This window comes from Metarhizium brunneum, chromosome 7 (assembly GCF_013426205.1).
Source record: "Metarhizium brunneum chromosome 7, complete sequence".
Classification (NCBI taxonomy): domain Eukaryota; kingdom Fungi; phylum Ascomycota; class Sordariomycetes; order Hypocreales; family Clavicipitaceae; genus Metarhizium; species Metarhizium brunneum.
This window is the reverse complement of record NC_089428.1, coordinates 1-279797: the sequence shown is the minus strand read 5'-3', so window position 1 is coordinate 279797 and position 279797 is coordinate 1. Positions and strand designations below refer to the sequence as shown.

Here is a 279797-nt window from a genome sequence, read left to right as displayed (position 1 = left end):
GCGAAAGCTGTTCATCACCTTTATTCTCCTTATAGAAACATCGGAATTGGCCTGGAGCACGCTGTCGATGCGAAGGGCAGACAGGTCTGGAAAGCCTTGCGTGACGATACGCAGCCAGCCACAATTAAGAAAACCTCTCACAAAATACGATTCTTATAGCACATTATGCCGAGATCCATCTACGATCTACGCAGACACCTCATTGCGACTCCACAGGGCTGAAGGGGTGATTCAATGTTGGGTTAACTGGCAAGTTGACGCTGACATCGAGGCGCCCTAATAGCTAACCCAGTAAGCAGATGAGTCTGTTCTTCTTGCGTCAGGCGGCGCATTTAAACTCCGCCACAAATCATCACCGTTGTTATACCCCGGCCTCGAGAGACGCGCTTCCTAGACGTTGATAATCTGTTTGCTGGCAGCACCTAGTCACACACATCTCGATTGCTAGACAAACGTCTGCTCAGTTTTGTCCCGCCGCAACTATAATACCAGGTACTAAACAATGTTGGGAGTGTCGCAAACGGCGGCTTGTTTGTGACTTTGAACGTCCAGCATGCATCAAGTGCCGGGACAGAGGAGTCCAATGTCCCGGATATGACCACAAGCCTCTACGATGGGTTACGCCGGGGAGACCAGATCCAAGAAGCAAAAGGCCCAAGGCCCAACGGCGCTCCGTTGGTCAGTCAGCTGTAACCCGAGTATCACGGGCCCATTTCAAGGATGCAGGTGCCACACATCTGATAGAAGCAATAGACTGCTGTAGGTTATTTTTTCTCTACGTGGCGTGCTCCGTGTGATTGCCGACTCGAACGAGCTTCCCATTCTTTGCATGCTTGGACGGTTGGAGGGCTTATGCTAACTTCACCATTGCGCAGATAACCGCGTCATGAGTCCAGATTTGCTCGCGACGAGATTTTCGCTTGTGTCTTGGTGTTTTTGTTTGCCGAGGTGAGCACTACTCTGAGAAGCTTTGGCGAAGCATCAAGTGACTGATTGGTCCTATTTCCAGATACAACAATCCATTTCATCCTGTTGGCGATAACATGTGGATGCAGCTTGGACGATATCCAACTTACGCGGCGGGCTGGGTGAGCTAATACATAGCCACGCACAGTTTTGCCATTTGTTTCGCTATTTTACCATGTGAGCCCCCGATTGACCTTATCTGATGCGCGTTATCCCTGCTTGCTGACTTTCGGACGTTTGGCGCATTGCAGCATCGACGTATTCGGTGCGACTACCTCGCCGCCGCTCGATGTTGGCCGAGCACGCCAGCAGCTCGACGTCTTGCCGGTGCTACCTACGCTATATCGTGATGGGCTTTAGACGTGCGTGCCATGTCCTCCTGAGCTTCTGGGGCATGTCATCCTCGTCAACTACTTCAGGGCACAGTTATGTGGCCCTGCCGCCGAGCAGAAGAAGAATCATCTGTTTGCGGCCGCTGGAGCAACGTTGCAAAAAGTTTGCGACTTTTCTGTGCACCAATGGGTCGATGACACCGTTCTCCCCGGTTTGTTGATGGGTGATGCCGAGGAGGCATGCAAGCCCGGCTTCTAGCCAGACCAAGGCTCGGCGATGGATCTGGCTTGCCCTAACATCAGCGTTCAAATCAGCCATAGTGCTATATTGTATTTCAACAGTGTTCGACGGTCGCACATATGAATCTGGGGACAATGGCATGGCATGCAATGCACTCGCCTCCTGCTCTGATATCCGTATGTTCCACGTGGAAATGCTCCGAACAAATTTGCAAACCGTGGCCTCTGACGAGAGCGGGCAGCTTCGCAAGTTCACCATCTGGCTATTAGTCGTTCTGGGGGTGGTGACGGACCCGAGTGACGAGACATGCAAGAGATTCATAACAGGCGAACTGAAATGAATCAGTTGACATGTGGGCATTTCTTCAGCGTTGATTGCCATTGGAGTGTTGGAAAAGATTTGGCAAACATCTTGCACTTGGGTAAACAAGAAAGGCGTAGGGTGGGACGGTCTTTTTGAGAAACCGTACATTTTCGCCTTGTAGCAAAACTAGTCTGGTTTGAATGAGATACGTCTCTCTCAGAAACCTATTTGGTTGCATATTAAACCTAAAATATTTTCTGCCATACCCTAATCCAGACATTCTGCAGCACTCGTCTTCTATTGCATGGCCCGGTGAAACTGGTATTGCCAACACCTTTGTGGCGGTGTCACGAAACTAGCATTCATCGGCATTATTAAGCCTTGGCCAGTTTTCTTTCCTGTTTAGGAAGTATATGCTCATGGCTGTAAAGTCGATAATCCGGGACCGTGGTACTGCATGTAAGTTATTCAAAGATACTTCCGCTTACGGTAAAAAGGATGTATCCCGGTCTGCATTGATGTTTCCTACGATCCATGAATTGCCGGAGCTGAGCATCGTTTACTTTCTCTATTTATGATACAAAGACCTTCCAAAGCTCAGTTAAGATAGGGTGATGACCTTGACAGCATTGTTAATGACAAAGACGTTTCCCACATGAATGCATATAGGCGTCGCAAAGTGCGCAACCCGACAGTTTAATTTTTGAGGATAGTCTCCCTTTTCCAAGCTACTCTAGAGTCAGAGTTTCGAGTCGTCTTACTAGCCGACACCAACTGCGATGGTCTTGTTGACGACTTGGACAGCAACCACAAGCACATGTGGACATCTAACCGCGGCGTAATCTTTCTTATCAATATTGGTGGCGAGTATCGCCGCTGCACAATTCAAGATGCCAGAGGGATTTCACTCAGCAATTTGGAGCTTGCGACCTGCAACGGTGCGGCCGGCGATGTTCTGATCGCTCCGCGGTATGCGGCGCCCCCTCGACGCTGCAAACGCAAAATGGTCTGTCAAAGTGGCAAGCTCCGTTTGTAAAGACAATCCAAGGCATCCTGGACAAATTGCCGTCACAAATACCCTTGCTTGTCCTCAACAACAGCAGTGAGGTTTGGGCGCAGGACTTGATGGATCCTGCATTCGCAAGCATGCCAGGGTGAAACGGCCCAATTTCCCTTTGAATACTCCTTCCCACCACGCAGTCCACCCGGCCAAATGGTAGAAGAGTCTGGTCGGTGTTTGAACATCTCCGCGGGCCAGGCGTCGGGGTTGGCAGCCGGGACTCGGATCGGGACTCGGCAGGGAAGAGATCAAGTCTGGCGGCAACATTGAGACGATCCCTGCCTACGTCTCCCGATCCGGCACTGATTACCGAAACGGCCGGGTACTTCTTGGCAAATACTTGACAAGTACCCTGCGAGATGCTTGGTGGATTTTGTCAAGGCGCGAGTTGAACAGGCCCCGTTGTTCCTGGAAGCTGGCTGACTCGTCGTCGGTCACATCGACGAGATGGTCCAGTTTTTGCCTCACCGGGGCTCAGCATGGCCATTCCAGACAAAACCTCTGCCTTGAAGCTCTTCAGAAAGCTCAACGACACTGGTCAAGGGGGAGCATCCATTCTGAGCTTCGAGGGCGATGGCGCCCGACAAGGACGCCATCTTTGTCGACTCTAGCTTTCATGATACACTGTTGCATCGTTGCTGTCTGACAAAAGGGTTATTCAGGCGAACACGTACGCTCAGAATTTTCTAGACAGAAATTTGGCTCTTCTCATGCAAGAACTACCCATTGAGGAAAAGGACGTCGTTGGCGTCCCAACGCGGTAAAAGGACGCGATGTATCCGTGGCTACGGAGCCCTGGCGGCGTTACCACCGCGCCCTCTTGGCCAGAGACGGCCGCAGTCATTCTATCCATCAGCTGTAAATGGGCTTGTGCTCCAGCCAGACTACATTGCGCCGAAGCCGTGGGGTCCGCTCGTTCACGGAAGAGATGTTCTCGAAGAGGCCATACGCGACGCATACCAGGCTGCGGGCATGAATGTACGCTTCGTCGATGACTCCATGTCACGCCATGTTTGAGGTGGCGAGGTTCACTGAGGGACGAATACGCTGAGGGAGACGATGTATTTCGTGGTTGATGCTATAGTGGCCCGGCATATTGCACGGCATAAACTGTTTGGCTTGGCGAATTATTCGTTTGGACGATATACTGGTAGCAGGGTGTAAAAGCGACATGGGTGTCGAGCTTTAGGAAGAACATTTTGCACCCGTGGGTAAATGAGCGGTTCTTATAGTCCGAGATACATTATAGCATGATGTTGAGTGCCCAGAATAGCCTAGTTGGAATTCGGTTCCATCGAGGCACCTGCCAAGAAACTAGACTTATCAGACTGCCCTATCTTGTAGCTATATCTTGTTCATAAGACTTTGAGTATCCCAAGTAGATACCCAGCAGGGATCCTATTGCCCGTTAGCAAATAAGTGGACGATTAAGTGGCCAGTCCACTTAGTTGCCAATAGGTGCCTCAAATAAGCCGAAGTAAGCCCTGTTGGCTTGATTTTCTGCCCGGAACAGACGGGCAGGCGGCAACGCCGGAAGGTCGGCTCGATGATTCCGGAAGATCTTCACTGACTTGGCTTGGTAGTAGACAGTTACTAGCAGTTGGCAGAGGCAACTATGGGAGTAATCTAATTGAGGTTACCGGAGTTGCCCTAGTTGTCGCGAATAAAGTGGTCAAGGCGCATTCTGGGCACGAGGTTGGATCAAAAGTGTGTAGTTTTCGCATCTGACATCCTAGTTGTTGCATTTTCTTTGTCGCAAGTCCTGCAACCAGCACGAAGGCATAGAAACCTAAAATGTGGCATACCATGAGTGGTGTTTGTAACAGTTTTATTTTACAATCTCAATACCAACTTGGTTCCGAACATAGATTGCCGTAATGTGACATATCCGAACCCTATCGCCCAAAATTCTAGATGGACGCAAGTCAAGACAGCCACATCAATTGCAGAATCTTCCCGTAAAAACACTACATGACGGAAATGGTTTTCGAGGAGCCTCAAGGTCAACTCTGTTTGTTGCAGAGCTGCAAGTATGTGGCCAAAAGAATGGGAAAATACGACCCCATGTTGGATTACTCCGAGGCCGAGGAGGCATGACAACCTGGCCGTCAGCCATGACAGCGCCGTGCGTAGGGAGTAAGCGGATGACTGTGAGAATCAGCATCTTTGCCTGGGAAATCCCATAGACTTGTGGTACACGCTGCCAACAAGCCATGGCTCGCCTGGAAAAGTGATCGGTCAGACGGACGTGGCCGGCATCTCCTTACAACAGAACACCATAAAACCGGCCAGGTTGGCAGCTCCTGGAGGTCATCCCACCACATACATGGGCCACATGTTTGAGACACTGCACGGCAAGAACGGGAAGCAAAGCCACCCAACATAGTCGGATGGCTGACAATGAACCATGGGGAGCCATCAATGTGCGTCAGCACGTGGCACACGGGAAACAATGCTCGACGGAACGTCTAACTTGGGCGGGGTGGTAAAGTAGGGAATCCTGCATATATGAGGCTTATTCCTGTTTGTTTGGCTCTCGTGATGGACAAAGTGGCCGGAGCAATAGATTCTATCAGGACTCGCACGTCACATCTTCTCCCGTGGCGGACCATATTCGTGATGAAGGACGGGAAAGGTTTTGTTTCCGACGTTGCGATCCCGACATGTTTTCATTGTTGTGAGAGGCTTGAAATCGATAGGTATTGCTACAGCTCAATTTGGCGGCTTACGGGACACGATGCATATGGAGCTTGGTGAGCAGGAGCCCTGGCACAGAGGGACCAGGATGGGCAAGGTAAATCCATCCACCACGAGAACCTGCCAAACACTTTTGAAATGGTTACGCTGGTTCTGTGCTGAGTGAAATGTTATTCAGAGCGACAGTCACCCTCCTGCCCGGATAGACGATTATGACTACCCATTCGAAGTTGCTTCGAGAGACTGGGCATATGTATCTACTGCCCAACTCTTGGTAAGCCTGCCATATACCAACCAAGGTAAGACTGCTATTTTATTTGGCCGCGGGCGGCCGCATGATTGTCTGTTTGTACCTTCCAATATTCATTGCCTGCAGAACAACTCCCCCCAGATTCACATGGCAATCTGATACCCAGTGATGCAACTTGGACAAGAATCGACCGTCGATTTATAAGCGTCGAGATGCTCCAAAAGGCCGGTGTGCGATATGAAGCGCGAGAGGATTTTGTCGCCATCCTCGGCGCCGTCACGGGCGCACAAGTCGTCGAGCTCGTGCAACATAGCACCGCGATAAGACAGCAGCGCCGGCCGAGACACGGTACACATGTCGCGGAGCCTCATCGGGCGAAATCCCACGAGTCTCAATTCGCGCAGACGAATACGCCAAGAGCTGGAAGGTCTGCGCTTCTCACTGCCGAGTTCGACTCGGACGAAGACGTGAACAGAGGCAGTCGGCCCAAGAGCAGGAACAGGGAAAGATTACAACACCGAACTGTGCGTGGGGGCAGGCAGAGAGACCAGCTAGAAGGCGAAACGTCATGTTCTGTTTCGCGACTGCAAGGCTCGGGGCAGAGTACCTCGAAGATGTTGCCTCGGCAGAGTCTGAAAAGTACAAAGGGTGACCTGGCCGTCAAGACTCTGAGCATCGCTGGATCAGTCGCGAGCGTGATTAGTTTGGCAAAAGAATTTTTGAAGGAGTAATGGGCAGGTTGTAATTTGCACGCGAAAGCAACATGGCTACAGTCAGACATTGAGCTAGGTCAAGGTGCATTTCGTGGCAATGACGTAGCTTTCATGGTCTGAGTTATCATCGTTCATGAGAATCATCCAACTTACCGTATCTCCCTTGAGAACATACCGCACACCAATCAATGGTGTTAATTTTTATTTAACAGTTTTTGGCTTTGAATGCTTTTAAAAGTCTTAAAGGATGGGCATCCAAGACAAGATGGCATCCTCAAGTCAACGGGCCCCTTTCAAGGTAGTGAGATGAACAACGTGTAATATAAATGGAATCGTGGAAGACTTGATCGACTTAATCTGGCCTCATTGGTTGAGAGAGAATAAGCTCTGCGGCAATGGATAAGAATAGTAGCTATACTAGGACATATCAGCACCAGTAGCCCCGTTCACGCGGCATCTACACTGAGTTGATATCGTTATCCATTTCCTCCGATTCGGCCTTCGCGTCCTCAACACACCACAGCCGCCAAAATCCACTTTCACACGGCACCCTCTGCGTGTCGCAGCAGCTGGAGCCCTTCCCTAGCCATTGCTCACATTGTACTCTGTCGTTGCTCTTAAACTTGCCAATGTAGGTCATGTCAAAGGAAGTATCCCCCTCCGCGAAGGAATCGACCGCTCCCACCCGGTGATGATCGACTCCACAAGCCGAAGGCCTGCCAAACCATCCACACTTCCTCCCCTTGTCATGACAAACTTCCCGGCTCTGAGACACGTGCCACTGCCGCCTATCAGCTCTATCCATCTCGTCAAAACTAGGCACAGGGGCGCCTGGCTTGGCATAGTATCCCTTGTCTTGGGTATAAAACTTGTCCTCTCCTGTCCTGTCTGGGCAGTACCATTCGGCCGAGTCGAGATCATAGCACCTGTTCTTGACCGACTTGATCACTGGGTGCGGGTGCTCGTACTTGACGACTTGGTCATCCAAAGTAGGATAGGCTTCGTAATAATGCCAACGCTTGCTAGCATCCATGTACTTGGCAATTTGTTGATCCGGGTCGTATTCGGTATAACCCTGCTCTCCAGCTTTGAGTAGGTACCTTCCGGCCTTGTACCCTATAATTTGAGGCTTTTCCCACAGCGGCAGAATAGGAAGCCTAAATGCCAGCTCGAGATGAAAGGGCGTCTTGCCATCCGAGTCCAGAAGCGGCGTCTCAACCGTGCAATCAATCTTCTCTTTGACCCTTTCGCAGGATTCGTCTTTCCAATGTGCCCATTGAGCGCACTCGAATGGCCCTTCGTCAAAGATGGTCGTGGGGCACTTTTCCGTTGACCAGAGCTTGTCTCCGTTTTCATTCCGCATGATTTCCTCAGTTTTGCAAGCCCCTCTGAGTATGAGTTTCACAGTCCAAGCTTCCGTCCAGCAAGAGTACTTGGCTTCGCATGGGGAAACTGTCCCTTCTGCAATTGTCTTTTCTGAAGTCTTGGTGTTTGAGCGGGAATAGCCGCCGGTGATGGTGATGCCGGCCATGTTGCCAGTGTATGGACTCCAAAATCCCGCGTTGATCTGGCCTCCAATGTTCCAGCCCCAGGTAGTGCTATCGATGTTGATGGTACTCTTTTGTGTGTTGAGCTGCATTGTGCCGCTTCTTTGGTCGTTGTCTACTCGGCGGATCACTTCAGTGTTGATGGCGAGGTCGTAATCTACCTTGCTTATGTCCTCAAACACGGTTACGTTGAGAAAGTCCGTATGAAGGAGATTCCAAAAGTTCCAGTGCGGCTCACATGTTGCCTCTTTGAAGTCGGATTCGTATCGGGCATTGGATAAGATGAGGTTGAGTCCCGGCTTTAGTTTGCTAAGAAGATCTACCTTACGCTCTTCGCTCTGGTCCGGCCTGAGATAGGGACTTGATGATTCTTGGCAGCAAGCTCCTGCCGCAAAAAGGCCGACTGCCAGAGCAGTAAGCTTCATATTGATAAATTGCGGTCAGCAAATAAACTGCTGGCTACAAGATGGTTGTCGTGTGAGGAGCTGAGCAACAAAGCGGCCAATGGGACAATACTTGATAATGTCGTATGGCGCTTTGTCGAGAGAGCGCCGTGCATACTATATAGCAGGTCAAAATCAGCAGCGAGGACTATAGCTGGAGGTTGGGTTTGCATGTAACCTGCTCATGTGTGTAATCATTCTCATCTACCGATACCTATGACGTGGAAGCATATTACGTTCATTGTATGATACATGACTCAGGTCTCGGCAAGCCCTAATTAATACATGTCACTCAGCAAGGATATCGATCACAAGACTTACTGGTAGTGGCGTTACTAATGGAGACGTACTGTCGCTTGCAGGGGGGTCGATGGATTCAGAAGCTTGTCAATAGCTTCGCATAACTATTAGTCCCCGCCAAAGTAACCCAACTGGCCTGATTATGCTTAATTTTTAATAGAATAGTGGAAATCACAGGCTTTTCTTTTGTTATGCGAAATTTGGAAGGATTCCGATTCCAAACCTACTACAATAATACCAATACCTTTAATATGAGTCTCATTAATTGCATGAAGTAATCCCATATATGGCTAGTTTTTGACCTTGCGGGAATGTTATCGCCTGTGATATAGACTAATGAGTTGTATCTGGAAATCATTGAGACGGACTATCAAGTATTTAAGTTGCTCTCCCCGTGAATCATCTGGTGTAGTAACCCATCCATGATTTTCTTGATTCTTGTCCGTAGTGACCAAGAGCCCCTCGACAGTTAATTTATTTCTACACATTACTTGCGCCACGACACAAAGTTTTCGATATGCGTGCCCTTTTGGCCGTATCGCTTTACCTCTGCCTAAGGGGCAGCGCGGCCCCTGTTTCTCTTCTTGAGAGGGCCGTTCCCGTCGGACACGAGGGGCCGCCCTACGAGGTAGGGGGAGGAGGAGCCCATCTGCCTCTGGAGGTCAACGTACCATTCGAGATAGACTTGCTCCCCGATGGAGAAAGACTGCCGATAGAGAACCCTGAGACGACGTCGCCCGAGGGGCTGCCACCGGCTGAAGGCGAATTGGGAAATCAGATACCAGGGGAACATACTCCTGAAATGCCTGTACCAGAGGGACTGCCACCGGCTGAAGGCAACGGACCGCAACTACCGGGCGTTGAGAATCCTGAGACGTCCGTATCCGGAGGAGCTGAAGGGCTCCCACCGCCCGCGAGCGAAGCACCACAGGAACGACCATCCGTATGGAAGGGCAAGTCGCTCGAGGATATCAAAACTTTCTGGCTTAATGGACTCCCAGAAACCAGAGTGGCCAATTGGGAAAACAGTCCTGTGCATGAGATATGGAACTTGTTGAGCAGGGAAGAACGATTTTCGCTTGTATTCGAAAACCCCGATGCCAAAAAGTGGCCGAACTTGACGCCCGAGCAAAGATTGTACCTCTGGCAAGAGAGGCCTATTTTGAAGGCAAGAGACAACCAGAGACTGTGGGCACTGTTGACGCCAGAACAGCGCGAAACGCATTGGAAACAGGACCCCAAGCGATGGCAGAACCTGACGCCCCAAGACCAAGAGACAGTTGTTCAATCTGTTCGTCAGAACCCAATTTTCGAAGGCTTGGCGAACGAGGAAATACGACGAATCGTCGCAAAGATAGACAAACTGGCGCCAAAGGACCGTCTGGCTCTATCTAACTCCAGGATCGAGAAGATGAAAGAGGCAGTCATAGAGGCGCTTGCTAAAGAGAGTAAGCAGCTTGCAACAGAAGCGGGAAAAGCAGCCACGGCAGAGGAAGAAGAAAATTCAGTGGGCCGCTAGACTACTAGCATTTCCTCTTTGGAATTCTGAAAGGTTTATCTTACAATATTGGAGATTACCTCCAGGATCCGTACCATCTGGACAGAAGTCATTCTACTAGAGAGGGAATATGGCTATGGTAGGCCTGCAATCGGTGCTGCGTTAGCTTGGTGAATAGAAGGGTAATGCTTGTGGTAGTTGGAAATAATAAAGACTAATTTACCCTTGATATAAAGTATCCCTTGTTACGCAGTAATTGATATACTCAACTCAAGGTCTGGAAATAGCCACCGGCCAGTTGTCAATAACTTGCAACATCTGTACTCCGCACGAAGTACGAATTCGCCGCTTACAAGTATGATATGTCCAAGGTGACCTGTCAAGTTCAATGCCCGATTCAAGACAGTGACATGCTTGCAAGGTGATTGCATTCTAGAGTCTGTGATTTCTGTATGGTCCCACTTCTGTACGTTACAGTACGTAAGAAACCAAGTGTCTCTTGTCGCCCACTTCAGGCATCATGTCTTGCCCGTGGGTGTTCCTGTCTGGTTACATTGAACCCACTGTGCTACGTGACAGGGCACATTTCAGCGTTTGTTGGGCATGCCGAGCTCATGAGTTAACCGGAGATGCGGAAGAACGTGCAATACAGCATCAACCGTTTTATTAATCTCATATTATGCCATTACGTTGCGCAGGCTTCAATTCTCCGATTGGGGCTCACATAGTTTGATGGATCACGAATGACTTGCTGCTTCGGGATTTGTATATTATTATTGACCACGAAGAACTAGACGTCTCGAAGCTGGTGTGAGCAATTCTAGTTGCTAGCGTGCCATCGCAATGAATTCCCTATGAGTGGTGTTGCTTCCATCCTCATTTACAGGCTGGAAGCACACAGACTGCGGAGGGTGTTTGTTGCGTCTTGAAAACAGCCCCGTACTATTACAGCGTTGCATTGGCTTGGACGGTGACATGACCTTTTGTGTCATCATTAGGCTGAGTCTACATCGGAAGACTTATTGCAGGTTTAATGTCCCGATAAGATTCTAAATATATGTGGATCTCCTTGCGCCGTCGGCTGCTTTCGTACAAATTCAGCAGAAGCATACAGTCGTGCAGCTAATTGAATGTGTTTATTGACCGTAATGAGTGTAGGTTCTCTAATAGAAGATGCGAGTATAATGAGTAAACGCAGAATATCGTGCCTCTCCCCCAATATACCCATCCCCGTTATTCTCCTGAAAATGCCAGCATCAAATGCTTTCGTAAGACACGGCACAAGCTTCACAACAACAAATGAACGCCATATAAAATGACGTTGGAGTCAGAAATGAAAAAATATAACCAATACATAAACATCACTAGCCAAACACTTGTTGACAAGATGATTTATTGGCCGTTTCGTAGCTTGGGACGAATTCCTATTCAAAGACTCTCCTTTTCCTTATCCTTGCTTTTATCAGCACACTTGTAGCCCTGGTGCTAGCTGCAATAGCCCGAGCAGCAGCTAACATTGAATTTGCACTCTAATCAAGAATTAGGACAATACAAATACAGAGACGTCAGTTGATACGTACTCGTGCCATTGGGTATACAATTTGGCCACACGGCTGGATCATCAGAACCTGTCATGACGTTGATCACAACGGCAGCCTGAGTAGACGGCTTGGTTTCTTCCTCCGGGACTTTCACAGAAACAAGGACTTCTTCATTTTCGTATTTGAAGAATTGAGGCGCAGCAAGCGCGGCCGTGGCAAAAGCTAGAAGGACAGAATTCTTGGCGAGCATGATGGGCTTCTAGATGGACTGAAATGCTGACGGCTGCTGAATCATATATAATTGAGCGGATTAAAGTATAAAGACTTGATGAACTGATTTAGTGTCCAGGCTGAAGAAGTAATTGGGAGTCAGTTGTGGTTTATATAGTTGAGCGTGAGGCGGGGCCTAGAGGCCATGTCAATCATGTCCAAGAATTCCTCTCCATACGGAAAGACTGATATTAAAGAGTCCGGTGTACTCCGTAGGTTGCAAATGTTGCCACATCGTCGATTATCAAGACATGCATCACCCGCTACCTGGGGAGTGAACATGACATTTCGTATTCTTTATCCTCTATCACAGACTTTTGTCAAATCTTTGCAGTTGACTTGTCTCATCTCACAAGCTTTCGTGTGGTCAAATGACAGTTGTCGCTCATCGTCCCCGTGATGATCCCATCACACTGCATTCTGAGAATCCGCAGGGGGGTTAGGTTAGCGGGCTCGATTGTGCCAAATTTTTGAAAAATTGACGAGACGATTCATCTTGTAAAGTCATAGTATCATCAGATACAAATACATGTTTCATAGATGAAGACCAAATCGTACTCCTGTTTTGTTAGAGTGACATTGCAGAAATACCTGACACTCCCTTGAATGAGCGACTCGATCTCGACAATAGCGGTGTTTGTTTTTGTCTCCATGGTCTGATGACCTGAGTAAGAAATGCATGAACGCAGCAGTAAAGCCGACGGAGCTGCAGCATGTATGTATCTTTCAGGTGGGATGCATGCATATTGGAGAGACATGCAGCAGGGCAGACTCGACATTTGATACGTTATCTGCAATAATTGCTCGAATACCAGCCTCTCTACGGAGTACTCTGTGTGTGTGAAATCGACCACCCTGTCCCACAATCATGATTCATCAAGGCATCGTGGCCGCTTTCATTCCCTGATATGTCTCATTCCAATTCACCTTTTCTCGCCGCTGCGCCATTGCTAACGTTTCCTCTCCATCACAAGCACGTCTTTTGTAATGTTAATTGGTTAGCCAAAGTCACCAGCTTCGTCGCAGCAGGGCAAGACATACGTTCTGACTGCGTGGAGCAAAGTGCGCAGCCAACCATGTGCACATTCCGGCGAATATCCCGGCAGTAATACGGAGTACTCCGCATGCTCTTTCATCGCACTTTAGAAACCGGGCTCTTTTCTTGAATGTGGTTTTCTCTGACATCTAGTTTCTTCTTGGATCAGTCATCGCTGGCTACATCACTCACTCGACACAGTAACCGGATGGAAGCTCCCGACTATACAACAAATCCTGCTAGGCTGCCTCCTTACACAGCGCATTTTTGCTATTGGTCACAGTCCGCAGTGGCAATGAAAGTCAATACGAAGGCGAATGTGTGGAGGAGTGGAGTGAACATGCGTCGCATGTCCAATGGTCAGGATATCGCCCGTCGGCGCGCCCGCAGTGTCTCCAGCGGCGTTGCTTACTGTGACGTCTACTTCAGCCAGCCACATCTGATGAATTGTGATGAAGGATGCGGGGAAGATATCAAAACCCGAAAACACTCTCTCAAGAACCCGGAGCACAGTTCAGGAGTCTCATGGCCTGATCGCGTGGACAATCGGCCTGACTAGCTGCATCCAGGAATCCTGACAACCGGCGCTTTTTTAATAACGTGTGTAACGAATTGTTTGTACTTTAATAGTGAATGGATGTTTGCAGGGCAATGGAGAAACGAAACCAGCGCTAACTAATCAAGAAGATTGGCGGACAAACAGCATTTCATGCCAACGATACACAAGCCATCGACAACAAAGAACCAGCAACAGCAATTAACAAATTATTTCGTCTTTAGAAATTTGCCGATCACAGACGAATTTTCTTACGTAGGTTATCGACTAACAAGTTATAACCTTTTGAACGAAACTTATATTATTTACAGGCATATGTATTACCTGTCAGGCCGCCAGCGTCCTGCACTGTATTATTCCTCCTTCTCGCCCCCTTTAGGCGCTTCCTTTCCCTCTTCGCATTTTTTCTTATCCTCCTCAGCTTTCTTCTCAGCTTCCTCCGCCTCCCGTTTCGCATTCTCGGCTTCCGTCTTAGCCTCCTCGACCTCCTTGTTACCCTCTTCAACAGCCTTCTTCATATCTTCAGCCACCTTCTCAGACTGTTGGACGTTGCTCTCGTCCAATTTGGCCTTGTTCTCGAATTCCTCAGCCTGTTTCTCGGCATCTTCGGCTCTCTTCTTGGCAACTTCGACCATTTGCTCGCTTTCCTTGACCTTGGCCTCGGCCTCCTGAACCTTTACTTCAGCTTCCTTGACTCTCTGCTCAGCCTCTTCAGCCTCCTTCTCTGCTAGTTGGGCCTCGGTCTTGCTTTCTTGGGCCTTCTTTTCGTCCTCCTCGACTACCTTTTTTCCTTCTTCGACAACTTTTTCAGCCTCGGTAGCCTTTTTCTCATTCTCTTGGACCTTTGCCTCACTTTCTTGTGCTTTCTTCTCAGCCTCTTCGGCCTTTTTCTTGGCCTCCTCTACTTTCTCCTCAGAGACCTTTGCATTTTCTTCACACGCCTCATTGGCCTGCCCGGCTTCACCTTCAGCGCGGGCAAAGAAACGTGCCGCGATGATATTACCCATGGAGCTTGTGGCTCGGCCCTGTGCATAATTATGGCTGTTAGCTATTTTTGGTGTCATAGTGTGCCTCAGCTGATGTTGGTTTTTTCTTACCGTAATAAGATTATCCGCCGCTGGGTTCATTCTGACAGCTACACAACGTTTAGCGATTCTCTCATCTTTTCTCGATGCAGCTTGTGTTAAAACGTACATGGATGAGACCCGGCCTTGCCCATTGCCAAGGGAGTGGCAGAAGCGAGCGGTCCTGAGACGGCGACGACATAGACGAGAGCCTGATTGAACCTCATAGTGCTCGTGTTAAGGAATTATGAATGCTAGTTTATTATGGGACGAAATGTACTAGGTATGACCAGCAATAAGTTTAAGATTAGAAAGACTTGGCGATATGACAAAATTGGGTCGGTAGACATGGCCGAGAATTTATAGAGGTCTTGACAATCGAAGCTTCTTCATCCCTATGACTCGTACTTTACACAAGACTGTTCAAATTATCTCTCTCTGAGAACGGGGCTTGAATCTCGCAGTGCATTTAAGACTATTCTTGTTAGATCAGCAAAGGTCAAACTAGTGAATGACATATTGTGTACTAAGGGAAAGCTTCCAATTAAGCTTGATAAAGCGACATTGTAGAAGCATCTAGCGTAATTAGTGCGGCGGTAGTGGCACAAGCCCTGTGTATCGAATTGGCGTTTCGCGTAGTGAGGCGGCGTCTAGTTCTCCAAGTCGCAACGGAAATGAAGCCGATCGTCAATTCCGATGGGGTCCGGAGAATTAGAAGGGCGCAACCTGGGACATGAACGAGTACAAGGATCTCGGATCGGAGAATTCCGTGCCGTGTTTGCCGTGGTGGAGAGGGATTACAAGGATGTGGAAAGCTGATGTTAACATCTTGAAACAAGCTGAAGCACTTGGCGGCTATATTTAGAGGCATCAAGTTAAGATGGTCTGGAACGCATCAATGGCCGTCCACTGTTCTAGCCGTTTTTATGTGTAGCGTCTACCCCGCCTATCTGGAACTTGCAACAGATTCTTCGAGGAGTGAATCAACAAAGTTGAGTTGACTCCCAAGGTGAGCCCAATGCATGGCCATTAGCGATGCAGGGATTTCGCAGTTTGAGCTAGCCGCAGTTTTGCGCGCTCAGCTTCTGGATGAGGATACTGCATTTATAGGTTAGGAGAATATGATGAAATATCCAGTTATTGTAATAGTCTGTAATTAAACCGTTCCGGTTTAGTAGGCTGGGCGGCTTCGGCCGTCGTTTGGTGGAAGCTAGCATAGTGTCAAATTTGTCACGATTGTTGCAAAATAAAAGAACTAAAAAGAAAATCCCAAGGTCCACAACAAGTACAACATGCATGATACGTAGGAGCTCATTACGGGCTTACCTTTAATGGATTGAATGCTCCGGAGAGGTTAGTAGTGCGGTCGATCAATTAATGTCAATGTCATGAATGAAAGCCAAGGCCGCACGGATGGCAGATGTAAGGGACATTCAGCCGTTGGACTGATGCTGCGAGTCTTTCTGGTCAATGACTTGATTGTCATAACTAAGAAACCATGATGACTTCTCGCCGCCTGTTCAGAATGCATACCTTCTTTTCAGTAATCGCTATTGCCGAAAGGATGGGAAGAGAGCAGAAGGAAAATGTTCCGAGTGTAAGCCGAGCGTTGAGGATTCCTCATCCGGTTCTTCACTCACGCCGCATAACCCAGCGAACCCCCTCATGGGTATGTCGTTAAACAGCATCCGCTGCACATGTATGTAGGAACAAGGGAGGGCAAGTCTAAGCTACAAACCCTGTCTCATTTACTCATGGCTGAATGTTGGCACAACTTCCTCTCCCTGAGTAATGATGCTACTAGCTTGCTCGGAGATTTCATCGCTCTGCCGCATCATTATCAAGGCATTTAAGCAAGTCGAACAGCAGGATTCGCTCTTCACGAATGCGCTTCCCAACTTCTCGGGGGCTTGGACAGCTTTGGCCGTACGCGCTCCTCAGGATGTTATCATAAGGATTCTATCATAAGAAGAAAATTCATTGCTAGTCATGCTTGCCCGGTTGAGGTTTAAGCCGCGGGAATCCTTCCCTCACATGGTATACAAGGCCGACGCTGCATCAGACATTACACCTCCCGAAGGAGGCTTCATCAGGTCTGCTATTTCTGACATTGGCTTTTCTGGAAACACCTCTCACCACTTTCAGACCTGGAACTCCTGCAGGTGAGCCGTACAAGTCTCGTCTCTTAGCAGATCCGGCATCAATAGTCCGTATTGGCTGGAAAAGTTAAGCGAAGGGATATAAGCAAATTAACGGCAGTCCCCTGTAACACCCGTGGCATTCTCCCTATAAGCATGAAACAGCGGTTGAAAAAAACCAGTGGTCTTTTCTCTCTGAATATAGAGCCGCGATTTTCACATCTTCGGGAATATCTCACATTAGCTTGTAGACTTGCTTCAGGATTTTGTCTGAACACTCCATCTCAACAGTCAAATTTCACAATTTTTCTCACAAATAAGGATATTATTCTTTACGAACACAGTTGTATTTATAAGAAGTAGTTCTTTGTGGTTCAATAAGGATGGGTGTTAACTGTTCAGTTGTTACACGGTTAGCACACAACAAAGGGCGTTGGGCCAACAAAGGTTACACAACAACAGAAGCAACCATCACGAGGCCCGAAGTCGGTCACAAGTAAGTGCTGCCTCAGGCACAAGCCCTCATCGATTCTTGTATTTATTTTTTGCCCCTTGAGGCCTCGTCCAAAACCAAGGACCTTTGACAACCCACAGTCGATTATTATAGTTTGAATTGAACCCTCAGTTCCAAGCCCAGTTACCCTGCCCTTGTCACATCAGTGATGAGTCATCAAAACCTGGTCCGAAGATTTGCCGCATTGTTCTCCACCACAGCTGAAGGCATGACTGGTCACACAAATCAAGGCCGTGGAAGAAATATCAGTAAAAAATCGACCCAATCGGTTGGCTCTTGATTGTTTGAGGAATCTAGATGCTACGAGACGTGGCGCTTGAGCACATACCAATCCATCATGGCCGGCAGTACGCTGTTTATGACGCCGGAGGAGTCGGTGCGTGTGCAAAAGACAGTTCAGGATCTAAGACGGAAATGTCAAGAGGAAAAGGGCCAACGACGGGAGCCCAATGACGCAAAATCTTTGATCCAACAAGCGACTGGCTCGTCCTTGATGGAAGACATGGCGTCGTCCCTGTTCGGCCTGTCACAGCAACGGAACAGCCCGGATACCATGCCGGCATATGCGGTCGGATCGCCGTACCTACCGTGCACGACGGCATTGTCGGACCTGAAGCCCATGGGACTGTCAGATCTGTGTATGGAGACGCACCATCGCGGGCATGTTCTCAAAGTGCGCCGTGCATCCCCCGTGGTCGCATTGAAGGCGTCCTCGTGGGCGGTTGTGCAGGGACAGTCAGTTGACGATGTAGAGAGGATCGAGCTTTTCTTGCACAAGTCCAAGTACGGTCAGGAACTTCTAGACTTGGGCTCCGTCTTTCTAGTCAAGGAGCCATATTACACGCTCAACAGCCAGGGGGAGCCTGTAATCCGCATTGATCATCCGTCAGACCTTGTTATTTCCACATATAGCGATGGTCCAGAGTCATGGCGCAATACGGAAAGTGATTCAGTGTCCACAGCCAGGACGGCTGTAATGTGCAAGGAGGAAGGGAACGCTGCACTTGGGAAGAAAGACTTTCCGCGGGCCCATGCCCGCTATACCGAAGGTTTGAGTCACATTGGAAAAGATGATGAGGCCAGCAATACCTTGAGCAACGACCTCCACCGGAACCGAGCCTACATCAACCTTCTGCTTCAGCGCTTTGAGGAGGCAAGGTCTGATGCACTCTCATCTCTGACCCATAGCGATGGCCCGGACGAGAAGCTTTTGGATGCAAAGGCCTACTACCGTGCTGGCACCGCGGCCTACAGTCTAGGCGATTTCGAGGATGCAAAACGTTTCTTTGACGAACAGCTAAAACTGGAGCCCGATAACCGCTTGGCACAGATCAACTTGAGGCGAATCAACAAGCGCATCCAAGAGCAAACCGCTGGCGTATACGACTTGAGCAAGATTGTTAGCAACCTGCCCAAGACTCAGGGGCGGGCCGACGCGGCAAGCTTCAACGGCGACACCGAGGTCAAGGAGAGCCCTGGAGCTGGTCGCGGTCTGTTCGCCAGACGTGATTTTCAGCCTGGCGAGACCATCATGTGCGAGAAGGCCTTCTGCGTTGTTTGGGGCCACGAGCCCGGGGCATTTTCCACCCTCACATGCGATGTCCGGGATGACGCCGCCATCCGCGTCTTCCCTGCTGGCTTGCACAAAGCCGTGGTGCAGAACCTGCTGAACAATCCCTCGCAGGCTCACAAGGTCCTGGATCTCTTCAGCGACTACAAGGGTCTCGGCGGCAAACCCCTCGAGCAAGACGGCAACCCCGTAATTGACACTTTCCAGATCCACGACATTGTCCAACGGAACGCCTTCGGTCCTGGTCAACAAACCGAGGACGAAGATGTCACAAACGCCAGCACAGGACTCTGGGTGCGTGCAGCATATATCAACCACTCTTGCGTCTCAAACGCCAAGAAGGACTACGTGGGCGACCTGATGCTCCTCCGTGCTACCCGTCGGATCGCCGCTGGCGAGGAGATAACACACAGCTATGACGAGTCGAGCGGCTACGACTCGAGGACGGCAGCCATCCAAAGGACATGGGGGTTCAAATGCCACTGTGCGCTTTGCGCAGCAGAGGAGGCGGATGGACCGGCTTTGCGGAAACAGCGGTTGGAGCTCGAAAATGAGGCGAATGCATTGTTGCAAAAGGAAAATCCATCCGGGGCAAACAGGATATCAATAAACAGGGCGAAACGGCTCCAACAGTCGCTCAAGGACACCTACAATGATAAAAGATACAAGGGTCTGCCTCGTCGAGCGATGAGCGGGCTGGAACAGTGGCTCAAGACAGCACTTGCCAGGTAGCTTCAATGTTTCGATGGCATGATAGTTTCGGGGAAGCCACAGTGTTTCGAGCGCAGGAATGTGCATAAACGATAGACATTCGATGGAGGGGAGAACCAGAAACGTCACATGTGCTGCACCGAAGATTCAGCTTTTCCTGCGACGGGCAGCACGATGGCTATGGTGTAGATCTACAGTCTCATGCCCTTCTCCAGACGAGCACAGCGCGAGGCGTAACGAACGGGCGGTGATGGTCCGACTAGCAGCAACGTCCTAGTTGATTCTATCTTGTTTGCCCGAGAAAAAGGATGATGTACTTCTGGATATCCCTCTACCTTGAGGTTTTATTACGACTTGGCTGTGCAACAACGGGCAGCCGGCCTGCCGAGGCCAACACGGAATCCGTACACAGCAAGAAAAAATGCACGGTATACAAGGTATTTCTGGCTCGCGGTCGCCTAAGCTATTAGGTAGCCGGCCGGCCTGTTAGGCCGGTCTGGATACGCGGTAGGGTTGCGACGTTTGAGTTAACCTGTATGCCGTGCATTTTTGCCCGGTGTGTACGGATTCCGTGTTGGCCTCGGCAGGCTGGGTGTATCGTGAAGGACCACAAGGAGGTCAAGAGGTGGTATCAGGCTGTCAAGGATAAAAGCCCAGGGCAGTAATGACCTAGATGACTGATAGGTCAAAGGTCGGGGCGCTAAAATGAATTCCCCAAGGACCTTTTGAACCCAAAAGACGACTATCAGATTGAATTTGAAGTCTTTCACAGGCCCTCATTGAGCCCTTTTCACATCTTTGAATACTAGTCACTCTAGAGCTATGCAAAAATGATGAAATTCCTTTCGTAGTATCCCAATGGTAGCACGTCAATCAAAGCTATAGCCATGGAGGCTCTCTATGGGAGGCTTTCTACCATTCCCTCCTATTTCAGGTAATCATTTTCTACATAAAACCTCCAGTCTGTGGCATTGCGTCTTGTAATTATTCTTCTGCGAGTTTGTCGAGCACGGCATTACACTAGAGGTGCTCCTGCTGTGACAAGGACTTCTGATGAGGGCTTGTGAATAGCAGCAAATTAATCGAATAGTTTTCATTGGGTTCAAAAGGTTCTTGGGGAAGTTAATCCAGGACGCCGACCTGTGGCTACACCCTAGGACATTATCCTTGAATCAAGTCCAAACCCTCTACCAAGCCCTTGTCACACGTGTTCTCTATATCGTGATTAATATGAGGCAGTCAGCGGCCAACCTATGGGTGTAAAATTGGGCAGGCAAGCAATTCTGTGTTATTCTAAACAAGTGTAGTTCTATTGCTCAGCCATGACAGATCCGCTGGCTGAATGTTCCCCCTGATGCCGCCAAAGTACTCCCGCAAACGCTCAGCGACCCATTCCGGGTTTTCATCGGCGATCCAATGTCCAGATTTAGGCGTAATATCTACCGTCAAGTTGGACGCAACAGGACCCCATACCTCCCGTATCGTGCTCTCAGGAGCAAAGCTAGCTTCTGCCCCAATCGCAATCATTGGCATCTGCAAAGGTGCGTCCCGTAGCACCTCGGTGAAAAATTTGTTGTCTGCTCTCACGCTCGCAGTAGAAAAGGGCCCCAGCATGCTGCGCAGGAAGCCTGGCTTGCTAATGCTGCTGGCGTAGCGTTGCAGTACCGGCTCCGGTATGGCTTCGTTGCCCGAGTAGCTTTGATGGTAAAAGTACCAGGCCAGCATTTCCTTCTCCTTTCCTCGGATGAAAAACTCAGCCGCATCCGGTACGCTAAAGAAGGCAAGTTGCCAATTAGAGTATAGATCCCACGTTGATGACGGACAGCTGCTTTCCTCGTAGCCGAATCCAGGGAGCAAATACTCGGAAACGCCCAGAGCAGGCACCAGACTTGGATGCTGGGCAGCAAGAGCAACGGCGGGACCGGAACCTTTGTCGTGGGAGAAGACTAAAGTCTGGTTGATTTTCAGAAAGTCAAGAAGCCCTTTCAGGTCGCCTGCCATGGCCTCGGAGCTGTAGTTGTTGTCTTCCGGGATTGAGCTATCGCCCGTACCGCGGTTGTCGGGAGCAATGACGGTGTACTGGTTCGCCAGGATGGGACCAATCGTGCGCCACGTATACTATATTGAATCGTCAACACCTGCTCTGCAAAGATTCCCTCGTACACGTACGCTATGCTGAGGGTTGCCGTGGACAAGTAGCATCGGCGGGCCAGACCCCGCGTATCGAAAATGTATGCTCACGTCGTCCAACTGAACGCGACCGTGCGACCAGCTATCAAAAGGTTGCGTGGCGCCATTTGCGGATGCGGTAACAAAGGTATTGAGAGCCGCCAAGGCTAGCGTTGAGACAGTCCGCACAGTCATGGTGTGTTTTAAGCTTATTACAAAGTGAAATCTATACGTTGGACAGGCTACTTGAATGGTACAATGGGCCTATTATTATAGCGCGGGGGCATCTCTTGTGGATGGCTTCTTTACAAATAGCCTTATAGCCAAGGGGATACGGTGACGCATTCATCGGAGGAGAATACAACGTAAGCCTGATAAATGCTTCACCAGCCTGTCAAGACGGGCCTCGCTCGGAACTCCAACATTGACTTTGAAATTCTAGAACAAATAGTGGGCTTGATGGAGATGAATGCAACGTCGATTTGTCAGAATATGCAAGATATCTACTGCTTGAATCTCAGGCAATGCCCCTCTTGGTGTCTTTGGCAATCGACCCCGCCAGATTGACTCTTCTCCGGCCTGGGATATTCATAAAGTACAGCTCCCATTTGGCACGCTAAAATATAGCTCCGAGTAGTGAATCTCTAGTCAGGCGGACCGCCCGGCATGTCCACCACAACGCGCTCCTCTAGCCAATAAGCTTCAGTTCCGATCCGATATAGTACAGAAGCCAGGTCTCCAATGTTTCAACGAATAAACGTCGAGTCCGAAATTCCAGTGCCCATCTGATACTACTGCGCTGCTTAAACAAAGCACGCACAAACTAAACAAACTCTAATTTCATGGATGAATACGAAAATTGAGGCATAAATAAGCCGCCAAGAAACTCTTTATCTTGTTTATAAGAATTATAGAGCATTGACTAATCCGGGGACGGGTTGTCTTTGGGTAACGTAGCTCCAAAGAGCAAACACCATGTATCACGATCTGAAATACTTATTATAAAATAAACCACCGGGATATTTTCGACCAAGAACAAAATAACAGTTCAAGCAACTCATAGAATTCACTGAAAAGAAAGAAAAAAATCTGCCGACACCATGTTGCGTCTACATCATTTCTTTTCCTTGCTGCTCGTGTGGTATCCGGCTTGCACGGTTGGCTTGCTCACCCCAACGGATCGCTTCTCAATTTTTGAACAACTCTCATTGCACCAGTCATACATTGACCACAGCCTCACTTGCGACAATGCAAAGCTCTATGCTTCGCTGTACTGGCCCGAAGGAAGTTTCCGCGTCATTGGTACACGCGCGCCTCCCTCGATTTGCTGATGCTCGGCAGAAAGCTAACAAGTACCTAGATCCCAACCGCGATGCCATCATGACCGGCGAACGAGAGATCCGATCAAACTATGACTACGCGCACTCTGTCTTCCCGCTTTCGCGGTGGCGCCACTCGGTGGGCGCTTTCGAGATATCCGATGGCCCGTTGCCAAACTATCCCTCGCCGCCATCCAATACCAGTGCCGGGGGGAATGAGCGGGCTTACGTGCACTGGAACTGGAGAGTCGACTGGAGAGCCAACACTACGGGCGTCGTGAGCACAGGAACATACGACGACGTTTTTGAGAAGAGAAATGGAGAATGGAAGGTTCTGGCCAAGGTGAGCCGGGATGATGCCAACTGGCCGCTTTACTTGTTTGAGCCGTACGTTGTTAGTCAGGCGGAAACATATCAGAGCAGCTGTGGCGACACAAGTCTTTGAATGCAGCCAACGTCGAGACTGGGTTGTGGTATTGTTCCCGGCGGCTATAGAGTATAGCCGTGGAACTGGCCCTGGTGGGGGGGAATATGCCAGTTTTATAACTGCAAAGACGTGATTTCAACTAGAAGATATGATTTGACCATCTGGTTGACTTTGAATATGACACAAGTTGTACACTTGACCAGTGTGACGACGGTTATCGGGTAATTACCATATTTCTGAGGGTCATTCGAATGGCTGTGTGACAGGGGCTCTGTGAGGGCTTTGAGAAGTAACTTGGTTTATCTGATGATATTCTATGATATTCAAGGTCCTTGGTTTTTTCAGGGCCAGATGAGCAAGGAGCTCCATTTATACAAGAAGCGAACGATGCACGTCAACCTTGTGTTACTCCTGATGCGACTCCCACTGCCTGTCGCCATTCTCAGGCAGGCAACACAAGTTGCACAGTCATCAACGGGCATTAAGGCTATAGTATAGGGCAAGTATACGCCAGCAGCCGATTGCTTGCCCCAGAACCATGGGAATGCCCCATGGACTCATGATTCATGAAACACCTGGGGTATCCCCGCCGCATAAATCACGTCTTCACAGCCGCCTCCACGTGGTGTGTCCCTCGGCCCCGATTCGGCGTTGGAACGCGCCAGACGCCACCGCGGAGAGAAGGGAGCTGCGAACGACGGCCGAGAGAAAGCATCCATGATGCATTGCCCGCGGTAGCATACAGGCTGGGTACAGGCAAGACTTGGAGTCACAGCCCAGGCGCCCCTTGAGCCAAGACAGCGCTGGCGCTTGGAGCGGTGATGCGCAGCGACAGACACATTGACGGCTTGGCAGGCACAGAACATTGAAGCCAATAGCCGATGCCTGATGGCGTGTCCTTGTGTTGGCGCGCGGGACACGAATGCCGCGGGAGACAATTTAAGGGACCAGAAAAGGGCGAGACAAGGTTACGTGTTCGCCCCGTCCGACCCAGGTTTCAGTTGTATCCAGGTATAGCACGGCGAGCAAGGAGCGCAAGCGGACTGATGAAGCAAGATTCAATGTTGAATCAAAAGAGTCAAGACCATCCATGTCAGGCCCGGGCCGGGTTGGGAATGGAGACGCCAGCTGGCCGGCCTGCTAAGCCACGCGCGCCAAGACAAGATGGACGAACCTCAGCCTGGTCCATCTGCCAAGCACTCCAGATGTTGGCTTGCGGCAATTACACGCGCCAATCGCCTTGTCTACCAACATCAATTGATGCAATATTGACCCATTTGGCCGTCTCCACCCGGCATCAATTGATCCGGCTGGCCACCCGCAACCCGCCTCCCGCCTCCCGCCTCCCGCCTCCCTCACGGCCGACTGGCTCTTGAGTCTTCGGACCTCGAGCCACATGGGAAAGCCCGACGATGAGTCAACCACCCGAACCCCAAGCCGTGGCCAAGGAGCTGCTGTCGTGGATTGGCTTCGAGCTCATCTCCTGCAACACACTCCAGACCCTCTGGGCGGGATACGGACACATTTGCGCCATCCGCTGCCGTCCGCTGCCGTCTGCGGCGCCGGCCGAGACCACACGCGCCACACACTCTCTCATCCTGAAGCTCGTGTCGCCGCCTCGCGGCCGCAAAGACGAGGGCCATCTGCGCAAAGTCCTGAGTTACCAGGTAGAACAGCACTTTTACGACCACGTCGCTCCCACGCTGCGCGGACTCCCACTGGCAGAGTGTCTGGTGTCCACGTCAAAGTTCCCACACAAGGCCGCCGCCGCCGGCCTGCAACATGTGACGGCTTCGGTGTTGACGGATCTGCGACTCGACTATCCGGTTGCAGGGGAAAAGCGGACGGCCCTGTCCCCAAGGCAGGTCCACGCCGCCCTGGGCTGGCTGTCTCGCTTCCACGGCAGCTACTGGACGTCGCCGAGGCCTGATGCGCAGAGCCTGATTCTCCCGCCGCTCGAGGAGGACAAAGCGAGACAGCAGCAGCCGGGCAACTCGTCGGCCAGAAGAGGGCTGTGGCTCAACGGGGGGTATACATATCTCGCTACCCGGCGGAGCGAGTACAATGCCCTAGCGCAAGATGGCGGCTCGGAATGGTCCCAGACGTTTTGTCAGGCCGTCGAGGGCACGTCAATGTCGGTTGCTGAACTGGCCGCCTTCTTTTTGACACCGACGGGCCGGGACTTTGAGACATATCTCCATGGGGATGTAAAGTCGGAGAACTTGTTCTCTACCGAAAGTGGAGACGAGGTCGCTTTCTTCGACTTTCAATATACCGGCCTGGGGCTCGGGGTTTGCGACCTGGCCAAGCTCTTTACCTGCTCGGTGCCTGTGGAAATGCTGACAGCCTCGACGGGCGAGCCTCGTCGCTTGACAATGGGCGCCGGGGAGCGCCATCTCCTGCTCCAGTATCGCCGGGAACTGCTCCAGGGGGGAGGTGTTATACATGCACCGGTATATGACTGGATCGAGTTCCAGCGGCACTGGGAGACTGCCTTGGTTGACTGGTGCAGGTTCCAGGCATCGTGGGGTTTCTGGGGAAATACGACGTGGCTGCAGGCTAGGGTGCGCTCCATTCTACACGAGGGCGAGTGGCTATGGTGGATCAACAACGCGAGGCGATGCGGCTTAGAGAAGAGCAGATAGACTTGGCCTTTTTTGCTAGACCGGACACATGGATACCAACTTGGGCTTCTGCGAATTCAGTACTTGACGAGCCATGTATTCCATGAGTAGAATCCACGATTGGCTCCTCAATCTATCCACTCAGTCGTCGGCGGTGATTTGCAATTTCTAATGGCTCTTGGCCTCTGTAGGTCGCAGCGGGGGCTGTTTGTGTGCATACGTCACCGAGGGATCGGGTTCAACAGACTGGTTGTTATTCATGTCGTTATCTTCTGGCTAGGTGGACCGTGGTCCCCTTTTATCTCTTTAGTTGCCGGCAGCTAAAGAGATGGTGTTGAGCCAGCTGACAAGGCCGGTCTCACTACCCCTTTCGGCCCCTCCCGACAACGGCGGCCAATCGGGGCTCTCGCATCGGGCCGAGGCTGCAGGTATTCCAACACCCTTCATGTAAAACGAAAAAAAAAAAGAAGAGCCTAGCGTAGAGACAAGAGGAAACGGAATGCGCTTGCCTTGCGAGTACGTCTGTTCGGGGCTGACTGGTCTGGTGTTTTAGTGTGCCAAGAGGGCGCTGTATTATAGTATACATGACTACCAACCAAATTCAGCTAAATGGCCCATATCTGTACCCCTTGGTGTGTTATACGCATAAAACCGTGGAAACGGGCCTGCCTTAATAAACGCGACGGGTAATTTCGTATTTTCAGCTTTCAAGTTCAAAGGCCTTGAGCGGCGGCAGTATCAAAAAGGCCAATTCGCTTATTTTAAGGGGCGATTGTGATTACTACGGGAAAGAAGCAAGACGGCAGTAAACGCCGGGTGCACGAAGTTTGTTTTATTCCAGCGGCTGTAAAGGATAACGTGACTAAAGCCGTATCGTGATTCCCGCGCGTTCTAATAAAAATACATGGGGTGTGGTATCAAGGATGTAACCATATTAACGCTACATGTGGGCCGGCAAAAATACAAAAGCTGCGAATAGACGCACTCTTGCCAGTAGCTACTATTGCCGCTATAGGCCTACTATTACTAATACCAATAAATGAGACAATTTTTAACACAAACGGAATGTCTATTTTCAATGCTACCTGCGTGTTTGTCTATCAAGGGCCAAGGAAAAAACGGAAAGCGAGCCCGCGAGAGCTCCTTCCTCTTGCGGCATCCTAGTTGTCCAACCAGCAGCATAGGCAAAAGCAACAAACACAATCTAATCAAGCAACAAACGCAATCCAATCAAGCAACAAACACAATCCAATCAAGCAACAAACACAATCTAATCAAGCAAAAATAGGCTGGTCTGGGCTGGAGCCGCAGCCGCAGCCGCTTAGTCAAGAAACTTGAACTTGGTGCCCTGCTTCATGGCCTCCATGATGGTCTCCTTGGTTCCCACCGTGGGCTCTACCGAGCGGGCCTTTTGGCTCTTGACAATGGGGTTGAACACCTTGACGATTCGGGTAAAGGTCTGATAGCCGTTGGTTTCGAGGATGGGCGTCTTGATGTGCAATTCGTCCTGCTTGGCGGGGATGTAGAGGGCGCCGCCGGGGAGCGCCTTCTCCGTGCACCACTCGTCGATTCTCTGCTTGAACTGCTCGCAGCTTCGGGCCTTCTTGGGCATGGAGCACATCGGGATTTCCTTGCCGATGTCGTTGACAGAATCCCATAGCTGGAAAAATCCATCCACCCTCGGCTTGGCGTGGATATCCAGGTGGAACGACCACGTTTCGAGGCGGCACTCGTAGCCGGCTTCGCACTGCTCCTCGCGCGTGACGGTTTTGGTATTGGAATCCGTCTTCGTCTTGGTGTCGCTGTAGGATGCCGAGATCTCGACGCCGACTTCTCCCTGGGGTGCGGGTTTCTCGGCGCCGCCGCTAACTTTGCCGGAGAGCTTGACGCCGACTGTCCAGCCTTTGGTGTCCGTCTGGGTCGTGGTGGTGGAGCTGCTCATGGTCATTTTGCTCGACGTATCGCCGGGGCCCGGATTGACTGCCGTGGTCTCCACGTGGGCAATGTAGTATGCCTTTGCGTCTATGATGTCGTTGCGTTTGATGGTCCCGGTCTTGAAGAAGGTAACTTTCTCTCCGTAATTCAAGTTGCTAGGGCAGACGTGCTGCCACTCCTTGTTAACAGGGAACTTGGGCAAATTGGCGTCATCCATTTTGAAATTGCTCTCAATGCTTTTGAGAGTTTGGACGGCATAATCGTCGGCCGTGACGCCTTGACGAGCGGTAAGCGAGAGGGCGCTGGCGGCAGACGCCAATGCCATACTGAGAGCTGTGCACGTCTTCATTTTGAAAGAAAGAGAGTTGTTGGTGGTGATGTGGGAAATAGTAGGCAAAACGATGGTGTTGTAAGACTGGTGGTGATGTGGGAAATAGTAGGCAAAAGGATGGTGTTGTAAGACTGCTCTGTTGAGATGGGAGATGCAGTTCCATGTATTTTGGAGGGTTAACAAAGGCTTTATATACACTCATCATGCCACCGGTCGCTGATGGTACGTTTCCAAGACTAGGTTGACCTGGATGAAACCAGCTCCTTCGACCAACATCTCAACTATTATCACACGGAGCTACAGATCCTGACCCAGAAAACCTTGAAGGAACGTCTGGTACCGGGTGCCAAGCGCCGTGTACAGGCGTTACCTACCGTCAACACAGCCCCAAAGGGTCGCATAGCGAAATATTGGCTAGAATTATGCGTGAAACTTGGCTAGAATTATGCGAGAAACTTGGCTAGAATTATGCAAGAAACTTAGCTAAAATTATGCAAGAAACTTAGCTAGAATTATGCGAGAAACTTAGCTAGAATTATGCGAGAAACTTGGCTTATACTCTAGTATAATTTTCATCTCCCGGCAAGTCGTGCTATTTATACTACTAACCTTATTTGTTCGCGCTACTTTCTACTTTACCTAAATTTTATATTAGCTTTTAAGTTTATTATATCTTTTAAGATAATTTTATATATATTATTTTACTAATAAAAAGTAAACTAATTAATTAATATTTAATTATTTTATTTTATTAATATTAATATTCAATTGTTCCGCTATATAGTCAAATAAAATTACACGCATAATACAAGTATCGTGCAAGCGTAAAATCTAAAACAGTATCGGGCCGTACCAGGCCAATGACAATAGGAGAACCCTAGCCCGTATAGGTTAACAACCTAATATATCCCAACCGGCTCGCCGAGTCAAGCCAAATTTGGGTAACTATAATTATTTAAGCGCATAATTCTGGCCACGAAATAGTTGTTTTTCGCACTTTTAAAAATAACGTGATGTTGGTCCTTAATCACAACACTATCTTTGGCCCACTTGGTCCCAACTTACCGGCCAGTATTTGTCCAATTATTTACACAGAAGTTATCTTACAATAGGGCCGGCACTAAATTTGTCAACTACTCGACTATTTGCATAAAATATAGCCAACTATTCAGACCTAGACTAATCTGATACCGTTTCAACTATTATATAATATAATTCCACAACAAATATTATGCTTTATGCTAGATTCTAGCATGGTTAGCAAAATGACCGAGTCATAGGACTCGTACCAAAATACCGAGTGGAACTACTGCATAATTCAGTATTAAATAGCACAGACTATCGATAATAACTAAGCATAATAGGTTTAGCATTAATTGTATGAGATATTTCTTGGCATGTAAGCTTGAGGCTCTTGGCTATCTGCCTTTTATTGTCTAGTAAGTAATGCTTCGGCATGTGACTCCTCATGATATCAACTTCTCTCAACGCGAGAAAATATTAGCGGTATAACAAACCCTGGTAAAGCTAAAAGTAAGCCGTTGTGTCGGTACATGTACCCGTCCGGACATGGTCAGCTACAATCCCGATTAAAGCCGCATTCTCTATTTTCTGGAAGGTTCAAGTAAGTTACAAACTTGTCCCAGTCTATCCTAGTATATGCACGCCATGAATCGTTAGCATTGTCTCGTTCACCGAATGCTGAGCCGCACCGAACCTCTGCCGAAGAAGCGTTATTTGCATGATGGACACATGTGTCAGATTACGCGGCCATAATTCTTGTAAATTCGTGGTCGTGTTGTGAAATTCATGCAAAGCTCTTCTTTTTACTAGTAAAGCATGCTCCGTCCACGATAGCGGTTTCCTATCTTCAAACCACCCAATTTAGCATTTCTATCCAACACACATTTTTAAGTAAAACCTTACAAGATATTTATAATTACAATTGATCTGATATAATTGAACTTGATATGTCACTTGTATTATATAACAAGTATCCAAAAAAAAAAAATAAGGACAGAAATAATTACAATACTATCTTTATATATACCCGAGTAGTCGATACACTTCAGTACAGTTATGACAAAAGAAAACCAGACCTTTTAAATACGCACTCAAGTATTGAGGACAACTATAATACGATAGTAGAGAATTGTCATGGTCCCGTCCAAGCTAAGCCGTACGTGTTGTCAGCACATCAGCTAACAGTACCAGCTGAGCGAGTATCGGGTGACTTGTTCGATTCGGACAGTCAAGCATAGCCTCTGCGGCTGTACTAATACTCACGATAGGCGGTTGTGCTAGTTTGACAATAATTGTACATAGAAAGAACTTTCTTGATCTACACACATCCAAGGCACTGTGTGTGCCAAGCGGGCTGGTGGAATTTATCAGCAGGTGCGAGATAAAGTCATGTGCATAAACACGCACACGATATTGCTTGTGGTGACACATTGTTTACTCCACGATCAACCAATCTATCAAGTGCATAAGCACACCTACTCACATATTAGAAGACCAGATATTATTAATTATAAGAATTACGATACATGCTGTTTTTTAATCTGGTTCTTCTGATTTATCGAAACAATCCTTCAAGGCGGGCAACCTACCCTACATGAATGCGTAAGTTTACGGGTAAAGCCTTATCCGCCCCCACATTATCACAGGCCTGGAATCCCTCACCAAGGAAGAGGATTTAGCCACGGCACCAAATCTCGGCGGTAGTAGCCTCGGAGATTGATGCGTAGTTTTATTCCGTGAAACTCATCATGAAATGTTGAACTATTTGGTGCAACATACGCAATCGCTTGACCATTGACGTGTCAGGCTCATCCCACCGAATCATTGGGCCCCGACATGCAAAAACGGTCCAGATGTCATGAAGAACAATGGGGCGAAACTTGTCGCCGTCGTTGATCCGCCCCCCGCTGGGAGCGCCTTGGCCACCGAGTTGAGTCGAGTGTGAGCTATTACACAGGCGTCGACAACCTCCTCAACTCGGCCGAACAAGTCGATGCAGCCAATATGTACCCCAAACCACGCAAAGGTGCATCTTGCAACGAAGTTTGCTTCTCGCATCATTCACATGAAAATTAAGAAGCCGGTCAGCGCGGATGTACGCAGCGGGCAGGACCTCGTTCTCGGCCAAGAGCAAAGTCCTGGTCAGGCATCATCGTCGGGTTAACCCTTATATACTGAAAACGAAACAAGTCATATAAACGGGATCTGGGCATTGCACAAGCCGCTCGACTACTTTCAGGCGCCGGCAGAATGGAGACGGACTGAAGCCAGCGGCGCCATCCTCATCGACATGATTCACGAGATTGGCATCCTCCATTTTCTCCTGGGGGGCATAGTTTAAGTTTACGCAGATCGAATCCCTCGTCGGCGAGGCAATACCACAGACAAAGGGGCAGCCATGACACACAAGTTCAAGTCGGGAGCGGTGGGCACGTTTTTGCTTTCGGATTACGCCCCGTCGCCGTATAATTTCGAGTCCGGCTTTGGAGAAAACCCGCCCATTCCTAAAGCCGGCCAAGACTTTTACCGCATATTCGGGACGGAAGGATGTCCAAGTGTGCCGGACATGTCGCTGTGATCTTACGGGGACAAGCCAAAGTCTTGGCAGCCGGAAATAACAAGGCAAGAAATCCGTGTGGATGTTGCAGTCCGGTGCCATTCGAGCGGCAGTCGCAGCACTTGATCAATGCGGTTGGGGGGTTGGAAGACGTGCCAAGGACGGCAGAACTGAGCTCGCGGCGCTCATCGTCTGCGAGGCCATCAAGGAGGCACCGGACTCAATGGGGAAAAGACTGTCAACGCTGCAGAATACGATGTATAAAGGCACGCACAGCACTGTAGACGTAATCTGGTGGCATCGTGGCCAAGATTCGGGCGCACCAAGGGTGTTGAGCTGGTCGGACGGCGCTTTCTGCCTGCATGGGTTAGCCGAGGTGGATTGGGAAACGGAAATATTCACATGCAAATGTCCATGGGGAGGCTGTCATCAGTCCAGGGAGTTGGAGTTTGTCGCATGTCATGGCATAAACAATTTGCGCTGCAAATCAAGGTGCGTCGTTTGGTCAGCACAGACTCAGCCGAGGTTTGGCTGGGGAGAAAGAGGTCTGGTCTGGTGCCATCAAATGGGATTTGACCAGACTTGACTCCAGTCGCCTGTCGCTTAAATCTCGGAAGCGCCACAACACAACGCCCGGAGCGAGCCAATCTTCGACTTCGTTTTTGCATCGTCCAAAGATTGATGCGTCCACGACGGCGCTGGAAAGCGAACAGAGCAAGGCGCGGCTCAGATACGGCCATGGTCCCCCGTCGTCCGAACCAAGCTGGGGCAGCAACACATGTCTGAAGCACCAGCAACTCCGATGCATCCGATTCGCGGCAGGGCCCTGCATTGGGCCGTGACGGGTAGGTCCTCGACCGCGCGTCTTGCAACTCACTCGGGGCTGATATTCGCGTCTAGCTGCCAGCTGCCAAGCATTTCTGCTCCTGGGATACGACCAGGGGGTAATGAGTGGTCTCATCGGCGCCGACAACCAGTTTGGCAAACAGTTCAACCACCCCGACGCAGGCCTACAAGGAACCCGTACGTACTGGGCGCAGCTTCCTCGCAAACAGACAACCAGCTAACCCGTGCCAGTGACGTCCATCTACGACATAGGATGCGCCGTCGGCTGTCTCTTCGCCTTCTTCTGCGGCCACCGCATCGGCCGCAGGAGAATGATCATGGCGGGCGGCACCATCATGATTGTAGGCACCGTGATACTCGGCTCCTCATACAGCGTCGCGCAGTTCATCGTCGGACGAATCGTGACGGGCGTTGGAAACGGCATCAACAGCAGCACCGTGCCGGCGTACCAGAGCGAAATGGCGCTGTCCAAACATCGCGGCCGACTGCTCTCGGCCCAGGGGACCGTCACCATTGTCGGGCTGTGCATAGCGTACTGGATGGACTATGGCCTTAGCTTTGTGCAGAGCCCGATCCAGTGGAGGCTGCCCATCAGCTTCCAATCCTTCTTCGCCATCTGCCTCGTGCTGCAAATGATTCCCCTGCCAGAGACGCCTCGGTGGCTCTGCGAGCAGGACCGCCGCGAGGACGCTGTCAAGGTTCTGACGCGCCTCCAACCCGATGCGGGCGCTCCGGGAGCGGCGCAAAGCCTGCGCCAATCGCTCTTGGAAATCGAAACAGCAATCGCAATCGAGTCGGCCGGAGGCCCATTCCACTACCGCGAACTGTTCACCCGAGGCAAGATACAGAACCTGCGCCGCATGATTCTTTGCGGCCTGGTCAACGTGCAGCAGCAGTTTACGGGAGCAAACATGATTAATTACTACGCGCCTGTAGTCTACCAAAACGTCATGCACCTATCCAGGAACACGTCTCTGATTCTGGGTGGATGCACGGCAATTGTATATCTGATCGGCTCGTTCATTCCACTATGGAGCATGGACCGCATCGGCAGGCGCCTCTCGCTCATGGTCTCGGCCGCCGGGCTCTCGTTTTGTTTCGTCATGGTCTCCATCCTGCTGTCCATCGGCACGCAGCGCTGCGCATACGCAGCCACGTCCTTTGTTTTCATCTTTCAACTCTTCCTGGGCATCGGCTATCTGCCCGTCCCTTGGTGTGCCAACCTGCCTGCTCTTCTGCCGATCCTAGGAAGCTAACCGTGCCCAGGTTCTACCCGAGCGAGGTGACGACGACGCGAATCCGTGCGCGCGGCCAGGCCTTTGCCGGCTTCGTCAATTGGATGTGCGTTTGTAAGTAGTCCCCGTAGCCTTTCTCACTCGAAGCACTGCCATGTTGACTTTTGCGTAGTCATTGTAGTCCAGATCACACCTATTGCTATTGATAATATTGACTGGCGGACATTCATCATCTTTGCATGCTTATGTGCATCCTGGGTGCGTATTGTCTAATTTAAACACTTTGAACGCTAGTTGACCATTGCCGCTAGATACCCATGGTGTACTTCTTTTTCCCCGAAACCAGCGGCCTCGAATTGGAAGACGTCGACCACCTGTTTGAGAATGGCGGCATCACCGGCGGCGTTTTTGAGTCCAGGGGGAGGCCAGTACGGCCAGGTTGTCACCGACAACAGGCATTGAATATTCCATTGAAGCATCCCGTGTAACAGCAATTGGAGGCGCATGCCGGGAAACATGACGAAGCATTAAAAACAGCGTCAGGTCATGTATGTAGTGTGCTCACGTCCATGAAGCATGTGTATACATTGAGTCAGACGTCGATTACAAGTGCCGCGTGTGCGGCTACATGGCCCCATCATCCTCCTACTTCCAGAAGTGAGTAGATGCACTTGGCGGAATGTCATTTTCCCCCGACCCCCAATGACTCTGTGACGGCCCCAGGGTCAGCTCCAGCACGCCGCCGGTGCTGAAAAAGTCATGAGTGATCCACGACTTGGTATACGGCCTGCCATTCAGCCTTGCGCTCTGTATATATATATTGTTGTGCCCTTGATCAAAGTTAATGTTCCTGATGGTTGCCGACTTGCCCGTCCCGGGGTGGTGAATGGTGACTTGTGGGAAGAAGGGAGGGATAATGAGGTACACGTCCTGGCCGCTCATCGGGTAGAGACCCATCATGGACAATGCGGTGAAGCTGCCCATGGCGCCCGAGTCGTCGTTCCCGGGGATGCCGGCCAAGGAATCATTAAAGGCACTGGGTATATACCTGCGTGCGTATTGCGAGGACAGGCCCGGCTTCCCGACATAGTGAAACAGGTACAGGAGGAGATAGGACTGTTCGTCCCCAATGTAGAACAGGCCCGGGGTGTTGTGCAAAAACTCCAGCCGGCGGACAAACTCGCCCGTGCCGCCGAGCATCGTGATGAGGGTCGCCTGATCGTGGGGAACTTGGAACGTGTAAAGCCACGACCCGCCCTCGTACGTCTCGTGTCCGCCTGGGTTCAGATAACAAGAGGTGAAGTTGAAGAGGGCCGTGCAAATGGCCGGGTCCTGATGGCCAAAGCTGCCGTTTAGATACCTGGGCTGCAGGAATCCCTGGAACCCGCTGTCCACGAGGCCAGCCGGATCCTGGCTTCCCGTCGTGTTGAGTCTCGAGCGAGAGGTAGGGTCAAACATGTTCCTCCAATTGGACGAACGCTCCAGATACTTCTCCGCATCAGCCGTCTTGTTCATGTCTCTGGCCATTTCCGCGATGCAGAAATCATTGTACGAATACTCGACGGTCCGGGAAATGGACCGCGTAAAAATGCCGACGCCGTACGGATCAAAGTCGTCGGTAGGAATGTAGCCCAGCGTTTTCCAACTGTGCAGTCCGCCCCTTCCTTCCACTGTCCAAATGGGAGGCTCATCTGTAGAAGCGCGTGAGCAACGACGTCCAGTGCGGCAAATGATGGACATTCTTCCAATACGCACTCACCTTCGGCGTCTGACACGACGGCCTCGTAGCCAGTTTCCCAATCGATGCCGTCCCCGAGCCCCTTGAGATACGAATCGGCCAGGACGTTGTCGGCGTTGCTTCCGCCCTGGGTGAAGCCCTTGCAAAGCGACATGCGGCAGTCGGGAAGCTTGCCCTCGTGGCGGTACACGTCAATCAGCGCGCGAACCATGCGCGCCTGCGCACGCGGATCGACCAACGTGAGCAACGGGTGCGTGCTCCTGAAGCTGTCCCAGATGCAATAATACGAGTCAAAGTAGGGCTCGTCGCTCGCCCACAGCGGGTTCTCTCCTGCAATGCCCGGCACCGGTTAGCAGGCGGCAGACTCGCACCGGCGCAGGGGGAGACTTGCCGGTGTAGTCCTGGGGAGACAGCATCGCGCGATAGATGCCGCTCCAAAAGGTTCTCTGTAGCGATTTCGAAACCCCGGTGCTGTTTACCCTGACGGTATCCAATTTGCTCCGCCATGCCGTTTCCGCCGCCCGCCTCACGCGGGTGAAGTCGAAATCGGGAATTTCGGCCTCGGCATTGTCGCATGCTCGCTGTGTGCTGATGAAGGACAGGCCGACTCTGGCCTGAACCTGGTTCGACTTCGGCGCATGGAACTGGACCCAAGCGCCGCCCGGGACTGTATTCCCGTCCGTCGGGAGCTGAAGCGACTTCGGCTCCGCCCCGGCACGGTTGTTCATAAAGACGCCCGTATCACGGATCCGGGCACCGGCAAAGTCGGCGCAAAAGTACGCGTTATACGTGCCGATGCCAAAGGAGGGATTGAACGTTCCAAACCCCGTGATTCTTCCCGACTGCGCATCTACCGAGATACTTCCGTTGCTTCTCGAGTCTGCGAGGTCCGTCACGTCCGCCAGGATCAGGGGGCTATATGGCATCTTGGGCGTCGCATTTCCGCTGCTCTTGGTGGGCGTGCCGTCGGTCGGAAATGTGAATCTGTACAAGGCCGCGTGGCTGGTGACGGTCATCTCGGCATGCACCGACGTGTTCATCGTGACGGCAAAGTAGCCCGGTCTCGCCTTGACGGTGCCATTCACCCTCTGCGAAGCCCGTGCCGCCTTGGGGAAGTAGCAGTTGTTCAGGACGTCCCCGTCGCACCCGGTCTGAGGAAACAGGGGGAAATTGCCTAGAGAGGCGCCCTACACGGAATCAGTGAATGGGTGCCTTCTCACCGACGGCGCGGTGCAACCTACTCCGCCTGTTCCGCTGTCATGCATGTGCGAGAAGCCGGTGACTACGAGTGGCCTTTGTCAGTACAGCAGGCAACAGTGCCGCAATGCTTGACGTCTTCTTGCTTACTCTCGCCGTCGTTGGACGTGAATCCGCCCTGGAGTTCCTTGTTCACGTCCGCAACTGCCTTTGCCATTCCGTAGGGCAGGCTGGCGCCGGGAAAGACGTGGCCTGGGACTTGGTCAGCCGGGACCGAGCGTGGAATCGCGTCGCGCGGATCGTACCTCCGTTGGCAGTACCGATGAGAGGGTCGACAAGGTCCAAAACATCGAAGCGTGTATGATTCGGTGTTGTGCTGGCGAGGGTAACCAGGACGGCGTGGAAAACCGACAGTAAAAAGTAGAGCAAAGCCATGGCGAGACTGTGAGATACGCGAGGCAAGATGGGAACGACGGATGGGAAATCGCCTTTACAGTCCCAGTGGTATCAATATTTCTCGAGGCCGCACCAGCGCTGACCGGCTCGCAATGTTGCAAGTGGTCTCACTCGCGACTGCCTCTGTTTATATTCATCTGGGAATCGGCGTCTCCAGACGCAACTGTGGGGTATTGTTGCATTCCACGCTGGCTGTTTTGCTGCAAGGCCAGGGCTCGTGTAAATGTCTGGTTTGCATGGCCGTGCCGATCCCTCGATTTTGCCAAATATCGTCGTTGCATTGCGCACCATACCCCTCACGAGTCCGCCTTGAGCATCCCGTCTCGTCCAACATGCGGGGTGACACGGCATGGTTGTGAAATTGGCTGTTGAGACATTTGTTGTCTTTGTGAAAAACATGCCGCATACTCATGGTGATGTCGTAGATTTTTGCTGGCCGTGATTTGTCGGGGTCTGCGGGTGCGACCTTGTGCATCTTGGTGGATGATTGAGTTTCGGGTCGCGGCATCACCGCCGGCTGCATCAACGTGTAGGACGTATTGCTTGCGGCCGGTCCGCGTGTGTCGGCCAGGAATTTATGGAGAGGAAAGTCGTCATGATGTGTTGATGCACCTTCATCAATGAATAACGTCTGGTTGTACAAGTGGCGTGCCGTGACGCTGTTTTATCGGGTCCGCCGTGGTGCATGAGATGATGCATCATTGGATACATTGGATACAGACTTAGCGTTTGGGTCCAATACTGGATGGCTAATGTACCGGCAATGATTTTAGCCGCAGGCTAACCAGCGACTGCAGCGCGTAGCTAGGATGGACGAGTAAACATGTCAGCATCCACGCGGCTTGTTTGGTGATATTGATGACGGGAAAGAAGAATACCTACTTCCAGCCCAAGGCGAAGCCCCTTGATGGCCCGAGACGGGCACTCCATCTTGCAACCCCCAAAGGCTGACAGGCAACAAGGCGACGTTTGGGTGTCTCATGCACAAGAGCTGCATAGAATATAGTTGATTTTGTTATTTCATCTTGTTCTTTTAGATCAGTTTGGTAGAACAGCAATGTGCTGATATAAAGGGTCTTTGGACGCTTGCCGTCGATACGCAAAGGTTCCTTGTACTGGCTACATGAAGCACATCTCAATACGTGCAGTACTATTCTTGCCGTTCAATGTTCCCAAGCCCTGGCTCCAGCATCTCGGCCGTTACCGGAACTCATCAGACTAACAACACTTAGCTGCGGTTTTATGAATAGGAGGTCAATGGAATACTTTCACCAAACCTGGTTGCAGCCGCGGCCGCACCAACTTGCTCGGTAAGTTAGATAGAGGCCTCTTAGATATATACTGCCAATTCCTGGCCAAAAAAACATTAGCGGCGTGAATAGTTCTACATCAAACGTAGATTTATGGCTACGAGATATATAACCTTTTAAATGCCGAAAAATCTTCCTTTCGTCCGAATCGAACCTTTGGCCAAGTGTAGCTACAGTCCCCGACGCTACAAGCACCGGGAATAACGCTAAGGCCTGCAGCTTTAATCTACAGAGTTATTATCCGGCAAAAGTATCATAACTTGAAATTCGCCCACTAATCTGTTATGTAGTGGGCAATAAAGATTGACGCATGTTTCCGTTGTCGTATCTCCCAAGTGAAAATAGCCATGTGGTTGATAAAGGCAGTTGCGGTTGCGTCTTCTGCTAGATTACACTTCCCAATACGGTTCACGTTAAAGAAAGTATAGAGAGTCGGTGAGAGGGTGAGCCTTGTACTGTGCCTGTAGAGAGTCTGGTGTGTAGCACGGTTTTGAACCCGTCGATCGAGACCCGAGTGTGTCGGTCGTCTAGAAGGCTCAATACCTATCGACCTATCTTCTTACCAATTTCCCTTTTTCGCAGATTGTACAGGAGCTGCTTGACAGTACGTTGTTCAAGGCGCCCGAGACGTCAACTCAGAGAAGACTTGCCACCCGCCGCGACGTGGCAAAATTAAGGACGCAATGCAAAGAGATGCGTGCAACTTAGGTGACGTTACGGAATGGGGCTTCATCCTTTTTTTTCTCCGCTATTCCTGCCAGATACTACCAAACCTTTGTTTCTCAGTTACCGCACCACCCCAAGTCGGTGTTTACCGCTGGTCCAGATTAATTTTCATAACTTACCTGAAAACACAACTACAATCTCGTCAAAGGTCGCAAATAATACATGGTCCATGACGAGCTAAATGAAACAACACGCTAGTAATTTATTAGCCCGGTAGGACCCTGTGGATTATAAGTTAGAATATATGTTATAATATATTATATATACCTGGCCCTCGTTTTATTCCCGTTAACTTACAAGCTTTCTTGGAATTATGCTATCTATAAATCCTGGAGGTTTTATGCCATCCCTATAACTTAGCATATAAAACTATTTACACTATAAGCTGTACTAATATTTTATATAAATACGTAGCTTGGCTAGAGTCCCCTTACCAAGGGGTTATTAAAACAGTCATTATCACGTGTATAGAGCCCAGTTCGTGTTTGTTTAATTACATGGTGCCTAATTATCCATCTAATTCCATCTCAAATACACCCAGCCCTAGGCCAAGGGTGGCTCTTGTCTCCTGCATGACAACCGCATGACAACCGCATGACTAGGACTTCGGCTCGATGGGACACGACTTCATATAAGTAGCACGTCGTGAATAAATTGGCCGTGCCTACACGGAACTCACTACGCTTAAGAATGTATTGCCACCGCATCTTGTTCCGGTTTGGTAGCAGCCAGGTTTCCTGGGACTCAGCTTCCGACTCCTGCTGGGTTCATGCGGATTTATAAAGTACTGGAAAGGAAATGGTATGCGGACAGCTTAATATTGGACCTTCCTGTGAGACCCAGCCGGACCGTTTTGTGTGGCCAGTAATCTGCCTCGGCGCCTTTCCTCTGGCTTGTTACGACCCAGTCGTATGCAGGAAGCAGGCTGTAGGTTGGGCTGGCTATATGAGCCACGGGGCGGCATAGGCAGGGCAAATAATAGATTAATAGTTAAAGTAACTATTATATCTAAATCATAAAAGGAACTATGATTTATATAAGTAAGATTATAGTTATAATAATAATTTAAAAGGAAATATTATAATAAGAGAAGTAATTTATTATAATATATAAGGACCCTTAATATTACTTTATAAATAAACTTTAGCTTCTTAGCTTTTAATAATAATTATTATATTAACTTAAGCTTTACTTATAACTCTTTAACTTTAATTACTTAATTATAGTTTATAACCTATTATTAATATAATACTTAATTACTTAAATTAATTACCTTAGTAGCTTTATTAATATAAACTATAACTAGTTTATTTCTTAGGAATTTTAATTATTATATATTAAAAGCTCTTATTTAAACTACTATTATATTACTTTAAGTAATACCTAATAACTATTAATATAGCACTATATAAGACTATTATTATATTTAAATTAAATAAAACCTAAGAAGGATTAATTATTATTTTTACTTATAATATACTTATTAAGATTATACGCCTTTAAGAATAAGTCTAATAAATAAAAGAAAAATAATAAAAATAAGTTATAATTATAATTATAATTAAAAAGAACTTAAAAGAAATTCTTAAACCTAAAGTATTAAAATTATATAATAAATTTTTAAGTATACTTTAAGGATTCCTTACTTAACTTAAGGCTTATTATTAATAATTCTTAATTAAAATAAAAGAATCCTTTATTAAGGTATTATATATAAAAGGATATATAATAAGAGTAATACTTATATAATTTAAACTTATTATAAGGGATTACCTTAATAAAAAAAAAATAATCATAAAAAAAAAACTAATATTATTTTTAAAAGTTATAATAAGTTTAAAAAAACTATTAAAAAGGCCTTTAAAATAATTAATAAAGCTAAAGCTATTAAGTATTATATTAATAGGCTTAAGTAAAAAGAATTAGTATCTAATTATATTACTTACTTTAAATAACTTATATCTTAGCTTAACTAGGAAAATAAACCTTTTATATTAGCTTTTTATAAAGGACTTAAGGAAGAAGTTAAAAATGAACTTTATAAAAAGAATAAACTAAATAACTTATTAGATTATATTATTATAATAATATAAATTAATAATAAATAATATTAGTAATATATATAAAAGAAATAAGGTAAAAGAACCTAAAGCCTTATTAAAAGAAAGAGTTATTAAGCTAATTAATATAAAAAGTATAATAAATTTATTACTTATAATTATACTTTTAACCCTAGATAAATAAAGCTTAATATTACTAAGAAAAATAATAAAAAAAAAAAAAATATTATAATTATAAAAAACCAGGACATTTTACTAATAAATATAAGAAATCTAAGAAAAAATAAAGCTAATACTAAAAGGAGATAAGAAATAACTTAATTTTACTAACTAATAAAAAATCAAAGTTATTAAATCAAAGGTAAAATATAAAAACCTTAACTAGACCTTTTATTATAATAATAATTATTATATTTATATAAGTAATAAATAAAAAAGAGAATAGTTTTTAAAAGAACTAAGAAAATTAAAAAAAAAAATTATAAACTTTATAAGAAATAAATTATAAGTAGCTAAATAACTAGTATAAGAAGACCTAAATAAATAATTAATAAAAAAGAGAATACTTATAATAATAAGATAAAAGGAACTTTATAAACTAAAATTATTAAAATATTTAAATAAAAACTTATACTAAGAAATTCTTAATTAGGTATAATAATAAGTAAAAGCAAGGAAGATTTAAAGGGAATAATAATATAAGGAGAAGTAAAACGTATAAATTCTTACTACCTTTAATAAATTAAAAAATAAAGTAAGGGAAATAAGTATTAATAATAATAATATAATCTTAGATACTTTAGAAGCATCTAAAGATAAATAAAGTAAGAAAAAAACGCCTATAAAGCTAATAACTATATAAGAATAAGTTATATAATAATATTTCCTTATATTAATAAGAAAATATTTTATAATTCTTATTCTAGTAATAGATATTATTATAATAATAAAAAATCAGATATTATGGTTTTTAAAAGGAGAGAAGGAAAATAATCCTAAAATCTTATTAAGACATATAAAGTATACACGTTTAATATAGGTATTATATATGTTTATAATATATTAAGTATACTTTTAAACTAAGATATAACTAGATATATTTTTAATTAAGATAAAAGGATATTTAATTAAGGTATTATACTTTAAATAAGAACTCTTAGAATAGAAAATAAAGATAATTAATAATAATTAAATAATAATCTTAGAACCTAATTTAAATATACCTATTAAATACTAAGCTTATATAGACCTTATAGACGTATATAAATTAGATATATACTAATTATATATATATATAAAAAATAAGTAATAGTATTAGTATATATATAAGGGAAAGATCCTAATATATAAAAGAGAGTTATTACTTAAGTTACCTTAATATAAAATAAAGGACTATATAGTATATTTATTATTAAATTATTTAAAATATATAATAAATAAGGCTAGGAAATAGCATAAGTAATAATATAAAATACTAATAATATATAAATAAATATAATAAGTATTAAATATACTTAAATAAAAAAACCCTAAGGGAACTATAAAATTAATATATTATAATAAATAAAATTTAAATAAGTAATATAATAAATAAAAGTTTAACCCTAGATATAATAAGAAATATATAGTAAACTATAATAACTTAATATATAAGAAGTATAAAGAAATAAAAAATTAAATTTATAACTACTTATATTAAATATTTAATAATAGGTTTTACTTTAAGTACCTATAAAATAAAACTAAACCTATAAAATAATACTAAAAAATAAAATAATAAATTATAAAAGAATCTATTTTAAAAAACTTAAAAAATAAGGCATATTATTTATAAAAAGGCTATAAGCTGGCATAAAAAGAAAGATATTAATAACCCTTAATATAACCTAGAATAAATAAAGTAATAAAATAATATTAAATACTAAAGTTATAAGATATTATATTTATATACTTATAAATAGTAGTATAATAAGTAATTATATCTTACTTAAAGTTATAAATTATTATTAATTACTATAAAAATATAAAAAGGTATTATATAAGTTAATTAATATTAAAGGAAAACTTTTTACTTATAATAATAGAATTATTAACTAAGAAACTAATTATCTTAAAGTATAAATTTAAGGTTATTTAAAAGTAATTTAACTTAATATTATAAATATATTAGAATATAACCTAGTATTAAGGTACTTATAATTATAGGAAAGTAACCTACTAATTAATTAAAGGATAAGCTAATTAAAGTAAAATAAGACTTTAAGCTAATAAAATTAATAAAATTTAAAAAAAAGAATAAAATTTTATTATAACTTAGCTTATAAATAAAGTTCTAAAGAAAAAGAACCTTTAAGTAAGTTATCTAAGAACTAATAATAATAAATAAGTGGTAAAAAAGTAATTAAAATAATTAGATCTATTATAATAACCTTAATAGCACTATAAACTAAGATATAAATAATAATAAGTAATAAGAAGATAAAAGCTAAGATCTAAAAGGTTATTATTACCTTAAGGAAAGACCTTATAAATATAAATAAGAAACTTAAAGAAGAAAAGAAGAATAAAAATAATAAAGATAATAAAAGCCTAATAATAAAAGGAGAAAAACTTAAGAATATCCTTAAAAAATACTAAAAATATAAAAAATTATTTATAAAAAAATTAAAAACCAGACTATTAAAATATAATTAATAAGATTATTAAATTAACTTAATAAATAAAAAATTAATAATATTTTATAAGATTTATAACTTAAATATAAAAAAACTTAAGATATTATAAGAATATATTAATAAAATACTAGTAAAAAGCTATATTAAAGCATTTATATTAAAAGCTAGATACTTAGTTATATTTATTTTAAAAAAAAATAAAAAACTATAATTAATAGTAGATTATTAGTAATTAAACGCGGTTATTATAAAGGATTAAATATTATTACTACTTATATTAGAACTATAGGACTAATTATATAAAATAAATTAGTTTACTACTTTAGACCTAAAGGGAGTATATAATTTAATTTAAATAAAAAAAGGCTATAAATAAAAGATAGCCTTTAAAATAAAGTTTAAATTATTTAAATACCTAGTAATATTATTTAGGCTTATTAATACACTAATAATATTCTAATAAATAATTAATAATATACTATAAAAATATTTAAATAATTTTATAGTAGTATATCTAAATAATATATTAATCTTCTTAAAAACCCTAAAAGACTATAAAGGATATATATATAAGGTATTATAAGCACTATAAAACATAAAGTTATTAGTAGAACTAATAAAAAGTAAATTCTATATATAAGAAGTAAACTTCCTAGGATATATAATATAACTAAATAAAATATAAATAAAAAAATCTAAAGTAAAAGCAGTAAAGAACTAGCTAATACTAAAGAATATTAAGGATATATAAAGCTTTAAAGGCTTTATAAACTATTATAAGAGATTTATTAAGAGCTATAATAAAATCATAATACCCTTAAATAAACTTACTAAGAAGGATAAGTAATAGAATTAAAATAATAAGGTGTAATATACTTTTAATAAAATTAAAAAACTTATTATATTTAAACCTATTTTAAGAACCTTTAACCTAAAAAAAAAAATAAAATTAAAAACTAACTTATTAAACTTTACTTTAAGAGTATAAGTTAAATAAAAAGATAATAATAAAAAATTATATCTTATTATATTTTACTTAAAGAAACTTTATAAAGTAAAACTTAATTACCTTATTTATAATAAAGAATTCTGTAACGGCTAAGGTTCCCAAGGGATAAACTAGTCGTAGTTTATGTTGGCAGAGCCACTAGGGCAGTCAATCTGAGCAGTTGGGTGTTACGTTGGTAATAGGTCGTAGACCGTAACCAAGTGATCAGAGTCAAAGAGTTGTAAGCGAGGCTTATTCAATGTAATGATCTGTGTTGAAAGCTAAGGAGCTAGAGGCTATCTATGAAGCGAATTTGGGGGTCCCTATATACTACGGTTGCTAGTTATCGCGGAGGTGAGCATCCTCGATGCTCACTTCCAAACACTGGTGAGCGTTGTGCATGCTCACTTATAATAACTGAGCGTCCTTCCCATTGGTCCTGTCGTGCCGACCAATGTTCCGTGGCCCGTCATGCCTGTGCCGCCCGGCGGCTCCATGCAGCCGGCCCAACCTGCAGCCTACGTGCTGGGTCGTAACACGATGTCCCCTCTCCCATGGTCTTGTCCTCAAGACCTAGGCCTTGTTTCATAAGTAGTTCCTCTGCCCTTTTCTTTTCGTTGGTAAGTTCCTCTTTCTTTTCATCCTTTGTGATGTCCTTCTGACGCCATGTCCAGTCGTACCGTCGTTCCTCGTACCCGAAAGCGAAAAGATCCCTCGTTGAAGGCTCCTTCTACCTTACGGAACGATCGCTTGGCTGATTCCATTGAATCGTTTGGTTACGACGTCATGCCGTGTTCCTTTTGTTCCGCCCGTGGTCTTCGTTGCAAGATGATTGAGCGTTCCTCCAAGTGCGGGGAATGCGTGCGGCGGGGGCGTTCCTGTGATGCTTCTGGTGTCGCGATTAGCTCGCGTAGGTGTCCTTTTTGTGTGTCACTGTTTTTTGCTAATGAGTGTCCTTGTAGTTGGTCGCATTATTTCCGAATCGAAACGTTTGGATCAGGAGGAAGAGAGAGCGGAAGAGCAAATGCTCAAGGCTCAGGCTGAGTTGAATGAAGCGCTGGCCCGTCTAGCGCGACTGCGCCGCCAAAAGCGGCAGTTGGTTACCAAGGGTCAACAAATGACTCGCTTGGGTCTGCAATCGCTGGATGAGTTGGAGGAGGAGGAGCGTCGCGAATCCGAGGCTGTTATCGATGCGCAATCTCTAGGCGCTATTGACGTGTTGGATTGGAACGCTGTGTTTGGGGATGCCTTGTTGAATGCTGCTGGTGATACTGCCGTAATAGGTGCTGGCAATTCTTCAGGTGCTCCGTAGGTTCCCATGTGTTTTCCTCGTCTCCATAGCTTTTCCATTTAATGAGATATTGGCGTGTTTTGTTTCTTGTCCTCATGTCTAAGATCCGTTCTACTTCATATTCCGTTTCGTTCATGACTTCGATGTCTTCTTCTGCTGGTGCATTGTTTGGTGCTTTCTCAAGAAGTGAAATGTGTACTATAGGATGATTCCTCATAGTCTTTGGTAATGAAAGTTCGTAGTTGTTTGTCGATATTCTTTTCTTGATAGCGAATGGTCCTAATTTTTTGTAGTCCAATTTGTCGCTTGGTCGCGTTGTTTTGATGTTTCGTCGGAGTAGGTAGACCATGTCTCCCTCCCCAAAGATTGGTCCCTTCGATCTTTTACGATTATGGTATTGTGCCATTCTGTTTCGTACGAATTCCAATTCGTGTCGCATTTCTTCGTGCAATCTCTTCAGTTCATCTGCTTGCAGCATCGCTCGTTCTGCTTGCGGTCCTTCGCGCTGTGTTCGAAATACTTCGGGATTAAATCCGTAATTGGCGTAGGCTGGTGTTTGCTTTGTCGATTCTGATATCGAGCTATTGTAAGCCAATTGCGCTGTAGGTAACCATTTAACCCAATCGTCCTGTTGATGATTGATGTAACATCGTAGATACTGTTCAAGCGTCTGGTTCAATCTTTCCGTCTGTCCATCTGTCTGTGGATGGTATGCGGTGCTTAACTTGTGATTCGTTCCAAGTTGTGCCATAAGTGCTTGCCAAAACTTAGAAGTAAATGTACTTCCTCTGTCCGATATGATTTCTTCTGGCAGTCCATGGTTACTTGCTATTGTTCGTAAGAACACATATGCAAGTTCTTCTGCATTGCTTGCTTCTCTGTACGGTAAAAAGTATCCGTATTTTGTGAGTCTATCCGTGACCACGAATATGCTGTCATATTCCACGTTGGTCATTGGTTCTTTTGACATTGGTAGCTTCGTAATATGATCGAAAGCTATCGATTCCCATGGTCGTGTTGGTACTGGTAATGGTTGCAGTTCTCCGTATGGCTTATGTCGTGAAGCCTTACTTTTTCCGCATTGTATGCATTCGTTGACAACCTTTTCGACCATTTTCTTGATTCCTGAGAAATCGTATTGTCGTCGTATCTTATCCAGTGTCTTGCGGATTCCTTGATGTCCGTAGACTGGATGTTCATGCATTTCTTTGATGCATTCTTCTTGTAATTCTGGTGGTATCCAGATTTTCTCTCCATACATTGGTACTCCTCCTGGGTGGCATGTGCATCCCGTCGGTACGTCCCCAATGTGTTGTATATTGTCTGTTGCCCATTGGTGTATTTTGCCGTATACTGGGTCTTCTTTCTGTACTTTCAATATGGCATTCAGTTGTTTCTGCTGGAAATTGCCATTTTTATTGATCTCAAGGAGTGGTCCTGTTGCTGTAGGTACTCCTGTATCGTAGTCGCTTCTTCGACTTAGAGCGTCTGCTCGTCCGTTCTCGGATCCTTTTCGATGGATGATTTCGTAGTCGAATTCTGAAAGATATTCGGCCCATCGAATTTGTCGTCCATTCAATTGTTGCGTCGTCGCAAAATGAGAGATGTTCTTATGATCGGTATACACCTTAACTTTGTGTTTGCTTCCCATGAGATAGTGTCTAAATTCCTTGAAAGCATTGATGATTGCTAGGAATTCTTTGTCGTAGATGGGGTAGTTGAGTTCTGCTCCATGAAGTTTCTTCGAGTAGAACGCAATAGGGTGTAGTTTTCCGTCATCGTCTCTTTGTCCAACTTGTGCTCCTAGAGCAAAGTCTGATGAGTCGGTTTCTAGTTCCGTTTCTTTTTCTGGGTCGAAGGTTCTCAAAACAGGTTCGGATGTGATGAGTTCTTTGATCTTGTCAAAGGCACATTGCGCCTCATCGTTCCAATTCCACTGCTTATCCTTCTTGGTGAGTTCATCCAAGGGTGCTGCGATTTCGCCGTAGCTCTTGATGAATCTCCTGTAATAGTTCGCAAAGCCTCTAAAGCTTTGTATGTCCTTGACATTCTTCGGTGTTGGCCAGTTCCTTACTGCCTCAATCTTTGTCTTTTCCATTCGTATCTCGTTTGGTCGTATCGTGTGTCCTAGGAAGTCTACTTCCTGGGTATGGAATTTGCTTTTTGCTGGTTCCACTAGTAACTTCGCGTCTTGTAGCGCTTGTAGTACCTTGTGTACATGTCTTTTGTGGTCTTCCAGGGTTTTTGAGAAGATCAGTATATCGTCCAGATACACTACCACAAAATTGTCCAAATATTTTCGTAGTACGCTGTTGATCATTCGTTGGAATGTCGCTGGTGCGTTGGTAAGCCCGAATGGCATTACCAGGTATTCGAATAGTCCGAACTTCGTTCTAAAGGCTGTCTTCCATTCATGGCCTTTCTTTATTCGAATCAAATTGTATGCTCCCTTCAGGTCCAAAGCGGTGAACCAATTCATTCCGTGCAATCGGTCCCGTAGTTCCGATATTAGTGGCAACGGTGTTCGATCCTTCATGGTAATCGCGTTCAATCGCCGATAGTCCACTACTAACCGCAGTTTCCCGTTTTTCTTTGGAACAAACATAACTGGGTATCCAGCTTCTGATGTGGATGCTCTGATGTAGCCTTTCGCTAACATCTCGTCGATGTACTCCCGTAGTGTTTCGAGTTCTCTTGCGTTTAAGTTGTAAATCTTATGGAATGTTGTCGACTTTCCGTCTATCAATTCAATCTGATGATCCCATTGGCTGTGTTCTGGTAATCCGGTTTCTAATTCTTCTGCGAATAATTTTTCGTATTTCCGGTATTCCTTAGGGATATTCTTGAGTCTTTCTTCTTTCGTTATTGGGCTTTTGTCGTCTTTATCGTTCTCGTTCCTCTTTTCTCCTTCGAGTTTCTTGTTTGTGTTCGCGAGGTCTTTCCTTAAGGTGGCAATAACCTTTCGGATCTTGGCTTTTGTCTTCTTGTTGCTTATTGTTGTTCGTATCCCGGTTTGTAGCGCCGTCGAGGTCGTTACGGTGGATCCAATTGTTTTGACTGCTTTTCTGCCGCTTGTTTGTTGTCGTTGGTCCTTGGATAACTTGCTTGAAGGTTCTTTTTCTTCAGAACTCTGTTCATGAGCTAAGTTATGACGAAATTTCGTTCTTTCTTCCGAATTCTGCTGATTCTGTTGGCCTGAAGTCTCGTTCCACTTCAGTTGGCCTGTCCTCCAGTTGATCAGTGGGTTACTCTCCCATAACCATGGGTACCCTAACACTAGGTCGTGTTCCGATACGTCCATAACATCGAGTTGAATCACTTCTGAATGACTTTGAATCTGTACTTCGAGATGATCAGTCTCTTGGTTAATGATTCCGTCATTATAGGCAAAAAGTTTTCCTTCGATATCAGTTAACTCGTATGGTGCCTCTTTGTGTTTCCACGGTAGTTGGTAACGATTCACAACTCTGGGTGAGATATAGTTGCCCATCGCGCCACTGTCCACAAGTATGCGAACGCGATGTCCCATGACTTCGGCGTCTAATACCATTTTGTCGCTTCGTCCGTTCTGGGTTGCGTTGAGGGTCATTAGCGTCTTTCTTTTCATGCCAGCCTGTAGCCCTTTTACAGATGGCGTGCCTCGTTTTTTGAGTTTTCCGGAATAGATTCTTCTGCGATTTGTCGTTTCATTTCTTGGTACCATTCTGTAGGTCCAGTTCCGTTTTGCGGGTGCTTGAAGCAAAACCCATCGTCAAACATTTGACATAGGCGATTGTAAATTTGGTTTTTCATTTCTCCGTGTTTTTCGCATCTTGGGTTGTCGCAGTTTACCGCATATTTCCTGTTGCATCTGGGGTTGAACTTCTGTTCGTTGTACCACTTATCCAACTGTTGTTCACTGTGGTATGTTGATTCTGTGGTTCCCCTGGGGTCTTTCTGTTCGAGTATGTCTAATGCTCGCTGTGTCCGTTTGTATGCTGCTGGTGTTCCACATTGCCACTTGTGCCATTCCCTGGCCTTATCTACCATATGTTCTGAACAATTAGGTAGTGGGCATACCATGTGGTCTTTTGTTTCACATCGAGGTGACTTGAGTAGTAACTCCCTTCTGTGTGTTGGGATTTTTCCCTCATACACATACTGATGCCACTGCCTGTTCTTCGTATGTACATGTAACTGGCATGTGTCTGATTCACATACGTCCGTAGGATCTGTATGAGCTCGGCATTTGATGGGTGTGTTTGAATCGGGTTCCAAGATCATCGTTTGATCGTTATTGATTATCTTCACTCTCCATTCTAGGAGTTCCCATCTGAAGTATGGTGCTTTGATCGGATATCCTTTCATCCTGATCGGAAACGCATCCAATCGTGCCTTGGTTTGAAAGTGTGCCTGGCACATTGCAAACGCGCATGATGCCCATGCTAAACGTGTATGTTCCGCGTGTCTTGGTGAGAGTCTAGGATCGTCTTCCTTCTCTCCTTCCGGAAACCATAGTGTCTGGTTTTCCATTGCCGTGGTGGTGTCCACTGCTAGAATAGGAATTGCGAAATGTTTTCCTGTTGGTGCGGGGAAATATCGCTGTACAGCTTGTTCTTGTGTGGCTGTCAGCCTTGCAGGCGTTTCTTCCTCGCTTCGTTCGTCTTCGGACGCTTCTGGAGTATCTAGGATTGCGTTGTCGTCATCGACGCTCATTTCCCTTACTCTATCTTCCGGTTCGTCGAAGGTGGTGAGGATTTGTGCGTCTTGCTCCTCCCTATATTGTTGTTCCCTTCGATTCTTCCTTGCTTCTGCTTGTTGTCGCACCCAATCGAGAATTTCTTGGTGCGAGTCTTCGTCCAAATATTCTGGCGATTTTGGTTCATGGAGTTCCTTTCGTCCCGTCATTGCAAGCGTTCTCTTTTCCATTGATTGTTCGTCCAGGTCTTCTTGTACCAGTTGTTTGGCTACTTGCAGTCCGTTTCCTATGAAGTTCATAATTTTCTTCTTTGGTTTTCTTGGTTCTTTTGGAAACCATCCTCTTTCTTGTTTGCTGCTCATGTGAACGTAGCAGTTGTCGTCATAGCAGAAGGTCCAGTTGAGGTTCTTATGTTCCACCTCTGATTCGGTAACTTCGATTTTCTGTTGGTTAGTAGAATTGAGTTGTTTCTTACCTCCTTCTGGTACTGGCTTCCATTCTTTCCTGGGTTTCTTGCATTTATTGGCGAAATGTCCTGGTTTTCCGCAGTTGTAGCATTTCTTTTCCTTTTTGTCGTCTTTCTTGGTAGCGTCAAGCTCCATTCGTCCAGGGTTAAGAGTGTGACCATAGGCAATAGGTTCGTCACGCTTTCTGCGTTGATTGGCTTGGTAACTCTTCCCTTTGGCAGGGCTCCAGGTTCCTTTACCCTGTTTCTTCTGTATGCGTCGCTGATACTGTCTGTCGTCGATTCGTACCGCCATAGCGATGTAGTCCGATAAGTTGTCTGGTCTGTTCTCCCTGTAGAGTTCATCTTTGACTTCTTCCTTAAGTCCTTTATAGAAAGCTGACATAAGAGGTTCGTCCTCCCAGTCAAGCTGAGATGCAAGTTGTCTGAAGCGAGCGGCATAATCGGATGCCGATCCCTTCTGCTTGAGCCCGTCGATGTAGTACTCAGCAGCCCTAGCTTCGTCAACTGTTCCAAAGGCCTTTTTGATAGCTTTTTCGAATTCATCGTAACTTTCGAAAATGGTGTTGGTTTCTTCTTCGCGGTCGTCTTTTTCTTTGTTAAGGTAGTCCCTCATAATGGGTTCAAACCATGCGAGTGCCACTCCCGTCATACACCCTCCTGCGTGCAGTACCTTGGCAGAGGATTCTTCCATTTTGGTCGGGAATTGTCGGTGGTAAGCCCTGAGTTGAGTGAGGAATCCTTGAAGCGCACCCGGGGATCCGTCGTACGGTCCTGGTGCCCTGGGTCTAAGGATTTCTCCCAAGTCCTTTTTAATTGTGGCCGCAGTCGTGGCTTGTTCCTGCCGTTCTTCTTCCATCTGTTGGACCCGTTCCCGAAGGCGTATGATCTCAGCAAGCATGTCGTGAGCAGAGATGGTGGTTGGTCCCTCTCGGGTTTCATTGGATCCAGATGCGGTGGTAGTCTCGCGTGGTGCCATGTTGACAGTTATCAGGTATTGCTCAGAGTGACGCGGTAGTAGTCTGAACAAGAGCTTTCAACGTGTAACGGCTAAGGTTCCCAAGGGATAAACTAGTCGTAGTTTATGTTGGCAGAGCCACTAGGGCAGTCAATCTGAGCAGTTGGGTGTTACGTTGGTAATAGGTCGTAGACCGTAACCAAGTGATCAGAGTCAAAGAGTTGTAAGCGAGGCTTATTCAATGTAATGATCTGTGTTGAAAGCTAAGGAGCTAGAGGCTATCTATGAAGCGAATTTGGGGGTCCCTATATACTACGGTTGCTAGTTATCGCGGAGGTGAGCATCCTCGATGCTCACTTCCAAACACTGGTGAGCGTTGTGCATGCTCACTTATAATAACTGAGCGTCCTTCCCATTGGTCCTGTCGTGCCGACCAATGTTCCGTGGCCCGTCATGCCTGTGCCGCCCGGCGGCTCCATGCAGCCGGCCCAACCTGCAGCCTACGTGCTGGGTCGTAACAAATTCTTAGTAATTATTAATATTTTTAAGGAATTTAAATACTATTTTATAAAAAGTAAACATAAAGTTAAGATATATATTAATCATAAAAACATCTCTTATTTTATAATAATATAATAATTAAATAAATAATAAATTTAATAGGCTAAATATCTTTTAGAATTTAATTATAAAATTATTTATTAAAAAGAATCTAAAAATAAATAAGTAAATACTTTAAGTTAAAGAAGTAATTATAATATAAGAGTACTTATAATAATAAGATAACTCCTTAAAATTAATAAAAATAATAACTTTTAGTAAAGATAATTAAATATTATATTAAAAGTATAAAAAGAAAACCTAATATATAATAAAATATACTAATAAGTAATAAATAATATATAATATATTAGGGATATATTAATAAGATATATATACTACCTAAGAGAAGTATTAATATATAGAGAGAAAATCTAGATATTATTAGAGTTATAAGAAGAATATATTAAAGAAATATATAAATACCTAGCTTATAAATATTAAGGAATCTATAAAATACTAGATAAGATATAATAATAATATAATTTCTTAGGAATTAAAAAAATAATTAAGAAGGTTATTAATAAATATATATAATATAAAAAAAGTAAGGCTTTATAATATAAGCTATATAAGGAACTATAACTATTATTAGTACTAATATAACTATAGGAATTAATAGCTTTTAATTATATTATAAAGCTATTAATATTAAAAGAACTAATAATTAATATAAAATATAATAGTATATTTATGGTTATAGATAAACTTATAAAGTATAAATACTTTTTATTATATAAAGAAGTAAGTAATATAAAAGAACTTATATATATATTCTTATAAATAATAATAAGTAATTATAAGCTATTAAAGGAAATTATATTAAATAAAAAAAGTATATTTACCTTTAAGTTTTAATAAGTACTTATGATATAACTTAAAATAAATTATAAGTTAAGTATTATATATTACTTATAAATAAATAAATAAATAAAAAAATTAAATTAAATACTTAAATAGTATTTATAATACTATATTAATTATTAATAGGATAATTAGGTTAAATAGTTACTTATAGCGTAATTAGCTTATAATAGCTTAATATTAAAATTAATAAAGTAAATACTAGCCTATATTAATTATAGATTTAATCCTAAAGTATTTTAAATATAGTATAAAGAACTATAAGTAAAATAAGTAATATTATAAGCAGATAAACTAAAAAGATTATATAAAAAAATATAATATAAATTAGAATTTATATAAAATAAAATAATATAATATTATAATTATAAAAGATTAAAGGGATTAATCTTTAAGGAGGAAGACATGGTTTACTTACTTTAATAAAACATTAAAATAATATAACTAAGTAATAAATTAAATTATAAAAAATTAGGATTATTTACTATTAAAAAATAAATATTAATAAATAATTATAAACTTTTATTATTAAAGACTATAAGAAATTATCTTATAATATATATTTTACTTCTTAAGAAAGTATTAAATAATATACTAATAAAAAAAGATATTAAAGTCTTAAATAATAAAGAATATAAAGTAAAATAAATCCTAGATATAAGGATAAAAAATAAAACATATTAATACCTTATTAAGTAAAAAAACTATAAATATAAAAAAAATATATAAGAACCTATAAAGCACTTAAGGAAGTACTAGTACTTATTAAGGTAGTTTTACTAAAAGGTATAAGAGGTATAAGGGGACTTAGATCTAAGAACTTCTTACTTAACCTAAAAGTAGACTAATTACTCTTTTTAAGAATACTTATTATACTTAAATTATTTATTACTTAATACTTATAAGTATTTAAAGTAAGTAGAATCTTATTCTTAGTATTTAATTTTATTATATTATAATAAAATAATTCTAAACTCTTATCTTTAATATAATTCTAGATTTTTTATATTTAAGCTAATTAATTTATAGCTATAAAGAGCTAAAACTAAAGGTTAATTAGTTATATATAAAGCTTTAATAGCTTATTACCTGCCTTCTTTTCCTCTAACTTTAATTTCTTTTATTACTTTAATAAGTATATTACTAAGAAATACTATTAGTAAAAGGATATAAATAAAATAAGGGCTATAATAATACCTATAAGAAGAAGCTACTAAAATACTATTATATAAGTAATTATACTATATATACTTATTATATTATGATTTCTTATTTATTATATAATAGGATTTATTATTTTTAAAATAATAAGTATAAAGCATGTTTATAGGGTAGCTAAATAAATCTATAATACTAATAAGATTAGTATATTTATGACTATTATTTTTCTTTATATTTAATTTTAGCTTAGAAATATAATTAGATATAATATTAGTAAAATATCCTAGAGAATAAAAAAAAAAGGGAACTTATTAATAAAAAAAAGGGCTATAAAGCTATTTATAAAATAAGATTTAAGTCTTAAGGATAAGACCATAAAAGAAGGGATATTATATTATAACCTAGTTATATATAAGAAGTAGGCTATAGGTTAGGCTAGCTATATAAGCTATAAAGTAATATAAGTAAGATAAATAATAAATTAATAATTAAAGTAACTATTATATTTAAATTATAAAAAGAACTATGATCTATATAAGTAGGATCATGGTTATAATAGTAATTTAAAGGGAAATATTATAATAAGAGAAGTAATTTATTATAATATATAAGAACCCTTAATATTACTTTATAAATAAACTTTAACTTCTTAGCTTTTAATAATAATTATTATATTAATTTAAGCTTTACTTATAACTTTTTAACTTTAATTACTTAGTTATAATTTATAACTTATTATTAATATAATACCTAATTACTTAGATTAACTGCCCTAATAGCTCTGCTAACATAAACTACGACTAGTTTATCCCTTGGGAACCTTAGCCGTTACATGGCTCTTCTGATGTCACTCTTTTGATGCGGCCGAGGCCCAGCGATTATTACATCTCATGTCTCATAGTAAAATCCATCCACAGCCGAACATCGCATGAACAGCAAGGAAGAAAATTAGCATATATAAGTATTACTCAAAGGTATTGCCACACTCATCTGGGCACCGACCCCATTGGTCAGTCGCTGATGTTTCATAGTGGCCGGTTTCTGAGAACCTTTCATGACCTAGATGAATTCAGAATCTGGATGTCAGCGCACCAGACGAGAAGACAGCCACAATCCTTGGACTTCGGGCAGTCCTTTAACAGACAAAGGAGTGTGAACTGGCCTTGGGCAGACCAGTGGATGAGGAGGATGCAAACCAATCGATTGCTTATTCAGATGAAGTTTTCCGAGGAGAGCAGAAACAACATTTCTGCTGCATGGCTATGTTAGGAATCGATATGTCAAATACTACTGTTGGCCGTGCTGACGTGGTGCCCAAAACGATACAAAACAGCCCTGAGGATAAAAGCTTGGTCGTGAATTCAGCCTTGACTGGTTTCCTCACCTGCATATCTTTACAACCTCGCTGCTCCATGTCGAACATCTCTCTCATGGTAACGTCCTTCCCAAGTTCCCTGAGGCTCGTGCCGAGTTACATACAGTATTTTTCCACACTATCAATACTCAGTCTGTCACTTTAAGGCTTTACGGCGGGTATCCAAAGCCGATACGTGTTCAATGGTTTATAATCTCAATTTATCGATACTTGGCGCCAAGGATGGCGAGCACGGCTTGTATTTCAAGCACAGCGACGTTATGGACGAGATTATGTTTCCCTCAAACTGGAACGAAGAGTTCCCGGGCATTATTAGACTCTCGGCAGCTGAGACATCCGCCAACTCAACACCAGCCGCAGCCATCGGCCAAGGTGGAATAGTAAGCGAGGCCTCGCCGACAACTTGGCTTCGGGCCCCTCTGATTCCCTCTCTCACCTGTAAAAAGTCTACACGTGCCAGACTAGTAAGAAAGAGTCCATAGAGCTGATTAAATTCCCGTCTCTACAAGTACAGCGTTCAAGTTGTGAGACAATTCCCTATTCCCCACAAAGCCATGCCTTCCATAGCAAGGAATCCCTTTGCTAGGGTGGACATCTGGATTCTGGACTACTTCATTCTTGCAGTCCCCAGGCCGCCGTGGTTACATTTTCAGGGCTTGTGTTATCTCGTTCATCTTCACAAATCGATCAACAGTTCAGTACTGAGCGATTTCGGAGTGACTGATGAACCCGCGAGGAGTATAGACTGTATAGGCGTCAACTGCTTTCAATCCACCGGGTGGCGGGATTTCGGGGACAGTCCCAAATGATTACATAATCATGTTATGTGTGGGTTGAAGGAATTTTACCGAAACCACATCACACTCGACCTCAGTCGACACATCATCGATGACAAGGAAACTCATTTTTGATGATTGAATATTGTAGCGCAGCATGGGGGAACTTCCTTCTGAACCTCCAGGGCTTCTGATGGAACAAGACTTCATTTCGCCCGAAGCCGAACGTGAACTGTTAAAGGTTTTCGCACATCTCGAGTGGCCAACATTGCCCGGTCGCCGGTCTCTTCACTACGGCTACACCTTCAGTTACAAGACGTTTGGGATTGACCGCGATATCCCCTTCAGAGCGTTTCCCGACTGGCTAGTCCCGCTGCTGCCGCAGAGAGAGAACAGGCCGCCCGACCAGGTGTGCTTGCAGCATTACCCCCCCGGGGCCGGGATCCCGCCTCACGTCGACACACACAGCGCATACGACCAGCTCTATTCGCTGTCGCTGGGCTCCCCGGTGTGCATGCAATTTCGCGACGGCGACTCGGGCCACAAGGTCGAGGTGGACTTGCCACCGAGGAGCCTGGTACAGCTCGGTGGCGATTCACGACTGCACTGGACGCATGGTATAAGAGCCCGCAAGACGGACACGCTGCCTGATGGGACGGTACGGCCGAGGCAGGATCGCTGGAGCATCACGTATCGGTGGTTGCGGGAAGGGGCCACGTGTGAATGCGGAAATGAAAAGCTGTGCGATACTGCGCAAAGCCGACGGGGCATCGAAAGAGCATACAGATGGCAGAAGACGAGTGCTGACGACGCTGGAAATAAGACCAGTTGATGCCGTGGAATAATTGTGTCGCAGACACCATTCCACATTTGCGATTATCAAGGCATCCTGAAAGTTCTGTGTGGGTGAAGACGCCGGAAATGTTGACGACGCAGCTCTTTGGGCCAGGTTAGGTTGCGTAGACCCCAGTCAAGTTTGTGATGGGGCTAAGATATATACCGGTCTCGTGGAGAGGTCTTGCTCGTATATAACGCCGCATACAGAAAGCAAAGAGTCATTAATCCGTACGCGACTCGGCCGCAGAAACGATTGCGGAAATGGGCCCTGTATTCAAGAGGAATAAAGTTAACCGTCTTGTTATTGGATTCAATGTAGGACAAAGGCTCTTTATTGTATCTAATAGAATCTGCTATATACTATAGAGTATAGAAGGGATAGAGGCAGAACCTTCTTCGTGACATGGAAGGAACTCCTCTTCTCGCGGTACACTACTCATCTTTTCCCTACTTGGTCTCCTCTGCATTTATACGGTGCTCAGGCATCTCGAATATCATCCTCGTCGAGGACCGGCTGCGTATTTGGAGGCTCGTCCGTTGGTGCGTTGGAGACCGGAGCCTCTTCCTTACACTCGCCAATTACCGCAGCGTCTGGCATTTTACCATCAATAGCCACAAGGTTCGAGCCACAATCCGCCCCTCGAGCGACGTAGACGTTTTTATTATCCGGATCATAAACAACCAGAGCCCTGCGTAAAAAGTGTCCGCCAATCCAAAGGTCTAAGTAAAAAAAACCAAAAGAGTTAGTGTGAGCTTCATTCTCCTAGTAGTACGGGGGTTTTCTCACCAGCAGGACCCTCGAAGGGTTGAACAGCCAATTGGCAAGTTTTGTCATTGTCAATTCGGCTCCTAACGAAATCCGAAAGAGGGATCGAAATGACCGTCTTATCACTCATCTTGAAATCAAACGAAGCTTTGGCGTCGACTACATCGCATGCGAACTCGAGAACTCGGGGATCGAGTTTAAACTTGGCCCCCGTCCTTTCCATAAGGAGTCTCCCCAGTGCCATAGAAATCCCCAAAGCTGGGGCTCCGGAATCGATGCCCATAGTTAACGGCTTGCCGTTTTCAATGTCCCCTTTGTCCATCGCGACTGCACTATTGCCAGTACCGTTGTTGAATAGTACAGATTGGACTTCGACAATATATCTGTCAAACATAGGTTAGAAATGTGTTGAGATGCGTGTAGGGTTTTCTTCTTCATATTTACTGGCTCGTTGTCCCTGTCTTTTTGGCTGGCTGAATGGGCAACTTCTCAAGAGGACCAGAGAACTTTTTAGTGTCATATCCGCCAAAGGCGAGAGCCCCTTTACCCTTTTCGCGAACGCCAAGGCTGAAGGCTCGAGACTTGACCAAGTTCTTCTCTAGGACCTTGTCAAGAATAAAATCTTTAACATTGGGGTCGGGTATTAAGCCCATTACGCCGACAAGTCGTCCCAAACTTGTGTGAGGAGCGGTCAAGTTGCCCACACCGAATTTCATCTGGTCTAAGGATTTACCTGATGGCATGGGTTAGTTGAATTTGGAATTTTGGGATGGAGCAAATAATGCCCTTACCTTCAAAAGAGACTTTATCAGTAACCATATTATAAGTAACACGCTCGCCTGAACCATAAGCTGCCCCATCCTCTTTGTTCATGTCTTGCAAAGACTGGCTTTGTTTTTGATCAAAATAAGCAGACGGCTCATTCCCGCGAGTATCGCCAGGCTTTAGACCGAGTACCCAAAACTTGGACGATCCGGTGTCTGGTTCCAAGATGACCTTTTGCGGCGGTGTCCCGACGTCCAAAACGATGCCTACAGCCGTGACTGCGTTCTTTCCATCATATTTGAAATAGTCAAGGGGAGTCGAGAATCCACGCTTCTCAATATTTCTGACATCGACTTCTTTTGCGAAGTGGACCAAAGGCAGGTGCAGGACGCCATTCTGGCCGGCGGCATTCTTTGTACCCTCTTGGCCATCTACAGGCGCGGCCAACGCCTGAGACGCAAATAACAAGAACAAAGTTTCGTATACACCCATGGTAAAAGAATGAATTTCTAATCCTCTCTTGGCTTTAAAGCTGTAGACAGTCGAATAAAAGGTGTGGTGTGAAGTTGAGAATAAAGGTAGACATTGTCTGCATCATGGTGCCTTTTTATAAAATCCTGTTTGCATATTATTGTATGACCACTTGGCTTCCACGAAACACCTGGCATCATGCCATGTCAGGCAACTAGTGATGAACAAGATGGAATGTGATGCCAAGGGGTGAAGGACGGTGTCGTTGTATGAGTCGCGATGCCATTTGTGGCTAGGCAAGGTTACCACGTTTCAGCACGACATGGTTTTAAGCTTAGCCTTGAAGGCATGAATAAATTAGCAACTATTTGATGCCACGGTTCAAAGACTTACAAACCACGTGCATGAATATGCTGATTTTAGTCCCTTGCACCTGGTAGCAACTCCCAACGCCAGGCCACAAACGCCTCTGGCTTGCGCGTACGAGATTCCATCCGGGTACACCACGGCCGCTCCAATACAAGTGGCATCAAATGTTACACGGAAATAGCCCAATGTCAAGGGTTACACAAGGGCTACGGTCACGGGATTAGGGCAGAAGGCCCTCACCGACTTGCTGTATTTATAGGGGCCTTTCGTCTCTCAAGGCCTCGTGCCAATCCAAGGACCTTTGATAACCCAAAGTCGATTATTATAGATTGAATTGAACCCTCTGTTCCAAGCCCAGTTACCCTGGCCTTGTCACATGGAGGTTGAGCACACAGTGTACACTTGATGTATTGTAAGTGTGCGAGGCGCAGTTGATGTGGTGTCAAGTCTGATGCGTACTAGCCACGGGCGAACGAGTTGTTCTAGGGGTAGGAAAAGCGGCCGAGAATGACTCGACACCCTGCGGCGAGCTCTGGCCTGTTATGGCGCTGCGGCTGCCATGGCCTGCGGCCGAGGTTCAAGATGCTACACGGGAGTGGCGTAAGCTATGATTTTCCATGAACCAGGTACCAAGGAGTCAATATTTTCCCGTTGACCAATTAAAGCCTAGGGGACGCTCCTATTATATCATGCTCAAGACGCAAAACGGGAAGCTGCATCCTGGCTTATTGCTTGCCAACGTGCCGGAAACTCTGCTCAGCCACCAACGTTCATGCCTACATGTAAATAGATGCCGGGCGCAAGAGCTCCACGCGCTATTCATCCCGTCTGTCAACAGGTCCCCACATGTTCGGAGTTTAAACCCTGTTTAATTCACTACCCGTGACTTCACAAGGGGATATATAGCCAATAAAAAGCACTGGTTAATTAAGGAAGGTGGGGGCAGAAAGTACCAGACTGTTCTTTTCCGGGAAAAAGTAAGCTAGGCAGTGTATGTACCTATGTTACTACTACCCTTACTAGGACGCCACTAAATCGTCTAACAAGCCCTGACTTCAGCAGCTGGATCGCTGATATAGCAGGGCCCCTATGCTCTATTAGCCTCCAGTAACCCTCAAGTGCTGTGAGGTCACGGGTGGTTAATCAAACAGGGGTTATACTGTATACATCTCATCACGCGCCGGTTGATGCGGGTTTGGATTACGAGCGTCAAGATTAAGTTTGGTTTCAGGGTGGAGGCGGTGTTCGAGTCGTGGCACTGGCGACGGTGTTCGAGTCGTGGGCGACGGCTGTTCGGAATTAAGAGGAAACACGTAATCGAGATTGCGGGCCTTAATAAATCGGGCGATAGTACCAGACATTGCGGAGGACCAGTCGAACCGGCCTATCCGGTCTGGCCATAGTCTGGAGCCACATTCTGGCCCCTAGATCTGGCTGGGATGCACAAAGGTTATTTCGACACTGAGACAACAGCCAGACGTATCGGGTACATGGCGCGACTAAGGGATGGACCACGGCATTGCGCCGCTTGGCAGGCAAAAGTTCCCGGCTTAGCTCCCAAGGTGTATCGACTCTCTCTAGTCTGGTCCTTTTGGCCAATCGTAGGCTAGCACTGGAAGTTGTTAGATACGCGGCGGGTCTCTTGGAGCACGACAGATCCCACCTGCCAGATAAGTAACGTTGGATGTGGCACGAGTAATAAGTCAAGCCAAAGCACGCTTGACCCTAGCGGCAAACGCGGGAAACAACTGCCGTAATTCCCGCCATGTCCGCTATCTCCCACGAACAGCGAGCGATATGGAGTATCAGAGAGAAAGGTAATAAGGGGAAAAGTCACCGAGAAAGCGTATCTCTTTGATTATGCAAAAGGTGTAGCCTTTTAAACGTTCAAGATCTAGATTTCATAACATGTAGCATTGTATCTGGCCCCTGGAAAAGGAACAGAAGTTGTGGTGCAATTTGCTATTGTTACACGGAAAAGGCCCAACAGATCGGGGAGCCCAACAAAGGGGCTTCCCCGATACAGGACGTATTAGTTACACAGTTAGAACACGTGCCCGGGCAAGGACTCTAGGCCTAGGCGTTCCTTTTATGTATATAAAGTAGTTACCTTTCTCTTCCTTTCGTGTAGTAACTCAGGACCTTTGATATCCTACGAGATTATTATTGAATTGAGCCCTTTTGCTCCAAGCCTTCTGTATTGAACCCTTGTCACAGCTATCAAGACTGGTCTAGACCACACCAGCGCTCTTATGGTGCAGAGCAAGATTCAATTTAAAGAAAACGTAAGGGAGAGGTGTCAAGATGATGCTAATACACCCCAGTAATGTTAATGTCCAATGCCCTCCAAGATTTTCGTAGAGAGGGATTCCGGCCACTGTCATGGCAGCTGCAGCGAGGTACCGAGCCAGGTAAGTGAAAGCCATTGCCGACGCCGCAAATTGGGCATACGCATCAATGATATACATGGAGATGCCGATAAAAATGCCAGTGATACTATAGCCAAAGAGAAGTGAAGCTGCAAGTGGTGACCATATAGAAACGGTGCGGAAAGCAGTCCAACCCATCCAGAACAGAGATACAGGGAGGCCTGGGGCTGCCAACATGGCAAACCAAAGTCCTGAGGCCGGGTTTACATGTAGCGTCCCTTGGTTTGTTTGTTTCGTCTCGTGTAAAACTTTTCGATGCACAATGGGCCCCAGAACCGCCGAGCACACTGCACCAAGTGAGATGCCCGCCAGTAACACGAACGTCACTTCGTGCGACAGCCCATATGTTGTCTGAAACAAGATTGGGTAGCCGTCGAAAAAAGTGAATAGAACGGCGTATACGAAAGAAAGATAGAGGGAGGCAAGCTTAATAGTCAGCTCATTCCAGGCCATGGTAAATGGTCGGATACAAGCCATTTTCAGACGATGAGGCAGTGCCAGGTCTTCAAGTTCATGCTGTGCGTGATAACCTGGATATCCCGTCATTTCTCGCAGGTGCTTTGCTTTCCAAGACAAGAGAACTGGCGCGTATGTTTCTGGCTGGAATGCAACCAAGACCAAAAGGACAGTTGCACTGAATATGAGTGCAATCCATTCTGCCCACCTCCACATATCGTGCTGAGGCGAGTTGGAAATCCATGCTGAGAATACCGGGCCCAGAGCCGGCGTACCGAAACCGATAATCGTAAAGTCCAAAAAGGGATATATCCTGTCTCTGGGCGCCCACAAGTCCGAAATCGTTCCTCCAGAGCACACAAGCGGTGCTGCGCCGGAAAACCCAGCCATGAATCGGAAGATGAGGCGAGGTGCAATATGCGGTGACAAGGCCGAGGCCATTAACCAGATACACATGAATATGAGTGTGACTGTGTACGTTCCCGACCTGCCCAGGACCTCGGAAAACGGCCCCGAGACCAGCGCGCCTATTCCTATGCCGGCTAAAAACAGCGCAACCCAAAGCGACTCGACCATTTCAGAGATGGCAAACTCGCTCATGGCAAGTTGTCTGATGGGTGCTTCGATTGGTGCGCAGACTCCTACCAGCAGAGCGAGAAGAGATACGAGGACAGTAGCCAGCCATTTTTGCCCCGTGGCCCAGTTGCGAGGGTTTGCGTCGTCGTCGGGTCCATCCCAGCCAACAATCAACACACGGCGACTATTTGGAGTGTCGAATTCGGGCTGTTGCCCATTTTCTTCAAGAGGGAAAGGGTGTCTGCTATCTTGCAGGGTGTGGTCGAGTTGACGCTTTACTCGCTGGCCAATGGCCCGATATTGCAAAAGGGTCGCCATAGGAGCGGGAAATTGCGAAATTACCAGCAAAGGAATGGAAATGGAGACTGTGAAGAAGTTTGGAAGCTTTAGAAATCTCCTTTTGCGGAACCTTTTTGTCGTGGAATATGCCTGAATAAGCTACTGGCGTCTGCTTGGAATACGCAAGGAACAGTGCTACCTGCATAATTCCGTTTTCCGTCTATTCGACTTTAGGTCCTAGCTCAGGCCGAACAGTCGGCCGAAATGAGCCTCCCGGGTGGTATTAAACACCCAAAATCTGTCCTCCATTTTTTCCTTGATAGTGGAACTGCTGTAACTCAAAGATGACAAGGTCGCATCAAATCAGCTATTCGCGGCATGCACGGTCATCTGTCATGGTCCAGAACCAGCCAACACGGATCAATCATATGCCCTTGGATTTTGGCACCTCCCAAACCAGTCACCGCGGTCACTGGGGAAAGAGCATGCCCGGCTTTTGATGGCAACTATCAACACCATTTTATTCCGTGCACACTTTGCCAGGATCTCGGGCCTAGAGGAATCAAGCGTCATATACTTGTGGGGAATAATTGTATAGTTGAGTGGTTCTCTGGAAATCCTTTCAAGAAAACACAAAATTACTTGTATCACTTGTTTTGGCTAATATGTGTACATCCATGTAGAAAGGGATTCATTTATTCAAGGCAGTGAAAGCTACCCAAGGTCTCTTATAGTTTTCTGGCGAGCTTCTCATGGCGCCAAACCCAAAGCGGCTGGATTATCTCCGTAGCCTCATGGCCGTTGGCGCTCTCAAAACTCATTCATCGTGACAAGCAGTGTTGATGCATAGTCACGACCGGCTCGGCTTCCCACATTGGTTGTTCCTTGGGCGGTAACGCCGCTGATGACCCAAAAACATCCGAAGGCATCTAGAGGTGAGCAGGCATGGAGTCACCAATACATCAATCGATCAATACGTACATGTATGTACTTGACGCCCTCCCAGTGGAGGTCGTTATACCACACGGGACCCGCACCGGCGCATTACCGGAGCATGCACCCAGGCGTACGGCACACGATCAAGCCACACGCCGCCCACTCTCTGATCTCTACATCTCCGCGTCTCCGGCACTGAAGTTATGTTTAGTTACCAAGGCCCAAGGCCGAGGATGTGTGTTGATCAATGCTCGTGTCTTGTCTTTTCGGGCGGAGAGAGTCTTTCCTCGCCGCTTAACCTGGTGGGGCCGGACCGGATTACGCTACATGGACATGGAATCCGCAAGAGCACATGCGGCCGTCTGTTCTTGGCCCCAACAATCAATGGCGACCCTGGCATTCAATCTAGGGCCATCTTCCCCATATAGTCAAGCAGGAAGCCATGTAGCCATTGGCGGAAAATTGTGGCACCCAAGAGAAAAGTATATTGGGGGCTTTTGCCCGCGGGGAATGCAATGTTGGAGAACCGTCTGTGCACACGCCCAACACCCTCGGATTGTAGCCCGTGCCGGATAATCGACCCCGGACGTGAGTCACCATTTTCCCTCTCCGGGCCAGACTTACTTACCCGTCTACCGCTGACCAGGCCATCCCGTCGAATCGGCCGGTGGGGGCGACAGCGGCTGCGAGCCTTGGATATATAAGACTCGCCTCGGTTCCTCTGGTCATCGCGACCGCGACCTGATATATTGCCTTTCTGGTGTTAAATCTTGATCAGCACGCATGAGTACCACTGCTAGGGCAGGGGAATCGGACAACATGATGCCAACGTTGCCCTCTGGTCTGCCCGACAGTCGACGATGGAGCTTGCAACCACCTGACAGGGCTCACCCTTCCCCGCATCAGTCTTCCGACTACGAATACCTCGGCCGTCCAAGTTGACCTGGCTGCTCTCGACGGGTTGGCAATCGTCTTCTGCTATCCTCGCTCCGCCGCAGCGGGAGAATCCGTTCCCCCAGACTGGGATGCCATCCCAGGAGCACGCGGCTGCACGCCTCAAGCCTGTTCCTTTCGTGATAATTCGGGCGCATTAAATGCTTCCGGAGTCAAATTCCTGTTTGGGTTGTCTACCCAGGGCTGCGAGACACAGAGAGAGTTCCATGACAGGACTCATCTGCCATATGACCTCCTGAGTGATGAGAAGCTGCAATTCGCGGAGGCTCTCAAGCTTCCTCTATTTGAATGGAAAGGTCAAACTCTGATAAAGCGGTTGACCCTGGCGATATCCAAGGGCAAGATTATCAAGTTTTGGTATCCGGTGTTTCCTCCTGATCAAAACGTTTTCGCCGTTTTGGAATGGCTAAAGGGGGAAGTTGAGAAATGATTTTGAATGCACTGGAACTGAGACGAGGGCTATGGACGGTGATTTTTGTTGCCCTCGCGAGCGTGGATTTGGTGCCATGTAGTTTCTAGTCGCCAAGGACGGCTGCTGGCTGGCAAGGAACTCTCGGCAGGTTGGCAGGTGTGAGAGAACCAGACGTCTAAAAGGCGGCAGGCTGTTTGCATGAACGAGTTAAACTAGAGAGTAATTGTTTCTGCAAGTCTCAAGTAACTTGAAACGTTTCATTGGGTAGGCTGCCAAGTCTATACGGAGTTGACTGACCAGACCGGAGGGAGGTATAAGGCACGGCACCCGCCAGACTTGGGTATAGGATCTGGTAGCCGACTTTACGTTCGGCACTGAGAGATTGATTCGTGTTTCAGGCATTTGTTTTCGTATTATGAGTAACGTATTCATTAGTTAAAGCTCGTACATGTGCATGCCCTACTGATTGGCCCGCGGCAGCAGCATGAGACGTGTTAGACAATAGGCGCCAAACATGGACAATTGCTATTGGATCCAGGCCAAACCATAACGGTAGAGTTTTCTTGACGTCTTCAATGTTGGTTTATGGGCTCTGTAATAACTTCAAGCCCGATGATCTTGCATGGTTTTCTAAAAATGCGGTGAGCCTAGACATTTACCAGAAGCTTACAGCATTATATTATCAAGTTCTTTGAAAAATAAACAAAGAGGCCGCAAGCCGAGGCAAAATATCTTGTAACACTATATCTCGGATGTATTTAGGCTAGGGAACCACAGCTAACCACGCAATTGTAGTATTGTATATAACAAAAGTAGCGTAATGCATTGCAACGCTGTGCTCATTGCTCATGCAAAGCAGAAATACCCGAGCTATCACCTATCTGGCATGAAGGCTCTATGTCTTACATTCTGGGAATTCCCAGACACCAAGTTGCCAGTCTCAGAACCTGCCCCATCTACTATTCTCCTCAATTTCCTCGTCGTCTTCTTTTCTCATCTTTGTACTCGTATTCTCCTCTGTTTCTACTACATCCGTCGTATCCATAAACTCCTCATGATCAGGGACCTCGAAGATGTGCGGCAAAAACGGCGTAATATCGTCTTCAAAACGATTGTGGTACCGATCGATACGACCGTAACACTTCTTACAAACCCGAAAGTCTGGGCAAATCTTGCAAACATACTCGAGTCCATAGATTTGCTATAGGTAGAAGCACAGGTATCAGTCAGCTGCATTCATGTAGATAGTAGCACGAGGCGGCGGATAGCGAATGACTATCTCATATCTTGTGCGCAAGACAACATTCGCTGGTTGGATTTTTAATAACTTACACAGAGGCAGACGTCGCACAAGACGTCACGAGGCTTATACAGACTGCAAGTCTTCCCCTCCCACTCTGTCCGTCTTTGATGAGTGTCTATGGCCTTTGTCAGGGCGTCTCGGATCAAAGCGACCATCTTCTCGTCAGCATCATGTAGATAGGCGAGATGGAGCAGTGTAAAGCATTCTTTATCCTGGCCTTCGCCTATCCAGCATTGGATAGACGGATCCGCCCCTTCCTGGAGGAGGCACTGAACCAAGCCCTTGCATTCAAACGGTTCGGACATATGATTCCATACGATAGGCGACGTCCGCATCGCCCAGCAGAGAGGCGTCCAGCCGTCGATATCAGGCTCGTTTACCCGTCTCATCCGCTCATCCGGGCTCATTGTTGATAGAAGCAACTTGAAAGCCTGCAAACGCCCGAACTGCGCAGCCCAGTGCAGAGCCGTCTTCCCGGAGCTGTCCGCTATGGCGACGCTTCCCTCGAAAAATCGCATTACGGCGCGAAGGTTGCCTACGCCATTAGCAGCGGCAAAGTGAATAGCTTGTCGGCCTACAGGATCCCGCGCCTCGACGTCGGCGCCCTCGTATAGAAATATCTCAAGGGTGGATGTTCTGGCCCACAAAGAAGCCGTGGACAGGGCGCGATGGGAATCGTGCTGAGCCATCTTGCTCGTGGAATTGACATTAGCGCCTGCGCGGATCAGGGCGTGTACGATGTAATCGGTGTTTTCCCGCTTCTTCAGACTCACGTCTGGGAATGGTATACAAACGACGATGAGTGGCGAGAGAGCCGGGGCTGGCAGGTGCTGGTTGACGTCCGACCCGATTCTGATCAACCCATTCACAATGTCCTTGTCGAGCGTGCGACAAGCAACATGCAGCGCGCTGCCGTGGATTTTTGAGTAGATGTTGGGATCTAGTTGAGGTTGAGATAAATAACACTGGATGACTTCAGATGGCGCGTCGCACGCGATGGCGTTCATCAGTGGTGTGAGTCCATCCGAGTTTTGTGCGTTGATATCAGCGCCGGCCTTGAGTAAATGCCTGACGCATTCAACCTTTGTCGTATTGTCTGTGACCATGAGAGGCGTGTTGCCGAACTTATCACGGTGGTCTATATCGACGGCCTTGGGAAACTCAAACAAGAGACGGATCACGTCGGCATCTGCTCCCATGGCCAGATGCATAAGGTTCCTTCTACTATCCTCAAGTATTTGACCCACGTTAGCGCCGGCATCAATTAGTAGTCTCGCTATCTTAGTATCTGGGACGTAGCCGACAGCATCGCATAAAGGACTCCATCCATATTCATCCAGGCGGTTAATGTCTGGCTTGAACTTGATGAGCATCTTCACAGCATCTGCATTGCGAGCGTGTATAGCCAATCTAATGAGGGTGTTGACAGATTCGGAGGCCGAGTCCGAGTCTTTTCCGGCCCGGAGCAGCCTCTCGAGCAAGGCCAAATTGCCTCCGTCGAGGGCCCTTTGCAGGATGGCGTCGGTTACTAGGTTCACCTCCCACGTAAGCAAGTCCCTGACCACGTCAAAGCAACCAGCATCGACAGCATAGAACAAGGAGCTTTGCCCTTGGTTGTCCACTGCCTTGATATTTGCGCCGTGTTCAAGACACCACTTGACAAGGGGAAGGCTGCCCCTCTTAGAGGCATGCATGAGCGCCGTTAAACCAGCCGAATCGGTCTGGTCAATGTCGAGGCGTGGACGATGGTCTAAGAATACGTCCAAGACGGCAATAGTCTCTGTGACAGGCCGAGGCTGCAAAGAGGACCTGCCAAGGACAAGCTCAACTAGGAGAGGTTGAGCTTGGCCGTTCGGATTTGCTCCGCGGGCAATGAGCGCCCAGCAACATGGAACGCTGGCAGCAAAGACGGCGGCGCAAAACAGAGCGTCGAACTTGCCCATATAGCCTAGTCGGTTTACATCTGCGCCATTTTCAAGAAGTGCTTTGCATGTTTGCAACCACCCATTCATGCTAGCAAAACAAAGCGGAGAAACTGAGCAGTCTTTTTCTTTTCCTCCTCCTCCTTCTACTTCTTCATACATAAGATCGGGGTCTGGATCGGCTCCAGCTTGGACAAGAGCTTCCACTGCCTTCCAATGCCCAGTACAAGACGCCATGCTAAGTGGCGTAGACAGCTGCCACTGCCTCCTCCCCAGAACACCAAGCACCTCCATTGGGTATCCGTTATGCAGTAGTAAGGGTTCTTTAGAGAGGAGCAGTTTAATTACGGCACCATGTCCCGCCGCCGAGGCCCTCGTCAAGGCGGTAAAACGAATTTCCTCATGTTGCTCATTACTGACCAGCATAGGATCCGCGCCATGATTCAGCAACATTCTTGCAGCATGAGCGTTACCCAAAACAGATGCTATGTGAAGTGGCGAGGGAAAGAAGTAGTCGTTGAAGATTTCGGGATCAGCCCTCATGCCGTTTTCTAACAGCACCTTCATCAGTCGGACCATGTTCAACTGCACAGCTCTCCACAACAAAGACGGCGGCCACGAGATATTTTGCTGGACGTTCAAAGGCTGTTCTCGGCTGGGCTTGTGCCAGAATCCTAGCACCTTTTCGATTAAGAGAGCAAGGTCTTCATCACCGGCCTTTGTGGCCGCCTCAAGAGCATTGGTGAGCGTGGATAGCGAGTACTCCGTCAGAGCGCCCAGCAAGTCCACCACGACGTCTTTTTTCTTATTCGCCGCCGCCAAGATTAAGATTTGACTTCTTTCTCTAGATGAAGTCCCCAGTTTACGGTAGTCGACAAGACCGAGGCCGGCGAGGAGTGGGTAAGCACACCGTGGAGGCTCCCTTGGTCGCGAGAGAGAATTGCTCATCGCCCACCACAGCTTGGACCAAACTTCAAGACATTTGTCTCTGTTTTTTAGTAGTGTTGTAATCTTCTCCCGGCGGCAAGGGTCCTGTAATGCGTGATACGGTAGGGCCACGATGAAGTAGAATAGAGGATCTCGCCCGTCTGGCATCATTGGAGGGGATATTTTGTCGCCGGCTGCTCTTCGGACTTGTGAAAGGTATAACTGATAAATCCGCATTGCCTTTTCCTGTACATCCGGCTCGCTGAGATAGGCAAGACAGAAGTCGAGAATGGTCGAATGGCATACATCGCTGTTGTCCCTAAGGAGGCGGTTTTCTGTGCCTGCGTCTTCCATGAATATGTTCCAAACCTCGCTTCGAATTACCATCTGGTCCTGGTAAATGTCTACCACGCCCCTAAGCCAGTTGGTAATATTGGAAAGCGCCTCAGCTAGAGCAGCCGGCGACGCATCCGATGACGGCTGTGCGCCCTTGACTGGCTGTAGGTACAGAATGGTGGCAAGTTCAACCCGTGTTAAGGGCCGGTAGCTGTGTACCAACCACTTGAGAATCCATTGCACAGCCCCAGTATCAGGTAGAGACTGGAGGATTATAACCAACATGTCTTTAGCAGTGGTGGTTGGTGATATAAGGTCCAGTAGATTGGCAAATTTGGTTAGCGACCTCGTCGAGATATCTTCGGGCCAGGCTGATTGGGCCTGGAGTAGCTCGAGGATGAAGTTTGACCTGTCATAATCCATCGCTTTAAGCTGGTGGCGGCCCCGTTCAAGTCTTGCAGCGTATGTCCTTGTTAGGTCAAGATCGGGAAGAAGACGGAAGGGGTCGCGTGACGTAGAGGCTGCTGTTGCAAAGCCGTCAAGGCCAGGTCCCTCGAGACTCCCGGCACCCTTGAATTTTTCTTCGGGGCTGCAAAGTCGATCAATGTTTATTTCTGGCCATATTGCCACCTCATCTAACAAGGCGCCTGGCTGTCGAGACGTCACCAGTATCTTGGCGTTGAATTCGCACCCATCTGCTCTAGTATTGAAGAAATTGAGAAACTCGGTTCGACTCTGTTTATCGCATTCGTCAAAGTCGTGAAGGAGGATGCAGCGATAGCTTGAAGGTTCCCCGAGCCATCTCATGTTGAGCCACAGCATTGTGTCCTGCTCGGTCCACCCGTTTTGTACATGGTACTGGTCCAAGACCAGTCCGTGGAGGGCGGTTTGTTTTCGGTGTGTTGTGAGATCGTGAGCAATCATGGTAGATATCATGGAGGAGGCGGAGCGGCGCAAAGGATCGCGAGAAGAGAAGCTGAACGAGAATGCACACCCCTGTGGGATGCCTAACGCCTGCATCCGTTGTCTGCATTTTGCAAATATCTGCTCAGCTGCTACGATTGAGGCATTCCTGTCCGTGCCGTGGACATATATCAAGCGATGTCCTCGTCCCTCGATCCATTTCTGATGCTCTGTGTCCTTTAGTATCGGGTGAGACTCCATCGGCTTGGTAATACCAAATTGACTATCAGGGACGGCGAGAGAAAGGAGCGTTTGCTCGGCGGCAACCTGATCCGGGTGCGGCACCCACTCTTCAGGGAAAGGTAAATGATCATGAAATGAGAAATTATAAGCAGGGGTTGCACTTACGCTCAACCAAGTGGCATATCTTGGTAGCTAGAAGAGAGGAAGCGTCCGCATTGTCCCAATCCATCTCGCCCAGTGACTCTTCGAGCGGCACGCCCAAAGTCGCAGCCTCCTCGTCGAATGCCTTTAAAGATACATTAGTCACCTGTTCGATAGTTACGCACAATTACCTGCCGCCTACAGGATGTATCTTGCGGGGAGTCCGAGAATTTGCGTACAAGCTCACGATGCGCCCCCGCAAGGTAAACTTTGAGCTGAGGAACTCATCCGTTGACTCGAGTGCGGCCTGCGCGAGACCTCGAATGGATGATGGCGTGAGCATGTGCAGCCATGGCGTATTTTTGTCGTCATGGAGAAACTCATATAACTTGGATTCCATGATAAAGAGACTATCACTGCGCTGTGGAGCGCCATAAAATATCTGTGCAAACATTCATTAACTAATTGTTTCTTCGTTCAATTTTCGGACCAGCATACCACTCTCGCTGAGCTTGTGAAAGTATCCGGCCAGTTGTATCTCTCCTTTTCCGCTACCGAAAGAGCCTGGTGGGATTGTTTAGCTCGGGACTTGCCATCATGACTTCTAATGGAGAGACGTTACCGTTTTGAGGATCAAAGCCCCAAGGTCATAGGCCACAAAGATGATGGCATGCTTCGACTTTTGGTTTCTCTTCTGTAGGAGCAGAGAAGGTGAGTCAAGCTTCGCCTATTTCAGAATTCCATCCATGCTCACTAACCGATGCGTCCTTATCTGCGAGACATGCTAGACTGTTGAGCAGACGAAGAGCCGTGGTATGCACTACATCCCGTGTAAAATCTCCAACAAGCAACTGGGCGATGTCACATGGAAATAGAATCTCTCTGCGCAGTGTAGTAATACTGCTCTTGAGAATTGAGTCGATGCTTAGCCGATCGGACTCGCGACGCAACCCAGTTACGTGAACGATGCTACGAAATTATTAGTTTTAAAGTGCTGCTAGACGTCCACCAATGGTCATTACTCAATATCTGGGGTTACATCATCAGGATTCATGCCACGTCGGCCTAGGATGGAAATCACTTTGAGCCCATCATTCCAACAACCCGCCTGGATGTGGTTGCCTGGGTCTGATCTTGTTGCTGAATGTTCAGAGGCTTCGTCCGAAAAGGCAGTGTCCATCGCGTTCGCAGGTTTCCTCAATTGGAGGGCACACAAGACAAGGTGACAATGGATTGGTGACTGATATGCGGTAAGAAAAGATGGCGTAGTCAGGATATATGAGTCTCGGCATATGCAGATAACGCAACAAGTGTTTTCTTGGCTCACGGACCTGCTTCGGTGTGCCCTCATCAGCAAGGCTGTGTAGTCGTTGTACTTGAATGTACAGGAAAGAACCATTTGTCCACGCCCAACCAGTCACACGCTTGGGCTAAACACACGGAGGTTGCACAGCATTTGATTTACGTAGCCACAGGGCCATGATGGAAGCCTTGGACGCCCGTGGCCTGAGGACCCGAGCCTCGCCGTTTCTTTGTATAAATAAGTCCTCCTCTCCTGAGAGGCCCTTGAGCAGGCCAAGGTTCTTTGATAACAAAGAGAGTTCTTTGTTTGAATTGAGCGCTTCGTTCCAAGCCCTTTGTTCCGAGCCCCTGTCAACGGCCTCGGCGCGAGGTCAAACCTGACCTGTCATAACCTAAGCATTTCAAGGATAGCAAAAGCCATAATGCACGGAACGATGGACGAAGTCCCAGTCACACTCGCAACCCCCCTCGTGTACGACTTTGCGTTTGTCTGCCACAAGTCGTCCGCGCGCATCAAGAAAGCTGAGATCGTATTTGAGTCGCAGCCCAAGATGAGCAATAATGTTGGACCGTTGATTTACACCATCAAGCCAAAAAGCACGCACCACAGGATTGATACGGAAGAAAAGTCACAAATAATCCGAGCGTGGAGGGCTCACTGAGTGCGAACATTGCAGGCGTAGACTTGGGGAGTCAAAATATGTCTTGCCAGAAAGACAAAGAAGATGGTGCATGTAGCTACCATGATGGTCGGGACAGCTCCTGCTAGCCAGTACGGTGCCCGATTTAAAGCCCCATGGTCCTTGATACAGAGCAGCTGGCAAAGAATGGAATCCCTCGAGTGCTGCCTGGCTTTCTTGTGTATCGTCCTCGTCCTCTGGCAGTGAGATGGCTCAGCATGATAGGGTAGCAGCATTTTGCGCGGAATGATTACTAATCAGCACCATCGAACCGCCATTTGAGCGACAAGGCGGACAAGCTCCACCATACCCAAGCCTTTGGAGACATGGAAGCATTGAAGCACGCAAGCTGTTGTGCAGTGCTCCATCTCTCTTGGCTAGTAACTTGGGAACCTGGAAATATTCAGACATGGCACGACATTTGAGCATTTGGACATTCGCAATGGCTTCGACACTTTATCCATGACGACTTCAAATCAGTCGGCTCCACCGGCCACTTGGACTCAAAACTGAGTTTCGGCATACCATGTGACGCTGGGCTCCATCATTCACCCAATTTAAATCAACCCAGGTGCCCTGACTAGGCTCAATATCCAATCCATCTGCCTTGTTTTCCGCGCCTGGCCGTTTTTGCGGGCGCTGCCTGCGCACAATGGAGAGCATGGACCCAAAGTCGATCGATACAACGCACAATGACGTTCCGACTCCTCGTCTTCAACCCCCCGACGAACCAGCCGCGAAACATGCATCGAGCGACGACCCTCAGTCTCGAAACAATGCTACGGCGGTACCACCACCACCACCAGCACAGAGCTTTCCGGGCAAACTCGACATACCCTCGCGACCTGTGACGGACAATCAATTGAGGAAGAAGTCTGCGCCATTGCCGACTGGCCATGGATCTTCGGCTCGTAGACCTTCAGCACTCGAGAGGTGGCAGACGACCACGTACGAGGATACAAGGCAGAGGGCTGAGTCGATTCCGAGCCGAGCATGGATACCTTTGATGGGACAATTTTCCGCGCATGGAGACGAATCCGACTCCTCATCCGATGATGACTTCCTCGACGATGACGCGACCGACCATCCACCGACAAAACCTCCTGCCGATGCCCAACGTGTGGGGAGCACAGGCGCAGGTGCGAGAGCACCAAAGAAAACCTTGATGAGGAGGATCCTGATGATGAATGAGCACTGTAAAAGCACGGGACGGGCAAGGAGGGACGGTCGACTATGCATTACGGTTCACGAGACGGCGCACACTGGTTACTTGGCGAATGCTCTTGGAGCCGTTGCCCACAGCATGCGGCCCAACAGGAACAAGACTGGCACGTCGCCAAAGGCCATCCCCCCGGCTCCTGTAATACAACCGCGCCTGAATATTGTCGTCATGGTCGTCGGGTCTCGTGGCGATGTTCAGCCATTCCTCCGAATTGGCAAGTACATCAAGGAAGAGTTTGGACATCGCGTCCGCATCGCCACCCATCCCGTCTTCCGAGATCTCGTCGAAAAGGATACGGGCCTGGAATTCTTCTCTGTTGGCGGTGACCCTTCTGAGCTCATGGCGTTCATGGTAAAGAATCCGGGCATGATTCCGACCCTCGAGACCGTGAAGGCTGGGGAGATTGGAAGGCGGCGCGCGGCCATGGCGGAAATGTTTGATGGATTCTGGAGGGCCTGTATCCACGCCACTGAAGATGAGACAACCGATCTTACATCCAAGACGATGGACGAGAGAGATGTCTTTATTGCCGATGCTATTATTGCTAATCCACCTAGCTTTGCGCACATTCACTGCGCCGAGGCCCTGGGTCTTCCCCTTCACTTGGTCTTTACCTTTCCGTATACACCAACCCAGGCTTTTCCGCATCCCCTCGCCAGCATCAAGAAATCCAATGTCGATCAGGGGTACACAAACTTCATCTCCTACCCGCTTGTCGAGATTATGACTTGGCAAGGTCTAGGAGACCTGGTCAACGACTTTCGTGTCAATACTCTCGCTTTAGATCCCGTATCGACCCTGTGGGCGCCATGCGCGACGTACCGCATGCACGTACCGTTCACGTACCTATGGTCACCGGGTTTAGTGCCGAAACCAGAGGATTGGGGCGAAGAAATTGACGTGTCAGGGTTTGTTTTCCTTGACCTCGCTTCTGCATTCAAACCCCCAAAAGACTTGGTGGACTTTCTCGAAGCAGGAGAGCCTCCTATATACATTGGTTTTGGCTCCATTGTAGTGGACGACGCAGAGCGGTTTACAGACATGATCTTTGATGCAATAGAAGCTGCCGGCGTCAGAGCCCTCGTGTCAAGAGGATGGGGCGGATTTGGCCGAGATAGCGTCCCTGACAACATCTTCATGCTTGACAACACGCCCCACGACTGGCTGTTTCCAAAGGTCAGGGGCTGTGTTCACCACGGCGGCGCAGGTACAACCGCGATTGGTCTGAAATGCGGCCTCCCTACCATGATTGTGCCCTTCTTTGGCGACCAGTACTTCTGGGGGAGTATGGTGGGCAAGTCTGGCGCTGGTCCTGAACCCGTGCCATATAAGCATTTGACGTCTGACAAGCTAGCCGAGGGCATCCGGTACCTACTTACTGATGAAGCCAAGTCTGCCGCAGTCAAGATTGCCGAGTCAATTAATAAAGAAGGAGACGGCGCAATAAATACAGTCGCTTCCTTTGCGAAACACTTGAGACTCTATGGCCCCCCGAGTCTTGGTTGCTGCATACTTCAAGCACGGGCTGCTGTCTGGAAGGTCAAGGGCACCCATATCTCACTGGGCGTTTTGGCAGCCCAAATACTTGTCAAGAGCGGACTGCTGAAATGGAAAAACTTACGACTCGTACGGCATACGGAATGGAATGACTTTGAAGGTCCAGGTGAGCCTGTGACAGCCGTCGCCGAGTCATTGAAAAATTCTTTGCGAGACATATTTGGCGGCATTGGAAGTGCTCCAGTTCGGCTTGGTAGAACTGCAAACCGGCGAGTCAGGCACCGCATGAGGACGATGCAGGATAAGGGAAGCAAGACTGGCGACGAGCCCTCGGGGGATCAGGTCGATGAGAAGGCTCCAGAAACGACGCCGACAACGAATGAGAGCCAGAAAGGTCGCAAGAAGTCACTTACGCCGGTGCCAGGGCTGGACCAGTATGCCGTCGACATATCGAAGAGTGTCGGTCAGACGGTGTTGGCTATTGCCAGAGCTCCAACTCACCTCGTTGTCGCTCTCGCGCAAGGCTTCCACAATGCGCCTAGATTATACGGTGACGACACGGTTCGTCGGCCCACGCGGGTCACCGGCATTCGCTCCGGCCTGGTGGCATCGCGGAAGGAGTTTGTGTATGGCTTATATGACGGTGTCACTGGCGTTGTTCGCCTTCCAATTCAGGGGGCAAAGAACGAGGGTGTAATTGGCTTCCTGAAAGGAACGGGAATGGGGATCAGCGGATTGGTCTTGAAGCCGATATCAGCCGTCGTCGGGCCCATTGGATATAGCATGCAAGGGCTTTTGAAGCAGGCGCAGCGCCGACGCAGCCCGCAGAAGTTTGTGCGACGCGCTCGCATTGCGCAGGGTCAACGGGAGTTGCAATCTTTGGATGAGACGGAGGGCAAAACGGTACGGGACCAGGTGCTGGCTGGGTGGCAGGTCATGCAGCGCTTGACTCGGGCAATTGCTGATGAGGAAGACAAGAGGGGCATTGCTGGCCAGCTCGACAAAGTGTCCCTCGACACAGCCTTCTTGTTTGCGAGCGTCGACAGGGCAAAGACGTGCTTGGAAGAATTGAATTCCGGCAGAAGCCTGCAGGAAGTCATGGCCGGGTACAGAGACTGGAACCACAAGGCACAGGATCCCATGACTCTACAGAGAGGGACGTGGAGCAGTAATTGATAATCGATAGAGCCGCGAGAGCATCACGACACGGTAGCATAATGTCGGACTCTTGGAACCTAATACAACACCTACTAGTTGAACCTTTTACCTGGGAGGAGCGCTTGCCTTGGGTCCAGAAGTCCCTTTTCGCCCCTAGCTACCCACTGTTTTCTCATACAAAACAGTCCGTCCTTGAAGCAACCATGGTGTTTGGGAACAGGGCACACTTCCGGCGTTACCATGTCTGTCACAGACTCACAGCTGAGGTTATGCACGGGGGCACCCTCAGACGCAGCGGCCAATTGAAATGGCTAGCCGCGTAGGACAGAAGCATACATGGTTATACTGATTGCACTTTTGTTTTGGGACCATCCCCGCAGTTTGGGCTGCGAATGACTGATGCCAATCTGTAACCTGTCCATGTTGGATTAGGCAGGTCAACCATGCATCGATCGGCAGTTTCATCGCCCAGTGGCAACTAGCGTCGCGTCTTTCATCTTCTCTACTTCGTAGAAGAGGTCGATGGCTTTCATACACCCCGAGCAAAAAGAGCTGGGCAAAAGCTCTCGGCACACATGTGTTGTAGTTGCGACAAGGCCTATTACAATGCTTATACTTGCTCTTGCCACCCACGAGGCGTGCTCGACACTGCGCAATGGGGATCGACATATGGTGATCCGGTGATCCTATATTTAGTGCCGAAGCCCGGGAAGCCGAGCGTCAATCAGTTTACCCAAAGTAGAAGGTTGCCTTGAATGTTTGGTTTGCCGACCTGCTCAACACGGAAGTAGCTTGCGTTTCGCAAGACGATTATTGCCGCAAAAGTACACACTTCCTCCCATGTCCAAGGCTGATCGCAGATCCAACTTGACCACTGATCCTGGTCCCGTGTGCCACTGGACACTACCCGTCACAGGAAGATCCCTCTCTGACATAAAGAGTCTGGCTATGCCTGCCCTTGCGTCCTGATGGGTGACGCGCATGACTCCTCAAAGTGTTCTCGTCTCATACCCCTATAAAGTTTGCTTATGCCTTGGAACTCGTACTGCGAAGGAAAACAGTCAGAATCGGCGTCATGAAGGCTCTTGCTGTCTTGTCCTCGTTGCTGGCGCCAGCCGCGGCCGTGGCTATTGACTCGGAACTCTCCTATGATGGCCACAGAGTCTTCCGTGTGCGCGTTGCCGACGACGGCTCCCACGTCCAGAGTGTCATCGACAAGCTTCAACTCACTACCTGGCAGCCCCCTTCGCGAAAGGGCGCCTTTGCCGATATCCAAGTCGCGCCGAGGCAGCTCGAGGAATTTCACAAGGCCATGGATGGCCAGGACGTCACTACAATGCATGATGATCTCGGAAAGTCCATCAAGCGAGAAGGGACATTTATGACCTACGCTGGTACGTTGTCGAATGCCGCCAAGGGCGCGAGTTGAGGGGAGAGTCGGGGGGAGGGGAGACGATTCATGCCCTTGGAGTGCCCGAGAGAGAAGATGTTTTGCGTAGTTAACACCGTTTTGCCCGTCGCATCTAGCTGGATCCGCCAACGATACGTGGTTCACCTCGTATCACAGCTACGACGACCACGTGCGGTGGTTGAACGACCTCGGCGCCAAGTTTTCCAAAAACGCCAAGACGGTAACCTCTGGAACCACGCTCGAGGGAAACCCAATCACTGGTTTGCACATCTTTGGAAGCTCAGGCGGCGGCAAGAAGCCTGCCGTCGTCTTTCACGGGACCGTGCATGCGCGAGAGTGGATTGCTTCCATGGTGAGAGCTTGCCGGTGTTGTCAACTCCCAACGAGGGCTCGCTAACAGACGGCCAGGTTGTCGAGTACATGACCAACGAGCTCATCACCAAGTACGGCTCCGACAAGGACATTACCGCGTTTGTGGACAAGTACGACTTTTACATGTTCCCCATTGTAAACGTCGATGGTAAGCAAGAAGCACTTGACTCACACACAGTCTCGAACACTGGCTTACGGCTTTAGGTTTCAAATATACCCAAACGACCAACCGCATGTGGCGCAAGAACCGCCAGACGACAAGGGGAAGCAATTGCCTTGGGCACGACATCAACCGCAACTGGCCGTACAAATGGGACGGTCAAGGCGCTTCCACCAACCCCTGCGCCGAGGATTTCAAAGGAGAGAGCGAGGGCGACGCGCCCGAGACCAAGGCTCTTTCTCAGTTCATTCAGGGCGTCAAGGACGCTCAGGGACTCAAGCTGTACATTGACTGGCACTCGTACTCGCAGCTCTTCCTGACACGTAAGGCGGCGCGATATAATGCCCCCCTCCAAAAGTTTGTTGTCATGTGCGGCTAATTCTCGTTCTTTTGTCAATAGCATACGGGTACTCTTGCGACGCCAAGGCACCCAATGACGCCGAGATCCAATCGCTGGCCAGGGGAACCGTCGACGCCATCTTCGCCGTGCACCAGGTCAGGTTCAACTCGGGCCCGATTTGCCAGACGATTTACCAGGCTAGCGGGAGCAGTATCGACTTCGTGGCCGACGTTGTCAAGGGCGACTACTCGTTTGCTGCTGAGTTGCGGGACACGGGCAAGAATGGATTCGTGCTGCCGGCGGAACAAATTGTCCCCAGTGGCGAGGAGGCGTTTGCCGGGGTCAAGTATCTCCTCCAGAATATGAAGTAGGGATGTTTGGTTCTGTTGTAGCAGGTCCGTATATGCAGAGTTTGTGGGTGAACGGCGTCACGGTGCGTTGTCGCCTCGGCTTGAATAGGTGACGCTTGATGCGCAAACGGGCGCGATTCTGATGGGAGATGCGGAAAGGGAGATGTGTAAATACAAGTTGCATGAATGTCCTGGGTGTAGTTGCACAAATGCATGTCTGTGAGCAGCGAGTGAATTGTGTTGATGAGCAAAATACCAGGGGCCATTTTTGTTGTTTCCGAACAATGGGCAGAGCGTTTGAACGCTGTATGATGCCGGCCGGGTTCGTTGTTGGCCGGGGTGATGTAAACGCGGCATACCCTAGAGCATAAAACCCGTCGAGCAGAATAATTTCTTCTTCCGCCCTTCAGACAATACTGTCTCGCGTTGTATTGTAGCTCTGGCGCACTAGACGAGATGCAGGCTTGCTCATCTGTTGAAGAATCAAATGGCAATTAAAAAATATGATGCGCCGGTTGTGGAGTCGAACAAAAGTCCCCAAGCTTTTGAACATTGGAACGCAGATTCGGCATTCTGGGTGCATATCACGCGATTTCGTCCACGTCCAACCGTCGACTCGACGTCTTGAACCACCAACGCACGACACTCGGTCAAGCTTGCTCTTTCACCGCTCGACGCAATGGCGACACCCGAAAACGCCCTCATTGGTGCAACAATCAACCGGTATGTTGCACCAGGACGATGAATTTGTGCGACGGCCCTGCCACCGTAGGCGTCCCCTCTGCGAGGATATGCCCTCGTCACGATACCCGCTCCCTACCGGCTGAGTTGTCACCCGGGCCCGTTGCAAAGTATAAAGGCACGGGGCAAACACGGCATTTGTAACTGACGATACAACGAACCATTGCCAGGTGGCAGCACTGACCGACAAGACTCTCTGGGCTCCCAGTTCCTCGGCTCCTTCGGCCACGCAACCCGGCAGACGTGCGCAGCTATTCCGGATACTCTGCCATGTCTAAGCCGCGGGCAGACAAAAGCCCCGATGTGGTACAGACGTCTTCAGAGGATGGGCACACGGGGGTCACAGACTCACCAGAAAATGGCGACACCATCTACGTCAACGGGCATCCGGTCATTCGCAACGGTAAGCATAGTTTGCTCATCGTTGTACACATCTGTCGCGCCTTTCTAACACAATCCCCTGTAGGAGCCGACGTGTCGCGGTTTCTCGTCTCAGATCGCGACGATGGCGACGCAGCGCTCACCTTTCGGTCCATGGTCCTGGGCACGGCCTTCACAGCGCTGTCCAGCGTCATCACCATGCTATACACATTCAAGCCGACGCAGATGCAGGTGTCGGCCGTCTTTATACAGCGTAAGTCTGTCCACTCGGCATCTATTCCATGTCTGCTCGTGTCGCTAAAAGACGGCAACACGCGCCAGTTCTGGTCTACATTGCCGGCCAGGCGTGGGCGCTGGCAACACCGCCCCCGGACAGAGTGAAATGGCCATGGCTCCGCCGTGTCCTTGGATTCCTCAACTCCGGCCAGCCGTTCGGCATCAAGGAACACGTCGTGGCGTCCCTGATTGCGTCCTCCGGGAACAACGGCCTTTCCGGCGTCGAGATATACGCCGTGGAAAGGCTATTCTACGACCGGGCCGTGTCCGCGACGACGGCCGTCCTGGGCACCTTTTCCATCTCGCTGTGCGGCTTCGTCCTGGCCGGCGTGCTGCGGCCGCTCATCGTCTATCCCGCCGAGATGGTGTACTGGTCGACGCTGCCGCAGGTCGTGCTCTACCAGAACCTGCACTTTGACCAGCGCGAGAACCGCTCCCGCCTGGTCAAGTTTGGCTGGGCGATGGCCATGGCCGCCGCGTGGCAAGTGTTTCCCGCCTACGTGGTGCCGTGGTTCGGCGGCATCTCTGTCTTCTGCCTGGCGTCGATGGGTGCGCCCATCGCAACGCGGCGCGTCTTCACCACCGTCTTTGGCGGCGCGTCTCCCAACGAGGGGCTTGGCTTGCTCAACTTTTCCCTCGACTGGCAGTACATCCAGAGCGGGTTCTTGTCCCTGCCGCTGAAGCAGCAGTTGAATTCGTGGATTGGCTATGGGATATGGTACGTGGCGATGCTGGGGCTCTATTACAACAACGCCTGGGGCGCCAAACGCTTCCCGTTCATGTCGACGTCGCTTTTCAACGGCAACGGCACGAGATTCAACACGACGTCCATCCTCAACGGGGAGGGGACCATTGACCAAGACAGGCTTGACGCCGTGGGCCTTCCCTATATGACGGCCACCACGGTCTGGGGCTACTTGACGGCAAACTTGGCCATTGGCGCCCTCATCACCCACGTCTTGATCTTCTACGGCAAGGACATGGCTCTCGCGTGGAAGCAGGCGCGCACCAGGGCCCAACCGGATCCGCACTACCGAGCCATGCTCAGGTACAACGAGGTCCCCATGTGGTGGTACGCGGCGCTTTTCGTGCTCTGCTTTGTCGCCGGGCTGGTGGTCAACGTCAAGGGAGAAACCACGCTGCCGGCATGGGGATACGTGGTCGCGCTCCTCGTGGGAGCGTGCATCGCCCCCTTCTCCTGCTTCCTCTACGGCCTCTACGGCACCGGCATCGGCACCAACCAGCTTTCCAAAATGGTCGCCGGCGCCGTGCACCCGGGCCGGCCGCTGGCCAACCTCTACTTTGCGAGCTGGTCGCACCAGGTGATCCTGCTGGCCGTCAACCTGGCCAACTGGCTCAAGGTCGGGCAGTACACCAAGATCCCGCACCGCGTCATGTTCGGCACCCAGGTCTACGGCACGCTGCTCGGCGCGGGATTCAACTATGCCGTCATGACGACAATCGTCTCCAACCAGCGCCGTGTTCTCCTCGACCCCGCGGGGACCAACATCTGGAGCGGGTCAACGTACCAGAGCCTCAACTCGCAGGCCATTACGTGGGCGCTCGCCGGGCAAATGTACGCCGCCGGCGGCCGCTACGTGCTTGTCCCCCTGGGCCTGCTTATCGGGGCGGTGCTGCCGGTTCTGCATTGGGCCCTGGGCAGGGCGTGGCCGCGGATTCGGGCGTGGCCGATCAACACGGCGATTGTGTCGTCGTATGCCGGACAGGTGTATTACGGCAACACGTCCTGGATTTGGTCGTCCATTGCCGTTGGCGTCTTGTCGCAGCTGTGGCTTCGCAGAAGGCTGCCGGGGATATACAACAAGTACAACTATCTCATCGGCGCGGCGTTGGACGGCGGATCGCAGATTGTCATTTTTGTCTTGTCGTTTGCCGTCTTTGGCGCGAGCGGTCAGGGGCATCCGTTTCCTACTTGGTGGGGGAATCCAGAAGGCAGTCCTGACCATTGTCTTTGAGCAACATTGAAGTGTCTAGATTTGGGTGTACCAGACACCAGATGATCCAATGACGGCGTCTGTGGACTGCAGAAGCAGGAGCAGGAGCAGGGAGAGACCTGGCGTAGTGGTGGTGGCAGATGTATGAAGACACGCCGAGGTAGTCTAGTAGAAACTACCGTCTTCCAAAGACTTGAATTCTACGGCCTCGCTTGAACCTTCAGGTACGCAAAAGCAAGTGGTACATGCATCATGTCGAGAATTTTGGCGGCGTTGGTGCCATGGGTAAAAGTAACGTCTTTTGGATGCCTTGGTACCTAGTGGTACTTGACCATTTTTGACGGCGCATTGGGATGTGTGATAATTGTAAATCCAGCATGCTTCTGAGTCACTAAGCCTTGGCTATTCCGTGTTTCTTGGCCTATTGGCATTCATGTCTCTTTCGTCGGCTAGGCCCCGAGGAAAAGGACCTTTGATACCAAAGACTGTCGGTAAATGAATTGAGCCATGATGCTTTATGGTGGCGCCGGGCAATGGACACAGATTCACACCCACCTGGAAGCTCACCGAGGCCCAGATATTACTGGTGGGTACATATAATTGGAGTCTTCCGTCGAGGCTAGTCACCAGGATCACAGACGCCGACTTCCTTTGCAGCTGGTGGCCTTGCAGGCTGGCCGGGGCAAGTCACATTCGAAGCATCCGCGCCAGCCCGTCGGATATTTAGTTTCAGAGCAGCCCGCGTGGACAGCGTCTCTGTCCGACCTCAAGATTACACGTTTCCACGATTGACCCATTTACACCATTTTGCGCAGCCTTGTCCCTCGCCCAAAGCACGAGATTCCATGGGTCCCGTAGGAATCGTCCTCCACGGAGGCGCCTCGGAGTCGTGGGTAGGCGACGCCGCGAGCTTCGAAGCCACCAACGCCTTCCTCGACACCTTGGTCAGCAAGGCCGAAGCCTCTCTCCGGCAGGGCGCCACGGCCGTCGACGTGGCGGCCGAGGTGGTGGCGGAGCTGGAGGACTTCCCCGAGTTCAACGCGGGCAAGGGGTCCGCCGTGAACATGGACGGCGGCTTCGAGGTGCGCCGAATCCCCTTTGCACCGACGGCATCACGCACGTCCATCTATCAGCTAACATGGAGTCTTGAGCGTCACTAGCTCGAGGCGGGCATCGTCAACGGCGCAGACTCTGCGTACCGCGCGGCGGTCTGCCTGCGGACGACCAAGAACCCGGTCAGGCTGGCGCGGGCGATGCTCGACCGGCGAGGCCCGACGGCGCCCGTGTTGATGGCGGGCGTCGGCGGCGACCAGCTCGCGCGTCGGCTGGGGCTGGAAACGGTGGACAACGGCTACTTTGGCACGGAGCGACGGCTGAGCTACTGGCGCCAGAAGCGGCCCGACGCGTCTGAGCACGGCACCGTCGGCGCCGTGGTGCTGGATGCGCGCGGCAACGTCGCCGCGGCCAATTCCACCGGCGGCATGACCATGAAGCCCGTCGGGAGGGTGGGCGACACGGCCATCCTGGGCTCCGGGCTGTACGCGGACGAGCGGGTAGCCGTGGCATGGTACGTTGTGTGACTAGATGCGCCCCGTGGCCTCGGCGCGCCTCGCTAACGGATTCTTTAATTTCTACAGCAGCGGCGGAGGCGAGGCCATCATGACGAGCATGCTGGCCGGCCGCATCGCCAACTTGTACCGGGGCGGCGCTGGTATCGCCCGGGCCGTCGAGCAGGCCGTCTGGGAGGCGACGCGGCGCTGCCCGTCCATCTCGTGCGGCGTCATCGCCATCACGTCGGACGGCGAGCAGACGGCCCAGTGCAACAGCAGGATCTTCAACACGGCCTCGGCGGGCGACGCGGCGCGATGCGAGCGACACGTCGGGCTGCTTCGCTGCACCATGCCCGTCATCGGCCCCCTGTGCTGCTACGACGACGACCTGCTGCGCATCGGCGTGTCCAAGCACCCGACGCGGCCGGGCCAGCTGACGTTCCAGCTCAAGGGCGCCAGTCTCGCCGACATGGACAGGGAGCAGGTGTTTGCCCTGTTTGGCACCCTGCGACGCGCCGCAAAGGCTCTGGTCGAGCTTGTCGGGTCGCCCGTGTCGGATGTGGCCATGATGACTTGGCCCGGCGGCGACGGCGGCCACCTGTTCCCGGTGCACATCCGACGCGATTCCGAAGGGGAAGACGGGGGCGAGGACGGCAAGGACAGCGCCGAGAGGCACACGGCCATGTTCCACGAGACGTCCATGGTGATTCGGCGGGCGGGCGTGGGAGATGGTGCATGTCGGCAGAGTGGCCGGCGCGGGCTGCTCCTGGTGGGCGAGGCCGAGGCGCAGGGGGCGGTTGGGGCGCTGTGGGGGGCCCTGCAGGGCGGCCTGCGGGAGGCCTTGCAGCTGGAGGGCCCCCGGAGCCCCTGTAGCGGCCCCCGCAGCCCCAGTGCCCGGAGCTGGTCCCTGCTGGTGGACCCGGCGGCGGCTGGGCGCGGCGAGGTGCTGGTGGCCTCGTCGTTCCCCGACCACCACTGGCCCAGCCCTGCTCCTTTTGCATCTGGTACGCACGATGCAGAGTTTACGGCCGCCCTGGGGCCCAGGAGCTGGGATCTCGACGGCCTGCGCTGTGTGGCCGACGGGTTGCGGGAGAAGCTGGGCGGGCCGGCTGGCGTCCAGTCTGGCAGCATGTAGACATAAGCATTGATCGAATATGGCCCTTGCATGTTTTCACTCTGGGTTTTATCCACGGCCCTGCTGTATCACTCAATCAAGACGATTCATTGTTTTACACTCGTTTTCCTGTGCTTCTTTTGCTTGTCGACTGTCCTTCTCGCCCAACCCGCCCCCCATGGCCGTCCGCTTCCAACACGCCAGCCGGCCACAGGCAAACACCACGCGCTTCTATCTCAGCATAGCTGGTACGTCGATGGCTCTGCCACACCCGCGCCCAGGTCGACCGGACGTCTGCTGATCTGCCCGCCTCTCTGTAGCCATCCTCGTCTCCAACTTTGCAAGTCCCTTTCCCTCTTGGCGCCCGTTCCCGCCGGCGTCGCTAACCAGCCCGGCAGATGACCGCCGTCGACGCCAGCCTGTCGTCGTCTGCCCACGTCGCCGTCGCCTCGCACTTCAACCGGACCAATGTCTCGACCTGGCCCGTCACCGCCTTCTTGGTCTGCTCCATCACCGTCCAGCCGCTCTATGCCAGCCTGTCCGACTGCATCGGCCGCAAGGCCATCTACCTGTCGTGCGCTGCGCTGTTCCTGCTCGGCATCGGCCTGGCTGCCGCCGCGCCCTCCTGGACCTGCCTGATTCTGGCGAGGTGCGTCTGCGGACTCGCCTCGTCGGGGTTGACCATTATGGGTATGCTACAAACTTGCACACAAGCATGGGAGTCTTGTCGATTTCTAACTTGTGACGGAGATAGGCTCCGTCGTGTTGACTGACCTTGTTGGCGTGAAGAAGCGAGGCTATTATCAGTCGATGAACTATGTAAATTTTGGATCAGCTTCAGCGTATTTATCCCAGCCCTTGACCCTCTCTACCTTTTGGCACACTGCCGTGTCATGTGCTTACTTTTGTCTGTAGGCTCGGGTCGGTTTCGGGAGGTACCATTGTCGACCGATTTGGTTGGAGCTGGTTGTACAAGGTGCGTTGTCCGTATGCCAGTTTTTTTTTTTTTTGTCTCCTTGGTCATCGAAGCTGACACCGCCTCTAGATTCAGCTCCCTTTTGCCCTCGTCACTCTCGTCATGGTGTATTTTTTCATACCTTGGACAATCGAGGCATCCGAGGATACGAGTTCGCGTGATGACACAACAGAAGGCCGACGTCTTCTCAGTTTGTTCGATTGGACCGGTGCTCTTGTTCTCGTGCGTCGACGCTTCTGGTGCCCATCTATTTCCGGCAGCGCTAATATAACTGTACCCGTCTAGGTCATCTCTCTCCTGTTGTTGGTGTTTGTTTTGGGAACCGCCGGAAACGTGCTCCCCTGGACGAACCCTTTCGTTTTGCTGGCCTTGTTTCTATTCCCCTGTACGGTGTACGCCCTCGTTCGAGTCGAGGCAAACGCCCAGAAGCCAGTCCTTCCTCTGGTCCTGGTCCAGTTTCCTTTCAGAAACATTATGATTAACGCCTTCTTCTTATCCATCATTAATTACATTGTAAGTCTAAAAAAAAGCTTTAGAGGCATCGCGCGTTTGTAAGCGTTGCTCATCACATACTAACATTGAACCTTACCAAGGTCATGTATAACGTTACATTCTTCTTCCAAGCCGTGTTGCTCGAGACTCCAGGGCAAGCCAGCACTCACCTTGTCGCGCCATCCATCGCCTTCACGATTGTCAGTGCGATTTCTGGGGCGACGATTGCTAGGCTTGAAACCCCCAAGCCAACGCTACGAATCAGTCAGGTAATGCTGCTCTGTGGTGCTGCAGGGCTCATGGTCATGGCAACCATCCTTCCGAGGACCGAGACTCCGGGTGCGCTGTATAACCTCTGTCTCGCGATGCCGATTCTGGGCGTCGGCATGATGGCTCCAAGTGCGTTGCTGCTTCTGCTCGGAATGAGCGATCGCAACAACCATGCTACTCTGAATGGTGGCTTCATCATGATGAGGTCCCTGGGCGGCTTCACAGCAACGTCCATCAGCACGACCATTGTGCAAAACGTATTCCAACAGACCATGCGGCCATTCATGACTTCGGAAGAGATCAAAAAGGTGAGTCGCCTGGAAGCGCACATGACAAGATGAAGGCCTGTTCACTCATGCGAAATCAGAAAATTGACAGTGTCCGCTTGAACATGGACAACTTGCAAACTCTAGAGGAGCCACTCCGGGCTCAAGGTAGGCAACAGCTTCTATTGGGAGCATGTGCGAGTGGATGCTAACTCTAGACTCAGTGGTCAACGCATATCGTACGGGTTTCATCGTCCTATTCGGGCTGGTGATTACCCTGTCAGTTCTTATAATATTTGGCTTCATTGGCGTTTCCGACGGCCAAGTTGTGCAAGAAGCGCCAGACACCGCAGAGCCAGGCAGTGTGACGGAGATGGAGGACCTCATGGGGGACACGGACGACTCTGACGGCTGACGCAGACGCTGCTGCCATACTTGTACAATCATCCATCCACATCTAGTAGTTTCACAATAATACGATCATTTCCCCAACATCACACCAGTACCGTCCAGAGAATGAACATGAACAATGTCTATTATGAGTACCTTGCAGCTATTTGCGCCGTCATGATGCCTTCCCACCCGCCACGGCCCGTTCAACCTCGGGACAAGTCCTGAACACGTGCTGCAGAATCCGGTGCGCCGCCTCCTCGGCACTCAACTGCGTCACGTCCAGCTCTAGGCTGGCGTGGTCCGGACCGTCAAACCGGTGAATATCCACGCCGCTGCGAAACTTGCCAAGCAGCTCGCGGTCGACAATCTTTCCATGCGCCTGGCGCTCCGACGTGATTAGCCTCTCGACATTGGCGGCCTCGTCGCAGCTCATGACGACGGACACGAGCGAGCACCCTCTGGCGCGCGCTGCGCTCAGGTATTCGGCGCACGTGGCGCTGCCGACGGGGTCGCTGGACTGGAAGTCGGTGAAGAGGTAGGCAAAGTCGTGGGTGGCGGCGCTCTGCGCCAGAGACGAGAAGACGGCGCTGCGGATAGCGCGCCGCAGGTCCTGGTATCCCGGCTCGGTGCGGTGCAGCACGGCGTCGGCCGGGTTGATGAGCAGGTGGTTGTGAACCAGGCGGCCGTGAGGCCCTAGCATCTTCTGCAGACATTTCGCGACGGTGAGCTTGCCCGTCCCCGGGAAGCCATTGAGATGGATGATGGGGAGGGGTTTCTGGGCTGTCGTAGACATGGCGTTTAATTTTGGGGAGAGGTGGAAAAGAGACGAGGAAATGGGAAAGGGGGGGCAAATAAGAAGCACACGTCTTGGCTTGTCGAGATATTTATCTACTCTCTCTGGTGTGTGTGGCCGTTTGCCGTCCCCCACCAACCATTGACGACGGCACACAACCTTGTCCAGCACACCTACTTTTTGAACGGGTACGATTTTACACCTGAAAAAATAGTTATTCTATAATGCCATGATCTCCAAGTTGCGTGGTAGTACTCAAAATACTCGGAAGCTTTGCACTATTGTATTGGTGATTGTTGGTTTGTACAATGGCGCCGCAGGTCCTCCGCGCAGACTGGCCCGTCCCCGGCGCCGGCCACAAGCGGACACAAGCAGGTGCTGCCAACAAACCCTGCAACTCCAGCGCCGTGCGAGTCAGTGGGATAGACGATCCATGGCTGCGATGCAACACTGCGCCATGCAGGGCCCCCAGCGTGCGAGCAGTCGAGCTGACTCACAACTTATGTACGGAGCACAAACCAGTCAAGCATAAAGCCCCGTGCGCTAAGCCGGTTCTCGGCTGGCGCAGACTTCCGGGCCGGGAAGGTCGGCTGTCGTCGCTGCGACGTGCCAAACGCCACCGGCAGCAGCGTGCCCGGCAGTACGTACTCGCGTCCATTGCCTCGGCAGTACCCGCTCCTTCCCCGCGACTTCGATTGGTTGGTCGTGCGCGGAAATTCGGACCAGGCGCGAGTGGGTGGGGCTGCGACACGGGTAGCAACATCATGTGGGGCCGTGCGCCCCCCTTTACGAGCGCGCCAGCAATCAATCTCGCATGAACTCCAGAGCCATGGTCGCCAGCTTTTTTGTTCTTACGTATGTACTCCGTACAGACCCTTCGTATTATTAATTTCAAAGGTCCCGATCGTGTGAGGAGAAGTGCAAAGAGACTAGCCTCTCCCCTCTTTTCTTCATCGTATGTTCTCATGTGTGTTTTTTCGCCCCGGGGGCTTTTGGCCGCAAAGGTCCCTTGGCGGGGCGAAGGACACGTTTGGCAAACTAGTCTCACCCGCATAACAAGCATTATTATGAGCTCCAGTCGCTCATTAGCCGGCCATGGCGCCAATGTGCTTTGTCCGTTCTCACTCGTGAGGTCCCGATGGACATGTGGCCATTCTAACCCGTTGCACAGACAAAGATGGAGTGGTCCAAAAGTCGAAACACGCCCAAAGGTGGCAAGTACAAGTCGAGTGGGAAGAGGTGTAGCCAGCAAAGATGTAGTTATCAAGAGATCTCAAATTGTTTCCGCATAAGGCAACTGCCGCCTTGTCAAACGCCAAGGCTGCTCCGCCCCCATCCCCATCGATTCGGCACCACATCCAGACTGTGGCCTGTCCATGGTGGCATGTGTGTCCCGGGTGCCGAGCCATGAACAGCTCCATTTGCGGAGATCCTTTTGCAGGGGAGCGTTGCCATGATCTGCCATTGACATGGGCGGCAATTGCTGCCACGACAGATCGGCGCACGGAGACGGCAATTGCTCACACGATGGAATACCGCAAAGGGACGGCAATTGCTCACGCGACCGAACGGACCAAACGGCGCAACACAAGCAGGCGCATTCAGTCTCATGAGATGGGTCTCATTATCTCATACAACACAGCAGTGCTGGTATTTTGCCAACATGTTGTTCAAATTCACAGACTAAAGTACATACACAATCAAGTCACGTGTCACAGTTTAGAGGAGGATATCACCAAGTATTGCGCTTCAACAAATGGACATTTGACCAGATCGTTTTTAATACTGCGCCATCTATAATCCGTGGCAGAATCACGTTCACCAATCAAGACGTATACGTTAATACACTGTAGTATGGTAGAGAATAGACGGCTCCGTCAAAGCCGGTCGTCTGGTGTAATAATAGTTTTATTCTTCTTTTTCTAGATTGCCCATGGTTGCCACTCGCAATAAGCTAAAATATACAACTCCGACCGATATATACAACTTTTCGTCGCACACAAGTTGTCCCCCTCAAGGAGCGCAGTTGAGCCCCTTGAGCCTAGGCAGAAGCTGGACATCTCGCACGTCGTCATGCTGCAAGACCCAGCTCAGGAACCTCTCAGACCCGATACCCCAGCCGGTCGTGTTGAGGGCCTTGAACTTGCGCATCTCAACGTACCAGGCGTAGCAGGCGGGGTCGACGTCGTGCTGCTTCAGAGCGGCCAGGGCCTCGTCGGCCGTGGTGTGCCGGTTCCCGCAGCCGACGACCTCGCCCAGGCCCAGCAGCAGGTCGCCGCAGAGGGCCTTGCTGGCCGTGGCGTCGGTGTAGGCCTGGTAAAAGGGCACGCCGAGGTGGTCCATCTCGACGACCCAGCAGGCGCCGCCGAAGCGGGCGACGAGGGCCTGCTCCCCCTTGCGCTTGAGCGAGCGGCCGCACTCGGGGCGGCCGGCGACGGTGTACTCCCACATGGTGCCCTCGCCCTTCTGCATCTCGGGCAGGCGCAGGGCCTCGTCCAGCGTGATGGTGGGGAACTTGTTTCCGTTGCGGGCAAACAGCTGCAGCAGGTCCGTCATGTGCTGCGTCGAGCCGGCCTGGGCCTTGATGGCGTCGCCGTGCCGGCGGAGCAGCTCCTCGGTCACGGCGACGATGTAGCGGTTGGCCACGTCCATGCCGGCGCCGAGGCCGCCGCGCAGCTCGCACTCGACGTGGCAGAACTGGTTGAGGTGGGTGCTGTCGTGGTCCTCGCCGCGGCAGCTGGTGCCGACGTAGTAGGCGCCCTGGGCCTTGTCGTTGTACCGGAGGGCGTACTCGAGGAGGAACTGCTGCGAGTCGGCGAGGTACGTGTCCTCGCCGTGCAGCTTGATGGACACGGGCATCGAGTCGGACCCCAGGCCCATGGGCGAGCTGATGCTGCCCGTGGTCAGCGGCACCAGCAGGTAGCTGTAGTCGAGGTCGGGCTTGCGGAAGAAGTCGATGGAGGCGTGGAAGAAGGTGCTCTGGATGTCGAACAGCGACTGGTACCATGGAGACTTGAGGGCAGACACGGCGAATGCGTCTCCGAGATCCCAGAGGCGCGGCACTGACTTCTTGCCGTCCGCGGGCTGGATGGAGGCGCCTCTGGCAGGCAGCAGCTCTCCCGTGAGACGCTCATTCAGCTCTCTGGGTCGGGTTGTCTCGACGTGTGCAGCCATGGTTGTTTTTTTTTTTATGATGGTGATGATGATGATGTTATCGCTGATGTTGTGATGTCAGCTTGAGGCGATGCTTGGAATGGTGTAAGTGACTTGATGTATTCTCTAGTTTTCAGCGAGGGAACGACCACATTATATATTCACTTAGTGACATGTTTCTTAACCGCATCTCATCGTATTAACCAAACTCCAACAAGAACAAGATGGACAATGGCAACATCAGCCGGCCTCAAGCTTTTGGTGTCGCGTGAGACGGGGGGCCTTGCATGCCGCCCCGTTCCTACATACTGCGCCCGCTGAATTGATTCTACACTCACCAGACTGTCAATATGTCAATTGCCTGCACCGAACGGCGCCGGGCTGTGCCAGTGGCCAACGGCCAACGGTGCGCTGCACCACAGCGGGCTGCAATCGGCGGATGGGCCTGCTCTACAGTGAGGCCCCCCGTAAGCTCAGCACCAGACAGCAGATCATGGCATTGATGAGGCAATTGACGTTCAAACAGACCGGTATTATGTGTCCACATGTGCAGACTGTTGAAGAGTAAACCAGACGACGCTCACCCACGGCTTCATGCGTCCAAATGTCACCATACGTCTCTACTTCGGCTAGCAGGCGTACCATCAAGTTCGATATTCGTATGTAATAGGAATTCGTTTTCCTTCTTTATGCACAAGGGGAAAAGTTACCTCTTCTGGCTCCAAGTCAAACCGCAATCCATCCATGTCCCGTGGCGGACCGACATTGGTCATGTAAGATTGTCAGCACCAGTGAGTAGACTGCATAACTGGAGTGGGAGACGCAAGTATTTTAACACATCAGGCACCAGACTCCCGCTGTCTATATGGTATTTAACGCTATATTAGTATACTAGGGGCTTATTATATTTTCGTATATTAATATATACTTCAATGTTGTTATATTGTAATCTAGTCGTGTATAGTTGTGATATACAGTATATGAGTGCACACTCGTCAGTAGGCAAATACACTCCGCCGCACACTGTAGGTGCCCAAGTCTCTTCCGCTTGTTCCATCAGTCACGTCGGAAATGGAAAGGTGCTCCGGGTATAGTACCACGTTTAAATGCTATACTTCCACGTCTTCCCCGGTCAGTCAACGTTTGCAAGCCACCCAACGGCTCGGAAGCGACGCCTCGTGAGTAGCATCGGCAGATGGCTCTAAACATAGTAACTAGGTCCCCGGTAAGAAGGGGTAAAAGGACCCTTCAGTATGGAGCTCGCCAAAGTTTTGCACTTTGGTCTCCGCAGCCTGTACGGAGTAATCTCTACTATTTCTCTATCCTTGACATGTCGGTATGACCATCATGTGACTACTACATTGTCCTTTGACGACGGTCAACAGTCTTACAGGGAAGTACGTATTCCCGAGTGCCCGGCGGCATCGTTGGACTTGCTTGGCATAAGTTGTTCGCCCGAGGTTCGTCTTCGCTTGGATCAGCTGGAAACGTGATTCGGTGAACCCCGGATAAATCAGCTGGTAATGGAGGCAAAGGTGGGGCTTGAATCCATGTCAGCATTAGAGTTTTTTCAGACCATGTTCAATTGAATGAGCCACACGCATCTTGTTGATCTGCCGTAGCGGTGAAGATGGCGCAGGGGATCGATGGCGCAAATCCGGTAGTTTCCATCCCTGCAAGTCGCTCCGTCAAGGCCTTGATGATGGGGAGTGACGTGGCCGGTCTAATACGAGCCTTCCAGAAGACAGAGAAGTAGGGGCAGCAGACTACAAACTTGGTCGATGATATGTAGCCAAGCACTTGGCTTGGAAATGTCAACGACCCCGTTAGGCACAACCGCCAAAGCGTTTGCATGACGGCGCTTCGACGTCTGCAACACCACAACATGGAGGGGCTGCAGAAATTATGTGGGATTCGGTGCGAGAAAATAAATATAATATCGTGCTCTTTATACGATGTGACGCATTCTAGTAAATGCCTAGGCCAGCACCGTCGAGACTCACCTGCAGGGAATTCCCCCGCCGCCCGCCTTCTTGGCCGTCGAAGCAAAAATGGATGTACCAGAGTCAAGCTCCATTTGCCGACACCCTTGCGCCTTGTGAAGCGGACCAGACTGCGAATATACTTGGCATCTGGTGGCTGGCTCTCTATTCCCCCAGCCGGCTGGGCATACTAAAAAGTAATTGATGGGTCTGCCTTCCAGTCGCTTATTAGTTGAACCAGACATTGAACAAACTAGCCTGGCCCTTCCTCGTGCTTTTCTCCATGTACCGGGTATTCCCCAGGCGGATAAATTGTATTTAGATAACCTTATAAAAGCTTAAAAGTCTTCGGCAACATGTTCTAGAAGCTTGGCGGTCAGAATAAATCCGGTGCTTGGTAAAGTCTGGTCGACAAGCTGGGTGGCGACTATCGCTCGGTGGAAGCCATTGATCTACCAGACCAAGGATGTCATTTGCCGCATCTGTAACAGATTCGGCCCGCATCGCACGGTCAATTCGGCCTTGACGATCAGTGGATTGACAAATGGCCGGCTCCTGTCTGGCGGCACTGCCCAGAAAACTTCTGATTGGCTACCGTTGACTCTAGTCCTCGGCCCTTGACGTTTACGGTGCATCCGGGCGGTTTCGCGACGCCAGATGTCGAATGTTTGGCTACCGTGACTACTTTGCCATCGGGACCGTCTGACGGGTCTGGATAGCGTCCCAAGCACGGCCAATTCTCGTTACCGCAATGCCCCAAAACCAGCTCTTCTCGCTCAACAGGGGCCGAAAGAGGTAATGGTCGGGGCGGTGATGGACGAGCACCCGACCACCTACCCTATCGAGCATGGTGATGCGAGATGCACGAGGGCCAACCAAGTCAGGTACGGCGGGGCATGCGCATATCATCATATGTATGTATGTACATGTAGGTCTGCCGATGGTACTGCATTGTCTGAGAGCGGCCCGTGAGACAATGTCGTCATCTGCTGTCATGATTTCATGGCGGGTCAACAAACTCCATCGCGTGACGGCTTTTGGTCTTGCGAGTTGTGTTGCTATTGCCGTCTCCGAGGCCTCGACTTCTTACACAACCTCGGTGACGTTATAGTTGTGCACTCCATTCCAGATCCTAGTCACGTTTCATGCCATGTAGCGAATCTATGTATTCTATTATAGTTGTTGGTGTATCTACTGTGTTTGCTCATTAATTGTACATGGCTTAGACCTCCTCCGACAAGGTTTCGGAAACAGGGTATTTTGTCGTCGTTGGTGCATCTTGAAGAAGTGGTTTCTCTACCCTAGAGTTAGCAGCTGGAAAGTACAACGGGGCACGAAACACATGCAGCCCTTACCATGTTGTCCATTCTGCTAAATACTCGATTACACGACGCATCTAGACACGCGATATTGGGCTGGTGCGAGCGCATGTGTCGCTCGTAATCCTTCCTGGCGGCAAAGCCTAGCCCCAGAGCGGCACATTCAGGCCGGGCACAGAAGAAGACCTTGGTGTGGGAAGTGTAGTGTTTTCGGAGATCGCATGCGCGATGAAATATGCTGCCTGATCTGCAACCTGCGTAGCCGCATCGCCAGTTTCCATCTTCGTCGAGAAAGCCCATCTCGTACACATCCTTGGGAACCCAGTCGCTCGACTCGCTCGTATTGGACGACTCTGGAGAAGCATCTTCCGTCGTCGCCGTGTAAGAGTGTCTGCTGGCAAGCCCAGCCGATGCCCCATCCCATCGCACGTCAAACATGGTGTCCAAGTCGACAAGGTGGCTTCGCGGGTCAAAGGGCAGGTCGGACTCTAGGCAGAGGTCTTGCACGAAAGCCGAGTCGGCCAGGTTGTCTCGGGGAGAGTTGGGTAACTTTATGGAATACTGATCTGCCATGAGAGACTCGGGTAAACCGGGATACATGGCAGGATATATCATGTTGTCCGGGCAAGGAGCGCATTCTGAATTCCTGGCCTTGGTAAATGGAGGTGTTTGATGGGTCGGCGGCAGGCTCCACGGCCCATGCTGGAGATGACTTGGTTGTAAATGCCACGTGTGGTTCTCCTATAATGAATCATTTAGCGACAAGTTGCTATCCAAGCATGGTGAGGTGGTGAGTGGTCGACGGGGTTGGTGGAAGCTTGACATAGGGACCGGGCGGCTTTGACTTACAGAAAGCTCAGCATTGTCCAGCAGCGGAACTCCTGATTGGAAAAGAGCACATTTGTGAGTGGGTGAGTTATCCATCGTGGTCAATAGGTGGAATTTGAAGGCGTTGACGGTGTGGATTACATGCAATACGTGCTGCGCGGCAGCTATATGTATCCTGCGTCGCGGATGAAGACGACATGGTCTAATCCAAGAACAGACTCAGGACATGGCATCGTTTAGCCAGCGCCACGAGATGCGGCTCCAGTCCCCAAGCCCACGCAGCAGGCCGAGGTGGCAGTGAAATCCAGGCCATGATGCCGAGTAACCGTGCCACTTGTCGACGACGAAAGTACACACTCTACGGTTGTGCTACCTTGAGGGTTCCAAGTCAAGTGGGACATGACATGGCAAGGGTGTTTGGCTCAAAAGTTGGGCCAAATTTGAACTGGGCTCAACTTGAATCAATCCGTCACTTGATGGGCACATGCAGCTTCACTGACAAGTCGACCCCATCGCCGCCAAGCATCCAGCGCGACAAGTGCCGGTGGCGCACCGTTTTCTAGGGCGACGAATAGGGGATAGAGGCGGGCCCCCCCAAACTCTAAACCGGGGCCGCCTCCTGTCAACTCAACTGATTGGCCGAATCCGCGTCTCATTGCCGCCTTGGGAATGGCGTCTCGGGTTTCGGTGTCGCCCCAACGCGTCAACTGGCCGCACTACTCTTGCATTAGGCCTTCATCACTCCTGCAGGGCCAAACATTCAATTTGATGGTTTTGGCACGGGTTTCATGGACATGCTACGTGCCGAGTAATCATGTATGTCTTCGTATGACGCTGCAACTTTGTTTTTCCTGCGCGTCATCCTGGATCTGTCAGTCCCTCGTCCAGCTGACCATGATACATAGAGGAGTCCCTTGGAGAAGGAGGCCCCATGTGATCGTATCAACTATTGACCCTACGCAACGTTGAGGCTCAGCCCGCCAAGACGCCGGACGGCTCTGCTACGAAGCTGTCAGACTTTCTCTTGAGCAATATTATTACCTCGATTAACTTCTTTCTTTGCGCTATCCCAATCTAGATCGGCTGCTGTCCCAGCTTTTGTCCCGTCTCCGGTGATCGTCGAGGCAATGCCGTCCGGTGTTTCCCCACCTCCGAAACCCCTGGTGTGGCTTGTATTGTCCTATCCCAGACCCAAATCGTATGCTATCTGGCACTTTTGGTCATTCGTGTCGTTCCACGCCGTTCGGCTTTGTGCTTGGCCCCTGTCCCAGTCCATAGATTGAAGAGAGAGAGCCAAAAGGGCGCACTTGTAAGCTGGATATCGGAGTACCTCAGCCGAGGGGTCCGCTGTCACCGGATCCTTTTGCTCCATCGCTCCACGGTCAACGCCGATAACCGTCGTGACAGCCCCTCTCAATACGCCCTGACCAAGCTCTCATTTGAGGTAAGAGCTAATATTATTCTGCTGTCTGCGCGGGAGGAATAGTCTCGTGATTCGAATGTCTGGGCTTCTCCCCGGAGAAGCGCTGCTGAAAGTCACTTTGCGCAAAGTTCTCTACTGGTTTACTGCTGGGCATACCGGCTATGTTTAAGTGAATGGGGAATGAGTCGTCATCCGCGGTGCTCGCCGCCTTCGCCACGCTGCACATCCGTATCCCATTGCGTATTCTGTTATTGCGGCGCAACGACCCGCATTAAACATCCTTTCAACCTGGCACAACAGTGGTAGCCCCTAGTCTTACTTCCAAGGTATAGGACGGCTCCATCTTCCCTCTATTGCAAAGTTGCCCTGGTCGCCCAGATAAGCTAATCGGGGTGAATCGATTTTATTCAAACTCTTGAATTCTGTTGGAAATTGTTATCTAATGTTTATCTGTTCTCTCAGAGTCGTAGCACTGAGGTTGTTTTATATAGTTGTATATGGAATCTGCAGAAAACAGCCGCAGGCATAGCAAGTAGTAATATAAGAGAGAAACGAAGACACATTCTGCGCCTTCTGGAGAATGCTGCAAGGGACTTGGAATAATCAATCAGCCCGTCTTGTAGCATGTTGGTTTTATGCAGCAGCTTGCAATTTCTCCAGAATTGATAGTATTCCTGGCATAGAGTCGAGGCTGCGTGCTAGTTTGTGACCTACAAAATTGTCGAGAGCGTGTAGGTAGAACCTCTATTGGCAAGTAGAAGAAAAATATGGCTGTCCAACTGGTGCGAATGTACATTTTGGTATGGATCTTTGAGAAGTTATGTGGCCGACATCAAAGCTTGGCTATTATAACCAGTTTCGAACCGCTTTCCGACAATGCCAAGGGCAGGCAGAGTCTACGAAATAGCGATGACTGTATGAACAGGGTGCAAGTTGGCTGGGTATATTGAGACTAGATGCTGGGAGCGCACAGCAGACCTTGAAATGTCGTTGGAAGATAGGTAACTGTTATCAGAGAGTTCGCATTGCGTAGAGTCTAATGGCTCTAGCACAATGATAAGCCACCAATCCCTGCATCATTAGACAGTTCATCAGACAGTTCATCAGACAGTATGAATATGGTCGAGCAGACTGGCCACAGCCGGCTCTCCAACCAACGTCATTACCATGTCTTCAAATGATAAATCTTTCTGGTCCTCTTTTCGATTCCTTTTGGCTAGTGAACGCCTGTCAAACTTGACGTTGCACAGCTAGTTATATAAGATTGTTTCCACATTGTAGCTTTCGTGCCGAATCAGCAAATTCAACAGCGTATCAACCATATGCAAGTGCTTTATTAGATGCCGCTTAACATTTTCTTGGACACACACAAATGCAAATCATAGGCTAATGACATGTAATTGGAGAGCTTTATTACCTTGCTTCAAGTCTTTCTTTGTGACGGGGGCTAAGGCAGAGCTTGGAGTAATGACTCAATTCATCTAATAACAGTCTTTGGTATTAAAGGTCTTTGGCATTTCTCAAGTCTTGGATGACCCAAAGAAATTTATTTATGCAGGAAGTCAGTGAGAGCCTTATGCTACCGCCAAGTAGTGGCTTGACTTGTCCCGCTCTCGAGCTCAAGTATTATAGACAACGCCGATGTCGTTGGGATGCCGCTCGTCTGGATGTGTGCTGACGACCGGTCGATACTTGACATCGTATTCGTTTATGACGACATGGTTCAATGACTTCTGCAGGGGCCACATAGCATATTGCTTATGAAGGTTTATGATCTCTATGTATAGAATCCCGCAACGACCTTTTGAAGCAGTACGATGCCCCCACAAGCTTGAGCCCGGAAACTCGGCAAGTGGGTGTGGCATGACCCCAGCCTGTATGCAGATTGAACCATTAAAAACAAGGCCCAGCAAGCGAAGGGTATGAGACCATGAACCAAACAAACTCAAGCCAACCGACGTGAACAGTACTCAGCATAGTGGCAGAGTGGCGAACAGCTTGTCAGTGGAATATCAGATGTTTGGCCATACTACTGGAACACAACATGCTTATTAGCCAAAGCGGTCATAGGGGCTACATAGACAAAGAATCTGCGGTTTGCCTCTCATGTCAAACCACAGACCGTGGGTTGCAGACAAGCGATCAGAATGACTCCATCCATCCAAAGGCGTCCGTAGCTTCCTAATTCTATCTAGTGTGTTGCGGAGTCTGCTTGGGAAGAAGATTCGGAGATGTCATGTCTTGGGGTGACATTGCCGTATGCTACTGCATCGGCCAATAATGCAGGTCGCTTACTGAGTTTCAATAACCCCTCCCGATGACAAGTTGTCACATCACTCTAGTTGAGTCCAAATGCACTGTAGATCCATAGTGTGAATGCCGATATGTGCCCTGTGTTGCATTCCGGATTATGCATGTCAGACCGTACGTCAAGCTTTATACCCACACCCCGTTCATCGTCTTACTTGCGTGGAGATCATGTCGTTTAGAAATTTTCTCGGAACTTGCGAGAGAAAAATGAGCAATTTCGGGCAGCAAGCGCCAAGAGAGAGATGTCCGGTCCGACATCCAACAACCCCATATCGCGCAGACATACAAGAAGTGCTTATTGGGGAGTAAGCCTAATAATGGGATCGTTAATAGCTCTAGCGTGATACGTCGATCGACCATCATCGGGGGATGGCCCGAAGCGTCGCTTATTCTACACCTCTCGGCTCCTTGTGTCCGACCTTGTACACCCCGGCTATTTCCCTCATGGCCTGACTTCTTTGAGTGATCCGGCTGAACATTTCTAATCTTTTTTACAACAGAAATCGCGTCCGACGGGTAGTTGTAGAGGTAGGTACGATTAGGCGGCATGCACTAGACAATGTTACCTTTTGCAAACCCGATTTGCTAGAGATGGACGAAAGGCACTCTTCGGTAGTAGTAGCTTACCAGGTTGCAGTTAGTGATTGGGTGTGTATTTCTTTGTTGAAGCCAGACCAAGCTATTTGGCAGACATCAAATCTGGCGTGTTGTAGCTGCTACAAGATGTCTGAATCTCAAATAGAGGATTAAGCTGTGAAATGGAAAATCTATCCGTCATTAAAGCCAGTCTAATCTAGTACAGAGTCGCCCCATCAGTGAACATGAGGAAGTCATAAAAGAGATTAAAACGATGGTCGCAATGGCGTCGGAGTGGCTGTGTTGAAGGTTATTCCTCTCGCTAGGGTTGTCTAATATTCTTGAGTCCATGATAACATGCCTGTAAGAAACCACAACCGTCCAACCCTTCTAATTACAGAAACAACACCTATATTCAAAAGCCTGACCTCGGGAAAGCCCTCGTGCTCGTCTTCTGCCCAATACAAGTCCCATGAATGAGCGTCGGCACGGCACAAACGAAACTCTGCTGAAGACGCCTAATCGATGGATTTCACCGTTGGCCAATATATCCTCTCGAATGAAAATCGTGTACTCGGATGAAGGCTACTGCTATCCTTAAGAGTCAGTCATTAGCGTCAACTACACGAGACCGGGGATCATTACCGCGAAGTGATCCTGTCTAGGAGAGCTGCGGAAAGCGGCGCGTCTCACCGTGCTTAGGTGACGTAATTTGTCTGGTCATAGCCATTTAGATTCCTGGCCAGAGTTTGGGCCATATCTCTTCTTCCTCCATGTGGTATAAGAACGAGAACTCGACAGATAGATATGCTTCGTGCAAGGCTTTCTAGCGACGACAAGCACCGTTTCGAGGGTTAGTCGACGTTGACCGCCCTAAGGCCGCCCTAAGGCCGCGTAGAATTTACTGAAACGCCCATGTGAATAAATGATGTTGGCAGCTTTGCCCTAGCAAGAAATGATTTACCAAATCCTTACCTTGGCAGGGATAAGTCTCCTGGCCATATTCCGAGCATCTCTTGCCGAAGCTCAGTCCGCTGTAACGACCCCTTTACGGCTAAGTCAAGAGAGACCAGCTCAATAGGTCACATGCTAAATGGCTTTGGTTCTACTTGGCAATTGTACGGCTTCCCTTTCGTTCTATTCATTAGAATCGTTTAGTTGGTGGTCAATATACTCGCTAGACTGTTACAGTAGAAACTAAACTACTGCTTAATTTCAGCATGTTTAACCACACGTTTCAACTCGTCCCCTGTTTCTCTACGAAGTTTTGTTCTTTTCTCCGATTTCTTTTGTTTTTCCTTTTGATACCTCTTCAGGACTGCCATTGCAGGGACACCAGGTTCCGCATGCAGCAAGTCGACCTCTTCAAGAGACAAATCCGCAGTCTCAGGATAACAGAACTATACCCATTGGACGAATGCGAGATTCAAGCACATAAATAAGAGGTAGGACTTCTATTGGAGTCATTTCATTAGAGTGGGTGTTATCATAACAATGAAGTTCTGCGTTGAGAAGGCGTCAGTGTTACAAGCTGTCACCAAGCGGCCAAACGCTGCTCTATATGTCTCATCAACGTTCAATTTGACGATATAGCTAATTTATTACGTTTAATTTGGACGCGAAGGGCTAGAATCCCGGGAACATATGCTCATGGGACGCAGGCAACCGTGATTCCTCAGACCACCCTGAACTAAGCCAACGCTTAGTCTCGAGGGATATTGATATTCATCGCGAGACACCGTAGAGAGGAGATGAGGAATAAAAGCACCAGTAAGAAGAATACTATACTAGCAATGGACTTCGAACGCGAGGCAGGCCCGTGCTTGAAGCTGAGTAGAATGCTGACACACATCATGGCGACGTCGCAAGCGAGAAACCGTAGCTGGGATGAAGGAGCCGATGGGAAACTTGAAGTTTATTCTAGTACCCTCAAGAATTAGTCGTTGTTAAAAGGTTAAGACCAGTGGCAGTCGTTCTGGTAACCCGTCAAGTCAAGAAACTTACGTGCCGTTAAGCAAGACTGCCAAAGGGAGCGTACGGTTAACACCTCTCTGTAAACCACTGGGCATGTAGTACCTTTCCAGCAATACGCTAGTTGAGGTAGTTTACTTGATGGGTTGACATACACAAAAAGGCCAATCCCACCCATCTGATTAAATATGTGTTTCCACAAGTACTCTGTTATAGATGACGCAATCTTTCCATCACTGTCGTGGTGGCTCTTTCCACCTCTGCGGATCCATTGTCTTTACAACTAGACCTCCATATGACGGAATCTTGGCTAAATAATACATAAACGACGCAGACTTCTGCTACAAGGTTCCTGACGTCAGGGACCTCGAGCAGGCAGCTACGGTAGAGACGCTATCCGTAGCTGTGGCTGCGACCAAGACAGCGGGTCTGAGAGCTCACCAGACTGTCATTGTACTGGGTTGCGGACATGACTCTTTTTTTTTATTTTTTTCATAAACTTGGTTAACTTAGTTTTTACAAAGTCTACCAATTATATCTAGATTTTAGAAACCTGTGTTCTTTTTGTATATATTAAACTGTTCTTATATTAGAAATCTCACAAGTTAATATGTACACAGCCTTGAGCTACATAGCTACTTGGCGTAAGGACTCCTAGACCTCGATAATTCTGCCCATGACAGCCAACACCTGTCAAGTTCAAGGGCGAGGCATTGTTCCCTCAGGGTCTCCTCCAGACAGGCAAGAAGATGAATAATAGCACGCCCAAGCTCGCAAAAGTCGCGCCGCCCACCAGGCTTTGGATGACGATTTTGTGCTGCAGGCGACGCAAGTGAAGATCCTTGACACGGACCTTGTTATCGAAAATCATGAGGCGGGACAGGAACCCAAGGGGCGCTGTCCGCCGCAGCCGGCCCGATTCCTCGTCGGCGAAGCGCTCCCACGGCAGCGGCTGGCGGCGCGAGAAGAGCAGGAGAAAGAAACAGCTGCCGCGCAAGCCGGACAAGACGAGGCTCATGCCAAGCCATAGCATGGGCCAGGCGGCAAAGACGGTCCACGGCGAGTGGGCGCGGCGGAAGGGGGTGAAGGCAAGCAGAAGGACCGTCAACAAGCCCGCCACGATCAAGACTATACCCAGGCCGGTGGCAACGCAGACGGTCTCGAAGGTGCCGTTGGCTATGCCGAGGCGGACAAAGTTTCGGTGCGAGCAGTGCTGAAGCAGCTGGTAAACGTGGTCGGCAACGGATTCAAGGTGGGACGGGTGAGAGGACGTTTGGATGTCGGCGAGGACTTGGGAGCGCATATGGCAGGGGATATTGAGCTCCTTGGGCGACCCGGGAAGGAGAAATGTGCGGGCGATGGCGAGGACTTGGTCCCGGTATGCGTCGTCGGAGTTGCTGTGCTCGGGCGGCTTGTCGTCGCCGGCCTCACAAGACTCGCCGTCATCGACGCAGGTGAGCTTGCACTTGGTGCCGCTTGTGCAGGTTGCGCTGGCACCAAGGAGTTGTCTAATCTGGGAAAGAACACGTTCGACTGCACCAGCGCTGACGTCGACATGTTTTGGCTCGGTAGGGGTGGGCATGTGAAGCGTGCTGGCATTTGATGATGCATTGTCAGAGATTCCAAGGCAGTCCCTCATTCCCTGCGCACTGGGACCTTTGTAGCAACGCTGATAATTCTTATACCTGCGTGTGTAATCTGATAAGATGGAGGGTTTCCTTGTCAAGTGGATGGGGTAGGACATACCACATGTAAAACTCGAGGTTCTCTTCGGAGAACTCTATGTGCTTCAGGTACATGTAAAAGTCAAACAGGGACATGGGGCTACCTGAAGGATGGGTTTCGTATCAGAGGTGTATTTTTTTATCGATGAGTTGGTCTTATACATACATGTCTTGTTGCCAAGCACTCTGTCGAGTCTGAGCTGGTTCGGTATCACGCAGCCGCTTCTATCTGGGCTGTAATCCCGTTTTCCAGACCTGATGGCGTCGGAATACTCTTTAATGTTACGGTACTCTGGCTTCTTGTACCAGGTCAACCAGGTCGGCCAATACATTTTTATTTCCAAATTCCAGGTTAGCGATGGGGCAGATGGACGGATTGGGAGGCGTATGACGTCTTGTGAAAAGGGCTATGATGCAGGATGAGGTAGTAAATTTTATACACGGAAAGAGAAAAACAACAACATTGAAACTTGGACGGTGCCGAATTGAGGTGGAGTGTGAGGTTGAGCAAGTGTCAATTCTGTCGATACTCCAGATCTTGAGTGCATGTAGCAGAGAGAAGAGCGCAGGCACCGTCGCACAAAATTAAGATTCGTTAACAGAACGCCACCCCCGTCGTATTTGAAACATGGACATTTACTGTCTCTTTGGCTCGCGGAGACACTTTGACAGGGGTTCAGGCCAATCGGACGTTAACGGATAAACAGTACATTTATTTACTAGAAAATTAGCAGATAAGAGAAGTACTGTTATCTGGTTAGGTACAAATCACTCCATGAACCAATTATCCGTCTGCCTGGCCAATATTACGTACTCAGACGGTTACTCGTAGCCTATAGGGGGTGAGGGGGCCCCACGAGCCAAGTCGCAGTCAAAGAGATTTGCGCTTTGACGGCCAATAGTCTCGTCACTGGTCGGCATGCCGTTCTCAAGGGCGGGCGCCATCGTCGGGTTGGGGTTAGGGTTGGGGCGGGGCCGACAACTTGTGCGAGTCGCCAGAGGACAGGGTCACGACTCACGCCTCACGAATAAGCCACATTTGCGGTTGACAACGCTGTTTATTTACCTCGATAATTGTGCAGTAACAGGCACCGACAAGCACCAAATTCTGCTCAACACTACTCCGTACAGCGGGCGATATTGTCGCTGCAATTCGTTTACACGCGAGTTGCATGGCCGAAAATCGGCCTCCTCCCGGCTGTGAGCGGCATCTACCAGACGTTCCATGTTGGGGTTCCTGGTTGACCAGACTTGACACATGTCACTACATGTGGCATTGAAAAATGGCCTGATTACGCCCTCTTAAGGGAGAATACATGCGACCGGGGAACTAAAAAGTGGCACTTGGGCTTGACCACGCAAGCCACCTGAGTCGAGCCACCACACAAGAAAGCCACTGGCATCCCATAGTTTTTGCTAGCAACGCCAGCCGGAGCCATCTGCCGAGCACATTCAGCTCAAGACGCAAATGTCTCATTGCGTCGGCGCTCTCCCACGCTGTTTTTTCCACGAATAACGGCTGCGAAACAAATGAAATTGTCGCTTATGACCGCGTTATTTGCGGGGCGAGAGCGTCCTGCCAGCGCTTTTGTGGCTTTATAATATACAGCATGTTTATGTTTTGGTCTGATCTAGACCGTTCTTCTACGCAAGGCGGTGAGAGCTGCGTTTATTATTTTTTGACCATTCCGCTATCGTCGTGTTTCTACTCTTACATGTCCGGTGTAAACGCACAAGCTGAACAAGTCGAAGCCATGTTTGGTCCAGTCCAATATTCGATATTTCTGCGGTCAAAACACAGTCAAGTGGAAACGTTCTCGGTTGGAAGTCACGGCATTTCAATTCCTACACAAAACATGCGCAAACCGTCTCACAGTTTTCTTCAGCCAAAATTCTAGACTAATCGGTCCGGCGTACATGTTTATTCCATCAACGACAATAGGCTGCTGAGGATGCCAATCCTTCTGAAATTGAATGTTTCGAAAGTGCTACTAAGTACTACGGTTGCGGAGAAGTCGGTAAAAGACATCTGGCAGAGTAGTAGGCGGCGCAGGACAAGTCGCATGAAGATGATCAATTGATGTGTTTTTCGGCTGCAATGGCAATACTCAATAGCAGTGCCCCGGCATTGGCTTGCGAGGGCATACCTGAGCAACGGCCAGGTTGAGTAATTATTTCCTCTTGTAGAGCCCATGGTGGCAATTCGAGAGTTGGCATTACCAGAGAACAACTCGGCCGACAGCATGAGCTCTCCAAGGGCCCAGACACGGCTGCATTACCACAGGTTGCCATTCAAGATTTCATCCACGACAGTTAGCAACGGCGTCATCCACAAGAGACATAGTGGGAGTCAAGGAAAGGCTAAATAAACATTCGTCACCATATTGTTGCTTGTTGCCCGTTTCTGTTCAGCCTCCACAGTTTTATTGCTACGTTTATGATAAAGTAGACTATGGGGTAGGAGACCCGATTAAGTTCTCCGAACAGTAAGGCGGTATTTAAATAAGCCAGTAAGTAGTTCCGGATGGATCCTTTTTAAGTGTATGCTAACCCGTTTTTTGATCAGCGCGGGGAAGACAAAAGCTTCAAGTCACTTCATATCCGGAAGTATTTCCAGTTAGAGTTGTTATTCAGGCCAACGTCCAAGGAAAGATGGCACAACAGTTGCCGTCAAAGCCGCTGTTAACTTGGCTCTTTCAAAACCTGGATCAAGAGTTTGACGATTCTTAAGGCTACGTAGAATTCTCTGAAAAAGAGCTTACTGCATCACTATCCCGAGTGAGGCCCTTTATTTATACAATACCTCATCGCGTCCGCGATTGTCTGAGTCCGAGCCCGAGAGCACCAAGCATTTCGCATGAAAGGTGCAAGGCCTTTCTGCTTAGATAATAAGTGAACGAGCGAGACCTGACTCGTAGCCCAAGGTTTCCTTCTGCCATTCTCTACATATAAGACTGAATTTCTTCAATGTCTGCTGAAATAAAGTATTTTTGGAATCCGATCGTCAAGTACACGTGTTATGTCCCGGACTCGACTATTCGACACACCTTGTACCATGAACGCACAGCGAAAACGGATACGTCATATATATTCTAATTACTTGCTTCGTTCCTGCCACGCTCTAATACGGTCCCCGTCCCCCAGGCCAGATGATTCTGCCAGCATGCCCATCGGATTGGATAGCTTCGCCGAAAGCCTACTGCTGCCAGTTCCTGTCACGCTTTCTGCGCTCTGTTACAGTGAAATTATCCCAAGACCTTCCAAAGCCATCCCTAGTTCAGAACAACAGTGGTCGAGGTCGGAAAGATTGTGTTTGGCCGAAATCTCTTTTTGAAGTGGTTCGATCAATGATCCGAGACTCACATTTCTCCTAGGTTCTAGGGCCGAACCCCTACGAGACCGAGTATCTACGGTTCTGGATGAAGTGTTGCATGGTTATTCAAGGGGCAAAGTAGGTAGACTAATATGTATAATTTTTGCTTGGCCCAAGGGCTCACCACCTTCAGATAACACCAACCCTTGCAACCCGCCGCTCTAACATACAGAGGATACCGTGGTATTTTTTTTACTTTTAACAAGCCAGTGACGCAAGGATTAAGGAGTCCTGCAATGGCTCGCTATAAGTTCGAATCTCCATGACGTTAAACCCCGCAGCCTTGAGAAGAGTATGCCATTGCTGTCGCGTTCGCTTCATGCCCGCGATTGAAGCCATCATTATGAAATCCAGTTGACATGCCTGACTGCGAGCTCCAATATCTGGGATAACAATATCGTCAATAACGAGCACGGATTCCGCATTCATAGATGGTGCAATCTTCTTCAACATGGAGATGCAGTTGCTGTCTGGTAAGCCATGGAGAACGTTTCGCACATAGTAGAACTTGGCATCTGTGCTTAAAGTCAGAAAACGCTACAGCCATGGTAACAGCAGAGTTGAGTTTTGCAATCTACTCACTTTTGATGGGCTGAAGGTTGTCAAAATTATGCTCCATAGCTTCAATTCCATGAGGCATCGGCTTGGGTAGTCGTCCGATGGTGATGGGCATGTCTTGCAGGATTACCCGGCCAGCGATATCTGGATATGTCTCTCGCATTCGGATGCATTGGTGGCCAAGGCCACCGCCAATGTCGACAAACAAAATACGAGTGGGTTCTGAGATGCTCCAGCTCTGAACTGCTTCGTCTATATGCAAAGCTGACGCCCAATCGCCCTCTGGCTTTTGGAGGCTCATTGCTTCTTGCATATATCCTTGGAGTTTCGAATTCTGAGCCAGATACTCATAGCAGGAGAGGCTCGTTGTGAAGGCGTCCTGAAATATGCCCTTTGTAACATCGTTTACCTCACTGTAGGAATGCTTTTCAAGGAAGTCAGGCATGGCCTGAAACGTCTTGTTATGTATGTCAAATCTAGGATACTCGTGTCAGGTCAACAGGTATCATATTTATAGTCTTATTTTCAGGACTTGAACCTACAGCAGATGTACGCCAGACTCTAGCGCAGGTTTGGCCAAGTCCAAAGTAATCGTTTCTGCAGAGAATTCGTCTACTGCTGTTTGCTGAACCACTCCCACAGAAGCAAGAAATCGTAGTAGTCGCCCTGGGATTAACCTCTTGTTAACACTATATTTTTGGCTCTATGCCACTGTTCCAAAGGCCAACCTATACTGTAGCACACCAAGCAAGGGAGGTACATAATGCTTACCGAGAAGATCTGGGGCAATACCAGTTTTCTCGCCGAGGTCGGCACATGAAATAGGACGGCTGCTATTCACCAAGGCTCTGAAGAGTCCTGTATCCACACCCACGCGAATGCAAGCAAGTTGCAAATGCTTAGAAAATGTTCAGTACGTGATCTTTAAAGGATGGCATAACAATGGTCTCACAGATCTAGACAATCTCAGCATATACTCGTAAGGTGTTTCCGACTGTGACAAAACGCTGAGCAGAGAATGTTGGACTTGGCCACGCTCTGCCGAGCTTAGTTGAGAGCTAAGCTCTTTCACTTGCGCGAGCAAGTCATGAACTTGCTGAACTGGTTGGGTCATGATAGTCGTAAGTGACGTTGAATAAGCGTGAAGGAGGACAAGAATAGACAAGCAGTATTCAAATCAACTACGCATAGTCAAATACACTAGAGTGTCGACATGTATACTTATAGAAGCGGTAAACTTGCGTATAGTAACTGTACTTGACGAGTAGTAGGTGCTCAAAACGGGCGCTGCCAAGAAGCCTAGGCACTCGGCTGTGCTTTTATTGATCTTGTATCGCGTAGTCCAACAGCTCCAGGCCTTTTGGTGCCAAGTCGAGCCCTAGTCGCCATAAACCAACACATGCACATAAAGGCCACCCCTCCCCGTATATACCCTGCTATAGCCCTGCTGGGACGAGCAGGGGAGGGAATATTTACCCGTATATTTCAAATGCACTCGCACTAGTCAAGTACCTAGGACGCTGCAGGGGTTCAAGATACATGTACCAGACACCATACCTGCCTATACAGCTAATTAACTTCATGTCGCTACTCCGCCCACACTTCTTGGGCCATATCAGCACAAGAAACTCTGCCTTGAAGAAGTCCGGCATCCTTGGACCTGTCGTGGGTAAGCCTGGGCGCAACTTGTCTTGCTGCCGTATTTGTCCCCTGTTCGCCCCCACTGCATAACCTAAATTCGATACCAAGTCTTGACAAACCTGGTCATGTACGATTCAGGGTCTTCGCGTAATCTCATTGCTGGACCGATTAGGCATCAAGGCGTGGACTTGAAGTAGTGAATGAATGGCAGGTATCGTATGTTGCCTGAGCAGCTATTGCTATAGCATAATGTAGGATATAAGAGGAGATGGAGACAAAAAGGCGTATTGAACTCTGTTGAATTGGCATATAACGCAACGGTAGCAGACTGTCCAAGGCATTGTCCCCATAAAATTTCCATTTTTAACCGCCTTCCTTCGGAAGAGAGTGTTGTCATCAACTTGTATCCCAGGCACCATCCTGGTTGATGACCTCCTCCTGAGCCCTCAGCAGCAAAACACTCTTGCGCAACTGCATGCAAAAGCAGCAGCGACACATGACAATGGCGACAAAAAAGACAGACATAGAGACTGCGAAGTCTGACAGCGCCTTCGAGAATATACCTATTGAGGAAAAAGACCGATTTCCTCCCGTTGACAATATCCGCAACCGGATGTTCTTCGTTGTCCGTGAGACACTGCGCAAAGAATTGATGCGGGACGCACTTGGGGAACTTATTAGACACCATTTACCTATTCTCGGTGCCCGGATTGAAAAGGACGAAACTGGGCTCTTGGTGTACCGTATGCCCAGTACATTTTCCCACGGTTACAAATTATTTGAATGGTCAGAGAACAGCATAGACGCAACCCTAGAGTCAACTCAGCTGCTGCCCACCAGCTTGCCTCGTGATGGATCCCCCATCTTCGGATCATTGTCTGTCCAAGACATGGAAAACAAATGGACGCCATCGGATTGGCCTGTCGAACGCCAATTCGAGAAGGCGGATACACCACTCCTCCTCGCCCACATTACAAGCTACGCAGACGCCACGGTTGTTGCTCTAAGCTTGCCACATATTGTATCGGATGGGATGGGTTTTGGAAGCCTCGTTACTGCCTGGCTTCAAGTCATGGACGGCCAGACACCTGCCCCGTTCCTAAACCTCGAACCTGGCACCTTGAACGGCCCCGACGACATTCCACAGGAAGAACTACGAAGAAAGAAGAAATTCCGCGTGACCTCAAAAGCAGAGACTGCGGCCTCATTGCTGGGCTTCCTACCCGATCTCGTAAAGCATCCTAAAGAAGTCAGACGGATACTGTTCCTGCCCTCCACGCTGGTTACCGACTTGCGAAATCGACACAACGATGATCTAAAAGCCAGATACGGAAAGAACACGCCAGCGCTAAGTGACGGAGACATTCTGATTGGCATCCTTGCCAAATTCGCATATATAGGTCGCAAATCGGCCAAAATGGTGACTCTGACGTCTGCCGTCAACGGCCGCGGACTCCATCCAGCGCTCCCTGCAAACAAGCCATACCTTCACAATTGTGTCACCTTTGCCATCGGCCGCTTGCCTATTTCCAACAAAACTCCCCTCTTGGAGATTGCCCATGCTCACAACCAAGCCGTCTGGGAGGCATTCAAGGTGGAAAACATTGAACGAGACTTGGCTGTGACGAGGGAAGCCTGTCGTCGAGGAGCCTTTCCCTACTTTTGCGAACCGCTCGAGATGGCCTTCTTCACAAGCAACTGGTCTGGGGCATGGCATCAAGCGAATTTTGCGCCGGCGGTAGTTCGAAAGGGAGCCGATGCTACTGGCACCATTCCTGATGTGGTTACGCCTCTGGTGTTTGGGCAAGCTCGCCGTCTGCGAAATAATTTCCTCATGAGATACGGCTCTCAGATCATGTGCAAGGCCGACGGCGGATATTGGTGTGACTTTACCGCCTCCACCAAGGGAATGGAACTGGTGCAAGATCTTATTAGGCTGGACCCGAAGCTGCATAGTTTGTAGAGTTTGGGGACTGTTGTATAATATCTACGTAAATAATAATAACTGACCACTCATATCGGCAACGCTGAGAAGACGAACGAGTCATTTATTAGGCCGTCCAATTTCTTAGGCTCATCAAGTCGCAGCATTCATCTAATAGGTTCAACCTAGTCATCTTGTTCAATCAACAAAAGGGACAGCCTTGTCCCGCACTGCAACTGCTAATCCAGACATTCCGATGAACTCCATGGGCAAAATCGTAGTCGGGTCCCTCAACTCTGGCAACTACCATGGCAGGCTGTCACAACACAACGGGCAACACTGTGAGTTAAGCTCAATAGGGTCGGGATATAGTTTACGATCTCCATTAATTTATGTAGCACCCAGCCTTCCAAATAATGTGCTACTCGTCCGACTGATTCGGCGTCCCCTTCGACCTGCGACCCCACAGACGTTTGTAAAACTTGCGACGCGGCTATAGCGAGTTAGATGGTTAGGTCTAGACGCACGAGTTGCACTGTTCTCGCTACTCACTTCATGTTTTGGCGGAGGAGGCTTCTCCTTATCGTGTGCTGCGCAGAGCGGCGAGGGTGAACAATCGCCAGTCCCCAGCGTCAGCGAACGGTTAGCTATTCGTCCGATACCGTCTAGATCAAGACAGAGCTACACACTCACTTTATTGACAAGGTTTGAAAGGTCCGGGTACCGAATAATGTCGGCTACACTCAGTTCTATGCCGGCTGACCGCGCCATGTTGGCCATTTTGATGGCTGCGATGGAATCTCCCCCCAAGTCGAAGAAGTTGGCGGCCTGGATATGAGACTTTGGGTCAATATTGAGGTTCCGAAACCACAGCTGCCGCAGCGTCTCTTCTCTGCTGATGGGAGAGTCTGTGGGGGTTTCCTCCTTTGACGTCATGTTCTGGGTCATTTCATCCAGCAGCTCGGCGCCGATGGAGCGAAGCTTTCTTCGATCCGTCTTCCCAGTTGCGGTAGTGGGTAGACGTTCCAGGAGAATATAATATGATGGAATGCCATACTGAGGAATAAGCTGCTGGAGCTTTGCTGTAATGTCGCGGGCCACACTTGGCTCTAGGATGGACGCCCGCGTTGCCGAAATGGTATTGTCTTGTCCATTCTGCTTTAGCCCTACTAGAAACGCAACCAAAATGGTGTTGTGAGACGTGCTGGGCCGTTGGACTGCTTCGGCAACGGCCACCACGTCACTGGGCAATTGTTGTCGCAGATGAGTCTCGACGTCGCCGATGTCTACCCTCTGACCACGGATTTTGACTTGCAAATCTCGACGCCCAAGGTATACAATAGTACCATCAGACTTGTAACGTACAAGATCGCCGGTTCTATAGAAGCTGAATCGGTCCAGATACCGACTCGTAGGGTGCCAACTAGGCGTCCCGGCAATAAAAGGTGATTTGGTTTGCGGCGGAGGAACGATGTAGCCACGCGCAACTCCCGGACTTTCCACGACCAACTCACCAATGCATCCTATCGGTGCCAGTTGGTGAGGATTATCAGGGTCGGTGATCCAAAGACGGGCACCTGTAGCTCTGCCAATGTTGCTCGGATCAGCCATCCCCGGGTCGATTCGAGCAACACTGCAAATCGACGAGGTCTCACTCTGGCCGTAGCCGCAGAGCAACTGGACCTGCGAGGCCCAAGTATCTCTTATTTCTGCCGAAAGCGCTTCTCCGCCCAACACCAGTGTTTGCAGTCGCGGGATGCTTTCTGGTCGAATAGCCCCGATGAACGAAGGAGTCAGCAGCGCCCAGGTTACACCGGCGTTATTTATAAAGTCTGCAATGTTGTTCATACGATCTTGCTCCGAGGGAATGCAGACACAGCCTCCTTGCATGAGTGTAGCTACGATTTCTATGATGCATGCACCAAACGCATATGAAGCAAACTGAAGAGACCGCGATTTGCGGCTGATATGGAGCTCCGGAGCATACTTCAGGGCGCAGGATGCAAATCCCCTGTGCTCAATCATGCAGCCTTTTGGCTCGCCTGTACTGCCAGAAGTGAAGATGATGTAGGCCAAGTTTTGGGGCTTTGCGACAGATATGAATCCATCTTGATACGCTAACAGAGACTGAGAAAACTCGTCGTCGACTATGATGCATTGAGATACGAGATTTCGGAGGGTATTGTACTGCATTCTCGACACCAGCGCAATTGTGGCTGATGTCTGTTGGCAGATTTGCGCAATCCTCGCGGGCGGGTGAGACGGCTCAATGAGAGTGAAGGCCAGGCCAGCTTTGAGCACAGCGAGTATTCCCACGACGACCCATTTGGATTTCTCGAAGCATACTGGAATGGCCTGTTCATGGTCTAGACCAAGAGATTGGATATAGGCTGCCAGGCGGGAGGAGAGGCTGTCGAGCTCCTCATACGTCCACTCGCCATCCCAGGCGAACACGGCCGTTGAACCGGGCCTGCTGGCACTCCTCTCAGCTATCACGTCGTGGATGCAGACGTCACTTGATTCAAGCTCCGCCGAGTTCCAATCATTAATTTCTGTCTGGTCCTCTTGTGTAAGTGGTTGCAGCTGTCCAAGTGGCATATCAGCCACAGAGCCCAAAAACGTCTTGATCAAGCAACCTAGTTGTCCTAGAAAACGAGTCATCTGACGAGCGTCGATTAAGCTCTGGTCGTATCGCGCGCGAATGAAGGCCGAGTCATCGGCCATTTGGCACTCAAGAAAGAGGGCACGGTCCGTGCAGAGGTGGAATGCATCTGATGTTGCAATTTCCTGACCATGTAACTCGTTGCTGGACGCCTTTGTGACGACTTCCAGGACTGTTTGGAACCCACAAGCGGCAGACGCGTATTCCCCGGCCTTGCGAATGTCATCAAGACCAGCCCGGTCAAGTTGACTCACGGTGGCGTCATGTGCCGTGACATGTTGCAAAAGACATGAGCAAGACTGGTGAGGAGCACAAAGCACACGCGTAGGTACCACGGCTTGGGCTGGTTTTGCCGTCTGGTTCTTGGAGTCCGGGTCAAGATGCGTGACAACAATGCCAAATAGCGCTTCCGGCGCATGTGTATATCGGGCGAGGAGCACGGCGAGTGCTGCTCGGCAAATCGCCACGTTGGACCATTTCTGTTGAGTCGGCGATGTCATGTAGGCGATCTTATGCTCCAATAGCCCATCTTGGCGTAGTACCCTCGTAGAAGACGTGACAGTCGGAAACGCAGAGGCATCCAATCCGTCAAAATGCTGTTGCCAGAACCGAACCGAGGCTTCAGAGTCCACGCCCTTGAGGGTGGGCTTTGTTGGCATTTCCAATGTTGTATGGTTGTCAGCATCACCATGACTAGGCATCGATACGACCGTGGTAGCCGGATCGCTTCTGGTTGGTGCCGCGTTGCCCTGTGAGATCATGTTGCTGTACAGATAGGCTTGATGTTTGTTCTCGAGGTTTGCCACTGTCCAGCGTGAGACCAAGACACTCGCAACGGGCCTGAGCACATTACGATACTTGGTGTTTCTAGTGGGATGTTGTGCAAACATTCTCTTTACCGGTTTTGGGAGCACCCATGTAAATGTGGAATCATCAGGCCATAACGCCCGGTACTAGTACAAGTAGGTATCCTCGTTTGGGAAGTGATAGGAGCACGCCAGTTTTTTTTTTTCGCAGAGTAGGTAAAGTAAATAGATGCAAATGCGCGGCACAGGATCTGTAATACGCTGTGGCCGTGAGAATGGAAAGACGCTTGTACAAGGTCCTACCCGACTCCTGGTAGTGAGGTGTAGATATTTCCGCCCCTGCCCGCACTAGTAGGGCTATAGCAAGGTATACAGTCTGACCGCAGGCGCGATTGAGGTCTGGTCTCCAGAATTCGGCGAGTTCCTTGTTGACATGTTGATAATATCTTTGCCAGGGTGGAAAGTGCCCTGACCCACCGGGAATATGTTGGGACAAGACCTTGTAGTTATCAAGTTAATACTTGACTTGTCAAGGGTACGAGCGTGCCAGGGATCCCTGGCCTCTGTCAATGGCATAACTTACTGCCCCGAAATGACGCCCAGCCAAGTGTTGCCAAGCGTCGACGGTGGCGCTGATTTGGAAACTTTGAAGTGGCGTCTATATTCATCATGCCAGAATGACCTATTCATGTTTGGCCCAAGTGCTCGCCACGGACCGCCAGTCCATGACCTGCCTAAAAATCTGGTCAACTCGTACCAGACCTATTACTCCGCCATCTCGTACAATGGGGTGCCCGTAGGTGCCCTTGCATACCCTGGTATGTATTTCGGCTCCTCCGTACGCTCTCCCAAGCCGTCTGGTGTGAATATATCTACATGTAGGACTTCTCCGGCCGCCCACAAGTGCCAATACATCTATGCATCTCTGGAATTATGGAGCTTTAACACGCTGCACCCTAGATAATATATACTCCGTACTAATAGGGCTAAAGTGTTTGCGCCCAGCATGCCCGTAGACAAGATATCAGCTGATTGTCGACATCTCAACGAATGGAGACCCGAAACTAAACTCTGACAGCGCCTCGGGTCAAAGTCCTGTGATCGACGGCAGGCCAACTCTCGCCGCTGTGCCATCTTCCATTCGCCTTGCGCAATTGGTGCCCTCATCCTGATCTATTCAAGAGATGCGGCTGTTACGACTGGCTTAACAACACACTGCATGGCGGGCACCGTCCTCAAGTCGGAAGTATGCGACGTCAATCCACCGTTACAAAGCACAACATTGTTGTTCTAGACGATTGCTTTGCACCTTGTGCGCAATTTGACTTTGACTACGTCATCACATACTACTCCTCGACCGAACCTCACCAACTCCCTGCCCGCATCGAGGATGCCACGATTGTCATCGTCACCGACACCCGGGTCACTCGTGAGGGCATACTTGGCGCTCAAAGGCTTCAACTTGTGGCCGCCAACGGCACGGGGACTGATAGAATAGACAAGACGGCGCTTCGCGAGCTCGGAATCGGACTCTGCAATCTTCCCGCGCAAACCACCGAGTCCGTGGCTGAACACGCCTTGGCGCTGTACTATGGACTGAGGAGAAACCTGCTGGAGATGCACGCGATAACCATGGCAGGTAAAGCGTGGGCAACATGTGGCAACACACAGATTAGATTTCAGCGCAGTACACCGCCACCTCGAACCAACGCCGAGGAGACAATGGTCGTCTTGGGGTATGGGACGTTGGGTAAGCTCTCTCCAACAAGACCTGCAGAGCATGTCAATTAATGGAAATCGAGAAAAGGCAAGAAAATAGAGTCATTAGGAAAGGCATTGGGGATGAATGTTGTCATCGCCGAACGCAAAGGCGCCCAAGAAACCCGTCCTGGTCGTTTGCCGTTTCCTCAGTGCCTCAAGCTCGGCACCATATTCGTCATCGCCGCACCTCTGAATGAAACCACTCAGGGCATGATAGGCACCTCTGAGCTTGCCGCCATGGATCCGACGTCGCTAGTCATCAACATCGGTCGCGGGGGCATTATTGATGAGCTGGCTCTCGCCCACTCGCTCCGGAAGGGCCAGATTGGCGGTGCGGCGACCGATGTCTACGAAATCGAACCGGCGACCACGGCCAATTCGCCTCTGCTTGACCCGACGATTCCAAATCTGCTCCTTTCGCCGCATACGGCATGGTACTCGAAACGGTCAATCGATAATGTGCTTCTCGCGCAGAAATTGAACCTCGAAGCTTTTGTCGCTGGAAATATGACTAATGTTGTGATAGCACCGAGATGAGCCAGGAGCAGAAATAGGTGATGCCTGTCGCTCATCTTGCAAATCCAACGGCAGGCTAGCAAGCTCTAGAGTTCCTTCAAAATGCTCAAAAACAGCTTTTGGTACGCTGGCAGTCAATGAGCTGGTTCAGCAATCAAAGTTACTAGTTCAGTATTCTTCATGTCGTCGTGTCGCTGAATGACATGTTGGCTAGCTGGGCTAATTCTGCTCGGATTGTGGCAGGTCCCTTGACCTGTCTTTGTATATTTGCTCTGCTCTCCTCTAAATGCGCCCGTGTTCTCGGCGTGCCAAGGACAATAAGCTTGGTAATAACAAAGCAGAGTATTCGTTGCTGGACTCGAGGTATTCATGTTGGAAGGTGGTCGACGGCAATAATTCCACGTTCGGGGCCATCTAGAGGTTTAGAATGGGAAATGGTAGGTTTGTCGAAAGAGCTCCAGCCAGAATATGCAGGGACAAGATTGTTTTGGCTATTAGGGTCACAACTCATATGGTGGATTAACATATATAATTGCAATAAATGCAAGTTACCAATATTTGCGTCCCTGGTATTGGGCCCGCTTTAGCGAATATCACTCTACGAGACATTTTCCTTCAATGTTCCATGTCTGTACCAGACATCTCCACCACAGCTCTCCACCAGCGTTGAACGTAGTTGGACCATTGAAGCTTGCTTGCATCTTCGACTTCCATTACTTCGTCATTTAGGATGCCGCCTCTCGACGCGGCTGTTGATCACTACGGCCTTAGGCCACACTGCGGAATCTGTGGCGGGCTCATGGAAATCGGCGAACCATTTTCTTTGCGTAAGCGCCAGTTTCTTGCTCCTTTGTTTCGTCTCTCTACCTCTAACCAAGTTGGCACATAAAATTCCCAGTCCGAGGCAACGTCGACTCGACAGCATTTTCCCGTCGCATTGGTTCATTCATCTTCCCCGACTACGGCCATCTCCTTCCGAATACATTCGGGGTACAACTGTGCCGAAAACCTGGTTGCAGCCGCTGTGCCATGTCCGCCGAATCCTCGACTGTACACTCAGACTGCCTCGATCTTGTCCAACAAAAGTGCCTGCTGGACAAGTACTTGGAACAATTTTGGATCATCACAGCCTGGCGGGTTCCATGGCGCTGTACACCCCATTTTCATCTTCAAGAAACGAATGTCGCACTAGACTTCTCCAAGTTGGAGGACCTCGGCATCTCAAGATTGAGATTGCTGCCACGAGAAGTGCTTCACATCGTCTACTTGTATTCAGCTACCAGTCTATTTTGGCGGTATAACTCGGCCTCCGAGCTTGCCCCACGATTGCCCATATTGTCATCAGAGCGACGCTCGGTTCCACTTTGCGCTGTTGTTTCATGGGATCGGGGTAGCCAGCTAACAACCTCAAACGCCATCAATCACCTACCAGTCCTTCGTTTGACAATTGATTCCTGGGGAATCAAGAAGGTCGAGAGACTCCCCGAGTACCCGGCCTTTCAAGGCTGGCGGACCGAGAACTTGCTGTTTGTTGTACTGCAAGAGAGAGATATTGAAGGCGTCATTGCCCACCTCAAGGTACATAATCCGTTCTTATAGCTGACCCAAACCAAGAGACTTACTGATATTCAGTTTGGGTGTTTGCGATTGGAACTACCCAATATAAATCATGGACTCCAGGTTTGGGATACGCCGTCGCCTCCCGCCTTAAACCGGTGCTCCTTCCATCCGGCGGGCCTCTCCCACTCCACACAATTGAGAACTATACAACTAAGCCAGACAACGGGCATTACATTCTTCTTCTGCTTTGGTGAAATCTACGCTATTCATGCCCACACACGGAGAACACCCTCTGCACAGTCAACATATCAGCTCTTGTCGCGACGACGTCAAGCATCAGTCACCTGGGTATATATCCCGATCTCAGGAGAGGACTATATTGCTTTGCTAGGTGCAAGAATGGTGGACAAAAGTTCCGCAGGATGTATCTGCTTAGTTGTGAGTTCATTATAGGAGGAGATCCGGAAGCAACGGGAAGCTGATTATCGCAGTTGCGCATGAAACTTGCCGGTGATGTGGTTGTTGGCTTCACATACTCGCAGGAAGCAAGGTACTTGGTATTAAGCAAGTCACCCCCATCCACAATTATATACAACACTTCGCAGTTGAGACCTATTTCTGTTATCGGTGCCCATACCACAGAAAAGGATGACAAACTACCAATCGATCCCTTTCGGTGCCCGCTTATCGAGAAAACCCCTCCTTTCCGGGATGCTTGCTTCTCATTAAGCCCCCTAAATGGCACCAGCCGCATTAGGTTGTTTAACGATAATGACAACGGATTTTGCCTGGGAATTCTATTGGAGTTCAATAATGGTGCGCAACGGTCACTTGGGCAGTGTCGTGTAGGCATCGATCGATCCGAAGACTACCAAAAGCCAGTTTGCATCTGCTTTCGTCGCCAGTCGTATGCACATCCCGGAATCTCTGGTTTGCTACAGGCAACAACGGTTACCTGTACGGAAAGACAAGAGCATAGTCACAGTAGCGGGGATTGGACGTGCTTTCGTTTACAAGGCGAACTTGAATTCTGGTTCTCCCTATACGAAACTAGATTGACAGTAATTGCTGATGAACGCTGATGAGACTACAAACTATCCTAGGGTGCTAACCTCGAAGTTTCGATGACGCCGTTTTCTCGTTACTGCCCTCAAGCCTCCTCACAACCCAACGACCAGGCTAAGTATTGCGTCTCCGATTCACTTACCCAACAGTAACATGGGTAGAGAGTCCCTAATGAGAAGATGGTACACTGACACCAACCCCCTTCCGGCATATTCACGCGGGCTCCATCGACCACTCTGCGACACTGGTATACACGGTTCTCGAACCTATTAACCGTAATCCCGTACGACGTAGCGGAAAGTGGTCTTAGCGACGGTGTGTTCTCAAAGATGACCTTGTCTGGAATAGGGTTCTTCTTGACATGCTCAAGGGCTTCCACGAGCTCCTTACTGCGAGTGGAATATTCGGCGTCTTGGCCAATTTCCGAGAGCTCATCTCCGGGTGGCCAAAATGGTGTTTCGTAGTCGTCATTGCGCTTGCACGCCCATATTCTGGCCTTGGAATCAACACATGTCATTCCCGAGATGGCCTGTTCCTGCGTTTGAAAGAGATGGGCGCAGCAGGCGGTGAAGGCTTGGTATTCAACGGCTTCAATCTGGTCGCGAGTAGCATTGGCTCTTTTAGCCTCGAGAAGGAGCAGAACAGTATCATCCTCAATATTCCTCACTAATACGTTGACGCGACGAAGATCGTTGGCATCACCCGTGGGCGGTTGCTGGGAGGGAAGGGACGACTGTCTACCGGGGAAGACCTTTAGGCGGAGCACGTGCTCCCAGAACTCGGTTATGGCGTGCTCTGGTTTAGTATGAACTGCAAGCTAGAGTTTCTGTAGCCGAGGGGCGTCGGTAGGAGGCGTGATTCGAGGTTGGTATCTCGAATCGTTACCAATCTACTCGACTCAACCGCCTGCGGTGTGGGCAGATGTACGGGATGACGCATTTTTGACACAGAACCAACATTAAAATGATCCGTTGGTGTCAAAATACTAACATTCAATCTAAGAATACAAAGCGCGGCGGCTAAATTGTCAAAGAGCAACTGGTACAGTAACTACCAAACAGTCAATTAGCATTGCCTCCTTGGAAATACTGCCCTGGCTGCCGTCTTCCCCAGACCTCCGTTTTACTAATCCGAGTAAGGTGTATCAAGATAATACCAAGACTATGCATACACTGCAAGTCATGGGTTACTATAAAAGAAATAGCCCCAAAGAACCACAACAAGCAACTTTAATTTAAGGCGCACTTGGCTGCTCCACATGACGTTATGCGCATTATCCAAGCTGCCTGAATTTGCTAGCGTTAGCTATATACATATCCTGCTTGCCCACGTTAAAGGTCACGATATATAAGATAATAATACAAGGTATGAACAGTAATAATACTCTTTGTAGAGTAAATAAATGTGGATTGATGCCTAGTCTTTAAAAATCCCAATCAGCATAAAATCGGAAGCAAGATTATAACTCAAGATTGTTTTAGGTATAAAGTTATAAACAGAATTGCGTATACGCATTATAGGCTATTAGCACATAAGGCCAGACGGAGAGACGGGCAAATTAATGCCTAAAATAACATATCAAGGAATACCATAAGCCTGACCTAGTTTATCTAAGTTGCCTTTATTATCTGATATTCTCACACAATTAGCTAGCCGCTACACTCAGTCATTAAATTTCACCCATCGATTTTAAAAGATATTTGACATGAAGCACACTGTACTTATTAGCCCCTTTCTGGAGTGGCGATGCGCCCTGCTAGTCGGAGCCTGACTGTCCGAGGCCAAGATGATACAACCACGCCTGAGTCGAGCTCCAGCTTGAACTGGAACGACGCCGCAAACCTGTCTGGTATGCTCGTCAAGCCGCAAATGACTCCGGCGATAATCCCAAAAGTGGAAAGTGGCTTCCACCGTTCAGGAGTGCCGTGCTCAATCCAACGTCGATCTTGACCAGGGGTGGCGCCCGTGTGTAAAGAAGCACGATGACGCTGCCAATGAGTATGCAACAAACAACAGGGGCGGGATTTTTACCCGAATGACCAGTGTACACGCCAGGGAGATGTCAATAGGTCTATGTAAAATTAATCTCACCAGTACCACCCAAGAAGCGGGAGCATGTATAGTGGGTGTCCTTGGAGAAGACGGCCTGAGCATCTACGCAGATAACTGCCAGCGCGAAGCTGAAGAACAGGCCACAAAATCCAATGAGGCTTTCAGGCAGTGTGCAGACAAGCTAGAGCCGGCGCATCGTGATTGCGCTAAAAAAAAAACGGTCCAAGGCGGTCTAGCCTACGCGTTCATAGACAGTTGCCAGAAAAAATGGTGGTTTAGGAGCAGGAAGGAGAATACCAAGGAAGAAATTAGGAGGTTTATTTGGAAGAGTTTACGCGTATTTTATTTGTCCTAGCTCCGAATTGAATGTGGCTGACTAATGTGTCTGGGCTTACGGGCTCCCGCAGGAGCGTCGCCACTTGGCTATTGGGACGCCCAGCAACGATTCTTGCGTTAGATTCTGCACTCGCCCAATAGAGTCCAGCTCGCAGTTATTCAGCGACTGAACTTGAATCACTTCACCAGACGCTTCAGGGTAGATACACCAGTTGGGACCTCAGGTGAGTTCGGCGCTTAGCCATGATTGGCCAAGAACGCTCCAGCAAAATAAGGGGCGAGGCATCGTCGCGCCAGAGCTGGGTGGTAAGCCAATCAGCAACATTGAAGTGATCATACACCCGCCTCGAGACCAAATCACGACCGCGGCCCGCACATGCCTCGGACTTCAGCTTCGTTAAAACAACTTAAAAAGCGACGAGTTCAATGCCTTCACCACTACTTATGGCGAGCACATATGAGGATGATAGCATCGCAAGTTTTATGCAGAAAATCAAGCAGTCCAAGCTCGCGCAAGCGTCAACGATTCCCAAGTTCCCACGAAACGCCAGACGCCGTCTTGAACCAGCCGAAGAAGCAAAAGCTTCGTCATCCTGAGTTTCCCCCAACGCAATTCTGGGAAAGATTATCAAAGATACCTCTGACGCGGAACGCACTTCGAGCATTAGACGGACAGAGCACCCAAGGCTCTCGCCCGCCAGGTGAAACCCGAACGGGAAGAAGCCTTCGACCACGTCCACACTCTATCATTGCCGTCGGTCAAGTTGTCGATACCTATTCGCCAACTTCTTTGAAGTCCGTTAAGGTCTTTGCAAGGTACGGTGGCCCGGACCTAAGCCATTTAAGAGGAGTATGTAAGAACCCAACGTTTAGAGTTCAATTTTAACGTCCGGTAGTTTTCTGTTCCTGCAGCTGTCAATAACAACATAAGCTCTGGACAGTCAAGTCTTGGCCGACGCAAAAGAGGGTCACGGTCATCGACGAAGAGGAGCTCGCAGTCGCCAACGAAGAGTAGCACCACGCCGAAAACGACCAGCACAAAGACCACGGGCCCGTACGATCGCGCGTTCCAGCAGCACCTTATCGATCATAACATTCTACCCCATGGTTATGGATACCCAGATGGCCGCTTACCGCAAGAGCCCGATAATATGGACGAGATCCGCCAGGTGTTGGCCCAACCTAGGGCATCCTTATCGCCGTCTAAGTTCTCGAGCGAAGACTTTCGCAAGTTCGAGCGGGCTGACGCGCAGGCAGCTAAGGAGAGAGAGGTTACTATAAATGTTATTCCTATTATCAAAGGAGATGTTAGGGACAAGAAATGTATCGCTGGCGAGATACCATTTATAAACCTGGAGCATTTGACTGATGGAACACTTGTACCTGGAAACCCTGATCTGTATTATGGCGCCCACCCTGAGCAGCTTCACAGGACTGTTCGTCGAGAGTTAAGCAACTACATTGTACCATCCACGCAGCATGACCTTCCTATTGTGCCAAACTATCTGTTTCAAACAAAGGGGCCGGATGGCAGCTTGGCAGTTGCGACCCGGCAAGCAAGTTACGACGGTGCTCTTGGAGCAAGGGGATTACATTGTTTGCAGTCATACAAGCAACCAGAGCAAAAATATGACAACAAAGCATATACGCTAACCTCTCTATACCACGGCGGAACAATTAAAATGTATACCACTCATCCTATACCACCGTTGATTAATGGTGCACAACCGGGCTTCGTGATGACGCAAATAAACTCTTGGAGCGTGACCGGTAACCGCGATGCTTTCCGCCAAGGGGCTACCGCATTCCGGAATGGTAGAGATTGGGCCAAACGTCAAAGAGATAACGCAAATTAATGAAGCAAACGAGAGGGTACGTGGTGGCCCAACTACTTCAACATCGGTGGACGGATTAGGCTTGAGCTTTGAGAGTGATGCATCCGCCGCCGAAACAATTATCACCAGCCGAGAAACGGTTTTAAATGCCGCGCCCCATGACTTGCCAGTCTACGAATCGGAAACTTCCGCGGACGAACTGTCTCTGGACCTTCAGCCTCGGGTGAAACGGACTAAGTCACCGCAGAAGAGGACGTTAACTTAAAACAACGGTAGAAATGGTCTGTCCCAATTCTTCCGGACTACCTGAAAGTCAATTGCTTATATTGCCCAGATAGACCCTCTCCAACTGAGTGGCACTTATTCCATGATGTATTACTTGGCGAGACGGTCGGTAAAGTCCTTGGATACGCATCTCATGAGCCTATTCAGAAGGCTCATAGCATGTGTATCCTGGCGGATATGTAGATGCAAATCTGCCACGCTATTACCACCTTCTCTCCCCAAACAGCGACTTAACGGAAGACCAATAATCTGCTTCGATGGACCTCTGTGTTATATTCGAAAAGATTCTAACCGACATTTCCTCTCGTCGAATGAATTCTACTGATAAATTGGCCGAAACTGGTGCTCACCATCGCCGATGGGCGTCTCGATGTCGCGACCTCTTTGACTCGGCTTGTATATTCTTTAGCCTCTGAGAATGATTGCCATTACTGTTGCATGCTTCCTTGAAACAAAAACAGAAAATAAAGTAATGAATAAAATTCAAGCCACTGAAGCCATGTCTACTATACAAAAGAAAACCCTCCTCGGTCGATTGCGTCAAGTGATCGGTACTCCTCGTTGATGCTCTGTGTCAACCCGTTGTCCTTATTACTGCCCTGTGTCCTGTTACGAGTGTACTACTGAGAGATATCGATAGATTCAGGCCGAATTCCATTCTATTGCGTACAGCAAAAACGTCGCTTTGCAAAAAGTCTATGTTAGATTGGTAGAGCTTTGTTGATAGGTAATAGCCGAAAGCTCAGTTCGACCGTAACCCTGAAATCGGAAGGCTGTGCCACTTAGCAATCTTGAGTTAACCTCCAAGGAAATTCGTATAGGGCCATTTTAGGTTACTTGACCAGCTAGTGTTATAGTATGCATTGTAAAGACTTCATCATAACAGGCGTCAAGCTGCCTAACCACTAGGTGGCCTGTGGTTATTTAGTTGGCGGAGAAGTAGAAATAAACAGACCCAAATCCCTCTCCTACTAGTGCTGCATAGAAAGGGTGGCGTACCAATAACCACTTGGAAAGCCAGGTAGGGTTTACGTCTTGGCTTCGAGACTATCAAGCAAGATGCAATATAGTCTTAGTGTGTTGTATTCAGCTCTTGTAGTAATTTCAAAAGGAAGCTGAACAAAAGGTTCAATGCAGAAATAAAATGCCGCTTGACTCCTAAGTGGCCACAATAAACTATTATGGCTAGTTTAGTTTGCAAAGCCTTCGAAATGTTTGGGCAAAGTAGAACACAGCGAGTAGTGAGAATCTGACTTCTTTCGGGGTGTAGTGTAGAAGACAGAGTTTTAACCGATAGCGGGAAAGGCGTCAACTATTTATGCGTGTACCTAAGTGACTCTTACGTTGGTCTATCGAGCTGGTCACGCTAACTGGCACGCCTTGAGTAGATCTACTCCGATATCGTCGAGGTAAAGGCCACGCAGCTTAGATTCAAGCCAGTTAAAACAGGCAAACGGCCAGAAAACCAACCGCAGTAATATGTGCCGTGATTGTCTTTACATAATAACACCCTGGTACTTTTCGCCACCTACTTCCTTCCTAATGCCAGGGTCAAATTGCGATTTTTGGACATCACAACAGGTGTAGTCCTTTGCGTCTCAACTTCTCGCCCTTTTTCAGTCCACGTTCCTTCCTGATTTTGCCACCTCTCTCTACTTTAGCCGTCGTATTTTCGATACTTCCGTCTGTAATTAGGCCCTGTGAGAGTCGAGCTACGTGGCATGCTGAGCGTGTATCTGGAGTAGATCCTGATTCTGAATGTGAAATATAATTGTCATCATGGTTATCGTCGCAGTGGTTATCGTCCTTCTTCGTGTTGACGTCGTCAGCATTATGACAACAAGAATTAGCCATCGCTGTATCTTCCCCGCTAGTAGGCGTACGGTGAAGCTCAGGGGATAGTGACCTCCCCTGAGCACGGGAGCAGTTTGAGTTGGTCTCGAACTCTGAGTCTGAATCTTCGATATCGGGGAAATGCATTGGCTGACTGCCATAAGTACCCCGCGACCTAGTAGCAACCTGTTTGATGCGGAAAGACATTTTATGATTGCACAAAGAAAGCCAGGACAAGCGTTTATTGCTGAGTAGAGAGCATTTCTAATAAAAAGCAAGGGGAATGAGTTCTTTAAGTATTAGAGCACTGCCTAGGTACTCACGTGTATCATAGTTCCATGCTTGCCGCGTGCTGTCTTACAATTATGGTTGCGTAACGAAGCATGCGTCTATTTCCCACTTTAAGCAAAGTAGAATATGTCACATATATACTGTGTAACCTCTAAAGGTGATTCCATCTAGAACCTCGTCTATATTACCCTATTATGCCTTAACGCGGCTTAAGTCTGCCTTTCTTTACTGCAAGGAGCGATACAACCTGTCCTTGTTGGATTACCGGGTGGTTTCTATACACTATCATATATATTATCATCACATATAGAAGAACCGACGAATGAGCTGACGTTATTGATGAGGAATCTAAAAAAACGCAGTAACTATCATGTAAGATCACACGGTAGAAGGAGTGCCGGATAAGCTGATCGAGCCCTCCAAATCAACAATTTATTGTACCTAACATGAGTTGGGCAAACTATCCTTCCACACCCCCTACCTCTCCTGGGGTTTGTTGTTGTGATGCCGTTGGTTTGACTGCCTGGGATGTAGGACTCACATCAGCGGTGACCAATCTAAGCATAGTTTGGCACGTATTTGATTACGTGTCTGCATAAGATCTTCTTGGTTAACAGGCTAGATACCCGCTATCACGACGGTACAGAGCCCCAGGCATGTCCAAAATGCAAGTCGATACTTCGTCGATGGCAAGTTCTGTCACTCTTTGGGGAGAGGCAAGGCAGATTTGGCTACAACCACGATAGGGCCAAGGTGTCAGTGCGGCGGTATTTACAGTATCTCTTTTGCGCTACGAAGGAATTATTGGGGTGGGTACCAAATAGTGTCACGCTACTCTACGACGAGCACAACAAGATAAATGCTGAGAAGATATAAGTGGGAGTTGGGAATAATTTTTAACGTCATTTAGCATCGTCGGATTTTCTCGCTACCTTGGTGTTCTTCAAAGCTTGCCTGTTTATACACCACAATTTCTCTTAGAACACACCTTGGAGCTTGAGAGGCGGTGTCTATTTAGAGTATTAATAAGAAATGAAACCGCCTTTAAATGCTCTATATAGAAGCTATGTATACAAGACTAAATTGATCGTAGTCTACTATCTGGCTGATGTAGTGCTTGTCAAGAGAGAAAAGTTGGACTCAACTTCATTGCCGTCTGGGCCAGTATGCTTTCCTGTATCGGAACATCTTGATGAGTCTCAACAGTCGCCTCGCATACTTGCTGACATGCTGCTTCTGTGCTCTGCCGCGGTGTTTTTAGCACCATGTTGACCGGCCGAGTCGGCTTGCGTCCAGATAAGTGACTACGTTACTCTCTGCATGAGATGCCAGCTTTCCAGCATGGCGTAATATGATTGCTATACTAGGCGATAAGCTCGACAATGTTGGCCAACGCGGGAAGGGTCGAGCACCCAACGTTTGGCCATGCAGTAACCCTTTTTGCAACATTGACACGACTGCTCCAATTCTACCAAGCAACTTAGGCGGCTCAGAGACCCCGAGACAACATGGAACCTAGACCAGTTCTTGGCGGCCCGTCCAAGCAATGTAAGCACTAACTCTGAGCCCAATGTTCCAACTGGGGCGTGGATTGGGGGGGTCTAGAGCAAACGATGGAACTGCTGGCAAATGCATTCCACCTCGTGTTACATCAATTCTTATTTATTTCAATCAGACACCATATATTATGCGACCAGACCCCGCACTACAACCCACTCGTGAGCGCAAAACAAGGATCTGCATGTAATGCTCCCCTCGGCGGCCTCGGCGATTGGCTTCAGCTCGCCGATCTAATGCAGTACATTGACGCAACGACATGAACAACAGCAAGTGCTTACAAATTAAGAATTCCAACTTTATTTTGAAAGTATTTAATCGTACTTTTTGCCCCTCTCCCATCTGACGGCCGACACGTGAATGAATTACTTGGTTAAATTTGACCTCGATTGAATTTGGCGAAGTGTACATCATGGCCATCAGTGAAACCAATTACGGACTGATTCGCAAGGCTACCGGTGTAGCGGCGTTTGAGCGCATCCCCGTGCCAACATTACCCGATGACTATCTGCTTATTCGCGTTGTTACGGTGGCTGTAAATCCTACTGACTGGACAACGCTTGATGCCCCGGGTGATGATGGCACGCTGGTCGGATGTGACTGGGCAGGAACAGTCGAAGAAATTGGGCCAAAAGTGAAAAAGGCATTCAAAAAAGGCGACAGGGTCGCGGGCTTTGCTCACGGAGGTGAGTCGAGTTTATGCCAACGACGACTTTCTTTTAGACGATATATGGGCGTCATTTATTAGGGCTGTCCCGGGAAGGCTAACATGTATGCAATGGAATAGGGAATGATGCTAGACCGCAGACGGGAGCATTCGCAAAATTCATTATAAACAAGGGCGATACAGTCATACGTGTTCCCGACAACGTACCATGGGAGGCGGCCGCATCTATACCCTGTGCTGTCGGCACCATGGGCCTTGGATTGTTCAAGTTCCTCTCGATACCATTCCCGGGACTCGAAGCCATCCAAACCGCCAAAGCGAGCCAAGACGATAACAAGACTGTTTTGATCTATGGAGGCTCAACTGCCACTGGAACAATTGCCATTCAGTTTGCAAAGATGTAAGTTCCATACATGTATGGCGCGGTGCGAATCTTGAAAGCTAATTTATTCAGGGCTGGATACACCGTCATTACAACCGCGTCGCCCAAGCATTTCGACCTTGCCAAGAGCCGTGGCGCCGATTTGGTATTTGACTATGTATGATGGTCCATTCTTTGTGCCTTGGCATTTTGTCCTTGTAAACGATTGCTAATTCTAGCCTAGCACTCTCCGACCGTGGGAGAAGACATTCGCAAGGCGACCGACGACAAGCTCATCAAGGTTCTGGATACCGTCAGCAAGGAGTCTTCTGCCAAGATTAGCGCCGAGGCACTCAGCAGCAAAGGAGGGACCTACGTGAACCTCCTGGGAGAGCACGACGCCCCCCGCTCGGATGTCGAGTCCATCTTCTTCCTCGTCTACGGTATCACGGGCGAGAAGTACATCTTTGAGGGCAAGCACTGGGAAGCGCAGCCTACATACTACGAGTTTGCCACCACGTTCTTCCCCGTCGTGGAGAAGCTTTGGGGTGAGGGCAAATGGACCGAACACCCACGTGAAGTCAGGTCTGGTGGTCTGGTTGGGGTGCTTGATGGCATGAAGGACATGAAGGAGGGCAGGATCAGTGGATACAAGCTTCTGTATCGTGTTGACGAAACCCCATGGCCGCAGTAGAGCGGTGCTCTTTTCACCTTCATAGACAAGTTTAGGTTCTACTGCTGTCAACCCTAGCCGTCATTGTCAAATGAATGATGTCTGAATGAAAGAATATGTTGTCAACGTCCCATTATTCCCCGAGGTTTTGGAACAGTTTCTTGGGCGACGTTGAATATTGTTGACTTTCGAACAGGCGGTGCAAGACTTCCCAAGTGGCTGGACAAGAGCAAATCCACGCTGGCCAAAAACTACAACACCATCTCAAAAGCGAACCCAGCGTCTTCTATCATGGTATACAAACAGTGGGTGTATTATGTTTATCTTCACTAATTCACTAGGCACTTTTACTCAGCCGCGCTTGGCTGTAACGATAGCATTCTGGCAGCTGCGTGCTTTCCCACGGTCTACCCAACAAGAGACCGGCGATGCCTCCGGCGCAGGTAAAAATATTCGCCATGCCGTGACCGTTGAAGCCGGCGCAGATGTATTGCCCAGGCAACTCATCAATCTCGCCTATATATGGCACCTTGTCCGGCGTGAACGCGATGAGGCCGGTCCACGTCGTGTCAAAACCTTCCCCGGATCTCTGTGGCTCATCATTCGGCCCAATAAGCTTGGATATCCTCTGGACGATTTCTTCTGCGACCTGGGGCGTATGTGACTCCTCGGCCTGGACGCCTTTGCCAACAGGCCTACCGACACTTACAATGATGGTTCCATCCAACGGCTTCTGAGCGAAACCGTAAAACATGCGGGCGTTTTCTCGCAGCGCCATGGTGCTCTTGAAGGTCTTGTCTCCAGATGCCGCCGAGGAGGGAATGACAGAGGCGACCTGGACCGCAAACGGCGTGAGTCTCTCAGCCGTCAATTGGCTCAGGATACCTCCGGCGAATGCGTTGGTGCAGTGAACCACCTTGTCTGCCGAGATGACGCCCCGTGAGGTTTGCACACCAAGTTTGGCGCCGTCCTCTCGTATCTCGTCTACCGGACAATGCGTCCATAATTGAACGCCCCGTTCAATAACGTGCTCGAGAACCCAGTGGACGAGCTTGACGGGATGAATCGAGGCAGCCGGCCATTCATACGCAGCCGAGGCGCCTGGACACGAGCTTTTTTCCGCGGCGGCATCTCCGTACCAGCATTTGACGCCCAAGCTGGCCAGATTGCCCCCGGCGTCAAGATAGTCTTTAATATTCTTCTCCTCATCTTCCACGGCATCGGGCCCCAGGCACACGTCAAATGTGGTGGTCAAGTTGAAGTCGCATTGGATCTGCTTGTCCTGAATAAAGGCAGCTATGCGCTTCAAGTTGGTCTCCTCGGTGGCCACAATCTTTAATGCCTGCTCGCTGCCATGGAAGGCCTGATAGCCCGAGAAGTTGCGGAAAGCATCTGGTCGAACGTGGCCGGCATTGCGGCCAGTCGATCCAGAAACGGCCTCGCGAGCTTCGAGGATGAGGATTTCCTCGCCTTGCACGCCGCGTTCGAGGAGATTGTATGCTACCAAGGCTCCTGCCAAGCCGGAGCCGATAATGGCATACGTAGTAGAGGCGGGGGGAGTGTTTGTCTGATTGTGATTCAAGTACTTGAATGCTCGTGTAGTTCGCTGCCAGTACGAGAGACTGGCCGTAGCAGGCGGCAGGTTGGGGTTGACGGCGGTTTGCGAAGGCGCGCCATTCGCCATCTCGGGCGGTAGATTGGAAGCAGCCATGGCGGAACGAGTTTGGTCTACGTCGTACAAGACTGGGAGGCGCTTAAGACACACTTGGCAGGCATAATTGTGTTTCAGTGCCCTTAAATCATGGCCTTGCCGGACTCGCATAGGAAGCAAGTAGCCATGTCAGCTCATGGCTTCAAAAAGCTCATGGCTTCAAACCGGCCACTACCCAAAGCAGCTGACGAGCCTCGGCGGCAAAACATGCGATTTGCGCCGTATTGCGCCATGATATCCCTGCAGCCGTCCTCATTGCTGACTGCATGGAGTGCTGCTAATTCCATGTCCGAGCCATCTGCTCGCGTTGGCGCACTTGAGTCTGGCGGTTTTCAACAACAGCCCACTTGAGGCAATAATCAACTGAGTACTCGAAGTTTAGCATCGATCTGCTCGGGGGGTGAGGGAAGCGAAAATGCAAGGCGTGTGGCCATCACGGTCAGATTCCAAAGTACACGGGAGGTACATTCAGCCGGTCGGGGCCCTTTGGTCCTTGGCAATTGTCCCCGTCGAATGCTTATTATCTGGGCCCTGTCATCCTCGCATCGAAATGGGCAAGGAGGAGGGAACGGAGAAAATATGGGGTTTCTTACGGCCGAATAGCCCGCGCGGTTACATTGAGCGTCGACCTCATTTCAAGCTACTGCACAAGCAGGGCTGTTGAGTGAATCAAATCTGACTAATTCGCCACGTCCTCGCCGCGGGCGTTTTGTCTCTTTTTTTTTTTCCCTTTGCGTCATCTTGTCAGTTTCTTTGCTTGGCGGCTTTGTTCCTTCCTTGCTGTGCTCTTCCACAAGAGTGCCAAACCACCACATGCAAGCATCTCGTCGGTCACACGAGTAGATTCTCCTTCACCGAGCCAAACGTCTTGTTGCGCAAACCATCGCCGCCATGGCTGCAGACACTATCAAAACACCCGACATCTCTGGCGATGATGAGGAAAAGACGCTCCCGCCATCGCCGCCGCCAATGCCACCTGCGGATCCCGCGACCGATATCCCCAATGGCGGCGTCCAGGCTTGGCTACACGTCCTCGGAGCGTTTATGCTGTACTTCAACACCTGGGGCATCCTCAACACGTTTGGAGCCTTTCAAACCTTTTACAGCTCCGGCACTCTATTCACACAGACTTCGTCCAACATCTCGTGGATTGGCTCCATCCAGGCCTTTCTCGTCCTGTTTACGGGCTTCCTCTCCGGACCCATTTACGATCGTGGACACCTACGGGCTCTACTGCTCGTTGGGTCATTTCTGGTCGTCTTTGGCAACATGATGCTAAGTCTAGCCACTGATTACTGGCAAGTCGTCCTGGCCCAAGGCGTGTGTATTGGTCTTGGGTCGGGCCTCATTTACGTGCCCGCCGTGGCCATTTTGCCCACCTACTTCAACACGCGACTCGGCCTCGCCATTGGCCTTGCAGCTTCGGGATCAAGTATAGGTGGCATGATCTATCCCGTTGTTTTCTACAAGCTCATCAACGACATTGGTTTTGGGTGGAGCGTCCGCGTCCTCGGCTTCATCGCCTTGGCCACACTCTCCATCCCCAACTTGGTCATGAAGATGCGTGTGAAGCCGTCCAAGGCGCGTGCTCTACTCGATACTTCTGCCCTAACGGATTGGCCCTTTCTTGTTTTTACCCTGGCCACTCTGATTGGCTTCATGGGTCTCTATACCATGTTCTTCTATCTGTCGTATTATACCAAGGCCAGGCACATCACGTCGACGGCTCTGTCATTTTATATCGTGACGATTCTCAACGCAGCCTCCATTTTTGGGCGCACCATTCCCAACGCAATTTCTGACAAGACCGGGGCTTTCAACCTCATCGGTCCAGGTGCTGTGGTTGTTAGTGTCATCATCTTTGGCATGCTTGGTGCAAAGTCCGTTGCCAGCGTCGTCATTCTAGCGATTCTCTTTGGATTCTTCTCGGGTATATTCATCGCTCTGCCTCCAGTCTGCATTATTCGACTCACCCAAGACCGCGCCAAGATTGGTACACGAATGGGCATGGCATTTGGCATCATTGGTCTGGGCGTTTTTGTCGGCGGGCCAGGCGGTGGTGGCATACTTGCTAGTGCCGGCGGCGATAATTTTAACGGTCTCTGGATATTCGGTGGTGTCGCATGTTTGGTCTCAAGTGCCTTGTTTATCATAGTCAGAGCTTGGAAAGCTGGGTTTAAAATGGTCAAGGTATAGAGGGCTGGTCGAGCGCAGGGCCACAGCCACCAGAAAAGTTTTGCTTGCAGCGAATGGCGTGATAGAGTATCTATGATGTAGAGTTTACACATGCTTCGCGGTAATTCATAGATTCAAACATGTTTACAGAATGGCTTTACATGGAGTAGTTTGTGATGCCTTAAACACTTTCCATGTTAGAAAGACGGCCTTGTCAGATCATGCTAATTTATTCCGAACCATCTAAAAATACCCATGCTAATCCGTGTGCAATTTCTGTCTAGTTCTTGTAATGTCCTGAGACGGCTCAGTAAATGGCGCCACGCAGAGCCCATGCCCGTTTAGTATTTGTAATAAAAAAAATAAAAAATAAAATAAAACTCCAATTCATGTACCATATCGTATGATTTCCAAAGTATTGCTAAATATCTCTAGACTACACGTCAGCCCCGCGCCTTTTTCCCTGTTAATATAGTTGGTATACTAGCTACTATGGTGGCGACCAGCAAAATGACGAATATCCTTCTACCTCCTTTCGGATGGTTTCATCTTTCAGTCACGAGACTATGCCAAGACAGCAGCTGACGGAAATGACTCACCATCCAGCATATTAGATGGAAGTTTAGGGTCAGCTGTCGGAATTTCGGCGTCAGCCTCTACGACATTTTGCTTGCTGTCTGGAGCCGTCGCGGCATCTTGACTGTTGGACGTAACAGTAGTTTGCTCCTCAACAATCGTGATGATTTCTTGCTTTTCCGTAAATGTAGCAATAGATTTCTCCTCAATAAACGTCTCGGCTTCCTTCTCTTCGGTAGTTGTAGCACTAGGTTGCTCCTGAGCAATCGTCGCGACCTCTTTCTTTTCAGCAATTGTAGCAATAGGTTGCCCCTCAATAACTGTCACATCCTCTTGCTTTTCAGGAATTGTAGCAATAGGCTGCTCCTCGATAAACGTCGCGGTTTCCTGAATTTCGGTAGTTGTAGCAATAACTTGTTCCTTCGTGAACGTCATCACAGCTTCCTGCTTTTCAATAACAGTGGGAACAGGATTCTCGACGACCGTCACAATCTCTTCCTTTTCGACAACCGGAACAAGTTCTGCCTTTGCAGGAGCCGCAGTAGCCGGAGGAGCCGCAGGAACTTCCGATTTCTCCACAACAGCCTCAGCATTTGCAGCCTCAACAACCGTCACGGTTTCTGGCTTGTCGACCTGGACGGCATCCTTGGCAATGAAAAAGTATGGTCGGTTATCCTTGTACATGAGCTCATGCGTCTCCCGGACTTCTTCAGAATGGACACAGTGGTAGCCGCCCTCGCTGTCAATAGCAACACAGCTGTGCCAGGGTGATCGTTGGAAAAAGCCCTTTGGTGACGGAACAAGGGCCACTGAAAGCTTGGCCACTCCGGACGAGGGATGCATTGACAGACGAACATCCAAGGACCGATTAGTACGAATGGCGAGTGTAAATGCCTCCGACCGCTGCATCATCTTCTTGGCCGAGTTCTTTTGTAGTTTTTGTCGTTCACGGTAGCTCTTGCCGGCCAGAGCGCCAAATAACTCTGTTTGTAGAAACTTGACCATGCCACAGTACGTTGAATTAGTGTCCGAGTCGGACTTGATGAGAGCTTCAATCTCCTTGAGGGTGCTTCCGTGTTGAGCTTCGAGCAAGGCACGGCACTCATCAGCCGTCGAGATGTATTTCTCCCGAGTCATCTCACTGGCGGGCATCATGCCAATCAAAACCTGAGGATAGAGGAATACTATGTAGTCGAGTTTTTTCTCTTTGGCAATGGCGCGAAGTTCTTCGCTATACTCCCAAGTCTCCTCGTCACTAACACCGATGATGTCTGTGGTGGGTTAATAACGAAGTTTCTCCCGGGGGATTAATATCGAACTCACCATTAAATAAAATACCGTCAGACGCGATATTTACCAAGGCACCAGGTTGGTAGACGTTCTTAATGGCAACAGCTATGTCGTTCAAGCGACTCATACCAAGCTCCTCACCGAGATCGGGCAAGTGACCCAGGACCTTGTTTTCGCGGTTGGCCTTGTGAGATAAAACCGTTAGCAAGAATCAAGATATTTGATAATGGCAGAGATAAAATGCGTACACTCTTGCATGGAAATGCCGGCATTGTAAGCTGGATGGGTTCGTTCTTTCTGACCCAGTGATATACATGTCCAAGGAATTTGGGCTTGCCAGCCCATCTGCCCGAGGGGGAAGCCGGGTCTTTGCTAATGTGAGTCCCAAATGACTCGAGCACATCGAGAACAAGGAGGCATGTCTCGAAATATTTGAGCTCTTCCGTCAACCATGGAGTGTCGATCGGGCCATGTTGAGGCAGCGTAAATGATTCTGCCACTGGGACATCGTGTGGCAGAGAAGTGGTGATGGTTGCTGCGGGAAGTGGAAACATGTTGAAGTATACAAATGTAGTAAAAACTCTTGTAAGTTTAGAGCCGGTTAAGTTGGAGTTGACAAAAAAGGTGTACTTGATGGAATTGTATAGTAGCAACACGCTCGAGTTATAGAGTTGAAATGCGGAGCAGATATAACCACGTGAATGTAACTCTGAGGGTGGTAGTGACCTCCAGAATTTTCCATATTTATTAACGCCCACGTTATTTAGAACCTCGTGGCATGTGCCTAGGTAGCATCGACAGGCAGTGAGACGCACCTAGATCACCGTCGACCCCCTTGGCAACGTACAGCTTGCATGTCAACCAAGATCACCACAACTAGTCAATCATGCCTGCAGGTCAGTCTTACACAAGATCGGAGGAACTTTCAACATCGGTAGAGGACGACTTCGGGTTCCGTCGGAGCGGCAATGAACAAGATTATGGCGCAATATCCGCTCCCAAAGGGGCCACGACGCGCGTTGTCGTTGGCTAGTTGCGGCAGATTATGTTCGATACATCCAGTTAAGCTTCAGCCGCAAACGATGTGTACGACAGAAGCTTTTAGGTGTGTCCGGCTGTTCTTACAATTGGTTGAATTTCTCCTTCCAGGAATCAACCAGCGCTGTTGGCAGGCGTACTAAAGCAGGATTATACCGGGGCATGAACACGACGGATCTCGCATCAGCCTGAGACGAAATCGGTTTAGGCAGGAGGTGGGAACACGGACATCAATGGTCGCACTGTAGAAGCTGCGGCCGAAAGTCAGAAGCCAAACATGTCACTGGCATTCGTGAATAAGCCAGACTATGTGATCCCCCCGTTGTTGGGCGTCTAGTCAGGGCGAGAGCCACAAGTGCATATGCGGTCATACAGAAGGTTATTCTAGGCCTAGTGGAGATTTCGTTTAAAGAGACTATATTGCCACCAGCAGGTAGACCTGCTACACGTTTAGGAATGTAGATGGTCGGGTTGGCCGAAGCAATCTATAATACGACAACAACTACAACAACAACTAGTCTAGAATAGTGGTAATTCAGTAAGCAAAGTACACAGTCTTAAGCTCCGTCCAATAATCAGTCGCGTATCGACTGAATTCACGTCCCTGTCCGGAGCTCTTCCACCCTCCAAACGGCATGTCCATGGCTAATACCGGCGATGTACAGTTAACGCCTACGCTTCCAGCTTCCAACCTTTTGGCCACGCGGATGGCCCGGCTTACATCATTGGTAAAGACACTAGCCCAGAGACCGTACTCGGTGTCATTGGCACGTTGTAAGACGTCTTCTTCATCAGTAAAGCGGTTGACAATAAGCACAGGACCGAAAATCTCCTCCTTGACAAGCCTTGAATCCTCAGGCACATCAGTGAGAAGAGTAGCCTCAACAAAGTATCCGGGAGATGATTCACGGTTTCCTCCCAAAGCTATGGAAACACCAGACTGCTTTGCGAGGTCAAGGTAAGACAAGATGCGCTCAAATTGCGCCCTGTCAGCCTGGGGGCCGCGCATGGTCCCTTCGTGCAGGGGATTACCGCTCGCCCCCATGGCAGACATGGCGGCTTTAATGCCGCCAATGAAATCTTGTGCGAGCTTCTCGTGGACATAGATGCGCGTGGTGGCGTTGCATACCTGGCCAGAGTTCATGAGGATCGAGATGGTGGCGGCGCTAACGGCTTTTTCCAGATTGGCATCGTCAAACACGAGGAGCGGACTTTTGCCGCCTAGTTCAAGCGAGACACTCTTCAAGTTGGTCTCGGCTGCGGCTCGCTGGATGGCCTTGCCGGTGGCAGTGCTTCCTGTGAAGGAGATTTTGCGAATCTCCATGTGCCGTGCCAGCGCCTCGCCACACGGACGGCCGTAGCCACTGAGGATGTTTAACACGCCAGGGGGGAAGCCGGCCTCCAAAGCGCATCTGGCCGCCACGAGGGAGCTGAGCGGGGACTTTTCGCTCGATTTGAGGACAAGGGTGTTGCCCGTGATGAGGGCGGCCGAGACCTTGTATGCCAGCATCATGAGGGGGGCATTCCACGGGGTAATGGCGGCGCAAACGCCATATGGCTGCCTAAGACTAACGTTGAGAAAGCCGGCCGTGTTGAGCGAGCTTTCTCCTGTAATGTCGAGGGCCTTTGAGGCAAAAAAGCGGATTATGATGGGTACCATGGGGGCCAGTCGATCAGGAAAGGCTGGCTTGCCCATGGTGATGCTATCAAGATAGGAAATTTCGTCGGCGGCCTTTTCCAGGGCATCGGCCCACTTGTTCAAGAAATGGGCCCTCTCAACAGCGTTTCGTTCTGACCAGGCGGGAAAAGCAGCTTTGGCAGCCTGGACGGCAAGTTCGACATCCTCGACGTCTGCCTCGTAGACTGAAGCGCTGACTTTCTCGGTGGAGGGGTCAATGACATCGAAGCGCTTGCCAGAAACAGACTCTACAAATTCATTGTTGATGAAGAGACGGGTTTCAACCGTCTTGGAGGTCTTGGTGTGGTTGGGAATGGCCGGGGATAGCTGTGATGGCGCCATGACTGGATGCTGAAGCGTCTTGTTCTGTTTGCTGTCTGGATCTAAGTCGTGTGAATTTGATGCTCTCATAGGGCACGCTTATATACCCCTTACCGTAAGTAGATTATAATCACTAAACCTAATTTTACAAGAACACGCCCACTCCGTTCCGGGCCTGAGACTGGATGGGCAGCAAGCCCCTTTATCGTTAATTCCACTCTTAAGTCCGTCTCCAGAGCATTGTACATATGCAGTGCTCATGCTAAGCAATGCATTATTAAGCTTAAGTCCATCGAACCAGTCTCGGCCCCGCGCCATTTCCGTGTCTAATCAAGAGACCTCTCCGGCTCTGACAGCCGTAATCAGCGCCACGGTTGGGTGCCCAGGCGACCAGCCAAAGCAGGGTCAGATCCATTGGCAATCGGGATTACTCTCCCCTGGATTACATGTTTGTACGGGATACGGAGTCCACGAACCCCGGCTCAGTGTGGCTTGGCTCGGCTCATGGTCCGGCCGAGGGCCGTTGGAGTCGACAGTGCCTGGCATCACCTGCCGAAGAGATTGCACGGCAGTGGCTCAAGGGGCTTCAGATTCGTCAACGGCGAGTTTCCGCCCTTGCTGACCACGATTGCCACCAAAGCACGAGTCTCATGTCAGAGTCGCGGGCGCGGCCGGGCGCATGCATTGATAGGTGCCACAAACCAGGCCCTATTCCTTTGCCGCAAAAAGCGGGTTGCGGCAAACCATCAATTGATTTGATCGACTAGCAAAAGCTTAATCCTTCCTGTGAGTGGGGGGACAGGAGGCATTGATGTCTATTGGTGCTTCGAATCAGTATGACTCCTCCTGTAAGCGAGACGTGGAGCGTATTGCTCTCAAGCTAGTTGTTTATGTAATATTTTAGCATGAATGCAATATGGACTCTGGTATACAACAAGAATCCTCGCTGTTGATCTGCCCATCAGATAGGCAATATCCGAATAGACTTTTAGGTACCCTGGACCCTGTCGTCGGCCTCTTGATGCAGCGCTTACCCGACGACTCCGAAGTCTCGACAAAGCTTTCAGCTGTGTGGAGGTCTGTCAAGGCAACCGCCCCGGGCGAATGGCGTTGTGCCGTGCCGGCGGGTTTAAACAGGTAAACTTGACTCACATGAGCCCAAGTGGCGCTTACGGCCCGTCCCTTATACAGCTTCCCAATGGTATAGCAGACCGTTCATCGTCTAGTTGCTACGGGGCAGAATGGCCCTCTTGGCGCTCCTAGGTGCTCGAGGCTGTCAGCCGTAAGCTCGCTGTGACAATTCCAGTCTGCACCCTCTGTTAGTTGTGGCGCTTTTAGTCTCGGATTCGGTCACCACTATCCTTGATTTGGGGACTCTTTCGTGCTTCTGCTTATGTATGCATTCAACGAGCATGCGCTAATTACGCTTGGCACGGAAGTATTTTATTTCGTCATTTCACTCAGAGCTTGCAAACCCAAGCCTGTCCAAGCTCACGTACCAGACCGTAGGTAATCTGGTTTGATAATCACACACCCATTACGGTCCACCACCACTTCTTTCGCATCCTTGAAGAATGGTACTTTGACATACTTATTCGCTTCGTCTTACCTCGTAAGCACCAACAAGGGGACGATGTCACGCAACTGGACCCATAGCCGGTGCAAGGGATTTTTGGCTTCACAACTCGCCTGTCATCAAGCGAACAAGAACCCGTCACACGGACACCTCTTGAATAGATTGATATAATATGTTGGATTATTCAGCAAGCCGGCGAGGCCTGGAGCTGTGTGCAGTCTTGGACCTTGAAGCAAACCTTTCCTAGTTTCAGGACCGCGTTAAAACCACTTGACCATTACTGACAACCAACCGACTTTCCACTGTCTGCACGCTCCCCAAGTTTTCAGATATGGCGGCATCTCGTGGAACCCCCAACGGCGCATATGTGAGGCTGGTGGATGTCTTGTCCACCACCAAGCTCAATGGCGCACCCCTCGCAAAAGCAGATCGAGCCATTCTCAATGCTCCAACTAATGCAAAACATGACGATTTCATCGAAACCAGCCATGCCCAAAGAGTTGATCAGCAGCTGCTAGATCGATTTACGCAATTAACTGGTCGCAAACCTCATCGTTACCTTAGACGGGGCATTGTCTTTGCCCACCGAGATCTCCATCTCATCCTTGATCGGTATGAGAGCGGCCTGCCAATATATCTGTTCACGGGCCGAGGTCCCAGCAGCGACAGCCTGCATCTTGGACACTCAATTCCATTCGAATTCACCCAGTACGTACCCCAAACACGGGATATGAGCTGCATCTACCTTGTGACCGCACTTACACGATAACGCAGATGGCTTCAAGAGACTCTTGGCGCAAAACTCATTCTCATGCTCACTGATGACATGAAAATTCTCCATGACAAGGACCTTCCCATCCAAGAGGTGCGCAAGTATGACATTGCCAATGCCACGGATATTTTAGCCTTTGGCTTTGACCTCTCCAAGACGTTCATGTTTTCCAACATGGATTATATCGGCGGAGCCTTTTATCAAAACATTATATCCATTGCGCGCCACATCACCGTCAGCAGCATCAAGGAAGCGCTGGGATTCACCGACGACCACAATGTCGGCATGTTCTACTGCTGCTCTACACAGTCGGCCGGGTGCTTTGCATCCTCCTTTCCTGGTATTCTGGTTGCCGACAAGGCAAGCCTGAGAAGTATCCCGTGCCTAATCCCGTGTTCATACGACATTGACGGGTATTTCGCCGAGGTACGCAAGCACGCGGGAAAGATTGGAGAGCTTGCGCCTTCATTCCTGTATTCGAGCTTGTTGCCTTCTCTCCAAGGCGCCGACCAGAAAATGTCGGCCTCGGTGAAAACATCTGCCATTTACCTGACGGACGAGGATGACGTTGTGCGAGAGAAGATTATTGCGGCTTTCCCAATAGGACAGAAGAGCATGGACGTGGCGCTCGAATGGCTCCGATTCTTCCTAGAGGATGATGAAGAGCTGGCCACGATTCAGACCAAGCACCGGGCTCATCAATTGCTTAGCATTGAACTGCGTGAGATTCTCACCGACGTCATTATCAAGACTGTCAGGAAGTTCAAGACGAACCGCCAAGGAATTTCAAACGATGTGCTAAGAGCATTCATGACGCCACGTCTGCTTGAATAAGATGGAAGGCGTTGATTTTACATATGGCACAGCACAGCTCATAAGTTGTGGGAGAGCCGTGGGGACCGAGCGGGTAAATAAAGAAAGTCGCAGTGGTGGGAGTGGCAGTTGTAGTATTTTAGAAAATGTAACGGCCATAAAATAAAGTTGTAATTGACTAGTATCGTCACACAGGTGACAAGGCAGAATGACGTAGCCCATTGGCATGCTGTTAAAAGCAATCGTTCCCCAACTAACCCTCTACGCGTCTGAAATCCTCTACGGAAACCCCCCACCTGGAGCCTTGACATGAAAATGATTTGCCAAAGAGTCTAATTGAGTACAGCGGTTGTAACTTTTATTCCATGGTGGTATAGTGATGGGTTGCTGCGTTGTCAATAATAACCCTAACCCGCACTGGCAGATAATGGGGTTCCATGCACATAGACTGTGCGGCATGTAACTACATGTCCGCTACAATTGTACATAATGTGACTACGCCTGAAGCGGTATGTCGGAAAAGAATTTGCACATGCATACAGCGGTGAGACGCCCTACGAAAATGACCAAGATTGTCCCATCACTTGCTGGTCCATAAGCAACTGCACGTCTTTTACTTTACTCGGCTAGCATGGGCCAATCGGAGAATCGGAGAATCGGCACTAGGTCTGACAAGGCGGCCGGCAAAACGCGGAACAGCGAGGCAAGAGTTCCTCATGGTACCATCTGATATGACCACGCCATCTGTATAATGTCAAGGGCGAACCGACGTCTGTGGCGAATGTCCATCCAGACATCTTGATCCCAAAGGGGACTCTTAGTAAGACCCCGGACTGCGCATTGCCTTGTCAGCACTACTCGTAGACGTTGGTATGTGGTCAATCGTACTGTCACTGCCAAGAGCCCAGACTGTTCTCTCGCATTGTATTGGAATTTTTCTTTTTCAGCTTCTTGGCGCGAGAGTTTATTCAATGCTTGGCAATCAAGGCGTGCTTTTTGCACTTTGTGTAACCCGACATCATGCGAGATGTATCTCCAGACTCGGCACATGGTCGACAGCAAGCCCCCCCTCTTTCAAGCCTTTAAGAATGAATACATTTTTCTCTCGTCAGCGTTGTGTCTTATCTGCCACTTCATCGAGTCCATAGTACTACATACGTGGCAAGGATACACGCAAAAATGCTCTTCTCTACAGTTTTATCGACTTATTTTGCAGCGGGTGTGTTGGCCACGTCCCCTCAAATTCGTACCCTGGGGCAACTTGCCAACGGCACATGGCTGGAAAATATTCTTGTGCGCCCAAACGGAGCAATTCTAGCCACACAGCTTCTTTCCCAGTCCAACATTTGGACTGTAAAGAGACCAGAGTCGCGTCATACGTGTCTCAAACTCGTCACTTCTTTGCCTGGCAGCAACGCCGCGGTGGGCATTACACAAGTCAACGATATCGGTGGCCTCGAGACCTACGTGGTTTTTGGCGGTAATTTCACCGACGGCGAAAGCCCACACGCTGGAGAATATCAGGCATTCACTCTGCAGTTCTTGGATAAGCATTCCGACAAGTTCAAACTCAAAAAGATTGCTGCCCTAGGCCCCTCCAGCGTCTCAGCAAATGGCATCATAAGCTCCCAAGAATATCCCGGCGTGGTTTTCGTTGCCGACAGTTTTACCGGCCTCATCGGTAGACTTGACGTCTCCACTGGCCATTTCCAACAAGGCGTATGGGCATATGAGGAATTGAAAGCACCGCCAGGATTCAGGACTGGTGTCAATGGCGTCAAAATTTTCGAGTCACATCTCTATTGGACAAACAGCGACTTGATTGCCGTCTACAAGGTCCCCCTCACGAAATCAGGATGGGCTGTCCCCAATGCAGTTCCTCAACTAGTTGCCAATCTGTCGAGTGTTGCTACCATCGTGGATGACTTTGTCATTGATCGTCAAGGAAATATCTATTCTGCCACCAATTTGGACAACACCGTCATTTTCTCCGACGTAAAGACCAGGGAGAGCAAAATTGTGGCAGGGGGTTTGAAGGACTTTATACTGCAAGGTGTAGGTGCTCTGGCTATCGGAAGAGAGAGTCGAGGAGAAATCGTCCTGTACGGTGCAACATCAGGGGGACTGGAGCGCCCGATAGATGGTGTAACCGAGGGAGCAAAGGTCTCGTCAATTGTTCTTAAGACAAGGAAATAGTCTTATTGTGAGGCATATTCGAGAAATTAGGGTTATAAAATCAAGATTTTTTTCTAAGATTTAGTACTATAATATTTTATCGAGTAAAATAGACTTTGATTTACTATCTTTCCTGGATAAAATAGGTTTTACAAGACCCTTAGAGGACTAGCCTTAGCTTTCTGGAAATGTATAAGTTATTAAAGATAATCGTAGAGTTTAAGAGAAAGGAAAAAAATGAAAGTCCCTTGCTTTATTCTTTGTCCAGGTCTTTTATTTGCAATCAATACTAATATTGTATATATAGTTTATAGCAACCTACCCTATATTAGACTCAGATTAAACTAGTAAAACACAATATATTTTATATTAATACTTTTAATTAACACTACTTCTACACAGTCTAAGAAAATTATATCTCAAAGTCGTAACTCTCGAATTAAGCATAGCCCTTGCATGTGAAGAGTTGTAGAGAGATTTTGCCGCGACTGGTGCCACGCAACAGGCCGTGTAGCTCAATGGCAGAGCGTCTGACTACGAATAGTATCTACTTAGTGCTGATACTTGTTATGTGATCAGAAGGTCGCAGGTTCGACCCCTGTCTCGGTCAATCTTGTTATTATTTCCCAGGAAGAAATTTTTGCACATGCGCAAGTAGCAGTTACCTTGGCTATTATTTTTTCTTTTTCGCTTATTTAGCGTCGCCAATATATAAAGGCGCAGAGCTTTAAAATTTAAATACTCTAAAATTAAACTTTAAATTTTTGTTGCCCAGAACAAACATAAATTCTGCACCCAGGCTATCTATCATACATCCGGGCATGAATCAAGGGTTGCGTTTACACCTAAATTGCATGTTCGCTATCTGACAGAATGCGATTCCTTGGTTGGATCCAGCAATCTACTGAATTGAAGACCACCGGCGAAAAGTTCTCGAATTTCGTAAGCAAAGTCCAGAAAGTAAAGTGGATGCCCACAAACTTACAGTCTTCCCAGGTTTTCATCCGCCTGTTCATCATCATGAGATGAGAGCAATAGACCCGCGAGATATCTCTTGGATTCTTGCACCTCCCTGACTTGCTATGGTGATTGTATTATCTTCTTTTCGCGCGTCAGACTTAATGTGGGCCAGCTAGCTGCCAATTTGAAGCTCACAAGCTAGTTTAAAACTTAAGGATGCATGTCTATAAAGCGTCGACCAGGTGATGCTGTCGTTGAAGCGTAGAACAGATAAAACTACATGCAAGTCTAAATTGATGCAAGGACTAAATAACATGTCAAAATCATGTACATGTTTCATGGGTGGGTGAGGCTCTCCAACCAAGTCTCCATCTCGAATTCATCCCTTAATTCGTGACATGAGATCATATATGAGTGCACAGCCTGCCGCTACAATCGGCCCTGCCATATGCGCGGCCCTCAAGATCGTCAGCTTCTGATGGTGCATCGCTTAAAATGAATTGGACCCTATAAGATCCAGCCTAGCCGACCTGACAATCAGTTTATCATGCATCGAAGCTCACACATGTAGCAGGCTGAGCCTGGTGTGTTTCGGTTTACACTCAACTCGCTCTTCTGGCACGCACTTCCCGCCGAAATTTCCGCCCATATTAACAGACTTATTGCCTTTTATGCCTATGGTGCCGCCAAGTCTAATCAGAAGACAACAGACACAGTGTGTCAACTCCAATACTAAAGTTTATAATCTGCATAGTAAGGCGAGTCACTGTCTCTTACTGCAAGGAGGTGTAAAGAGTTTACCCGGATCAAGAGACTTATGTAGCTGACATTATTTCGTCTGCGCCTTCTAACAAGAGATTGACAGTGTCATGTGGCGACTGTTTCGCTGCTTTTTGAAAGACCAACGTCCAACTGCTACGAATAGATATTTGACTAGCCGTGTTGCAATTAACTAAACAGCTGTGCTGTACGTTTTGTGTGATATAAAAGGACTAGAATCCGAATACATTCTCATCCTCAATATAGCCCCATTCTAGAGCGATGCAAATTAGTGACGTTGATTGTGAAACTAGGCCTTGAGTTTTAAACTTACCCTTCAACACTGGCAAAACTGCCTTTTGAATCATTGTTGGCGGGCCGCACAAGAAGGCTACCGAGTCGTCGCTCGGTGGAAATAGATTGTCCTTAATTTTGACCTCATCCACATGACCCCTGAGCCCATTCCAACTATCACTAGGATGGCTCAAAATGTGCGTCACTCGCAGCTTGTCCCTGGACTCCCGCCGGAACTGGTCTAGTTCATCTCGCATAAGGATGTCGTCCTCTGTCTTGTTAGCGTCAATGAGACTTATCGTAGTCTTGTCTTGGGGAGTCATTATAACGCGAGCGACAAGAGCATAGCCAGGGGTGACGCCGGAACCACCTAGGACCAACGAAACACGGCTAAAGTGGCATTCCTTGCCGTCAATAATGAAGTTGCCGTCACCATTATATACAATCTCGCCTGTCGGACCACGGATCTCCACTTCTTCCCCAAGCGGAATGCAATCAAGGATGGAAGACATTGCACCTCCAGGCTGATTTTCATCGGCGAAATAGGTCTTGACAGTCAGATCGAAGGTTCCATCGCCGTCCCTGTATGGGTCTCTGGGAGGATTGGTGTCGCTTAGAGCAGGCAAGAGAGGCCTTGTAGGAGTGTAGCTGCGAATAAGCATTCAGTCCCTAAGGTGAAAACCGAGAAAGATGTGTTGGCAAGTGCTAATGCCAAGTACGCTCTTGTTTCCAGGAAGCTCAAAAGTATATATTCTCGAATCTGCAGATATTTCTTTGCGGTTAATAAGCTTAACAGGCACCCATCTGTGTTTTTGAAGGATGACTTGATCGTCCTTTGCAGATGATAACGCTGTCTCTTTGGCAGCAGCTTCCGCGTTCTTCTTGATAAAGTTTGCGGTCTTCTCTGTAACGACTCCGAGGACACATTCTCGAAAAACTTGTCAGCATTACACACTAGTTAATATCTGATATAAATCTTACCTTGCAGCTTCTGGATCGCAAAGTCATCATGTATAGAAGAGAACTCATCCGTAGTATCTTGGTGAACCTTCCCTGCGTGCTCGAGAATGGCTGCAGGGCCTCCGGGGTGCCACCCCAAAACGCTCGTTGCGTCGTAAACTTTTCCATCTACCACGATCCAACAGTCATGCTGTTTATCGTGTTTTTCGATTTCCTCACGCGTGAACTGCTTCTGTGGAGCCCTGGCCTCCTGTCTAGTATCAGAAATCCGATTTTCAGTGCTTGGCTTCATCCAGCCGCCTTCTCCCTTGCCAGGCTCCGTCGGATGGCGGAATAGCATGTAGGGCACAGCCGACTGCTCCCGATTCACTATCTCCAGTTTGACAGTGTACCAACAGTTATTCATCATTCCCATGATGTTCCAGTTCGGGTCCCTAGGTTGCGTGTTTTTAAAGACATTGAAACACCGCGCAGTTATACTACTCGCTCGGAGAAGCTGAACAACGTCAACGTCAACATGCCAATGAACCCATGCCCAGTACTTATTACCATGTCGAATAGGAGCTTCGGGAAATCTGCGAATACAGTATAGCCATGTCTTGCCATTGTCAAGAGAAACCTCGACTCGCTGCACCTCATGGCCCCCACCATCATATGCGATACCTGCTATACGATAGCTGCTGCCTTTCCGGGCCTGGGATAGTGATATTGTTTCGCCATGGGCAGGCTTTGCAATAATAGAATTGAGGTTCTGTTCATTGCAGGCCGTATCCGGATGCCGAAATAGCGCTTCTGCAAAAGGACCGTCCATCTCAGAGATAAAGGCGGGGAGGACACGATTGTCCCAAATATGATAGTGAGACTTATTCTCCTCCTGGCTAATCCATATCTTCCGCAGCCATTTGACGCATCTGCCTCCTACGTAGCCTGGAATTATCACCCTAATGGGATACCCGTGATCCGGCGGCAACGGAACGTCATTCATCTCATAGGCCAGGAGAATATCGTTTTGCGCACACATGGCATATTCAAACGGGATTGATGTCGCATAATTCCCCTCGCTGAGCTCATCCGCACCCTCAAAATTGACCCAATATCGCTTGCCACCCAGATCAGGCGGCAATTCTGGAACTCCCGCATCGACTAGAACATCTCTGAGTAGAGGGCCTTTCCAGTAAGAGCAACTAACACCCCCAGGTCCCCAATCGAACCCCTTGCTTCTCTTCATCATATTGAGCTCTTTCCTCCTGTTACCATCGCACGCTAGCGCGATAGGTATGTTGATGACGTCGAAGCCCTTAATATCCTCCATGGAGTATATCTTTGTTGTGCTGTTATACTCGACCTTGAGCTGGTGGAACTCCCACAATAGTCTTGGGACACCCCCATGGTTTCTAACGTAGTGTAGCTCATTAGGTGTAATTAAGCCAGAGGAAAAGAGCTGGCTTAGGTCGGGCTCGGCATTCAATGGGTGCTTGCCCGTGTTACGGATCAGGTGCGAGGAACGAGGAAGCCAATTATCAGGACTGAATTGGTCCTGCTCATCGATAGAGATCTGCGTCTGATTTGGCACCTTGGGCGCGTTTCCTTTGCCATCATTTTCTTTGAGATGCGACACGTAGTCATTCTCATGCTCTAGACCCCGAAGCAGAGCAATTTCGTGCATTGAATACATGTCCTCGAGACGTTTTTCTTTATCGCTTGACGCGTTTTTGACGGCATAAGCGTCGTTGTGTTTTTCCGTGTCAGAATCTCGCCGCCACTCATGCTCCTGTTGAGCCCTCCTCTCTTTCTTTTCTTTGTCATTTTTTGCCGCACTTTTTTGTTCCTCTTGCTTTCTACGAATGTTAATAGGCCAGTCTTGCTTCTGCTTCACCCAGTCCTCCGTGGTATCAAGCACATATCTCCAGCCCTGAGACTTATTCTCGGGGTGTCTGAGGTGGAAGTCCTACTACCTGTGTTAGCTCTTGAATAATATGAAGACGCAGAAATGGGCTAACGGGCTGGTGTTCAATCAGCTGGCGGAAATTGATCAGTGTCCCATGGGTTATCTCCTCCTCTAGTTCTTTCCGCGCCAACTGCGCCTGCTCAATCTCTGCGTGGTAATCCCCATCATCGGTCAACCCTGGTAAGCGATTGCTGCTATTCCTATACCCTACACGATGCTCGTGGCCAACACCCCAGTTCGGCTCGGTGGCAATATCATGCACCGATGAGCCGGGATGAGGTTGGACTTTGACCTTCCAGCACGAAGTATCCATTGCAGCAGTATGGCACTTTTCGAGGGGTTAAAAGAAGACTTCCAAACGAGAATTGGAAAGTAGATGTTATCGAGAACCAGTGTATTGGGACTAAGCATATGTTTACATGTCTTTTTACGTCGGCTATGAATGACCGAGCTGTGCCGTAATTGAAGGCTGAGTGGCTTGAAAGGCGGCTTCAACAAAGTTCCAGCGATTACATGTGTTGATGCGGATTGCGAGTGGTATATTTGACGACCAACCCACGGTTGGCAATGGCTTCAGTATGCATATGGCCAATTATAGCTGTCGAACCAATGTATACATCGTTATTTAGAACACACTAAAGTATGCCTCATCGTCATGAAGACGCAATCTTGTAGCAGGTAGTGCCGACTTATCCGTTGTGGGGATGCTATAATTGCTTCTCAAATGGCGTCCAAGGCGCTATGCCATAGGTCGAAAGGGTTACGAAAATGTCAAGACAGGTCAAGTGGCGACAAATCAGATCTAGAAGTAACACAAGGACCGAGAAGTGGAAAGTATCGGGCAGAATAATGCCAGGCAATCATGGATAATATTTTGAGGAACGAGATCAAATGCAGACACACCGGTTAACTCGGTTATATAGATCTTCATCTCGGCCATCTTCTCCCACAGGTATCCTCTTGGCTCAATAATCTATCCATACCGCAACTGCACGTTTAGTACAGGAAGCCAGAGAAGGAGTCCGTAGTTTCGCGACACCCAAGCGGCATTAACAGACATGCCCTGGGTCCCTTCGTACGTCGTACCTCTGGCATGCCTGGGTGCGTCTACATGAGACAGAAATTGGTACTAGGGAAGTCGGAATCAGTACTAAGGGACTCTGTTGTCGCTTTTCACCCGGGCAAGAAGTTCTATATTCAAGCCCTGCATGCCCCTTATACTCCGCTCGCTTGAGGCATTCTTTTGGCCCGTAATGCCGTTCCCATGTGCCTCTAACTTGTAAGATATGAATCCAGGACTGTAATATTTGAGCCTTTTGCCCATAGGTCGTCGAGTGACGGGTTCCTCGCAAAACTGGGAAACATCACCGCGAATTAGGTAGAACCACAGAGCCTCACAACGGGAAGCGGAAGAAGCGACCGAAGCTTTACGGCGAGGTGGGCAAGCCGAATAGTAGCGCGTCGGATGTTTGGTCATGGGAAGAATGGTTCAAACAGTCGGTGGAAAAACAGCGATAGTATAGGGATATAGAAATACTTAGAAGTAGCGGCATGCGCTGTTTAAACTGCTGCGTCAGGCGCCGCCGTGGAGGTCCTTCAAGCGACCAGATGTCAAGAAGGTGCCAAAAATAGATCAGACGGTGAGATGGGCTTTTCCTTCGTGAGCAAGGTCGATGGCGAAATCACTCTTTGGATCGGCCCCTCTTGCCCCAATAGTTCGTCGCAGTGTGATGATAAGAGGGTTATGCGACCACGCAATATCAGTGCCTCTTTGTCTTCTTTTAATAGCGACGCGAAGTACCTGAGGCCAGTGACCGTTTGTGTCACTTTGGCATAGCCGTCCAAGGAAGGAGAAAAGCAGGACTCGAGACACCCAAGTAAATCGGGCTTAGGCATTTTCCTGCCGCATAGTTGCTCTGTTCTGGAGAGCCCATAACGCCGGATATGGATGAGGGCATGATGAAGAATTCCATTCTTCGCGGTCTGTCAGCAGCGCCTCCACGAACTACAGAACGCCAATACACCCGCGACGGACATTGTAATTCGTCAAATACACCTGCTAACAAACGGGATCATAAAGGCAAAACTTGGTAAATTTAAAAGGTGAGCATAAGACCCTTCTTATAGTGGCTAACGATGGACCCTGCGACTTCTCCCGAATTTCCGTGTAGATAAAAGTCGCCGCCCCAAACAATACCGGTATTGATTTGCGGATGTTCACTAATATGGACATGGTTTTAGCCAATTTTCTATGACTAAAACTTGTTGGCAGCACCGGAATTGCCTCCGGAATTGCCTCCAGCATTGTTTCCAGAATTGCCTCCAGCATTGTCTCCGGAATTGCCTCCAGCATTGTCTCCGGAATTGCCTCCAGCATTGTCTCCGGAATTGCCTCCAGAATTGCCTCCAGAATTGCCTCCAGCATTGTCGCCAGAATTGCCTCCAGCATTGCCTCCCGTTGCCCCATTTCCAGCTGAAGCCTCTCCAGTTGAATTGCCGCCGACCATCTGGACAGGCATGACACCACCAAAGGGACCAGCCCCGTTATTATTGGCAATCTTGCATAGACACATCTGACTATTGCTGCCAATCACTCCATTACAAGTCATGTCGTTGGGAGCCGTGGCCACGACGTTCTGTTGTAGGGGGACGTGACACAATTAGTTTCGTTTTCAATCTCACAAAAGCGATGTTGCCACTCACCGTTTTCTCATTGACGTTGACGGCTCGCTTCCCGATGAAGCGACCAAACAAATCATTAATCTCGTCTCTCGCGTTATTCTTGCCACCCTTGCCTTGTCCTTTCGCTTGAAAGCCAGGTGGTAGCTTCCTGCTGGCGTTTGGCCCTGGCTTAATGTTTCCGCCCTTGCCTGGGACATTGTCTTGAATTTTAAGCTCGACCGAGTTCTGGGTGAAATCGTCTTTTCCTTCCGTGTTACACAGAGCTCGGATTGGGCCACCGCCGTCCTGTCATCAGGGTAAGCAAGGACAACATGGCCCGTTGTTTGGGGATAGTAAACCACTATCTGGAAACCGCACGTACAGAAGTCACAGTTTGCCAAGTGAAGCTGAGCTGTCCGCCTGGGGTGATCTTGGCAGGATCACCGCCAGCGTCCTGGATACTCTTGGCCGCGTCGGCGAGCTTGATCTTACCGCCGCCAGCTGTCCTGCCCAGTCCCTTGGAAGCGATCTTTCTGCTACCAAAAACGGGCGTGTCGACCTCGGTCAATTTGTTGGGACCCGTGTCCGGCACCGAGCCTTCGGGCAGAAGGCCCAGCGCTCGGGAGACGCCACCGGCGTTTCCAGTCTAAAGAGGCTTTGTTAGGGATAACATGATTCTTGCAAGGCATGGCTTTTGTTTTTTTTTCAGTGACGTACAGCAGTCGTGGGCTTGCCGTGGGCGTTAACAAGACTGGAAGAAAAGGCCACCAGGGCCATGTACATAGTTGCCGAACGCATCCTGATGCAGTTCTTTTAAAAAATAATAAGGGGAAAAGATGAGAAAAAAGTCAACAATTAGAGCTGGCAGGGCAATAAGAATAAGAAACGATGTTATTATGATGAGCAATAATTCTCTCTTGGCCTTCTTCTCATCGAGTTTATATACATATTACAGACGCCATATATGTTGTCTGCGTCCCGCCCGCCCGCGCGGTTGCTAGTGATTGACTCGTGAGCCTGACAATCCCATACACTTCTGTTTCCATCGGGGGGGCCGCCTTGGTGGTGGTGTGTATCACCTACTGTTTTATCTCGCCGACACTAGTGGCCCCCAGCACTTATGTTGTCTTGAATATCTCCACCTAATGCTGGACCATTCCGGAGCCAGGCCTGTACTGATTTTGTTCTATTTCAATGTCGCCAATCAGAGACGCCGGTGACTTCCGATCTGAGTAGTTTTGTGTTGCAATAAGGCGCCCGTCCATCCATCCATCTATCAATCTATACAAGCCTCAAGCCTTCGGATGGAAGATGGCCCTGTGTCCATGCCAACTTTGAACAGGTTAGGAGCCATCACAGGCCATGGCTAGCATCTGTAGTATTGCGAATCGGAGCTGTTTGAGACGAGTCCCATTGATTTACCGATTACCGCTTGTGATTTGCAACAGGCGTCACGTTTGACTAGCAGTGTTTCTAGATCCGCGTTGATCGGCTCCTTGAAACAAGATTTTCTCTCATACCTTGGTCCTTGACTGACTCAGGTGGTGATCTCCCTAACCCTACATTGCTGGGGAGATGTGCTGTGCTTGATCCTTGACGACGTAGCACGTCTGTCCAATCCGCTTTCATCGGGGGCCATTCCGACACTACAGTTTTCGGCGTTGCCCATGGAAACTGACTATTACAAGGAACAGCAAAGCCTGGCGTTTGAACTTGTTGGCAGGCCTCAGACCCGCATCCCCGTTTCAGATGGTGTGCGACGTAGCGGTTCTTGTCAGACTTCTTAAATCTTAAAAATAGGTCATCAAGTAAGCGCGATTATCAGTTGGAACACTTCAAGGCCAGAGGCTGCGTTCCCCAGATGATCAAGTGGTCAAAGCCACTATCACGAGCTACATACACGAGCAGATGGTAATAGCGGCTTGCCACCGCGACAAAGATCTTCATAATGCTAGCCTTCAGATCCTCTTCCCGGATTGCTGGTCTCTTAAAAATTAGACGATGGACCCTCAAGAGATCACGTACCGAGGCTATCGGAACTCCATCAAATTTCCGTCCGTCTTGTTCCTGGAGCCAACGACGCAAGGTCCTCGGAACGTCCCCCCCATTCGACTGCCCCTGAATGTTCGAATTCGCCGTCTGCGAGAGCATAGCATAGTTACATCGCATCAGCGGCGGTAGTATTTCCACATTACCACCAACTAGTGATGAAGCCAGGATCGTCAACCATCTTGGGCCGATAAACTCTGAGTCGATCCTGGGGTGTATGTAAAAAGCTGGAGTCGAGCTAGCCTATTTGGTTTTTGTTAGAGGTGAGTATAGTACCATAAGTGCTTCTTACCTGTTGTTGTTGACTCGCATGTTATAGAGCCTTGATCTCCTCGTCCAATCTCACAAATTCTTCTTCGTCCGTCTTGTCCAAATACCCACACAGTTCAGGATACTGGCGCAGCTTCTTGCGTTCAAGATACGGAATACGATTACGTCTTTGCCGATCGATTTCGGTGGGTGATCGGGACCGGTACCCAATGCTTTCAAGTTGGATAATCGCTTCTTCGTTTAATGCAGCCCGTCTGGCATACTCTGCCCCTGATAAGAACTTATGGCTTCCCCGTTGGTAGATTTCTTCGTAGAACCTATCAGGGATATGCATTTTGGCTAATTTGGCAGCCATCTGGAGGTGGAGGAAGATCTTGCTTTTTACCCAACGGAGTCGGGTCGGCATAAATCATAGCCTCAGAATGACAAACGAATACCACGAACCGTCGTAATCTACTATTGCTCGTCTCCCACTCCAAGAAGATAGAAACACCCTGGTACTGCCCCCAAAGCTGAAGCCCTCAAGCCGCTGCGTTTTCTTCATCCTCTCGCGTACAGGTGCTCCCCAAACAACATCAACGACTGCTGCCATATGACTTCGTAAATCAGACGTAAATTTCTCATGTATATCTAGTACGTCGGGTGGGTATGCTGTAAAGCCATCCACAGGTTCACACCGGAAAATGTGATCATAAATCAGGACTTTGTCGGGAGAGAAACCTGCAGCCATTATCTGGTGGATGGACGGATTTGAACAGTCTGTACCGCGAGAGGAACAAGGGTCGGCAACATTGAAGTTTGGATTGTGCAGATGGCACGAAAGAGACGCGTCTAACGGTCCATCGGGCGGGATTAGGAATCGAACATCTCTTTTCAGGCCGTGCGTCTGACCACAAGCTACTTCTGCTTGGGCCGCATTGTGGAAAGCGTCTTGGCAATTCCAAGTATAAGTTAGAGTTTTTCGATGCTCTAGGTCGTTGATGTACGGCTTGAAGCGTTTTAGCTTTTGAACCAGAAACAGATTTGGACTCGGGTCATCCAGATACAGATCACCAAAAAGGTGATATAATGGATTTGACTTCATCCTAGGATTTAGGATTCCAGAAAGTACGACGGCCAAAAAATTGCTGAAATAAGTTGCGGTAAGTAATATGAGCAGATGGAAAGGTCTGGAAGAGGATCAAATGAAGCCTTAAAAGCAGCCCGAGAGAAACTGCAAACCCCCCCTCTCCTTGGTTTAACTGTGAAATAAGGCAAAAGTGATGGATCATGATGATGGAAGCGCAAAGATCATACACGAGTAGAGCGGTCAACAAAGCTATAGATAAGAAAGATAACGTGAAGTTGACTACAAATGGGAGCGAGCATGCAAACGCGCACAGTGAACTTCAAGCAAGAGTGAATTTCTTTTTGGCAAACGACCTTCAGGGGTGCGGGTACTCGCTTTAGGTCTATGCTCGCAATCAACCAACTCACATAGCTAAATATATCCATTGGAATTACATTCAGGAGAGATATTCAAGAAAAAGAAAAGAGAATATAAGTATATATCTGTAAACAACTAAGTTTCTGTACGAGCGAGGCGCACGTACAGTAAACATGGTGTCGTGGGACATACACATACGATGAGAAACGAATGATGATGCATGAACTCTCTGATGGCTCCCTGGCTAGCAACGGCTGCTCTGAGCTAAAGAGCTGATGGAAGAGATGAAGAGAGAAGAAGCCAAAGGGAAGCTGCGGGCCTCTGGACCACAGTCAATGAGGGGCAGCGACACACGTGACCCAACACATGGGCAGTCCACGATTTTACTATACGCAATAGGCTGTACACCCATGGGATCGCTATTGCTAGTTGTTGGAATTGGTAAGAGAGAGGGAATTAGAAAAGACAGACCATATTTCCATTATGCCTAAAATATGCATTAGATGAAATATAAACTTGACTTGAGTAAGAAAAAGAAAAAAAAAAGACATCTTAGATCGACGTACCAGGGACTCGAACCCTGAACCTTAGTCTTAGGAGGACTACGCGCTCCCATTGCGCCAGCACGCCTATGAGCGACGATTGGGCTCGCTATTATCCAATATGAACATGTCGAAGAAATGAGGCTCCAGAGAGGATGTATGCGTGCGGCGCTATTCTCTGTAAACCCGTGAATAAACTCACGATGCTGCCTGCTTGGCAACTGCTGAGCTGGTACGTGTCGAGATGCCAATTGTGGATAGCATTGTGATTTTCACTGTGGATGAAAGCCAAAACTAGTTTGGCGTAAAGAACATGCTCTCCAACACTCAACTACAGAGGAGAAGAATGCCTCTCAGTCCATCCATCCCAGATCAGACAATCCTGCGATGGATGAGTATGGGCACGAGATGAAAGTGGCCCCATCTTCCCCCTCAGCTGGTACGCATGAATGAGAGCTGAAGATGACCGTGGGGCTGTGAAGCGACCGGTTGTATAGGAAGAGACAGTTCACGAGGTGCGCTGCTACAAGTTCTTGCGCGCTTCTATATGTAGTATTTTCATCCGTAATGTACGGTCCGCCACTTTATCAAGGACTTTCAATATGACGTCGCATTGTGCTGACGCCTCGAGTTCGTGGCCTAACGCTGTATGCATCACCCGGCTACTTGGGATATCGCGACAGGTTTTTAGGCTGCGATATAAGGGCCAGAAGATGGCTTTGCCCTGTGCATAGTTTTATCATGGTCAGCAGGTAGTCAACTTTTTCAAGTTTGAGCCAGAACATGCTTGAGCTTAGAAGGGCCTGACGCTGCCACCGACTCAGCCGGCTCAATAGTACTACACCACTAATGGCCCTTGCACAAGCACAATCGAACCAGATGAGGAGCGCTACCTTACGAACGCCGTCGTCACCGTCTTTGCGAAGGCTGAAGTTCTCGAAAGGTCAATAGACATCGTCTTGGTGCAGTTCCTACCCCGTCGAGAGGGATTTGTCTCTTCCCTGGTTGAGTGGGCGTCCTACTTGGTCTGGCTAACCGAGCTGGATGCGCCGGTCACTCAAGCATAGTCTCGAATAATGAAGTCGCTTGCAGATGAGCGGGTGAAAAGCTCAGATGAAGCCGCCAGAATCTCTCATACATCGAAGAAGAGTCGCTACCATGGGACGTTTCCGCCGTTATTGTCTTGCAAGATACATTAACCATAGATTTCGTCCCCTGTACTTGTAACCCTTTCATAATTGACCCCTTTGTTCATGTTCCGGTTGTCTGATGAATTCGGCCGTAGATACTCCAGGCATGAAGCCCACGTTGCCAATTGAGCATACCGGATAACTTGTCATGGCAAGTACCATTCCTGGCTTAGGCCTCTGTTCGGAAGCAAAACGCCAAATCCGGGACAAGGCAGTGCGAATTGTACATACCAAACTTCACGGAGAAGCTGGTCACGCTTTATACGAATATCCACTTCAAGAAGCTTCAACAAGGTTGCTTTGCACTGCTGGTAAGCTAGGCTGCCGCGCTTCTAAAGCTGCACCTGGAGGCCGGTAAAGCCGAAAACAGCACCAAGAAAAGGGAACTGGAGCGTCGCCATGCGCTTTGTCCGCCGCTATAGTCCTGTCGGCGAAATTGTTTGAGCGCGTATCACTGGAGTGGCATCGACTTGGCCGACTTAGAAAGTACAATGGGCGCAATATTCGCTCAAATGGGGATGGACTCACAGATGAGAATTGACATTCTATTCGACTTCAAAAAGGCCACTACTGTCAAGCTGCCGGCAGCCTTCTTTACCAACTTCCCACGATCCTTGATGTGCAGAAAGAATTGCGCAACCAGTAACAGGCATATATCACGAATCATGCGCGAACGGCCCGAGCGGCCCGAGCGGCATCGTGGGATCCTCCAAATTGTCAGAGGAAGCAGACCCAAGCGCTACGAGAACCCAATGAGCAGCTTCTTCGACTCATGACATATGTCTAATCCCAGAACTAGAAGCCCAGGACCGGGCAGGGCGGGCTAAAGCGCACCCACCTTGCAAGAGCCAGGCCTGCCTGACAATTTACCGGTGAAGACGGCAAATAGACGGCAATTAGATTATGTAGGCAGTAGTGGAAAGGCGTCATTATAGCTTTTGTGGAGGGGTTTTCAAGTCTGCGTGAATAGGAACGGCCGGGAGCTAAACTAACGGTCTTTATGTTTCTACTAACAGCCTTATGAATGCGAAGTTTATGACATATCAATAGGACTTGAGGTGTTAGACTACGCTACACATGGGCCCCGTATGGTTTTGGAGGGATTGCTTCGACAAGTTCGCTCCATGAACTCTTGGTGCTAATGCTTAGCTAAACGAAAAGCCTCGGATCGTGACTAATATATTAGTGAGCAAGCCCTAGTATGCAATTTTGGGCATATATATAGCACAAACTATTATCCTGGGAGTTTATAACATCACCTGTTGTTCCGATCTGGCTGCACACAGTTGAGAGACCCTGTATCATGGTAAGTTGCAGGGGCAAGCAAGTCATAAGGGTACGCATGTGAAGTATTCGGTCCAAAGACATTATACCATTGGCTTGGTCAGCATGTAAGTCGATTGGTTAGCTTGCTACTGCTAGAAGAAACAGTTGAAGGAAACATCGCCTCACCAAAATGCTGCCCCAAGTTCCACATTCTATCTACGTTAGAAGCCGTGCAAGTGGAGGAGGGATTAGCCAGGGGGTAATAAAGATTACTGATCTATCAAGACCCTGTGACTAGTACTTTATTACTATAATTGTAAGTGGCATCTCACTTCGCCAATGTCGCCGCTGTTGCATCGTGAAATATTACACTACTTAAACATGTTTATCAAACTCGTAGATTTTGGATGCCTTGAGAGCTCAGTTCACAACACTGGAATTCAACGTCTGGGACAGAGGGCATGGGGTCAAATCATGAGTCAAGCGGCGAGGATTACAAGCGAATCTTATACCTACAAATGAGGTGAGCAACATGTTCAGTCAAAGAGAATCACACAATCAGATTCATAATATCGAAATACGAAAGAAAAAAAGAGGAATTATATACGCCCTTCTGCCGGTGCGAACAAAGAGATATAGAAAAGGGAAAGATGGATGAATTCAACAGCCAAGAACATTCCAGGTCCATGTTAGCAGGCAAGTCTGCAAAGAGTCCGGCAGAAATCGACCGGTACTTTAATAACTCAGTATTTACCAGTTTGCTATCAATAATAACAGTTTATATCTCGGCAACCGCGATGTCATCAATTTTCTTTTTTCAATATTTAAACCTCTAATCCGCTAGCGCGCGTAGTGACCAGCACTACCTAGCCTACTAGCCCAGAGACAAATGAATGTTTATACAACGTAGTAACAATACATTAGAACACCTTTTCTTTCTAAATATCTCTAAGAGATTGTTGGGCCAAACTCAACCAAAATCCCGACTTGGCACAAAACAGGTGACACTTGAGGTGATTTAAAATAACTCGCTGGAACATGTATTTCAGAGGACATCTAAAATAATAAACTTTGACCTTGTAAGGGCAGTGGACGTGTTGCGCAGCGGGCCGCGGCCTTGACTGATTGGGGGTTCCTAAACAAATTATTGGGATCATATTTCGCCTTGATAGTTTCCAGTCTTTCAAGGTTCTTGCCCCAATACAATTTCTGAGCCTCGCCTGAGCTCAACTGAGAGTCAGGAACGTTGGCATACATTCCCCATTGACCATTCGTAAAGGAATTTGTTATAATATCCCTAAACTCTCGACCAAGAGCAAGCCCGTCCTCAGGATACTCTTGACTAGGCCAAACAAAATCGGTGAACTGGAAAATGAGGAACTTGTCCCGATGCGCGTAGGCTGTGTCGGTAACCTTTGGTCCGCCAATAGCAGAATACTGGCCTCCATGTATGAACATTTGGATCGACCATGAATTGCCTCTCTTTATAGCGTCTGTGGCGATATAGTCGGCAAAAGATCTGAATTGATTGGCCGAGAGAGATGGGGTAAGGGCGCCAGTTGTGTAGAGCGACAAATGCTAAATTTGATTTTAGTCGGCATATACCTGGAACATATTGCGTTGTAGCAGACGACTTACCACATTATCTGCGGGCGGTGTTATATCGATGTTGGGCTGACCAAGCGCCCAAAACTTGACGTATTCGAGCCAATTCCCCTCATGGACTTCAAGCTGCCCACCAATCTTCCCTAGCAGAGGCACTAATGCTTCACGAAGACTGGCTTCATTGCCAACGTATGAACCATTAAGTGTGTAGCCAGTCGATCTAACGTCAATTTGGCATGACAGCTCGCTGGGCATAGTTTGTGCAAAGTCTTGGAATGCGAGGAGACCAGAAGGGGCGGTTTCTGGATCCCAATCTAAGATAATGCCAAAATTCGTTACCTTCTCAGGAGCAGGGAATGTTTCAAACCCATACTCTGCCACAATACCGAAGGAAGAACCCGCACCCCGAATTGCCCAGAAAAGATCCGAATGCTCGCTCTCGGAGCAATACACAATTGTGCCATTATGGAGAACAACGGTGGCGTCTTTCATCCAATCAAGGGTAAGACCAAACTTTCGCGATACCATTCCATACCCTCCATGGGCAGCGTGACCGCCGACGCCAACACTGACTTCTTTTAGTACATCAACACATTTTAGCTTGTGTAATACCATTGAACCTACGCTGGGCAATATCCATGTGAAAGTGCTCTCTTCCCTTGATTGTACAGTTCGACAGCAACGTGACCCAATCTCGCACCAGACTGAATCCTCGCTGTTCCATTCTGAGCAAGCTCAACATTGTACATTCGATCTAGTTGAATGACAAGATGCCCGTCCTCCCCTCCAAGGCCAAGTGAGGTGAAACTATGGCCGCCACTTTTGGCAGTAACGGGAATGCTATTCTTTTTGGCACATGTTACGGCAGCTGCGATTTGGGAGATCTGGGTAGGGACAGCGACAGCGATGGGCTCATACTGAAGTCGGGTATTGAAGGGGGTAGTATGCTGTGTCCATTCTGGAGTGCCCTTTGTTGCAATGGGTACTCTGGCATCCGAAAGGCAAGAAGCAAATGCATCATGGCTAGGTGTATCGGAGTTAACCAACCAAGCCTGTCCGGCGAGGCCAGCAATGAGCTGAAGGGAGAGGCGTGTCATTTGTGCAAGGTGGAATTGCCCCGTTGACGAATAGAGTTATAGAAAAATAAAGGTCGGCTCGAGTTCGACACGAACTAGGACATAAGGGTCTCTGCGACAGAGTGTACTTGGGACCCCAGTCCTAGCAGGCTTATATACATATCGTGGGACCATCTTAAATCCACGGGGACATGCGGCCGTTTTCTCCATATTGCCTGAACGCCATGCAAAATACGGAGAGGCGATTATGCCGCCAGGAGAGGAACGGCTTATCACCGGGTTATGGGGAATTGGGTCCATCCCAGCTAGTAACAGGAGGGACATGGCAGGGCTTGAACAGTAGGGCAGGTTGTAGTAAAGTCAAAAAACAATTCAAGGTACTCTTCGCACTATTCAGCGCGGACTTGTATCTCCCTTGCCAGCAAGCAAGCTTGGATTTGGTTGTCACCAAGACAAGTACAACCTTCTATGATCAAAAGTGCCTTTTACCATCCGCCAAGTAAGCGCTGTAGCGGTCCTAAACTGAACGGCTCATAACCGGGCCCTTCCGAGCCGGCTAGTAGTATCGTCTGGAAGAACGGCAAGGAGTGGGCGGGGACGGTTCGTGGACATCGAGTCAGGCCACTCTCTTGCGAAGAACACCGGGGCCGTTTTGCAAGTGGTCAAACGACTGGTAGGTGCAATACTTGTCCAATAGTACCGCCCGGGCCTCTATTGCTAAAATAAGAGACAATCGATTATTCGGATAATTCAAGGTAATCAGACGTAGTATCGTTTACTGCAACGCGTTGCAGAAGACCCGAAGGAAGAATAGTGTGGAGAGTTCGCTTCGAGTGCCGCAATGCTACTCTGTAAACCATGGGTATCTCACTGCATGTGCTAATGCGACTAGAAGATGCAAGGCTTTGATAGCCTATCCAGTGGGCAACCAGGAATCCAATGGCGGGCGTCTATAATTTCCGAATTTGTGTGGCTGTGGTTGGCAACATGGCCAGGTTCTGGGATCATCTTGGGGGCCAAATCTTGCCATGCTGGTGCCATGTTCCATGGTACCGGGAAGTACCACGTTGCAGTGCAGGTGGGCAGGTTGGTATTGACTTCTTCGGGGAAATATTCCGCTCCTGAATCTCGTGACCGAAACGCTGGAACCTGCTCAGCCACACTAGCACGAACTGGAGTTGTGGTGCTATATCAAACATTCGTTTCCCATGTGAATTCGGGCTGTTCGGCCGTGAACCGAGTGCTATTGCAAATACGTAAGCCTAGTTGGATAAAGAGTGACAGGAGAATAATTTTTTTTCGGGCGTTTTTGTCAGCCCACCGTCGGCTTGACCGACATGGTCAAATGAAACGGACGTCAATGTGAGGCGACCGAACAGGTTGAATTTAGCTACGAGGGTCACAAATTATCCATTGTGGCTTCCCAAACACCTTCTGATGTTTTGTGGTACGCTCGACTGCGCCCCATAGCCGTCGTTCTATTCTTCTGGTTTGTTATCCCCGTCGTGGCATGAGGGTGGATAAATGTCGGCGGTTTAATTTAGCCCCAGGAGCCGCTTTGCAATTATGTCTGGTGCCAAGATACGCTTATGGCCTTGAACTGGAACAACCGCCGGGGATCCATCTTCACGCCTTACAAGTCGCTGGTTTCCATAATGCCCAACGTCGAGGGACCCGATTGCGCCTCAGTGAGGAGTTGTAGTGTCTCCGGCCCGCCCCAAAAGCCGAAGAGAGATTAGATACGATGGAAATAGGAACTGTTGTCGGTTCTGTTGCCTGGCATCTATGCGGGTAGTTTGGTTAACACCTTGCTCGCCAAGTTCCCCGAGCGGATTACGAGGCATCCGAAACTGGCCCTCAATCCCTTGAGAGGTTTGTTTAAGCGAGTGGATGTTTTTATCTTCCAACTATACAATATAATAAAGAAAAGAACCCTTTTATATTGTCAATTCAAAAGTCAAAACTACACCTTGAACGGTATTGTTGAGTTGGACAGGTCAGACAAGTGGACACATTCTGGCTTAAACTATAACACGGCATTATGAATCACTCACTTATCCTTAAAATTGGGCTGAAATTGGTAGTTGAGCTGTAAAGTACATTCAAGGTCAAGTATGGGAAAAGAAGTATTTATGAGTTTAGAGGACTTGTGGTAGCAGCGCATCGGATAGTATTATTGAGTTGTAAATCGTGAGAGAAAACCAGATTTATGGTCAAGCTAAGAGTTCCCAGCATGCAAGTATCCAGCTTTCCAATATATACCCACAATCCACGACAGCCCAAAATATAGAAGAGGCAGAGTTAACATTAGCGGCCAGAGCCTACTATTTCCACGGGTTTTGCTGCTATACTTATCCCAGCCCGGGTACGATGACTTGGGAAGAGGTATAAAATCCAAGGAAGCAGCATCAGCAAGCATGTTGAAAGGTCGAGCCTCGAAATATGCGCCAAAGTATGGCATTATATATCTTCCCACGAATCTGTGAAGCAGTCCCTTTCGGGCATGGACACGGACTGTCAGCTTCGACATGTTCGTGATCTGCGTTACTCTAGAAAGGTGTTGCTTGTTAAATCTTCTGAGCAACAGATCAATTTCTTGCTCTGTTGGACGTGTACCGGATTTTAACTGGCACATGTTCCGAAGCAGGTTACACAAAACAGCCACGTCTTCGATTGCACAATTCGCCCCCTGTCCGAGGTTGACAGTCATCTGCTCATAGAAAATTTGTGAATAGCCAAGCATAACTCTAGTTTGTTTAAGAGGGTATGCTTACCTTGTGAATACTGTCGCCAATGCAGACCAGTCTACCCGTTGACCACGTGCTAAGACAGCTCTCCTCCAGGCTAAGCATGTTAACAACTTCTCTCTTATTCCAAACGTCCTTGAATTTGATGCCGTTCCCAATCGGTAGCGTAAAGACCTGCGAGCACAATGCAGTTGCGTCATCAATCGTGAAGCGAGGGGCTTCACTATATGTATATTTCCGATCAAGCTTTTCGACCAAGAACCAAAAAACCACCTCATCTTTAGATGGAATAACGACTAGGGTTCGTCCATTGCTCATATGCATAACTTGCTCTCCAGCAATGAGCCCTGTAACACATTTTGAAATACCGAAACAGCAAGAATACTCGATTAGAATACCTGACATGCTTCATTAGTAAAATTTTCGTGTAACTGGAGCGGACTGCATCTACATTTATCGATGCACTCGGCTGTTTTGAATGCCGACTTTGACGAGTTTATCCGACGCCAAATTTCCCCCCGAGTCTGACTGTGTATTCCATCAGCGCCAACAATCAGATCCCCTTCATAGACGTCCCCCTCCTTGGTCAAGACGCGAGCACCTGTTATTTCATCCTTTGTGAAATGCTCAATAGTAGACATGGTTTTGTTAACATGAATCCTTGTCTTGTCAGGAAGAGCATTATATAAAATACGGAGAAGCTGTCTTCTCTCCAAGAAAGCGATTGGATACCCAAAACTATGTCTCATTAGCCCTTTAATTTATTTACATGCTAAGTAGAGACGACTTGCATACTTTTCAAGGATTTTCTTAGGATACAGACTGGTGAACGCAAATCCGTCTGGAAAATGGATGCGTGTGGCCCCTAGAGGTGGCGCCTCATCTTCGATAGCTTCATAAAGACCGAGTTGATCCAGTATTCTAGCGCCATTGGGCAATATGCCAATAGACGCTCCTTCCTGTGGTGTGACTGTGTCCCTTTTCTCGAGAACTACATAGTCAATTCCAAATTTGTGCAAGCTGTGAGCTAACGTTAGGCCCGTTACGGAACCGCCGATGATGATGACTTTGAATTGTCTTTGAGACATTGGAGATGAATGAAATAAAAACAGCACCGCAACAAGTCCAATTATTCTTTGGAAGGTAGCCTGGTCTCAACAACCAATACTAGAAACAGAGCATGTCCATTACGCGGGAAAAGATGCCACGAGTGTGCGCTGATATGGTATTTGCAGGCTTCTGCACCTGCGACCCAATACGTCGAGTTCCAAATAAGCCAATGAGGAATCATACGAGAAGCCAAGTTGTCAGCCTGAAATTAATTGCGAGGGATAATAGGAGCTAGACAAAGAACACGGACGTGCCTGGCCCCAAGGCCTGGTCCTTGGCTGGGCATGGTTCATGACGGTTAAGGCTTGGCTTTCCAGTAAACCCTGCGCATAAGTGGAATAACCGGCCCATGGGTAAGACCATGAATACGAGCACCTCCAGGGCGTTTGCAATAAGTATTTTTAACAGCCACTATTCCAACGCCCCTGAGAAACCCTGCTGAAATTGATGCTAGCAGGCCAGTGCTTTAGTAGCACCTATACTAGACATCCTGCAACTTTAGGACACGGCTTGGTGGAAAGACAAGTGCAGTTACGTAAATCGCCGAAATTGTCAGTTTTTTTCGGTGGCTTTAAACGAACACAATGGTACGTGCATTACTTACAGCGCATCAAATCCTATACGCTTTGCCTACTAGTGGTTTATGTCCCCTGAAATTAGTACCAGTAATACGCTGCGACAAGTGTAGTAAAATACGACGTAGGATAAAGCAAAGATCTACTTATCTAACAAGGCAAATGGTAGAACTGTAGAGGAATCCCCAGTTAACTACCTTAATAAAGACTAGTGCTCTTTTTTGGCATTTGGTAAAATAGTACCAAGATTACATTTACAAGACGCGAAAGGCATTAGGAGTCTGCAGAATACCAACAAAATAAATTCCAAAGTATAATTACAGAGCTGATTCCAGGCATAGTAATAGTTCGCCTTTTATAGCATAAATACAAGCCAGGCGTCTACCCATACCTTTTTTTAGTGTCTGGTCGGTGGACGTATCGCCCAAAGAATATCAATGCCAGGGGCATCGTACCAGCCCCTCCTAGCCAGGCAGAATTGCCCCATGACTCAGCGTTTGCATTGCCCCTCAATAAGTGTCTGGTCGATAGAAGTCGAGTACTTAAATTTAGTTGATTCCATATGGACACTTGGAGCGTGATACAAACTAGGGATCTATTTGTATACACTTTATCATAAATTCGATTGCGTAATATCCAGCCAACTACGCGTTCGCTCTCCAATACCATTCACAATGTCCACAAGCGCGCCAAACACGAACGAGCTGAACTCACCAGTGCTGGAAACACAGCCACTCGCAGGAGATGCGGCGCTTTTGCATTCTTCTATTGCCGCTGGCTACGAGGAGGTATGTTGTATCTGCCGATGATTGCTTAGATGTGTAAAAGAGGTTTGCAATACAGTTCTGATTTGAGATGCCTTGCTAGATTATCCGAGCTCCGTTCGACTACCTTCTTAACCTCCCCGGTAAAGATGTTAGGAGCAAGATGATCTCAGCCTTTAATCAGTGGCTCTGCATCCCTGCCGATAAGCTTGAAGTTATCAAGCGAATTGTTATGCTACTTCATAATGCGTCACTTCTGTATGTTGTTTCTGACTGTTATTTTGAGCGTAATTGCTGAGTGTATGCCTTAGGATAGATGATATCCAGGACTCATCCAAGCTTCGTCGTGGTCTGCCTGTATCACATCATATCTTTGGTGTTCCTCAGACAATTAATGCTGCCAACTACGCCTATTTTCTCGCACAACAGGAACTCCCAAAACTGGGCGACCCAAAAGCTTTCGAAATTTATACCGAGGAGCTGCTAAGTCTTCACCGCGGTCAGGGCATGGACATATACTGGAGGGAGGCCTCAAAGTGTCCAACCGAGGAGGAATATTTCTCCATGGTCTCCCACAAAACAGGAGGCCTATTTCGTCTAGCAATCAGGCTAATGCAACTTGCGAGCGACAAGAACTGGTTTGTTTTCCACACACGGTAGAAATGCAAGACTGGTGCTAATATTACTTTTCAACCACCTAGTGACTTTGTGCCGCTTGTCAACGTACTGGGAGTTATTTTCCAGATTCGCGATGATTACCTCAACTTGCAAAGTCATGCATACACTGTTAATAAAGGATTTGGAGAGGATCTGACCGAGGGAAAATACTCATTTCCCATCATTCACAGTATTCGTTCAGATCCAACAAATATCCAACTTTCTAGCATCCTGAAACAGCGGACAACAGATGTCGACGTCAAGTTATTCGCCGTTGAATGCATCAAGGCAACCGGTTCATTTGAACACTGCAAAGAGAAAATTGCCGAGCTAGTAGCTGAAGCTAGGCAGTTGATCAAGGAAATGGGCAACAGTGGTCCTGGGAGCGCAGAAGCAGTCGACCGTGTTTTGGACCTGATTGGACTCGAGCCTGAGAGTAGTTAGGTGATTTAGTGATTTACTAGGTTATCTGTAACCTTGGCGTTGCTCGAAATAAGCACATCATGTAATGTTGTACACTTGGAGCTAGATAATACTATAATGGAAAATTGAACTTTATTGCTAGTTTTCCCTTCGGTATGAAACTGGATTGGTTCTTTTGTGTTCTCTGTGCATGTCATACGACAGGCGGCTCACTTAGGTCTATAGATTCAGATCGTCGCGGCTAAGCTTGTAACGGACCTTGGCGCGCATGGAGGCCGGAAGATTACAAGCAGGGCTGTGTACCATCGTATGATATTAGGTTTCGGGAGATTATCCACAATTCGACGTAGATCAACTGTCAGAAATAACAGGCGCATTATTTGCCATAACCGGCCCGCGCGGCATCCGCCGACGGGACCGGCATGTGCCGCCTGACAGGAGGGCGGTGCTGGCAGGGCTGGGAAAATTCCATGAGAGATTGATTTGACGACGAGCAGATGGCGCTAACAGAGCCAGGTTATCCCCATGTATTGGCTGCCAGGTTTGTGCCGGGTTTGCTCATGTTCTGGATGTCGCTGTCAGTTGGCCACCGGCATGACTCGGGTCTCGCCATTTACGACCAAGCCTGATACTGAAATGCGCGTGACATGGAACGATCAATTCATGACATAACATTCGACCTTTGTGCGGCTCCCAGTGAGTTGAGATTAACTATAGGGTAGCTGCCTATTTGCATCACAACTATTAACGTGTGCGTACCAAATTGTAATTCTGTGACCTGTGGCTTTAAAATTGGTAGGAAACGTGGCGTCTCTTGGAGAATAAAAGCTCTATTTATGTTTACTATCGCGTAAGAGACGCCTGAGCTCCGTGTTGATATGCCTACATCAAAGCCTAGCCTGCATCATGTTCAACCTCCCCAAATTTGGATACACCACATCCGTTGCTTGCCTCAGATGCTAACCCTGGCTTTCAATAGCAACTCAACGGAGCATACAACGATTGTCCATATACCCAAAATAAAGTTGCTTTTGTGTAAAGAACCTCCGCTAGAAGGTTTTTTGGCATCGAAAAGTGCCAGTTGTACCGCAAAAGCTGCTGTCCAAACACCCATCCACGTAACCCAGAGCCATGTAGACTGGAATTGAGTGAGATATAGTGGCAAGCACGCAAGGATTGGACAAACCAGTGCAACCAACACTAGATGAGTGTGCTGGCCCGCGATGTTGTAGAATGAATTCACATTCAACTTCCGATCATCTACCACATCCTGATAGCTGTATGCCGTATTGAGATAAATAGTCCAAAAGAAAACCACGGTACACAAAGGAAGGCAATACCGCACAGTTTCACTAAATGATTCATCTCTACCACAGATGGCTGCTCTGCCTGGAATGGCCGGCCAGGCAATGGTGAAGGCGAGCATGTATTGCGGGTATATGTGGAGTTTCTTAGCAGTAGGTCGCTTGAGGAATGGGTATAACATGGAGGCAATCATGACCGGTATAACATGCTTATAACTGGCATGAGGATAGTCAGTAGGGCTCGCCCAGTAGTGTTCTTTCCACAAGAAGTTTGGACGTACACGTCTTTACCGTCCAGCATAACATGGAGAACAGCACACGATGCAATAACCTGTAGAGCCATCCACACAAAAGCTTGGGCTGTTGTCACCTTGCCGGATGCCAGAGGGCGATTCTTGGTTCTCGCAACGTTGGCATCTATGTCGCGGTCAATCCAGTCATTCCAAACCATTCCCGCTCCACAAAACAGATACGCAGCAAGAACGCAGAACAGTGTTTGGCGGAGTATGAACAGAGGAGAAGGAGCCATATGTTCTTGCCGTGTCTCCGCGGCGCCAGCCAACAAAGCAGACCATGCTGTTTCGACTTTGTTAGCGCGTGTTGGCATAGCATGTTGTAGAATGAGAAAACCTGCCTCCTGCAAAAGTTGTAAATGTCGGGTTGTATTTGTCAAAGCGTGAAAGAGTCAAGAGATTGAGCATCAAGGGCCTCTCCGCCCTGGCCTTCATTTTTGCTTCCTTCGCCATGTTTGGTGTCTCAATGTGAACAAAGTGGAAGGATGAATTCGTAAACTGAGTCATCGACTGTGGTGTGATCTCTGTAAAATCGGTTTGCTAACCTTGCTAGATATATCAACGGTATCTGAAGTGCCAGGGACGTACTACGAGCCATGCCAAAGTCTTTCCAAGTCTAGCATCTTAGTCTGACTCGGAGTGGCTACAAGTGTTCGGACCAATTTTCGTCCTTAATCGGTTCCATTGATCATAGTCATGACTTTCCCCAACACAAATGCGTCGGCCCCATGCTCGTATGACCATGGGGGTGTGCCTGCCGTCAGGCAGGGTTCATTCGAGCAAAGCACATTTACCGTAGAAATTGCTCATACTAGTGATTACAAAAGCCCCTCTCTATACTTGCTCGCTGTTGTCTCTGCCGAGAACAAGGTGAGATGTCAATACAATCCGACCCCTGCAAATTTAGCCCGTACCGAGTACCGAGTACGTGGGCACTATAGCCGCGTGGCATGATAGCATGGTGCCAAGTCCTATCTTCCCCTTGACCCATGTTCATGTCAATACAAGTCAACGCTATACCCATGTTGGGCCCCAGTCTGGGCGTACAATATGGCCGTCTTACATGTACGCGACTCAGTCCGGCCCCAGCCACTGCAGCTGAATTCAGCCTTGGAACTCAGTTTTTCTAGACGGAGTCCTCGGCGACCATATCTAGTGAACCACGCATCAGAGGCACTTTCCCGCGAAGCTCGCGTGTCTCGCCACCACCGAACGCCCGGCTATTTTCCCTCGGACTGTCCGTTGTCATGCTTGCGGTACCGCTTCTTCGGGCAATTTTCAGCACCTCGCTTACATGAGAGAATAATGTGCCTGTAAAGGTAAAACCCCACAATACCTAGAATATGTGATAGCAAATGCCTGGTGCATCCTGCAACAGGGTATCATTTCAGCCCTACACGTGAATCCGCGGGGCGCAAGCTGGAGCATCGAGGGATCCTTCATGTTAAATATGATCGCCACCTTGCAACGTTTACCCGTCCGTCCCCTGCTGCAATCTGCTTTTTGGTTCTTTTCTTGCCCCTCTCTCTACCCCTCAAACATCCGTCAGGACCGATTGATACACGCTATGAATGTTGCTGACATATCCCGTGCGCCGCCTGGCTACCTGGAAGTAGCTTGGATTGCTGATACATGTAAGCTGCTCATGGGCCTGGGATGGACTACCAACTATGCTGGGATGATTTATAAGTCTCTCAAAGATCGAACCTACGGAATGGCATTGATGCCACTATGCTGCAACTTTGCTTGGGAATTGACCTACGCTGTCATCTACCCCTTTGGTAGTAGGCAGGACAAGTTCACTCACTATTTCGGACTCATGCTAAACTGTGGTGTCATGTACACCGCGGTCAAGAATGCAGAAAGAGAATGGACACACGCCCCGCTGGTTCGTCGAAACTTGCCCTTCATCTTCATCATTTGTATAGCGGCATGGACAACGGCCCATTTAGCACTGGCTTTGCAAATTGGGCCATCTCACGCCCAAGCTTTCAGCGCATATGGATGTCAGCTTCTCCTAAGTGTCGGGGCCCTCTGTCAGCTGCTTAGCCGTGGTTCATCGCGAGGGGCCTCGTATTTCCTATGGTAGGTCAACCTCGCCCTGCAAAAACACACTAAGTAAACTTGACTGCTCACAACACGTCAACTGTACAGGTTCTGTCGGTTTTTCGGTTCTCTTGTCCTTATCCCACAAGATGTTTTAAGATACCAATACTGGAGACAAGACCATGAGTATATGGGTTCTCCTCTATACATTTGGTTTGTTTCTATTTTCCTCTTGCTAGATGGGTCCTATGCGCTTTGTTTGTGGTACGTTCGCCGCTTTGAGAGCGAGCAGGAAGAAGCCAAAAAGGCAAAGAGCATATAATTGGCGGCTTTGCACATGTTCCATGGCATATGTCTGGAGGAGACAGGACGGGGTTCCAAAAAAGCAAGCATCTTCAAACTCGGAAAAGTAGTATCTTATGTGACTTTGAGGCAACGAAGATGTGTAAGAGTAAATTGGACTAAGAATTCTATCGCCTAGTTTATATATCTTGATGCAACAAGGCGTGCAAATAATAGTAAGATAGAGGCGTCCGGGTGACATGCTATAAGATGGCCTATTGTGCAGACCATATATGCAGTACCGAATTAAAGTCTCTATACCACAATTGACTGGCTCTTGTGTCTCAGCTGATGCCTCTTTCTCCACGTCCCGGTTTACGTATTATTGCTGCAGCGAGATTTCACCAACAGACGCTCACGACCGACTTGACAGAGGACGGGACACCGAGACTTTACCAAGGTCTTGCTTGAGTAATCTTTCACAAGCGCATCATAATTCAATTCACGTCAAATTGAATTTCTATGCAAATCTTTGCCTGTTAAGGCAGGTTACGTCAAGTTTTGACATGATTCCAAATGCATGGCATGATTACTCGCCAAGGTTTGCGTTGCGAGACCACGCTTCGCTTGTGGAACAAAAAGCACCAGACGTTTCCCAATAGCCACACCCCGCTCTCTATAATGTCACTATTATGGCACGACCACGAGGATTAATATCGGTTCATGCACAGACTTGCGCACACTATTCTTGGGTCTTTTAGACGCCCCGCTTCGTTCCAGGACACAGAGGTGTTTAATTCCAAGCACTACTATCCGTCACTCGCATGACAGAGCCACTTTTCATGGGATAAGACCTAGTACAGTAATGAGATACTAGTTAATAGGCTGGCCACTAAGGGGGTAGATTATTGTTTTGGTCAACCCAACGCTTGAACCTCTTGGCCGGAACATAGCCACGAATGGTACGTCTCAAATCGGCAGTTCCGGGCGCAGTTGTATGTCATGGCATGCGTAAGATTGAGTCAATTACTACGTTACTTTGCCGTTTACCATGTTTTCCTATCGTAATTGTACTTGACATGTCAAACAAGCCTATGAGCCCAGGCACAGACCGTATAAGTGTGGAAAGAAGGGTTATTCTCGCCTGTCGCCTCGGTCAACACTTGAAACCAGTATTACTAAATTTTTTCATATCGTGTATTATAACGTTCCAAGCATGCCTATATTCTTGTTCCTATTCAGGCTAGTAACTACCGCCGCCGAGTTACAGCAAAGAGAGCGTCTACTTTCTATTATAATAGTTTCGGGCTGCCTAGATAAATTAAAAGTTGCCCCTTATCGCGGCACTAACCAACTGACATGGTTCATTTTCCGTAATGTCAAACAGGTCTTCTTGCACTGTATTTCGCTTGAATACCTACTTGGCAACGCTATATAGCAAAAATAGTCGTCCAGAAAGTTTATGGTACAGACTTTAAATAACTAAAATTAGTCTAGTCAAAGGTATAATGCAGTACTAGGCCGTGTGTAGTATTAAATATCTGGAGGTAGAAGATAGTGCCGTCCTTGTGATATATCCGATTAGTTGTTGGTTTAGCGCTGGAGGTTATCACGATATTGGATATACGGACAAGTTATAACCTTGCTCCCTGTTCTTATTCTACCATGAAATTTCTCGTTTATATAGTAAGCTAAGTAGACTATTATAAAAATCTTGTAAATTTTCTCTATAAATTAAATGGCTGACATTGAAATTCTATACTATATATAATCTACGTTAATCGTATTTATTATCGTGGATATACGGTTTAGTCTGGCTAGAGCTAGGAGCATGGAGTGGTGCTATCGTGATATAGTGCGACAAGAACTATCAAAAGCGTAAGACTGTTTTTAGGGTACTGCACGAGTAAGAACTCCTAAGCCCTCCGATTTCATTTAAAGCCACGCACTAGCAGACGCTCTTGTGCTTTAGGAGCTACTTCGATTAGTTGGTGAGTATATTAATTATAACGCGAAATACGGGAAGACTATACGCTGGGGTAAATTAAGCCTCTAGATTCAACAATTAACTATGCTAACCATTTCAGATTAATAGGCGAATGTTCGTCTAGGCTTAGTGGGAAAACGATTTCTGTGACACAGGCCTGCACGGGTGTTGCCGCTAACTAGTCATGCCATCTTTCATCTTGTGCGATGGGATATGCCCTTAGGTGTAATATTGCCGCCGAATTGGTTATTGCTTGCGATCTGGCAACCGGGTGACGGGCCCATAACAAAGTCATATATCTTGCTATAGTCGGCACCGACTCTCTCTCTTAAGCAGGACTTATTTCGCCGGGCTGGATTTGATCTCGTATTCCGCTGTATAACCGGATGCCGTGTAAAGGAGCCTTGCGCCTGGGCAGAACGAAGAACCAATATCGCCTGACCTACTCCGTGCCGAGATGTCGGAATATGCCAGAAGTCTCCTGTCTAATGGGGCCAAAACCCACTTGACAGGCATAGCCTTTGCGAGGTTCCGCCGAACCAGGTAGACCCTGCAGTTTACTACGGTAAGCTAAGCCGACAAGGATTATTTAGTGAACTTTTTGCGTGGCCCGCGGGGGCGAGCGTATCCGTGGTCGGAAGCAAGATTATCACGCCCGGCTGCAAGGATGATGGACTTGACCGACCATACCTCGTCTCTCCGTGTGGAGGGTGTGGGCCATGATTACAGCACAACTTCATGGTGAAGAACTGTTTGGATTCAATAAATGATTCTCGCCTTCCGAGAAGGCTGACAGAGATCATACCCTACAAACCTCACTCATTTCCTAACAAGTGCAGCCTCAAGCCATCACAACTTCTGTTCAAGTCACAGCAACAAGTCGGAGGCATTAGCTCGAGTATTCTGCTTTAATTTTATACACATATTTGTCTTGAGTAGGCAATATGCGTGTAAATACACCATCTCTATTGATATGCGGCCCGATGATATCGCAAGCTGATGCTGCGTATCTGCCACAAGTTCGGTCCAGCCTTGTACACAACAAAGACCTTTCATACTTGCGTGAAGCCGTCTCGGAGTTGCCCAATCTCTGGCTACGCCTTGTTAGGGAAGAACCGTCTCTCGAGGAGATTGACGTGGCGTTATTTCTTGACAACTTATCGCAATGGGTGAAGGGGAACAGCACACAGCCCACAGCAAGCCGTGACTCGAGAAATACACAATGGGCGGTACTGACTGTACTAGTTCATATTGTGGAATATATGGAGTATTTGGATAATATTTCCTCGCGGGACGAGGACGGGTGTGGACACCTGGATGCCCACGCTGCGCTTCTAGATCATCTCCACGATGGAGGCATCCAGGGATTATGCATCGGTCTCCTCACAGCACTAGCACTCGCCTGCGCTCCAAGCCATACAGAAATAGCAAAGTATGGCGCCGTTGCTGTCAGGTTAGCCTTGTGTTGCGGGGCGTACATTGATCTCAACGAAGCAAAGTCACCGGTGAAGACAATATGTGTCACCACCCGGTGGCCGGGTGATGATGGCGACGACAAGGGAGATATCGACCGAAAATGTGATGAACAGCTTCAAGCTATCTTGGACACATATCCAGATGTACGTGAAAAGCCTTGATAGAGTTTGCGTTTGTTAGTTTGGCATAACATGCTAACATTTGTCCAGGCCTACAAGAGTGTTCAAACTGACCTTTCCACCGTGACAATTACGACGAATGAGGGCGATGTATTGGCACTGCTGACTGAATTAGAGAAGGGTGGTGCAACATCAAAAAGAATTGACCTTCATGGCCGTTATCACTACGGGGGGAACCAAGCTGGGCTACTCAAGTTGTTGCAGCTCAGCGAGTCCCTGCCCATGCTTCAGTTTCCCCGAGGTTCGCGCCTTGCCGTGCCGGTCAGAAACAACTGCAGTGGAAATATAGTGGAGGATAACACGGCATTGCACGAGATGGCTTTGCGATGCATCCTCGTCGAAAACGCCGAATGGTTTAAAACAATATCGAGCTCCATTAGCGCAAATGCCCGTCAGGCACAGCTACTTGTTCTTGGTCCAGTTAATTGTGTACCTCGATCACTGCTACTCCGCTCACCTCAGCCGATATCCCTGAGTGTAAGTGGAAAAGCCGACAACATCTACCCTGACCAGTCCATCGCTATTATAGGGTCGTCATGTTGTTTTCCAGGCGCAGAGAGTCCAAGGCAATTGTGGGAATTCATTCGAACAAAACAAACTCATGGCGTTGTCGATGCTGCCGGCTCTTTTGATTGCTCTTTCTTCCGGAAGTCTCCTCGGGAAGCCGAATACATGGATCCTCAACAGCGACTTGGCCTTCATCTTGCGCAGGAAGCTTTGGAATCAGGAGGCTACTTCAGCCCCTCTTCCTCTGCCACCAAAAATGTGGGCTGCTACCTTGGTATCTCTTCCTGCGACTATGAGGACAACGTGAATTCTCACCCACCAACTGCATACTCATTCACGGGTACTGCGCGTGCTTTCGCCAGCGGCCGAATAAGCCACTTCTTTGGTCTCACCGGGCCATCTATGGTGATTGACACTGCGTGTTCATCCTCAGGGGTTGCTATCAACACGGCATGCCGCGCCATTCAGTCAGGGGAGTGCACCATGGCCCTAGCAGGAGGCATTAATCTGATATCAAGGGAGGCCAGAACGCAGGAAAACCTAGCGGCAGCTTCATTCCTCAGCCCGACAGGAGAATGTCGGCCCTTTGATTCGAAAGCGAATGGTTATCGCCGTGGTGAAGGCGGCGGTCTTGTCCTTTTGAAGAAGCTGTCGTCTGCGGTGGCGGATGGAGACGTTGTTCTAGGCGTGATAGCAGCCACTGGTGTTAATCAAAGTGAAGGAAACAAGTCCATCACCCTGCCCTCATCTGAATCACAGACAAGTCTATACCAAAGAGTTCTGGAGTCGGCAAATCTGAAACCCCGGCACATTTCATATGTAGAAGCCCACGGTACAGGTACGCAAAAGGGTGATCCAATCGAGTGTCAAAGCATCCGCACCGTCTTTGGAGGACCTCTTCGCCCGGCTTGCAGGCAGCTACACGTCGGTTCGATCAAGAGTAATATTGGCCATAGTGAAGCGGCGTCTGGCATAGCTGCTCTCCTCAAGGTGCTGCAGATGTTGCATCATCGGGTCATTCCCCCGCAGGCTAATTTTGAGGAGCTCAACCCAGCAATATCTCCTCTGCACGATGATAACATTGAGATTTCTCGACAAACAAAGCCATGGGAGGAGCGATTTAGAGCTGCGTTAGTTAATAACTACGGTGCATCTGGCACGAATGCCGCTATGCTTGTATGCCAGCCTCCGTCAATCCAGCATAGCTTGCCATTGTTTCCCAATCGGCCTTGCCATTATCCTATTCTTCTTACGGCTCACTCAAATGAGAGCCTACAATTGTATTGTCGGAATATCCTCAGGTTTATTGAGAACCAGAATAATGTTGTCAGCGACGAAGAGGTACTAGCCAACGCAGCATTTCATCTTGCTCAACGCCAGGACCATGGTTTGAGTTGCCGCCTGACATTTTCGGTCAGCTCGGTTGAAGAATTAAAGCTGAAGTTGCAGCAGCAATCAACCAGCCAGTCTTACAAAGATGGGCCAATTCAGAAGCATAATGGACAACCGGTGGTGGTCGTTCTGGCTGGCCAGACCGGCCGTCGAGTTCGCCTTAGCCACGAGATTTACGCCGGCTCAGAATTGTTACAGCGTCATTTGGGGAGATGTGACCGCGCACTACAGACCATGGGCTTTGCCAGCTTGTTTCCTGGCATTTTTGACACAGAGCCTGTCGAGGACTTGGTTCAAGCTCACTGTATGCTGTTCTCACTGCAATACTCGGTAGCCATGTCATGGATCGACTCTGGTTTAAAGATTGATGCTTTGGTTGGTCATAGTCTCGGGCAACTGACTGCTCTTTGTATCAGCGGTATGCTCAGCTTGCAAGATGGACTAAAGCTGATCTCCGGCCGGGCATCGCTCATCCAGAGTAAATGGGGGGCGGAATGTGGCGCCATGCTCAGCGTTGATGCAGATGCAGAAACTGTCCAAAACCTAGCAGACTCATTGCCTGCAGGATACAAGGTCGAAATTGCGTGCTATAACTCTTCTCAAAGTCACGTTGTCGTGGGGACGAAGGCAGCCATCACGGCTTTTGAAAAGGCCGCTGACTTACGAGGTGTGTCGCTGAGGCATTTGGCAATATCGCATGGTTTCCATTCTGAGATGATAGACTGCATCCTCCCTGACTACAATAAGCTGGTCCAAGGACTAGTGTTACACCCTCCAGCCATTGCTATCGAGCCCTGCTCACAATCTGGTCACAGCTGGGCAAACGCGACACCAGAGATCATAGCTCGGCAATCCCGCGAGCCAGTTTACTTTGCCAACGCTATTTCCAGGCTTGAGCAGCGATTCGGGTCTTGCATTTGGCTTGAGGCAGGATGGGGATCTGCCGGAGTCAACATGGCGCGACGTGCCCTCACGCATGGCCCAACTCGCAGTCTATCAACCCATTCGTTTTATCCGGCAGCACTAGGCGAACCAGACTCGGTGAAGGCTCTGGCGGACACGACTATCAATCTCTGGAATGCAGGCACACGAGTTCAGTTTTGGCTATATCACCGGTCTCAGACAGGTTCTCCAGCCCCGTTGGAACTACCTCTTCATCCTTTTATGAAGTCAGAATACTTATTACCTGTGGTGAAGCATGCTAAGAGAGCGCAGAACGAGAAAGTTGGTCAGCCAGTTATTCAAGAAAAAGCGACATTAGTCTCCTTAATCGGGAAAACACAAAATGCGGGTGTACAAACAGTCGAGTACTCCATCAACCAGAATAGCGAGGAGTATTCCGTGTATGTCCGAGGGAGGACAGTCTTTGAACACCTTCTAGCACCGGTATCTATGTACATAGAATCCGCCACCCGCGCGTTTCGCTTGCTCTCGACTCATAAGTTGGTCTCCTTCTCAACTTCGGCCTCGATGGAGTTGAAGAACCTCAAGCTACATGCGCCATTCGGCTTCGACCTGCAAAAGTCCTTGCGTATGATACTACGAAAGCTGGGAGAAGATGCATGGGAGTTTCGAGTCGAGAGCCATCCCATCCACGAAAAAGAAAGAGGCTCGGTACTCCAGGCTACGGGTGTTATTACCCTGCAGGAAGTGTATTCCCACCTCGCTCCACATCGACCAGTTCTTCGTCGGCTGTACGACCGATGTGAGGAGTTGGGCAAAGACGTCAGCGCCTCTGTTGTGCAAGGCGACTTCATCAAGAAAATCATAAACAGCGTGGCGAGATATGACGACAGATATATTGGAGTACGCTCTATTACATCAAAGGGGTTTGAGACAGTTGCCCACGTTTTTGAACCTGAAATTGCCTCACAATTTACTCCAACCACGCCCTTCAACCCCTTGATGCTGGACAACTTTTTGCTCATAGCCGAAATGCAGGCCAACAACCTGGGAGGTGTGACGCCTGACGAGATATACGTCGGCAACGGCTTCGATGCCGCTACTGCTTATACCAACGCCGAGGACTCAGAGCCCAGTACGAAAGGGCATTGGGTTGGCCTCTATAGCTTCGATCATCAGGAAAACGACGGCATCCTGTGTGACATCTTCATCTTCTGTGCTGAGCGCAAAATCCTTTCCATGACAATACTCGGCGCCAAGTTTCAAAAAATTGCGATTAGTTCTTTAAAACGTGCGCTCAAAAGGATCAACGGAGTTCCACAAACCTCAGGTGGCAGAACGCCAAGCAGCTCAATCACGGAGTTTATAAGCGGGGACGATGCGAGCCCGTGTCTCCCAATCCCCGGTGCAGATAAGCCAATCTTTATCAGAGAAGATGATTTCGGTTCCATGACAACCAGTGGTCATATGGATGAAGAGAACCACTTGATCCCAGAATACGACGTCATTTCAGGCTCCTCTCGGTCCACATCCTCTAGCCCTCCCAGTTTGGAATCTCGATTACAAGCCATGGACACCGAGGAAATGACAGAGGGAGCCGGTAGTGCCCTATTCAACTTACTCTCAAACCATTTGAACTATCCCAAAGATCTGTCTCCGGACACACCTTTGGGGGCACTTGGACTGGACTCACTGGTTGCGATCCAACTTCAATCAGACATCGAACAGATGTTTGGGAAGAATTCACAACTTATGGACATCAACGAGAGTTCGACATTCTCAACCCTCTTTCACACGATCTTTCCACAGCAGCAGACTGATCAGTTTGGGTTTGTCCCTCTACACGACCAGACAGGCAAGGACAGGCTTGAGTCGGCCGTCCCGCTTCGGCTGGGATACAGCCATATCAAGCATGCGGCTCTCTCCTTTAACGATTCGTTGGATCGATCAAATACCCTATTTATTCGCCAAGTTCCGCCTGCTATGGACGTTTTGAAACAAAAGATTTCCTCAACAATCAAGGCCGCTGGGTTCCATGACTTCTTTTCAGATGTACATCCAAGGCAAAGATCTCTGGTTCTAGCATATATTGTGCAGGCTTTTCGGGAACTAGGGTGCGATATAAGATCCCTTCAAGTGGGAGACGAACTCCCCTCCGTTCAATTCAAGCCCAAGTACCAAAATTTGATGAATCGGCTTTTCGACATCCTAGGAAGCGAGGGTGTTATCAATGTTTTGAATAAGCGTTACTTGGGTGGCCTGGCTTCGTTCCCGGAGAGGAGCGCGGAGGATATGCACAAGGCTATTTTGAATGACTACCCGAGCTACCATCCAGATCACAAGTTGTTACACACTACAGGAGCGCGCCTTGCAGACTGCATTTCGGGCAAGGTAGATCCTCTGCAGATCCTCTTTCAAAACGCGACCTCGATTAAGCTCTTGGAAGATGTCTATGTTAAATCACCCATGTTTGGAACTGGCAATCTGTTATTAGGCGAATTCATGAATTGCCTCTTTTCTTACAACAAGACGCCAGATAGGCTAAACCACATCCGTATTCTGGAGATTGGGGCAGGCACGGGAGCAACAACACAGCTCGTGGTAGATCGACTACTGGCATGTGACGTGGATTTCACCTATACATTTACTGATGTCTCCGCTGCTCTCGTCGCCAGCGCAAGGGAGAAGCTTACTTCACGATATGGCCAGCATCAGCGATTTGACATGGAGTTTGAGACGCTCAATATCGAGAAAGAACCACCGGCAAGTTTCGCGCAATCGTACGACCTGGTTATCTCGGCAAACTGTATTCACGCAACGCGAGACCTGCGAAAGTCCTGCAGCAATTTAGAAAAACTGCTTCGAAAGGACGGGGGTGTGTTATGCCTTTTGGAGCTGACACGACCACTAGAGTGGTTAGACTGTGTCTTTGGCTTGCTTGACGGATGGTGGCGTTTTGATGACCACCGGACATATGCTCTAGCGGGGGAGCGGGATTGGAAGACAATTCTACTACAGTCGGGCTTTGGCCATATTGATTGGACTGATGATGGCTCACGCGAAGCCCAGCAGCTGAGACTAATTACGGCATGGCGCTGAAAAATTTAGTGCTTATAGATAATGAATTCCTACATTTCGGGTTAATCTTCCTATACGTGTCCCTACATGCGTCTGTCTCCTGAGGTTGAAAGGGCTTGGCATACGATGAAAAACCAGTAGTATTGTGCTTCAGCTCTATGACTCAATTTCAGAGAAAATCAGGAGCATCTAGGCACTGGAATATAGATTGCTCTCAATGCAGTCTCTGTAGCACTGCTTACTACCAAGGAAAGGTTATCCAAAGACCGATCAAGCCAACAAGGTGATGTTGACAGGACTGCCTTGCCGAACAACGAGGCCTTATGCTATTCAATGTTGACATATGTACCCACCAGGATATTCAGCTTAGGTTCCGAGTCTGCATGGAGCCTCTCAGTTACAAATTTACGTCGTAAACAATTGCCTGGCTAAGTTAAGTTTCCGGGTGCCTGCCGAATTAAAAGTAATATTATAATTATAAAAAGTAAAATGGAATTAAGTTAAAGTATTAAGAATAGTATAACTTTAAGTAACTACTTATTACTAACATAATAGACTTATTTACTAACCTACTATATTTATTATATTTATTCTACTTTACAACAGCTTTAAATACATTTACCTTACTAACAGGCTTCGTGGATTAAGGTCTATCTATTCTACTGGCGGCGCCAGTGGATTCAGTGGAGTGGATTGGAACTCTGGAACAACCTGGAGGTCTCAAGATACGATACAGAGAGTCAACCATGGGTATCTACAAGCCCTTGGGTGGATCGAACCCGATGGCTTGTTATGGATGGGAACGCTCGACGAGGCACCCTGCTAGCACTAACATAGTTACTGAACAGCAAACCGTTAGAAATTCCTTGGGGTCTTTTACTAGAGCTTAAGTCCTGGATATTTTCCTTGTAGAATAAGTATAAACTATCTTACCTTATGAATATAGTGGATCTTATGCTTAATCGCTGCGAAGAGACAGTACGACATACTAGCCGCCCGATCCTTTGCTGGCTTTAGTATGGACCTAGAGCCATAACATGAAACATAACATGAAACCTTTTAAAATTGTGGCCCGGGATAGCAGCTCGCGCAAAGTATCGCAAATACTGGAAACGTTATATCGCTTTCGTCTTTTGCTATTATCTGTTACCTAAAAATACCCAAGAAAAACTTGTTTACGTTATAAAGCAACAATATATAATACAATAAGCTCAAGTGATCTGGGATAATAAGGCTTATAGCTATTTCAATACAACTTCCGGCCGGCTACTAATAAATAAGATAAACCCTAACCAGGGCCGATCTAGTAATACTATCCAGGATACGCCTAGCGTTAAAGATTATAAAAGTAATAGCGGCTTCGGAAGTGACGATATAGACGATACAGAGTATGAGACCGAGGATGACTCCGTTTGCAACGACATAGATCCATTGCGAGGCTGTGATAAAGGCATGCAAATCTTCAATCGCAACATCTAATACAGTACAAAGCTAGAGGTAAAATAATTATTGCACCTGGAATCAGGACTCACGAGATGATAGGTGTTGGCAAGTTGGGCGTAGCATTTAGCGTGTTGGTGTCTTCAGGCTCACATTATACATTGTTGTAGCGGCTAGTGCACTGCCATGTGGACTGTGTTGCCTGGCCTGAATACGGCTCTCTTTATTTCAGCATGTGTTGTTTTTGATCAAGTTATTAAAGATGATGGCTCTACTTGTATCGTAGGGCATGGCACATGTGCACTTTCCTTAGCCGTCTATAACTGAAGGATAAAACACAATTTATTATCAAGTGTTTATGGAACTCTTGTACATAATTCTATCACCGATAGAAGTGTTTACTAGCTAAAAAGAAGGCGATACAGCTACTTGAGAGAGAACAAGTGCTGCGAATTTGGATAGTTACGACTGACCAGTCTGCCTAGCCACTGTATTTTCCACTACATATGCCTAGATCCTTTTCTATTTACACTTGTTCAGCGACTCCTTAATACAACACATTAGTTTGGAAAGCGCAGATTTATCACCTGGCTTGACCTTGTCTTGCATGGCATTCCCGTTGTTCGCTACCAGGTTTGGCGTGCGTTTGAAAACACAAGCCCGGTCTTTCGTCGCTTTCTCCAGGAGATATTTCTTGATGTTGGCGGCGCCTTTAACCCCATGGACGGATATTACGTTCAACACCAGCCCAGAAATATAGGGCGCAGCATAAGAGGAACCACTCTTTAACACAGCATTGGTATCACTCTCTGAACCGGTAGTTTCCACGTCAACCCCAGGAGCCAAAATAGTTACTGCCGGGCCCCAATTAGAACGAGGTGCAAGCCCCCATTGTTTATTAATGTAACCGACGTTAATAGCTCCCTTGGCAGACCCTGGGGTTTTTGTACTAGCATCCTCGCCCTCATTACCGGCAGCGGTAACTACCGGAATATCGTACTTACCGACAAGTAGTTCGATAAACTTGTTTAATGCGTCGCTCTTTTCAACGCCAAAGGATAGATTGATAACGGATGATTTTTGCCGGGTATTATTGGCGATGTGTTCTGCAGTCCAGAGAAGGGCCTTGAGCACCTCGGAATGGGCAGCGCCTGTTGTTCCCAGTGTCTTGACGGATAAAAGAGTCGTCTTTTTTGCGACACCATATGTCTTGCTGCCAATAATTCCGGCGACTGCAGTTCCGTGAACATAATCGCCGGCTTGTTTCTCGGGGAATATGCTATAGATATTCTTTGCGCGGCCCTCAAACTCTTTGTGTGTTTCACGGATACCGTCATCCAGAATATACGCGAATGTACCAGAGCCAGAATTAGTATCGTAGTAGTATTCCGAGTTTTGACTTGGGGGAAATCCTTCGTAGATAACCCCAGGGAGTCGATGAGATATAGATCTTAGGCCCCATGGGGCACTAGTTTGCGTTTTTGGAGCCCCATGTCTCTTTTCTATTGTCATGTCGTTTCTTGTCTCCAAAGAGCCCTCGGGTTGATTGCGCTCTGAAGACATTTCAGGAAGCTCTCCATTAGCTTTATTGAAATCGGATCCATGCTGGTTCATCTGTGGCTCAAGAACAACAGGCGTATGAGCCAGGTGAGCTGAAGCCAGCCCAAAGAGCAGAGTGAGGATAGCCGAGATATTCATTGTAGAGAAGAAAGGTTTTTCATACTTGTGAGGCGTTGTTTACAAGTGCAACATTGCCTTTGCACTGCAACCAGGGCGCTTATATACCACTTGTATTTTGAGGACTGCATTGCGTGATGCGAGAGCTGGCCGTGAAATTGACAGGGGCCTGTAGTCTTCTTTCGTTAATTTGTCCCAATGCCGATCCCTTTGTGACCCGAAGGGTACTTGTGCATAGTGTTGTCATGCATAGTGCCATGGCGAGCAAGTTGCCTCGGTTGGACATGTATGGCATGATTTGGAGAGTCGACTGGCAAGGCGCAGAATTACCTTGAATCCACCTAACCATGGCACTCCAGAAAGCAAGTTATAATCATTGTTGAAGGCTAGGAGCCAAGAGGAGATGATGGGAAGCCTTGTATGGAGAGAGTGGTTTTGGATGAAGGGGGCCGGCGTGTCGTACCATAGCCGTGGACTCGGCTGCAGACCAAACGAAGCGCCGAGATGACCGTACGCGACACGTGCGTTTCCATAGAACCTTGAGCTTAGCCGCGCCAAGAGAAACAGGCGGAAATGCCGCCTTGTAAGTGTCAAGTGTGTGTCGAGACGAATGGAGGATCTTGGGACTGAGCTTGACGCGACCCTCACGGCCCGCAAGTATATCGTGTAGTCAATTTTGAACAGCTTAGTAGTGCTAAATATAACCATATACACCACCATCAAATTAACGGTGGAGCGCATTATTATCATGTGGACGTGGGGTCCATATCGACGCCCCGATTGTTAGCCTCGCATTTCCAGGGATTTTGGCGAGTTTAGCGAGCTCAAAGGGGGTCAGGGGCGGAATGCCGCCCGATCAAGGCGAGCATAGTTTCCTTGTTCGTATAGGCTAGAAATTTGGCATGTAAGTGTATTCCCCAGACGGACATCTCCCTGCCACACGAAAGGTTACGAGCCTGCGTGCATGTGCTTCGATTTCTTGGCAGACGCCCGCAGGCAATACCGAGGGCAACTGACTACTGCTCATCGCCAAGGCAAAAAAATAGGTCAAGTGAATCTCTGTTTGATGTTTGAATAGAGACCCCGAAATGAGCCCCTCGTACTGGGGGGGCTTGCGATAATGCCGCAACGACAAGACACACAGTGGCACCACGCAAAACCTGGGACAAAATGCATACCACATATTTTCGAGGACCGTGCAAAGTACGGGGATACTAGACAGGGGTGTACGAGTCTCTATTATTCGCATTACGGGCTACAGTTATTATAAAGACTTGCCACCTTGGCTGTGTTATTAATAAAAATACACTTACTTCTTATTACTCTAAACACTGGCTTTTATATATTCTTTTATAATCTTTACTACGCTGTACGTGGTTCCATATCATATCTTTTTATATTATACGCCACAATGAAGAAGTGTATTATTTGGGCGCTGGCCCTTGGACCTGCTCTTGTTCAAAAGGCAGTAGGAGGAGCAGTAGCAGCACCTGGTTTATTTGAGAATAAGGCGAGCCAACAACGAGGGTAAGAAACCTAATCTATGTTATTAAGTATATTATATAAATACTCTCCGGTACCAGATGCTAATACTGTTACAGCCACATTGTGATTCTAGCAGAAGGCTTACACGATAGATATGTTGATACGCATTTAGACTGGGTGAGGGATTTGCATAAGCGCAGCCTAAAGAAGAGGGACGGCAAGGACCATAGACAAGGCATTCAGCACACATATCGCGCCAAGTCTGTTGGGTTTCACGGCTACGCGGGCTCATTCTCCGACGATGTGCTGGATGAGATTAAAAGGCATAATCATGTAGGTGTAGCATTGCCTACCAAATCCTTTCAAGGCGTATTCGTGGGGCTGATTTTTTTTTTTACTTTCTTCTTTATCCAGGTTCTGTCGGTAGAAGAAGATGGGTTTATTACTGCCGAATACAATAAAGGAGAGGACGCTTAGATGACAAGCCGTCTGAAAATTTGTACGACGACGAAAACCAAGGCATTGGTCTTTTGGCTAGCGGACAAGCGTAATTGAAGGGCTCACAATAAAAATAATGGAAAAACGTCGACTGTGTCAACGGAGTCGTGGCATGAGTTGGATGGTGTTTGGTGCTCGAGGTTCCTGAATCCTAAATGGCAACCAATAGGCGACGGCCGCATCCCGCATTTCGTGATTCATCCTTTGCTGGACCATGGTGCATTCAATGTTTCTCCTCGGCTTGACACGTTGAATTGAATCATGCCTAGCCATGTAGTTATTTCGGGGCGGATAGGGCCTCGTGCACTCGTATTGCACCGTGGCTAGTCCACTTGGTCGCCAACGGGTATCCACATTTTGAGGGTGCAAAATACAAGTACTATCTTCCGGGACTGGAGCTTGTCAAGGTGGCTTGCGGCCATTGACAGAGGTGATGTTGATGGCATTTTCCGAGTCTCCGATGTGGTAGAGACTGGTATGGTGGGCGCGAACACTGGAATGATTAGTGATGCAGCTGGCCCTTTTGGAGGAATCAAGGAGTCTGGCTTTGGGCGAGAAGGATCAAAGTTTGGGATAGAAGACTACACCGGAATCAAGTCAGTAACGATAGCGGGTAAATGACCAGGAGGACTGCAAAACACTTCACAGCTTCAGGATATTTCATCTAGGGCTGTGCCTCAAATTTTGAAACAGGAGAGCCGTTCAGCCTCACGCGATTAGCTCTTGATGAGAGATTCATGCTTTTTATCACAAGTTTGTATTAGCAAGAAGAGGCCAAAAACGTAGAGTTGCCGCAAGAACCGCAGCGTCGGCATAGAACATCTGTAATTAATGTCATGTCGGTTAAGTCGTGTGACTGAAGTGAAGTCGATCCACAACGTACTCGATATAATTAGGCTGATCCATGTGAAGAAGTGCACCACAATCAGCAAGTATGAGTTAACTAGAGTCAAGCTGGCTGGCGTCTAGTAGCATCTATTATGGTCTACTTTGATGAAAAGAATATGCAATGCCGTTACCGGCCTCGTAATATATTGCCCAACTTGTCCTAGCGCAAGAGGACCATACCCATGATGACACTTTGGTGAAACCGCCATAAATCACATTTAGAAGTCCAGGTCTTGGGTAGAACACTCCCTAGGACAGAGTAAGTTCCCTTAGTATTGCTGCTTATAATAATATGGCAGCCTGTTTATTTGCACACCATTCTAGGCTTAGCCAATATTTGCATCAAAGACTAGCTAATAGATTGTGCCTGACCCCCAGTTCTTGATTCGCAAACAAACGAAACTTCTAGATTTCTCTTTTTGCAGAGTATCTCACCAAAATGGCTGTCACCTTGACTGGCCTGTCCATCGTCTCTTGTTCCCGCTTTGAATATCTCGTAGCTTCCAGCGCCTCCCTGGTTTTTGGAACCACCATGAAACGTTTTTGGGCGCTGTATGGTCTGATGGTTGTCGTCATTCTCGGCCTATGGGTATGGGCCTTCCTTGATCCTAGTGAGTGGCCTTGAGATACCCTTTCCATACTTGGATATAGCTGTGAAATATGAATCTATCATGCAGCGTCCGCACTGCCTGGCAGAATCAGGTGGACAAATCGATGACGAGTCAAATTAGCTACCAATTCTGTGGAGGTAGTTGTGCTTGATAATATAGACATAAATTCTTCTTCTGAAACACAAAGAACATATATATACAGGCAAAGTTTCTTTCAACACCATAGACTTGCGGGCCCCGGGGACAAATTGTTACACGGATGTCACGTTGCCATAAAGGCACGGGCCGTACCTTGAACATGACGATAGTTACACAAGGGCTCAAGACCTAACGGGGGCCTCAGGCACCTAGGACAGCCCTTTGACCGCCTCTTGATATAAATAAGGGTCATCCGCCCCTCGAGGCCTTGAGAAAAAACCAAGGACCTTTGATATCAAAGCGAATTATTAGCTGAATATCGAACATTGTTCCAAGCCCTATAATTATAGCCCTTGTCACACAAATTCACAAGATAAACTGGTGAAGTCCAGGGGTATGCTATCACCAATCAAGCTTCTCATTACCACATGCCATCGCCTGGCAGACTAATAAAATACGTTAATTCCTCTAAATGGTATATCGCAACAAATATTATAATCTCACCAAGGAAAACTCACTTTGGTCAGCTTTAGTAAAAGCTTCGCTTTGAAACTGTTGTTTAACCGTAGCTGGTTTGATTTCAGAGCCTCTGATTTTCTCCTGCCCAAGATGCCCTTCTACCATGCGAAGAATGTTCACATGTGAATCTAGGAATTGTTAGCCTAGATATTTTCAAAGTCAGCCTGCTATACACACCATTAGCACCGGTTGAGTGGTAACCAGAAGTAGTCAACTGCTTGTGTTGCTTCTCAAACTCTCTTATATTTTGCTTCAGCTCATTTGTAAGAGAAATCTTAGTAGCATCTTCAAGTTTATAGTCTTTTGAGGCAATAGAAGAGTATACGTCGCAACGTATTGCTGTCTGCTGGGATGTTTCAGGAGAGTGGGTAAGTTGGTACCAGAAGGGCCCATTAGACATAGTCTGTACCGTCGTTAAAGGGAAAAAGCTTATCTTTCCAACAGAAGGCGGGCTTTGGGATAACAAGGTTCCCATAATGCCCTTGGTTGAAGCGTCTGTCGAAGATTTCTTCGGTTGATTGTTGACTGCTTTGGGATTAAGTACATCGTATCTGACGCAGCTTTGGTCAAGTTCGACAGACAGAACTTACGTATAACCTTCCAGTTGAATCTTCCCTTAAATTCCATGGTATCAATCAGGTGAGAGTCGAGCTTGATTTGGCCGAGTTCCCCGCTCCGGGTAGCTTCTAGGGGAGTCGTAGTAGCCACATCCTCGCTGGCGCTAACGTTGATGTGAAGAAATCCATATCCGTCTTCCTTTGTATGAATCTCGAAGAGACTATTTTGACTTTTGTCGAAGCCTGGAAGGTTATCAAAGTAGGGGGCCTTGACAAGTGTGCCCTTCGTGTTATAGCTCCAGCCGTGATATCTGCATCCAAGCACCAGTGCAGAACCAGATTGCTTTCTAGCAACTGGAAAAGCACGGTGTCTACATACGTTGTGAAAAGAACGAACAATCATGTCTTTGCCTAAAATCATGAAGAAGCGGAACCCAGCAACTTCATAAACGATGTAGTCACCGACCTTCCGGAAACGGCCACGATGGCTCACACACATCCAAGACTGTGACAAGTCAGGCCAAAATTGGAAGACATGTCGACACTGAGACAAATACCTGACTGAAAATTGCCCGTCTCTCGGCTTGGAAACGATCTGGATCTGACCACCATCCTTTGGGTAGGTTCAGTGCACTGTTCGGCCTTTCTCTCGACGGCTGCTCTGTCGTGGGTGGCTTTCGGATCAGCAGCCAGACATTAAAGAATAAAGATACCACCAAGGCATAAAAGGTGCCTGACAGAGCAAAAAAGGGAATGCTTTCTAGAAACATTGAATTTGTGGTCTTTCTAATGGTCACCAAAAATAGTCAAAAGGATTGACCTAGTCCGAAAATAATAGATGCACCTAGATGGAGGAATGAGAGCAAATCTGCAGCACAGAGGCTGGCCATGAACCAAATAAGAAGCTCAGCACGTGGCAGGGTCTTGTAGCGGATAATAGAAACTAAGACTGTAGCCAGGGATTCGTAAAGTATTTCCCATGTTGGAAAACCCATTCAATGCCGGTTATCCACACATGGCCACCATGAATGCCTAGAATCGACGAGGATGGTCATTTCGTGAACTGTGAGACACTAAGCGACACCAATTCAACGATTACGACTATACTACCAGACTGCACATGCAAGCCATGTAGGCTGCATAGCTTATAAAAGCACGTTTATGTCCGACTACGGCTTATCTTTACGAAGAGAATGCATCACCTGAACCAGTTGACAGATCTTTCCCCACCCTCTTACATGCTGGGATCATGTACTACCCCTTTCTGCGTAAAATGTTTCCTGATCGGGATCGACAAAAAAAGGTCGCCCCACATTCCGCCATCACCACCGTAACATCTTTGGGTTCGTGACCACAACTCTTCAAATTGCGTCGACTGAAGGCGATAGACATGGGACCAAGATGAATACTTTACGTTTATATCTCGCGACTCGTAACCTCTGAGTGTTTCTCAGCAATTTGCAAACTAGTAAGCCCTTCACTCTACACCAGGCAGAAACCGAGTCTCAAAAATGAGCGACTGTGCTACAACTCTTCCTGCGTCCTGGTATACCAGCAGTGGCATCGGCAGCCTGGAGAAACGGGCAGTCTTCTTCAGAGTATGTTCCTTTACCTTTTCCGAGAGTCTTTCTGATAACATTGCAGTCATGGGTATTACTTGGTGCTGTCACAAAATTTCCTGAAAAGCAAGTGGATTACAAGCACGAGCTCGCCCAGGTTGACTTTACGGTTCGCCGAGAGGAAAGTGACTGGAGGTCCATCAAAGTTTTCAAGGACAGTGATGTGAGCTAAATCAAAATCTGAATCCCCAAAGCAAATCTCATCGTCGACCCTCGACTTCGCTTTGCTCTTCCATGTGATCCTAACGTCTATCCAGGGTTCGGAAATGCGAAGCCACCTGACCCCCACAGGTCTCCTTTTCTTGACGCTTTCTGACGAGACATGTGCCTTTGAGGACTTTTTCCCGGGTTTTGAGGCGTTGACTGCACACGCAGACTTCACCCAGTTTCCTCTGAGGCGCCCCCTCAGATACACAAGTAACAACAACTGGAAGGCTGCAGTCGATGCGTATCAGGAGTGTCTTCACTGCGCATACGCACATCCCGAGTTTGCAAAGATCTACAACCCCTCCGTTTATCAAGTGGTGAATAAGCACAACTATTCCCAGCACATGGCTGGGTCCAGCAGCCAAGCGAAGGGACTGAAGGAGGCGGGACTCTTCTTCTACTTCTTCCCAAACTGTACGCTGAGCATGTACGCAGGTGGCTTGACTTGCTGGCGCATCAACCCCACAGAAGAACCTGGAAAGTCACGTATGGAATTCGATTACTATCACCAGGCGCCTCTCGACAGCGAGGAATTTGAGAATTATTACCGCTTTGCTCGTAACGTTGCTCTTGAGGATATTGAGCTCTGCGAGAAGGCGCAGACAAATTATAATGTCGGCATCTACTCGGAAGGCCTCCTCAATCCCCAAAAGGAGAATGGTGTTGCCTGTGAGTTAATGTCCAGATTATTACCATTTCCTATAGTTTTTTGGATAGCGCCTTGACACGTTTTTGCAGACTTTCATCAGCGCGTCCTTGAGCTGTGTTCCGCCCAGTTCGAAAAAGAAAATACAGAAGGGCCTTCTCCATTCCATGTGCAGACCAGCGCAGTAGCTGTGGGTGAGGTTTTGGCTTAATCCCAAGGATTGGACAAAGGGCTGGTTTACTTTGTGCCTCAACATAGCAGGGCCGCCTCTTACGCATGAATCCACCGCTTTATGACGGTAAAGCACACTCCTTTACTCTACTTGGAATTACACTACATTCTTTGCTCGCTCAATGTCAAGTTTTTGGAAAAACAGAATTCCTAAAATGCCTAAAGTCAAGCTCGCAAGCCAAAATCGCATAGTGATTTGTAGTTCCCCCTATGAGCTCAGCAGCAAGATGCACCAGATATGGAATAACGGCTCACTGTGCGCCCGTGCCCTTCTCGAGTTTTAAAAATGTAGCTGTGCTTTTGACCTCGACAAGGGGTCCCAAGAGCATGACAGAACTACGCCCTATAATCTAGCTGCGACAAAAATGACTCAGGGCGATTCAAGAACAATGCACTACACAAGACAATCCCTGGTTTATCCCACATGGGCAACCTTGCTGGGGTCTGCTCAGCTTACCAGTTACATTAACTAAATGCATCCTTTGCTTTACAAAGGTTCTCGGATTAGCTGCTTTGCGCCAGGTTAGGTCGCGCCGATCTTAACTATTTAAGGAAAAGTTTTACGCGCTACAGCACCAAACACTCGAACCAGCAATTTCACCGAATCAGAGATGGCTTATTCTGTCGAGGACATAGATAGACAGGGGTGACGACCGGTAGAGTCTGGTTTCATCAGAGGCTCCGTTCTCTGTTAGCAGATCGCGGGGTCTCTGTATTGGTTGCTGATTGGCTAATGGAATGACTCGTCATGGCCATTTAATAGAAAAGGCACGACGTTGCTACTTTCAGCCAGGGAAAGTTCTTACCTTGAGTAGATGCCACTAACCACCTCGTTTCCGTGCCCGTGCAATCTGACGACGAGTTCCTCATCCCAATATTCTTCTCTGTCAGGGTGAAGTTACGTTCTCCTATCACAATGGCCTTGCCGGTTGATTCATCCCACGCGAGCCCTTCCTCTAAGGATCCAGAGAAGACGTTGGATAGTACGACAACATCGAGTGTGCAGATTGAATATGCCCAGCAATTACGCTTATCTCAGGCTTACCGTGAAGATAATACGCACCGACGCTTGAAAGGTCGCCATGTTCAACTTATGGGTATTGGAGGCACTATCGGCACCGTTCTCTTCGTATGCATCTCCTAGCGCAGTTTTGATACCTTGTCGGTCGTGTGATGATTTCTGTTTGCTTTGCGTCATCTTTAACTTCCAGGCTGTGTTACTGACCCAGCTGCAACATGTTAGGTGCAAATAGGCCAAGGTCTGCTTAAAGGTGGCCCCGGCAGCCTTTTTATAGCTTTCACATTCTGGTGTTCCTTTGTCCTCGCAGTCACCATGTGTATAGCTGAGATGGTTTCCTATACACCTATATCGTCTCCATTTATTCGCTTCGCTGGCCGGTATGTTGACGACGCACTTGGTTTCGCCACTGGTTGGAACTTCTTTATCCTCGAAGCCATGCTGGTACCTTTTGAAGTGACAGCATGTAATATTATCATGCGGTTCTGGACAGATGCCATTCCGACTGTTGTCATGATTATTGTTATTATCGTGCTGTACGTTGCGATAAACCTTCTAGCGGTACACTACTTTGGTGAAGTTGAGTTTTGGGCTGCTCTAGGAAAGGTCCTACTTGCTCTGGGACTTATCCTATTCACATTTATTGTAATGGTAGGTGGAAATCCCAAACGCGACGTATTCGGCTTTCGGTATTGGAAGACACCAGGGGCCTTTGCCGAACTCTACTATGAGGGTGCATTAGGTAAATGGTTTGGTTTTCTTCATTGTCTGGTGCTAGCGTCATTCACAATCGCTGGCCCTGATTATGTCGCTATGACTGCCGGAGAAACAGCAAGCCCAAGGCAGGTCCTACCTCGGGCTTTCAAGGCCGTCTTCTATCGCTTAACATTCTTCTTCGTCCTAGGTTCCTTATGTGTTGGAATCTTGGTACCCTACGACGATGCTGGTATGGCCGCCGCTTTCAGAACCGGACAGCCAGGAGCCGCCGCAGCCCCATCCGTTGCGGCGATGAAAAGGCTGGATATACCTGTTCTGCCTCATATCGTTAACGGTGTAGTTCTTCTTTCGGTATTCTCAGCTGGAAATTCGTATCTATTCTGTGCCTCGAGATCCCTTTACGGCCTTGCGCTTGACCGTAAAGCTCCGGCCTTTCTGACAAGATGCACCAGTAAGGGTGTTCCGATTTATTGCGTGGCTAGTGTTCTTGTGATTTCGTTACTCTCATTCCTTCAGCTTTCGCAGAGCAGTGTAGTGGTGTTGAATTGGCTTGTAGCTCTGGTTACGGCGTCCCAGCTAATCAACTTTGCTTGCGCATGCATTACTTATCTATGCTTTTATCGAGCGTTAAAAGCGCAGGCCTTCGACCGTAATAGGTTGCCTTACCAGGGGCTTTTCATGCCCTACACTGCTTGGTATGGACTCATTGGCACTGCTGTTATGGCTCTGGTTGGCGGATATGCAGTATTTCTTCCCTTGGAGGGTCACTGGAACGTACCAGACTTTCTTTTCTCGTAAGTTTATTTCAACAGTATCAAAAAGGGCTTACTTCTCAACAGTAAATCGCATGATCTATGGACGCATTTAGTTACACCATGGTCGCGGTTGTACCTCTTTTGTACGTTTCCTGGAAGCTGTTTCATAAAACGAAGATTCACAAACCGTTGGAAGTAGATCTGAACAAGGATCAAGATTTTATTGAAGACTATGAGCGTAATTATGAGGCACAGCCTCCATCGTAAGCCACGCACGCCCTAGAGGCTCATCTACCGTGACTAATTCCAATATATAGGACTATATTTGAAAAAACACTTGACCGGCTATTCGGCTGAATGCGATGATGCAAAATAACATGATATCATGGCTATTAATATCTCGGAGCGGATAGCAACGGGTTGGACCTTTTATGCAGCTTGATAGGTAGATGTGATATTTTGAGCTAAAGCACAGACATAGAATAACTGTGAGGCTAGTACAGTTGCGCAATTAAATACATTTTCTCAGCCTTATTGACCATGTATGATTGAAACTTGTTAAAAACGTGGCCCTGATATGATTATCGTCATTATTTTCTGCTTTACATTGAGAAATTGTCATAGTTTGTCGTCGTGTAAGGCTTCAATAATTTTGTTGATCAAGCTATTCCCATGCATGGAATAGGGCCACGGAGAAGAATAGGTCGACATAAGCCGCTGTCGCTACCTCCAGGAAACTGTCAACTTGGAGAGTCAATCTTCCAACATGCAAGTTTATAAGCTCCTCTCCCAACACTAACCAAACAGCGTTCGGAGATCCTTCTGTTCCATTACATCAAGCCAGTGAACGCTCACACAGCCCTGAGGCTCTTCATCATAGGCAGTCCAAACAGCCTTGACAAGTTTTTCAGTGACCCGGACCGGCACAGGGTGTAGATTGTCCTTCAAGACGCTAATCCGTCTCATGATGAAATTGCGGGCTTGGCTGACGTTTAGGGCTAGCTGCGTAACCAAGTATTCTTCTCGTTCGTGGTTTTCAGCAGGCCTATCAAGTAAACTGACGTAATCCAAAATGCACTCCATTGGTCTTGAAGGCCTGCCCGATTCTTTAACACCGTCTTGGTATTTGCCTGGCTTCGGAACAGTGTCGCACCGAAGCCCAGTGGCGGCACAGACATAAAGTAATGGCTGAATAACTAGGCTTCCTGAGTCGGGCGGAACTCGCTCTAATACTTCTGTAAGTCGCAAAGCCAGGGGCACAATCCATTTGTACCACATGGCATTCCCTTCATATGAGTGATGGTGCTCTCGAGGCACTCGTGAAGAAACCAAGTCGGGAAATGTGATGTATAATTGGAGTAACGAAGCAAGTTGATAGGCCTCAGCCACGTGTAAAAGATGGAAATAGGGGGTACGGTGGTCGCCTGTATCCTCGATTAAGGGGCTTGGCGATAACTGCAGTTGTAAAAGATGCTTCTCCAATTCTTCTGCCTCCCCAACTTCCCTAGCAGGTGGTTGACCGGTTCCCCCTATACATGACAGCGAATTCCGAGATCGGTAGGTTCGACACACGCTCATTGATTGTGTAAAGAGACGGGAGGTAAACGATGAGATTCCGGTCCATGGATGGGGTATCGAATCAAAATTGGATGCCCCAACAAGATTCGGCTGAGCAAGTCCTGGCTCCGGATCATATATGAAAGAGATTAGCATCTCCCAGTATACCAGGCTTTTGCTGAAAAAGTCGAGTATGTTAGCGTCTCCCTCCGACAAGTGGCGGTCCTGCTGCATGGTCCGTCCAAGTAAACTCTTTGCGTCTTGAAGAAATGGCCAGCCGACCCGACGAGCGTCTAACCAGCAGATTGTAGTTCCCAGACAGAGTAACGAGTAAATTACTCCGATTGGTGCTGTATCGAGGTGCGCCTTGCCTTTTAGCTCTTCTACTTCTGCTTGAATGCACAATGTTGCCGTTTTCAATAAACGGAAGGCGGTAGGTCTCATTTGCGGTAGCCTGGCAGCGAGGAAACTAGCCGACATGCTTTGAAGTGAATTGAAGACGGCGGAGGAACTATGCCACAGGTCTTCGGCAAGTTTTCTATTCATATTTTTGATGGAATCGAATCCAGACCACGCTGGACAGACCTCGTGGAACCAATGCGCTATAAGCTGTGTAGCGTAGTCCGTCATTCTTCCTAACGGCTCATTGGGAACAGACTGTACATGCTGCACGTCCAGGAATGCCCCCAAGTCTGGTGTGAGGCATTCTTCTGGGTTTCGGCCTAGCCTTGACTCTGCATCTGGCCCAAGTACTGTAGCTGTGGAGAAGTCCATTGGCCAAAGGCCAAAATCATGGAACTCGGTGAAGGACAGGCCGGCATCACCCTGAAAAGCCTGGTCGGTACTCTCCAGACAGTCGAGGTCCATGAGATAAGACGGCGTACAGACAATTGGGTCGGGAGTAGAAGAGCGGTGATCAAAGTGAGTACAGAATAGCCTTTGTCTTCGGTGGTCGCCCTGCACTAACGAGTCGGTCGGTGTCTTTGTAGCTCCTAAAGGCGCTTCCGGAATCTGACGGGTCGCGTCGATTCCCCTCGGCTGATGCTTGTATGACCACTTTAGGGACTGAGAATACCCCTTGCAAGGCCAACCTTTTTGAGAGCATCTCGAACATACTGGCCTCGCCTCGTCGCATTTGACCTTGGGATCTGTGAGTAACCACGAGACAATCCATCAGAATACCACATACGTGTCTCTGCTTGCACGTGAGGCATCCGCCGCGTGAGCGGTGCCCTGATGCCCTCGATAGCTTCGATCTATTACGGTTGACGGTACGGTTAGAGGCTTTACCATTACTGTTGTCCATGTCTCTTGGGACGTGGTCAACTCGCACTCAGTTGGCCTCATGTACGAACAGGGAAGAAAGCCTGGCGTAGTCTGTTGATTCCATGTTTGTCATATGGCTTACTTAGTAGGGCGGGGGAAGGCGAGTGCCGTGACCGTGGAGACATGGATGCTATTGGCTATGGGTCAAGGGGTTCCCGCTCTAGATATTTCTACTAAACCCTTCTGGGAAATTTTATACGACACCCGATGTAAACGGCATCAATTGATGTATGCAGCTTTGTGCATGAGCGCGCTGTAACACTCATAACCCCGTGCCCCCGCAAGATGCCTACCCTAGCCCTAACCGCCGCTGGCATGACAAGTAACAACATGACCAAATCAACATTTGATGGAATCATCAAAAGTATTTTCAAACCTACCACAGGACTTTCCACCGGCAGTAACGACCCCACTTATATAGAGCATACCGTACGTGCTCTATCCACGTCGTTTTGCGTATTGTGCTGCCCCGTCGATGGCTACATCCACTGGGGCATCTCGCGGCCACCCTCTCTGCCATAAAACAAAAGTCATACAGCATGCGTCTCGCCATTTCCATGAAACTTCTGTCTGGTGCGACTTGCACACATACCTGCATGACAAGATTTTCACCGAACCGCGACTTTCCCGTCACAAACTGTTTTTTTGCATCAAACTTGCAGACGAGAAGGCTGGAATGGACCAAGGGGCTGACTGTGACGTGAGGCAACAAAGCTCATAACCCCCAAAGAAATGAGCCTTTTGCTCCGAATAGGTATGTTCCTTCCGGTGACCATTGAATCGCCATGGAAGCATAAACGCTCGATGAGTGCGTGAGTTGTCGGCAGCATTGCATCCCGTTGGTGAGGTAGAAATGAGGCCATGATGCAGCCCAATACGCACACAAGGCCGCGAGCAGTAGGTGGAGTTGGTCGACGGGATGGAAAAGCGATTAATGGCGACGTGTCAATGTGCGATTTCTTCCGCCATGGTGTAACCAGGTCAAACACTCTTGTGCCTCTGGGCGAACCGACGAGGCACAGTAGTCACGATACTGTGTGCATGTGTCGAGTCAGCCAATGGCAAATGTCAGCAATGCAGCCTCGCCTTGGGGCGCCTGTCTCGGTCTGCTAGGATGATACATGTATGCAGACGCACTGGACAGGTACTGTCAAGTATCGACCAAGAAGCCAGCATCTTTTGTGCTCGCCTTCGGGGAGGTGAGAGGTAAAAGTGCGGCAGACCTAGCACTTGAGGGCAGATGTGATGCCGACGAAAAAGAAACGCACGGCGAAATGCAAAGCCATTGAGGTGTCGAGGAGCCGCTCACACCAGGTCACATGGTCGCACTTGACGCTTCGAAAAAAAAAAACTCCTCCAAGTCATGTCTTTTCTTGTGCTCATTTTCCGCGCATGGCCATTGTAAGAATTTGATCTACCAGCGCTACCCCTCCTCCTGTCATGCTCACTGATACATTAGCAGAGACAGATTCCCATGATTATTGTCCTCGTCCTCGGCTTCACCGTGCGATCCTTTGGCCTTGCGACGCTTCTTTTCCTCTTCACCATGGGTTTTGTGGCGAGCATCGACGTTTTGACGGCCGACGTCAAGGGCCTGCAGAGTCTCCTGGGCCAGGGCCATGTGACGAGCCGCAGCTTGGTCGAGTCCTACCTCGCCCAGATTGACAGGCACGATGGATACTTGCACGCAATGATTCAGATCACGCCGACGCACCTCTTGTCTGAGAGAGCCGGCCAAATGGACCGGGAGCGACGGGCTGGTAGTATTCGCGGCCCTCTCCACGGCATCCCCATCATCATCAAGGCAAGTGTCTTGGGCAAGTCTACGACTGCTCTCGGGTACGCTGCTGACTCTGCTGTCGTTGGAGGACTCGATAGCCACTCACCCAAGCCTCGGGTTAGGCACAACAGCCGGAAGCCTCTCCCTTGAGGGATCCAAGCCTCGCAAGAGTGCCACCGTAGTGGAAAAGGTATCTCCCCACAACCCGCTCTGACAAGAGGTTAACATTGTGGCCAACCGGACACGACATGGGAAGCTTATTGCCGCTGGCGCCATCATCCTGGGCAAGTCCAATTTGAGTGTGAGTACATGTCCAGTCCAACTGAACTGCAAGTCTCTCTGACAGTGGTCAAGGAATTCTCCAACTCGCGGTCAGCACTCTCTCATACTCGTACGATTGGCTTGCAAGCTAAATTCATGTCACTCATGTAGAGGCTCCATGATGCCCAGCGGATGGTCCGCTGTCGGTGGTCAAACGCAGTCTGCGTACGTGCGTGGCGGACTTGACCCCGACGACTCAAAGGACGGTCACAGTGTAAGCAACCCACCTCACAGCCATCCTTGCGCAAGAGTCACTGCTTACATCTCGTCACTCCAGAATCCCTCGGGCTCATCCACGGGATCAGCCGTGGCCGTGTCCGCCGGCTACGCGCCCGTCTCGATCGGTGCTGAGACCGACGGGTCGCTCATCTGCCCTGCTGGAAGAGCGTCTCTGTACACCATTAAGCCAGGCATAGGCTTTGTTCCGCAAGACGGTATCGTGCCCATCTCGAGCCACTTTGACTCTGCTGGTCCCATGGCCAAGACTGTCTATGACTTGGTCGTGGTGCTAGATGCCATACGTAGCAATCAAGGATCCAAGTCGCTGGTGCATAATATCACGGGCTCTTGGGAGGATATTTCGGTGGGCACACTCGACCCAGAGGTGTGGAAATATCCCGATACAATTATGAAACCGGTAACCGAGGCCACAGAACAAATAGTAAGTCTAAAACAAAGTCGTGTGTTTGGCGAATATCCGCTGAAATTGCATTTCAGCTTCGCGACATCAACGGAGCATACGACATCATCAAGGGAAAAGCCAAGAGATTCGCGGCAAACGTTCCGCTGGCTACACCGGACAGCTTTGAACTAGATGGGGAAAACAGCGAAACAGTCATCATACGTGCGTTGAGAAGTACAACGGCCTAGGAGCAGTAGGGCATTGCTGATCAAAGCAGAGACTGACCTCAAGACCCAACTCAACTCGTTTCTACAAGACTTGAACGAGAGCAAAGTTCGCAGTCTCGAGGATATAATCTATTTTAACAAACAACATGCCGACCAAGAGCTGCCCACCCGTGAGTAATTGTCCCATCATATTGACACACGCCACTCACTAACAGCATACAGACCACCCTAGACAGGACCTCTTCATTGAAGCTCAAGAGAGGCACGTCTCCGTGCAAGATTACAATAGACATCTAAAGCACCTCGAAAATGCTGCAAGAGGGGACGGAGTAGACCACATTCTACAACAATACGAAGTTGATGTCATCATTGGTCCAGCTGACAGTTTCTTGACCAGCATGGCGACTGGCAGTGGTTGGTGCGATGTAAAATAGTTCATCATGATCTTCGGCTTATTCTTATATAGGATATCCCGTGGCAGGGATGCCACTATCGTACCTCGACTTTAACGGCAGGGCCTTTGGTCTCGCCGCAATTGCAGGCCAGAACCAAGAGGCTTTGCTTGTCAAGGTGCTCAGTGCCTGGGAGGCAACGTTTCCACCCCGCAAACCTCCTCCCATGCTCGTCAACTAATTAAGCACCATACGGCCGCTGCGAGGTTTTGCCCGCACTCAACCATGGGCAGGGCCGAGTTGCCTAGGGCGTTAACAACCTCGGAGTGTATTGAATCAGGCTGAGGCTGCCTCACTCGCAGGACCACGTCATTGTATTCAAGGGCTCTCTTGTCTTGGCTCCGTTCGCAGAAGACATGGTCCATCATGACGCAGAGATTAGTGTGACGGGTGGATTCTTCATCTCTGCAGTGGTGGAAGCCGTGGTGGAGGAGCTGGACGCGGGCGTTGTATCTGCCAACTTTGGCGAGGTAGCTGTCACTTTCGGTCAGTAAATGAAGTAATGCAAGATGTAATGATGAGCATTAATTTCACCGTGCCGCGTCAGAAACCAAATAGGCAAACTCCTCGTTATAACCAATATCGACTTGCGAGGAGAGCTCGTGACATCGCTCTCCAAGCCCCCTCGATATCATCAACCAGCCTTTCCCATAGGGGCTATTGGTTGAACATTGTGACTCCCCTAGGCCGATTGGGAAACGGATCTCGAAGGACAGAAACAGCATCGCGCCACCTCTCGAGCTATCTGTCTACACCTATATAGTTGCGATACTCTCCTTAAATGAGTCGGTGTATAGAGTATAATATGTCGTCTGTGTTTTCGCTGAGCAAAACAACGTCACACAGCCGATAATAGCAGTGTGTTCTCCAGCTTTTGGATGTTGGGTCAGTGAGCTACCGGGCTACAATTATACTGCCATATTTCGCCCCTGGGGGTGAAAATACTGGTGGCCAATATGTATAAACTGTAATACAACGTAACGCTTTGCATAACGCTACTACAATCTCACCCCAGGGGCGAACTTGTATGGAGGACGGCTGGTTCTTTCCACATTGATGCGTGCTCCCCAACACCCTTCTAGCCGTCAAGAAACTCAACCTCCAATGTCGGGTCGGCCGTACCATCGACCCAAGGCTGATTGGCCTTCTTCAGTTCGGAAGCTGCCCACCTACCTTTAGAGACCCGAGGAAGCTTCAAAGTAGTGGATGCCGGGGCCTCCGTTGCGGTTGCTGGGCGTAGAGTCGGCCGTGAACTTGCGGATCATGGCGTCGACAGACCCGCGGAAGCCTTCGGCGTAGTACTCCCAGACGGCGTCGTAGCCCTTGTTGGCGCCGTCGTACGCGCCCAGGCTGCCTTCGAGCAAGTTGCTCAGCGCGTTGACCACGTAGTAAGGCGCGAACTCTGGCGGGATAGATCCTTGGGCGGCCACCAGGGCGTCCATGTCGGCAAAGTCCTTGCTGAGATCGCAGGCGTCGTTGTGAAGGCAGCCGGGGTCAGTGTCCTCCTCGTCGCAGAGCAGCGCGAGGGGATCGCTCTCGTCTCCCCAGACAGCCAGGGCGCTCCAGAAGGGATGAGCGTTGGCCTGCGTGTTCTCCTTTGCCGTCTCTATGGCGCCGCTGTCGTCGCTAATCATCTCGACTGAGCCAATCGTCACGAGGTTAAAGACCCAAAGCTCGCCGTTGCCGCCCTGGTCAAAGATGAGCCGCTGTTGGCAGTTTTGCGCGTCCACGCAGACCGACTGATCGTAGGCGTCAAACCACGAGTACAGGCCAGCGCCGGCAATGGTGACGTTGCTGACCTGGCTGAACATGGCCGCCTAGGAGAAGTCGCATTGAAGCTTGGAGCCGTTGCAGGCCTCCGAAAAGTCGGGATCGTTGCTGAAGACGCCCAGGGAGTTCTTGAAGGGACCGGGAGATGACGTGGCGTCTGTGTACTGGAAGTAGGGCGACTCGGTCTGGATCATGCCCGCAAACAGGTTGCCCGTGTTGTAAAAGTTGTACTGGTACAGTATGCTGTGTTCGGATGCGCTGCCGTACAGCCAGGTCGGGCCGTCATTGGACTCGATGAGGAAGCCTCGAGCAACCGCAACAGTGACCATGGTGTTCTTGGGGTCCTCAAGATCGTGGTCAGCTACCCAGCCCCAGACGTTCTCAAAGTAGCCGTTGGCCTTGGGCGTGACGTGGAAGAGCATGGAAGCTCCATACAGGCGCTGGGGATGCTGGTGACCTTGGGGCAGTCCGCCAGGGTGAGCTCTAGAAAGACGGCGGTTAATTTACATTGATGTATACCGCGGAACAGCAGAGACCTCAGTGTTGGATACTTACTCGAGCCGTAGGCGCCGCCAACCCGGAAATGCGCGTCAAACATGGCGACGGAGCCCTGGTCCTCAGCGGCCACGTTCTATTCCATGAGCACCAGGCAAGGAAGAGAGCCTGTTGACGTAAAGAGCATGTCTGAAATCTCGACAGTGCCCTGGTCGCCGTCGTTGCCCACCTTGACCATGGGCTTGGGATTCTTCATGTCCTGGAAGAAGGGGCCGCTGGCCACAATCTGCGACCAGACCTCACCGGTGATAAGGGCGTGCGAGGGAACATGGATGGTGCCCGTGACAATGTACGAGCCTGCAGGGAAGTAGATGAGCTTGCTCGTCGATGCCATGCGCATGACCGAGTTGATGGCTGCCGTGTCGTCGCCGACCCCGTCGCCCTTGACGCCGTGGTCCTTGACGTTCATGATGTCGTCGAGAGTAAACGCCTCGTACTGCGGACGCTGCCTGATGTAGTATGGCTTCCTGCTGTACATTTGCGTAAATTGATTGAGGAGGCGCTCGGAAGGGGCATCCACGTCGACGCTGGTCGGGGGCGGCTGCGGTTAGCCTGCGCGCTGTGCAAGCTTGACTTTCAAGATGAAGATGCATCTAGTCTTACCTGTACTGGCCGAACGCCTGGCCACCAATCTTGACGTTGCCAACCACGACGTGGCCAATGTCGTCGCCGGGGGGGAGCTCAACGGCCGAGCCGTCGATGGCGCTAATCCTGGTATCAACATAGGACGTGCGGACGTTGTCGAGCTGGATGATGGTGGATTCCTTGATGTCTTTTTTCAGCGCGTTGGTCTTGATGCCCGTCTTGATGTTCAAGAAGAGCGAGTCCATGACGTAGACGGAGCCGGTCGGCGTTCTCGCGGCGCCGTCGGCCTCATAGTTCAGCAGGCTGAAGCCATTGGACGCGGAATCGAGGTAGAGGCCGTACCACGTCCAGCCCCAGTCCCAGATGAGGGCGCTGCAGCTGTCCGTCTGTCCGTGGGTTTCAAAGTGGCGGACAGTGTACTGCTGGTTGCCGCCGTCTGCACCTTGTCAGGTCCAAGTAGGTAAGAAGTTAATGAGGGCCAATGTCAACGCCAAAGGCCCCTTTCAATAGAAAAAGGAAGCTATTCATCGGTATCGCCGAAAGGCCCTAAAAAGCCTCGCTATAATTATTAAAATAAAGCTACTAAAAGCCTCTAAAAAGCTCGCGCTATAACTCTATTAAAGCTAGACTTTTAATAGTTAAATCCCTTAATTATTAACTTTTTAAGTAATTAACTAAATAATAATTAATATTTATAAAAAAGGCTTATTTTTTTTTTAAATAATGTTAATTTAAAAATAATTTTATATTTTAATTTACTTTTATAATTATTAATATAATAATTATAAGCCTAAATTTATTATTAAATTTAAGATATTTTAATATTAAATTATAATATATGTAAGGTTTTTAATAAAAAACTTAAATTAACTTAATTATAAAAGTTAAAAGTTTTTTATTAATAATTTTAATAAGTTTAAATAATTAGTTTTAATAGATTTTTATTATTAAAAAGTATATTATTAATTAAAATATTTAATATTTAATTAACTTTTAATAGCCTAATAAAATAACTATTATTTTTTTAAAAAAAACCTTAATTTAATAATATTAATTTTAAGGTTATAATAATTATAAACCTTAATAAAAATTAATTTAAAAAGCTTAAATCCCTTAAAAATAACTATTAAATTAATATTTAAGCTTATTAAAAGTATTAAAAAGCTTTTTTAATTATTTAATAATTTATTATTAAAATTATTAATAATTATTATAATATAATAGCTATTAAAAATAATATTTTAAAATAACTAAAATTATTATAAACTTAATTATAATTTATATTTTAAAAGTTTAAAAAAAAGGTTTTAATAAAATATAAATTAATATTAAAAAGTATTAATTATATAAAAATTAAAGCTTAAATTATAAGTAATAAAAAGTACTAATAAAAGCTTATTAAATTAACTTATTTAATATAAAAAAGCTTTAATTAACCCTAGATTTTATAATTATAATAATTTTAATTAGTTTTATATTTTTTAATTATTAAAATAATTATATTTTAAATTTTTTAAACTTTAATTAAAAAAAAAATAAATAAAATTCTAAATAGCTTTTAAATTAATAACTTATTTAAATAATATTATTAGTATTAAAAGGCTATTAAAAGTAAAAGTAGCTTTTTATTTTTTATTTTCTAAAAAGGCTTATTATTAAAAATCTTAAATTTATTATAAGTACTTAATTAACCTAAAATCTATTAATAAAAAAAGTTAAAAAGGTTAAAAATAGCTTTAACTTACTTTTATAATTAAAAATATTATTTTTATTATTATTTATACTTTAATAAGCTTTTTAAAAACTTAATATAAAAGCTTAATATTAAAATTAAAGCTTAAATTTAATAAAAGCTATTAAATTTATTTATTAAAATAAAAGTTAATTAAGCTTATTAATAAGCTTTTAATTAAATTAATTAAAAGTAGCTAAAAAACCTAAAAATAAAAAGTATTATATTTTTAGGCTAATTTTAATAATAATAATAAAGTGTTTTTAAAATTAAAAGCCTTTAAAAATAAAGCTTATTATAAAATAAAAGCTTTTTAAAAGCGCTAAAATAGTTTAAGCTTTAATAATTTTTTAAAATAAATTACTAAAAATATTAATAATTTCTTAAAATAAAAAATAAAATTTAATAATAATAATAATTTCTTAAAATAAGTTATTAAAAGTTTTAATAGCTTTTTAAAATAAAAAATAAATATTAAAAAACTAATTTTTAGCTTTTTTAATAAATAAAAAATTAAAACTATTTTTAATAAGCTTTAAATACTTTTATATATATATTAAAAATATTAAAAACCTAAAAAATTAATAAATAATAAAGCTTATAAAAGCCTAGATATTAAAAGGCTTAAAAAGTTAAAAAATAAAAGTAGCTTAAAAGGCCTAAAAATACTAAAAATACTAAAAATACTAAAAATACTTAAATTAATAAAAATAAAAGCTTTAATTAATAAAAGTATAAGTTAAATTATATAAAGCTTATAATTATATTATTTATTTAATTAATTTATAAGAAAATTTACTTTTTAAAGGACTTTTTTATTTTAAATTCTAGGTTAAATATATATATTTATAATAACTTTAATTAATTTATTAATTATTAAATTTTATAATAACTTAATAAAACCTTTATAAGTAATATAAAGCTTTAAATTAAAGGCTATATGTAACGGCTAAGGTTCCTAAGGGATAAACTAGTTGTAGTTTATATTAGCAAAACAACTAGGGCAGTTAATCTAAGCGGTTAGTTATTATATTAATAATAGGTTATAAATTATAATTAAGTAATTAAAGTTAAAGAGTTATAAGTAAAGCTTATTTAATATAATAATTTATATTAAAAGCTAAGAAGCTAAAATCTATTTATAAAGTAAAATTAAAGGTTTTTATATATTATAATAAATTACTTTTCTTATTATAATATTTCCCTCTAGATTATTATTATAACTATGATTTTACTTATATAAATTATAGTTCTTTTTATAATCTAGATATAATAGTTACTCTAATTATTAATTTATTATTTGCCTTGCTTATACTGCTTTATAGCTTATATAGCTAGCCTAACTTATAGCTTGCTTTTTATATATAACTAGGTTATAATATAATATCCCCTCTCTTATAGTTTTATTTTTAAGACCTAAGTCTTGTTTTATAAATAGCTTTATAGCCCTTTTTTTATTAGTAAATTCCCTTTTTCTTTTATTCTTTAAAATATTTTATTAATATTATATCTGGTTATATTTTTAAGCTAAAATTAAATATAAAGAAAAATAATAGTTATAAACGTGCTAATTTTATTAGTATTATAAATTTATTTAATTGCCCCTTAAATATACCTTATACTTATTATTTTAAAAATAGTAAATCTTATTATATAATAAATAAGAAATTATAATATAATAAGTATATATAGCGTGGTTGCTTATATAATAATATTTTAGTAGCTTTTTCTTATAAGTATTATTACGGCCTTTATTTTATTTATATTCTTTTATTAATAATATTTTTTTAGTAATATACTTATTAAAGTAATAAAAAAAACTAAAGTTAAAGGAAAAAAAAGTAAGTAATAAGCTATTAAAGCTTTATATATAGCTAATTAACTTTTAGTTTTAGCTTTTTATAATTATAAATTAATTAACTTAAATATAAAAAATCTAAAATCATGTTAAAAATAAGAGTTTAGAATTATTTTATTATAATATAATAAAGTTAAATACTAAGAATAGAATTTTACTTACTTTAAATACTTATAAGTATTAAGTAACAAATAATTTAGGTATAATAGGTGTTCTTAAAAAGAGTAATTAGTTTACTTTTAGGTTAAGTAAAAAGTTCTTAAATCTAGGTTCTTTTATACCTTTTATACCTTTTAGTAAAACTGCCTTAATAAATACTAGTACTTTTTTAGGTACTTTATAAGTTTTTATATATTTTTTTTATATTTATAGTTTTTTTACTTAATAAGGTATTAATATATTTTATTTTTTATTCTTATATTTAGAATTTATTTTACTTTATATTTTTTATTATTTAGGACTTTAATATTTTTTTTTATTAGTATATTATTTAATATTTTCTTAAGAAGTAAAATATATATTATAGGATAATTTCTTATAATTTTTAGTAATAAAAGTTTATAATTATTTATTAATATTTGTTTTTTAATAGTAAATAGTCTTAATTTTTTATAGTTTAATTTATTACTTAATTATATTATTTTAATATTTTATTAGAGTAAGTAAATTATATTTCTTTTCTTAAAAATTAGTTTTTTTAATTTTTTTATTTATTTATTTATTTATAAATAATATATAGTACTTAACTTATAATTTATTTTAAGTTATATTATAAGTACTTATTAAAATTTAAAGGTAAATATACTTTTTTTATTTAATATAATTTCTTTTAATAACTTATAATTACTTATTATTATTTATAAAAATATATATATAAGTTTTTTTATATTACTTATTTTTTTATATAATAAAAAGTATTTATACTTTATAAGTTTATTTATAACTATAAATATATTATTATATTTTATATTAGTTATTAGTTCTTTTAATATTAATAGCTTTATAATATAATTAAAAGCTATTAATTCTTATAATTATATTAATACTAGTAATAGTTATAATTTTTTATATAGCTTATATTATAAAGCCTTACTTTTTTTATATTATATATATTTATTAATAACCTTTTTAATTATTTTCTTAATTTCTAAGAAATTATATTATTATTATATTTTATTTAGTATTTTATAGATTTCTTAATATTTATAAACTAAATATTTATATATTTCTTTAATATATTCTTCTTATAACTCTAAAGGTATTTAGGTTTTTTTATAGTACTTTAGGATAATTCTAGGTTTTATAAGATATTTTTTTAGCGTGTTTATAAACCTAACCTTTTCTTTTACTTATTATTAGATTTTCTTATATACTAGGTTTTTATTTTATACTTTTAGTATAATATTTAGTTATTTTTACTAAAAATTATTATTTATATTAATTTTAAGGAGTTATTTTATTATTATAAGTACTTTTATATTATAATTACTTTTTTAATTTAAAGCGTTTACTTATTTATTTTTAGATTTTTTTTAATAAATAATTTTATAGTTAAATTCTAAAAGATATTTAGCTTATTAAATTTATTATTTATTTAATTATTATATTATTATAAAGTAAAAGATATTTTTATAATTAGTATATATCTTAACTTTATATTTACTTCCTATAAGGTAATATTTAAATTTCTTAAAAGTATTAATAATTACTAAGAATTCTTTATTATAAATAAGGTAATTAAGTTTTATTTTATAAAGTTTTTTTAAGTAAAATATAATAAAATATAGTTTTTTATTATTATTTTTTTATTTAACTTATATTCTTAAAGTAAAATCTAATAAATTAGTTTTTAATTCTATTTTTTTTTAAGTTAAAAGTTTTTAAAATAAGTTTAAATATAATAAGTTTTTTAATCTTATTAAAGGTATATTATGCCTTATTATTTTAATTTTATTATTTATTTTTCTTAGTAAGTTTATTTAAAAGTATTATAATTTTATTATAGCTTTTAATAAATTTTTTATAGTAATTTATAAAGCTTTTAAAGCTTTATATATTCTTAATATTTTTTAATATTAGCTAGTTTTTTATTATTTTAATTTTTATTTTTTTTATTTATATTTTATTTAATTATATTATATATTTTAAAAAGTTTACTTCTTATATATAAAACTTATATTTTATTAGTTTAAGTAATAATTTAGTATTTTATAGCGTTTTTAGTATTATATATATATATTTTTTATAGTTTTTTAGGGTTTTTAAGAAGATTAATATATTATTAAAATATATTATTATAATATTATTGAAATAATTTTATAGTATATTATTAATTATTTTTTAGAATATTATTAGTATATTAATAAGCCTTATTAGTATTACTAAGTATTTAAATAATCCGAATTTTATTCTAAAGGCTATTATTTATTTATAACCCTTTTTTATTTAAATTAAGTTATATACTCTTTTTAGGTTTATTATAGTAAACTAATTTATATTATATAATTAGTTTTATAGTTCTAATATTAATAATAATAGTATTTTATTTTTTATAATAATCGTGTTTAATTACTAATAATCTATTATTAATTATAATTTTTTGTTTTTCTTTAGAATAAATATAACTAGGTATTTAGCTTTTAATATTAATACTTTAATATAACCTTTTATTAATATCTTATTAATATATTTTTATAATATTTTAAGTTCTTTTATATTTAAGTTATAAATCTTATAAAATATTATTAACTTTTTATTTATTAATTTAATTTTATAATTTTATTAATTATATTTAAGTAATTTGGTTTTTAATTCTTTTATAAATAATTTTTTATATTTTTAGTATTTCTTAGAGATATTTTTAAGTTTTTTTTCTTTTATTATTAGGCTTTTATTATTTTTATTATTCTTATTTTTCTTTTTTTCTTTAAGTTTTTTATTTATATTTATAAGGTTTTTTCTTAAAGTAATAATAACCTTTTAGATTTTAGCTTTTATCTTTTTATTACTTATTATTATTTATATTCTGGTTTATAGTATTATTAAGGTTATTATAATAAATCTAATTATTTTTTCTTTTATACTTATTATTTTTATATTATTTATTTATTATTATTAGTTCTTAGATAATTTACTTAAAGGTTTCTTTTTTTTAGAACTTTATTTATAAGCTAAGTTATAATAAAATTTCGTTTTTTTTTTAAATTTTATTGATTTTATTAGCTTAAAGTCTTATTTTACTTTAATTAGCTTATTTTTTAGTTAATTAGTAGGTTATTTTTTTATAATTATAAGTACTTTAATACTAGGTTATATTTTAATATATTTATAATATTAAGTTAAATTACTTTTAAATAATCTTAAATTTATACTTTAAGATAATTAATTTTTTAATTAATAATTCTATTATTATAAGTAAAAAGTTTTTCTTTAATATTAATTAACTTATATAATATTTTTTTATATTTTTATAATAATTAATAATAATTAATAACTTTAAGTAAAATATAATTACTTATTATATTATTATTTATAAGTATATAAACATGATATTTTATAACTTTAGTATTTAATATTATTTTATTACTTTATTTATTTTAAATTATATTAAAGGTTATTAATATTTTTCTTTTTATACTAGCTTATAGCTTTTTTATAAATAATATACTTTATTTTTTAAGTTTTTTAGAATAGATTTTTCTGCGATTTATTATTTTATTTCTTAGTATTATTTTATAAGTCTAGTTTTATTTTATAAGTACTTAAAGTAAAACCTATTATTAAATATTTAATATAAATAATTATAAATTTAGTTTTTTATTTTTTTATACTTTTTATATTTTAAGTTATTATAATTTATTATATATTTTTTATTATATTTAGGGTTAAATTTTTATTTATAATATTACTTATTTAGCTTTTATTTATTATAATATATTAATTTTATAATTTTCTTAGGATTTTTTTATTTAAGTATATCTAATACTTATTATATTTATTTATATATTACTAGTATTTTATATTATTACTTATACTATTTTTTAGCTTTATTTATTATATATTTTAAGTAATTTAATAATAAGTATATTATATAGTTTTTTATTTTATATTAAGGTAATTTAAGTAATAATTTTTTTTTATATATTAAAAATTTTTTTTATATATATATTAATATTATTACTTATTTTTTATATATATATATAACTAGTATATATTTGATTTATATATATTTATAGGATTTATATAAGCTTAGTATTTAATAGGTATATATAAATTAGGTTTTAAAATTATTATTTAATTATTATTAATTATTTTTATTTTTTATTTTAAGAGTTTTTATTTAAAGTTATTACGACCCAGCACGTAGGCTGCAAGTTAGGCCGGCTGCATAGAGCCGCTAGGCGGTATAAGCATAACAGGCTATAGAATATTAGTTAATATAATAAGATTAATAGGAAGAATACTTAGTTATTATAAGTAAGTATATATAATACTTACTAGTATTTAAAAGTAAGTATTAAGAATACTTACCTTTATAATAACTAATAATCATAATATATAAGAACCCTTAATTTTACTTTATAAATAAACTTTAACTTCTTAGCTTTTAATAATAATTATTATATTAAATAAGCTTTACTTATAACTTTTTAACTCTGATTACTTAGTTATAATTTATAACTTATTATTAATATAACACCTAATTACTTAGATTAACTGCCTTAATAGCTTTACTAATATAAATTATAATTAGTTTATCTCTTAAAAACCTTAATTATTATACGTTAAAAGCTCTTATTTAGACTATTATTATATTACTCTAAGTAATACCTAATAACTATTAATATAATATTATATAAGACTATTATTATATTTAAATTAAATAAAACCTAAGAAAAATTAATAATTATTTTTACTTATAATATACTTACTAAGATTATATACTTTTAGGAATAGGTCTAATAAATAAAAAAAGAATAATAAGAATAAGCTATAATTATAATTATAATTAAAAAGGACTTAAAAGAAATTTTTAGACCTAGAATACTAGAATTATATAATGGATTTTTAGGTATACTTTAAGGATTCCTTACTTAACTTAAAGCTTATTATTAATAATTCTTAATTAAAATAAAAGAATCTTTTATTAAGGTATTATATATAAGAAAATATATAATAAAAGTAATACTTATATAATTTAAACTTATTATAAGGGATTATCTTAATAAAAAAAAAGATAATTATAAAGAAGAAATTAATATTATTTTTAAAAGTTATAATAAGTTTAAAAAAGCTATTAAAAAGGCCTTTAAAATAATTAATAAAGCTAGAGCTATTAAGTATTATATTAATAGGCTTAAGTAAAAGGGATTAATATCTAATTATATTGCTTACTTTAAATAACTTATATCTTAGCTTAACTAGGAGGATAAACCTTTTATATTAGTTTTTTATAAAGGGCTTAAGGAAGAAGTTAAAAATAAACTTTATAAAGAGAATAAATTAAATAACTTATTAGATTATATTATTATAATAATACAAATTAATAATAAATAATATTAATAATATATATAAAAAAAATAAGGTAAAGAAACCTAAAGCCTTATTAAAGGGAAAAGTTATTAAGCTAATTAATATAAAAAGTATAATAAACCTATTACTTATAGTTATATTTTTAACCCTAGATAAATAAAGCTTAATATTACTAAGAAAAATAATAAAAAGGAAAAAAAATATTATAATTATAAAAAACTAAGATATTTTACTAATAAATATAAGAAACCTAAGAAAAAATAAAAGCTAGTACTAAAAGGAGATAAGAAATAACTTAATTTTATTAATTAATAAAAAATTAAAGTTATTAAATTAAAGGTGAAATATAAAAACCTTAACTAGACCTTTTATTATAATAATAATTATTATATTTATATAAGTAATAAATAAGAAAGAGGATAATTTCTAAAAAAACTAAGAAAACTAAAAAAAAAAATTATAAACTTTATAAGAAATAGACTATAAGTAGCTAAATAATTAATATAAGAAAACCTAAATAAATAATTAATAAAAAAAAAACGCTTATAATAATAAGATAAAAGGAACTTTATAAACTAAAATCGCTAAAATATTTAAATAAAAACTTATACTAAGAAATTCTTAATTAGGTATAATAATAAGTAAAAGTAAAAAAGATTTAAAGGGAATAATAATATAAGGAGAAGTAAAATATATAAATTTTTATTACCTTTAATAAATTAAAAAATAAAATAAGGGAAATAAGTATTAATAATAATAATATAATCTTAGATACTCTAGAAGTATTTAAAAATAAATAAAGTAAAGAAAAAACACTTATAAGGCTAATAATTATATAAGAATAAGCTATATAATAATATTTCCTTATATTAATAAGAAAATATTTTATAATTCTTATTTTAATAATAAATACTATTATAATAATAAAAAATTAAATATTATAGTTTTTAAAAGAAGAAAAGGAAAATAATTCTAAGCTTTTACTAAGATACTTAGAATATATATATTTAATATAGGTATTATATATATTTATAATATATTAAGTATACTTTTAAACTAAAGTATAATTAGATATATTTTTAATTAAGATAAAAGGATATTTAATTAAAGTATTATACTTTAAATAAGAACTTTTAAAATAAAAAATAAAAATAATTAATAATAATTAAATAATAATTTTAAAACCTAATTTAAATATACTTATTAAATATTAAGCTTATATAAATCCTATAAACGTATATAAATTAGATATATATTAGTTATATATATATATAAAGAATAAGTAATAGTATTAGTATATATATAAGAGAAAAATCCTAATATATAAAAGAAAGTTATTACTTAAGTTACCTTAATATAAAATAAAAGACTATATAATATACCTATTATTAAATTACTTAAAATATATAATAAATAAGGCTAAAAAGTAGTATAAGTAGTAATATAAAATATTAGTAATATATAAATAAATATAATAAGTATTAGATATACTTAAATAAAAAGATCCTAAGGGAATTATAAAATTAATATATTATAATAAATAATAATTAAATAAATAATATAATAAATAAAAGTTTAACCCTAGATATAATAAGAAATATATAATAAATTATAATAACCTAAAATATAAAAAATATAAAAAAATAAAAAACTAAATTTATAATTACTTATATTAAATATTTAATAATAGGTTTTACTTTAAGTACCTATAAAATAAAACTAGACTTATAAAATAATACTAAGAAATAAAATAATAAATTATAAAAGAATTTATTCTAAAAAACTTAAAAAATAAGGTATATTATTTATAAAAAGGCTATAAGCTGGTATAAAAAGAAAGATACTAATAACCCTTAATATAACCTAGAATAAATAAAGTAATAAGATAGTATTAAACGCTAAAGTTATAAGATATTATATTTATATACTTATAAATAATAGTATAATAAGTAATTATATTTTACTTAAAGTTATAAATTATTATTAATTACTATGGAAATATAAAAAGGTATTATATAAGTTAATTAATATTAAAGGAAAACTTTTTACTTATAATAATAGAATTATTAACTAAGAGATTAATTATCTTAAAGTATAGATTTAAGGTTATTTAGAAGTAATTTAACTTAATATTATAAATATATTAGAATATAACCTAGTATTAGGGTACTTATAGTTATAAGAGAGTAATCTACTAATTAACTAGAGGATAGGCTAATTAAAGTAAAATAAGATTTTAGGCTAATGTTACGACCCAGCACGTAGGCTGCAGGTTGGGCCGGCTGCATGGAGCCGCCGGGCGGCACAGGCATGACGGGCCACGGAACATTGGTCGGCACGACAGGACCAATGGGAAGGACGCTCAGTTATTATAAGTGAGCATGCACAACGCTCACCAGTGTTTGGAAGTGAGCATCGAGGATGCTCACCTCCGCGATAACTAGCAACCGTAGTATATAGGGACCCCCAAATTCGCTTCATAGATAGCCTCTAGCTCCTTAGCTTTCAACACAGATCATTACATTGAATAAGCCTCGCTTACAACTCTTTGACTCTGATCACTTGGTTACGGTCTACGACCTATTACCAACGTAACACCCAACTGCTCAGATTGACTGCCCTAGTGGCTCTGCCAACATAAACTACGACTAGTTTATCCCTTGGGAACCTTAGCCGTTACACGTTGAAAGCTCTTGTTCAGACTACTACCGCGTCACTCTGAGCAATACCTGATAACTGTCAACATGGCACCACGCGAGACTACCACCGCATCTGGATCCAATGAAACCCGAGAGGGACCAACCACCATCTCTGCTCACGACATGCTTGCTGAGATCATACGCCTTCGGGAACGGGTCCAACAGATGGAAGAAGAACGGCAGGAACAAGCCACGACTGCGGCCACAATTAAAAAGGACTTGGGAGAAATCCTTAGACCCAGGGCACCAGGACCGTACGACGGATCCCCGGGTGCGCTTCAAGGATTCCTCACTCAACTCAGGGCTTACCACCGACAATTCCCGACCAAAATGGAAGAATCCTCTGCCAAGGTACTGCACGCAGGAGGGTGTATGACGGGAGTGGCACTCGCATGGTTTGAACCCATTATGAGGGACTACCTTAACAAAGAAAAAGACGACCGCGAAGAAGAAACCAACACCATTTTCGAAAGTTACGATGAATTCGAAAAAGCTATCAAAAAGGCCTTTGGAACAGTTGACGAAGCTAGGGCTGCTGAGTACTACATCGACGGGCTCAAGCAGAAGGGATCGGCATCCGATTATGCCGCTCGCTTCAGACAACTTGCATCTCAGCTTGACTGGGAGGACGAACCTCTTATGTCAGCTTTCTATAAAGGACTTAAGGAAGAAGTCAAAGATGAACTCTACAGGGAGAACAGACCAGACAACTTATCGGACTACATCGCTATGGCGGTACGAATCGACGACAGACAGTATCAGCGACGCATACAGAAGAAACAGGGTAAAGGAACCTGGAGCCCTGCCAAAGGGAAGAGTTACCAAGCCAATCAACGCAGAAAGCGTGACGAACCTATTGCCTATGGTCACACTCTTAACCCTGGACGAATGGAGCTTGACGCTACCAAGAAAGACGACAAAAAGGAAAAGAAATGCTACAACTGCGGAAAACCAGGACATTTCGCCAATAAATGCAAGAAACCCAGGAAAGAATGGAAGCCAGTACCAGAAGGAGGTAAGAAACAACTCAATTCTACTAACCAACAGAAAATCGAAGTTACCGAATCAGAGGTGGAACATAAGAACCTCAACTGGACCTTCTGCTATGACGACAACTGCTACGTTCACATGAGCAGCAAACAAGAAAGAGGATGGTTTCCAAAAGAACCAAGAAAACCAAAGAAGAAAATTATGAACTTCATAGGAAACGGACTGCAAGTAGCCAAACAACTGGTACAAGAAGACCTGGACGAACAATCAATGGAAAAGAGAACGCTTGCAATGACGGGACGAAAGGAACTCCATGAACCAAAATCGCCAGAATATTTGGACGAAGACTCGCACCAAGAAATTCTCGATTGGGTGCGACAACAAGCAGAAGCAAGGAAGAATCGAAGGGAACAACAATATAGGGAGGAGCAAGACGCACAAATCCTCACCACCTTCGACGAACCGGAAGATAGAGTAAGGGAAATGAGCGTCGATGACGACAACGCAATCCTAGATACTCCAGAAGCGTCCGAAGACGAACGAAGCGAGGAAGAAACGCCTGCAAGGCTGACAGCCACACAAGAACAAGCTGTACAGCGATATTTCCCCGCACCAACAGGAAAACATTTCGCAATTCCTATTCTAGCAGTGGACACCACCACGGCAATGGAAAACCAGACACTATGGTTTCCGGAAGGAGAGAAGGAAGACGATCCTAGACTCTCACCAAGACACGCGGAACATACACGTTTAGCATGGGCATCATGCGCGTTTGCAATGTGCCAGGCACACTTTCAAACCAAGGCACGATTGGATGCGTTTCCGATCAGGATGAAAGGATATCCGATCAAAGCACCATACTTCAGATGGGAACTCCTAGAATGGAGAGTGAAGATAATCAATAACGATCAAACGATGATCTTGGAACCCGATTCAAACACACCCATCAAATGCCGAGCTCATACAGATCCTACGGACGTATGTGAATCAGACACATGCCAGTTACATGTACATACGAAGAACAGGCAGTGGCATCAGTATGTGTATGAGGGAAAAATCCCAACACACAGAAGGGAGTTACTACTCAAGTCACCTCGATGTGAAACAAAAGACCACATGGTATGCCCACTACCTAATTGTTCAGAACATATGGTAGATAAGGCCAGGGAATGGCACAAGTGGCAATGTGGAACACCAGCAGCATACAAACGGACACAGCGAGCATTAGACATACTCGAACAGAAAGACCCCAGGGGAACCACAGAATCAACATACCACAGTGAACAACAGTTGGATAAGTGGTACAACGAACAGAAGTTCAACCCCAGATGCAACAGGAAATATGCGGTAAACTGCGACAACCCAAGATGCGAAAAACACGGAGAAATGAAAAACCAAATTTACAATCGCCTATGTCAAATGTTTGACGATGGGTTTTGCTTCAAGCACCCGCAAAACGGAACTGGACCTACAGAATGGTACCAAGAAATGAAACGACAAATCGCAGAAGAATCTATTCCGGAAAACTCAAAAAACGAGGCACGCCATCTGTAAAAGGGCTACAGGCTGGCATGAAAAGAAAGACGCTAATGACCCTCAACGCAACCCAGAACGGACGAAGCGACAAAATGGTATTAGACGCCGAAGTCATGGGACATCGCGTTCGCATACTTGTGGACAGTGGCGCGATGGGCAACTATATCTCACCCAGAGTTGTGAATCGTTACCAACTACCGTGGAAACACAAAGAGGCACCATACGAGTTAACTGATATCGAAGGAAAACTTTTTGCCTATAATGACGGAATCATTAACCAAGAGACTGATCATCTCGAAGTACAGATTCAAAGTCATTCAGAAGTGATTCAACTCGATGTTATGGACGTATCGGAACACGACCTAGTGTTAGGGTACCCATGGTTATGGGAGAGTAACCCACTGATCAACTGGAGGACAGGCCAACTGAAGTGGAACGAGACTTCAGGCCAACAGAATCAGCAGAATTCGGAAGAAAGAACGAAATTTCGTCATAACTTAGCTCATGAACAGAGTTCTGAAGAAAAAGAACCTTCAAGCAAGTTATCCAAGGACCAACGACAACAAACAAGCGGCAGAAAAGCAGTCAAAACAATTGGATCCACCGTAACGACCTCGACGGCGCTACAAACCGGGATACGAACAACAATAAGCAACAAGAAGACAAAAGCCAAGATCCGAAAGGTTATTGCCACCTTAAGGAAAGACCTCGCGAACACAAACAAGAAACTCGAAGGAGAAAAGAGGAACGAGAACGATAAAGACGACAAAAGCCCAATAACGAAAGAAGAAAGACTCAAGAATATCCCTAAGGAATACCGGAAATACGAAAAATTATTCGCAGAAGAATTAGAAACCGGATTACCAGAACACAGCCAATGGGATCATCAGATTGAATTGATAGACGGAAAGTCGACAACATTCCATAAGATTTACAACTTAAACGCAAGAGAACTCGAAACACTACGGGAGTACATCGACGAGATGTTAGCGAAAGGCTACATCAGAGCATCCACATCAGAAGCTGGATACCCAGTTATGTTTGTTCCAAAGAAAAACGGGAAACTGCGGTTAGTAGTGGACTATCGGCGATTGAACGCGATTACCATGAAGGATCGAACACCGTTGCCACTAATATCGGAACTACGGGACCGATTGCACGGAATGAATTGGTTCACCGCTTTGGACCTGAAGGGAGCATACAATTTGATTCGAATAAAGAAAGGCCATGAATGGAAGACAGCCTTTAGAACGAAGTTCGGACTATTCGAATACCTGGTAATGCCATTCGGGCTTACCAACGCACCAGCGACATTCCAACGAATGATCAACAGCGTACTACGAAAATATTTGGACAATTTTGTGGTAGTGTATCTGGACGATATACTGATCTTCTCAAAAACCCTGGAAGACCACAAAAGACATGTACACAAGGTACTACAAGCGCTACAAGACGCGAAGTTACTAGTGGAACCAGCAAAAAGCAAATTCCATACCCAGGAAGTAGACTTCCTAGGACACACGATACGACCAAACGAGATACGAATGGAAAAGACAAAGATTGAGGCAGTAAGGAACTGGCCAACACCGAAGAATGTCAAGGACATACAAAGCTTTAGAGGCTTTGCGAACTATTACAGGAGATTCATCAAGAGCTACGGCGAAATCGCAGCACCCTTGGATGAACTCACCAAGAAGGATAAGCAGTGGAATTGGAACGATGAGGCGCAATGTGCCTTTGACAAGATCAAAGAACTCATCACATCCGAACCTGTTTTGAGAACCTTCGACCCAGAAAAAGAAACGGAACTAGAAACCGACTCATCAGACTTTGCTCTAGGAGCACAAGTTGGACAAAGAGACGATGACGGAAAACTACACCCTATTGCGTTCTACTCGAAGAAACTTCATGGAGCAGAACTCAACTACCCCATCTACGACAAAGAATTCCTAGCAATCATCAATGCTTTCAAGGAATTTAGACACTATCTCATGGGAAGCAAACACAAAGTTAAGGTGTATACCGATCATAAGAACATCTCTCATTTTGCGACGACGCAACAATTGAATGGACGACAAATTCGATGGGCCGAATATCTTTCAGAATTCGACTACGAAATCATCCATCGAAAAGGATCCGAGAACGGACGAGCAGACGCTCTAAGTCGAAGAAGCGACTACGATACAGGAGTACCTACAGCAACAGGACCACTCCTTGAGATCAATAAAAATGGCAATTTCCAGCAGAAACAACTGAATGCCATATTGAAAGTACAGAAAGAAGACCCAGTATACGGCAAAATACACCAATGGGCAACAGACAATATACAACACATTGGGGACGTACCGACGGGATGCACATGCCACCCAGGAGGAGTACCAATGTATGGAGAGAAAATCTGGATACCACCAGAATTACAAGAAGAATGCATCAAAGAAATGCATGAACATCCAGTCTACGGACATCAAGGAATCCGCAAGACACTGGATAAGATACGACGACAATACGATTTCTCAGGAATCAAGAAAATGGTCGAAAAGGTTGTCAACGAATGCATACAATGCGGAAAAAGTAAGGCTTCACGACATAAGCCATACGGAGAACTGCAACCATTACCAGTACCAACACGACCATGGGAATCGATAGCTTTCGATCATATTACGAAGCTACCAATGTCAAAAGAACCAATGACCAACGTGGAATATGACAGCATATTCGTGGTCACGGATAGACTCACAAAATACGGATACTTTTTACCGTACAGAGAAGCAAGCAATGCAGAAGAACTTGCATATGTGTTCTTACGAACAATAGCAAGTAACCATGGACTGCCAGAAGAAATCATATCGGACAGAGGAAGTACATTTACTTCTAAGTTTTGGCAAGCACTTATGGCACAACTTGGAACGAATCACAAGTTAAGCACCGCATACCATCCACAGACAGATGGACAGACGGAAAGATTGAACCAGACGCTTGAACAGTATCTACGATGTTACATCAATCATCAACAGGACGATTGGGTTAAATGGTTACCTACAGCGCAATTGGCTTACAATAGCTCGATATCAGAATCGACAAAGCAAACACCAGCCTACGCCAATTACGGATTTAATCCCGAAGTATTTCGAACACAGCGCGAAGGACCGCAAGCAGAACGAGCGATGCTGCAAGCAGATGAACTGAAGAGATTGCACGAAGAAATGCGACACGAATTGGAATTCGTACGAAACAGAATGGCACAATACCATAATCGTAAAAGATCGAAGGGACCAATCTTTGGGGAGGGAGACATGGTCTACCTACTCCGACGAAACATCAAAACAACGCGACCAAGCGACAAATTGGACTACAAAAAATTAGGACCATTCGCTATCAAGAAAAGAATATCGACAAACAACTACGAACTTTCATTACCAAAGACTATGAGGAATCATCCTATAGTACACATTTCACTTCTTGAGAAAGCACCAAACAATGCACCAGCAGAAGAAGACATCGAAGTCATGAACGAAACGGAATATGAAGTAGAACGGATCTTAGACATGAGGACAAGAAACAAAACACGCCAATATCTCATTAAATGGAAAAGCTATGGAGACGAGGAAAACACATGGGAACCTACGGAGCACCTGAAGAATTGCCAGCACCTATTACGGCAGTATCACCAGCAGCATTCAACAAGGCATCCCCAAACACAGCGTTCCAATCCAACACGTCAATAGCGCCTAGAGATTGCGCATCGATAACAGCCTCGGATTCGCGACGCTCCTCCTCCTCCAACTCATCCAGCGATTGCAGACCCAAGCGAGTCATTTGTTGACCCTTGGTAACCAACTGCCGCTTTTGGCGGCGCAGTCGCGCTAGACGGGCCAGCGCTTCATTCAACTCAGCCTGAGCCTTGAGCATTTGCTCTTCCGCTCTCTCTTCCTCCTGATCCAAACGTTTCGATTCGGAAATAATGCGACCAACTACAAGGACACTCATTAGCAAAAAACAGTGACACACAAAAAGGACACCTACGCGAGCTAATCGCGACACCAGAAGCATCACAGGAACGCCCCCGCCGCACGCATTCCCCGCACTTGGAGGAACGCTCAATCATCTTGCAACGAAGACCACGGGCGGAACAAAAGGAACACGGCATGACGTCGTAACCAAACGATTCAATGGAATCAGCCAAGCGATCGTTCCGTAAGGTAGAAGGAGCCTTCAACGAGGGATCTTTTCGCTTTCGGGTACGAGGAACGACGGTACGACTGGACATGGCGTCAGAAGGACATCACAAAGGATGAAAAGAAAGAGGAACTTACCAACGAAAAGAAAAGGGCAGAGGAACTACTTATGAAACAAGGCCTAGGTCTTGAGGACAAGACCATGGGAGAGGGGACATCGTGTTACGACCCAGCACGTAGGCTGCAGGTTGGGCCGGCTGCATGGAGCCGCCGGGCGGCACAGGCATGACGGGCCACGGAACATTGGTCGGCACGACAGGACCAATGGGAAGGACGCTCAGTTATTATAAGTGAGCATGCACAACGCTCACCAGTGTTTGGAAGTGAGCATCGAGGATGCTCACCTCCGCGATAACTAGCAACCGTAGTATATAGGGACCCCCAAATTCGCTTCATAGATAGCCTCTAGCTCCTTAGCTTTCAACACAGATCATTACATTGAATAAGCCTCGCTTACAACTCTTTGACTCTGATCACTTGGTTACGGTCTACGACCTATTACCAACGTAACACCCAACTGCTCAGATTGACTGCCCTAGTGGCTCTGCCAACATAAACTACGACTAGTTTATCCCTTGGGAACCTTAGCCGTTACAGCTAATAAAATCAATAAAATTTAGAAGAAAAAATAAAATTTTATTATAACTTAGCTTATAAATAAAGTTTTAAAGAAAAAAAACCTTTAAGTAAGTTATTTAAGGACTAATAATAATAAATAAGCAGTAAAAAAATAATTAAAATAATTAGATTTATTATAATAACCTTAATAGCGCTATAAACTAGGATATAAATAATAATAAGTAATAAGAAAATAAAAGCTAAAATCTAAAAGGTTATTACTACCTTAAGAAAAGACCTTATAAATATAAATAAGAAACTTAAAAGAGAAAAAAGGAATAAAAATAATAAAAATAATAAAAGCCTAATAATAAAAGAAGAAAAACTTAAAAATATCTCTAAGAAATACTAAAAATATAAAAAATTATTTATAAAAAAACTAAAAACCAGATTATTAAAATATAATTAATAAGATTATTAAATTAAATTAATAAATAAAAAGTTAATAATATTTTATAAGATTTATAACTTAAATATAAAAGAACTTAAAATACTATAAAAGTATATTAATAAGATATTAGTAAAAGGTTATATTAAAGTATTTATATTAGAAGCTAAATACCTAGTTATATTTATTTTAAAGAAAAATAAGAAACTATAATTAATAGTAGATTATTAGTAATTAAACGTGATTATTATAAAGGATTAAATATTATTACTATTAATATTAAAACTATAAAACTAATTATATAAAATAAATTAGTTTATTACTTTAAACCTAAAGGGAGTATATAATTTAATTTAAATAAAAAAAAGCTATAAATAAAAGATAGCTTTTAGAATAAAGTTTAAATTATTTAAATACTTAGTAATATTATTTAAGCTTATTAATATATTAATAATATTTTAATAAATAATTAATAATATATTATAAAAATATTTAAATAATTTTATAATAATATATTTAAATAATATATTAATTTTCTTAAAAACCCTAAAAAACTATAAAGAATATATATATAAAGTATTATAAGCGCTATAAAACGTAAAGTTATTAGTAAAATTAGTAAAAAGTAAATTCTATATATAAGAAGTAGACTTTTTAGGATATATAATATAATTAAATAAGATATAAATAAAAAAATCTAAAGTAAAGGTAATAAGGAATTAGCTAATATTAAAGAATATTAAGGATATATAAAGCTTTAAGGGCTTTATAAACTATTATAAAAAATTTATTAAGAGCTATAATAAAATTATAATACCTTTAAATAAACTTACTAAAAAGAATAAGTAATAGAATTAAAATAATAAGGCGTAATATACCTTTAATAAAATTAAAGAACTTATTATATTTAAACTTATTTTAAGAACTTTTAACTTAAAAAAGGAAATAAAATTAAAAATTAATTTATTAGATTTTACTTTAAGAGTATAAGTTAAATAAAGAGATAATAATAAAAAATTATACTTTATTATATTTTACTTAAAAAAACTTTATAAAGTAAAACTTAATTATCTTATTTATAATAAAAAATTCTTAGTAATTATTAATACTTTTAAGGAATTTAGATATTATTTTATAGAAAGTAAATATAAGATTAAAGTATATATTAATTATAAAAATATCTCTTATTTTATAATAATATAATAATTAAATAAATAATAAATTTAATAAGCTAAATATTTTTTAGAATTTAATTATAAAATTATTTATTAAAAGGGATCTAAAAATAAATAAGTAAATACTTTAAGTTAAAGAAGTAATTATAATATAAAAGTACTTATAATAATAAGATAACTTCTTAAAATTAATAAAAATAATAATTTTTAATAAAAATAATTAAATATTATATTAAAAGTATAAAAGGAAAACCTAATATATAGTAAAATATACTAATAAATAATAAATAATATATAATATATTAGGGATATATTAATAAGATATATATATTACTTAAAAGGAGTATTAATATATAAAAAGAAAATCTAAATATTACTAGAATTATAAGAAGAATATATTAAAAAAATATATAAATACTTAGTTTATAAATATTAAGAAATCTATAAAATACTAAATAAAATATAATAATAATACGATTTCTTAGAAATTAAAAAAATAATTAAAAAAGTTATTAATAAATACATATAATATAAAAAAAGTAAGGCTTTATAATATAAGCTATATAAAAAATTATAATTATTACTAGTACTAATACGACTATAGGAATTAATAGCTTTTAATTATATTATAAAGCTACTAATATTAAAAGAACTAATAACTAATATAAAATATAATAATATATTTATAGTTATAAATAAACTTATAAAGTATAAATACTTTTTATTATATAAAAAAGTAAGTAATATAAAAAAACTTATATATATATTCTTATAAATAATAATAAGTAATTATAAATTACTAAAAGAAATTATATTAAATAAAAGAAGTACTTTTACCTCTAAGTTTTAATAAGTACTTATAATATAACTTAAAATAAATCATAAGTTAAGTATTATATATTATCTATAAATAGATAAATAAATAAAAAGATTAAACCAAACGCTTAAATAATATTTATAATATTATATTAATTATTAATAAGATAATTAGGTTAAATAGTTACTTATAGTATAATTAGCTTATAATAGCTTAATATTAGAATTAATAAAGTAAATACTAGCTTATATTAATTATAGATTTAATCTTAAAGTATTTTAAATATAATATAAAAAACTATAAGTAAAATAAGTAATATTATAAGTAAATAAACTAAAGAAATTATATAAAAAAATATAATATAAATTAGAATTTATATAAAATAAAATAATATAATATTATAATTATAAAAGATTAAAGGGATTAATTTTTAAGGAGAAAAATATAGTTTATTTACTCTAATAAAATATTAAAATAATATAATTAAGTAATAAATTAGATTATAAAAAATTAGGACTATTTATTATTAAAAAATAAATATTAATAAATAACTATAAACTTTTATTATTAAAAACTATAAGAAATTATCTTATAGTATATATTTTACTTCTTAAAAAGGTATTAAGTAATATACTAATAAAAGAAAATATTAAAGTTATAAATAAAATAAAATATAAAGTAAAATAGATCTTAAATATAAGAATAAGAAATAAAATATATTAATATCTTATTAAATAAAAAAGCTATAAAGATAAGAAAAATATATAAGAACCTATAAAGCACCTAAAAAATTACTAGTACTTATTATAATAATATTACTAATAGTATTTAATAAGATATCCCTAAACATAATATTTTAATTTAATATATTAATAGCGCCTAAAAATTATATATTAATAATAGCCTTAAATTTATAATACTTCTTCTCCTTTAACTTATTTAATAATTATAAACCTAAGTAAGTTATTTATTAACTCTTAGTAATTAATTACTACTTTTAATAGCATAATTATACTAAATAAGCCAGCACTTTATTTAACTTAGCTTAAGCTTTAAGTATTTACTTTTTTACTTTTTTTTCCTCTTAATTTAAATATTTTAATTTAAAAATAATATAATTAATTATAAAAATACTTATTAATAAAAAATAATAATATATAAAAAAGACACTTATATAAGTTAATTATAATACTAGAAGTATTATAAAAATACCCTTACTATATATATTTCTTATACTTAAAGGAATACTTAATTATCTTATAATAAAAACTATAAGTAAAATAAAAGGAATATAATATAATATTATAATTAAATAATTTAATAGAATTAGTTAAGTAATTATTTTATAAGGTAAAAGGAGCCTTTAATAAGGGATCTTTTTACTTTTAGGTATAAAAAATAATAATATAACTAAATATAGTATTAAAAGGATATTATAAAGGATAAAAAGAAAAAGGAACTTATTAATAAAAAGAAAAAAGTAAAGAAACTACTTATAAAATAAGGCCTAGATCTTAAAAATAAAACTATAAAAAAGGGGATATTATATTATAACCTAGTATATAAGCTATAGGTTAAGCCAGCTATATAAAGCTACTAGGCGGTATAAGTATAATAGGCTATAAAATATTAGTTAGTATAATAAGACTAATAAGAAAAATACTTAATTATTATAAGTAAGTATATATAATACTTACTAGTATTTAAAAGTAAGTATTAAGAATACTTACCTTTATAATAACTAGTAATTATAGTATATAAGGACCCTTAATTTTACTTTATAAATAAACTTTAACTTCTTAGCTTTTAATAATAATTATTATATTAAATAAGCTTTACTTATAACTCTTTAACTCTGATTACTTAGTTATAGTTTATAACCTATTACTAATATAATACCTAACTACTTAGATTAACTGCCTTAATAGCTTTGCTAATATAAACTATAATTAGTTTATCCCTTAGGAACCTTAGCCGTTATAAAAGTATAATACTTTAATTAAATATTTTTTTATTTTAATTAAAAATATATCTAGTTATATCTTAATTATAAAATATACCTAGTATATTATAAATATATATAATACTTATATTAATTATATATAGTTTTTATATTTTAATAAGAGTTTAAGGTTATTTCTTTTTTCTTTTTTTAGGTATTATAATATTAGGTTTTTTAATATTATAATAGTATTTATTATAATAATAAAAATTATAAAATATTTTCTTATTAGTATAAGAAAATATTATTATATAGCTTATTTTTATATAGCTATTAGCTTTATTAGTATTTCTTTTTTACTTTATTTATTTTTAGATACTTTTAAAGTATTTAGAATTATATTATTATTATTAATACTTATTTTTTTTACTTTATTTTTTAGTTTATTAAGGGGGGTAAAAATTTATATATTTTACTTCTTTTTATATTATTATTTCCTTTAAATTTTCCTTACTTTTACTTATTATTACACCTAATTAAGGATTTTTTAGTATAAGTCTTTATTTAAATATTCTAGTAACTTTAGTTTATAAAGTTCTTTTTATCTTATTATTATAAAAGTTTTCTTTTTTATTAATTATTTATTTAGTTTTTTTTATACTAGTTATTTAGCTATTTATAGCTTATTTCCTATAAAGTTTATAATTTTTTTCCTTAGTTTTTTTAGTTTTTTTAGAAATTATTCTTTTTCTTATTTATTACTTATATAAATATAATAATTATTATTATAGTAAAAGGTTTAATTAAGGTTTTTATATTTTACCTCTAGTTTAATAACTTTATTTTTTTATTAGTTAATAATATTAAGCTGTTTCTTATTTTCTTTTAGTACTAGCTTTTATTTTTTTTTAGATTTCTTATATTTATTAATAAAATATCTTAGTTTTTTATAATTATAATATTTTTTTTTTTCCTCTTATTCTTTTTAATAATATTAAGCTTTATTTATCTAGGGTTAAAAGTATAATTATAAGTAATAAGTTCTTTTTACCTTTTTTTTTAGTTTACCTATTATTTTCTTTTTCTTATAAGGTTTTAGGTTTTTTTTCTTATTACTTTTATATATATTACTAATATTATTTATTATTAATTTAAATTACTATTATTATATAATTTAAGAAGTTATTTAATATATTTTCTTTATATAGTTTATTCTTAATTTTTTTTTTTAGTTTTTTAAAGAAAGCTAATATAAGTAGCTTATTTTCTTAGTCTAGTACTAAAGTAATTTATTTAAAATATACTATATAATCTAATATAAATTCTTTTTATTTAAGTTAATTTATATAAATAATTATAATTCTTACTTTATTAATTAATCTAAATATTTTTTTAATTACTTTTTTAAATTTCTTATAATTAATAAATATTTCTTTTATTTTATTTTTTTAATTATTTTTTATATTAATAAAATAGTTTTATATAATTAGTTTAAATTATATAAGTATAATACTTATTATATATCTTTTAATATATAATACTTTTACTTATATATTAATTAACTTATTTAAGTAGAATTAATAATATACTTTAAGCTAGGTTAAGAATTCTTAAAGTATTTTTAGGTTATTATTATAAGGTTCTAATACTCTAGGCTTAGTAATCTCTCTTAAGTTTTTTTATTTTAATATAAGTATTTAGCGTTTAAGGCTAAGTTACTTAACCTATTAGTATAATTATATAAGTTTAGTTATAAGGTTCTAGGGTTTAAGGCTTTAAGGTTTCTAAGGTATTAGTAATATAATTACTTTAGATAAGGTAGATATTATAAGTACTATTTTAATAATTATTAGATATTACTTAGAGTAATATAATAGTTATTTAAATAAGAGCTTTTAATGTATAATAGCTATGGTTCTTAAGAAATAAACTAGTTATAGTTTATATTAGTAAAATAATTAAGGTAATTAATCTAAGTAATTAGTTATTATATTAGTAATAGGTTATAAATTATAATTAAGTAATTAAAGTTAAAAAATTATAAGTAAAGCTTATTTAATATAATAATTTATATTAAAAGCTAAGAAGCTAAAGTTTATTTATAAAGCGAAATTAAAGGTTTTTATATATTATAATAAATTACTTCTCTTATTATAATATTTCTCTCTGGATTATTATTATAACCGTGATCTTGCTTATATAAATTACGGTTTTTTCTGCGATTTAAATATAATAATTACTTTAATTATTAATTTGTTATCCGCCCTGCTTATACTGCCTTGTGGCTTATATAGCCGGCCTAACCTGTAGCCTGCTTCCTATATATAACTGGGTCGTAATACTATAAAAGGGTTACTTTATAAATATAAATAAGGCTTTTTTAGCTAGATTAAGTAGCTTTTATTTTAATTTTTTATATTAATATAATATTATTAGATTACTTTTTAGAAAAAAGCTATAATTAGAATCTAGTTATAAAAGCTATATTAAAGGATAATAAAATTATTTTTTTTATAAAGTATTATTTTAAGTAGCTTATTATTAAATTTAATAAAATCTATTAAATTAAAAGCTTTTAATTTAATTTAATATAATTTTGATCTAAGAAAATAACTTTTATTAACTTTTAGTATTAATAGCTAGATTACTTATATATAAATAGCCTTAAATATTTAGTTTAATAAACTATTAAATTAAAAATTTAAAGCTTTATATAAATTAATTATAAAGCTTATTTTAAAGTTAAAACTAAAAGAATTATTTTTTATAAAAACTTATAAATAATAAGCTTTAAATTTTTTTAAAAAATTTATATTAATATCTTTTAATTTAAGCTTAATTATAATAATAAATTAATAATTCTAATAATTAAAAATAAATTTTTAGGCTTTTTAATAGTTTTTAAGCTTAAAAATACTGCTTAAAATACTTTTTTATTAATTTTTTAATTATTTAAAGCTTAAATTTAATAGTAATATTAGCTAGGTATTTATTAAATTTATTAGGATAATAATAAAAGCCTTTAAATAGCTTATAAAGCCTAGGTTAATTAAAAAGGTATTATTAATAAGCTTATATTATTATATATACTTACTTAAAATAGTTTTATTAAAAAGTTTAAGGGTATTTTAGGGTTAAAAGCTTATATAATATAGCTAATAGCTAATTTTTTAGCTAAATTATAACTTAAAATCTAAAAAACTATTATTTACTTTTATAATTTATTATTATAATAAAGTATAAACTAAAAAACGCTTTTTTAATAACTTTAATAATAGCTTTAATTAAATAATTATAATATAAGTTATTTAGATAAGCCTAATATTATATATTTAGTTATATATAGTTATAAAGCTTATTTAATAACCTAAAAAGCCCTTTAAAGCCTTTAAAAATAGTCTTTAAAAATAGCAATTTATATAAAAATTAGTTATTTTATTAGATATAATTTAATTAATATTTTTTATATATAAATTCTATTAAAATCAGAAATTAAATAGGTTTAAAATATAATTTTTAATAAAAAAACCTTTTATTAAAGCTAAATTTATTAAATTTAACTAAAAAAATTATAATAGCTTAAATTTTTAACTTATATTAAGTTTAATAATAATAATAATACTAATAAAGTATAATTAGTTATTAAAGTTAATATTTAAAGCTTTAAATAAGCTAATTAAAATAAAAGCTAATTATTAAGCTTTAATATTTTTAAAAACCTTGAATTAAATATAAGTAGCTATTAACTAAACTTTTTAATACTAGTTTTATTAAACTTATTTAATTAAAATAATTAATTTAAAAGCTTAAAATAATTATAATAAATTTTTAATAAAGCTTTTAATAGCTTTTATAATAGCTTTTTAATTAAATAGCTTAAAAAGCTATATAAAAAAAGCTTATTACCTAAACTTTAATATTAAAAAAAGCTAAAAAAATACTTATATAAGCTTAAATTTAAAAAGGCTATAAAAGCTAAATATAAGACTTTTTATAGCTAAAAAACTTTTTAGCTTATTTAACCTAATTAAATTAAATATTATTAATATTTATTATTATTAATTTAAGTATTTAAATATAAATATAATAAGTATAAATTTATTAATAAATTTAAAGCTTATTTATTATTATAAATTTAAGCTAAAAGCTTAGGTCTAGGTAGGATTCTAAGCGGAGCTAAACCAAACCTAGTATAAATAAACTTTAAGCTAATAAAAACTTTTAAGTTTAAGTAAAATTTTAAGTAAAATTAAATTAAACTTAATATAAATAAATTTTAGGTTAAAATAAAGTATATTAAAAAAAAAATAAAACTTTTTTTTTATTTTTTTTTTTAAGTTTATTTTTATTATTTAATAATATATATATATAATTATAAGTATAATTAATTTTTTATAAAAAATAAATTTTATTATAAATAACCTTATAAAATAAATAATTAATATAAAACTAAGTTTATTTATACCTAAAAATACTATTTTAATTAATAGCTTTTAAAGTAATATTATAATACTTTAAAAAGTTATTATTACTTAAATATAAAAGCTTTATAAGCTTATTAAATAATATTTTCTTCTTAAAAACTAAATAATATAAAGTTTTTTTATAATAATAATATTAGCTTATATTAGCTTTTAAATAAAGTATAAATTAATTCTAATAAAAGCTTTATTTAATAATAATAAAACTATATTTATAGCTTAAAAAAACCTAATATAATATAAGCTAATTATAAATATAATATTTATAAGTAATAATTATAATTAATAGGCTTTTATTTTTTAGAACCTTTTAGCTAAAATTTAAAGCTAAATAGCTTTTTACTTTAAAAATAATAAGAAAATTAGCTATAATTTAGCTATATTTTTAGGCTACTTAATTATTATATATATTAACCTTTATAAAAAGAAAATAGCTTTTATTAAGCTTAATTAAATAAAATAATAATAAAATAAATTATTTATAAACTTTTTTATTTAATTTAAAAATAAAATTATATTTATTAAAAGCGTTAAATAAAAAAACTTTATTAAGTTAATAAAATTATAATAATTTTTTAATAAATATATATAAAAAAAAATTATTAATTAAGAAATATTATATTTTAAATATATTAAAATAATAGCTTACTTTTATAATATAATTATAAATATTAAATTATTATAATTAAAAAAGAAATTTTATAATAAGTAAAATAAATATAATATAAATTTTAAAAAAAAGTAATATAATAATAAAAATATAATTATAATAAATATAAGTAAATTAGTCTTTTAAGCTAGGCCTAAAAAAAGTATAAATTATAATTACTTTTAAAACTAATAAAAAAAATAAGCTTATTAGGTATTAATTAATATAATTAATTAATAATATAAAAAAAAATACTTATATTATAAATTTATAAGCTATTATATTTTAAAGTATATATTTTTTTTTATATAATACTTATAAGTATTTAATATAAAAAAAATAATAATAAAAAATTTTACTTTTAATATAAATAAAAATAAAAAGCTATTAAAAAATAAAATACTTTTATAATAAGTTTTTTATTAAAAGTATTATAATATAATAATAATTATAAATTAAAAAATATATTATATAAAAAATAAAAACTAAAAAAAATTAAATTAAAAATAAATATATTACTTTTTTTAGTTTTTATATTAATTAATTTCTTAAAGTTTATAAATACTTAAGTAAATATAAGCTATAATTATTATATAATAATAAATAAAAAATTTATATAATATATAAAATTAAACCTAATTTTATTAAGTAAATAATAATAAATATATATTATAATAAAAATAAGAAAAGAAAAGGTAATATAATAAGAATTATATTTTTTAATTTTTTACTTAATATAATTTAAGGTAAATATAAATAACTAAGAATTCCTAGTAATAATATATATAATATTAGGCTTTATATAAAATATTATACTAAGAATACTATAAATAATATAATATAATATAAGTATATAGCTAGCTAAAAAAGAAATTATAATTAATATTATAAATAACTTAATAATTTAAGAGTTAAGTAATTAAAGGACTTAAAAGCTTATAATATTAATAATAAAATTAATATTTATTAGTATTATTTAATAAGCCTAAAAAATAAAAAAAAAGTATTAATTAATAGCTATAAGCTTATATAAGATAATATTAATATTATATATATAAAAAGCTAACCTAAATTGATAATAAAAGAAGTTATTTTAGCTTTTTTATAACTTATAGGATTTTTAGAACCTTTTTAACTAAGAAAAAACAAATAAACTGCCTTTATATTAAAGCTAGCTAAATTATTATATATAACTAAGGTAATATTTAAATAGAATTAACCTAGATTTATTATAAGCACTATTTTATAATATATTATAAAAATATTTATTAGAAATTAAAAAGTAAGTTATAAATCTAATAAATAAAAAATAAATTAAAGTAAACTTTTTATTAATTATAACTCTAATATTACTAGCTAAAAAGCTAAGAAAAAAATAATAATTTTATATAAATTATTATACTTTAAATAAAATAATAAAATTATAACGGCTAAGGTTCCCAAGGGATAAACTAGTTATAGTTTATATTAGTAAAGCCACTAAAGCAATTAATCTAAGCAGTTAGGTATTACGTTGGTAATAGGTTATAGATTATAACTAAGTAATCAGAGTTAAAAAGTTATAAGTAAAGCTTATTTAATATAATAATTATTATTAAAAGCTAAGAAGTTAAAGTCTATTTATAAAGTAAAATTAAGGGTCCTTATATATTATAATTATTAGTTATTATAAAGGTAAGTATTCTTAATACTTACTTTTAAATACTAGTAAGTATTATATATATTTACTTATAATAATTAAGTATTTTTCTTATTAGTCTTATTATACTAACTAATATTTTATAGCCTATTATACTTATACCGCCTAGTAGCTTTATATAGCTGGCTTAACCTATAGCTTATATACTAGGTTATAATATAATATCCCCTTTTTTATAGTTTTATTTTTAAGATCTAGGCCTTATTTTATAAGTAGTTTCTTTACTTTTTTCTTTTTATTAATAAGTTCCTTTTTCTTTTTATCCTTTATAATATCCTTTTAATACCATATTTAGTTATATTATTATTTCTTATACTTAAAAGTAAAAAGATCTCTTATTAAAGGCTCCTTTTACCTTATAAAATAATTACTTAGTTAATTCTATTAAATTATTTAGTTATAATATTATATTATATTCCTTTTATTTTACTTATAGTTTTTATTATAAAATAATTAAGTATTCCTTTAAGTATAAGAAATATATATAATAAGGGTATTCTTATAATACTTTTAGTATTATAATTAGCTTATATAAGTGTTTTTTTTATATATTATTATTTTTTATTAATAAGTATTCTTATAATTAATTATATTATTTTTAAATTAAAATATTTAAATTAAAAGAAAAAAAAAGTAAAAGAGTAAATACTTAAGGCTTAGGCTAAGTTAAATAAAGTGCTAGCTTATCTAATATAATTATATTATTAAAAGTAGTAGTTAATTACTAAGAGTTAATAAATAACTTACTTAGGTTTATAATTACTAGATAAGTTAAAGGAGAAGAAGTATTATAAATCTAAGGCTATTATTAATATATAATTTTTAGGTATTATTAATATATTAAATTAAAATATTATATTTAAGAATATTTTATTAAATATTATTAGTAATATTATTATAATAAGTACTAATAATTTTTTAGGTACTTTATAGGTTTTTATATATTTTTCTTATCTTTATAACTTTTTTATTTAATAAGATATTAATATATTTTATTTTTTATTCTTATATCTAAGATCTATTTTACTTTATATTTTATTTTATTTTTAACTTTAATATCTTCTTTTATTAGTATATTACTTAATACTTTTTTAAGGAGTAAAATATATACTATAAAATAATTCCTTATAATTTTTAGTAATAAAAGTTTATAATTATTTATTAATATTTATTTTTTAATAGTAAATAATCTTAATTTTTTATAATTTAATTTATTACTTAGTTATATTATTTTAATATTTTATTAGAGTAGGTAAATTATATCTTTCTCCTTAAAAATTAATCCTTTTAATTTTTTATAATTATAATATTATATTATTTTATTTTATATAAATTCTAATTTATATTATATTTCTTTATATAATTTCTTTAGTTTATTTACTTATAATATTACTTATTTTACTTATAGTTCTTTATATTATATTTAAAATACTTTAGGATTAAATCTATAATTAGTATAAGCTAGTGTTTACTTTATTAATTCTAATATTAAGCTATTATAAGCTAATTACGCTATAAGTAACTATTTAACCTAATTATCTTATTAATAATTAATATAATATTATAAATATTATTTAAGTATTTAGTTTAATCTTTTTATTTATTTATTTATTTATAAATAATATATAGTGCTTAACTTATAATTTATTCTAAGTTATATTATAAGTGCTTATTAAAACTTAGAGGTAAAAGTACTTTTTTTATTTAATATAATTTTTTTTAGTAATTTATAATTACTTATTATTATTTATAAGAATATATATATAAGTTTTTTTATATTACTTACTTCTTTATATAATAAAAAGTATTTATACTTTATAAGTTTATTTATAACTATAAATATACTATTATATTCTATATTAATTATTAGTTTTTTTAATATTAATAGCTTTATAATATAATTAAAAGCTATTAATTCTTATAATTATATTAGTACTAATAATAATTATAATTCTTTATATAGCTTATATTATAAAGCCTTACTTTTTTTATATTATATATATTTATTAATAACCTTTTTAATTATTTTCTTAATTCCTAAGAAATTATATTATTATTATATTTTATTTAGTATTTTATAGATTTCTTAATATTTATAAACTAAGTATTTATATATTTCTTTAATATATTCTTCTTATAATTCTAATAATATTTAGATTTTCTCTTTATATATTAATACTTCTCCTAGGTAATATATATATCTTATTAATACGTTTTTAATATATTATATATTATTTATTACTTATTAGTATATTTTACTATATATTAGGTTTTCCTTTTATACTTTTAATATAATATTTAGTTATTTTTATTAAAAATTACTATTTTTATTAATCTTAAGAAATTATCTTATTATTATAAGTACTTTTATATTATAATTACTTCTTTAACTTAAAGTATTTATTTATTTATTCTTAGATCCCTTTTAATAAATAATTTTATAATTAAATTCTAAAAGATATTTAACTTATTAAATTTATTATTTATTTAATTATTATATTATTATAAAATAAGAGATATTCTTATAATTAATATACACTTTAATTTTATATTTACTTTTTATAAAATAATATTTAAATTCCTTAAAAGTATTAATAATTACTAAGAATTTTTTATTATAAATAAGGTAATTAAGTTTTATTTTATAAAGTTTCTTTAAGTAAAATATAATAAAGTATAATTTTTTATTATTATTTTTTTATTTAACTTATACTTTTAAAGTAAAGTCTAATAAGGTAGTTTTTAATTTTATTTCTTTTTTTAAGTTAAAAGTTCTTAAAATAAGTTTAAATATAATAAGTTTTTTAATCTTATTAAAGGTATATTATACCTTATTATTTTAATTTTATTACTTATTCTTCTTAGTAAATTTATTTAAAAGTATTATAATTTTATTATAGCTTTTAATAAATCTTTTATAATAGTTTATAAAGCCCTTAAAGCTTTATATATTTTTAATATTTTTTAATATTAGCTAGTTTTTTATTACTTTTACTTTAGATTTTTTTATTTATATCTTATTTAGTTATATTATATATCCTAAGAAGTCTACTTCTTATATATAGAATTTACTTTTTATTAGTTTTACTAGTAACTTTATATTTTATAATGCTTATAATACCTTATATATATATCTTTTATAATCTTTTAGGGTTTTTAAGAAGATTAATATATTATTTAGATATATTACTATAAAATTATTTAAATATTTTTATAGTATATTATTAATTATTTATTAAAATATTATTAATATATTAATAAGCCTAAATAATATTACTAGGTATTTAAATAATTTAAACTTTATTTTAAAGGCTATTTTTTATTTATAGCCTTTCTTTATTTAAATTAAATTATATACTCTCTTTAGGTTTAAAGTAATAAACTAATTTATTTTATATAATTAGTTTTATAGTTCTAATATTAATAATAATAATATTTAATCTTTTATAGTAATCACGTTTAATTACTAATAGTTTATTATTAATTATAGTTTCTTATTTTTCTTTAAAATAAATATAATTAAGTATTTAGCTTTTAATATAAATACTTTAATATAGCTTTTTACTAATATCTTATTAATATACTCTTATAGTATTTTAAGTTCTCTTATATTTAAGTTATAAATTTTATAAAATATTATTAACTTTTTATTTATTAATTTAATTTAATAATCTTATTAGTTATATTTTAATAATCTAGTTTTTAGTTTTTTTATAAATAATTTTTTATATTTTTAATATTTCTTAGAAATATTCTTAAGTTTTTTTTCTTTTATTATTAGGCTTTTATTATTTTTATTATTTTTATTTCTTTTTTTTTTTTTAAGTTTCTTATTTATATTTATAAGGTTTTTTCTTAAGGTAGTAATAACCTTTTAAATCTTAGCTTTTATCTTCTTATTACTTATTATTATTTATATCTTAGTTTATAGTATTATTAAGGTTATTATAGTAGATTTAATTATTTTAACTGCTTTTTTACTGCTTATTTATTATTATTAGTTCTTAGATAACTTACTTAAAGGTTTTTTTTCTTTAGAATTTTATTTATAAGCTAAGTTATAATAAAATTTTATTCTTTCTTTTAAATTTTACTAATTTTATTAGCCTAAAATCTTATTTTACTTTAATTAGCTTATTTTTTAGTTAATTAGTAGGTTACTCTTTTATAATTATAGGTACCTTAATACTAGGTTATATTCTAATATGTTTATAATATTAAGTTAAATTACTTTTAAATAACCTTAAATTTATACTTTAAGATAATTAGTTTCTTAGTTAATAATTTTATTATTATAAGTAAAAAGTTTTTCTTTAATATTAGTTAACTTATATAATACTTTTTTATGTTTTTACGGTAGTTAATAATAATTTATAACTTTAGGTAAGATATAATTACTTATTATATTATTATTTATAAGTATATAAATATAATATTTTATAACTTTAATATCTAATATTATTTTATTACTTTATTTATTCTAGGTTATATTAAGGGTTATTAGTGTCTTTCTTTTTATACTAGCTTATAGCCCTTTTATAAATAATATGCTTTATTTTTTAAGTTTTTTAGAATAAATTCTTTTATAATTTATTATTTTATTTCCTAGTATTATTTTATAGGTTTAGTTTTATTTTATAAGTACTTAAAGTAAAACTTATTATTAAATATTTAATATAAGTAATTATAAATTTAGTTTTTTATTTCTTTATATTTTTTATATCTTAGGTTATTATAATTTATTATATATTTTTTATTATATTTAAGGTTAAACTTTTATTTATTATATTACTTATTTAACTATTATTTATTATAGTATATTAATTTTATAGTTCCCTTAGAGTCTTTTTATTTAAGTATATTTAATACTTATTATATTTATTTATATATTACTAGTATTTTATATTACTACTTATACTACTTTTTAGCCTTATTTATTATATATTTTAAGTAATTTAATAATAGGTATATTATATAGTTTTTTATTTTATATTAAGGTGACTTAAGTAATAACTCTTTTTTATATATTAGGATTTTTTTTTTATATATATACTAATATTACTACTTATTCTTTATATATATATATAATTAGTATATATTTGATTTATATATATTTATAGGATTTATATAAGCTTAGTATTTAATAGGTGTATTTAAATTAGGTTTTAAGATTATTATTTAATTATTATTAATTATTTTTACTCTTTATTTTAGGAGTTTTTATCTAAAGTATAATACTTTAATTAAATATCCTTTTATCCTAATTAAAAATATATTTAATTATACCTTAATTTAAAAGTATACCTAATATATTATAAATATATATAATACTTATATTAAATATATATATTCTAGGTATCTTAGTAAGAGCCTAGGATTATTTTCCTTTTTTTCTTTTAAAAACCATAATATTTAGTTTTTTATTATTATAATAGTATTTATTATTAAAATAAGAATTATAAAATATTTTCTTATTAATATAAGGAAATATTATTATATAGCTTATTTTTATATAGTTATTAGCTTTATAAGCGTTTTTTCCTTATTTTATTTATTTTTAGATGCTTTTAAAGTATTTAGGATTATATTATTATTATTAATACTTATTTCTCTTATTTTATCTTTTAGTTTATTAAAGGTAATAAGAATTTATATGTTTTACTTCTTCTTATATTATTATTCCCTTTAAATTTTTTTTACTTTTACTTATTATTATACCTAATTAAGAATTTCTTAATATAAGTTTTTATTTAAATATTTTAATAATTTTAGTTTATAAAGTTCCTTTTATCTTATTATTATAAGTATTCTTTTTTTTATTAATTATTTATTTAGGTTTTCTTATACTAGTTATTTAACTACTTATAGTCTATTTCTTATAAAGTTTATAATTTTCTTCTTTAGTTTTCTTAGTTTTTTTAGAAATTATCCTTTTTTTTATTTACTACTTATATAAATATAATAGTTATTATTATAGTAAAAGGTCTAGTTAAGGTTCTTATATTCTACCTTTAATTTAATAACTTTAATTTTCTATTAATTAATAAAATTAAGTTATTTTTTACCTCCTTTTAGTACTAGCTTTTATTTTTTCTTAGGTTTCTTATATTTATTAGTAAAATATCCTGGTTTTTATAATTATAGTATTTCTTTTCCTTTTTATTATCTTTCTTAATAATATTAAGCTTTATTTATTTAAGGTTAAAAGTATAATTATAAGTAATAAGTTTATTATACTTTTTATATTAATTAGCTTAGTAACTCTTCCTTTTAGTAAGGCTTTAGGTTCTTTTACCTTATTTTTTTTATATATATTATTAATATTATTTATTATTAATTTATATTATTATAATAATATAATCTAATAAGTTATTTAATTTATTCTTTTTATAAAGTTTATTTTTAACTTCTTTTTTAAGCCCTTTATAAAAAGCTAATATAAAAGGTTTATTCTCTTAATTAAGCTAAGATATAAGTTATTTAAAGTAAGTAATATAATTAGATATTAATCCTTTTTACTTAAGCTTATTAATATAGTACTTAATAGCTTTAATTTTATTAACTATTTTAAAGGCCTTTTTAATAGTTTTTTTAAACTTATTATAACTTTTAAAAATAATATTAGTTTCTTTTTTATAATTATTTTTTTTTATTAAAGTAATCCCTTATAATAAGTTTAAATTATATAAGTATTACTCTTATTATATATTCTTTTATATATAATACCTTAATAAAAAATTCTTTTATTTTAATTAAGAATTATTAATAATAAGCCTTAAGTTAAGTAAGGAATCCTTAAAGTATACCTAGAGATTTATTATATAATTTTAATATTTTAGGTCTAAGAATTTCTCTTAAGTTCTTTTTAATTATAATTATAATTATAACTTATTTTTATTATTTTTCTTTTATTTATTAAACTTATTTTTAAAAGTATATAATCTTAATAAGTATATTATAAGCAGAGATAATTATTAGTCTTTTTTAGGTTTTATTTAATTTAAATATAATAATAGTCTTATATAGTATTATATTAATAATTATTAGGTATTACTTAAAGTAATATAGTAGTAGTCTAAATAAGAGCTTTTAATATATAATAGCTAAGGTTTTTAAGGGATAAACTAATTATAATTTATATTAGTAAAGCTATTAAGGTAGTTAATTTAAGTAGTTAGGTATTATATTAATAATAAGTTATAGATTATAACTAAGTAATTAGAGTTAAAGAGTTATAAGTAAAGCTTATTTAATATAATAATTATTATTAAAAGCTAAGGAGCTAAAGTCTATTTATAAAGTAAAATTAAGGGTCCTTATATACTATAATTATTAGTTATTATAAAGGTAAGTATCCTTAATACTTACTTTTAAATACTAATAAGTATTATATATACTTACTTATAATAACTAAGTATTCTTCTTATTAATCTTATTATACTAACTAATATTTTATGGCCTATTATGCCTATGCCGCCTGGCGGCTCTATGCAGCCGGCCTAACTTATAGCCTACGTGCTAGGTCGTAACAAAAATAAAATTATTATTTACTTTTATTTATTAAAAAAATATTATATTTTTTTTTTTAAAATTAAGTAATTTATAAAATTAAATATTTAATTAATATTTTATAAACTTTAAATTATATTAAGTAAAAAGCTTTTAATTATATTTTAGACTTAATTTAAGCTTTTTAAGTAATTAGTTTACTTATTTAGGTTAATAAGTATTTTTATAATATTTTAATAATATATTAATAATACTTTAAGAAGAATTTTAAGTAATTTTATTATAATATACTTTAATAATATTTTTATTTACTTAAAAAGCTTATAAAAAAACTATATATAAAAAATATATAATATATTTATAAAACTTTATATAATTAAATTATATTTTAATATAAAAAAGTATATATTTTATATTTAAAAAGTTAAATACTTAAAGTTTATTATTTATATAAGTAAAAAAATCCGTTTTAACTTAAAAAAAATTAAAGTTATATAAAACTAAAAACTCTTAATATATAAAAAAAAAATCTAAGAATTTTTAGGTTTTATTAATTTTTATTAAAATTTTATTTTAAATTTTTTTTTTATAAAATTATTTTTAAAGCTATTAAAAAAAAGTATATTATTTTAATAATTAATTAAATATAATAAAGCTTTTAAAGTATTAAAAAAAGTATTTATTTTTTACTTAATTTTAAAATAATAAAACTTTATTAAAAAAATAATAATTAAAGTAAATTACTTAATTAATACTTTAAAAAAATACTTATTATAAGTTATTAATAAAATATTTTATTTAATAATATATTACTTTATAAAGCTAATAATTCTAAAAAAAAACTATATAATTTATAATAAAAAATTATTAATAATTATTTTTTATTTAAAATTATAATTAATAAAACTTTAAAATATTATTAACTTATTTATAATTTTTATTAATTATAAAAACCTAAAATATTTTATAATATTAAAAAAAATATTAAAATATTAAGTATAATAAGCTAAAATATTATTTTTATTTAATTTTTACTTTTAATATAAACCTAACTTATAAGTATAATACTTAGATATACTTTTTAAATAAAACTAAAATAAAAACCTATTATTATTTTATTTTAATAATATTATATAACTTATAAATATATAACTTTTATTATTTAATAATTAGTTATAATATAAAAATAATTAAGAAAAAATAAATAAAATAATTAAGTTTTTTTTAAAAAAAAATTTTTTTAATAACTTATATTTATAAAACTTATAAAATTAAAATACCTTATATAATAAAATAATAATATATTATATTAAAGCTATTTAAGAAAATACTTATAAATTCCCTTAAAATATAAATACTTATATATAAATTATAAATTATATTTTTTTTATATATAATATATTATTATTTTAAGATTATACTTAGATTTTAAAGTAAAAGCTATTTATAATAATCTTAATATAATATATATATAACTTTTTTTTAATAAGTTACTTTAAGAAAAATATAACTTTTAAGCTATTATAATAAAAGTATTATTAAGAAAAAATATTTTAAAATATTATATAATTTATAAGAAATTATTATTATTATAATAAGTATAAAAGTTATTAGCTTTAATAAAAACTATTATAATTTATATTAATTATAAATTTTAATTAACTTTATAATAAACTTTTTTACCTAAAAAAAAAAATATTAAGTATTTAATAATTATTATAAACTAATTATTTAAGTATATTTAGCTTAAAGTTATAATATTAATAAAAGCTAAAAAGTATATAAAATACTTTAAATAATATTAATAAAAGTTTTATAAATTCTTAATATAAATTATTATAAATTAAGTATTAAATTAATTAAATAAATTTTAAATAATATTATATATACTAATAAAAATTATATAGCTTTTTTTTATAATATATTACTTTTAAATAAATAATAAAATAAAAAAAGTAAATTAAAAAGTATAAGTAATATTATAAATTATAATTAGTTTTAAATAATTTAATTAAACTAAATATTTTATAATATATTAACTAATATTAAATAATTATAACTTAATAATAACTAAAATAAGCCTAAATAAAACTTTATATAAGTTTAATATACTTTTAATTTAAGAACTTTCTTACTTATATAAATTTATAATTTTAGTTAAAAGTAAAATAATTATATTTATTAATTATTTATAAAAGAAAACTAACCTAGCTTAAATTACTATAATATTTAATTAATAATAATTCTAGAACTTAATAAATAAATAATAATAGCTAATAAAAAGGTTTAAAAAAAATATTATATAATTAAACTTATATAATATTAAAATAAATAAGCTAAGTAAAAAACTAAATTAAGTTATAATAAAATATAAAATTATAAGAGTATTAATACTATTAATAATTTAATTAAATATTCTAAAAGGTATTTACCTAGTATTTTATATAAACCTTCTAGAATAAGTAGCTTTTAACCTGCTTTTAAGCTAAAAGCTTTTAGACTTTAAACTAGAATTAAAGCTAATATAAATAAATAATAAAATAAATAACTAAGTAATTATAAAATTTATAATAAAAAAAATTCTAATAATTAAAAATATACTTAAATAAAAATAAAAATAAAATATATTAATAAAATAAAAAAGCTATATTTAATTAATATAAAAGCTATTAAAAAATATATAAAATATTAAGATATTAAATTATTTTAAAGCTTATTAAAAAGATATTTACTAAAATAATAAGCTTATACTTACTTTATATTATACTTATATTATAATATTATAAAAAAGAAATAAAAATAATATACTTATATTAGCTTTATATTATATTTAAGTTATAGTGCTATAAAATAAAAGCTTAATTATTCTTTTATAATAAAAAAGCTTATAAAAGTAATATAAAGTCTAGGTTAAAAGTATAATAAGGCTATAAAAAGCTGTTTATTTCTCCTTTTAAAGCTATTTAAACTAAACTAAAAAAAGATAAATTAATATAACCCTCCGCAATAAGAGGGAAAACTATAATATAAAGCTACTTTTTATTAACTAGCTTTATAGTATTTTTCTTAATTCTTCCTTTTATTTCTTTTTTTTTTCTTATTTTTTTAGCTATTTTATTAAGTTTATTAATTTTTTTAGTATTTTTAGCTTTTAATAATATATTTTTTTTCTTATTAATATTTTTTATAATAATAGCTTTTTTATTACCTTTTTAGGCTTATTAGCTTTAATTCTTAAAGTTATAATAAGTAATTTACTTATATTAGGCTTATTATTTTTTTTAGTATTAATTATAATTATAATAAAGTTATTAACTACTAATTAAATCTAATATTAGTAAGTAAGAAGCTATAATACTTTAGGGAGTAATATAAAGCTAGAAACTTATAAGTAGCTACTTTATAAAGTAATTTATTTAAATTAAGTATATAAAGGTAAAATAAGGTAATTATAGGGAAGATAATAGGCTTTATAAAAGTTAGGACTTTATTAATTTATATTATATTAGATTACTCTGAGTTTTTTAGGGTATAACTTATATAGTTATAAGTTATTATTATTATTATATCTCTAATACGTAAAGTTATAGGCTTTTACCGGCATATAAGGTTATAAATTACCTTTTAAGCTAGTAGATTTAACGTATTATAATATATATATATAGTGTTTTTTTAATTATATATTACTATTTAATTAGCTAGGTATAGCTATTAATTATATTATTAGTAGGTCCTGGTAATTAACTAGCCTTTTTTTAATTTTTTTATTATAATTTAATTTAATAAATTAATATAATAAATTATATACTTAAAGATATTAAAGCTAGGGCAGGGGTAATATAAGTTATATATAAACCCTTATTATAAAGAAAAAAAGGGAGAGTAATAAGCCTTATAAGCTTAATAATTTACTTTAATATAAGCTTTTACTAGAAGCTAATAAAAAATAACTAGGTTATATATTTACCTTTAAGTAAACTTTATAAGCTAAGTAAAAATATATAGCTTTATTAACTTTTTTAGCTTTATAATATTATTTATTAATAAAAGTATAATAAATAGCTTTAAAAAAGTAATATTATAATAATTAAAATAAGTATAAAAAATAAAAGTAAGTTATTAACTTAAAGTTTATATAAATACTAATAAAAGATTATATACTAGCTTTTAAAGCTAAATAAAAGCTAAACTAAAAGGGTAAATTAAGAAAACTTAAGAATTAAAAGTATTAATATTTTATATTATAATAAAAAGTAAAAGTAGCTGGTTATAACCTAAACTAAAAGCTAACTAGGCTAGAGTAAAATAAAGTATAAATAATATAAAATAAGAGGCAAGTATAATAAAAATATAATTAAATATATATAAACTAAAAACCTTAATATAAAAATATAGGTTAATAAGCTAAGTAAATAAAGTAAATAAAGCTATAATAAAAGTAATAAAATTAGGATTTAAAAGTAAAGTAATAAAGTTATAAAGTAAATTAATAATTAGGCTTATAAACTATAAAAACTTAAAAAGTAAATTAATAATAAAATAAAAATAATAATATATAATATATTAATAACTAATAATTAAATTAAGGTTATTTAAAACTAATTTAAAGCTAAAATAATAAAAAATATTTCTTATAAAAATAAAAAGTAAAAATATAATAAAAAACTAAGTAATATAAAACCTAGAAGTATAATAACTAAATAAAGTATATATTAAGGTATATATATTAATATTAAGCCTAATAAAATAGCTAGTTTAAGCTATCTAGAAATAATAGGTATTAGAAGTATAATACTAAAAAACTTTAGTATTAGGTAAAATACTTAAAGGTAATAGTAAATAAAAGCTAAAATAATTATAAAAAAAATTAAGTTTATTTTTATTAATATTAAATTAATTATTATTATTAATATTATTATAAAATATATTTCTCTTTAAAATTAAACTAATAATAAGAAAAGTATAAAAGGGAATATAATAAGTAAAGAGGAATATAAATTAAAAAATAGTTATATATAATTAATAAGTTTTTTAGGTAACTAAGTATTATTAATAAATTAACTTATACTAATTAATAGCTATCTAGTTAATAATAATAATTATATTACTTTACTTATAAAAGAAATTAGCTAAGATAAGCTTATTAGCTTATAATAAGTTATTTTTATAATAGTTAGGGGTTAAAATAATTATTAGAATAATAGCTTAATTAATAAGCTAGTTATAAATATTAATAAAATAAACCGCCTTAGAATTTTAATAGGTATAGCCTAGTATAATACTAAACTTTTTTATAATAAAGTTAAATAAAGCTAAAAACTTAATATCATATACTTTCTAACTAATAAAAGGATTTTTTTAAAGGGCTATAATTATAATATAGCTCTTATTAATATAAAAATACTAAATTTTCTTTTATTATTAATATAGCTTTATATTCTTAATAAAAATATATAAGTTCTAATAATAATATTAATAAGTATTATAATAAGCTTTATAAGTTATACTAGAGCTAAATAAATAATATCTTTTACTTATTAAGAGAATTTATTAATAATAAAAAATATAAAAATTAGTTATTTTATTATTATTAAAAAGTTTCTTATTATTTAAATTACTTTTAATAATATATTTTTTAAGATAATAATTATAATTAAAAAAATAGTTTAAAAGGGTTAAATTAAAAGTAATAATAATTATAAATATTTTTTTTTATTTATTTAAAAATAAATTAGCTTAAGAAAAAAATATTATTAAATAAGTAATAATAAAAGTATAAATAAAAAATAACTAAGTAATTCTAATTAAAATAATTAAAATAATAAGATAAATAAAAAAAAAAGGAAGTTATAAAAAGAAAATAAAATATTTTTTTTTCTTTTTTTTTTTTTCTTAAAAGGTTATTTTATATCTTATAAAAAACTAAAATAAATAAAAATAAAAGGTAAAGCACACGCGTATTTAGCCTAGGTAAAAAAGGTTACCTAATAATATAAGTAAATAAGAAAGTATATTATAAACTTAAGCTAAAAGCTTAAATCTAGGTAAAATTCTAAGTAAAGCTAAATTAAACCTAATATAAATAAACTCTAGGCTAATAAAAACTTTTAGGTTTAAGTAAAACCTTAAGTAAAATTAAATTAAACCTAATATAAATAAACTTTAAGCTAAAATAAAATATATTAAAAAAAAAAAATAAAACCTTTTTTTTATTTTTTTTTTTAAGTTTATTTTTATTATTTAGTAATATATATATATAGCTGTAAGTATAGCTAGTCCCTTATATTTATATATATAAAATAACCTTTAATTATCTAATAATACAAAGATTTATATTATAATTTTAGCTAAAAAATTATTTTAAATTTTTATAGCTATTATAGCTAAATTTAATATAAAAGCTAGGTAGCTTAATATTATTAATACTTTTATAAATAGCTTAATTAATAAAAAAATTTATATTAAATTTCTTAAAAAATTTAAAAGGCCTAATTAAATAATAAAGCTATTATAAGCTTTATATAAATTATAAAAATTACTTTTATTATAATAATAAACCCTTAATTAAACTTTTAAGTAGCTAAGCTTAAAGTTTTATTTAAAAAACCTTTATATTTTTAATAGTTTAATTTTAATAGCTTTTTTTTATAATAATAATATTATTTTTTTATATTATTAAGTAGTTATAAAAATAGCTAATTAATTAATTTAAAAGCTTAAATTTACTTATAATATAAAAAATCTTAGCTAGCTATATTAGTTCCTAAATATTTAAGTCCTTTAAAATAAGCTTATTAAAAAGCTTTAATTATATTAGAATTTATATATTAAAAAATTAGCTATAAAATTTAATATATTTAAGTAAAATAGCTTTAAAAAAATCTAATACCTAGAAATTAATTATAATTTAATTTAGGTAATATAATTACTAATTAAATTTATTAATATTAATAAATTATTAGCTTTATTAGTTATATTATAATTATTAAAAAACTAAATATAGCTAAAATAATAGCTAAATTAGCTAAATTTCTTTTTAATTTATTAGAAATTTAGTAATAAATTATTAATTAAATTATTAAGTATTTTATAGCCAGTATAACAGCCTTTTCGGAGCTGCGCTTTAGCTTCGCGTTTCTAGAGGCCTTCTTTTCCACGTCCTTAATAGCCTTATTATTTTTCTTAATTTTTATTAGATTAGGATTTTTAGCTTTATAATAGCTATTTCTTTTATTATAAAAAGCTTTTAATCTAGTATTAGTTATATTACCCTTTAAGCTTTATTAGCTTTTAACCCCTAAAGGTTATAATAGGCAATTTACTTATATTAGGCTTCTTAGCATTTTTAGAGCTTATATTGTTATTACAGAAGAGATCAACTCGGAATGCGGGAGAGACCTTACAGATATACTGCGTATATAGGTATTTTAGGTTTTTAGTATAACTTAGTGTAAGTTATAGCTATAAAGTTAGTAGGTTTATATAATAATATATAAGGTTTAACTATATAATAATAGCTAAGGCTATTATAAAGTAGCTATAACTAGTAAGCTATAATATAATACTAATTACGCTAATATATTTAATATATTATAATATATAAATAGTTTACTTTTCTAGTTTTTTATTATTTTTAGCCTAGTATAGCCTAATATTATTTTAGATTTTACGTTTATATAATACTAGTATTATATATATAATTTTATTTAATTATAAAGCGAATTAACCAAATATTAAAAAAATTATTAAGTATTTATATTTAATATAATACCTAATAATAGAATTTAATAGCCTTAAAAGCTTTAATAACCTAAAGCTTTTAATAATTTTAAATATTACTTTTATTAATAATTAATAAACCTAAAAATTATTATAAAGTTTAATAATTTAATTATTTAATAAACTTATTAGCTAAATTACTAGTAAGTAAAATATAATAATAATATTATTAATAAAAGCTAAATTATTAGCTTTTATATATATTATAAAAAAAACTATTATAATTTATAAGCTTTTTTAATAATTAAGCTTTTAATTAAGTTAAGAAAAACTTATAATATAATATAATAATTTATAAATAATTTAGCTTATTAATAATAGTTTTTTAAAGCTTAAAACTACTTTTTATTATATTAATATTTATAATAATTAAATTTAATAAGCTTATTAATAAAAAACTTTTAATATTAAATTTATTTAAAATACTAATAATTTAATAAATAAATTAATAAAAATTTTTATAAACTAATAATTTAATCATTTTATTAAGTAGTTAAAACTTATTAATATTATTAATATTATTAAAAAAAACTAAAATAATTAAAATCTAGTTTATCTTAAAAATTATTAAATTTTAATAGTTTTTTAAATTAAATTATAAAAGTATATTAATATTAAAAGCCTTTTTTAAAAAAAAAGCTATTTATTAATATTATTAAAAGGTTTTAAAAAGCTTTATTATAATTATTAAAATAAAGTTATTAAAAGCTTTTAAAAAGCTTATATTATAACCTTATTAAAATTAAATTTTTAATAATTAAATTTCTTAATTATTAACTTTTTAAGTAATTAATTAAATAATAATTAATATTTATAAAAAAGGCTTATTTTCTTTCCCTAGATAGCTTTAATCTAAGGATAATTCCACGCTTTAATCTGCTTCCATAACTATCAACGTGATAGCCAACGTACAAATACCGTACTTGCCGCCGCTAATGTACACGTCCGACATGAAGCCGTCGCTGCCGTTTTCCGTAAAGAGGCCCATCTGGTTGGTGCCGGGATCCGTGCTGGTGTAGATGTAGACGTTGGTCATGGAGGTTGCCTGGGCCACCTGCCAGTGGAAGGCGGCCGTCTTCTTAGTCGTGGTCTAGCGAATGTCGACGTTGAAGTTGCGGACCTGGCGGTAAAAGTTGGACTGCTCAATGTACCACTCGTCGCCGTTTTGGTTGGGAATGTAGACGTCGCTCTGGATGGCGCCCAGGCCGACAAAGTCCTTGCTGATGACGATGGTAGGGACGTCGTTGGCGTTGCCCACGAGCTGCGAGTAGTACATGGTGTTGATGGGAGTGGAAATCAGGTACTTTCCGGGAGGGAAGTAGACAAGCGTGCCCTTGACCGAGGAGGAGAGGCAGCCCTCGCCGCAGTTGCCGCCGTAGGCGATGGCAGCTGATACATGACCAGACGTTAATTAGGCTCTACGAATCGTGGCTTTTGGACTCACCGTTGATGGCATCCGTGTCGTCGTGAACACCGTCTCCCTTGGCGCCGCCCGCAAACATGGGGTTGGTCACGTCTCGAAAGACGGGCCATGAGCTGTTGGCCCCCATGGGCGCCAGTCCAGTGTGCTTGATGTCCTGCAACCAGTACTTTGACGTCAAGTCACGGGCGTCGAGGCTGCCGCTGCTGCTGCCAGTACGCGGTTTGAGATGACGTGGTTGGGGGTACTCTGGCTGTGTCTTGTTGGCATTTTGCTTGGCCTGATGCTCGGCGATTATGGCCGCTGCCTTGCGCAGCGCAGGAGTCAGCGTCGGAGCCCGAGGCCCGGCGTTGGCAGTTCTCTTGCTGCGCGCAGCTGAGGCCTTGGAGATTTCCTCGTTGCGCTTGGGGTTGGCCACGCGGTGCGCGTTGTAGTCGCCCTGCTGCTTGGAAGCTTCCTGAACAAGCTTGAGAGCTTCCGCGAGCGTGGCGTCTTCCGACGTGGAGTTGAGCTTTACGCCTTTGGGGTAAATAGCTCTAGACTGGAACAAGAAGCTATCGGAACGCGACGCCGAAGTGCCATGCTTCGACTCTGTTGCGGCAGTGGTCTGTGAAAGGCTGGCTAGAGACAGGCAGAGGAGCCATATCCCCGACACTGCGACCATTCTGGCTCGTGAATGACAAGATTGAGTGAAGAATGAAAGAACTATTGAAATGAAAAGGGAAAAAAGCCAATGAGCGTAGAACAACAAGATGAAAAGACCTAACAAGGGACAAGCAGGCTACGCACACATGGCAACTTGATTTCTTCCAAAGGCTTGCTCCTCGTTTCATAAATGCAACTTATACCGTCGGCCCGAAGCTTGCGCCAGAAGCACGCCGTAGTATTTCATGTATTTATACCAGACATCCTTCTACCCTGTGCAACACATAGAGCGGACTGCAGGGTTTGGTCTGACTTTGTCTTGGTCTGGTCTACGGAGTAGTAGTATTGAAATCATGCCCGTTGCACAACATTTGAAGCATGCGAGAGTCACACAAAGCCCTTGTTTTCTCGCTCAAGGTCGCGTTCCAGTCACAAGGTAATTGCTCCCCCAATTTCCCTGCAAATTTGACCGAGTTTATGGCTAGCCCCCTTTTCAAACCTGCCTCCCAAAAACCAGACCTCATCATTCCCATCACTGTGACATGGAGACATGGGGCGCGCAGCATCGCGACGGCATTGGCAGGTGGCGCTCTCCGCGTCTTCTACAACCTGCAGGATTGTTCCGCATTCTCGATTACGGAGCTCGTTTGACCAAGAAAAAGAAACTGGTGCACGGATAACACGGCACGATGTGGCCTTGGTAAGGTTCGGGGTATGGGGATGGCCCAGGTCAGCAGTTGGAGGCTTCATTTCCTGCTCCCAGTCTTGGTCAGCGGGCGGGTAGAACAGGCATGCCGAGGCTAAGTTTTGGAAAACGAGAAAGCACCAAGATCATGGGACGCGTCTTGTGTACAGGTTCCGTAGAGCCTGACATTGTTCAGCTTCCTCTACCAACGTCGTAAAGCTCCTCGCCGTTGCTGCCATTCGTTGCCCGTCATTTACTTGCTTCTAAAGACATATTCTCTCCCCGTTGCAAAACGTCGCCACAATGCGCGTTTTCATTTTTCTGTGGCTAGTCGGCACCGTCGCGGCTCTAGCCGATGCCGTCATTTGGGAGGGAGAGGGCTGGTACAAGGTGTACTTGTTGGAGAGAGTCTTGTTCCCCGACGACCCCAACAGCTGGACCACCTGCGAAGGGTGCAAGTACTGCATGCGGCCTCTCTACAAAAGCATTCATGCTGATATTGGGCAGGCAAGCGTCTGGGTAAACGCCGGTCAACCAACGACGCCTTTACAAAGGCCTTTGCAAAGGAACTGGAAGCCCGCGGCCTCCCCACCAGCACCGTCTCTGTGGCTGAGTTCTTCGTAGGCATTGGCACAACAAACGGTCACTTCAGAAGATTTGGTTCAGAAGACGGAGGCAGCGAGGTCAAGAAAAAGTTCCTGACTCTGAACTACAAGATGACGGATCTTCTCGACGAGATGCGTCTCCAGCGCGCTATCAAGGGGACCAACAATTTCAAGTTTGCCGCCTCCAAGATCATCGACCACTCCAACTTTCCGGAGGCCGACTTCAACGATGGCGAGCTGTTTGACGTGGCGAAAATGCAGAGGCTCATAAGCGCGCGCGCCGAGCAGCTCCGGACCATGGCCAAGGAAGGTTCTTGTGACAAGGGCCTAGCTTGGAGCAATTACTCAATTCATCTAATAACAGTCTTTGGTATCAAAGGTCCTTGGTTTTCCTTAAGGCCTTGAGGGACCGAAGCCGTCTATTTATACAAGAAGTCGGTGAGAGCCTTCTGCCCTAATCCCGTGACCGTAGCCCTTGTGTAACCAGCCATTTCCGTGTAACAGTTCTCCCCAAGCCAGTCTCATCGAGTCGTGGGTCAAGGATAGGGCAAACGCGCTCGAGGTGGAAAACATGTACCGAAACGCCGACCAGGTACGGTGGAAGTCCGACTGGGTCGATAAGGAGCTCAAGTATGGACCGTCCAACTCGTACAAGCAGATCAAGACACCCAGGCTCGTCATCTTCCCCAACGGCACCCGCCCCGAGAAGGACCTCCACCCAAACAGGCCGCCCAACACGCCAGACTTGGAGATCTGGGAAGAGGTCGACATGGACAAGACCCTTGCGCAGGGCGGTCAATCCTCCATCGTCAAGGACAAGACAAAAGCGGCTACGAAAAAGGCTGGCACATACGGCAAGTGGCAAGGGGACCCGGATCCGCAGAAGAAGGCCACAATTCACATGGAGACTATCCGCGCCAACAGTGAGATGATTCCGTTTCACAGGAATCAAAAAGGCGAGTTCCTAAAGTGCCACAGCAAGCCAGGCAGGTGCAGCGCCCTTCTGAGATGTAGAGGTAGCTGAATCAGCAAGGCTTACCGTTGAAAGTGACCTATCTGCAACCGTGGCTGCTCGTCTTGCACGATACCGACGGTGGAGAGTTGGACAGATTACATGGATGAGAAATCAGAAAATGAATTTATTGAAATACGCTGCTATGTAACTTTCTGATACTTTGTGAAAAGGACTTTTAATTTGCACGTAGGACGTAGATTATCCTTGTTCATTCAAGAGTTGTCTTGCAACCAGCATCCTCTCGTTCTTAAAAGTTACACGTCGCAGCTAGTAATATTGTACGTATATACCTAAGTACGTACAAGAAGAAAAAGTACCGGACATGTATGAATTCCAAATCTGGAAATTGAATGGGTTACATTGTACAAATACGAGGCTGTATAAAAGCTGCGCTGCGAGGAACGAACCAGCTTATACTAATGCCGTAGTACACAGTAGAGTAGGATTAATTTCCGGGCAACGTACATGGAGCTGCTAACGAGTAGCCCAGCCTTGTGCTTTCCTAAACAGGAAGCTCAAACGTGGCGCGGCCCGGAGTGAAGAAAGATTAGACGAGGCTGCAGGTGGGGTCCCAAATTCCCAATGCAGGAGCTGGACACGCCCCAGGGGTGCATCTTTACTCAACTTGGTTTGTACGCCGAACCGCAAAGAAATTTCCCCGTACGCAGCACAGAAGAGAGAGAGAGAGAGAGAGAGAGAGATAGAACCCCGGTAGACAAAGAAGAGGGACAGGAGAGCCCTGCCGTGCTCGCTTACAGTCCGCGTTCAAGGCGCCCCTTGCCCGTTTACGTATAGTCTTGCCCTCCCACGTTAACTGACGTTGGCAACATGGCCAGTACGTTGTTTCCTTTTTCCTGACTACAGCGCAAACATCATGATGCCTCTGTCCATGAAATTGGCCGGCCTGGTCTGGTGTACCGCCCTACGAGCAGCTGGTTCGCCCGGACCGCTGGGAGTCGTTTGACTACAACTCGACATACCGCATCTGCTGTCCCAAGTATGCTTGGTAGTCTTTTTTGACAACGTAAAGGACCTCTCCGCTGACGCCCGCCAGGGACTTTGGCCTCTACGCTCCCGGCCTCGTCAGCAACAAGGATCGTCCTGGCCTGGGCGCGTGGTGCACGTCCTGGGTGCCGCCTGGCACGCACGCGGCCTTGACCCGATACTATACTGACGGCGGCTCGTCGCTGATTGACACGACGCTGGGAACCGCGGAGAATTGGCTAGTGCAGGCGACGGCTTTTGATGGTATCATCGCCACCAACGTGCCCACGTCGACATCCACTTCCTCAAGTAGCACGTCCTCGAAGACCGTTTCAACGCCCAAGTCTACGCCTGCGACGACTACCACTACCACAACCCCCACCGCGAAGCCGAGCTGGACCGGCCCGACCGCCGTCAGCGATCTCCCGCAGTGCGGTGTAAGTATTTGCTCTTGTCCCTGGAGCGCGAGCTTCCCATGCTGATGGCATATACGTAGCAAACATGCATCAATAACATGCTAGCCAAGCACCGAGAGCTGGGCTGCGGTGACAAGGGCGTGGCCTGCATGTGCCGCGCGCCCAACTTCAACTACGGCATCCGCGACTGCGCCAACGGCGCCTGCAGCAACGAGGACCGGGCGAGTACCGTCATCTCCTTTGAGACTTCGTACTGGTGTCCGTCATTTATGGCGACCGGCACCAACTCTCCGACGCAAACCCCTACGCCTACGCCTACGGCCACTTCCGACCTTCCTCCCTGCGGTGTAAGTGCATATGCGGCCCCGTTCCCCCGGGGAGATGGGACTCTTGCTAACAAGGGGATCCAGCAAACGTGCATGAACAACATGATTGCCCAGTACTCGCAGCTAGGCTGTCGATCGCTGGATTCTGCGTGCCTCTGCAAGAACGCCAACTTTGGCTACGGCGTGAGAGATTGTGCCAACGGCGCATAGGGAGCGGCTGTCGCGCCGACAGTCACCAACTTTCCCAGCAGCCACTACTGCTCTCCTACGCCGGGACCATAAACTGAGAAGCAAATTCGAATTTTCTACAACGCAGTCCACAAGCCAGTGGGTTGGGGCCCTGAGAGTTGGCGTATTATTGCATTATACCCGGACGAGAAATTATACTGAAATCCTACATACACGTTTATCCTAGTCATCATCTTTGACCCAGCCGTGAGATCTTCTGATTTGGATAGTACGCAAGCTGTCTACAACGTCAGAACAGCCGTGATCCATCTCTTCAATTAAGTCGTGCTCAATTTTTGCCTCGGTATATCCCCCCTCGAGAGTTGTGTCGTCCAAAGCATAGCTCATATCAGCCCAAAAGGAAGGATGCTTGTCCACCAATTGCATCTCCGGTTTCTCACAGCCGGAATATCTCAGCTCCCCAACACTGCGTGCCAGCATTCTGAGGTAGACGAGGTACTTTGACTGACTCGAATCCACTTCACAGAGGATTCCACATAGTCTCTCCTCAAGCTGATAGCAAGCAAAAGTGCCCCGCGAAAGTAAACGCTCGTCCTCCTCGATTTCGTCGTTATCCTTCCACTGAATGCTGTAGTCCTTGAAGACTTCCCGGCCAAATTGGATATAGCCTTCTTTGTAGAATGGATTTTTCTCGCGACTATCGTCTACCCCTGGAGGAATAGGTTTGTTGTTGACATCGTATTCGGGTTCTTTGAAGTCGATGAACAGTTTATCGGTAACATAGGACGCAGATGGGAGAAGATATGCGTTGGGAACGATGCTCTGATGATGCGCAAGATTCGGCCGTATAGGGAATTTGGGCTTTTTGGCGTTTGGTTTCGGTGGTCGAGTATTATTCGCTTTATTGCTAGCAGCCTGTTGCGTAGCAGGTGTTGCGTCTTCGGCGATAGCTGGCTGGCTGTTGTGTTGGACGGCAGGTTGCGCGGAATCCGGCTTTACTGAGAAGCAACCGAAAGCATACAGGGCAACAGCCATAATGATATTCCAATTGGCGGGAGAATTGTCCCGGCGAGAATATTCCTTTTCTTCATATCTGGCCACTTTGATCCACTCATCTGGTACAACGCTCGTTCCCGGCCGAACAATACGTAGATTAATGGTTAGCATCTTGAGATGCTCCGGTCGATAAGGGAAGCTCATCCAGGTAGGAAAGACGCCAACGTCTTTAACAATCATAACATCCAAAACAAATGGAATTTCAATATTGCCCGACTTGATTTCTTCCTCAATCAATAAATTGGTTTCGTAGCGAAGTTGGCGGTTAGTAGTTCGCAAGGCATTACCGTGCAGATATCGATTCTTGTGTCTCTAAACATAGAGATTTGTCGTCTTGGGAAAGTCGTCATCAAAACAATTACGCAAGCGCACCCGGCTCTCGATAAGCTTTCGGTTGAAGGTAGGCTCACTTTTACGTCCGCGCCGCAACACCTGGACAATGATAGGGCGGCGGAGTTCCCATGGAAGGTCGAGGAGCCTGCTGCTTTTGCTATATTGAGACATGCTGGACCCTTGATATCTCTTGTTGCTTTGCGATGTTTGTGGTTTTTAGGAAGTGATTATTTTGGCTGAGAAGTGTCGGGCGGCGTCAGGCGGCGCGGATGCGGTGACGTTTCGGGTCCCAGTTGATATTGCGCAGGTTGGACGAATAATAAAGAGAATGCGGCACGAGTAGTATCGAGCACAAGCCACACCTTAAGATCCCGCTTTATCCGGATTAACAAATGTTACAAACCGGTGTCGTTGGACGTGGCATTATCGCCTGTGTGACAGCCGAGCTGTTTTGTGACCCCATACAGTTCAAGGATTACGAAGAGGAGTCGAGATTGGTGTTCACCAGAATGGCTGTGCCTGATCTCCTGCAGACCAAGAAGGGCTCCTCTGGGCTGGTAATCCTCGTCAACCCACCTTGCACAGATCGCCAGAACACCGTGTCGATGTGGAGATGTCCAAAGATCCGACGAGACAGGGACCTTCGAAGCGGCGCTCTGGAGCTTGGCTGTCAGCTGCGACTGGTACCGGCTAAAATTTGCGGCGATGTGACGCATTGCCTTGTGTCTCGAGGCCATGATGAGATCCTCGATTGCCGGATTGCAAGCCAGCACAATATCCTGCATCTCATCCCACATTACTGACGAGAATGGTAGCCGACGAGGACCAGACAGTTTATCATTATTGGCGCATAGACGGTATAGGAAGCATAATGCCCCTGAGAAATATGTAAGATTGGGCACAACAGCCACAATGTCCCACCCAAGTAGGTGTGCGGCTTGATGGCAAAAGTCTACGAAGCCATCAATTGATTCCTTTGATCGCCAAAACTCAATTGGGCTAGCGCCATGTACAGGGGCTCCCAAAAGGGTAATTTTTGAAGCCCAGACACCCAGACAACATCAAATATGCCACCAAGACGACGTATAGAATTTTCAGTAGCCTTATATATATATATATATTACTTCACAAGATAAGTAAAGCACTTTATATATAAACTTTCTTACTAGCTAGCCTTGTATTTACTAACTTCCCTAACTACTTTAGAGATTCTGTGATAACTAGCTACCGACCTACGCCGTGACCAAGGTAAGGCCATATGTCTGGAGGATCCTATTAACAGGTTGGAAATAGGTCGTGCCTCCACGGCTGCAGTCGCCGGAGCCTCCCGAGGTGACACCCTGCGCCTGGGAGCCGGAGTAGAAAGAACCGCCTGAGTCGCCGGGCTCGGCGCAGACGCTAGTCCGAGTGAGGCCCGAAACAGCTCCTTGAGGGTAGTTAACCGTGGCGCCCTTGGCGCCAATTATGCCGCAGTGGACTTGAGTGGTTGAGCCGGAGCGGCAGATGCTAGCTCCAACAGCAGCCTCGGAGCTTCCTGAGACGGGAAAGCTCCCTTGACCGTAGCCGTTGATGTAGCCTCTAAGGACTGTTCCACTTACAGTGCGGACGTAGGCCATGTCGGCACTGCCAGGGAAGACGGAGCCCGAAAAGGTTCCTAGGGCCTCACCACTACTTGTTGTAGCTGAAGCTCCTGATCCTCCACAGTGTCCAGCAGACACAAAACCTGTGGTTACTGCGAAACCAACAGAGCAGCGGGAGCTTCTATTAATATAATAGACATCGCCACCCTGGACCGTGGCCATGGTAGTCGGCATCGTCTCAACAGTCCGCACCTGGAATTCGGTCGTAAGCCCAACCTGCGAGGCTAGTTGCTCAGCATAGCCGTGACTGTCGGCGAGAGCCTCTATAACGAGCTTGTTGGCGGCGACATCAACGAAATACGATGCAATGCCAGAGCTAGTGTCCGAAGATGTTTCCAGGGCGTTGGCTCGGCCGATGAATATCTTATCAAGATCCTCCTTGGCCTTTTCCAGCTTGGACAGGCTATTGGTCATGACAATCGGCGTGGCGCCGGCAGCAGTGACCTCATCGGCCAAGGCTTGGTCAGTAATGCCGATGTATAGCACGTCCGCGTTAATCCAAGCACCAGCGAACGCTACTGAGCTGCGCAGCTGTTCGATAACATCGGTGGCATGGATCTCCCGCGCCACACGAGCAGTGGCCTGCTCGGCGTTCAGTCCCAAGTCGCGCTTCATGGCCTCCAAAATCTGGGGGTGCAGGCTTGCCGCCTGCGTTGGTGCACCGTAGGCGACGGGCAGGATAACTGCCAGTAAGGCAAGAAAGTTGGTAAGCTCCATATTAAACGAAACACAAAGGTGAGAAGGGGTTGAAGGCTTTGAAAGTGTAAAGCTATATTGGAAGTGAGTTGAGTGCAGAATGCTGCTGTCAACTGCCAGACTAAATAAGGGTATTTATATACTTATTTGGATTTACTCTGTTCCTTAGCCTACGGCCAGCATGGCACTTTGCTATACTACAGCAAAGAATCGAGTGTAAGAATACATGGCACATTTATGCGGGGTAATCGGCGTTATTCTTAGTGTACCAAGAATAGTTGTGCGACTGCCTAATCAAGGCATATCGCCTGTAAGCTATTGCAACCCAATCTATGACTTGGCATCTCCACAGATATCCACCGTCGCAATTTATATAGTAGGTGGCATGTTTCAAACTAGCTTTTATCGCTATTCACCTCTTGGTACGATGGTACATGCCTTACTAGGAAGGAGAAGAAGAAGAGGGGACAAGGTTTATCTAGGACCTGCTTTATAAATAAAGTCCTGTGTTGAAATCCCAGCCTGCATAACATAACACGCGCAATAGCTCGCGCTCTTGTTGCAGTTATGTGCGTTTCGTAATGTATCAAGTCAAGTCCAGAATATTAGATTAGGACGGTTTATGTGTTCAAACTCTGTAAGCAATTGGTAATATCCCAGCTAGCTTTATGTCGTCTTAATCCCTATTAGCTATTGCCTAGTCTAGCAAATCAGGAAGGTAGACCTGGGTTCGTGGAATTGCCAAGATATAACCTACTTATTATCTGTATACATGAATGGAACACGTGTCTACGAGTAGAGAAGCGCCTATACAAATTAGGAATGAGGGTTTCCTTGTATACAATCCCAGGGGCTATTTGAGGCAACCACCTCAATCTATTGCTGTAACGTTACCTACCTTTTGTTGAATACACGTCAGCTCACAGAGACTCCTCGGCTTTGAGGCATGTAGTGTTTTGGCGAGCACTGTTGCCTATGCTCTTTCGCTTCAATTCAGAATGTTCTATTTTATCTCTATTCCACAGGGTTGACCGTATTATAACCGGCTAGTATAAGTTCCACGATTGCCATACGCGAACAGATAATTTGCTATTTTATGCAAACGCAATTTTGTTTTATCCTTGACTCCAAGACGCACATCTAAGGGGGGCATGGAAAGACTGGCTCCCGCTGGAGCGACGTCCCGAAGTCGTTCCAGAGTACACGCCCAGACGTCGCAATAACCTGTTTGTGGATTGATCTTTAGCGCGATTGGCCACGAGCCTCAACTGTCGGATAAGGCTGCCTGTTTTAATTGAACAAGCAAACTTGGAGTAATTTCTGGATGTCATAAAATTATAGATATCAGAAGTTGGGAGGCTGGCCAGCTACCTGCAATAAAATCACGAAGTAGAAACGACAAAAACCACGCTGCTGTATTTCGTATTCAAGCCGCGACTCGGTAGCCAGCACATGAGTTATGCGGCTTGTTACACCATCAAAAAAGAACCCTAGCGTTCATGAATCGTGTTAAGACTGAGCCGACTTCTATCCCTCCTTGAATAATAATTCCATTTATACCGGCCGTTGGCCGTATGGCCGCCTTAACCAAACATAGTGGGCGGCTTCTACCACGGCTTCATGTCACTCGCCCTGCTCGTTCCCACCCTCTGGGTACCTCGCCCCTCGGTATCTCCTTTGTCTACTAATTTTCGTTCGTTTCTTCACACAAACTTTTTCAACTTTTTTACTTTATTCAAAGTACCCTTCCCATCCCCCCTATATGGTCAGAGTATAACTTATACCTCTGTGCGCCAAGTGTGCATAAACACTATGGGCCACACATATTCTCTGCGATAACTACGGTCTGAATTCACTTATCTTTACACGGAGGGCCACACTCATTGACAGTCAAGTCACTTTGCACGTTCTGCAACACCGTTACTCACTGCGATTGTTCGAGGTGCTGGTGCTCAGGCCGCACGGGCCGGGATCTATAGCTCTGTCCTTCTTTTCAAGGTTTCTATTAGTAGCCAGGGGAAGTCACAGTATACCTTCTTTGTCACAAGACCATTTACTAACTAAATTAAATAACGATGCTATTCACAACTCTATCTCATCTAACTACTAAAAAAAACCGACTATATACTCTACTACTTTTGCTGCGATGGCTGCTTCTACTCCAGGACTTCCTCTCCTAAGTACCGTCACTTTGTTTATTCCCTAAATCCTCCTGTTCCTTCACAGAAGCAATATTGACCCTGAGGGTTTGAAGTTAGGACACAAGCCCAGCAAACTATATCTCTGAGCTTACCTGTAACCCCGTCGCGATATTCACGAGACTAGACACTTGCTCACAACAACTATCTACTAATATCTTTACACGCGTCACACGTAACCCAGCCTCCCCGGCCTCATGTTCTAAAGAGTCTAGTCAAAGCACTTGCTTCTCTACGACAGCATTTAAAGACTCTACGTTCTTGAGTAGAGGCAAGACAGCCTGATCTACTGACTAGATCAGACTTCTGTCCCTTGTGATTGGGAGGTTTATGCATGGTGTCAACGCCAAAAAGCCTGCTACCAACGCCACAGGCCTCTTTTAATGGAAGAAAGCTGCTATTATTCGGTATTGCCGAAATGAAGCCACTAAAAGTCTCTAAAAGCTCGCGCTACAACCCTATTAAAGCCGGGCCTTCAATAGCAAAATCCCTCAATAGATGACTTTCTAGGTAACCTGCTAGATAACCTATAATATCTATAAAAAGGGCCTGTTTTCCCTCCCTAGATAGTCTCAATACAAGGACTTCGTCGCTGTTCAATTTAATCTATGCTAGTGAGAACTTAGTGGCAATAGCTCGTACGGGTGTCCAAGGATGTTCTGTCAACCTGGATCCTTGCAATGAAATCGCCTGGTAGGTAGGACGCTACAAGCAACATCGAAATCATGACTGCTTGATGTGAAAGTGTTGCTTCCACCGCCGTCTTGGGCGGCGGAGCCAGCAGCCAGGGGACAGCTTTAAACAGTAGCTAAAACAGAACTCACGTAAAGAGGCCTTAACACTAACTTAAGCGTGTGTTATTTATAGCTAGATAGATTAAATAATAAGCAAGAATAAGATTATAATTACCAGCGCGTAGCCGCTTATACCTGTAATAATTATCACCTAATTAGAAGCCTTGCGCTTCTAAGAGAAAGAGTTGTATCTAAATATCTAAATGCGGAATTCTTTATTTGGCCAGGTTTGTAACCTTCTTTATCGTGCTCCCGCATAACGCCAAGGCGGTTAATTTGATAATTACACACTGGAATGCATAATTTCCAATGCGAATTGGTTAATTTGGAAAACCCGCGGATGTAATGCCGACGTTTAGCATCCGGCATTTCGGGCTTATAGATGATTCCGGGTCGGTAGGCCAGGTGCCAAAGGCCAGAGTGCAGGCCGGCCGTACCAGGCCCGGCCTAGTACACCACCTGGATGGTAACGGCAATAGTAGTCGGAATACTTTTCCGAGACATACCTTGAGTTTCCGCTATATCATGAAAGAAAACGCATACTAAGCTGTCGGTTAGTTAGCAATAAGTGTAAGGGACCACGGGAGGGGTCTACGAGCGAAGTTATAAGAGCTCGAGGGTGCAAATAACAAGCATGTATTATAATAAAGCTAATAAAGAGAGACTTTTGTGTGTGTGTCAAGGAGAGAAAAAGTAGCTAAAGTGCACAGGCGTAGCAGTAAGCTTTGTAGTGCCTGGCACGTGACTGTGGGTCCCAATAATAAGTCTCATAATATGACAATTTCATGCGCACATAGACTAAATTTGTATAAGCTTAGAGCGCGCTTGGCAAGCATGGCTTAGCCCTATATCAGACAATATAAGTAGGTGTCGCACTTTTTTTATGCTTAGAAACTTGGATGGGAAGAAGTTGTATTCCCATGTAAAGTATACAGGTAGATTAGTAACGTGTCGTTTGAGTAGCTTATCAAACATGCACATCGGCGCTGGCGGCAGATTGGCCAACCCACGAATACAGGGGGCCGCAGGTCTCTTGTTCGGGAAAAACTTAAGAACTAATATATACACAGCCTTCGGCTGAAAAACAGCTGGTCGGATATATAATTCCGGACTTAAGCTATCTCCGGTTAAAGCGCTAGCGTCGAAATAATACACGATCTGTAATAGAGATATTAGTAATTAGCAAGCTTATTAGTACTATTTATGCTAGCCTTCTAGTCAAATCTATTAATCTTACTAGTAAGTAGTTAATATTTAAACCTTTATTAAATATACGCTTATATACTAAGCTGGCGAGGAAAGCTTAGCGTACATTAAAACTCGTAATAGCTAGCAAGCAGGCGCGAGAGATCGGTTGGATGTACATTACAGTTCGGCTTTATCTTTATTCCCGTTAACCGGAAGCTAAAAGTGGGTGCGGCAAGTAGTTGCGCAGCCCATAGCACTAGCTATTACTTTATCCACATAACAGGTAACTTTTAATATTGCAATTCCATATTAGGCCGGCAAATTAGATCACTTTAGCTTTACCCCCGCTTGAACGTATCAAAAATCAGGAGATTTTATAAAGCCGAAATGCTATACTACTAAACGCATAACATGTGACAGGGGCTCACAAAGAGGGCTTAGAGCAAAAGGGGCTCAATTCAATAATAATCTCGTAGAATATCAAAGGTCCTGAGTTGCTAAGAGGAAAAAAGAGAAGAGTAATTACTTTATATACATAAAAGGAACGCCTAGGCCTAGGGTTCTTGCCCAGGCACGTGTTCTAGCTGTGTAACTAACAAGTCTTATATCGGCGTGAAGCCCTTTTGTTGGGCTTCACGATCTGTTGGGCCTTTTCCGTGTAACATAACACAACCACAAGTAATAACCGGCGTTGCAGGATTCCGACCAATATTGCACCAGACAACGATTGTATTTATTGTATCTACTAAGAAGCTATTGCCGAGAAATGCATCAGGTATTACAAGCTTGGCATTGCATTTATTAGGGGAGCAAAAAACCTGTATACCCGTATATAAAAGGACCCAGCATCTTCTCTAACGCTTCACAATATCCTTATCTACTTATATATTTATACCAAGTTCCCTCTCAAGAATCCAAGCCCAAGTCCTTCGCACAATGTATTCTATTACTACAGCTGTCGCCGCTATCCTGGCCCTTACTCTTACCGCTAAAGCCCAAACTATTAGCGGCCAATTTACTCACTATGATATCGGCCTTGTTGCCTGCGGCGAGACCCATGACAACACCGAGATGGTTGCTGCTATAAGCAAGGACAGATTTGGTCCTAGTACTACACTATGCGGCCGCAAGCTCCGCATCCATTACGAGGACAAGTCTGCCGAGGTTACGATTGTTGATAGTTGCCAAGACTGCAGTTCCAGCTCTTTGGACTTGTCTCCCGCTGCTTTTACGGCACTTGTTGGCAGCCATGAACCTGGCCGCGTTGATGGTACCTGGGAGTTTATTTAAACTAGACGGTTTACATACGCGGATAACAGATCCTTGGCTTTAAGGGATACTGTTTGGGCCTACACAGTTATGTCTGGTTTAGTATAAAGGCAATATATTATTATTATTACGCTGCCTTCTTCTAGCTAGCTCTTTTCCTCTCGTATTAGGATTAAGCTTTTCACTTCTACTAGCCCTCTTAGAGAATATATACTTGTTCAGTTATATCACGAGCTCTTGTGCCTAGGTACTATTAGGAGGGTATTCATCCCGAATACCCTGAAAATTTAGGTGGGAGTAGGATAAAAGGGTCAGGGTTTTTCAGATTAATTTTTTGTCAGCGAGAATTGCATTCACATGAGCCCAGGGCTGACCAACAGGGTGGTCTATGTGATAGAACGGATGGGGGTCGCGTTTCTGATCTGACAGGACAAGGTCGATCAGCGTACCAGCCACATCCTCGGCCGGAGTCCAGCGCACCGTTCCACCGAGGTTTGGCAGAGCCTTGACTGTCTGCGACAATTTGACCAAGAAGCTGATGTGCTCCATCGGGTTCCAGTAGCCGTGGCTCTTGGACCCTGCAACGACATCTGTCTGGGTGCTTGCGCAGCGTCTCGTCGAGCATCCGCTCGCATCCCCATTTTGCCTCCCCGTAACCGTTGGGAAGTACCGAGTCGATGCCGAGCCTTGCTTCAGGCACCACCGTCGGCTTCGTCTTGTCCTTGTGCTCCTTGCTGTCCTGTAGGCCGTACAGACCTACAACGCCTATTGAAGACACCATTTGGAAGCTGACCTTGAAGGAGGACAGACGCCGGCTGGCAATGTCGGATGACAACTGGATCAGATTCTGCATCACTTGAAACTGAGGCTCAAATCTGTCCAGGGCTCGCTGTCCACTCATGGGCCACGCGTTATGGATGATATGGGTAATAGAATCTACTAGATTTCCGTAGGTATTTCTCTCTAGGCCTAGCATGGGCTTGGACGTATATGCTTGCAAGACAAGAAGCTTCGGTTTGAGCGTCTCTGGGAATCGAATCCCCTTCTCTCTCATCGTCTTGACCTGTCGCGTGTATGCATCACCTCTATTCTCACGGTTGAGGCAGACAACTCTCTTTAGGTCAGCTCGCTGAGCCAGCATGTACGCCAAGTGAGATCCCAGGCTTCCTGTCGCACCAGTCACCAAAACGACTGTACCCTCTTCGGTTGGTGCCGAAGATGAAGGGACTGACTGCGGTGCCGAGAATCCGGACGTATACTTGCGAACGAGTCTATCGACAGCATTTTGACGAGCCGTTAGTGCACTGCTTTCCTCTTGAGACCTCGGCGGTAGATCAGATCTAATCTCGGACACCTTGGTATCCGTCGTAGGGAGAGACGCAGCAGCTACAAGAAAAGGAGAAGATGATTGTGTGGCAGCTTGTGTAGTGTCAGAGTCTCCTCCGAGCAAGTATGCCTTCAGTTCGCCCACAGTTGGGCACTCCAGCAGCAATGACTCCAGTTGGATGCCGAGCCCAAGCTCGTCCCGGAACCGACTCGTAATGACCAGAGAGAGGAGAGAGTCTACACCTGCATCGGAGAAGACAGTGTCGTTGGTAAGATCTTCCATTGCTACCCCGCCCTCCTCCGAAATTATTTGGAGAGCTCGGTTGACGTCGACTTTTTGAGCGAGTGGGCCGTCCTGATGTTTCTCAAGGCTGCCTCCTGCCATAGAAGCGGAAGACGACACGATGGTATCCGCATATTCGGCTGCGCCGGAGGTAGGGTTCGATGTTTCAGCAGAACTGACTGTACTACAAGTTACTTTACCGACGAATGTCTTGAGCTCACCGACGGTGGGATACTCAATGAAAAGGGCATTAAAGTCCAGATCCACGTCTAATTCTTCTTTGAAGCGCGCCGAGATGGTCAAGGCAAGCAGAGAGTCGATACCGGCGTCGGCAAGGACAGTACCGTCTGTCAGATCGGTCACAGCCAGCCCGCTTTCTTCAGCAATGATTGAAAGTGCTCGCGCAAGACCTGACGGGGTTTGCGATCCGCCAGAGGCAGGCGATGAACGAGCAGCAGCATCTTCTTTTGCGGAGACGGGATCCGGAACAGCCGCAGCAGAGCTAGAATGCCGGATGATGGGCTTTGCCGGGTCAGATGTGGGAGTCTTCATAGTTGCGATTTCTGACCGGCTTGTCGTAACTTGTCTCTGGGATTTGGCGCCACTCTCAATGGTCAGTATTACCTTCAATACCCGGCGTGGCACGCGTTGGATCTACCACTGTAGTTGGCTAGAGTCCGTACGAGATAAAGACAATGGTAAAACAGGGTAAACGAACAGTAATCTGCCCGAAGAATGCGACGACTTTGTCATGGTTATCCAAGACTACAACATCTCCATGGTACATGTTGTCTATACCTTCCTTCATGAGCGTATAAGTTCTGTAAGACTTTTGCAGATCGATGTCTTCGAATAACTGCAGCGAGCCCCAACCATGGTTCATATATATGTCCTCGTCTAGGTCCGCGCTATCATTGCAGTTCATGGTGAAGCCGCACGACTGTGTCAGGGCATCAATGACGGCCGGGTGAGTGTGGAATTTGCCGCCCTTCTTCAAGGTGGTGAAGTTGAGATGGCTAGAGCACTCCAGTTTGACGCTGTCGAGAATAGCCTCATCGACGGCACGGTAGTCTGGGTGGAATCTAGCCAGCGGCCTGATGGCGCGATAGGCCATGGCCCGGTTGTAGCGGGCGGTGGTGCCGTGGCCGACACCGTCTCGGAGAGCTTGTAGCCGCTGTGTTACTCTAGACACGCCCTTTTGTAGTGACTTCTGGAGAGGTGGTCCGTCTTTGAAGCGCAGCGGGCAACGGGAATGCTCCTGTAGTTTTTGTTTGTTCTGTATTGGCTGTCAGAAGTAGCTTGGAGTGAGTTTGCAAGTCGTTAGCGCTCATGATTATACAAGAAGATGAGCTCCCCGGACATAACATATACTTACGTCAAAGGACATGAAAACCACAACGGCAGAATTGGTTGACCAATCAACATGGGCGTGCCCTTGGAGAAGTTGCTGCTTTTGGCCAGCCCGCAAGATCAAGGCTTTGGTAATGGTCATATCGGTCACGTCGACGAGATTTCCAGCTTGGCTTGGGCGATAACGTTGTACAAGGTACGTTCCTAGAGTCAAGGAGATATCCGCGTAGACCGATGGAGTGCACAGCGGGATGCCATCGACCTCGTGCCCCTGAACGACCGGACTCAGGTCCGGGCGTTGGATGTCAGCCTCGACAACTACGCGGAGCTGGTCAGCGGAACATGGTGTCTCTTGGACAACTCTGTGAATAGTCGTGGTGTCGAGTCTCGGGCCCCCACCGCTGTTGATGATAAGGGGAGGGTCGCCTTTGCGCAGCGACCAGTCGTGCAGATAGGGGATCCAGTAGTCTGTCATGTCCCAGTTGTACAATGGCAACGAGATGACCTTGTGCGAGCTTTTGAAGTCACGGTGGTACTCTAGCCAACGGATATCAGCTCCCGCTGTGTACATATGCTTTAGGGACGCAGTAAGAACGTGCCAGGTCGACCGACCACGCTGGCATGAAGCGAGTGTGGGCACATGCGAACCCAAGACAGCGCGGATCATGGCTCCTATGGCTGGGTGCGGCCCAATCTCCAACATGGCAGCCAGGTCGGTGACGACGTTGTTGTTACGTGCTGCTGAAAGTGCTTGAAGCATATTCACAGGCTCACGCGAGTGACGAACCATGTACTGGGGGCCAAAGACACCGACATCCTTGACGAGACTGCCATCTACGGGGCAGAGCACCGGCACCGTCGGCTTAGAAAATCTAACGTACTTGGCGACCTGCTCCAGCTCCGACAGCATAGGGTCCAACTGCGCGGAATGGAACGCATACGGGACCTTGAGAAGAGTCGCCTTGAGTGACGCACCTGTCAAAATCGCTGCTGACTCTGTAATAGCGTCTTTGGTTCCAGCCAACACTGTCTCAACAGGGGAGTTAATACACGCAAACTCTACCTTGTGTTTGGTAACATCACCCTCGACGCTCTCAATCTGCGCCACTGATGCTCTGATAACCAACATGGCGTGGGTGTCACATGTGCATCGCTCCTGGAGCAACTCGGCCCTCTTACCCACGAGGTAGAGGGTGTCGGCGTCGGATAGCACGCCGGCAGCATTAAGAGCAGCGTACTCCCCTAGGCTGTGGCCGACAACTGCGTCGGGGACGATACCCCAGGATGCCCATAGACGGCATAGCGCAATTTGCATGCATATGCTGGCTAGTTGGACCGCAGCCGGCAAGAACTCGCCGATATCGCGGCCCTCGTCGGCCTCGATGACGGGCAGCATCTGCGGGAAACCAAGGGCGTGGGCAATCCGCTCCAGCTGCAGCATTTCTTTGCGACAGACGGAGAAATTGTTAAAGAGCTGTTTGCCCATACCTGGGTACTGGGCGCCCTGGCCCGTGAAGGTAAAGATGATGTCGGGGCCGCTCTTTGGGCGAGTCACTCCCGCGTCCTCTCAAAGCGCACTCTCGATTTGGCGGCAAAGTTCGTCGGTATTGGCGCCGGCGAGCATGACACGATATCGATGATGCATTCGACGAGCCGTCGTAGTGTAAGAGAGTTGGCCTAGTTGCACATGTTGCTCGTTCTGCTTCAAGAAGCCATGCATGGACCGGAGATTAGACTGTAGCGACGCCGGGCTCCTAGCTGAGATGGCTACTAGATGAACACTCCGAGGGTCAATGTCCGTACTGGGAGGAAGAATAGGTGCATCTTCAATCAGCATTGCCGAGTTGCCGCCTGCGGCGCTGAAGTTGTTGATGAGTACTCTCCTAGGCTTGGCCGGGTCGCTGCTCCTCTCCCACCGAGTCAAGTCAGTGGCGATGTTGACGTTGCGCTCTTTGAGGTCTGTCGGGAACTTGTGGTTAATTTTTGTCTTGATTCCGCAGTATGGCGGGATGGCATTATGCTGCATCATCAGCAGCACTTTGATGAGAGCCGATGAACCTGATGATGCCCCGCCATGCCCGATGTTTGCCTTCGCTGAGCCGAGATATAGAGCCTCATCCTTGGACCGCCCGCGAGCAACTTCCGACAACGGCGGCGCAAAAGTCTGTAGAACACTTGCCATTTCCGTGGCATCACCGGCTTGTGTACCTCTGAAGTAGGCAAAAAGGAGAGTCAACCACAAGATTCACACAAAACAGAAATAAAAACGGAGACACAAAGGTTTTCAAGGATTTCTAAAGCACTTACGTCCCGTGCATTTCGACATAGCTGATGGAGTAGGGGTCCGCAATGCCTTCGTTCAGGATCTTGCCAAAGATGGCGCGCTGCGCACCGACATGTGGACGGGTGATGGACTCGGATTTGGACGAGTGGTTCGTGTACGAGTGTAGGATCAGTGCCAAAATAGGATTATTATCGGTAATAGCGTTATCAAGACGTTTAAAAACAACTGTCCCGACGCCTTCGCCACGGCAGTACCTGTTAGCCGTATTGTTAAAAGTCTTATAATTTCTAGTTCGCGAGAGAAAATGACCTTGATCAAGGCCGGCGTGGTAATCTGGGTTTGTTATGAAATTTATTCCATCGGTAATAGCCGTATCAATATCCCCTCTCCAGAGAGAGTTACAGGCAATATGAAAGGCGGATATAGCCGACGAGCACGCTGTATTAATAGCGTAGCTAGGTCTATTAAACTTATAAAGGTAGTTAATTTAGCTAGGGATAAATACCCGGTTCCCTCTAGGAATTAGATATGTATTAATATCTTAAGCACTATTAGTCTTAACCTAGTTATTTCCTGTGATACCATAAAAGACGCCAACTTAGTCCCGACGGGTAGACGGCGTGGCATCTGCGATAATACCAGCTCGCTCAACCGCCTTGTAGACCGTCATCATGGCAAGACGCTGCGCGGGGTCAATCTGCGGTGCCTCTCGAGGCGAAATATTAAAGAAGCGCGCGTCAAACAGGCCCGCATCTTCAAGCCAGCACCCATACAGCACCGTTCCCGTGTTCTTGCGCCCCCCTGCCAGGTCAACGTGCGTGTTGACGTCCCACCGAAGTGGTAGAGTAACCTTGTGAACATCCAGACCTTGGCTCAAGAGGTCCCAGAATGCCTCGGTAGAGTTAGCGCCACCGGAGCGTTTCGAATGCACTATAGCGGATAGTAATACGTATTGGCCTGTATATACGGAGCTGTAGTAATATTTAGACGGATTATTTTTAATATTATTATAGTTACTAAAAATAAAAAATAAAAATTTCCTCTTTTTTTTTTAATTATTAAAAGTTAATTCTAATAAAAAGTAAAATTAAAAAGTATAAATTTTAAAAAAAAATAAAAAAAATAATAATTTTAATAAGTAAAGTTATATTATATTAAGGTAAAAAATTTTATATAAAAAAGGATAATAAATAATATTAATTAAATAGGATTAGTATAAGTACACTTTTTAGAATAAAAACTGCGGCTAGACTAGAAGGCCTGTAATAGGCTTGTAGGCTAGTAGGCCTGTAGGTTGTCTGTTCCGCCTCTGTCACGGCGTTTAATGCTGTAACCACCTCCTAATAGGTCTTAAACTTAGGATACTAGGTTTACTGCCATGCTTTTAAGCATAATGCAATTCAATATAACAAAAATTGTCTCCGAATACACTATCTCGGGGTTAGCGAAGAAGAAGGCGCCCATGACTTGTTATATACCCTGTGCTGGCAAGGACATAGACAGTTCAAAATCGTGTCCTCATCTTGACCCGCATGATAGATGAAAGCCCCCCAAACAAGAAGTGAACCGAGATTCAAGCCATCGCATAACTGCAGCAGTCAATGCGGTTAATATACATGGAGCATTCAACAGCCTTGCAACACCGAGGCCAAATCTGGAAATTGCATCGCCATGGCCGATCAGCTACAAAAGACAGTCACAGGTTTGCTTAGTGAGTGCATTGTTGCCAGCTTTGAAACTTGAGCAGCTCTGTGGCCCGTTTCACTCCGTCACATGGCACGAATGCTATTTTGGGGCTGTTGATTAAATGAAACCTTGGCCGTCAAGTATGAGCGCGTATATTAACACACGACATTTTTTGTGAGACCCAGTACTACACTTGATAATGCCCAGAATTTCTAATAACAGCTTATCGACTTGTGTAACTTGGAGCCCCTGGATTGAAACATGGGAGCGACTCAGTTGCAGCGCAATAGTAGGCGTAGGAATATATAACAGGCCTTTAGAGAAAGGTTACATGTCGAGTCATTAGAAGATAGAATATTGCGTTGGAATACTAGTCGCTTTCCAGAATGCAAAGATATATAATATAGATATAATCCATCGTTGGCGTGTATTCAAGTCAACGAGTATTTCATCTTTCATGTCACACTTTCCCTCCCAATTTTGTCATCTGAAGTCTCCAAAGTGCCATTTACCCAACAGAAACATAGTCAATATGGTCCGCTTCAGCTCCATACTGTCTTGTATGTGCTGCTACAATCTGTGTATGTGTATCAAGTACATGGCTGACTTGGGAAAACAGTGGCCGTGGCTGCTCATGGAATTCAAGCTGCGCCAACTGTGCGCAGGGGTGGTCTTGAACCGCACACACGGGATATCAGCCAGAAGATTGGAGATGTCGTAGCTGACTTTGCCGATGTACACGAACAGCGAGCGGCCGGCGACAAGAGGGCGGCGGCAAACGTGAGAGCCGGAGGGAGGAAGAGATTGGCACCACCACCCATGCAGGCCACGGGTGGTTCCAAAGGGGCTGCTAAAGGTCAACCTGCTAAATCGGCTGGACAACCTACTAAACCACCTACTAAACCAGAGGGACAACCTGCAAAAAGTCAAGTTGCTAAATCGGATGGACAACCTGCTAATCCGCCTGCTAAACCAGTTGGACAACCTGCTGGACAACCTGCTAGGCCTGCTAGGCAAGCCACACAGCCTGGTGATACCAAGAAAAACAGCAGCCCCAAACAAGACAAGAATAGAAATCAGGATCGTCCTGCCGAAGCACAGAGGTTGAGACAACCAGCCACGGCTAACCCGGCTCTCCAGAGGGGTGGGGATAGACCTGAACCTACAGGGACCCGGAAAAATCTAAACGGGTCAGGCAAAGATATTTCACGCCCTAAACAGACTGGGAGTCTTAATAGGGGTGACGTACCTCTCCAGCGGGAGGGGAGTAATGCTGAACCTAAAGGGACTCGGAAAAATCTAAACAGGCTAGGCGACGATATTTCACGCCCTAAACAGAGTAGAAGTCCTAACAAGGTTAATAGTCTAGTACCACAGCAAAGGGGAGATTCTAGAGGGAATATAAACAACTCTATAGTTACTCTAAACCCGAAGGGAACGAGCGACAGTAATAATTCACGCCCTAAATAAAATAAGATTCCTATTAGGGGTAATATATCTCCTGGGAGTAAAGATAAACCTACAAGGACTCAGAAAAATCTAAACGGGCCAGGCAATAATATTTCACGCCCTAAATAAAGTGGAAGTCCTAACAAGATTAATAGTCTAGTACCGCAGCAGAGGGGAGATTCTAGAGGGAATATAAACAACTTTACAGGCACCCAAAACCTAAAAGGAATAGGCAACGATAATTAACTTCCTGCTCAGAGTGGGAATCTAAATGAGGCTAATAGTCAAGTACCCTAGCGGGACGCAAATTCTGGTCAGAATAAGAACGACTCTATAGGGACTCAACAAGATCTAACCGAAACAGGCAACGGCAATGCACTTCCTACTCAGACTGGGGATCCAAATGAGGCCAATACTCCATTACCCCAGCAGAGCGGGAGTCCTTCTGACAGTACAAATCCCAGCCAGAATGCAATTCCGGGTGACGCGTGCTAGGGCCGACTAGCACGCAAGCAAGTTGCTGGTAACTAATAGGCCTTGTTCCTCCCAATCAGTCATGCGTATTAAGTTCACTGGCTGGATACAAGGTGCTGCATGGTTGAGCGCACAAGTCAAGAAAACCGGCCCTGATGATTTTTATGGTAGTACTGTGATGGTTATTTCTCTGTAATATGGCTGCGGCAGCATATCAGACAAGTGCTTACAATGCGGGGGTTGGATAATGGCATTCATGAGTGTAATTGGGCGATTTATTACTAGAAGACGCAAGTCGGAAAAGGGAAGGGGCGGGCAGGTTCCGTAGATTTGCATCTGAATCTTCATCCAGTTATTTCAGAAAGGCGTCGGGGCTATCAGATCTTGACTATTTCCGTCGCTGAGTGAACTAATAGGAGTTCGCACCGAAAGTGCGTGCCTTGTCGACCGTAGGGCGTGAAAACGGCCCCACAATAAACTCTATCCGTGCGTGGCAACCGTGGGTAAGGTGATCGCGTGCCGAGGCTACCTTGTTGGAAACGAACAAACCATACCAGCTGCCATGTCAGCAACTTGCACAAAACGTCGACCAAAAACACCTAACATTGTCGTATTGCCGGTGCAAGCTACATCATGACCGTCAAGGCAACACCTCGGTCCAAGATCCCTTAGATTAAAACCCCGCTCATCAAATCGGCGACTCTGAGCGCCGCCGCCGGATGGTAAGAGCGCTGCTTTCCACACGATAACTTGTAAGCCGTGAGTCGTGATAATCACGTCGCTAATACGCTTTTAGCAACGTCTTTCTTAAACTTAAAAACCTCTAGCCTTTAGGATTATTTAAGTCCCGCGGTATAGGTAATTATTTTATCTCCTAACTAGCTGCTATCTAGGCTATTAATACCTACGCTACTACTAAAAAACTATACTTTTACTGCTTATCTAGTAGTAATACTAGTTTTACCTATATTTATAACGTAATTACCCTAGGCTATAAGGCAATTATTATAGTCCCGCTTAGTATAACACTATATATAATAGGGAAGTTATAAGAGGCTAGTACTATAAAGGTTATTTAGGAGAGTGCTTTATAGTAAGAGGCAAATAATTATCTGGCAAAAACCCTAATAGCGGATATAATAGTAAAAGAAGAGGCAGCTATTTATATCCCGCTCTTTAATATATAGTAGATCTGGGATAAGAATGTAGGGATTACTAAGAAAATTATAAGCTAATTACCTGCTATAAAAAGGTACTATCCTGTTAATAAAGCTACTAATAATAGAAATATAAGCCTAGCTATATTTATACTAAAAATTAATACTATTATATATAGTATTAGCGGAGGCGGGTTATTTGCTAGTATTATATAAGGGGTGGATAAGCTTAAACTAAAGTAAATAATAGTTATTACAGTTAAAACCAAAAGCGCTAACTCTCTTTTATAAGTAATTATAAAAAAGGAACTAGTTACCTTACTAGTAATCGCGAGTCTAGTAATAAGTCTAGGCGTAAAATAAGTCTACCAGAGAGCATTTAAGTATAGTTTAAAAGATACTACGGCTAGTATTATTTTACTTGACTTAGAAGCTATTAGTATATACTAGAGGTTCTTAGATAAGAAGCGTTTACTAGTTAAGCTAGCTTATAAAGTATACCCTGCTCTTTACTATAATAGATAGCTTAAAAAGCTGGTTCTAGGGTTTAATAAAAATAGTATAGTTATACTAGTTATTTACGGTAGGAGCAATATTTCGTTTAAGATAATAGATAAATACACTAGTAAGCAGGCGAAATAAGATTATAGTATAAATATAAGCTTAAATAAGATAGAGATGGATAAAATATAAGAACAAGTTACCATGGTAACTTCTAGGGCTGATATGCACCGTCATCGGCCACAGAGACGCAGATAGAAACTGGGTGCGGAAGGGGTAGAATAGGTTTGGCGGCAATAAGGCGGAATACCAGCCTCTGATGACGTTAAGAATATTGTGACAATACATCTCCCCACCAATCTGGCGGCATCAACACTTCTGTTGCCCCTCGGCTTGTAACTATCACTTTACGACTTTCTACAAAGCTTGAGAGCGGGGAAGCCTGCTTACGAGGAGTAATCATGTTGCAGCGCAACGTCACGTGCACTAAGCCGTCATTTATGCAGAGAGGCATCTCCTCATTCACATTCAGATTTCGAGTAAGCTCTTTGCCGCTAACGGCATGTTGTTGCTCACGGAATCGAACGCCTTGTCACGTCACAGGTCCAACGTCTTGTCAACAGAAAGCCGTCTAAATCAACGTTGTTCTCCATCTAATAGCGGATGTCTAGGAATTCTGAGGATCGGAGTACCTTGCACATAATTCACTAATAGCTTGAAATGGCGCAAATAGCGGGGTTGCGTTATACTTATGAGACGGCTTTAAACCCAAACCAGCCAGAAATCCGACTTCTGCACATCCTACCCGGTAAAGAGTCAAGCGATATCGAATGTACCATTGAAACAGCTTGCTTAACCCACGACCCTATATATTCGTGTCTTTCTTATACCTGGGGGGACCCAAGTGAGGATTCCGCTATTAGGTTAAACAGTCTATCCTTCGCCGTCACCAAAAGTGTCTTGATTGCTTTGCGTTATTTGCGAAACGACAAAGACATTGTTACAATCTGGATAGACGCAATATGCATAAACCAAAAGGACAGCAGCGAGAAAGCCTCGCAGGTACGTCAAATGGCAGAAATTTACATGAAATCAAAGAACGTCATTATATGGCTTGGGGAGGAGGCCGATAACAGCAGCTGTGCGATGCAAATAATTCAATCTATCGATCGCCGCTGGGCGTCCAGGACCTCGCAGTCAAGAGAAGGCTTTCGCACCGCAGCACAGCACTTGAATGACAGAGTTTTACAAGCTATATCGAAACTCCTTAAACGGCCATGGTGGTGCCGGGCCTGGGTTATTCAAGAGGCAACATGTGCCAACGAGACGTTGGTCAAGTGTGGCAGGGAGACTACAGACTTCACAGCTTTCGTGGCAACCGTTAACTGCCTGGGATATCACGTCTTGGAAACGTCCTTGCAACATCACAGCGCTCCAGATATGTTGCACTTGCAGAGGGTCTTTGCACTGGACCAGCTAAAACTCGAGCGAGCGCGGGCAAACTACCGGCCCAATATGCTAGATATCCTCGACCGCTTCCGAACATGCAAGGCATCAGATCCTCGTGATAAAATCTTTGCATTTACAGCATTAGCCACGGGGACAGAAAGAGAAACCATAAACCCTGACTATACAATTCCTGTCAATATAGCATACATGAAATTCGTTTACGCCTTTATCAGGTCAGCAAAAAATTTAAATATTCTCGGGCATTGCCAGGATTATATTCAAACCATCGAATCCTGGTCATCGTTTAGAAGTATGGGCCAGAATATTATCCCTTCGACACCTTTACCTTCCTGGACGCCTGATTGGACAGTGATGCTGGAAACTACTTCCTTTGCTAAGCACGAGGAACCAGAAGACAGTCGATCCGCAAGGCTATATAAAGCCACAACTTCCTTTGCACCTTCAGTCAGATTGATTGAAAATGAGAATACATTGATTGTCCGTGGCTGTGTCTTTGACAGGGTCTCGTGTCTTGTCCCCGAGTCTATTTCTTTGCCACTATCAACAAGAATGCAGTCCTGGCATAGATGGGCTATGGATCACCGCGGAGGCACGAATTTATCAGCTGGGTCATTACATGATACTTTTCTTCATACTATTGTAGCAGATGTAGGACAATTAGAAGGACGTTGGTCCCGGGGCTTTTCGGCGGACTGGCCACTTCAGAATGAACCAAATAATATTGACGAATCTTTTAATATGTATTCGACTATCCGGATAGCGGTTCATAGCAGACGGCTTTTCATCTCGGGGAAGGGATTTTTAGGGTTGGCTCGATTTGACGTAAAGAAGCACGACGAAATTTGTCTCTTACATGGTGGACTTGTTGCCTATATCTTGCGGCAGGTTGGAGATGCTTACCAGTTTATGGGTGAATGCTATATATGCGGTTTGATGGACGGGGAAGGCATGAGATATCCATATATCTGGAAGGATTTTGTACTTCGATAACACGACGATATCTTTATATTAGATACTGATTCCAGATGCTGTATTAGGTACTATATAGTACTAAGAATAAATGCTTTGCTACTTCTTTTATATAGATATAGTAGCTTATAATACCTTAAAAAGTAGAGAATAATTAATATTAAACTTAATATATCCCTTTTATTAACCTAGTGCCAGGGCTAGTAGTCTATTACTAATACGCCGATAAACTATTACTAATACGCCAATAAACTATTACTAATATACTAATAAACTATACTAAGGTTTATTAAAAATTTATATAGCCTTATAAAACTATAAAAAGTAAAGTTTATTATAAAAATTAATATAAAGTTTATTAAAGTATATTTAATAATATATAATAATAAAATATAAGTTATAAATATTATATAAATAATAATCTCTCTAAAAAAAGTAAAACCGCTAATATAAATTTATTAGGTAGTTTTACTTTTAATATTATTAGTTTTATTAGGCTTTTTTATAGCTAATATAATAGCTTTTTTAAAGTTATATTTTAGCTTTATATTTTTAAAAGCTTTTTTTTTTATATTTTTAATAGCTTTATTATTTTTTTTAATTTTTATTAGATTAGGATTTTTAGTTTTATAATAATTATTTTTTTTATTATAAAAAGCTTTTAATTTAATATTAATTATATTACCTTTTAAGCTTTATTAGCTTTTAACCCTTAAAGGTTATAATAGGTAACTTACTTATATTAGGCTTATAAGTTCAAGACTTTTTCTACTTTAGCTAGATTATTGTCTTACTTTTAATGCGGTATTGCTAATAGCGCGTTAGGTAGCTTGGTACCTTTAGAGCTTATATTATTATTAGTATATACTTTATATATAATAGTTTATAAATAGTTATAGTAAATATTAGTAAGTGCTTATAAGAGATATATATATATAAGGGTAATAACTTATAATTAGTTATATTATTATAGCAGGGTTTTAATAGTAAAAAAGGTAAATAACTTAAATAAAAAAAAATAAAACTAACTTAAAATATAAGCAAAACCATGTAAATATATTATATATATAAGTATTTTAGGTTTTTAGTATAACTTAGCGTAAATTATAAGTATAAAGTTAATAGGTTTATATTATAATATATAAGGTTTACCTTTATAATAATAATAGCTAAAACTATTATAAAATAGCCTTAGCTAATAATTATAATTTAATATTAATTATATTAGTATATTTAATATATTATAATATATAAATAATTTACTTTTCTAGGGTTAGGGTTAGGGTTAGGGTTAGGGTTAGGGTTAGGGTTAGGGTTAGGGTTAGGGTTAGGGTTAGGGTTAGGGTTAGGGTTAGGGTTAGGGTTAGGGTTAGGGTTAGGGTTAGGGTTAGGGT

At 43.6% G+C, this 279797-nt stretch overlaps 64 protein-coding genes and 2 non-coding genes across 66 annotated transcripts; 30 read left to right on the top strand and 36 right to left on the bottom strand.

The window, feature by feature from the left end:
• Positions 1 to 6061: 6061 nt before the first annotated feature.
• Positions 6062 to 6580, top strand: G6M90_00g106490 (uncharacterized protein; the record flags this gene model as incomplete). Its single annotated transcript, XM_014684379.1, has 1 exon — positions 6062 to 6580. One exon carries the CDS (start codon positions 6062 to 6064, stop codon positions 6578 to 6580), a length of 519 nt encoding a protein of 172 aa, XP_014539865.1.
• Positions 6581 to 7019: 439 nt separating this feature from the next.
• Positions 7020 to 8534, bottom strand: G6M90_00g106480 (uncharacterized protein; the record flags this gene model as incomplete). The annotated part of the gene is made up of 1 exon (XM_014684378.1): positions 7020 to 8534. The coding sequence occupies one exon, from the start codon at positions 8532 to 8534 to the stop codon at positions 7020 to 7022; it is 1515 nt and encodes a 504-aa protein (XP_014539864.1).
• An 835-nt stretch (positions 8535 to 9369) lies between these two features.
• Positions 9370 to 10371, top strand: G6M90_00g106470 (uncharacterized protein; the record flags this gene model as incomplete). Its single annotated transcript, XM_014684377.1, has 1 exon — positions 9370 to 10371. One exon carries the CDS (start codon positions 9370 to 9372, stop codon positions 10369 to 10371), a length of 1002 nt encoding a protein of 333 aa, XP_014539863.1.
• A 1407-nt stretch (positions 10372 to 11778) lies between these two features.
• G6M90_00g106460 (uncharacterized protein) lies at positions 11779 to 12141 on the bottom strand (the record flags this gene model as incomplete). Its single annotated transcript, XM_066131707.1, has 3 exons — positions 11779 to 11802; positions 11866 to 11879; positions 11931 to 12141. 3 exons carry the CDS (start codon positions 12139 to 12141, stop codon positions 11779 to 11781), a joined length of 249 nt encoding a protein of 82 aa, XP_065987875.1.
• Positions 12142 to 14106: 1965 nt separating this feature from the next.
• G6M90_00g106450 (uncharacterized protein) lies at positions 14107 to 15044 on the bottom strand (the record flags this gene model as incomplete). The annotated part of the gene is made up of 3 exons (XM_014684376.1): positions 14107 to 14778; positions 14851 to 14888; positions 14948 to 15044. 3 exons carry the CDS (start codon positions 15042 to 15044, stop codon positions 14107 to 14109), a joined length of 807 nt encoding a protein of 268 aa, XP_014539862.1.
• A 2762-nt stretch (positions 15045 to 17806) lies between these two features.
• G6M90_00g106440 (uncharacterized protein) lies at positions 17807 to 19771 on the top strand (the record flags this gene model as incomplete). Its single annotated transcript, XM_014684375.1, has 1 exon — positions 17807 to 19771. One exon carries the CDS (start codon positions 17807 to 17809, stop codon positions 19769 to 19771), a length of 1965 nt encoding a protein of 654 aa, XP_014539861.1.
• A 1272-nt stretch (positions 19772 to 21043) lies between these two features.
• Positions 21044 to 22114, bottom strand: HYES (Soluble epoxide hydrolase; the record flags this gene model as incomplete). Its single annotated transcript, XM_014684374.1, has 2 exons — positions 21044 to 21868; positions 21920 to 22114. 2 exons carry the CDS (start codon positions 22112 to 22114, stop codon positions 21044 to 21046), a joined length of 1020 nt encoding a protein of 339 aa, XP_014539860.1.
• Positions 22115 to 23019: 905 nt separating this feature from the next.
• Positions 23020 to 23683, top strand: G6M90_00g106420 (uncharacterized protein; the record flags this gene model as incomplete). The annotated part of the gene is made up of 2 exons (XM_014684373.2): positions 23020 to 23221; positions 23280 to 23683. The coding sequence occupies 2 exons, from the start codon at positions 23020 to 23022 to the stop codon at positions 23681 to 23683; spliced, it is 606 nt and encodes a 201-aa protein (XP_014539859.2).
• A 1394-nt stretch (positions 23684 to 25077) lies between these two features.
• G6M90_00g106410 (uncharacterized protein) lies at positions 25078 to 26310 on the top strand (the record flags this gene model as incomplete). The annotated part of the gene is made up of 1 exon (XM_014684372.1): positions 25078 to 26310. One exon carries the CDS (start codon positions 25078 to 25080, stop codon positions 26308 to 26310), a length of 1233 nt encoding a protein of 410 aa, XP_014539858.1.
• Positions 26311 to 27610: 1300 nt separating this feature from the next.
• Positions 27611 to 28573, bottom strand: G6M90_00g106400 (uncharacterized protein; the record flags this gene model as incomplete). The annotated part of the gene is made up of 1 exon (XM_014684371.1): positions 27611 to 28573. The coding sequence occupies one exon, from the start codon at positions 28571 to 28573 to the stop codon at positions 27611 to 27613; it is 963 nt and encodes a 320-aa protein (XP_014539857.1).
• Positions 28574 to 32913: 4340 nt separating this feature from the next.
• On the top strand, positions 32914 to 34704 carry STL1_7 (Sugar transporter STL1; the record flags this gene model as incomplete). Its single annotated transcript, XM_014684370.2, has 6 exons — positions 32914 to 32980; positions 33036 to 33158; positions 33213 to 34194; positions 34248 to 34330; positions 34389 to 34474; positions 34528 to 34704. 6 exons carry the CDS (start codon positions 32914 to 32916, stop codon positions 34702 to 34704), a joined length of 1518 nt encoding a protein of 505 aa, XP_014539856.2.
• Positions 34705 to 34861: 157 nt separating this feature from the next.
• G6M90_00g106380 (uncharacterized protein) lies at positions 34862 to 37586 on the bottom strand (the record flags this gene model as incomplete). The annotated part of the gene is made up of 6 exons (XM_066131706.1): positions 34862 to 35907; positions 35976 to 36284; positions 36346 to 37141; positions 37196 to 37236; positions 37302 to 37403; positions 37457 to 37586. 6 exons carry the CDS (start codon positions 37584 to 37586, stop codon positions 34862 to 34864), a joined length of 2424 nt encoding a protein of 807 aa, XP_065987868.1.
• An 8988-nt stretch (positions 37587 to 46574) lies between these two features.
• Tf2-12_16 (Transposon Tf2-12 polyprotein) lies at positions 46575 to 52780 on the bottom strand (the record flags this gene model as incomplete). The annotated part of the gene is made up of 2 exons (XM_066131705.1): positions 46575 to 50225; positions 50858 to 52780. The coding sequence occupies 2 exons, from the start codon at positions 52778 to 52780 to the stop codon at positions 46575 to 46577; spliced, it is 5574 nt and encodes a 1857-aa protein (XP_065987788.1).
• Positions 52781 to 57692: 4912 nt separating this feature from the next.
• On the top strand, positions 57693 to 58367 carry alkbh8 (Alkylated DNA repair protein alkB 8; the record flags this gene model as incomplete). Its single annotated transcript, XM_014684139.1, has 1 exon — positions 57693 to 58367. One exon carries the CDS (start codon positions 57693 to 57695, stop codon positions 58365 to 58367), a length of 675 nt encoding a protein of 224 aa, XP_014539625.1.
• Positions 58368 to 58850: 483 nt separating this feature from the next.
• Positions 58851 to 60395, bottom strand: YPS3_1 (Aspartic proteinase yapsin-3; the record flags this gene model as incomplete). The annotated part of the gene is made up of 4 exons (XM_014684138.1): positions 58851 to 59092; positions 59160 to 59521; positions 59583 to 59871; positions 59930 to 60395. 4 exons carry the CDS (start codon positions 60393 to 60395, stop codon positions 58851 to 58853), a joined length of 1359 nt encoding a protein of 452 aa, XP_014539624.1.
• Positions 60396 to 62974: 2579 nt separating this feature from the next.
• On the bottom strand, positions 62975 to 64522 carry G6M90_00g106340 (uncharacterized protein; the record flags this gene model as incomplete). Its single annotated transcript, XM_014684137.1, has 1 exon — positions 62975 to 64522. One exon carries the CDS (start codon positions 64520 to 64522, stop codon positions 62975 to 62977), a length of 1548 nt encoding a protein of 515 aa, XP_014539623.1.
• Positions 64523 to 67725: 3203 nt separating this feature from the next.
• ANKRD50_8 (Ankyrin repeat domain-containing protein 50) lies at positions 67726 to 73740 on the bottom strand (the record flags this gene model as incomplete). Its single annotated transcript, XM_066131704.1, has 8 exons — positions 67726 to 67986; positions 68118 to 72526; positions 72585 to 72705; positions 72763 to 73002; positions 73059 to 73124; positions 73183 to 73254; positions 73319 to 73529; positions 73583 to 73740. 8 exons carry the CDS (start codon positions 73738 to 73740, stop codon positions 67726 to 67728), a joined length of 5538 nt encoding a protein of 1845 aa, XP_065987804.1.
• Positions 73741 to 74284: 544 nt separating this feature from the next.
• Positions 74285 to 74524, top strand: G6M90_00g106320 (uncharacterized protein; the record flags this gene model as incomplete). The annotated part of the gene is made up of 1 exon (XM_066131703.1): positions 74285 to 74524. The coding sequence occupies one exon, from the start codon at positions 74285 to 74287 to the stop codon at positions 74522 to 74524; it is 240 nt and encodes a 79-aa protein (XP_065987913.1).
• A 670-nt stretch (positions 74525 to 75194) lies between these two features.
• On the top strand, positions 75195 to 78437 carry ATG26 (Sterol 3-beta-glucosyltransferase; the record flags this gene model as incomplete). The annotated part of the gene is made up of 1 exon (XM_014684135.1): positions 75195 to 78437. One exon carries the CDS (start codon positions 75195 to 75197, stop codon positions 78435 to 78437), a length of 3243 nt encoding a protein of 1080 aa, XP_014539621.1.
• A 1057-nt stretch (positions 78438 to 79494) lies between these two features.
• Positions 79495 to 81073, top strand: G6M90_00g106300 (uncharacterized protein; the record flags this gene model as incomplete). The annotated part of the gene is made up of 5 exons (XM_014684134.1): positions 79495 to 79813; positions 79947 to 80182; positions 80239 to 80350; positions 80407 to 80685; positions 80763 to 81073. 5 exons carry the CDS (start codon positions 79495 to 79497, stop codon positions 81071 to 81073), a joined length of 1257 nt encoding a protein of 418 aa, XP_014539620.1.
• A 990-nt stretch (positions 81074 to 82063) lies between these two features.
• Positions 82064 to 84426, top strand: OPT5 (Oligopeptide transporter 5; the record flags this gene model as incomplete). Its single annotated transcript, XM_014684133.2, has 3 exons — positions 82064 to 82196; positions 82260 to 82427; positions 82496 to 84426. 3 exons carry the CDS (start codon positions 82064 to 82066, stop codon positions 84424 to 84426), a joined length of 2232 nt encoding a protein of 743 aa, XP_014539619.2.
• An 824-nt stretch (positions 84427 to 85250) lies between these two features.
• ASGL1 (Isoaspartyl peptidase/L-asparaginase 1) lies at positions 85251 to 87090 on the top strand (the record flags this gene model as incomplete). The annotated part of the gene is made up of 3 exons (XM_014684132.1): positions 85251 to 85487; positions 85566 to 85972; positions 86043 to 87090. 3 exons carry the CDS (start codon positions 85251 to 85253, stop codon positions 87088 to 87090), a joined length of 1692 nt encoding a protein of 563 aa, XP_014539618.1.
• Positions 87091 to 87247: 157 nt separating this feature from the next.
• Positions 87248 to 89488, top strand: VBA2 (Vacuolar basic amino acid transporter 2; the record flags this gene model as incomplete). Its single annotated transcript, XM_066131702.1, has 10 exons — positions 87248 to 87317; positions 87390 to 87409; positions 87468 to 87759; positions 87824 to 87911; positions 87985 to 88045; positions 88115 to 88267; positions 88331 to 88558; positions 88639 to 89115; positions 89175 to 89241; positions 89298 to 89488. 10 exons carry the CDS (start codon positions 87248 to 87250, stop codon positions 89486 to 89488), a joined length of 1647 nt encoding a protein of 548 aa, XP_065987986.1.
• Positions 89489 to 89638: 150 nt separating this feature from the next.
• G6M90_00g106260 (uncharacterized protein) lies at positions 89639 to 90259 on the bottom strand (the record flags this gene model as incomplete). The annotated part of the gene is made up of 1 exon (XM_014684130.1): positions 89639 to 90259. One exon carries the CDS (start codon positions 90257 to 90259, stop codon positions 89639 to 89641), a length of 621 nt encoding a protein of 206 aa, XP_014539616.1.
• Positions 90260 to 92272: 2013 nt separating this feature from the next.
• asnS (Asparagine--tRNA ligase) lies at positions 92273 to 93433 on the bottom strand (the record flags this gene model as incomplete). Its single annotated transcript, XM_014684129.1, has 1 exon — positions 92273 to 93433. The coding sequence occupies one exon, from the start codon at positions 93431 to 93433 to the stop codon at positions 92273 to 92275; it is 1161 nt and encodes a 386-aa protein (XP_014539615.1).
• A 3183-nt stretch (positions 93434 to 96616) lies between these two features.
• On the bottom strand, positions 96617 to 97637 carry TRI6 (Trichothecene biosynthesis transcription regulator TRI6; the record flags this gene model as incomplete). Its single annotated transcript, XM_014684128.2, has 3 exons — positions 96617 to 96688; positions 96750 to 97454; positions 97563 to 97637. The coding sequence occupies 3 exons, from the start codon at positions 97635 to 97637 to the stop codon at positions 96617 to 96619; spliced, it is 852 nt and encodes a 283-aa protein (XP_014539614.2).
• Positions 97638 to 104542: 6905 nt separating this feature from the next.
• On the bottom strand, positions 104543 to 105641 carry G6M90_00g106230 (uncharacterized protein; the record flags this gene model as incomplete). The annotated part of the gene is made up of 2 exons (XM_066131701.1): positions 104543 to 105506; positions 105568 to 105641. The coding sequence occupies 2 exons, from the start codon at positions 105639 to 105641 to the stop codon at positions 104543 to 104545; spliced, it is 1038 nt and encodes a 345-aa protein (XP_065987830.1).
• Positions 105642 to 109116: 3475 nt separating this feature from the next.
• lepI (O-methyltransferase lepI) lies at positions 109117 to 109921 on the bottom strand (the record flags this gene model as incomplete). Its single annotated transcript, XM_014684126.1, has 2 exons — positions 109117 to 109433; positions 109501 to 109921. 2 exons carry the CDS (start codon positions 109919 to 109921, stop codon positions 109117 to 109119), a joined length of 738 nt encoding a protein of 245 aa, XP_014539612.1.
• A 1698-nt stretch (positions 109922 to 111619) lies between these two features.
• Positions 111620 to 113080, top strand: sdnM_1 (Transcriptional regulator sdnM; the record flags this gene model as incomplete). Its single annotated transcript, XM_014684125.1, has 1 exon — positions 111620 to 113080. The coding sequence occupies one exon, from the start codon at positions 111620 to 111622 to the stop codon at positions 113078 to 113080; it is 1461 nt and encodes a 486-aa protein (XP_014539611.1).
• A 382-nt stretch (positions 113081 to 113462) lies between these two features.
• Positions 113463 to 116464, bottom strand: ESYN1 (Enniatin synthetase; the record flags this gene model as incomplete). Its single annotated transcript, XM_014684124.2, has 3 exons — positions 113463 to 113534; positions 113594 to 113631; positions 113731 to 116464. 3 exons carry the CDS (start codon positions 116462 to 116464, stop codon positions 113463 to 113465), a joined length of 2844 nt encoding a protein of 947 aa, XP_014539610.2.
• A 1293-nt stretch (positions 116465 to 117757) lies between these two features.
• Positions 117758 to 118807, top strand: G6M90_00g106190 (uncharacterized protein; the record flags this gene model as incomplete). The annotated part of the gene is made up of 2 exons (XM_014684123.1): positions 117758 to 118259; positions 118317 to 118807. The coding sequence occupies 2 exons, from the start codon at positions 117758 to 117760 to the stop codon at positions 118805 to 118807; spliced, it is 993 nt and encodes a 330-aa protein (XP_014539609.1).
• A 2273-nt stretch (positions 118808 to 121080) lies between these two features.
• On the bottom strand, positions 121081 to 122350 carry G6M90_00g106180 (uncharacterized protein; the record flags this gene model as incomplete). The annotated part of the gene is made up of 3 exons (XM_066131700.1): positions 121081 to 121143; positions 121554 to 122228; positions 122297 to 122350. 3 exons carry the CDS (start codon positions 122348 to 122350, stop codon positions 121081 to 121083), a joined length of 792 nt encoding a protein of 263 aa, XP_065987914.1.
• A 1906-nt stretch (positions 122351 to 124256) lies between these two features.
• On the top strand, positions 124257 to 125655 carry G6M90_00g106170 (uncharacterized protein; the record flags this gene model as incomplete). The annotated part of the gene is made up of 2 exons (XM_066131699.1): positions 124257 to 124649; positions 124696 to 125655. 2 exons carry the CDS (start codon positions 124257 to 124259, stop codon positions 125653 to 125655), a joined length of 1353 nt encoding a protein of 450 aa, XP_065988005.1.
• Positions 125656 to 130012: 4357 nt separating this feature from the next.
• Positions 130013 to 131322, top strand: ACTTS2 (Trans-enoyl reductase ACTTS2; the record flags this gene model as incomplete). The annotated part of the gene is made up of 4 exons (XM_014684120.1): positions 130013 to 130286; positions 130388 to 130667; positions 130722 to 130806; positions 130873 to 131322. 4 exons carry the CDS (start codon positions 130013 to 130015, stop codon positions 131320 to 131322), a joined length of 1089 nt encoding a protein of 362 aa, XP_014539606.1.
• A 316-nt stretch (positions 131323 to 131638) lies between these two features.
• On the bottom strand, positions 131639 to 133012 carry puuB_1 (Gamma-glutamylputrescine oxidoreductase; the record flags this gene model as incomplete). The annotated part of the gene is made up of 1 exon (XM_014684119.1): positions 131639 to 133012. One exon carries the CDS (start codon positions 133010 to 133012, stop codon positions 131639 to 131641), a length of 1374 nt encoding a protein of 457 aa, XP_014539605.1.
• An 891-nt stretch (positions 133013 to 133903) lies between these two features.
• apdF_6 (Aspyridones efflux protein apdF) lies at positions 133904 to 135208 on the top strand (the record flags this gene model as incomplete). Its single annotated transcript, XM_014684118.1, has 1 exon — positions 133904 to 135208. The coding sequence occupies one exon, from the start codon at positions 133904 to 133906 to the stop codon at positions 135206 to 135208; it is 1305 nt and encodes a 434-aa protein (XP_014539604.1).
• Positions 135209 to 135751: 543 nt separating this feature from the next.
• xanB_2 (Isocyanide synthase xanB) lies at positions 135752 to 137607 on the bottom strand (the record flags this gene model as incomplete). The annotated part of the gene is made up of 3 exons (XM_014684117.1): positions 135752 to 137034; positions 137087 to 137237; positions 137302 to 137607. The coding sequence occupies 3 exons, from the start codon at positions 137605 to 137607 to the stop codon at positions 135752 to 135754; spliced, it is 1740 nt and encodes a 579-aa protein (XP_014539603.1).
• Positions 137608 to 138626: 1019 nt separating this feature from the next.
• ALDH (Aldehyde dehydrogenase) lies at positions 138627 to 140111 on the bottom strand (the record flags this gene model as incomplete). Its single annotated transcript, XM_014684116.1, has 1 exon — positions 138627 to 140111. One exon carries the CDS (start codon positions 140109 to 140111, stop codon positions 138627 to 138629), a length of 1485 nt encoding a protein of 494 aa, XP_014539602.1.
• Positions 140112 to 141997: 1886 nt separating this feature from the next.
• Positions 141998 to 143272, top strand: WRS1 (Tryptophan--tRNA ligase, cytoplasmic; the record flags this gene model as incomplete). The annotated part of the gene is made up of 2 exons (XM_014684115.1): positions 141998 to 142374; positions 142441 to 143272. The coding sequence occupies 2 exons, from the start codon at positions 141998 to 142000 to the stop codon at positions 143270 to 143272; spliced, it is 1209 nt and encodes a 402-aa protein (XP_014539601.1).
• Positions 143273 to 144430: 1158 nt separating this feature from the next.
• G6M90_00g106100 (uncharacterized protein) lies at positions 144431 to 145447 on the top strand (the record flags this gene model as incomplete). Its single annotated transcript, XM_014684114.1, has 1 exon — positions 144431 to 145447. One exon carries the CDS (start codon positions 144431 to 144433, stop codon positions 145445 to 145447), a length of 1017 nt encoding a protein of 338 aa, XP_014539600.1.
• A 483-nt stretch (positions 145448 to 145930) lies between these two features.
• G6M90_tRNA00000123 lies at positions 145931 to 146036 on the bottom strand. Its single transcript has one exon. It is a non-coding gene; the product is annotated as a tRNA-Arg (tRNA).
• Positions 146037 to 147378: 1342 nt separating this feature from the next.
• On the bottom strand, positions 147379 to 150660 carry NIA1 (Nitrate reductase; the record flags this gene model as incomplete). The annotated part of the gene is made up of 5 exons (XM_066131698.1): positions 147379 to 147419; positions 147480 to 148087; positions 148289 to 148367; positions 148421 to 150347; positions 150400 to 150660. 5 exons carry the CDS (start codon positions 150658 to 150660, stop codon positions 147379 to 147381), a joined length of 2916 nt encoding a protein of 971 aa, XP_065987847.1.
• A 1942-nt stretch (positions 150661 to 152602) lies between these two features.
• G6M90_00g106080 (uncharacterized protein) lies at positions 152603 to 153791 on the bottom strand (the record flags this gene model as incomplete). Its single annotated transcript, XM_014684112.1, has 4 exons — positions 152603 to 152983; positions 153051 to 153314; positions 153391 to 153654; positions 153726 to 153791. 4 exons carry the CDS (start codon positions 153789 to 153791, stop codon positions 152603 to 152605), a joined length of 975 nt encoding a protein of 324 aa, XP_014539598.1.
• A 1579-nt stretch (positions 153792 to 155370) lies between these two features.
• On the bottom strand, positions 155371 to 155661 carry G6M90_00g106070 (uncharacterized protein; the record flags this gene model as incomplete). Its single annotated transcript, XM_014684111.2, has 1 exon — positions 155371 to 155661. The coding sequence occupies one exon, from the start codon at positions 155659 to 155661 to the stop codon at positions 155371 to 155373; it is 291 nt and encodes a 96-aa protein (XP_014539597.2).
• Positions 155662 to 157311: 1650 nt separating this feature from the next.
• On the bottom strand, positions 157312 to 157383 carry G6M90_tRNA00000112. Its single transcript has one exon. It is a non-coding gene; the product is annotated as a tRNA-Arg (tRNA).
• Positions 157384 to 158976: 1593 nt separating this feature from the next.
• orsA (Orsellinic acid synthase) lies at positions 158977 to 159261 on the top strand (the record flags this gene model as incomplete). The annotated part of the gene is made up of 1 exon (XM_066131697.1): positions 158977 to 159261. The coding sequence occupies one exon, from the start codon at positions 158977 to 158979 to the stop codon at positions 159259 to 159261; it is 285 nt and encodes a 94-aa protein (XP_065987927.1).
• Positions 159262 to 160807: 1546 nt separating this feature from the next.
• Positions 160808 to 162453, bottom strand: sorD_1 (FAD-linked oxidoreductase sorD; the record flags this gene model as incomplete). Its single annotated transcript, XM_014684110.1, has 3 exons — positions 160808 to 161329; positions 161390 to 161924; positions 161981 to 162453. The coding sequence occupies 3 exons, from the start codon at positions 162451 to 162453 to the stop codon at positions 160808 to 160810; spliced, it is 1530 nt and encodes a 509-aa protein (XP_014539596.1).
• A 5085-nt stretch (positions 162454 to 167538) lies between these two features.
• Positions 167539 to 168729, top strand: atmG (Geranylgeranyl pyrophosphate synthase atmG; the record flags this gene model as incomplete). Its single annotated transcript, XM_014684109.1, has 4 exons — positions 167539 to 167652; positions 167732 to 167886; positions 167940 to 168266; positions 168330 to 168729. The coding sequence occupies 4 exons, from the start codon at positions 167539 to 167541 to the stop codon at positions 168727 to 168729; spliced, it is 996 nt and encodes a 331-aa protein (XP_014539595.1).
• A 931-nt stretch (positions 168730 to 169660) lies between these two features.
• On the bottom strand, positions 169661 to 170740 carry pyr6 (Polyprenyl transferase pyr6; the record flags this gene model as incomplete). The annotated part of the gene is made up of 3 exons (XM_066131696.1): positions 169661 to 170228; positions 170294 to 170588; positions 170647 to 170740. The coding sequence occupies 3 exons, from the start codon at positions 170738 to 170740 to the stop codon at positions 169661 to 169663; spliced, it is 957 nt and encodes a 318-aa protein (XP_065987822.1).
• Positions 170741 to 171872: 1132 nt separating this feature from the next.
• Positions 171873 to 172673, top strand: atmB (Terpene cyclase atmB; the record flags this gene model as incomplete). Its single annotated transcript, XM_066131695.1, has 2 exons — positions 171873 to 172390; positions 172460 to 172673. 2 exons carry the CDS (start codon positions 171873 to 171875, stop codon positions 172671 to 172673), a joined length of 732 nt encoding a protein of 243 aa, XP_065987942.1.
• Positions 172674 to 175785: 3112 nt separating this feature from the next.
• citS (Citrinin polyketide synthase) lies at positions 175786 to 182176 on the top strand (the record flags this gene model as incomplete). Its single annotated transcript, XM_066131694.1, has 3 exons — positions 175786 to 175789; positions 175866 to 176239; positions 176306 to 182176. 3 exons carry the CDS (start codon positions 175786 to 175788, stop codon positions 182174 to 182176), a joined length of 6249 nt encoding a protein of 2082 aa, XP_065987814.1.
• A 1941-nt stretch (positions 182177 to 184117) lies between these two features.
• Positions 184118 to 185293, bottom strand: alp1_5 (Alkaline protease 1; the record flags this gene model as incomplete). The annotated part of the gene is made up of 1 exon (XM_014684107.1): positions 184118 to 185293. The coding sequence occupies one exon, from the start codon at positions 185291 to 185293 to the stop codon at positions 184118 to 184120; it is 1176 nt and encodes a 391-aa protein (XP_014539593.1).
• A 1390-nt stretch (positions 185294 to 186683) lies between these two features.
• On the top strand, positions 186684 to 187234 carry G6M90_00g105990 (uncharacterized protein; the record flags this gene model as incomplete). The annotated part of the gene is made up of 3 exons (XM_014684106.1): positions 186684 to 186799; positions 186874 to 187090; positions 187172 to 187234. 3 exons carry the CDS (start codon positions 186684 to 186686, stop codon positions 187232 to 187234), a joined length of 396 nt encoding a protein of 131 aa, XP_014539592.1.
• Positions 187235 to 191479: 4245 nt separating this feature from the next.
• Positions 191480 to 195204, top strand: AGP2_4 (General amino acid permease AGP2; the record flags this gene model as incomplete). Its single annotated transcript, XM_066131693.1, has 5 exons — positions 191480 to 191566; positions 191613 to 191750; positions 191845 to 192463; positions 193487 to 193800; positions 193915 to 195204. 5 exons carry the CDS (start codon positions 191480 to 191482, stop codon positions 195202 to 195204), a joined length of 2448 nt encoding a protein of 815 aa, XP_065987912.1.
• A 752-nt stretch (positions 195205 to 195956) lies between these two features.
• G6M90_00g105970 (uncharacterized protein) lies at positions 195957 to 197585 on the bottom strand (the record flags this gene model as incomplete). The annotated part of the gene is made up of 1 exon (XM_014684102.1): positions 195957 to 197585. One exon carries the CDS (start codon positions 197583 to 197585, stop codon positions 195957 to 195959), a length of 1629 nt encoding a protein of 542 aa, XP_014539588.1.
• Positions 197586 to 199436: 1851 nt separating this feature from the next.
• On the top strand, positions 199437 to 201940 carry G6M90_00g105960 (uncharacterized protein; the record flags this gene model as incomplete). The annotated part of the gene is made up of 9 exons (XM_014684101.2): positions 199437 to 199445; positions 199504 to 199883; positions 200257 to 200359; positions 200423 to 200806; positions 200863 to 200989; positions 201045 to 201164; positions 201217 to 201408; positions 201461 to 201564; positions 201749 to 201940. 9 exons carry the CDS (start codon positions 199437 to 199439, stop codon positions 201938 to 201940), a joined length of 1611 nt encoding a protein of 536 aa, XP_014539587.2.
• Positions 201941 to 202621: 681 nt separating this feature from the next.
• Positions 202622 to 203814, bottom strand: G6M90_00g105950 (uncharacterized protein; the record flags this gene model as incomplete). Its single annotated transcript, XM_066131692.1, has 3 exons — positions 202622 to 203263; positions 203333 to 203699; positions 203768 to 203814. 3 exons carry the CDS (start codon positions 203812 to 203814, stop codon positions 202622 to 202624), a joined length of 1056 nt encoding a protein of 351 aa, XP_065987843.1.
• A 33-nt stretch (positions 203815 to 203847) lies between these two features.
• On the bottom strand, positions 203848 to 204884 carry G6M90_00g105940 (uncharacterized protein; the record flags this gene model as incomplete). The annotated part of the gene is made up of 3 exons (XM_014684099.2): positions 203848 to 204298; positions 204375 to 204792; positions 204848 to 204884. The coding sequence occupies 3 exons, from the start codon at positions 204882 to 204884 to the stop codon at positions 203848 to 203850; spliced, it is 906 nt and encodes a 301-aa protein (XP_014539585.2).
• Positions 204885 to 216222: 11338 nt separating this feature from the next.
• Tf2-12_15 (Transposon Tf2-12 polyprotein) lies at positions 216223 to 222428 on the top strand (the record flags this gene model as incomplete). The annotated part of the gene is made up of 2 exons (XM_066131691.1): positions 216223 to 218145; positions 218778 to 222428. The coding sequence occupies 2 exons, from the start codon at positions 216223 to 216225 to the stop codon at positions 222426 to 222428; spliced, it is 5574 nt and encodes a 1857-aa protein (XP_065987835.1).
• A 28438-nt stretch (positions 222429 to 250866) lies between these two features.
• Positions 250867 to 252079, bottom strand: G6M90_00g105920 (uncharacterized protein; the record flags this gene model as incomplete). Its single annotated transcript, XM_066131690.1, has 3 exons — positions 250867 to 251085; positions 251116 to 251384; positions 251440 to 252079. 3 exons carry the CDS (start codon positions 252077 to 252079, stop codon positions 250867 to 250869), a joined length of 1128 nt encoding a protein of 375 aa, XP_065987957.1.
• A 969-nt stretch (positions 252080 to 253048) lies between these two features.
• G6M90_00g105910 (uncharacterized protein) lies at positions 253049 to 256301 on the top strand (the record flags this gene model as incomplete). Its single annotated transcript, XM_066131689.1, has 6 exons — positions 253049 to 253199; positions 253253 to 253660; positions 253866 to 254319; positions 255420 to 255786; positions 255846 to 256112; positions 256176 to 256301. 6 exons carry the CDS (start codon positions 253049 to 253051, stop codon positions 256299 to 256301), a joined length of 1773 nt encoding a protein of 590 aa, XP_065987821.1.
• Positions 256302 to 256502: 201 nt separating this feature from the next.
• Positions 256503 to 257840, bottom strand: G6M90_00g105900 (uncharacterized protein; the record flags this gene model as incomplete). Its single annotated transcript, XM_014683806.1, has 2 exons — positions 256503 to 257648; positions 257709 to 257840. 2 exons carry the CDS (start codon positions 257838 to 257840, stop codon positions 256503 to 256505), a joined length of 1278 nt encoding a protein of 425 aa, XP_014539292.1.
• Positions 257841 to 258901: 1061 nt separating this feature from the next.
• Positions 258902 to 260026, bottom strand: sprC (Streptogrisin-C; the record flags this gene model as incomplete). The annotated part of the gene is made up of 1 exon (XM_014683808.1): positions 258902 to 260026. The coding sequence occupies one exon, from the start codon at positions 260024 to 260026 to the stop codon at positions 258902 to 258904; it is 1125 nt and encodes a 374-aa protein (XP_014539294.1).
• A 5095-nt stretch (positions 260027 to 265121) lies between these two features.
• Positions 265122 to 265475, top strand: G6M90_00g105880 (uncharacterized protein; the record flags this gene model as incomplete). Its single annotated transcript, XM_014683809.1, has 1 exon — positions 265122 to 265475. The coding sequence occupies one exon, from the start codon at positions 265122 to 265124 to the stop codon at positions 265473 to 265475; it is 354 nt and encodes a 117-aa protein (XP_014539295.1).
• A 300-nt stretch (positions 265476 to 265775) lies between these two features.
• On the bottom strand, positions 265776 to 269899 carry FSR1_2 (Non-reducing polyketide synthase fsr1; the record flags this gene model as incomplete). The annotated part of the gene is made up of 5 exons (XM_066131688.1): positions 265776 to 266048; positions 266125 to 267717; positions 267782 to 268339; positions 268439 to 268950; positions 269062 to 269899. 5 exons carry the CDS (start codon positions 269897 to 269899, stop codon positions 265776 to 265778), a joined length of 3774 nt encoding a protein of 1257 aa, XP_065987993.1.
• Positions 269900 to 269980: 81 nt separating this feature from the next.
• On the bottom strand, positions 269981 to 273204 carry FSR1_1 (Non-reducing polyketide synthase fsr1; the record flags this gene model as incomplete). Its single annotated transcript, XM_066131687.1, has 4 exons — positions 269981 to 270623; positions 270721 to 270934; positions 271337 to 271627; positions 273129 to 273204. The coding sequence occupies 4 exons, from the start codon at positions 273202 to 273204 to the stop codon at positions 269981 to 269983; spliced, it is 1224 nt and encodes a 407-aa protein (XP_065987865.1).
• Between the last annotated feature and the right edge of the window lie 6593 nt (positions 273205 to 279797).